Consider the following 224,337-nt stretch of genomic DNA (forward strand, 5'->3'; position numbering starts at 1 on the left):
AAGAACTCAACCTATGAAAACATGCAATGTCTATAAGGCACCAGAGTAGTCAGTCTAGTCCAACACTTCAATTAAGCATCAACTGTGGAGTTGGAGTCAGCTCCACACTGCCTGAGAGCCAATTGAGCAAGCAATGCCATTCAATGATGTCATCCTGGCAGCTTGAAATCAGCCATGGAGGGAGTATTTACACCACAGAAATTGGCAAACTATGAATCTGGGTGTGCACACAAAACCATAATATACGTTTTGCAGGACACACACCAACAAAAAAAAAAGTACTTTGGAATGTAGGAGGGAAAATGGTGAGGTTTACAATTAAACACACACACACACACACACACACACACACACACATGGCTTCATGAATTCTAGAGAAAGGCTTTGTATGGACCAATGAAGATAGCATCCTAAAGACTAAGGCACGTGCTTAACTCAACTTTCTGTTAGAAAAAAAATTAAAGGAGAGGGGTGGACACACACACACACACACACACACACACAAGTTGTTTTTGTCATTTATCTCTTCTGTAAAGAACTAGCCCACCGATGGTACATAGTATCCTTGAGCTGGTTGAGGAACTGGCTGATAAGATACCACCCCACCCCTTGTCTCCTGCCCTCTTCACTTATCCTGGCTAGAATTTGAAATCTGTTTCACAACACAACCACATACTTATAATAAACACAAGAATCTCAGACAGGCAGCAGACACAATCTTGTCTCCAAAAATGGCCGCCTGTGACCTCCTCCAACCTTTGGTAATGGTGTTCAGGGAAAGAATGCTTCAGAATGGTCCACACAACTTAACCCTAAACTTCTCATCATTATATGGGCAATAACTTCAAGCCCAGGCATGCCATCTTCTGCAACCATCCTTTCCTTATGGTGTGTCTACACTGTGGAGCCCCAAGTCATGTGATGGCCTCAGGTGAGACCAGTAGATGGTAGATCAGTAGTTCTCAAACTCCCGCAAGTATCGAAATCACCTCAAGAGCTTATTTAGCACAAATTACTGGGCCCCATTCCAGAATTTGATGCATTAGGTCTAGGGCAGGGTCTGGGCATTTGGATTTCTAAACCTTCTCAAGTGGTGCCAATGCTGTGGGCTTAGGGGTCACACTTTGAGAAACATTAGTGTAAACTTAGAAATAAGATACTGTCCCCAATCACCCTTTCCCCTTCACTGAACATTACAATGCCCTGGTTGCAAATTCTCATGCATACAAGAACCATCTGCAGAGATTGTTAAAACACGGATCCCTGGATCTCAGCCCCAAAGATTTGGAATTGGAAGATCTGGATGGAGCCAGGAATCTGAACCTCCCACAAACTCTTGGATTATACAAATACTGCTGGATCAAGGTCCAGACTTCAAGATCATTGCATCAACTCTCAGCCCTGGTAGCTTAGAATTGACACATGGGGCCTACCCCAGACCAACGCAGCAGTGGGCCAGGGAACAGGGATGTTTTTTAAACTCTTGGGGTATGTTCTAATGTGCAGACAGGATTGAAAACAACTATAGTGTCTGTTTCTCTGGGCCCCAACTGGTCTCCAATTGGTCACTCCTAGAGGCTATTAAGCCCTAAGCCCCCATCCTCAGTCTGCAGGTGGGTTTTGAGTAAAGGGCAGAAGGCCCAACATGAAGTACAGTGGGAAGCGCTGGGCACCTGGGGGCAGGAGGAACAGGCACACCACAAGAGATCCTGAAAAACAGTCTTATCTCTTTCTCAATGTTGTTGAGAGCCGTCCCTGCACCCTAGCAGAGACTAAATAAAGAAAAATGAAACCACTAACCAGAAACATCCGGCTCAGTAGGCCAAGCAGACAAGCAAGGTTTGGCATTGGCCCCGGAAGACTATCAACTGAGCAGCTTGGCCCAAGAGAGGAAACGGAAGGCACTGAGGCAGTCCACAGCCCAGCCACACAGTCCTCAGATGGGCAGCTCAGGCCTGGTGGAGGGGTGTGGCCGCAGGTGGGATGCAGCCGTGTTCAGCCCTGTGAGCAGGTACGGGATGAAGGGCTGCCCAGGGTGGGGCTATAAGATGGGAGGAGTCAGGGTGACAGCAGCAGCTGCTGCTGCAAGTGGCCAGGCAAGTGGGGAGATGGTACAAATAGGAGAGTAGCCCCATAGAGGCCCTGAGCAGCTAGGCACTCGAGATGAGAGGTCAAGGGGGTGGAGAAAAGCAGAACACAATGACGGGCAAAAGAGCAAGTACCCATGGGCCAGGTGGTACTAGAACAGGAAGGAGGAAGAGGGGGAAGATGGGCAGGTTTTGGTGGAGAAGTGAGACTCCAGCCATCTGCAAACTGCCTGGTGGGGCCAGGAGTGTGACGGGGACAGGAAGGAGCACTCACTCCTTTTGCCAGCATCTGTTTCTTGAGGGGTCAGTCTGAGTCACAAGGATCCACCATAATGTTGGAAAGAGGGACTGTCCCATGAATGTGGCCTGAGCAGCCAGGGCAAGGAGCGTCACAGGGCAGGGAGGTAGGCACTCATGCGAGTGGGACATGGAAATATCCCGTGCCCAAGCCACAGCCTGGCCCCATCAGATCTCTAGGGCAGACCCAGGCATGCGTGGTTTCAAAGCTCCCTGGGACATACGAAGGTTGCCGTGGGGCCCATAGATGTGGAGTGGTCCCTACTGTCAGGTGGGCTACAGGCAGGCTGCAGGGAGAATTCTCTGGAGAGTTCTCAGCTAGGAGGACCCTCAGACAGCATGATTTGTCGAGTGGTAGTTGTCCCCATACCTGGGTCAGAGGTGGCATGCAGTTACATGCACTTCTTGAGCTCTGGGTCTGGAACTTAAGCTGTATTCCAGGCCCTCTACAGACCTGTGGAATCCTTTTCTGCTTGTCTGTGGCTCGTTTTTGATTTAAGCTCCTTGAGAGACATCCATGCTCTGCTGGTTTCCGGCAACCCTGATGTAGACCAAGTCAGAGAGCTCAGGACACAACCTCGAGGAGAGGGTCAGGAGGGTAGGCCAGGGCCTCACATAGGGTGGTCTCCCTCATCACCCGTCCTGGGCAGCCACTGCCCTCAAGGACCAGCTTCTCCACTTCAGGGCCCCACCTGGCTCCTTGACAGGAACAGATTCTGAGCCCAGAACAGGGCTTTTTATGGTCTCTGAGTCCCCACACTTCCTGATTCTCCATGCCTGCCCCCTGCCCCAAGTATAGTGAGAGGGCAACATCTCCAAGACCACACTTCCAATGAGCTCAGGTTTGGGATTCACTCTTTCATGAGGATTTGCTTATATTTTTTTGAGGATGTGCTTATTGACTTGAGTGCTAATGGATCTTTTTGACTTGCTCTTTGAGAATTAGAACAACAGAGTGATCGGGGTTTGTGTATTTGTGGAATTGCTTCTTTTATCTTACTCCAAGTCAGAACCCATGTGAGACAGTTCACCTGTGAATTTCTCTGGGTATCTTTTAGCAAGTGGATGCAGGAGCCACGTTTTTGGATTGCCGCTAAAGTATCAATTTTTTAAAAATATAAACAGTAAACAGTGTGTTGTGTTGTATTGTGTTGGCTTGGTTTTTGGAAGTGTGGTCCAAGAACCATCTGAATCAGAATCACTCAGTGATTAAAGGGCCCCTCCAGACCAAATAATCAGAAACTCTGCAGCTGGAGCCTGATTCTGCACCCTAAAGCTCCCTGGTGATTCCTGTGCACATCAAAGTTTAAGAACCCTATTTATCCTTCAACTGAGAGAGAGGGGGAGAGGGAGAGACTAGTTGGTTGTGTGTTAAAGAGATTGGGCACAGGGGCTGACAGATACTTAGGACCAAGATGTCTCTTCCTGTACCCAATCCCCTTCCCCATAAGCACTGCCCCTTCTGTGTCCTTTTTCATGTGGACCTCCTGTGTAGTCTGTGTGCCATCACTGAGCTCAGGCACACTATGGGCACCTTGGCTTGTGATACCTCCAAATTGTCACCAGAGGGCACCAGAGAATCTCCAAAAACCTCTCAAGGCTCCCCTTGTTCTTGCTCTCCATTTCTATGGCAGACTGTTCATTCTCCACAACTAGGATCCCAATCTGACCCCACTTCACTGTCACTGATTCTCAAAGGACACCGAAGCTTTTGAGAGTGAACAGCTGCTAAAAAAAAAAAAGCACTAAGTAATCGTGAAGCCTGAGGAATCTACCGTATGCTTCTAAGCCTAATTTCTCCTCCTAAAAGGGAATTATCACAGACCTATCACTGGAGTTCTTTTCAAAGTGAAATGAGATAATAGAGGAAAAGCTCCTCCACCATATCCTGGTTATTATTCTACCATTAGGCAGTGATGTAAATTGCTGTAAAACCAGAAACCTTGAACTGCAAAAAATAATTTTTTAAATTTTACTATTAACAAATCAAAGTTCAGTCGTGGCTATCTTTCATCCATATATTCCAAAACTTTTCCACCCTCTTTATAATTTTTGGTCTCAACCTGTATTTTCCATGCAGCACAGTTCACAACTCTGCTGGTGAACAGAAGAGCAAGGTTAAAAAAAGAGGAGTGGCCTCCAGCAGGCCAGGCCAGCCCCTCAGCTCACACCCAACCCACCTGACTCTCTTTCTTTAGGCTAGGGGGTTTATTTTTAAAACAGGTGTAACTCAAATTTTGTCCCCTAATTCATTATGCTGTACGCAGCATTGCAATAATTTATTCTGTGAAAACAATTATAATAGGTACTCTGATGGCAGAGGATGATGTGGAGTTAGAGATGATGGAGTTGGTGGTAGTGGAATTGGTGGAGGTGGTAATGGTGAAATCGGTGGTTTTGGTGGTGGTGGTGGTGGTGGTGGGTAGGTGATGGTGATGCTGGTATAGTATTGGTGGAGGTAATTGGTGAGGGTGGAGGTGTTGGTAGCATCGATGGGGGTTGATCGAGGTAGTGGTAGACTCTCTTACTTAGCATCCTTCAGAAGTTTCTCTTGCCTGAAGGATCAAGCCCAAACTACTGAACTAAACAGATGAGCTGTTCATGACCCAGCTCCTGCTTACTTCTTCACTCTTATTTCTCATCAACCACACACACACACACACACACACACACACACAGTCTCTCTCTCTCTCTCTCTCTCTCTCTCTCTCTCTCTCTCTCTCTCTCTCTCACACACACACACACACACACACACACACACACACACACACTAGGTTCTTCCATACTTGAAAATCTCTGAGCCTCCATCCCAATGCAGAATTTTATTCTGTCTTCATTCATTGCTACTCTGACCACTTCTTTCTTCCACCTCCCGAAGGAGATACTCCCATTCAGTCTTCAGAGCCCAGTTTCAATGTCACTAGCATCTTTTGCATTCTTCAATACCTCGGTGGCATTTGGGGACACTTCATCTGTAATTTCTCTGGTGTGGCTTGTAAGAAACTCATGCCATCTCTCTGCCTGCCAGAGGTGGCCTTTCAATTGTCCTCTCCAAAGGCCCATTTAGACATATCCAAGAATCTTAGCCAGTTCCCATACGGACCCTGCAGTCACGCCATTGCAGTCTTACAAACACGTTGTGAAATCAGGTGACAAGAGTAGGGTGTGCTCTAGGCTCAGACAGCCTGTCACAAGTCTTTTTGTTTCACTTTGTTTTGTTACATCTTATTAAACTAATATCTTCCTAGAAAAGCGAACTAATCATCAGTGTGTCACTTAGTCAATGAATTTTGCATAAATGAACACACCCATGTAACCAGCACCCAGCCCAAGCAAGAGAATATCACTAGCATTCAGAAGCCCCTCAACAGTTTTATTTTTTTTAAAGTGGGTTTAAACTTATGATGTAAATATGAGCTGCCACATTTCAAATATGTGAGTAGATAGTAGCTTTTTCGAAGATCTATTAAAAGTTTCAGAAGCCAATGCTTCCGAGGAAGTCGCTTTGGGGATCTGGATACGCAGTGTTCCTTTCCAAAGCAACACCCGAGCCCTTAGCTAACCTGGAGCTCCTGCAGGGGAGAGAGCCAGGTATACACGCTACTTGAGTGAAAGGACCAATGATGTTTGGAGAACACCACGTTAACTGTAAGGACATTCCGACAGAGGTTCGGGGAATGAGATGGGAACACCTCCATGGTTGCCTGCCAACTCCAACATGTCTCTCTATGAGGGATGTTATAGGTACCATCTCACCGATTCCCTTGAGTGGGCCACTCCATTTGAAAGCAAAGTAAGCTGAGGAAAGACAACAGACTTGTCTCACATCCACAGATTATGATGTTAAAAAGCCCCTTAGAAACAGGATTTCAGTCATTTGGCATCTTACAAAGAACAGCATAGGCAAAAACCGTGGGTGGAAGAGAGGACAGCTCCTCGGGCACTTCCATCCCAGGGGCCCTGACACCTCTGTGCAATGACCCCCCTAGGAGAATGAGAGTTAAGGATGGAGGGGCAGGGTAGCACCTTCTTCCGGAAGCAGGGTCCTGGAAACCAGGTGGAGGGGCTTTAATGCAGGGTTTTGTGCCTTATCCCAACCGCCCTTCACTGCATGATGGCTGGGAGTTCAAGGTGGGGACCTTGCCCTTCTTGTATAAGTGCATACGTTTTCTTCTGTATTTCTGAGGATGCCTTGATGTTTCACGAGGATATTTCGCAGTCCTCCTGCGCTGGAATTATACTGGCTCTGTTACTGACACATTCCTATGGCCCCCAGCGTCACACAGGTGTTTGGGACAGCACCTGACCTCCTAATCTGATGGGCTTACAAGGAAAGGTCAAGCCCCACAGCTCACACAAGCTGCAGGACAAGTCTGTGGTGTTCAGTGTGTGCACAAGGATTCCAGAACATTCCCTTTATCTCAAGAGGCCCTTGTACCCCGAGGAGTATACCCCCAGGTTAACTCCCAGTCCCTGTTGAGCAGCCTGGGGGCCTCACTGTGCTGTGCCCTTTGCAACTGCTGAGGGAGTCACCACGTCCTCTGGAGGTGCAGCGGGACTGGCACCCTCACAACGAGCCTCATCAGTCCTGGACAGGTCACCTCGCCAACCCTTGGCTTCCTTGGCTTCTAAAAGGAATATGATGCCACCTGAAGGGTTGAAGGAGCATCTGTCCCCATCTCATCAAAAGTACAAGCTCTAAAGGACCCTCCATGGCCAGCAGAGCTGAGCAGAGGGACCTGGTATGAGGGTAGCTGAATAAGCCTCTGGGGAATGGCTCTGCTTCCTCATCCTCCTCCTGCCTCTGACAGCTACCCTGCTGTCCCAGAAGACCCTCCCTGGCCTCATCTTCCCTGTCCCACCTTTGTCAACAATGCCCAAGTTCAATGTCCCTAACCCTAGATTCTTTCCCAGACTAGAGACCCACATCTCCAACAGCATCTCGGGTATTTCCAGACATCTCAAATGCATGTCACAAAATAGACTCCCACCTGCCTCTTCTCTATTCCATATTGTGACTTTAAACTTTTCATGATGTATATAGACTCATCTTAAAGTGCACATGCCATAGTATACAGTGACTATTAACAAACTGAAACACCCAGGGCACCAGCACCCAGATGAAGAAACAAACATTGGCGGCACCCCAGAAGTCCCCTGTGCCCCTTCCAGTAGGGACCAAAATCCTGTCAGTTTAGCCCAGTTTAAACTTGGTATAAATGGCATCATTCAACCGTACTCCCCTGTGACTGGCTCTTTACACTCAACACTGTGAGACTGACCCACAGCCTTGGGAGGAGTTGCATGTGATTATTCTCTTGTGGGGCGAGGGTATCACTAGGTGTCTACTCTAGTGAAGAGCAATTGAACTGCTCTCCATTTGGGGCCAAATGGGTGCTGCTGTAATGCAACATCATTGTGCACATCCACAATTTATTGCTTAATTGTACATCACCTGGCAGCATTTAAGAGAGTCTGACCTATATAGATGGTAAGATGGGAAACTGGGGAGGAGTCATGGGGGAGCATGGCCTCCAGCCAAGAGAAGATGCTGAATCGCAGGCAGCAGGGCAGGACCAGCCCAAGCAGCATGGCTCACAGCCTTCAGCCAGGCTCTAGGGAGGAGGAGCTGTCCATACCCATCCCCAGTCCCTGGGGACTCCAGGCCTCCTGCACTTGGGTTGGCCTGGGTTTGCAGCTGGGGTTGGAACTAACCTAGATTGTCCACAAGGAACCCTGTAGAAACAGGCTTCCTTTCTGCTTGCCAACTTCACAGTGGCCCATGTGTCCCCAGAACTGGCCAATCTACATGCCTAGAAAGAGAGGCTCAGCCCTCTCCAGTTACTGTACATCCCTAGAGGGCAGCCAAAGCTTCCCTGGAGGGCTGGCTGATGACTGTTTTGTGCCTGAGGATGGTTGACCTGCAACAAGAGCCGATGACCAAAGGCCATCCATGCATGTTGCAGATGGCAGAGGCATTGTCCCCTGGACTACCTGTCTAGTCGTAATGCTAGAGTGCTGGACTGAGGGCCATGTTTGGAGAAAATCTACACCTACCCCTTTGCTACCCCCAATTCACACATGCCCTATCTCAGTACCACTCAAGAACTCTTCCTAGCTCTTCAAGTCCCCAGAGTGACAGTCATTCACTCATATAGTCACCCACAGACTCGGCATATAGTTATTGAGAATCTTTGTGAGCCAGACACTGATCCTGAAACTGGATTAAGTAATGAAAAAGACCAGCCCAGACTCTGCCCTCAGGAAGCCTGCAGGCTGGTGAGCAAGCTCGGTTATGGCAAATAAGCTCCCCCGTTTTGCATCCTACCAGGTACCTGCGTCACTCTGAGTGATGCAAGTTGATGGTTGCAGCTCTGGCCTGGAGATTGACCTTCCCTCAGACAGAGGGTCTTAACGGGGGGCACTCACTCATGCCTGCAGATGGGAAGGCAGGTTTCCTTTGGAAAGAGTAGTCACGTGTCTATGAGCGTAATGTAGCTACAGATAGTACAGTTCCACACAGGTGGGTATTTTTTTTTTTTGGAGGAGGGGGTAACTTTTAGCCAAAGGAGTTGTATGCTGGGGTGTGGTGGGAAGGAATCACTGCAGGATCCCTGGGTTTATAAGGTCAAGGAATCCAAAATGCAGACCCAAAGAGTGCAGGGGAGGGACACAAGACAAATGCATAGGGAAGATCCCAAAGCCTTTTTAGGGTTGGCCCTGCAGGACAGGAGACATCAGTCCTGTGGAGGGCAGGCTGCAGAGGTTTCTGGCTGGATGGTAGGCACTGGTGCCAGGCCCTGGGCTGGAGGGAACCCTGCCCTCTGCAAGTGCACATAAGCCTCCTGTGACTGTGATAATCTCTCATGGTGACTGACAGCCCCGAGGCATCCACCAAGCCTGTGTGAAGCAATGGGGCATCAAGCAGAGGGTGGGGCAGACTAAGCTAATGGAGCCTAATGGGATGAAGGGTGACAGGCTTCGCCTAGAGCAGCGCTTTCCCCAGGCACAGCCCAGCTTGTGACAACAGGCTCCCTGCTGCCAGCTGGAACACGACCGTGACTCACTTGGGCTCACCATGGCATCTCCAACCAAGACGCTGGAATCTGTAAACTGTCTCCACTCCAGGAGCCTGACTGCATTCCTTCTTTCCAAGTCTCAGGAAGAGAGATGTCCTCGAGTGGAGCCTCCCAAATGTAAGGTGCACACAAATCCCCTGGCGCTTTAAGACAGTTGGGACTCAGGTGGTCTGATGGGACTGAGATTCTCATTTCTCACAAGTTCTAGAGTGTGCAAAGCTGCCTGCGAGTAGACCACACTTTGAGTAGCAAGAGTTGAACATTACCAGAGGGGAAGAAACCAAACTGTCAGCTCTGTTTCGGGGTTGGGGGAGGGGGTGGATCCAGCACCTGGTTGGGCAGGCAGTTTTTTAAAGTACAAATAACTGATTTCTTGAGCAGTCTGCTTCATGAGATGCAATATATATATATATATATATATATATATATATATATATATATATATATGTTTTTAAGTCATTCTCTTTCAACCATCAGCAAGCTTCTTTTTTTTTTTTTTTTTGAGAAATGGAACTGAGATGATAGCACCATTGCTAGAAATAAGGAAGCCATTTAAAGAAGAATGAAATTATGGCATTTGCCAGTCAATGGACGGAGTTGGAGAATGTCATGCTAAGCAAAATAAGCCAATCCCAAAAAAACAAAGGCCAAATGTTTTCTCTAACATGCGGATGCTAATTCACAATGGAGGCCCAGCACTAGAGAAGAATAGCATTACCTGAGATTAGGTGGAGGGAAGTGAAGGGAGGAGAGGGGAGGGATGTGGAGATGGAAGGATAGTAGAATGAAACACAGGCATTATTACTGTATGTATATACGTGACTGCATGACCAATGTGACTCTACAACACGTACACTCAGAAAAATGAGAAATATATCCTATCTATGTATGATATATCAAAGTGCATAAATGCATTCTACTGTCATATATAATGAATTAAAACAAATAAGAAATTTCAAAATTAAAAAACCTTCAAAAAAGAAAGGAAGCCAGAGACAGATGGTTTAAGGGTAAATAATAATAAAACCACCTTTGCTTCAATGCCAATCATGTGTCATGATCTTGTTTCATCTTTATATTTGGTAAATTAACCTCCATTCATTTTATGGTAAAATTAACTTCCCTCGTGCTGTTATTCCTCACTATAATTTGAACCTTATCTGTCAAACTCCAAAATCCATCTGATCCCCCTGTGACACACTTCCTTGTGGTGGGTGAGGAATCAGGGTTAGGTGGATTCAGTGTAGTAGTTCTCAACCTTGCCTGTGCATTAGAATCACCAAAAAGTCTTCTGAAACCCCTACACCTCAAACTAACTCCATAAGACTCTCTAGGGGAGGAACTCTTGATCAGAATTTTTTTAAGCTCCCCAGATATTTCCAATATGTAGACAAGCCTAAGAGTCACTGATTCAACCCAACTCTTCCTCTAATAAGTGAGGCAGTTTGTTAAGCTAGTAGGTGAAGTGCCAATTTCATCAGAGTCCAAGCCAGTAGACAGATCTCCATTCCTACCCCAATAAACCAATAACCAGCTGACCATAAATGATGCTGTAGGATGAAGTAGAACAGGAGGAGAGGGAGGTGGGGTCTTGCCAAGGGAAAACAAGGGGAGAAGACTGAGAATTCAAGCCAGCGCACATTTAGAGCTGAGAAGATTCAGAAAGATAGAGAAGTTCAACAGACTAAAATCCTTGGAATGAAGAACAACATCTTACTCAACTATGAATCCTGTTTTTTGACATACGTTCAACAATGGCCAGATGGGTGATTGGATCCAATGGACCAAAATGTTGAGAAGCCAGGTGGAAGAGACTGAGGAAGGGGACAATGACAGAAGAGACTTTACCTGGTATGCAGCATCCAGAGCGGCAAAAAAGCATGTGGCCATCATGGGAAAACACGTTTGGGGATTTTGTTTTGAGGCTTGGGATTATTTTAAACTAATAAGACAAAATACACCAGGTAGAGAGATAAATGAAGCAATCCATTTGAAGCAAAAATGTGGAGGCTCTGCTAGGGACCTCAGTCCATCATCTCTGCCCAACTGAGCTGAGAGGCTGAGGCTGCCACCCCCTCCTCCAACAGAAATCTCAGATTATAAAATGAGCAAAGCTCTGGGAACCCAACCTACCACCAAAGCTTTCTTCAGGCAACTTATTTCTGCCTTCAGACTGCCATAGATATTATTTTAATTCTAGTTTTTCTTTTTTCAATGCTGGAAACTAAAGGCTATTAAGAAATTGCTTGTTGGACTTGCATGGCAGTTCAATATCTCTCTGAGATTCATGGACCCCAAATGGGGGGGGGGGGGAAGTAAGTCAGAATTCTAAAGGATGTTGGGCATTCAAAGCCTATATGAGGATATCATATTATTATTTTTCCATTGCTATTAAAGAATACTTGAGGCTTAGTACTTTATAAAGAAAAGAGGTTTATTTAGCTCATAGTTTAGGAGGCTAAAGTCCAAGATTGGCCTCTTCAGTTTAGGTTCTTGTCAGGGCCTCATGGTGGATGGCATCACAATGGTGTGAGCTTCTTTGAAAGCAATTACATGGCAAGAGAGGAAGCTAGAGAACAGGAGGAATCAGGCCTCACTCTTTTATAAAACATCCCTCATGAGATGCCCCAGCCACATAACCCCCTCCCACGAGGCCTCACCTCTTCAAGGTTCCACCACCCATTTACATTATCACACTGAGGACCAACTTCCAACACATGTGTTCAAAAATGACATCTCCTGAGCTGCATCCTACGTGCTCTTCTGTGTGGAGGAGGGACTTCTTATCCATATGTGACACTTGGACATGGATGTCCAGTGTCTCACTGAGTCATGCATTTGGGGAATAGAGAGCTAATAATAAGGCATAACTCTGGCTTCACTCACATTAGCACTACCCAACCCCCACAGGCCACCATGAAATAACTAAATATTAGCCCTTCATTCAGTTACATCCTTTGATCCAGGCTTTGGGAAAATAAATAACTTAAGCTTTGGGAGAAAGACCACAGGTGGGAAAAACGGATAAAGCCATGGGAAATCTGTTCTCCTTGTCCATAATCTACCTTGTCCCACATTTCTATTTCTCCAACATCCAGTATTGATACCGCAGTTGGGAGAAGGTACCTCTGGTCCCAAGAAATTCAAGCTTTAACCCAGATTTTCCCATTATTGGAAACAAAGTTGATGTGAGCATATCTCCAAATAAGAGTCACCACCAAGTTAAGATTTCCCATCTTTTATTTAAAAGCAGGGACTCGTGGTAAACTAGGAACCCTTCTAGTCCCATCACCATTTTTGCATCTTAGTTTTAAATGAGAAATTGAAATTTTTGTACTTTCCAATAACTGCATGGAAAACATGATAATATAATGCTTAGCTGATTTCTAACATTTTATAAGAGATATTGCATCAAAATAAATAATGCCCTCTCCACCGGGTTCAATTTTGGTTTTGAATAAAACATGGAGTCATTTGTTCTTTAACAGCAGGATGCAGCATTAGGGGTGCACAGAAATTCTCCACCATGTCTGTCTCTCTTAGCACCCTGGCACAATTGCATTTCCTGGACCAATACTCTTGTAGTGAGAGTTGCTAAGACTCTGATACAAACCTCTGGTCACATTCATATTAACCAACTCAGTTGGTAAACTCAACTTATCAACTCAAGAAGTTGGGGAGGCAATAAATTTGGTCCACTTTCAAGCTGGCTGATGGCACAACACCATCAGATTTAAAAAAAAAAAAAATTCTTGTTCATCCAGAGTGGTCTCTTTAAGATGACTGACCATGAACATGGAGCAAGGAACATGCTCCCTGTGTCAGAATTTTAGGTAGCAGGGAGCATGCAGATTGCCATGGAGTTTTTGTGCTTATCCATCAGGTAACTGGGACAAGGCTGGCTGGACCGTGCTCCACTGTGTGCCCCACATGTGGAAGAGTAGCACAATATTGGGAACCACTTCTGGCTGCCCTACTTGAACTTAATACCCTTCCTGTTGGCCAGAGTGGCCATTAGCTTGATTTGACACAGCTGCAGAGCCAGTGTCCGAGTGGTATGTCACATGGGAACAGCACTGTGGATCTGAGGATGGTTGAAGACACTTTCTTACAAGGACATCAGCGGCCAACTGAAGAATCTGAGGATGCAATGTGGTTGGTCCAGTTTCAAATAGGCCCACGGGACAGTCACAAAATCATTTCCCCTGATGTTCCTTTTACACTTGGCCCTGACCCAAGGCTTGGCAGATGCCAAAAGAAAGAGAAGAAAAGGCCAGGGGAGTGGGACTGTGGAGCTCTTCTGATAACACAAAAGGTCCTTTAAGTCAGGCTGAGGATATTAAGCCAGAAGATGTTAAACCTCCAGTTGGGACAAGGGTGAGGAACCTAAGTCGGTGGCCACCTCCCTAGCTTCAGAGAGCAGGCTCACTGGAACACATTCTCCCCACCCCCACCCGCCGATAGTCCCCTTGGTGAGCCACCAGGGTCCCCAGTGCCCAGAGAGTCTCATTCTCAATGGTGATGCCATGTGCATCCCATCTTCTCTTCCTGGGCCTGTTGTAAAACAAAGCACAGCTTCCTAAGCCTGGGAGCAATAGGACTCTGTCTCCCACAATGAGGAAACACTCACTGTGACTGGGCCACCCTCCGGAGGAGGCCCAGGGAAATGTGTGTCCCTGTAACTCACTTTTCCCAACACTTGAATCCTTCCTCCACTAGTCTAATGAAATTCAAAAGATTCTCCTCCTACCCATATTCCTCACCCCTTTCCTCAGATATTTGACTGCCATCTGCAAGAATTTTGTTGCAAGAAATATACACTTCTAGGGTATTTGTTGACCTCTTAGACCTGCAGCATTTGTACGTGCACAACCCACCCATTCTTAGGCACTGCCTGAGGACATCAGAGACTTGCACTATGGACCTAGACTGGCCTAATTTTAATTTGAAAGCTGGAAAAATGATCCCTGTGGTTATCTGATGAAAGTTGCACGTAGGGATTGAGATCCTGTCACCTTTCTGCTTTGTGCTGGAGTGCTCCCAGCTATTAAGCCCCATTTCATTTCTTAAATGGAGCTGGATAATTGCAGAACTTTAAGAACTGAAAACATAAGTACATCCATACCTCCTGCCATCAGCCACCCCAAGCTCCCCAGGCGAGGGCAGGCAGCAGAAGTCTGAGAAAAACATTAGCACTACGCGCCTGCCTGTCGGTTGGCTGCGCATCTGGGCAATGCCTACCACAAAGGGTGGCCCCCAAGTAGTGTTCTGGGTCAGTGGGAGATTTGGCTTTCATCTGGTGCTGTTTTGTGTCACTGTTTACCAAACCAAACCTCCCTGGGCTCAGAACATACTGCAGAGGAACATTCTGTTCCAGACTGTGATCTCTGCTGCGCCCTCGGTGCTAGGATAAAGAAGAATGTGAATGCTTTTTCTTTAGCACTCTCTCTGCCACTTAGAAAAGACTTGCTTGGGATGCAGAAGAGCCTTCCAGCGCTCTCTTGCAAAATTCCCAATTGTGGGCACTGCCCAACTGCATGTGTTTAAGGTACAGAGTATAAATAAAGTTAAACTTCCTATAGACAGATTCAGAGCCAGCAGTAACCAAAATGAAATTGTGTTGTAATAAGTCCTGAGCCAAACCCATATTTAGAAACATGTAAAAATGCAAGACTTCATAGAGAAACATTAAAGCTAGTCATTATCCAATTTTGTTCTTCCTTCTTCCCCGTTTCTTCACCTGATGATTCTTATAATCTCTTACATTGACCTAACCATCTTTCTGGAAAGAAAGCCATTGATCATCAATAAAGAGAATTATTGGATCCTGATATTGTCACCCAGAACCTTCCAGCCAAGGTGGGACTGTAAAAATGACAAGATTTTTTTTAAAATATAAGATGAAAATTGAAGGGAGACCAGCAAAGTGGAGGGAAGGGACTGGGGGAAGGAGGAGGAGGAGAAAGAAAGAAATACTGGAGAACAATATTGACGAAATTGTATTTTTATATCATGTGCATGTACAAATATATATAGTGGATCCCACTATTATGTATAATTATAATGTGCCAATGAAAAATATGAAAAAAAGTTCAAATTTTCCTATAATTCACTGAGGAAATTAATTATACTAACCAAACAACATCAAATAACCCTCCCCGCATTTGTAGAATAAACTATATTGAGGCATTATAAATAAATAGATAGATACAAAAGAAGAAATACAAACAAATATATGAAGAAATACAACAAGTATATGAAGAAATGTTTAACATCATTAGAAATTAGGGAACCGCAAGTTAAAACTACACTGCTATTTCATCTCACACCAGTCAGAAAGGCAGTCATCAAGAATACAAATAATAATAAATGCTGGAGAGGATGTGCAGAAAAAGGAACACTTTCATACTGTTAGTGAGATTATAAATTAGTACAACCACTATGGAAATCAGTATGGAGGTTCCTCAAAACACTAGGCATGGAACCACCATATGACCCAGCTATAGCACTCCTTGGTATTGATCTTAAAGAGTTAAAGTCATCTTACTACAGTGACACATGCATACTTGTGTTTATAGCAGCACAATTCCCAAGAGCCAAATTATGGAACCAGCCTAGGTGTTCATCGACAGATGGACAGATAAAGAAAATGTGGTGTTTTATTCAGCCCTCAAGAAAAATGGAATTATGTCATTTGCAGGAAAACAGATAGAACTGAGAGCATTATGTTAAGTGAAATAAGCCAAACTCAGAAGGTCAAGGTTGTGTGCTTTTTCTTATATGTGGAAGCTAGAGAGGAAAAAGGAAAAAAAAAAGGTGGAGGAGGATCTCATGATACCAAAGAAAGATCAGTAGAGGAAAGGGACCAGAAGGTGGAAGGTAGGGAGGGAGGAGGGATGTGCTGGGGAGTGATATCGGCCAATTACATTGTTATATTATGTGTATGCACAAATATGTAACAACAAATCCCACCATTATGTACAACTATAATACACCAATAAAATGTGTAAAATAAATAACAATATAAGGGGGCCTGAGGGAATGAGAATATAGACACAAATTGCTCTAAGCTCACAGGTGTCCACTGAGAAATCCAAACAGATGTAGGCAGAGTGTGGGTAGGAAGACAGGACAGAGAACTGTCTCTGAGCAGAAATTCCATAAAGAAAGAAGACAAGAGAAGCTCTGTGTATCTTCATTTATGACTGTAGCCAGGCAGAGATGGAAGATGGGTTTTCGAGAACAGGGACAGAGAAGGGTGTGCAGAGGAAACGCGGTGGAAAGACACAGGGGAGTCAAAGAAAGCAACGCAAGGGCAAAAACACTTAGCAAGTGACACTCTATAAATGACACCAGGAGGCAATGCAGAGAGAACTGAGGAAAAGGCAGTGAACTGGGCCATCAGAGCTATTTACCCCAAACACACACGTGCTGTCAGTAGTGGGTGCCCAGTTGCCTCCCTGATGGACAGCCTGGGTTCTCTCTAAAGCCTGGCAGCAACCAACCTTGGCATCTTTAGATCTTGCAATATGAGAACTTTTTGGGGGGAGAGTGGGTACCAAGGATTGAATTGGGGGCTTTTGAACACTAAGCCCTATTTTGCATTTTATTTACAGACAGGGTCTCACTGAGTTGCTTAGTGCCTCACTGTTGCTGAGGCTGGCTTTGAACTCACAATTCTCCTGCCTCAGCCCCCCAAGCCTCTGGGATTTACAAGTGTGCACCACTGCACCTAGCACACAGTATGAGAAATTAGCAAGCCCTGTGTCAACCTCCTATCTGACTCAAGTTTATGGCCCAATGTTTGCCTCCATGTCCATGTCTGCATCCTTTTGGAGGTCAAGGCTAGGAAGAACATTTTCCCCCAGTTCAAGCAGTGGAGAGGGAACCATTCAGTAATCCTCCAGGGCAAAGCAATGCTGATTGAGAGGGGCAAACACAGTGGCACTCCAAGTGTCAGGCACAGTGCTTTCCATCTGTCACCCCTCGTTATAACCTTATAAAAGAAGCAAACTTACTCCACTGTACAGCGAGGAATCTGCGTTTCAGAGAGGGTAACATACCAAAGGTCTCACTGCTTGTAAGGGACAAATCAGGATCCAAACTCAGGTTTGCCAGAATTAGAATCCCAGGTGCTTTGACTACCTGTGCATACCATATAAGGAGGCTGTCTTTTGTGACCTGAACTTAAGGTCAGAGGGTGGGGAGGGAGGAAGGGCGTAGTGTAGTAGGAGGTGGTTCTGCTAGACCTGAGACTTGCTACACACCCTCAACCTGACCCAAGCCAAGACAGAAGGCTGCATGGGTGCTATTCAGAGGTGGCTTCCTGATGAAGTCTATAAATATGTGTTGATGACTGAGTTAATTCAGTTAATGAATGAATTAAGCAGACATCTGAGCAGAAATTGGAAATATTGGGCAGCACTAGAGTGATGAACAGTATAAACTTTGATGTTACACTTGGGGCAAGTTATTTAGGCTCTCTGAGTTTCAGTTTCCTCACTTGTGAAATGGGAAGCATGTAACTTACTGCATAGGATTTGTGCTATAGTTACATGACTATTGCATGAAAAATGCTTAGCACAGTGACAGCAGCCAGAGGAGCTGCTCAGCCATCTGTAGAAACCCTTGCCATTATTGTCACCATCATTAGCATTAGCATTATTAGCATGAGGGACTTTGGTCCATTTGTGTAACAAACTCTTGGAAACACTAGTGTGATTTCTCTCATTCCCAAAGCAGACCCCCACACTCTTGTGATTCGTTTTTCTCTTTCAGGGGACACCAGGGGCTTCATTTTACCAGGAAAAATGTTGATTTTCCACAACCTGAAAACCTTGCCATCAACCTGACCTACAGCCCTCCCTCCCAGGGCCCAGACAAGCCTCTGGGAAACACCTGCAGGGAGGGGGTCCCATGGGGATGAGTAACCCTGTGGTCTGGCGGGTGTCCAGGGGGTGGAGCCCGAGAGTCCCAGCCACCTTGCCCAAGCGGATAAGGACTATCTGAACCTCCAGCGGGTGGGAGGCCCGAATGGAGGAAGATCAGCCACATCTGCTTTGCTCTCTGTGGGGATTTCGCAAAATTCCAGGCGCATAGAAGTGCACCTGAGTTTGTTAGATTCCTGCCACCGTGGAACAAGCTATATAATTGAAGTTAAAAGAAAGGGGACGGAAAGGGCTTTTAAATTCAATTGTAGAGTCTCCTGCTATGGAATGTTTGCCTCCTAACTTTCAAAAAACAGCAGAGTTCTGTCTGGGATTCTCACCTGGAAAAAAAAAAAAAAAAAAAAAAAGAGCATTCCAGGGAAACATTTGTCTTTCTGTTTTCCACAGAAACAGCTTCTGTACACCTTGTCCTCCCACCCTGCACCTCACCCCCCAGGGCCTTGCTACTCACATGCCTGTGCAGAAATTGCATCAAGTCTAAGAACCCCACCCTCACCCCCAGCCCACACTCCAGGGAGCAATCATTTCCCTCCTGAGTCCACTCTGCAGCAACCTATCCCGTGGTTTTTGCTTTAAGTGGCACTATGTGGATTCTTTTTGGTTACAAATCTTTACAGAAATATTCCAAGCAAGGTTAGGGTCTAGAGGAAACAGCATGAAGGAGAAAAAGATGAATTTCACTGGGATTCTCACTGGATAAAGACCTCAGGATGCTGTGGAAACCATGGCAAAGTTGTCAGCACCAAACCAAGAAGAGAGAGACAGCAGGTACTGCAGCCAGAGGACCAGTTCCCCAGCATTGCTTTGGCACTGGTGGCTGAAGTGGGAGGAGAAAACCAGTCCACAGATATGCAGAGTGGGGCTCTGGGTATAAAAGGTTAGGTGCCTCCCTCCAGCACAGTCCTCTGCAGCTCTCTCTCTCTCTCTTAACAGTGCCTGGCAGGTCTCTATCAGCCATTGCCTTCTGCCACTGGGACGCCAGCTGGAGGGTAAGTACCCCCCTCATTTCTAGTAATTTCCAACTGCTCGTTTTTGAGACTTGCCTTCTTAGTTCTCTCTAAATTTTGCTCTTTTTCTCCTTTCTTTGTTTAATGGAGAGCTATGTCTCAGATTGTCAGGACTGAATAGAAGCAGCCAAGTTGGAGTTCTGGTAGACAAGTAAACAATTCACAGAAGCCAAGAGCTTCTTGCTAGATGCTTCAAGGCAGTGTCTTTAATTGCACTTCTAAAACAGGTAGAAGCAGCCCTGAGCTACGTGGAGGATTGCTTGCTACAGGTTGTCCACTCGGGTGCTAAATGACTCTGACTTAACAGCACTATTAAAAGTTTCAGGCTGTGCTCTTGGAATAATTAAGTTGGAGATGAGCATTTATATGGCTCAAAAGGAAAATAAAAGTGGGGTGCTAGGAACTGCGCTTTGCAAGTATGAATTCACGGGCTCTTCTGCGGGTGCTGCCATGCTGAAGGGACTCTGCCTCTGTACCCATCGGGGAAAACGGATGGGTCTCCACTGCAGCCATTGATATGGCAACTTCCTGCAGCTGCACTTTCTGGCATGTAAAATTCAAGGCTTCTAGGAGAGCTGTCTACTGAGAAGCAAAGAGTTTTGCACGGGGAGTTAGAAGTACCTGACAGCATTTTCTTTGTTTTTGATTACAGATTTAAAGAGAACTGAGCACTTCTGACCCTTACAATCAAAAACTACCTAAAATAAAGATTACAGTAAGTACCAAATAAACATCAATGCTGAAAGTCTTTTTAGTATGATAGAATATGAATGTTTAAATACTTCTATATCCATATCCAAAATTTTGTATTATTTTTGAAGTGATACTTGAGGCACAGAAAATTGAAGACTCGGGTCTCTTCAATTGTGCAAATTTCTCCTATAATGCTCACAATGGAATGAGTTTCATTTTGTGTAATAAAATAGGAAATAACAATTGAATTGAAATCTTGATATTGCTTCGAATCAATGCTGAACATTTCGCTAGTGATCAGGGCTGTGAAAAGCGCTTTCCAGCTTCTGCTGGAAAGCTCACCAGGTGCAGCTTCCAGAATATTCTTGGGATGTTACATGCAAACCTTGCTCTTGCTGTATCAGTACTACAGAAGAGTGAGGTTCCCTTTGAGGTACAGGGAGATGTTTGCTTATTGGAGAGTAACTGTTTCCTTGGGAGGGTATAGGATGAAATTTGGGCTGGCTGAGCCTTTTATTTTTTGTTGTTCAACACCCCTACACACACACCTGGGGCAACCATGAAGAAAGGTTCCTGCATTCACTACATGGCTGAGCCCTGGCACCCACTGCAGACCCTACCATATAGAGCAGCTCCTTCTAGTTGACTTGAATAGAATCTCGGGCAGCAGTAATGTGCCTGGCCCCAGACGGAGGACGAAGAACCACCAAGGCTACCCATTCCCTAAGGCATACTCTGCCTGCTGCTTGCTGAGTGAACATCGACAGCTCCCACTCTGAACCTGAGTTTTCTCTTCTATAAAATGAAGTGTGGTTACTATGATTCTCTATAATTCCAACTAGCTCTCAAATTTTCTTTCTCTTGGATCTAAGAAAATATTAACATTGAGCTCAATGATGTGGTTCTCTGAGTTTCGTGTGAGTTTGGTGATGGACAAAGGCAGATACTGGGGGTGGGGGCATAGGCTTCTACAACAAGAGGGAGTCCGCCCTTCTTGTCTTTCTTTCCTTCTTTTTTGTTTTTTCAAAACCTGTATATGAGAGCCCTGCCATCGGTTTTCTTAATGCTATTCTTTATCAAACAAAAATACTCGCAGAGCAACTCAGACACATGAATTTGGTATATAACTAGCCAGATAATTTAACATGGATACACACACACACACACACACACACACACACACACACTTTTTCCTAAGACATTTCAGAAATATTTTCCACAACTGTACACTTCTAGAGCTACTCTGGTGAAGTTTTCAGGTTTCACATCAAGCCAGTAGAAGTAAAATAAACGAAAGAGGGAAAAACAAAGAAATAAATACCACACAGACAAATTTTCTGAACTTCTGAAGGAAGAAGGGTATCCTTGGAGGCAATGAAAGAATAAGAGAGGAAGAGAAAGAAAGGAAGGAAGACAGAGAGAAAGAGAAATTTTTAAAACCTGCCACACTTGTTGAATTCAACTAACAATTGTTTATTATTAATGGTGATATTCGATATTTAAGCATTCTTAATCAGATAGAAGAAAAAAACGCCATTTCTTGGCCTCCTAAATGGGCTTTTGCTGTGTGTAAATAGTGCAGCTAGTATCTTATTGAAGAAAATAGAGGCCACTCCATGTCTTCGCCATCTCACACTTGATTAAGACTGGGCAACTTGTCTCAGTGTTGGTCCCCCATATAGAACCCTAAATTTGCCACAAGCACTTTGGAGCCTGAGCTCACCTCTCCCTTTGGAGAAGGTTTCACATGGGCCAAGCCTCCTGCCAGCAGAGAAGAAAAATGCAGCAGAACCAAGCCTGGGTTTTGGGCTCTGCGCAGCAGCATGATGGGCTGCCATTTTTTTTTTTTTCTTTTTAAGTAAAACAAAATGAGCATTCCATTTCTGCAGTCAGCTCCTTGTCTCTCTTCCCTCCGGCTGCAAGCTCTTTGATGAAGAGGAGGTCTGTCCTTGGTGTTGGAGGCCCTGTGCAACCTCCAACACCGGGGGCCCCATTGCCCCCTCCCCACTACCCCCATCTGGGCTTTCTCGTGCTCACTGGAGCCAGGGCGCATCCTGCTGATTCATGTATTTTTGCCCTTTGTCATGTATGGAGAAAAAGGAAGGATGAATGGACGGTCTTTGATTGGTGGCGCTGGTGACGCCCGTCATGGTCCTATTTGGATAGACCCTTTTGGAAATAAAGCTGGTGAGGCAGCGCACGAAGGCTTTGCCCGGCTAAGCTTGGTCCTGGCCCATGAGCCACAAGAACAGGTATGCTCCCCCCTGCAGCCTCCTCTGGGGAACCTGGGAGCCTGCTGCAAGCTCTGGTGTGTCTTTTCTGAGAAGAGCCTGGGAAGTGGGGGGTCAGCAAGCTCCGCTGAGCTCAGGGCTTTGGGCTGAACCAAAGGCCCATGATTCCTGTGCCAAAAAGCCACTTGGTATTGCCTGTGGTTTAGAGGTCTGACCACTGAGTTGGGGATTTCTGGAAGCCTTGCAAAAGCACGGGAACCATGGCCTAGGATTTTACATTTATCCTGCTCCTATTAGAATTCTTTTTATTTTATTTTCCTCTCCTCTTGGTTGAAATGTAATGGTCTATTTAGTCAGGATCGGGCAGAGCATCTCCATAGCTTCTCACTGACTTCACATGTAGAATGTGTGGAACCCTAAATTTCCCTAAGGAAATGCACATATTCTAGCATGATCAAATTCTAGAGAATCGCAACTTGAAATTACTGACTGCTCCTAACCAGTTCTCCTGCCTCAGTTCTAGAACAAGTATCAAGGCTCCCAGGGTTTTGAGAATGTTTGTTGAACTAGCAGTTCAGAATAAATGGTTCATGAGATCTCTCTTGAACGCAGCCTCTGTCTCAAGTCAGGAGAAGCCCCTGTCTCTAGGACATCATAGCCCTCCCACGCATCCCAGCACATAGATATTGGAGACACAAATAGCAATAATAAGCCTTCTGTAGGTTGGGCTGTGGATTTTGAACAAAAAAATATTTAGTCTTAACCGGAGGTGGCTGAGCAGGGGACTCAGGTCATTCAGGTTCTCAATCACGTCTGGCCAGTTACAGTATCAGGTTTTGAATCCGTATCTCTAAAATCTCTGAAATGATGGGGTATTTAAAACGCTCTAAAACAAACAAATATATCCTGGAAATTTTGAGAGCATGAATTTTATTCTGGAATTTGTTCTGTAGTCAATGGGAAATACCACTCCCCCACCCCTCCCCCTGTTTTCCTTGGAATCTATCACTTTGGGGACCTTATATATTCAGTATAGAAACTCCAGGAAGCTGTGGCTTTGTGCTTTTTGTGGTTACCTGGACTGAAGCCCAGGGCCTCTCATGACTTGGTATGGCTTTGAAAATGGGTCATTGAGGAAGGGGCTTACCGTGCCATATTTTCAGTTGTGAGATATGAAGAAGGAGATGTCTGAAAATAAGAAATAGCCATTATTCAGACACAGTATGAAATAAAGAGTAATTTTTCATAAATGCTTAATTACTCAAGTAGTTTCACATCTTCACAGGGATAATAAAGTTTAGGTTCCTGGCCTCCAGCAGTTTCCAATGTTAGAAATTCTTTAGAAATTTCACAGATATTGGTGTCTGACATTGTTTTGCCAAAACAGAATGAATGACCTTGGCCCACATTGCATTGTATAAATAACTTCCACTTCGTGCAACAATTAATGGTTCACTATTGTTTAAAAAGCAGGATGATTAGTTGGGCAGTAAAGTAATACAATTGAAATATAATTGTTACTCAGAAATAAATCAGTTACCCATGTTTATTTTTGTGCTGGGCTTAATAAACACCAAAACAAGAATCAGGATGTTAAAAAAAAAAAGACGTAACTTTATCTGTGAATAGCAATTTGATGTAGCAAATAGAATAACGATGAGGTCAGAAATAGCCATGAGAACCCTTTGTTCACAGCCTTGCCATGGGGGAAGATGAGCTGGTTTTCTGCTTAGACTTCGGTCATGTCTTATGTGACTGTGACTTCGGTATTCTATATCTGTGTGTTCTAGGGTCTTATGATTCGGGGTTTGCTTGCTTCCTATTGACCTGGCTGTGCTCTGGGCTTTTCTTTCACACCCAAGGAGCTTTGACCATTGTCTTTCTCTGCTTCTGAAATTATACCATTGATATTCTTTTATATCTACTACCATAAAACCCTCATTTTGTCTACGCAGTACCATATTGTTGTAACATTACATACTTACTGTATAAAATAGTCCCATAGTGAACACAAGCTGTGGTTTCATCGTTTGTCTTTAGCCAAGGCATGCTTACCATAATTACACCCTGTAAATCCTTATACTATACAATCCTTAGATTATGACTGGCTTTTGACGGCATAACCTTTCTCAGTTTCCATATCTTTGTGGAATATCATTCTTACCTGTGTTTACACATTTAAATGACAGGCTCCAAAAGAAAAGAAGATCTGAGACAGTTGCATGATAGAAAAACAAATTTCACAGTGTTGGATTTGGAAAGTGGGGGCGGAAGGCTGGTTCCTTAAGAACCTTAGGAAGATTCTTAAAACACACAAACTGTTTTGTTTTTCTTTTTGAATTTCCCCTTCAAAGTCTTAAATAAAAACTAGTATTTTGTCATTTTAAAATTTAATTTAAAAAGGCACTTTCCTTGGAAAGTAGCTAATCAGTCTGCTTTGGGAGCAAGCCATTCTGTAACTTGATCTTGCTCCTCCTTTAATTGACAGTATGAAGTTCAAGCACTTGATTTTAGCTCTTTCCGTAGTGTTATTTGGCTTGTCATGTTAACATTTTTCTTTCTTCTCAATTAGACCGAGCCCTTGAGTACAGGAAGTTGAGGTTCAATAAATGTTTATTGAACTAGAAATTGAACCTTATATTATTACTGTCTAGAACTTTCTCATGATAGCATTAAAGACATTGATGACCAAGGTAGTGTGGAATTTGAGTTTGGATGATAATCTCCATGATGTTTCAGGAGGAAAACAGGGCTTTTTTAGTCCCATGAGGCATGCCCTCATGAATATATTTAAACTCCTCTTTTGTGGCTACTGTAACTAGGCCCTAGTTGGCCCACATGGAAAGTCCTACATTAGGGATATTATGAATTTTGTTCTTCTCTGAAGGATCCAGAAGAAGAGCTAACGATGGAGGACAGCCCCACAATAGTCAAAGTAGACCACGGTGAAAACCAGGCTGCATCATGTGGAGGGAGAAGGTGCATTCCCAAGACAATTGGCTATATCACCGGTGATATGAAAGAATTTGCCAGGTGGCTTAAAGGTATCTATGCATCCATCCCTTGGAGAAACAGGAAAAGTGGCTTTGGGGAAATGGTTGACTGACATTTCTATTTACATCTTTGGTTAGATTCCCCATTACTCTTCACTCTCTTATTTTTTATCTTCAACCTTCAAACCTCCTGATATCTTTTCCTGGAATAGCGATCAGGGCCTGGATCCTCCTCAGAGGAAAGCAATAGGCTCCATCTGTAATTTCAGTACTTAAAAATGAAAATTTTACTATAGCTAATTTCATTCCTTTGACTTAAGAATCTGTACCCCTGAGGGTTGTAAGTAAGTACATTAGATTCTGAAGCTTAGATTTCAGTAGGGACAGTGTAGGTTTTGCATTAAAAAAAAAAACACAATGATTTGGGGGATCTGGGTGCCACTAAAGAGGCAAAGGGTTCAGAGGAAAGAAGCTTAAGGAATACCAAAAGTCAGTTTCATCTCTGAGGGACCCTAGTGTTTCTGCTCAGGGTTGGGGGTTGAAGTGGTCCTGCCACATCTTAACTTATCTCATCTATCCCAGACAAGCCTGTGGTACTCCAGTTCATTGACTGGATTCTTCGGGGCATATCCCAAGTGGTGTTCGTCAGCAACCCCATCAGTGGAATCCTGATTCTGGTGGGACTTCTGGTCCAGAACCCCTGGTGGGCTCTCAATGGCTGTGTGGGAACAGTGGTCTCCACCCTGACGGCCCTCTTGCTCAGCCAGGACAGGTAGGCACATCTGTCTATGGCACTGTGGCTCCCTTTCTGAGATAGTAGCCAACCAGCCACTGGGAGCGGTTGACAGCCACACCCTTCCTGGGAGAAACAACCTTTACTCCACAGATCTCTTCCTATTGCCTTGAGTCAGAAGTCAGGGAATCATTTATTGTCTCTTATTCTTGATATCTGAATAATTGGCCAGTTCGAATGATGCCAGATTCTCATGATAAGACAGGGTAACCAAAACTCAGCAACAGAAGAGCTTCTAAGGTGATCTTCTTTAATGGTCAATAAAATTATTGTCTTCAGCATTTTGTTTGAGAAAAAAAAATGCATATGAGTTCATGAAAGGCTTAATGGCTTTTTAAAAAGCCCTTTATATTTTGCTTAATCATTAGTTTAGCAAACTCTTTCTTCATAGACAATGCAAAGTTCAGCTCAGCTCTCAGAGGGACAAATCTAGTGTCGTTCTAGGATCTGAATAATCCCTGAATAATCACTGAATAATCCCTCATTGGTTTGTTCCAGTGAAATATGATCAACCCCGTTTTTTTGGCACACTATTTCAAAGATAAGTCATATTTACATGTTTGTTTTCAAATCTCTTTGACTTTCTTTGGTTCGAAAGACTACACTAAAATGATGTTTCTGTTCCAAGTGATGACATGTCATCTTCCTGTTGCTTTCACCATGGTTTCTCCAATTTGTAGATGTCACCATTCATTTTCCATTGACCAAACTCAGGCATTAACTCTCCAAGACAGTTGTCGAGAGGGCAAGTCTTTGCACAGCTCTCCACTGTCAGCCTGCGTAGTCCCACTTTCTGGATTTCAGCAATACAATTTCCCAGGTTCCCTGAAGGATTAGTGAAGGGAGACAAAGGACTTTTCAACAGGGAGTCCCACCTCTGATGTTCTCACCCCAGTGAATGCATGTGACATCACCTTGTCTGCTGCATTGGTAGCTCCTGGCCCAGTTAGAGACAAGAGCCAAGACTTCTCTCCATGCCCCTCCCATCCCTCCCTGCCCCCTGGCTTCCTAGATGCAGGCTCTGCATTTGACTTTCCCCACTCACTTCACCATCTTCACCCCCTCCCCACAGACATCGCCCTGAAGTTCCGGGCTCTTGGGGTGTAGACCCTGTGCCCTTCATGGGCCTGGCTTAACAGGCTTGGGCTTATTCTATGGAAATATTCCCATTTCTCACTCAGGGTTTCTAGTCCCCAGTTATGAAATAGGAACCATTATGGCCAGAGTAGACACTTACCTATAGGAAAATCTTTAGAAGTGAGATTAAATATCTAGCAAAGAGAGATTTCAAAAAGAGGCACTAAACATGCATGTAATTAAATGGGGTACTTTGCCAAGTAAAATATAAGTAATTATTTTTCCTCACAGTAACTTAGAAATATATATTTCACTATGAGATATCAGTGCATGAGCAAGGCCCTGGGTTCAATCCCCAGCAACAAAAAGAAGAAGAAGGAGAAGGATAAATGCATATTTAGACACAGCAATATGAAAGCATATGCCAAATTGAAAGATTTGGGAGATTAATGTTTATAAAGATACTACGTTTACATTTCAGGAATCTAATAGGTTGCACCAAAAAAATCAGGGTTAGGAAACAGTTTTATATGCAAAAAAAAAAAAAAAAAAACAACCAAAAATACTCTACTTAATGATTTAAAATAAATAATAAGAACTTTCTGCAAGAAAGATTAAATGAAGCAGATCAGGTGGCCTGGCCTATTCCCCCTCCTCCCTCAGACCCTCTACACCTGTCCTTGGCTGTGACACCTATGGAGAGGGTTGTTCTACATGCACATTTGAAGTTTTATCTGTGTGTATACTTCCTGTTTTTATTAGTATTTATATGATGCTTAATAATCTTTGAAACATTTCCAAGTATAATCTCATTTTCTAATGTGAATGTGATCTAGAAGTTACAAGTATAGTTGACATGCAGGCCTCCCCATGTCTACTTGTGCTGTGCCTCCTGCCTACAGGTCTGCCATAGCAGCTGGGCTCCATGGCTACAATGGCACCTTGGTGGGATTACTCATAGCTGTCTTCTCAGATAAAGGAAACTATTTCTGGTGGCTATTATTGCCTGTATCTGCTATGTCTATGACTTGGTAAGTACCTGGTTTTCAAAATACCTCTGAAAAAATTGTAGAGGGAGAGGCTGGGGATGTATCTCAGTGATAGAGCACTTGCCTAGCAAGTGTAAGGCCCTGGGTAAGGCCCTGGGTTCCATCCCCAGCATCATTAAAAAAAAAAAAAAAGTATGGAAGGAGGAAGAAATGAAGGGTTGGTGTTTAATGGGTACAAGTGTCCATTTTGTAATATGAAAACTGTCTTGTGAAGTGACAAGTTGTATAACAGTGACAGTTGTATAACAATGTGAATGTACTTAATGTCATTGAGCTGTACACTTAGTAATAGTTAAATGGTAAATTTGATGTTATGTGTATTTTACCATAACATTTTTAAAAAACAAATAACTTTGGGGAGGGGTACTAGGGATTTAACCAAGGTTGCTTTGCCACTAAGGTATATTCCCAGCCATTTTTATTTTTTTGTTTTGAGACAGGGCTTGCTAAGTTACTTAGGGCCTCCCTAAAATACTGAGGCTGACCTTGAATTTGCAGTCCTCCTGTGTCAGCCTCCCTAGTTGCTGAGATCACAGGTGTGAGCCATTGTGCCCATCTGAAAATAGAGAATTTTTTAAAAATTAGATTCACTAATTTAAATTTCCACTGGAAACAATAATAACCACCTAAAATTGTATGCTTCCTTCAACCAGTTATTTGGCCTTCTACCAGTTCCTCCAACACCTTTGCCTCATCCAAAAGTTCTCAGCCCCAGATACACACTAAGCTCACTGATGTATGTGACCACACACATCACACACTCACACCAATCAGTATCCTGATGTGATTGGTGATCTTCCCAAGTGATTCTAAAATATACCAATTCTTAAATATACCAATGTTGAGACCCACTCCCACATCAGTTGTTCTCAAATTTGAGTACTATCAGAATCACCTAGAGGACTTATTAAAATACAGGTGGCTGCTCCCCATTCCCAGAGTTTCTGGTTCAGTCTGTCTAGAGTGGAGCCTGAGAACTTGCATTTTTAACAAGTTCCCAGGTAATGCTGATGTGGCTGGTCCAGGGACCCCATTTTTAGAACTCAGCTGTGGCCAGTGGGTGCTTACCACACCTCCCACAACCCAGGAAATCTGGAGTTTTGATCTTAGAAATGTAGCTTCTTGATTGGGTCAGTAAGAGGGAGAGACATGGGCCCATGGACCACCCAAACCAGTCCTAAATTTACAGACCAGGAAACTGAGGACCTGTGTCTTGCTTAAGGTCACAACACTTGTCAGTGGCTCAAAATTGTCAACTCTGCCGCCTGAATAGAAAATCTCTTTCCTCTAACCTACACTACCTGTATCCTTCCTTGGGCAAGTATTTCTCTTTTCCCAAATAAGATGTGCATAATAGATCCATGAAGAGATGGATGCAGGAGTCTGGTATCATCTGATGGGAGGAAGGGACACATGATCCAGTGTTGCAAGGCACCTTAGCTCTGTACATACTTTATTAAGTACTTCAAAGGTATTTTTAAAACCTTGATGTAGAATTCACTCTGAGCAACCCCAGAGTATAGTTTTTCAAAAGCCAAAGGAGTTAAGAGTTGATTTTTTTTGTACTGTGTTTTTGAATTATTGTCTCTATGACGTATCCCATATTTCCAGTCTGTGGGTGGTTTGGCAACAGAACACTTTAGGCACATACTGGCAGGCGAAGCAAAGTCCTTGATGGTGTAGAGACCCCATTGTCCAGTCTGGCTTGTCACATCCAGATTGTTCTGTTCCATTCCTTTTTAGCCCGGTTTTCTCGAGTGCATTGAGCTCAGTGTTCAGCAAGTGGGACCTTCCCGTCTTCACTCTCCCTTTCAACATGGCATTGTCAATGTACCTTTCAGCCACAGGACATTACAATCCATTCTTTCCAAGCCAGCTGATCACATCTATAAGCTCAGTTCCCAATGTCACCTGGTCTGACCTCAGTGCCCTGGAGGTAAGTTGCGTTATCTTCTCACAATCCCCCTCTCCCTTAAAGACACCCAGGTCCTCTGGCTCATTGCCCATGGGTATCTGAGTCTCAGTACTTCATGGTCTTTCTGCCTTCTGCTTACCATCTAAAACAATGGTTCTACTCTGGAGCTTTGGTATCTAAGGGATTTTTAAAAATAATTATTTGTTCAAAGCTAAAATTCCCCCCTTCTTAAAAAAAAAAAAATCCACAGTGCCATCTCCAGAGTATAGCACCACTGGGATTCAGACACACTATTGTGAGTGGGATTCAGACACACTTTGTGAGCTTGGCCCTTATTTGGGTGGATGTGATGGAGACCAGGGATCAGGATGGTGGCCTCTGACCTGGAACTCAATCTTCCATGACCTGGTTCCTCCAGTCAGAAGCACTGCGGGCTGACTCTCACTGCAGAACCTCTCTGTTCTGCCTTTTCTTCTGGCTTAGCTCATAGAGTGTGCAGAGTAATCCAGGATTCTTGGCTTTGGTAAGCATCAGAGACACCCAGGGAATTTTTTAACTATCAAAACAAGCTCCATCTCAGACCCTCTAAATCATAATCCCTGAAACTGGGGTCTGAGAACCTGTATTAACAAACCCTCCAAATTGTGATGCAGGCCTGACTTTGAGAACCATTCTACCCCAGGATACAGGGTACTAAATGTATCTTTGCAGATGGGTGTGCATGGAGAGAGGACAGATTCTTAAACCCCTAGTTAACCCAAATTGAGTTCCAGCTCTTCCTGCTTGTGTTTCTGGAGTAAATATGTTTAAGATTTCTTGATCATTAAGAACAAGAGAATACTTGAAATCAGGAGAAAACCAAAGAAAACTTACCTTTTTTTATGTGCAAAAGACTGGCTCTCCCTCTCTCCAGTTAGGAAACACCCTCTGTTGTGCTCTTTGCTGAGCAGTGAAAATACAAGAGAAACTCACGAGCCTTTGCTTCCTACCCAAAGAATGAATAAGAGCTTTTGGAAATAGCCAGAAGGAAAACTTTAAAAAAAATGTATTAGAACTACTTATAAAGAAATAATTTACAAAATAATATGAATCTCTCTAGAACTGTTGTGTCTCATATAGCAGCCTCATATGGCTTAATTTAGATGTAAATTAATTAAAAACTCTGTTCCACAACTTCACTAGCCACATTTCAGCTGCCTGATAGCCACAGGAGGCTAGTAGCTCCTGCACTGGACAGTGTGGGTGTAGACAATCTGTCACCCGATGGACAGGCCGACCTGGGGCAGGGGAGCGGTTTGTCCCTCCTCTCTCAGAACCTATATCAACACACTTACTTGACATCTCATTCAATTTCCCCACCCCCCTGGCTACCTGAGGGATAGTTATGTTATCAAGTTCAGAGATAAAAACCTATACTTCTTTGCCTGTGTGAAGCTGCCTGTTCTAGAAGAAACAAGCAGGAAATTATCTTGTGTAAACACAAAGACCAAGCAACGCCCAGAGGAATTTAGAGCCCATGTCTGGTGTGCTGAGCAGAGACCCTGCCAGCATGTGGAAGCCAGTGTGAGACCCAGCCTAAGACAAGAGGGGAGAGGACACATCCCCTGTGCCAGAGCCGGGGCTCCCTCTGTCAGAGTCTTTGCCTGCAGAGGGTTCTTGCCTAGAGGCACACATATAACCTAGAACAGGTGAAGGGGCCACAGGAGAAGGCATCTTTCAGGAATTATCCTCACTCAAAATGGAAATGTCAAGGTGATGATATCTATCCTGGCCCTATCAAGAGTATTATTATAAAAATTATCATTTGAGTCAAATTCTGTGCCTTCTTGAGAACTCCCATTCTGTGAAAACTTTAAATTCAGGCCTCAATCACAAAGTAGAATTATGACATTTGTGTGTATTTTTGTGTTTTGATGTCTGACTGACAGGTGTTAATAACTGGAATGAGTTACGGATGTGTTTAAACTAATACATGTCCTACTTAACATCAAAAGGGCAAATATGGTCCTGATTCATGACCTTGCTTATAATCTCTTCTAAATTGTGTCTAAGATCATTCAGCTCCAGGTCTCTGGCCCTAGTAGGAGCACTCACGTTGCACGGTAGTAATATTTCTATTGAATAGGAATATTTGATAGTATTGATTATTGCCCTCAACACCAATAGATAATTCGAAGCAAAAGGAGCTGTGGTTCCTACTATCCTCAATAGAAGCTGTGACACATCCTCACAGCCAGAAGCAATGACTACACTGAGAGCCTCCCAGGGATGGAGGCCAAGGGCAGGACACATCAGGGAGTCAGGGCGCATAGGAGATTTGGGAAAGGCGTGCACAGCTGCACCAGGGAAGGGCAGATGTACCTGTGTGGATCAAGCTAAAGAAGGATGGAGATTTTGTTTTTGTAATTAAAGGAGAGAATTTTAAAGATTAGTTAAAACTGATCTGAACATGAGAATGCTAAATCTAAAATAACACTGAGTTTGGGGGTGTCCTGTAGGTTTTATGATCAGTCATTTGGGAGCCTCAGTTTTGTACTTGATTTTGCAGCTTTTGAAGTCCCTGCCAGTGGGGGTTGGTCAGATATATGGTTGTGACAACCCATGGACGGGGGGCATCTTCTTATGTGGCCTCCTGCTCTCCTCCCCACTCATGTGCCTGCACGCCGCCATCGGATCACTGCTGGGGATAGTCGCAGGTAAGCACAAAACTCGTTGTCAAACACTGAGCTCCTCCAGCATCCTGTGCATGGTCTCAGGTGTATTCTGTATTCCAGACCTTTCTCGAAGTCTCTGCTTCCTGGGAACCAACGGGAGATCTGTGATGCTCCCCCTAACCCCAGGACCACACCCCTGTCTCATTCCAGAGCATCCTCCCTTTTGTCCAGAGCACTGACCACTTCTGTCTTACCTAACAGGACTCAGTCTCTCAGCGCCATTTAAGGACATCTACTTTGGACTCTGGGGTTACAACAGTTCTCTGGCCTGCATTGCAATTGGGGGAATGTTCATAGCTCTTACCTGGCAAGCCCACCTCCTAGCTCTTGCCTGCGGTGAGTATCCTACCATGGGGTAGGGAGAAGATTGTTCCCAGCTATGGGACCCACATCAAGGAATTAAAAAGGATTGTGTAAGATTAGAGCTGGAATCCTAACTCGGCCCACCTGAGATTTAATAATGTGAGCAGGTCAATGATGTCCCCTCTCTGGGAGTATTAAAGTCACTTTTGCCTCTCTCATTGTGAAGTTAGGAGCCTATTGAATCATGTTGACAACACCACATTATGTATATTTGGGGGGCCTGGACATCAGATTTGTCCTGCATTCTTTGTGTTTATTGTTTAACCCCCCCCCAAAAAAAAATAATTAAGTAAAATAAGCTAAATATCAGGTCATATTTCTTGGTGAATCAGGGGGAAGTACAGGTGGCACTTTGAGAATCACATTCATCCAGCTGTCCTCACACTTCAGCAGGCACAGAACCCAGATCACTGGGTCTCACACTGTGTCTCCAACTCAGAGGGAGAGGCAATGGAGAGGCATCTGTGTCTCTAGCAAGCTCCCAGTGGGGCCAGATGCTGCTGGCCTGCAGTTCACACATTGAGAGCTGATTTCTTAAACCTTTCACCTTTCGGACCCAGGACTAGCCAGACTCTGCCTGTCAGAGCTGGAAGGCGTCCTGGGAGAACTCCAGTTCAGTCTTCTCACTTCTCAGTTTGGGTAAGGAGGACAAAGTTTAAAGGAAGTGTGGAAAGACCTTCCGCACTAGATTTTCTAGGGGTAAACCCAAACCTACCAGCCAGAACCTGCAATTGCTCACCCTGCCCCTGGCTGCTCCTCTGTGACAGCATTAGGCCCTTATGGCAACCCCTCAGGCTAAACAGACCTCAGGAGATTTGGATCTGAAATGCTGGTGGCTTCCCCAAGCTGCTTCACGGAAAGCATCCTGAGACGTAATTCAATGTAATAACAGTATTTAAAATAATGCTCTGGAGTGGAAGGAGTGATACTCCTTTAGATACAAAAAGGTGAGAGCGATAGTGGAATGTGGAGAAATTATTTCTAATCTGGTGGAAGTATGTGTTCAGATTCATTTTCTCACCAGTTAATTGATCCACGCTACCTAAGCAGTCATTACAATGGTGAACCACATTTCAGGCAAGAGGTAGAGCGGGATTCTTGCCCTGGTCAGAGGTGAGATAGAACCAAGGGTTGGGAAGGCCCCATTCAAATTGTGATTTGTGCTGCAGCAAAGCTAATAGTACTCAGGCTGTGTGAGGCTGAGGCAGGAAAACTGCAAGTTGGAGCCTCAGCAATTTGGGAGATCCTAAGCAACTTAGTGTGACCCTGTCTCAAAATAAAAAATAAAAGGGCTAGGGTTTAGTTCAGTGGTAGAGCACCCCTGGGTTCAGTCCCCAGTGCTGCAAAAGGATAAAAATTTTAAAATAAAAATATTTTTTTAATTTTAATTTTTTATTTGTTTTAATTAGTTACATGTGGCAGTACAATGATCTTGACATATCATACATTTGAATCGGATGGGGTATAATTTCTCATTTTTCTGAGTGTACAGGTTGCAGAATCACATGGGTTATGCAGTCACGTATATATATACAGCAATAATAATATCAAATTGAAAAAAAAATTCAATTGGTGTCACCACTTAGATGTCATTCTGTCAGTTTCTTTATAGTTACTCAGCTGTTTCACCTAATATCTGTATCTGTTTTGTTCACTCTTCACATTTGTTCACAAGTTCAAGGCTAAGAAGCTGTGGACAGATTCTGTGGTCATCTGAGCTTAGCTGGGTTAGACACTCTCATCCTCCAACCTTATAGCTTTATTCTGAAACTGGTTTCAGACCTCTATTTGCAGTAGCAGCAAATAAGTATTAAACAGTCATGAGGCAACCCAAAAGCTTTAGGTCCTAAGCAGTTCCTGAGCACAGAGAATGTTAGAGTGGACAGTGGAGGCTGGGGAGTAAAGAGGGGAGCCTCTGCAGAATTAATTGCATAACAAAGAGAAATCTGCAGCACAGGCTCCTCTGGGGGAACGTCACAGTTGGAATCATCAGAAGTCCCCCCTAGAGATGGTGGTTTTTCTGTGAGTCCTAAAACATTGGAGGAGGAGTTGTGTTTGGTGGAAAGAGTAACACAGTTCAGTGTGGTGACAGCCTGAGTGCATCCTTCAAAGTCAGGCAGAAACTTGATCACAGGAGATGTTGATGAGGTTTGGCAGACCTTGGAGGGGGATGTGTTTTCTCAAAGTTGGAATATCTTCCTTATTTCCTTTATGATAGTAGTGCGGTCTTATTGTACAAAACAAAACAAAATTCCAATCTGTATAAAGAAGTATAAAGTAGAAAATGAAAATACCAGCCAGATGCAATGGGTGTACACCTGTGATCCCAGCTGCTGGGGAGGCTGAAGCAGTAGGATGGCAAGTTCAAGGCCAGCCTGGGAACTAGTGAGACCCTATTTCAAAATAAAATAAAAAGAGACGGAGATGTAGCTCAGTGGGAGAGTGCTTGCCAAGCATGCAGGAGGATCAATGCCGAGAAACAACAACAAAAATAAAAAAGTAAAAATATTCCATTCTACTCCCTAGGTCCAATTTTTTCACCTCTCTTTTATTAAATTGACACTTGTAGTAATTTGGAAGATCCTTGATAATCTCCCCATCTCGGGGACTGTAACTTAAGCAGAGTTTCACAATCCCTTTTGCCACATGAGACAACACAATCACAGGTTCTGGGAATTAGGATGTGGACATTTGTAGGGGGAACACTTACCTTCCTTTGGATAGAACAGATATCTTGACTAGCATAGAACAGTGGTTAAAGTAGTATATGGAACTAGTTCAGATCACACACCATGGTGCCAGACTTGTGGAATCAAATCCCAGCTCTACTTAGCTTTCTGAACTTAAGCAATTTATTTAACTTTTCTGTGTCTCAGTTCTACACTTTAAAAAATGGGAGTTAAGTACCTGCCTCATAGAACTGTTCTGAGGATTAGTCCATGTGTACATAAAGCACATTAAACATAAATAGTGTTGAGCAGCTTGTTTGCATTATTTAAAATGTTTCTCAGGGGCTGACACTTGAGACAGCAGAGGGCCCAGGAGGAGTGGTTGAATGAATGAAGGTGATCTTAGAAATGAATGAGATTGATGAAACTACAGAGGGAAACCTTCCAACCCAAGTAGTGAGCAGTCCTCTGTGCAGATAGTAACTGTCACATGGTAAGAGGGATGAGTTCACAGCTGCTGTTTGTGGAAATGCATGCATTGATTTGAGACTCATCACCTCCTTGGAAAGCAGATCTTCAAGCTGCCTTTTACCAGATGACAAAACTAGATCCTTAGAAATACATGGATTTGTTATTCAACAAATAAAATGGGAGAGCTGGGATTTGAAACCAGGGCTGTTTTGCCAGATGGGGTGGTGAGCCCCTGTAATCCCAGCTACTCAGGAGACTGGGGCAGGAGGATCACAAGCTGAAGGCAGGACCAGGCAACTTAGCAAAACTCTGTCTGAAAATAAAAAGGGCTGGGAATGCAACTCAGTGGTACAGTGCTCCTGGGTTCAATCCCAGATATATAGATTTTTTTAAAAAAGATAAATAGATTTAGATATAGATATATAGATATAGATATATCTCCTAGATTCAGGGAGATTATATAGAAACCAGGTTATACCCAGAAACTCAACTGTACTTGGATTAAACAATGAGGAAGTTTATTTGTCATGGACATACTAGCCATAACAACAACAAAATAGCACCACAGACTACCTTTATTGAGCACTTACTGTGTGCTAAACATAAGCATTATTTCCTTTGTTGCTTTTATCAACCCTATGGGATAAACCTTTTACTTCCATTGCATAGGCAAGAACGTGGAAGCTTAGACAGAGTCTAAGGGCAGGATTTCAATCCTGATGGGGCAGGATTTGAACCCAGATCTTCTGACTCTAAGCTTAGTACTTGTGATCGGGGTATGGGGCTAGCTGGATATATGTGCAAATGTACCTTCCATGGGTTCTATATTGAAAGGCAGTCTTTCCTGTGATTCAAAATACATCTCCCAAGCATTCTTTCTCCTTTCTTTGTAGCCCTATTCACCGCCTACCTTGGAGGCAGCCTGACACACCTGATGGCTAAGGTGAGTTTGCTTATGATTGATCAGCTTTGAATTACATGGAAAACCCTTCTGAAGTCCTCCTGGGCAGCATCCAGTGACAGGATCCATGACTGTGATGCCCACTATTCCTCACTCCTCCTCCTTCTGAGCTCCTGGGCCACTCTCACCTCCAATATCACAGTAAACTTTAGTCCAAACTGCAATCACCAGGCATGTTACAAATATCAGATTGCATGGTTTAAAGAATAACTTTAACAATACTTTATCAATAACTGAATAACATTTTATCAAGTTCATAGTCTAACTGAGTGTCAAGAAGTTGACCTTAGAGTACCTTTTACTCAAACAGAAAGCCAGAACTATATAATAATTGAGAAATCAGGAAAGGGGGAGAAAGATAATTGACTAAAAACCCAGATGTTATTGTTGTCGTTTTAAATCCAATCAATGGTGTTTTGTGGTTTGTTTTTGTTTTTTGTTTTGTTTTGTTTGTAGGAGTACTGGGGATTAAACTCAGGGTCACTTGACCACTGAGCCACATCCCAGACCTATTTTGTATTTTATTTAGAGACAGTGTCTCACTGAGTTGCCTAGTGCTTTGAACTCATGATCCTCCTGCCTCTGCCTCCTGAGCCACTGGTATTACAGGCATGTGCTACTACATCTGGAAATAATTTTGTTTTGTTTTGTTTTGTTTTACTTCTGGTCTTTATTAAATCCTTCATCCATTGTCAAATAAGACTTCTAAGGCATGGCTCCTGGACAAATTATTTAATAGCACAATCTTTCCCATTAACTGTCTCTTGCCACTCTTTCTCCTTCCTTTGTAGAACTGTCCTCCTGTCCTTTGATCTTCTCCTGTCCTTCACTCAAGGAGCCCAGTCTCTCCTGTTTCACAGAGAATCCTCCACCTCCTAATGCCTGAACTTTCTTCTCATCCTCATCCACCACTGCAGAAGATAAAGGGCCAGTTGCTGTCGGCCTCATCCATGTTGATGTGTTTTGGCTGCTAATGGGTCAAGATAGTACCTGGCTCTCTCAGCACTTAGTATACAGAGTTTATCTGGGAAGGTCTTTATGGAGATATAGCATCTTTACAATGATAAGCCAAATTCCCATATATGATGGGAAGTACATCCAAGTCTCATGGACTTCTTTGCATCCCAACAACAAAAAAAAAAATTCACAGGTGCCAGTCCATGGGCTAATTGATCAAACTGCTGAATTCATTATGAGATTTTGGAAAATACAGATCCTTAGGCCCAATCCCTCATCTTTCTGATCAAGTGGATCTTTTGTGATACTTGGGCATCTGTTTTTTTGAACAGATGTTATTTATCTGATGTGCAGTCAGATTATACTCCATCACACTCCATAGGACTAGAGCTAACCAGTGGGTATGTTCAGAACTGAGTGAATCACCACGGTCAGCACAGAAAGACCTACCCTAAGAAACTGAAGAGTCTATTTGGGAGACAAAATTCAAAGAAGTGAAACAAGTGGAGTCCAGGACCTAGACTGAGTGAAAGTCAAAGTAAATGGTCATCATTGGCTTGAACATTCAGAGGAAGCCTTGTGGACGTGAGTGGTCAGGGTCTTTAGCAAGGCACTAAGTGTCTTCTCCATGTACCAGGTGTCCACATCTGATGTATGAGAAGTAAGGAAAGAAAAAATAGAGGTCTAACTGACTATCCTAAAGGACACATGAAGAGACTTCCATGGTTAAACCCCTGAGATCTTAGGCTAGGCCTTCCTGGGCATAAACGGAATCCAGAGCAATGCCCCTGGTGCTCCCAGACCTACCAGGGTGAAAGTATAGGGTGGTGTTGTGTGGATTAGCTTTCCAAGGGGATCTTAAAGGAATATGTGGCTTCTCTCTTTTCCCAGGTTGGATTGCCGGCTGGTACCTGGTCCTTCTGTTTGGCTACACTTCTGTTCCTCCTGCTGACCACAAAAAACTCCAGCATCTACAGGATGCCACTCAGTAAAGTCACTTATCCTGAAGAGAACCGTATCTTCTATCTACAGAGCAAGAGAAGGATGGTTGAGAGCCCTTTGTGAGAGCAACCCCACCCACAGCCATGGTCACGAGTCATTTCTTATGTTCCCATTGACTTACAGAGTCTCAGCAACTGTGGTTTTCCACTGGACAACTTCATACTGACTGTCAGCAATCTGTTCTTTTGTTCACTTTGCATTTTGCTTTTTGACTCCAGGAATATCCTGAGACATGAGGACCACATCCAGGTGACATGCTCTAGTGTGGAATTTGAAACCCCAGTGAGGGTTGGCACTAAGACTGTAATGTATTTATAAAGTCAAATGCTTCAACAGAAAGACCTAGTAAATGCAGAGCTAACTATTGATATTTATTAATATTATTGGTGCTTAGTTGGCCAGATCATTTTATCAGTATTAAAAATTACGCTTTATAAACCAACTAAGCCTTAAGGAATTCACAAAATTAAAGTTCAATCCAGAATTCTCAGATAAGCAGTATGGCTTTTTAAAATTAATGCAAGTTAGATGTTGCAGTTTTGATTGACATCACAAGGGTGCAGATAGGGTGTGGGTAAGTTCGCCAGTTCCTCAGCAGAATGGCCTCCATGCTCTCCAATGTGTGTGTCACATACATTTATAGGAGATGGTTGAGTTTCTTCATGCTGACAGAACTGTAGAAGGGGAAAAGGGATTTTATCAAAATTATTCTGAATTGCCACTTTTCTTGGAGATTGTGAAAGATGTTTTACATAGTTCATTATTTTTTCTATAAGAAAGAATTTCTTTCCAACATAAAATAAGAGAAGTTCCTGACTTCATCAATCCATAGGCATTAAAGAAAAATGTACATATTTATAAACTACTCAGCATAGGTATTTATAAAATGCTCAGCATACTTTACTGTAATCCCTCCTTTGATCTTATAAATACACAGAATCATCATGAAACTCCAGAGCCCTTTAAATTTGCATTTTTAATTCATTTGAGGATGACTTTAAAGACTGGAAGTTAAAGTGAGTTTGCTTATAGGTCTTATTTTTAGAAGTTGTTGAATTTCTTTTACAAAATCATTCTTTTGTGCACCTTCGTAATATTATCTCTCAGAAACGAATGATATTTGAAATGCAGGTGAGGAATTCTCCTCTTTTGCTTTTCTAATTTCTACAAGTTCTGTAAAGGTTCTGTGGCTAACTGTGCTGAAGAGTGAGAAGATAGTGAGCTCATGGCTGCCACCTCTATTCCCTGCAGCTTTGTATTTTGCGGGGTGAAAAATTGGGACTTTGGAAGTCTCAAGATTTTTTCCCTCTTTCAGTCGTCAGTGCTCAGTACAGAATACAGTTTTGCTGGATGGATAAACAAGTAGGGCAGTAAGTAACCCTCCAAGATTTTAGAGAGAAATTCACTTCTTCCTTTTCTTAGGAAAGCAAACAAGCAAACACTATTCCAATTCTAAAACCTGGTGACCAAAACCTTTTGAAATTATAAATTTGTAGCTGTCATAAATGTAATGAAAAAATTGAATTTTCAGTGTTGGGACTAATATCTCTCTTGTTAGAGAATTTGCAAAATAAGAGTTGAGAGAAAGCAAAACTAAGCAAAACCAGAAATCCCCAGCAGTGAAGAGTCCAGGCACAGCGAAGAAAACCAGACACCCCTAAAATAGACCCAAGGTGACCTTCAGAACAGAGCTTTGATGTGCTCATGGAGCGTTCACACATATCTGCCAATAGGAGCATTTTAAAACCTTGTACATTGACTTATTTAAATGTTATTTTCTCAAGCTATTTTTGTTACTAAGTATTATCCTAAAATTAAGTGAGAATTCTTAGGGAGCATTTGTATTTTTTTCTGTTATCTGTATAACAAATTTCTATGTAAGTATTTTAATAAATTATATTCATAGCTCAGCTTTGTATAATGTGTCTTTGTAGCTATTTTGGATATGAACAGTTGCATACATAAGTATGTACAGCTCATACATTCTGACATGCTAGAGCCCTTTTTCCTTTCTTAAACTTGGTACTAGCACCAGATGTGTAGTTGGGCAAACCCTGTTCAATTTTCAGATTGACAGACCTAATTCTCTTGAATGTCCTCTTAACCATCCATTGTTCTCCCAGATCAAGGATGAGGATGAGGACATTTACAGATGTTCAGGACATGTCCCTAGTGCTGTGAGATCCATGTCTTAAGGGCCAACTTCCATGCAGTCCCACAGTTCCAGGCACCTCCATCAGAGCCAGCCCTGGGTGTGGCATGCCTCAGGGGTCAGCTCTCTAGGACAACCCTCTTCTTAGAATGTTATATCTGAAGCCATGGCACGCTTGTCTCCGCCATCTCCTTTCACCCTGGTTAGCAGAACTGAAAGAAAACATGGTGCAATGTAAATGCACTCCAATGAGTCTCACTGAGGAGTTCCAAAGAAGCCCAAACAGGAAACAAAGAGAGCCATCATGGGATGCCCCATGGAATGATCCTCTGTAACAACAAACCCTCTCCTATCTACTGTTCCAGAAAAATACATTTACCAGCATGATCCATCCAAAAGATAGCCCCTTTCATGTGAGAAAGAAAAGATTGGGGGGTTTGAGGCTCCAAACATCATATCTTTATGAGCTATAGGTGCTAATTTGCATGTTACCCACTATTATGGTGGTATATACCCCCAAAGTCAATAAGTCAGAAACTTAATCCCCAATAAAACAGTGTCAAGTGGCTTTAAGAGGTGATTATATCGTTAGGGTGATTAGATCATGAGACTTCTGGCCACATGAAAGGTTTAATGCCCTTACCATGGGAGTGGGCTAGTTATCACAGGAGTACAGGAGTGTGTTCTTTCTCCGCCCACACACACATCTCCTCTCACTTTGTCCCATGGATTATACAGCAAGAAGGCCCTCACCAGATTCTGGCACTTTGATATTGGATTTCCCAACATTCATAACTCTGGTATTCTGGCATCACAAAATAGACTAAGACACCCATGATACCCGACTAGCATGGAATAGGTCAAGATTGCATGGGGGCTTCTTACAGACAATCTGCGAGAATGTTTCTGTGGTAAGTAAATATAGAACAAAGTATTATGCACAGGAATGTTTTCAACCTCCACCCTTATCTAACAAGTTCCTTCCAAAGGCTTTGATCTTGAGAGTTTCATCTCCTTCTTGAGCTTGTATAGACAAAACCACTCCACCAGAGACCATTATAAGGACTGGTAGTGTCAGGGCTGCAAACTTTCATTTGTTTAAAAAAAAAAATCAGCAAGGCTGATCCTGAAGGAACTTAAGGGTTAATAAATATAGCAAATAGTGTTGGGGTTGTGGCTCAGCAGTAGAGCACTTGCCTAGCACATGTGAGCCACTGGGTTCAATCATCAACACCACATAAAATAAATAAATAAAATAAAGGTATTGTGTCTATATACAACTAAAACTATTTTTAAAAATAAAAATAACAAATACAGCAAATAATAGGCTTTTAAAAAAAAGGAGTATATGTATAACATGCTTTTGCAGCTCTTAAACTTTAAAACAAGTGCAGTAGGGTCATGGAAAACATACATGAAGCCACCTAAAAGAAAAGACTCCACATCTCAGAACTGACCTAAGCGTATGTAGCATTAATGTGGTTGGTGCTAATATTTAAAGCAAGTTTATGTCTTTCTGATGGTGTAGCAAGTCAAACACTAAATCTTAGGGGGAAGAGGCAGACAGGAAGGGGTCTTCACACTGGGGTTGGAGGCAGGAACAGATATTAAGGGAGACTCTTTGATGGACATGGGTGCACTGTGTATTAGGACTTAGTAAATGAAGCCATGCTTAGATCAAGCAGCTAATGGCCTTTATCTGATTATGTACCCACAAGCTATTTGTCTTCCTGTGTATACATAGTTTCTGATCCTTGATAGATACATTTTTCATTTTAATAATTCTCCTCCTTGATAGTCCCCATTCATTCATTCATTCATTGATATGTGTGAAATGACTAATTATTAAATAATATTAATGAGAGCTACACTAGTGAATCATTAAGTCATAGTCTCTGTCCTCAAAGGAACTTTATGAGGTGAACTGAAAAATAAAAGTACTAATGTGATGATGAGGATGGGCAAGAGAGCCAGGCAACAAAGGTGAAGGAAGAGTATTCCAGTGACCTTCAAGAAGCAGAAGACAAGATACAAAATTAAATACCAGGCACCCATGCAGTTAGAATGCTTTGGGCTTCAAGCAACAGAATCCCTGATTAAAGATAGTTTAGACAATATGAATTTTGTTCCTAGAAGTAGGAAATTTCCAGGTTTAATGTAGTTTCTCAACTACGTCATCAAGGGTAAAATCTCTTTCCCTCCTCTTCATCATTCAAATCATCCATATAAGTCTCCACTTTCATACTTGGGCCTATTGCTTTGCAATGTCAAAATAGTTGCTCTCGTTGCAAACATCACAACCACATCAAGAAGAAGAGAGCAACCAGAGTTGCAAGAGAGTTAAAGAGATTTCTTCTCCCATGTCTCTGTCTCTTCCCTCTCCTCCTCTCTCCCTTAAACAGCAAGAGAAGTCTTTCCCAGAAGCTCCTTCAAAATACTTTAACTTAGGCCCTTCTGGCACATCAGGGTCTTAAAGCTACTCCTAGCTGCAAAAGAGTCTGGAAGCGCATGCATGTGGTATTGTCATGTTCTTGCTGTAACAGGTGAGCTCTTCCATATTGGAACAAAAGCAGAAGGAGTGGCTATTAACAGACTGCTAATATGTCTTGTACAGTGATCTACAGCACACACAGTATATAGAACCACCACACATATAGTACCTATTTGCCCACATTGGAGACAGCCATGTGGCGACAGGCAAGACTGTATCTTATGGGGTTCACAAAGGGGATTGAGACAGAGATCTACACCAAGACCTTTAACACAGAGATGGTTTGTGAAATACTTGCTGGAATACTCCTGGAGTACTTTAGGATGTCCCAGCCCCACACAAGGTTGTGTAGCTTCTGACTAACAAGATCCTAAGCAAAAGAGGAACTTTCCTACTTCTAGTGATAATGATCAGGTGAGGAAAGCTTAGGGTCAATTCATGTTCTAATTTATTATCTCGAGCTAACAGTTGAAGCTTCTAAATCATTCCATATTTGAGATGCTGTTTGAAATAGTTGTGTTTTGATTCAGTTTCAACTCAATGAAGCACTAAAAACAAGTGTCCAACATTTTCTGGTTCACGGTTTCAGATAAATAATGAGAAATCCAGTTTCCTGTTTGGGTTAGGTCCATTGGATTGCAGCCCATTGAAGCTTTGAATTATACTGCAGTGGCAGGCAAGGACTTGAAAGGGAAGAAATGAAGCACAGAGGAAAGTTGTCACAGTGCCAGGAAACCCAGCTAAAATTAAGTCCCTCAGACCACAGGAAACAATGGCAGCTAGGACATGAGTCAGTGGCCCAAAGGCAAGTGTACCTTGGGGCAGTAAAAGCACAGGCAAGCAGTCCACAGAATCAACAATGAGGCCTTTCTACATTCTGAGACCCCCATGTTGGGTAAAATCTGAGAGGCCATGTTGGCCTCTCAGTGAGGGGCTAAATCTGCCTGCTGACTAAGGTAGCAATTAGCAATATGTATCACTTTGAAATGAACCTAGTCCAAATTGAGATCTGCTCCATGTGTAAAGTACACACTGGATTTCAAACGCACTCACAAAAAAGCAAAGTACATCAACAATTTTTGTATTGATTAAATGTTAAAATGATAAGAATTTCCAAAGGTTTTTTTTTTTCTTTCAACTGAGTGTCTCTTTATTCTTTTAGTAACCTCTTCCAGGGTTAACTACTTCCATTATAAGTGATGCAACATGTAAGGTTCCACTCTTCAAATGTTGATACTGCTATGAGCATGCTCTTTCCCTTTATTACAAGTCAGAATTAAAACTTTGATTCTTGTTTTTTAGATTCCAGTTGCAGAAGTAGTTTTCACTGCAGGAGTTATCTAAAGACAGTCAGCTTTCTACTGGTGGCCTACAATCAGGCTCTAGCTTCTCCAGGAATACTACAGGCTGGATATAGTTCAAACTTGTATTAAACTAAGAGAACTTCTCTCAAGAGAGTTTAAATGCACTTTATTTTTAGACAACCTACATGACATGTTTTCTTAAAAAGCAATGCCTCCACTCCAAATAACCATGGTCAAAATAAATGTGCTCAAGATGACATCAGTTCTATTTGTCTTAAGTCCTGGTGTTGTGTGGATGACAAGCACAGCCAGTTATGATGACAGATGATAGATCCAAAGTAACTGCCAAATTTGTTAACATTTCTCCATTTATAAACTATCCTTAAAGAAAATCATATATGAGGTCACGTCATCTTCACGGTAGCCCAGGAGAGTGACCATGCCATCTGGATTCATGTTTGCACCAATGAAGAACTAGTAATTTTTTTTTTAAATCAGCAAGGATGTGCTGGATTTGTTCTGCAGCCCCTGTCATAAAAGGTTTTACTCTCTCTGGTCTCTGTTCTTCAAGTTTGCCTTTCATCGTTTTCATGTAATCTTTGATGTACTTCTTGTATGTTTCTTTTGTGAAGCTGATTTCCTGAAAGTGATGGTTCATGACAATATCAACACCAGTGATTACTGTGCTTTGGGTACCTTCACCCTCGGGTCCTTCAGTGGTGGCATTTCCACCAGTGAGCGAGTCATCAATGTTACCCTCTGTCCTAATGACCATCTTGCCCTCCACCTCCAGGCAGAGCTCGTGCACGATCTCCCAGATCTTGTAAACGTCGGAGAACATCTCATCATGGGTGATACGGTCCAGTAGGTAATCTTGATTGCAACTGCGCTAGTTTAGCAGGAGCTCAGAGCTAGGAGCTAGCCCATTGGAGCCTGAGCGGGGCTGGGAGGGAGGACAGAGCGGGAAGTGAGCAGAAAAGCTTCACAGTATTAATCTCACTTTTTAAACCCTTTTTTACATGGACAGTATAAAATCCTAAATTGCATATATGACTTGTATTTGTGGTCCTCACAAATACTAGCACTCAGTCCTGAGATCTTAGAGGTTATAAAATCTCCAAGGTAACTCGGATGGTACTGAGCCATCCAACAGGAACTCAACTTCTGCAGAATCCAATCTTCCCTTCAAATTCAAGGATACCAATCCTTTTCTCTCATGTTCCATTTGGAGCCTGAGCTTGATGATTCTGGAGCTTCTGTCTCAACTCCATCAGTTCAAAGACATTAGCTATCAGTTTATACCTTCCCAGGAACACTGTCCCTGTGCACTTTGAGTCCATCATGTTTTAAAATAATCATAGCACAGCAACAGAGAGAGGAGACTGACTTTCCTCATGTATTATCAAGTTGTGCTGATGGCAGCACCTGAAGAAGGGTCTCAAGAAGAGTCAGTGCTGGGTCAGTACCATTGGCACAAGTGAGCTGCCTGCCAGTGTGCCCACATGCAGGATGACGCTCTGGGAGATATAAGTGCTCATCAGTCATAAACAATGAAAAAAACACAATATCTGATTATAGGGCTATGGGGAACAGTGGGGACTATAGCAAATTGGATTCTGTGTCCCCTCACTAAAAGTTTCAAATTCTGGAGGGGGTCCCCTTTTTTGGTACTGGGAATTGAGGCTGAGGGCACTCTTCCACTGAGCTATATCTCCAGCCCTTTATAGTGTTTATTTTATTTTAATTTGGGGGATACCAGGGATTGAACTCAGGGGCACTTGACCACTGAGCCACATCCCCAGCCCTATTTTGTATTTTATTTAAAGACAGGGTCTCAGTGAGTTGCTTAGCACCTCAATTTTGCTGAGGCTGCCTTTGAATTAAGGATCCTCCTGCCTCAGCCTCCCTATCTGCTGTCATACAGGCATGTGCCACCATGCCCAGCCATATTGTTTATTTATAAATAATAATAAGGTCTCAATAAGTTTCTTAGGGCCTCAGCCTCCTCATCACTAAGATTACAAGTATGCATCACCTCCAGCTTCAAATTCAGATATTTTAACACTACGTTGGCCAAATAAAGCACCCCTGAGGGCTGGATTTCTTCTGTGGACTCCATTTTTCAAGTTCTAGCCCCAGGCACCTCATATATGCTGTACAAGTTTCTCAACCAGGAGCATTTATCCAAATTATGCCTAAGGATCTTGGAAAAATTTGAGTTGTTTTGAGAAAGCCATCCTGGTTTCTCTCACTTTCAAGACCAGGTTACTATTACTTTGATGTCATGAACTGTCCCCACGTCTTTACAATAAACTCAGTTCAGTTCATCAGAATCTGTTTCTATTGTGGCAACCAATAACCCAAATTGATACAAAAATATTGCAAGAGACATTACACTCTAGAAGATGGAACAGGCTGACTCAAGAAACAGCAGAAATCTGACAGTCTTTGCCACACATGGCTAAACTATGAACTGATGTTATACATACTGTGACACAAACCATGTGTCCCAACAGCTAAAGATTTAGGGGAGGTCTGGGGTTGTGGCTCAATGGTAGAGCACTCACCTAGCACAGGCCCTGGGTTCATTTCTCAGCCCCACATAAAAATAAATAAATAAGATAAAGATATTATTTTTAAAAAAATTTAGGGGAGGCTTGATAGGAAAAAAAGTCATGATATTAGAGAGTTCTGACTACTTTTTTCCTTCTTACACTAAAGCAGGATATATGGGCATGCTGAGGTGTCTCTTTCTCTTTTTAGCCAATGTTCCAAGACTCCACTGGAGGTTGAATGGCCATGCTCCCTACCCATGCAGGTTAGTAAGCTATTTACTAGATCTCAGCTCCAAACTCGCCCTCTCATACTCTGTTGTGTAACAGCTGGGGCTGGGATTCTACAACCCATAGTTTTCCTTTGCCTGTTGGCTTCTATCAATAGGGTAAACTAGAGGAGACTGGGAAGTAGGTGAGGTAAGAGGGATTTTTACTACTGCCACTTTTAGCAATAGTTTTCAGCTTCTTTTCATGCTCCCTTAACCTGGTTCATCCTGCCTCCTGCCCGCCCCCTCCCCCAAACCCCAAAAAGCCCAGAACCTGCTGGGTATCTCTGCCTGAGCTGTACTAAAACTAATGTTCTGACTAGGAATCGGCTACCTGGGAGGATTAAGAGAAACAGGGAGATCTAATTCCCCAGGGCCTTCTCAAACACCTTCTTTTATAAATTCATTCCTTGCCAATACTTAAAAAAAAAAAAAAAAAAAAAAAAGGATTGGCAGCTCCAGCTTGTGATTAAGTGTCATTCACTTGGGAGCAGTTTAGGGACAAAAACAATACTGACATAGACCTGAATAGGAAGGGCCCTGTCCCTACCCCCTAGACTTTCCCAATCTGACCTTCCTCTGGCCTTTTCCTATAAATAAGGAGCCCACAGAGCCAAGGGAAAGGGGAGCCACCAGGAGACCCAGACCCCTTCTAGACCGTGCTCCAAATACTCACAGTCACAGAATGTTCTGTCCAGATATCCCAGAGTCTGCTGCCTGAGCCCATGAGGGCAACTTTCTAAGTCTTTTTTCTGAGTTACATATCTCTTAGCCTAAGGTGCTTCCAAGTGACAAGTGACGGAGGCTGATGTGAGAGTGGGTGCCCACTGAGTTTCCCACATGCTTTCATGGGGCCCCACTGAGTAGGACAGAGCCAGCTGGGAAGAAAAGCTAGGGTTAGCTGGACTTTGTTCAGTGCTCCTGCCCTCGCCACCCAAATGCCAGGGGGCTTGGTGGGAAATAAGTTCCCTCTGTCCCTGGAGGTAAGGCAAAAGCCAATAAAGCTATGAAGCTGAGATCTAGGGAAATGAATTAAGAAACACAACTACAAGGCCAGGACCCAAATTCAATATCACTATTTACCCACCAGTAGAGCCCCCAAAATGCCACCATTTAATGAAGCTAGAGAAACCCTAGGCTGAGCAAGCAGGACCTTGTGATTATCATTCCCAAGGCAAACCCCAGTCCCCAGAGCCCATGCCAGGGAGCAGGGGGACTCTAAGTAGACAAACCTAGCAGCCAAATCCTCCCTGCTGCTCCTCAGGGGCGGCCCAGCTGAACCCTGGATGGGAGATCTCCATAAGCAGGGAAAAAACACGGGCTGACAGAGGACTCACTCATGGCCAGACAATGAGCTAACAAACTGACTGACTGCTCACTATTCCTGACAGGCAGTATATGGTAACCTCTGGGCCAGTGCCTGTCCTCTCCTGTACATTTCCTGATTTTTTAAATGAGAGTTTTTATTGTTGTTTCTCCCCCATTGTGGTTACACATGGCGCATTGGAGTGACATATTTATCCCTCTGCAAGGCACGGGAAGCACACCCAGGTCTGAGAGAGAAGGGTACATGGTGTTCAGTAGACCTTGGTTCTCTCCCAAGGGAAGGAGGTGTGAACAATGCAATATTACTTTAAGTGGGGACACGTTTGAGATTTTTGAGATTGTGTATATGAGAGTTAGGGAATGTGTGACATAGGAGGCAAAATAGCTATTATCTTTGGCAAGTCCGTGCCCACCCCTGACACCCCTGACACTTCTGGTCACTTCTGACTACAGAGGGGGGCCCCTATGAGCTAGTGTGGGACAATCACTGCACTTCACCTTAAGCACAGTGATTAATCAAGATGGGTATATGCTGATCTCAGTCCTGGAGCTGGAGCTGATGGTGGTCTGGCTGTTGGGACTGTGAGACTAAGGCTGTCAATGGCCATATTCCCTACTGTGTGAAAGAAAGTCATCTGGAGTAGGATAGAGTGAGGCAATGGGTTAAAAGAAACAGAGTGGTTGTGGGAGGTGGTGTTCTAGAAGCCTCAGGTCTCTGGTTCCTGTCCCTAAACTCCTCCAAGATTCCTTGATTCCTGCAGGTTTTTCTTTGATTGTGAGTATCCTCATCTTTTCTGCTTAAGCTAATGTAGAAAGCATAACTGGCCCTTTTAACTAAGAGTCCCAACTAATCAACTAATGCTTAACATTTGAGTTAAACATCTTTAAACTCATGGCCCCCTACAATATTTTCTCATTCTGTTTGTATAGCCTCCCAATCAAATAAATTTATTGAGATTTGTTTTCAATAGATGCTAAAGAAAAATAGCAATTGGATTTATTAGATTATGTATGACTGCAAGTAACATAAACTCAACAGTGACTTGAACCAGAGAAATATTTTTCTCTTCCATGTGGGAGTACAGAGGTAGGCCGCCAGAGACTGATATGACGATTGTGCTCTACCAGCCCAGGGACTCAGCCTCCTTCTACCAATTCCAAGGGCACCTCCTGATCTATAGCTGTCCTTCAGGGTGATTTTGCCTCCCACAGGACAACTGACAAATATCTGAAGATATTTCTGATTATCACCACTGGGGAAGCAGGTGTGACCAGCATCTAAAGAGTAGAGGCCAGGGATGCTGCTAAGTGTCCTATATTCTGTGATGACAAAGCATTATCCAAGCCCCTATCCACAGTACCAGAAAAAATTATCCAATCCCAAATTGTGAATCATGTCAAGGTTGAGAACTCAGTTCTCAATTCATCCATCACACCTGTGATCCAAGATGCAGGTAAGCATGCAGAAGAAAGGGGCAAGAGGCACATCTTTTAAGGAAAGCATCTGAAGCTGTTGCATGTTCCACTTAGATTCCAGTCACCCAAACTTAGATCCAAGAGACACTGGAAAATGTAGTCCTTATTATTAGCAGCCATGTTCTCAGTTAAAAATTAGAAGTTGGGGCTGGGTTGTGGCTCAGTGGTACAGCACTTGCCTAGCACATGTGAGGTCCTGGGTTCAAACCTCAGCACCACATAAAATAAATAAATTTTAAAAAAAAATTAGAAGTCAATCAAGCACAGTGACCATGCCTGTAGTCCTAGCTACTTATGAGGCTGAGGCAGGAGGATCACAAGTTCAAAGCCAGACTTGGCAACTCAGCAAGACCATGTCTCAAAATGAAAAATTTTAAAAGGGGAGCCTAGGATGTAGTTCAGTGGTAGACCACCCCTAGGTTCAATCCCAAGTACCACATAAGGAAAAAAAATTTGAGAACAACTATCAATCTTTAACACAGCAATTAAATTGTATGTGACTTTTTAAAATTACATTTGCCTTCCCCCCTTGCCAACTTTCCCATGATTAAAATCCAGAAAAATATCATTCATCCTCCCTTGCCAAGGAATGGGTGGTTCCCCAATTCCTTCTTGGAGTATTGCCACCTTAGGAAAAGAATAATGTCATCTTGGATCATTAATTCAAAACCACCTGAGATTCTTTCTTGCTTCATTGACTTCACTCAACAAATATTTATTGAAAGGCTGTAGTATGCCATGCTCTGTAATGAAGACAGCTTGGATCTATTCACTGGGTCAGATTAGACACAGGCATGAGATCAGTTAAGCAGGGCCACTTAGCGATAATGACTAAAGTAAATCTGGAGTCTATGTTACAAAGATCTGAATGTAAAGACAAAGGTCCCACAGGAACCTTTGTCTTCCACCTGTCTGTGGAAGAATGAGAATATAGTCAGAAATCCCTGGTGCTAATTCTGGACTTGCAACCAGTTCATATGACCTTGGACAAGGCATGTAACTTTCATTCTCTCCTTGTAAGTCTGAGACTTAGATAGGTTTCCTAGGCCAGTAATGAGCTAATTACCTGAATCACTGGGGAAGTGGAGTTTAACATGTAGGTTCCTGGGCCCACTCTAAGATTCTGATCTTGTAATGGGGTCTGAGAGATTGTTTTTCTTTTTTAAGTGCGTTTTTTCTCATGCCTAAGGGGTGTGGGAATTTAATAGACTAATGGAGCTCCATCGAAGCTCTAACAGTCCAACATCTTAGAAACTACAAACAAATCCACACTAATGTGGCGTGAGAAAGCCCTGCAATAATTCAGGAAACACAACATATCCAGGGATAAAATGAGAGCTGGGGGAGCCATAGAAATTAAGGAGGCATTCTTTATCAAAAAAAAAAAAAAAAAAAAAAAAACATTGCTAACTCAAGTGCTTCAGGGGTTGGAAGTTGTGTTCTATTAATGATATAGAAGAGAAAATAACATTAGAAATGGTATTAGCTGGGCATAATGGCTCATGACTGTAATCCCAGCAATTCTGGAGGCTAAGGGAGGAAGATCACAAATTCAAAGCCAGCCTCAGCAATTTAGTGAGGCCCTAAGCAGCTTAGCAAGACCCCATTTTGAAATAAAAAATTAAAAAGCCTGGGGGTGTGGCTCAGTGGGTAAGCGCCTTTAGGTTCAATCCTAGGGAAAGAAAGAAAGACAGAGAGGGGGGAGGGAGAGGGGAGGAGAGGAAGGGAAGGGAAGGGAAAGAAAGAAAGAGGGAGGGAGGGAGGGAGAAATGGTACTTTTAAAAAGAATATCATATCATTTTCTGAGCTCTCAGACTACACTTCAGAGGGAAAAGTTTGATTCTATGTCATTATGAACCCATAATTTCTGACAGAGATAATGAGAATACATGGAAAGGGAATCAGAGCCTCCTATTTCTATTTGGTAGAATAATCATCCTCAGGAACTGGCAGAAATCCTCTCTACATCTTTATCACCAAGCAATCTATGCCTGCTCTTGGGCCCAGAATATGTTGGTTCATTGAAGACAAATAAAAGCAAATGGAAGCAATCTACCTAATACTCTGAGTAGTACTCAAATTGAAACAAACAGCAAATAAATAGAAAATGACAAAATTTTTACCTCTTTAGTGTCTACATTCTCACAGCTCATTAAGATTAAAGTAATCTTAATGAGGTCCCAAGTTTGACAGACTAAGAACATAGAGGTTTTTACAAGGTGCAGCAAGAGCACAGGTTCATGAAAGAACTATCAAAGGAACATAAGAGAAACTGAGCCTGAGGCTTAGTATATTTTCCTCACAAAAGAGTTGGAAGAGTTGCAAGATACCATTGAAAGAACCAATGCGCACCAAGATCTGAATATAAGCTGTACAATTAACTGCAAGGTGTTCAGTGTGTTTGGAGCCTTGAAGGAATAGTGAGGGGTATGGCTAGGAAGGTAAGCAAGGCCACAGTATGAGCACCTTACATTGTAAACGTGTACAGGAGTGTGGTCTTTGTCTTAAGGACAATGGAGAGCCACTGGAAAGTTCCAGGTAGGGGAGCAACTCCAGCAATTTAGAGAGAATGAGTAGTTCTTCAACTAGAGACACTAGTAAAAAGCCTAGGTATTAGCCCAAATGAGATGATGGAAATCTGATCCAAGAGAATAACACTATAGTGGATAAAACAAGAGATTCTAGAGCACTTTGGGTGATGAAATTAGGACTTAGTGATTGCTTTCACATGGACAATAAGATAAAAGGAATAGGGAAGGATAGCCATCTAGGGCAATGAATGGTAGTGACATTTTCTAAAACTTGAAACAGAAAAGAAGCAAGTTGCAAGATTTGGGACAAGGGGATCCAAGTAGAGGCTCTCACAAGGCAGTTGACTATAATGATGTAAGACTCAGGAGAACGATTTTTGCTGCAGATGGCAGTTCAAACCAAGGGTCAATAAAACGATTCTAGGAGAAAAGTGAGAAGTGTAAAGAAGATGATCACGGGACCTCGGAGAAAATCATCTTTAACTGCAGCAGAAGAAAAAGGGCATAGAAAGGTTAATAAGGAGTGGCCAAAGTGGTAGGAGGAAAGCCAGAACAGTGGGTACCACAGGATCCGAAGGAAGGAAAGACTTCAAGGAGGGAGTGGAAATAGGGGTAACTGTGCCCCAAAGGTTGTCCATGAGATTCCACAAGATCCCCCAAAGACCTTTGGAGGCAGAATTTACTGTGGTAGGAGAAAAAGTCAGTCTTGAATTTAAAAGAAAATGAGAGGTTAAAAAGTAGAGACAGTGAGTCAGAAAGTCCCCGGTGAAGCTAATCTGTAAAGAGTTCAAAAGAGGACAGCAACCAGAGCTGAATGGGAGATGGGAGTGTGACCATTTTAAAAATGCAAGATATTTAGAATAATTTAAATGACTTAGATATTATTGAGTACTCACACATGATCTCATCAGAATACTCCTGAGGAATTTTTCCTACCACAGTAAATTCTGCCTCCAAAGCTCTTTGGGGATCTTGTGGAATCTCATGAACAACCTCTGGGTGCAGTTACCCCTATTTCCACTCCTCCTTGAAGTCTTTCCCTCCTTCGGATCCTGTGGTACCCACTCTATAGATGTGAAAACTGAACTGAGACTAAATGAGTTAGGAACACAGGGAATACTAACAGTAGGGGTTGGAAGAGGAGGCACAGCCATTGCTTCCTTCCCTGTATTACTGCTTTCATCCCATCACACTGGAGGTGCAAGACATGGAGCATGGAGAGAAAGAAGGAAAAGAGAATCAGGAAGGCAGACTCCTAGGCTTCCAACCAATAAAATCCTACCTACCAACTCCCAAGCAGATGCTGTGATAAAGTTTCATCCTACAAGTTGAGAAAGGTCTGAAGGTGAGAAAGGTCACACTTTCACCAGGTCACCTATCCACAAAGTGACAGCATCTGGATTTGAACACAGACCTACAGACACTGAGGTATCTTCTCTATATCACTTCCTCATCATTTCTGGTGAGCCCTTTGGCCCAGGTTCCTACAGTAACCGCTATCAGTCTCCATGCCCACCACCCACATTTGACGGATGTTTTTCTTCTTCTTGGTGCTGGGGTTTGAACCTTGGGTCTTTCTACCACTGAGCTATACCTCAGCCTTTTTTTTTTTTTTGAAACAAGTTCTGTTTCCCAGGATGACCTTGAACTTGTAATCCTCCTGCCTCAGCCACTCAAGTCACTAAGATAACAGTTGTGTGGCATCATGCCCAGCTTGACTGTTGCTTTCACTCCAGTCTAGGCTCACTCAAACCCCACATGGCCACACATCTTTCACCAAGATCAGGGTCCTTACCATGGTGTGTGATAATGACCCTGGAGGAAAAGAATCTGAAGGACATCACCCCAGATCCTTCTCTTTTACTCAGTGATAAGTAATTTAAAAGATTACATTAAAAATAAACATGGAGGGTTGGGGTTATGGCTCAGTGGTAAAGCACATATAAAAATAAACTAAATCCCAGCATAACTAAGACTATAGACTTACCCTTAATTTTAATAAGTCTGTAAGCCATTTATTTGATTAATTTAAAGTGTTAAAAATTAGGCTAGTACTGTATAATCTGCACATTTTCACTAATTGCATTTGCTAGAGATGTTTTTATAATAAGCTATAGAAATGGACAATGGTTACCTTAGGCCATATGTAAACTCATCAGAAGGATTTGCAGAATCTCACAGGATTGTTGGGAAGGGAGGAGAGGATGCTCAAGAACATGGATGGGAAGCAGGATTGGGGCTGTGGTGCAGTGGTAGAGCGCTCGCCTAGCGTGTGCAAGGTCCTGGGTTTGATCCTCAGCACCACATAAAAATAAATAAATAAAGGTATTGTGTCCAAAAAAATATTTAAAAAATAATAATAGAGGGCTGGGGTTGTGGCTCAGCGGTAGAGTGCTTGCCTCACTCGTGTGAGGCACTCGTGTGAGGCACTGGGTTCGATCCTCAACACCACATAAAAATAAGTAAATAAAATAAAGGTATTGTGTTCAACTACAACTAAAAAAATATTTTAAAAAATAAAATAAAATAAAATAAAATAATAAACATGGAGACATCAATGGGCAAAATTTTTAAATTGTGAATTTCTGAGGTGAAATATGACACTTCAATTAAATGTCTTACTAGCAGTGGTCACTTTGGACTCCATCCAGCTCTTTTTAAAATATTTCAGTAGAAAAGTATGAAAAGAAACTGGCAAACAGGATAAAGGGCTTAGGATGGAATTTCAAAACTTCTAGTCCGTCCAACTTGTTCTCCAGGCTCAACTAACCTCCCTCCCCAACAAGGACCTTATTTGATACCCCTACAGTATCCCTTAAGTTCTATTTCCTCATCTCCTCTGCTTTCCCTGCAGCCTGGAATGTTCTTCTATTCCTTTATCACATTCACCTAATATAAAGTCTGGGATCATGTCCTTTCCCATCCAGTAAACTCCTATACTAAGCCAGCACCTGCCACAGCTACTGTGCATTGTTATAGTACCCATCGGTATTGTAGATTTGTCTCACTAAGATGCTTGAGAACAGGAACTACACCTGCTACAGCTTTGTGCACCAACACGTGGAGATATTGTTCCCATAGAAATAAAAACAATACTAGCACCAACATAGTTTAATGAGCACTTAGATATATGATGTCACTTAAACCTCATAAAATCCCATAAGGAAGTTTTCCTGTTCTACAGATGTGAAAACTGACACTTGGAGAGGCTAAGTGGCAATTGCAAGGCCATTTAGGTGGGAAGATATGATACCATTCTGACTCCAGAGTCTGTACTTTCTCCCACCATGCTAAGAGAGTGCTCAAAAATTTTTTAACTAAGTCTCTAAGTTTTGATAGCTTGTTAGGTCTCAAAAGAAAGCTAGAACACCATCACCAGTTCTGAAACAGTCCCCTCATGATATCTGGCACTACACAATGTTTTCTGTATAATTATCACTGACTGCACATTATACAAAATTTATGACTAGTGTGCTCCAAGCTCCTTGTTGATGCCCCTTCAAGGTCCTCCCACACCCAGGGGTCTTCCTGAAGATCAGCTCAGGCTCCCTCCCTCAAGATGCCCCAAACCAGCCAGGGTGTGGTGACTCACACCTGTAATGCCAGCAACTCAGGAGGCTGAAGCAGGAGGATTACAAGTTCATGGCCAGCTTCAGCAACTTAGGGAGACCCTGTCTCAAACTTTTCAAAAATTGGGGGATGTAGCTCAATGGTAAAGTGCCCTGGGATTCAATTCCCAATACAAAAAAAAAACAATGCCCCACAGCCATGATGAAGTCAAACAACAACAAGTGCTGGCGAGGATGTGGGGAAAAGGGTACTCTTGTACACTGCTGGTGGGACTGCAAACGGGTCCGGCCAATTTGGAAAGCAGTATGGAGATTCCTGGGAAAGCTGGGAATGGAACCACCATTTGACCCAGCTATTGCCCTACTCGGACTATTTCCTGAAGGCCTTAAAAGAGCACACTACAGGGATACTGCCACATCGATGTTCATAGCAGCACAATTCACAATTGCTAGACTGTGGAATCAACCCAGATGCCCTTCAATAGATGAATGGATAAAAAAAAATGTGGCATTTATACACCATGGAGTATTACACAGCACTAAAAAATGACAAAATCACGGAATTTGCAGGGAAATGGATGGCACTAGAGCAGATTATGCTTAGTGAAGCTAGCCAATCCCTAAAAAACAAATACCAAATGTCTTCTTTGATATAATGAGAGCAACTAAGAGCAGAACAGAGAGTCTGAGCAGGAAGAAAAGATTAGCATTAAATAGAGACATGAGGCGGGAGGGAAAGGGAGAAAAAAAGGGAAATCACATGGAAATGGAGGGAGACCCTCATTGTTATACAAAATTACATATAAGAGTTTACGAGGGGAATGGGATAACAAACATGGAGGGAAATGAATTTCAGTAGATGGGGTAGAGAGAGAAGATGGGAGGGGAGGGGAGGGGGGATATTAGAGGATAGGAAAGGTAGCAGAATACAACAGTCACTAATATGGCAGTATGTAAAAATGTGATGTGTAACCGATGTGATTCTGCAATCTGTATTTGGGGTAAAAATGGGAGTTCATAACCCAATTGATTTTAATGTATGAAATACGATTTGTCATGAGCTTTGTAATGTTGTGAACATCCAATAAATAAAAAAAAAAAACAATGCCCCAATCCTTGGAATCCTTCTGATCTCTCTTCATTGCCCTCCTATCATTCTTCCTCTTTCCAGTAAGGTCTATTTCATTTTAAAGGAATAATTTAGTAGCCCAAAGAATCTACAAAGTGATGAAAAGAAGAGAAATTAATATAGCATTTAGAGAGGAGAATTGGGAGGAGAAGGCCAAAGCACTCAGTGGTCTTCCTGGTCTTCGCCATCTTTCATCCAGAGTTTCCAATACAAATGAGAAGAAAGCCATCAATTTCATACCAGATGTGAGAAGATGCCTACTCCTACTCCCTTCCCCCAGCAGGTCTTCATTAATGCTTTCTGTGTCCTGAATTTTAAAATGACTTCACAGTTCTCCTTTGAAGCAATATTATAGGTTTCATTACCTTTTCAGAAAGAAAAGTCTATTATAATAAATGAAATATTAATAAATGAAGTATTTTTTCATAAAAATCAGCCCTCCCTGGGAATGCTTTCTCTTCTGCTTGGATTATTATATTGTATCTTTCCCTTCTAGCCCTGCTCTGATTATTAACTAAGAACCCATCGAAACTGACATTTCTTCAGCCTGCTTCACTGGTGTTGACTAAGCTATTAACCATGTTTAGACATAGTTTTCTTAATCAGAAAGATCACCACAGAAGACAAATGTCCTCTCCTATTATGTGGCTTCCCCAGACAGCTTCCTGTTTCCTGGTTTGAACCTCATGTATTTGCCCAGACCATGTGCCATTTTCCAGTGGCTCTGAGGGAAGTAGAAAAGGCAGCCCTTAAGACTTCATTACTCAGTCTCTATTCTAGGTCTCAGGTGGGGCCTAAAATTAGGGAAGGGAGATCACATACTGTGGTTTTACCGAGGCTACTGGTCACATTCAAAGGCAGGACTCTGAGGTTTCACGTATTGACATGCACTTCCCACCAATGTGAGCCTCCCCTCCATCCACGTTGGTCATGCTGTTCCTCACCTCACTTATCTCCTATTCCACTTCCAACCAGAAAGTCCCTTTTCTGTTCACCTAGCTAATGGCTACCCAGCCCTCCTAAGTGCACTTCAAGCCACACTTCCTTTCTGAAGCTTCTATTGACCCCTTTTCCCCCAACATTCACAGATGGCAACATGGATTCAGTCTGAATTATTCCTAGACACACCTCCAGAGAAATGGAGTAGAGTGGCTTGTGAAATCTACCTGTGGCATTTGTCTTCCCTTCCCAACATTATATTTAAATTCCTGGAGGGTACAAAGTTTGTGCTATCCATGCCACGATGTCTAGTTAAAAAAAAAAAAAAAAAAAAACAGGTAGATTGAAGACTCACGATTAATAATAAACTAAAGGGCTCAGCATCGTTCACTTATCTATTATCAATAGTTAATAATAACAGTTGTTATATTAAGCCTTAGACTGCAGAAAGCAAGACAGACACCACGGAGACACTATAAACTACAAGACCCAGAGAACTAAACAAGCTTTAAAAATCCCTCTTGGACGAGAGAGGAAAGGTGGAAGTCCCTGACCTTGCTTGAGAACCTTCAGGCGGACGGAACTGTTGCAGCTGGGAAGGTTTTGAGGGACGTTCTGGGCTGGGCGGGAGAAAGTGGGGGAAGGAGAAGGGTGGGACACTTGATGGCCGGAAGCTGGGTACCTTGCGGCTGGGCGTTACTCTTCCGGTCCCAACAACAGCCTTAATCCCAGGTACCTCAGTAAAGTCGCGTTTGCGGCAATTATTAAACTGTCACATTGCGTGGGACCCACGGTTCTCAGAACAAAACCGCCTCTGGCGGTGCCAAAAAGCTTCTCAAACTCAAAGGGGCGGCCGCGGACCCGGAGTCGCACTGTGTTGGCGTGGCTTCAGACCCAGTCACTCAGCGTGGGAGCGCGTACCGGGTTCTCCTGCGACTGGGTGGCCACCGCCTGCAAAGCAGGATATCCGGGCAGAGTGGGCCCTGATCATGGGCATGTTGGGACCCGCCTGCCGAGGTACCTGCCTGAATTCACTTTTAAAGTTGCAGCCCCTTAGTTTAAAATGTTTTTTTTTTCTTTAAAAGTGAGTTCTAATGTAGATTGGCACAACCAGTTACTTTACCTTATGGGTGATTGAAAGTGAGATCACCGAGATTTGGGATTCTTGAGGAGAAGGACGCCCTGGAGATAAGACTAGTTAATAATAACTTCCTCTCTACCTCTCAGTTACTCATCTGGAAGAAAAGGTTGGACTAGAGCACTGTTTCCAGTAGTTCCCAGAGCAGCACCATTGTCACCTGGGAAATGCAGAGTGTAGCCGGGCATGATGGTGCACATTTGTAATCACAGCGACTGCGGAGGCTGAGGCAGGTGATCATAAAGTTGGAGGCTGGGCAACTTAGCAAGGCCCTGTCTCAAAATAAAAAGCACAGTGGTAGAGCACCCATGGGTTCAATCCCTAGAACTGGGGAGGCGGGCAAGATATAGGAGAAAAAAAGAAGTGTAGTATATATAGGACTATGTCAGACCTACAGAATCAATAACTCAGCGATCAGCCCATCGATCTTTCTTTTTACAAGCCTTCTAAGTGATTCTGATTCATGCTCAAATTAAAGAACTGCTGAACTAAATGAACTAGGGAATCCATTGGAGAGGAGAGAGCTTTCATGCTGTTTAGTGTGGCTCATAACCTTACACAAAACACTCAGTATTCTGGTGTGCATGTAACTATCCAGTAAATCAGTAGGTTTCCACATCTACATATAACTGCTAAAAATTCGCTATAAAGAGATTGCATTTTGAATCCAAATGCCCTTAGATATGCTATTTCTTCTTCCTGAAATAGACTCTTTTCTTCCATTATCTTGCTCCTGTTTGTTCTTCAAGCCTTGTTTTGGTGGTCACCTCTTCCAGGAAGGCCATTTAATACTTCCCTCTCCTGGGTCAGATATATCTCTGCTTTTGCAGCATCTTATGAATATCTATATCCATCACCACCTTTATCAGGTCCCCCACCAGACTGAGCTAGATGAGGATAGAAAATTTATTTCTGCTCACAGCCACTTAGTATGTCCTTATCATGTCATTGCATAAGTGAGTAAACAGATATCTTAATTCTGTTATCAGCTTTCTGAAGGGCCACATAATGACTTCTGATTCTTCTAAATCTGTCAGCATTGATAATTCAGTGTTCCTCATATTATAAATTCCCATGACTGCTTGATCTATCAGTGCTTATTACTTTTCATAATTCTTTATAATGTGTTATATAATTCAGATTCTCATATCTATTATCTATCCCATTTAAGTCTCAGCAGTACTGTGAGTTAGAGTAGGTGCTGTTTTAGTCATTTTAACAATTAAGAAATGACTCAGATATTAAATTGCTTTCCATGGTTACCTGTTTCTGTAAATATTATTGTTTCTGTGTACAAAGCATTATGATGGACACATAGGAGATACAAAAGCTATTAATGGCATGATCCTTGTCCTCCAAGAACCTATAATCCAGAAGAAAATAAAACTTACCATCCAAATAACCCCAACATAAAACAGTGTACAGTAAATCCAATCTTGAGTGATTCAGTCCTTCAAGACTCTAGAAGTTTGGTGGACACAGTAGTCATGGATGGCACAGTAGGGAAAACATGATTGTGGCAGAGACAGAAATTGTGGGATGACTAGACAGATGTGGATTTTAATCAATGTGATGAGAGGGCCTCAAAGGAGAAAGGAATCAATTAAATGAACAAAGACAGGAACTCAGGTAGTCGGAAATAGGGCATAGATCTGATTGCTGTAGCCTAGGTATTAAGGGGAGCTGTGAGAATCAAAGATAAAACTGGTAGGGCCACTACATAAACCACTGAAAGTTAACTTGATGGGATTTTACACACTTTTATTAATATGTCATGTCTCCTCTTGTTACAACATCCATCCTTGATTTATCAGACCTAAATATTAACTATTACTTTTCCCCCTTCCAGACAATGTAAAGTCTTAAGACATTTTCATTCCATTTACCCCTTCATAATCTGTATTCTATTATCATGTTTTTGATTGTATATTTCAAACCTCACTAGACATAATTATTTTGTTTTATATAGTCAGTATTCATCCAAATTTATCTGCATAGCCTTTTTTATTCCTCTTTATTTTTTGTTCATCTACAGACTTCCATCTGAGGTCATTTCTGTTTCTTCAAAGAAATATCTTTGAACTGGACATAGTAATGCACTGCCTATAATCCTAGCAATTCAGGAGTCTGAGGTGGGTGGATTGCAAGTTCAAGTCCTACCTTGGCAAGAGAGACCCTGTCTCAAAAAATTAAAAAGCTTACAGGTATAGCCCAGTGATAAAGCACCCCTGAGTTCAGTCCCCACTACCACAAAACAAAAAAAAAAAAATGTGTATTTATTTATTTAATTGACTGGTTTCATGTTACCATCATTGTTAAAGGATAATTAGGTGAAAAATTCTAGACTGGCCATATTTTCTTTCAGTGAATTGAACATATCACTGTACTGTCTTCTCATTTCTGTTGTATTTTTTGCAAAGTCTGCCCTCTTTCTGTTTCTCCTGACTTTTGTCCCCTGCCTACTATTTTAAAGGTTTTTCTCTTTGCTTTTGACCATCTGAAATTTGACTATGAGGTATCTAGGTGAGTGTCTCATAATTGTTTTGCTTGAGATTAATAGGACTTTTGTCAATTTGGGCAAATTCTCAACATTTCTTTCTTCAGATCATTTTCATTCATTCTCTTCCCTGCCCCTCCTACTTTTGGGGCTTCTTTTTTTATTTTTTTTTTAAGAGAGAGAGTGAGGGGAGAGAGAGAGAGAGAAAATTTTTTAATATTTATTTTTTTAGTTATCGGCGGACACAACATCTTTGTTTGTATGTGGTGCTGAGGATCGAACCTGGGCCGCACTGCATGCCAGACAGGCGCGCTACCGCTTGAGCCACATCCCCAGCCCTTGGGGCTTCTTTTGAATATACTGTACATTCTTACTATATTCTATATGTTTCTTACTATATACTACATGTAGCATTTCTTATACTTTTTCTGTTATGTTGCTTCTGACCTGCTTTATAATTCTCTTACTGCCAGTATTTTCAGATAAACATCTGTTGAGATTTTTATTTTGGTTATTATATTTTTAATTAGAATGTTTCTGGAGGTTCTTTGTCAAATCTGCACAATTATGTTTTAAAGCTACCAATAAATTTTAGCTATTGCTAAATTTTAAGTTTGGCTTTTATATCCTTAAATACATAATAAGTATAGTTTCTTTAAAATCTATGCATGATAATTCCACAGTCAAGAATAACCATGAAGATGGTCTGTGCTTTAGTCCAGCTACTAAGGAGGTTGAGGCAAGAGAATCACAAGTTGGAGGCCAGCCTTGGCAATTAAAAAAAAAACCTATCTCAAAACAAAATAATATAAAAGGAAAGAATAACCATGAGTATTTTTATTACCTCTTGTTTGTGCTGGTTCTCATTTATGTCATCTTTGTTCCGCATATGCTTAATTATTTTTTATTGTGAGTTGAACATTATGTTTGAAAAAGTATCTATGGAAATAATTTGAGAATTTAAGATGACATCTTCTTCTAAATAGGATTTTTATTTGCTCTGTCAGGCATCTAGGGACACTAGCAATCCATGATCCCTTTAATCCAAATTCAAGGCTTCAGCCAGGCAGGAGAGGTAGAAGCAGGAGAATCTCAAGTGAGAGGCCAGTCTCAGCAATCTTAGTGAGATCCTGTCTCAAAATAAAAAGGATTCAGTGGTAAAGCACCCTTGGCTTTAAAAAAAAAATGTTTTTAAAAAGTCAAGACAAGTTTTTTATGCCATCCAAATAGCTAAGCTAAAGTTTGAAGCTAAAACTGTCAAATACAGTTTGCTTCTAATTACCTTTGGAACCTCAACTCTTAAGTACCAAGGAGTTTATCAGAGCCCATAGCCTGGAAAAGAAAGTAAGCAATAATATTTTAACTTCTGGGCCCATAGACACTTGAAAAATTTTAAATCCACTCATTTCTCAATTATTCTTCAGATCAGCAAAGACTTCCTAGGCAGAAGTGGCCCCCCAGCTCACTTCTCTGGATCATCTCCTAGATCTTCACTAGCCATTTTGTATATCTATCTTATTAGCTTTTTGATGTTTTAGGGGAAAAGATTTTTAAAAATCTTTTTTAAAAAAGTTCACCAAACTTTTCAGTTTTCTGCAGAGGGAAGTTTGACCCATATTGCCTCATCTGCCTCTCTGAGAAGTAGAGGTCTGGTAGGAGCTGTGGATGTAAATGAGGGCCAAAATTTTTGAGGAACAAAAGGACATGAACAAAGAGATTAATCAGAAAGTGGTAATAGAAGCAAGCACAATGGCACACCCCCCGTAATCCCAGTGCCTTGGGAGGCTAAGCCTGGAGAGCTGCAATTTCAAGGCCAAATTTAACAAGACTATGTCTTAAAAGGTTAAAAAGGGGGAATATAGCTCAGTGGCAAAGCATTCTGGGGTCAATCCCCCATGCCAAAAAAAAAATAGTAATAATAATAAGAAGTGATGATGAGTAAGATAATATGAGGGAGCTCTTGCAAGGGTCTGTGGAAAGGTAAGATCAGAGGAAAAATTGTTTTTATTGGTTTCTTTTCCATACTTCGGCCAGCAGAAAGGATCAAAGAATGTATTGAGTTAATGCTCAAATTGGTACTTCTAATCCTAGTTAAACCTGTGGCATTTCAAAACCAGGCAGCATCGTCTAACTTGTTTAATTGCTTCCTTGTTGGGGAGTCTCCTAATCCAACTTCAGGTTCTGCCAAGAGGAAAGGAAAACCTAAACCACAGATGGATTAAGCCCCTCTCCAAGAGCACTGAACCATCATCCCTCCTCTCAGAAAGCCACTCTGGGCCATGGGACAGAGCTACGCTACCTAGACTGCACTACTGAGGCAGAAGCCCAGGGCTGAGGCAAAAATCTGAAGTTGAGGCAGGTAGATCCCCCTGGCTGCCTTCCTTCCGGAGCTATAGGTGCTGAGTAGAGGTGATAGCAGACCCTGCTGCTTGACCTGCACAGCATCCAGCCTCCACTGTTTCCCCCCAGGAGCACTCTCTACTGCAGAGTTGAAAGTAGGTCAATATTCACTAGCCCAGACTCCCTGCTTCTTACAGTGGTCATGGGATACAGTACTGGCCAAAGAGATATATTCAGAAGATTGGTGGGACAGTTCTGAGAAAGCTTTAGCTTTGCTAATAAGACACAAATGAGGCTGACACTGATTCCAGGCTTGAATGTAGATGTATTGCCTTGAAGTAGCCTTCTTGTGACCATGAGGAAGGGAAAGGCCCAGAAAATCTTTAAACCATGACCCCTGACTTTGCTTTCTTCTCGTGTGAAAGAAAAATAAATCACTGTTGTTTCAATCTCCTGTGGCTAGATTTTCTATGATTTGCAAGAAAAACCACTTCTAACCAATGCTGGGAGATTGAGAATGCCAAGAACCAGCATCACAGTAAAATCTCCTCAGTCTTCAGAAAGAAATGATCAAACATCAAATATTGATGGACGTGCCTATGAATGAATTGGTACTGTAGACATTGCCAAGATAGATAGCACTGAAGGTACTCACAACCTAGTTGAGAGACACAGTTCAATACAAATAAATGAAATCTCATTATTGAATGTTAGAAAAGGCTTAAGATAATCTAGTGAGTTTGGACATGTTTTAGCCATAGTTATCATTCCAACCAAACCCCATACAGAAACTCAAGGTATGCAACATGAAATCTGCTTCATTTGAAGAAGAGCTAAGCTACCTAGAAACCTGCTCAATTGACCCCTTCATATCTTTGATGATGCAGGGTTGAAAATTGTGATTTGACATTTGAGGAAACTGGGGTCTCCCTGGCAGAATGAGAGCAGCTCATTCTAGGAGATGTAATTTTTCATGGTGCTTACATGAAACTTTGTCTCCAAGAACATTTTCCTGAATCAAAAGAAAGGAGTGGTGATCCCATGTTAAGCAGCATAGCAGTGGCAATGATGGGCATGGGAACCCAAGCCATGAGAAGTCAGCATGAGCAGAAGTAGCAAAAGTAAGTTTCATGGAAGAAGTGAGGATGAAAGAGGAACAAACTCAAAATAAATCAGTGGTTCCATGGTCCCAGAGGACACCTGACAGTGTCTAGAACTGCTTTGGGGTGTCACAACCTGAAAGGGTAGGTAGCATCTAGTAGGCAGAAGCCAGGGATGCTGCCAAGAATGTGATACACAGGAAAATCCCCCACAGGAAAGAGTTATCCAACACATAATGCCAATAGTGCCCAAGCTGATAAACCCTTGAATCAGTGGAGAGTAGGTCAGGCAGAGGGAATGGTGTGAGCAGAGGCACAGAGGTAGAAAGAAGCCATGAGTTCCCTGAGAACAGACACTGGGCTTCTGCATCCCCAACACACAGTAGTAGCTCCCTGGTGTGAATTATATCTTCGATGAATGAATGAACACTGGCCATTCTTTGAATTCTACCCTAGCTCTTTGACAGCAAAGTCCTCTACTCAGAATAAAGAAAGAAGCCAGCCCTGCCTGCTCAGTACTTCTTTTTCATATTTCCCTGGCCAGAACTTTGCCTCATCTCAAGTCTTCAAAACAAGGAAGACTTAATCCTCCTTAATTCACTTAAATTCTGATACCAAGCCTGCTCTCAATCCTTATGAAAGCCCTCTACTACCTGGTGTCATCCTCCTGGGTCTTAGGAACTAGAGGAGGTGCCAATCCTCACCCTCATCTAGCAGGCAGGTGACAGGTGATAGAAACTATGTGTACTTGTATTCATAACATCAGGTCTTTGGGATTCCCAGTAGCTCAACCCAAACCCTAGCTTACACACATGTAATTAGGGGAAGGGAAGAAGAGTGGAATTGCTCATTCTCCTGGTGCCAACATATACCCAGGATGGAACTTGGGTTCCACAGTGTCTCACCCTCTTCTGGAGGATTTCTTCAAATAAATGGTAGTTTCCCTGCAGGCCCCAACCCCTTGTACACCTTTTTATGCATATGTTAATGAAAGACATCTTGAAATCCAGGTGCTTCCCAGAACTCGATGCCATGTATTTTATTGTGTACAAAGAGTGCCCAGTGAAACAGCAAATGCAGACCTGGGCAAGCCTCAAGGCATCTGGCTCAGTAAACAAGGTATCTAAGAAACAGCAAAGGATTAAGCAACCGTCACAGTGCGGGGGAAAACAGGACACTTTGTCTATGGCCTGTCTCCACCCTGTCCTCTCTGTAATCCCCACCCCCATTCCTCTTTGGATTCTCATCGCCATGCTCCTTCACTCCTTACCAAAAGCTTTCATAAGATTCCTTACTAATCACTGACACTTCAGTCTAGCATAGCTCCAGGGGGCTACAGTTTCTTGTCTGGTTGTATAAGAAAAAGAGAGACAGTTGTCCTTGCGAAACTCATTTTAGGCTCCAGGGAGCAGGAAAGGGTGAAATTTTGCATGGTGTTTACAATGGTGTACAAGGTTCTTCTCTGGAATTCCTGAGATTCCTGGGCATTAGTTCTTCCTAAAGCCCAACTCTTTCAGATCAACTTATCCCCATTCCTCACAAGAATGATGGTAGATTCAAGGTGCTAAGTGATGTGTTCAAGTTCACATAACTAAGTGTAGGAAATAGTAGGAGAGAAATCACTGTCTCCCAAGGTTATTCTTTCATGACTTTAACAAATTCCTTCTTTTTGTTCAGGTACAGGTACTGAAGAAGCCATTCCATTTCCTTTTGGTTTGTAATTTAAAGGATCAAGAAAAGACAACACCTTATTAATTGCTATGATTTTAGAAGAACTTGAAGTGTGAATGCTCCCTGTCCCTCCCCAGCCACATGTTTGCTGCATCTGTATTCTCCCTCCCTTCTCCTTCCTTTCTCCCTCCCTCCCAGGCTGCCCCCCAACTCCTGAGCTCAAGCAATTCCTCTGCCTTCCAAACAGCTGGTACCATAGGTATGCGTCCCTGCATCTGGCTTGCATTTACTTTATGGTGACCATTAGGGAAGGAATGCCCAGGCCTTTTGTCTACCTGTGCATATTGGGATGTGTGTTTCCAGTGTGTGTACTGCTGTTTTTCCATGCACCCTTACTGAAATCTGTTAATGTAGGTTAATGGATTTCCATATGTGAACACATTTTGTACCTTTTAGTGCCACTTTCCATTTCTCTTGCTTAGGAATGTTATGGCCTCAGTCTCTAGGGTGGAACAAATCTTTAAGGAGGACAAGTAGGGTTCTGAAAGATCCTCTGGAAAATTCCCAGCATAGAGCCCGAGTCCTTCTGACCTTCCGTGCAAAGCTCTTTTCCTACTGTGGGGAAGCCAGTTTGGATTAATTGTAGCCACTGACTATTGTTCTTAAGCAAGGCGCACCAGATCTTTGTGTCCCTTCCAAGAAATTAGTTGCATGTTAGCCCTCAGGAATAGTCAGTGGGACAATGCTGGCCTCAGGTAAGGCCCTGGACAGGCCTCTGCTGTTTGCCCCACCATGGAGTGAGTTCCTCCTGCCCCTGAGAACATTTTATGGGCTGACAGTCCCCACTGAAGGGTAAAGGGGAGCAGCACTGGTCATCATAACCAACAGGGAGCAGAAAGGGGGATGCAGGGAGCAAGAGCTTTCGTACAACAAGTCATAGTTCACACCATCGATAATAAAAATGAACTCTAACTTAGGCAGAAAAAGAACACAGTGGTAGATGACAAATGACAGAAAGGCTGGGGAACTAGACTTGGAAAACAGACTGAAACAAGCAGCTGGTGCAGCCCTGGGGACAGTCTAGAGGGATGGCCAGACTGGACTCCTTCAGCTACCTTCTCCAGACTCTCACCTCCACCTCAACTGTTGAGTAACCCCAACCCATCCCTCCTAGTGTGTCATTCCTCCCAGGTTCACAGTCCATGTGGAATCCTCCACCTGGTCACAGACTCTGAACTTAGCTTCCATGGGCAGGAGAGAGGAAAAAATCTGCAGAGCTGGATTGATTCAGCATAGACCCAAAGAATAGAGTAGAGATGAGGGAAAGAAGACTTCAACTGATAAGATATAATCCATGCTTGTATAATTATATTAAAATGGATTCTTGTGTCATGTGTAATGAAAAAAAAACCAATAAATTAGAAAAGAAGGGGAAAAATTACTTCAATTGAAGTCTTTCCTATAACTGAGTTATAGGAACACCACCACCCCCGCTTGCATTAAGTGCTCAGTTGCAGGCAAGACCCCCTCTTAAAAGGCTTCCATTCACACCTCCACCTGCTGAACAAGTTTAGAACAGTTTCTTCCTCCCAGCATGTCCTTCAAACACCATTTCTTTTTGTACCATAGTTTTCTCCCTTGTTAGATTAGAAGCTTCCTTGAGAAAGAGAACCAGATTTTATTACTTTTATGTCCCTCAGTGTCTACCAGAGCATGCTGCACTGAGGGACACTGAGCAAAAATTGGTCACATAAAAACAGGCAGGTCTTATCCTGTATTATGTTGGAATTTCATTTTCCAGCTTTATGGTAGACAAGGTACTTATCAAAAGACCTCCAGTACAGCACATTTAAAAATCTTGGGTTTATAAAAGATATTTATATTTTATTTTTCATAAAAGATATTTATGAGCTTGGAGGAAAGGAGGAGAATTTCCAGAAGCTAGAAAAGATTATAAAATGCAAACACAGTGGACTGAGAAAGTGCCAGAGCTGGGGCCTACCCTTGGATGTATCTGCCAATCCCTGTGCCCTAAGATCTATGAGAAAGGGAGAAGGGATAAAAACCTAGGGATCAAGCAGAGTGGGCATCACATTATATTAAGACCCCCAAAAAGATGGCCCCCTCATTGTTAAGCCAGAACATCCCCTGCTGTTGAGGGAAAAAAAAAAAAGCTGCAGTTATGTGTCTATCTGGGCCTTGGCTCTGGATGAAGCCAGGAAAAAATACAAGAAAGAGAGAATTCTTAAGAAGCTCACATTCACACGGGGTGACCAGGTGGAGTCCCACAACTAGAGCTTCCAGGGCAGTCACCCCAAGCAATCAGCCTCATTGATATTTCACCAGTTTACTGTAGAAAATCTATGTGTGTCATGACTGGGAAAAGGCTGAGCAGCACAAAGCTAAGTGTTTACTTGGTATGGGGTCTTCCAGGTTCTTGTATACCTTAGCTTCCAGAAAATAGGTTCAAGGCCCACAGCCCCAGGAAAGTAACTACAGTGTATTTCTCTAAAGATAATCCCTAATCCAAAACGAAACATCTAAAGATACCAGTAGGATAGGCAAAGTGGTTCATACCTGTAATTCCAGCAACTTGGGAGGCTGAGACAAGAGGCATAAATTTGAGGCCAGCCTGGGTAACTTAGTGAGACCCTTTCTCAAAATAGAAAATAAAATTGGCTGGGGATATAGCTCAGTAGTAAAAAGCTCTTGAGTTTAAACCCTAGTACTGCCAAAAGAAAGAAAAAAGAAAGATACATACATACATACATACATACATACATACATACAAATCAACAATGGAACAGTCCACCCAGATTATTCTAAGCCCCACCCACATAATCAGAGCTTAAAATAATTCTTTCTTTATTTATTTGTTTATATAATTTTATTTTGGTACTGTGGATTAAACCCAGGGTCACTTGACCACTGAACTATATCCCCAGTCCCTTTTATTTTATTTTTTTTTTATTTTGAGACAAGGTATTGCTAAATTGCTTAGGGCCTTGTTAAACTGCTGAGGCCAGCCTCAAATTTACATCAACCTCCCAGGTCACTGGAATTAAAGGCATGTACCACCATGCCTGGACAAATCTACTTTTTAGTTCCACTGTTAAATAAGGAGTCAGCAACCCATCACTAGCTTTTAGAGGAAGTATCTACTGTGACAGAGTCCAAAATAAACCTTTTTTGAAAAGAAGTCTGGGGCTGGGAATGTAGTTCAGTAATAGAGCATTTGCCTAGAATTTATGAAGCCCTGGGTTCAATGCTTAGCAATGAAAAAAAAAAGTAGTATAGAGGAAACAGAAAGCTATGCAGGGAGAAGAAAATGTAAAACAAAAAGCTATTATTATTATTCTTAGAGATTTTTTTAAATCATAGAGCAAAAACAAGAACTAGAAGCTACAATGAAAAAAAATCTTGGAAATTAAAAATATTATAGTAGAACTGAAAGTTATTTTAAAATAAAGTTTTGAAGATATTATTGAAGAACTCTCCCCAAAAGTATAACAAAGATGGAAAATAGCAGAGAATAATAAAATCCAAAGGTAAGACAGAAAATCCTCAATAAAATAAGTTTTTTATGGTACTAGGGATTTAACCAGGAGAGCTCTATTACTGAGCTACATCCCCAACCCATTGTTTTATTTTTATTTTTGAGATAAGGTCTTGTGAAGTCACAGAGGCTGGCCTCGACTTACCATCCTCTCTCTTGGGCCTCCTGAGTTGCTGTATTACAGGTGTGTGCCACCACACCTGGCAATAAAGTAATTTAAGAAAACTTCCCAGAATGAAAGGGCATAAGTTTCCAGATCAAATGAGGTTACCAAATGCCCAAAGTAATATATGGAAATAGATCTACAATAAGGCACAGATTTCAGTACACCAAGGACAAAAAGAAGATCCATACAGTGGGTTTTCAGGGGTGAAATATGCATCACTTACAAAATACAAAGATCAAAACTGTCATCAGGCTTCTCAGCTGGCAGACAACGGGGGAATGCTTTCCAAAGTATAAGGAAAAACGACTTCAACCTAGAATTCCCTTGGCAGTTACATTATTAACCAAGTGTCAGGGTAAAACAAAGATATTTGCATATGTTAAGGACTCAAAACTAATGTACCCTTTGTCATCTGTATGATGTGACCCAAGAACACAATGGATTGATACAAGAAGGAGGAAGATGTGGAATCCAGGAGACAACTAAGGGGAAAACTGCTGGATGGTTGTGAGGGGAGCCTTCAAGGCAGACCACGCCAGACCAGCAACTAGCCCCAGGTGCAGCAGGACAGCAGACACCTGGTAAGATACCATCGAGATGACGAAATTGATAGACTAAGAATGTGGTTGAACACATGGAGATCAGATATCCACCAAGGGGACTAGGGTGAGTTTGCATTTAATTGTGCAAAGTACTTAAAAACTAAGCATGCATTAAAGTCTTAATTATACAGAACGGAAGAAATTGTCCAAGGAAGACAAATAATTGCAAAAGCAGTTATATAGCAATAAGATTGATCTAGTAAATATTGCAACACAATTATATGGAAACACAAGACAATGGGAGGATAGGACATGCATTGGGATGAGAAAGTTTATATGAAAGAGAACTAAACATTCAAACATTATATGCATATTATTTTCAAGGAACAGGAAAAGGAGATTGGGATGGAGTGGAAGGAACTGCTCATTTTTTAAAAAGCCTTGTTTATCTTTCATATTTCATTTTTCCATGCTAGGGATCAAAGGGCCTAGAATCTGCCAGGCAAGTGCTCTATCACAGAAATAGGCCCCCCAGCCCTTCTTTTACATTTTAAACTGCATTTGTGTTCAACCTTAATAAAAATTATAACTATCTAAAATTTTTGAAATATAATTTAAAACAAATATTCATAGTGTAGGAGCAAAATACTGGGAACAGTCAAACGTTAGCAATAATAGAGCATAATACAGTGTTGATAAAAAGTGAATTCAGAGTAGAGGATAGGAAAGGTAGCAGAATACAACAGTTACTAATATGGCATTATGTAAAAATGTGGATGTGTAACCGATGTGATTCTGCAATCTGTATATGGGGTAAAATCGGGAGTTCATAACCAACTTGAATCTAATGTATGAAATATGATATGTCAAGAGCTTTGTAATGTTTTGAACAACCAATAAAAAAAATAAAAAAAGTGAATTCAGCTAATACATCCATATGACTAAATCTTGAAAACAAAATATTAAGCAAAAAAATGAAATAAAATATATATATACACACACACATACTGCATGATTCCAAATTATATGATGCATTGTTTTAGGAATATACCCAAGTGGCAAAATAAAACAAAAGGTAGTCAGACACCTTTGGGCACGCTTATAATCCCAGCAATTTGGGAATATAGGTATGTCATTATGTTAAGTGCATCTCTGTATACATCACGAGGAATCACACTATTATGTATAATCACAGTAGACCAAAAGAGGCTGAGGCAGGAGGATGGCAAGTTTGAGAACAGCCTGGGAAACTTAGTGAGACCCTCAGCAACCTAGTTAAGACACTGCCTCAAAGTAAAAAAGGACTAGGGATGTAGCTCAGTGGTAAAGCACACCTGGGTTCAGCAAAGGGATCTGAGCAAATTAGTGAAATTAAAAAAAAAAAAAGATAAAAAGGCTGGTAATGCAATACAGTAGTAGTATTTCCTAGCAAGCATGAGGCCCTAGATTCAATTCCTAATACTGAAAAAATAAACAAATAAACAAACACTGAGAAGCAAATCCAAACAGCTAGCAAACACAAGACAATCAAATCTAGTAGACAGAAATAAACATTACACAATAATAAAATATCATTTATGTCTTTTTTGGTATTGGGCATTAAACCTAGGGGTGCTTAACCACTAAGCCATATCCCAGCCTTTTTGTAGTTTATTTTGAGACAGGGTCTTGCTAAGTTGCTGAGGTTGACTTTGAACTTGGAATCCTCTCTCAGCTTCCTGAGCCACTGGGATTACAAGTGTGTGCCACTGCACCTAACTCACTTCATATCTTTTGACAAGCAAATAGATTAAAAAAACTAAAATTCCTATTGCTAGTGTGGATGTGGAAAAATGATATTCTGTATTGCTGGCAGAAATGCAAGGTATCAGAACCATTTGATTTTATTTTTGGTCTATTATGATTATACATAATAGTATGATTCCTCATGACATATTCATACATGCACATAACAAAATGTCATCAATTTCATTCCCCAGTACCTTCCCTTTCCCTCCCCTCCTCCTCCACCCCATCCCCTTTCCTCCTCCTTGCTGGTCTCCCTTCTATTTTTATGAGGCCCTTTTAAATTTTTTTCTCTCTAGTTTCCACATATGACAGAAAACATAAGATCTTTGACTTCCTGAGTCTTGGCCTTATTTCATTTAAAATGATGCTCTCAAATTTTCATTCATTTTCCTGCAAATGACATAATTTTATTCTTCTTTATGATTGAATAGAACTCCATTATGTATATATATCACATTTCCTCTTACCTATTAATTTGTTGACAGACACCTAGACTGCCAACTGTTTTAGTGCTATCACTAAAATTGAAAATGCATATACCTTTTGACCTTAAAAATCTTACTTCTGGGAATATTTCCTATAGGCATAAAATCATCAGTACAAAAGGATATATGTGTGAGGACATTTGTTGCAGCATGTTCACAAAGGGGGAAAATGGAAACAGATGAAATTACAATTCATAGGAAAAAAGCTAAAGACAGTTTGGTATAACACACCAGGGAATAACATGCCAATTTGGGGGGCAGGGTACTGGGGATTGAAGCCAGGGTGCTTTACTCCTGAGCCACATCCTCAGCCCTTTTTCTTTTTAATTTTGAGACAAGGCCTCACTGAGTTGTTTAGGGCCTCACTAAATTGCTAGGCCTGGACTGGAACTTATGATCCTCCTATCTCAGCCTCCTGGGTTGCTGGGGTTACAGGTGGATGCCACCACACCTGGCCTTATGCCATTATTTAAAAGAATGAGTTAGATATGGGCTATGGTTTGAATATGCATTGTCCCCTCCAAAACTTGAGTTGAAATTGGATTGCCATTGTGGTGGTGTCAGGATGAAGGGTATTTAGGAGGTTCTCGGGTTACTAAGAGGGACTAGCTTCATTATTTCCAAAGCAAAGTGTTTAAAGCAAAGCAGCTGCCTGTGTTTCTCCTCGTGAGCACTTGCCCACTCACCCTTTCACTTTCCACCATGAGTTGAGGCAGCATTAGGCCCTGGCCAGCATTGTGCTTCTCCATCTCCCAGTCTCTAGAACTGCAAAATCTCAAGTTTTTGAAAATTCCCCAGTCACAGTACTTTATTATGGCAACAGAAAAATGGACTAAAACAATATAGAATACCTGACATAAAGGGATCTCCAGATAGCTTATGGGGGAATAAAAGCAAGTCACAGTCAAGTAGCCATTAACTTGTACACTAATTGTCCAAAAATGCTGGGTATATAAATATTTGTATATGTATGTATATATGCAAATGAATGTATACACATATAAATACACTACATATAGACACATGCACCGCCGTGGCATCACATAACATGCAGAAATATGGCCAGGGGAAGAGTAGTTATGAACATGGGTTACCTGAGGGAAGGGACAGGACTCTGTTGTGAATAAGGAAGGGAAGAAAGGGAAGTTAAAAGCAAACAAACAAACAAAAGAGAATAAAGAGGAAAAAAACTGTGTACAAATGAGCATGGGTTGTATATGGCACATGCAATTATATTTTTGCAGTTACTGACTTTGTGTTTGCACTAGGATATGAAATTAAAAGTGTCTGGTATTTCAGGGAAATAGAGCAGCTACACTGTCTCAGTTTAGGGAAATCCAGTCCCCAGGGCCCTGCAGCCTGGACCATGTAATTGGGACAGGAGTGGCACTTTTGGAAAATCTCTGCCTACATCAGAATGATAAGACCTGTCCTTCCAGAGCCATAGCCTTAAGCAGCCACCTGTTGCCTTCAATCTCAGGTGACCCAGATGATAAGGCCAAGACCTGTGTCCATGACACCCTAACCTGCCCTTCTACCTCCCATTCTCAAGTGACTCTCAAACCCTTAGAAATCCAGACCTCAGCATACAGTCACAAGTCCCTTCCCTCTTCTTGAAAGTCCTGTGGTATGTGGCAGGAGCACACGACTTAGAAGTTGGAAAACCTGTTTAGACCTCCCTCTACCTCTCACCACCAGATCCCTTGGGTAAGTTCCTTATCATATCCAAGCCTCTGCTTCTTCATCTATAAAATTGGAATGGTGCTATCTCTCAGGGCTGCTATGAGGATTCCATTGCATACAAAATACTCAGAATGAAATTAGAACTTACCTAAAGATTTGTTGATTTTGTGTGTGTGTGTGTGTGTATGTGTGTGTGTGAGAGAGAGAGAGAGAGAGACTTAAAGGTGACACTTAATGGTGTGATACTTAATGGTATCATTATTTGGGGGACAGGCTAAGAAGTCTGGCCCTTTGATGGGAGGTCAGAGGGATGTGTAACTTTCCTTGTGAGCAAACCAACATGAGGGATTTTCCAGCTTGCAAAGGCCCTCTTAAAATAACTTGAATTTCCACCCAGTGTTCATGTGAATGCCAACTGGTACAAAGTTTGGAAATAATGAGGTGAAGGACAATGGCTTAAGAATGAGCCTCAAGCTCATTCCTCAGAAGGAAAAGAGTCTAGGAAAGACAGGCTCCCGAGGATTAAGGGAAACCTGTGCTGGTCAGCCCACCCCGGGAGCCCAATCAAGAGGATTTGTGCACCAATGGGTCAATTCAGATTGACTTGAAATAACTTAAAAGGGGAAACAACTCAGATATGCAACAATGTATCAAAAAAAAGAAAACACAATTTTTAAGTAAAATAGACCCATACTTTAGACAGGATGTCATGTAGCCATTTAAAATGATGCTTATAGCCAAACTCAGTGACTCAGGAGGCTGAGGTAGGAGGATCATGAGGTCAAAGCCAGCCTCAGCAACTTAGTAAGGCCCTAAGCAACTCAGAGAGACCCTGCCTCTAAATAAAAATATTAAAAAGGGCTGGGGATGTGGCTCAGTGGCTAAGCACCCTTGGGTTCAATCCCCAGTACCAAAAACAAAACAAAAACAAACAAGAAAAGACTTGAAGTGAATGTGTCCATTCTTTAGAAGTTGGTAGTAAATTATGGCCCATTTTCTTCAACCCTTATCATTTTCCCTGATTTCTAAAATTTCTACAATGAGCAAACAGCACCATGAAGCCTAGAAGGAAAAGCTAAAAAGAAAAATAATGTAGCTCAGTGGTCCAGAGCTCACCTAGCAAGGGCGAGACCCTGGGTTCACTCTCCCACTGCAATAATAAAGCAAAAGTGACAACAAATGCTGGTGGGACATTTCATTGAGCCCTGGCTGTAAATCTGTGGCCGGAGGTCCCACCTCTTGACTCATTTGCAAAGCTTCATGCACTTGATGCTGCAGCTTCTTTTTCTGAACTGCTTTTCTGCTTGGGGAAAGATGCACCCCTCCTATTGGGCTACCCACGGGTATCAGGTAGCAACCCCCAGACATCCTGTCCCTTCCCAGTCACAAGTCCCTTCCCTCTTCTTGAAAGCCCTGTGGTGTGTGGCAGGAGCACACGACTTAGAAGTTGGAAAACCTGTTTAGACCTCCCTTTACCTTTCACCACCAAAAATGTTCCTCTCACAAGTCTCTGTGTGATGAGACCAAACATTTTCAGAGAAAGTTCCGACTCCGGCACTCCAAATAGAGAAGCCTCTTAGAAGGAGAATTCAGAAGAGAACTTTAAAAGAGGGAGTGTATAGACTCCCTGCTTTTTATAATTTGATGAAGGAGGTTTGATGAGAAAAATCTCAATAGTTAATAAACAAGAAGAAGGAAAAGAATCTACCCAAACTCAGAAGAGGAGGAGGTGGGAGGGAAGAGTGGGAAGTCCTGAGCTGAGTCCAATCGGCAACACAGAATTTTTGCCATTTGGATCACACACCCTCTTACTATCCCTTCCGGTTTTATCTACCTTCGCCTCCTTTCCCCTCTTTTTTTTTTTTTTTTTTTTTTTTTGACCTGGGGATTGAAACTAGACGTGCTTAACCACTGAGCCACATATATTTTATTTAGAGTCAGGGTCTCACTGAGTTTCTTATGGCCTCATAAAGTTGAGGCTGGCTTTGAACTTGTGACCCCCGCCTCAGCCCCCCCTCCCCCCGCCATTGCTGGGATTACAGGTGTGCACCACCTCGCTCAGCCTTTCCTATCTTTTGACCTCCTTGCTCCTTGCCTCTACCCCCTACTTCAACCCTCCTGGAATCCCAGCCCCAAGAGGGAAGAGAAATGAGGACACATGCTTCCCCTCCCCCAAGGCCCTTGTCTGCAGCTGAAATGGGACTTAATTTAGGGACTTAACCCAGAATGCTTCCCTGGCAGGATTTCAGGCAACAGCTAAGCCATCAGAGGACAACTCTGACACCCAGCCCTGCCATCCCCAGCTCTCCCAGGGAACTGGGCTTTATCACACTCTCTGCAGGAGGGCCCCTAGGTTCTGCCCACTCCACCCGCAGTTTGATGATAGAAAGACTAAAAGAGAAAGGTGCCCATGCCTTCGGCCTCTGGCATCTTACTCTCCAGTGTCCATTCCTTCCTGCCTCTGCCTTCCCTGGTCTTGGTCACTGTCCCCATGATCCCCCTCTGGTGAGGGCTAATAAGTGAAGTGGCTCCTCCCTGGGGATTCATGGAATGAGAGTGGTCCTTCAAGAGTATCTAGTCCATTGCCATAGTTTTATAGGGGGAGAAAAGGGAGACTTGTATGGTGACTTCCAATCGTCCCAAAGCTGTTCCGTCAGAGAAGACCAAAGTTATAACAAATGCTGGCATAAATCTTTGTAAGTCAAAGCCTTCCCAGCTACCCTCAAATAGCCAATCCCACCCCAATGCACAGAGAGGGGGTCTAAAGACAGCAGGGCCCTATGGGCCCAGAACCTCTAAGCGCTCCCTGCCTGGTCCTAGCACCTCCCTTCACCCTCCGCTCCCCTGCCTGCTCTGCTGCGTGACTGGATGACTTAATTCAAATTGCATTTATTTACGCACTTCTAATCACATCCTAGGATCTCATGCCCTCTTGATGGTAAATAAAAGTGAACAGAAATGCCCTCTAATGACCCAGTAAACTCTCCCAAATCAGAGTCCACATACTCTAAATCTAGTCAAGTCAGAACCAGACATTAGCAGGCAGCCCAACCACTTGGCATTTCCTCTGTCTGATCTCTTAAGGCACAGTGAGTCACTCACAGGGGTTGGCTTGGCCCTTCATGAGTCAGTATCTCCTGTTTGTGTACACAGGCATTACTTTCCCTGGTCTAGAGATGGGCTGGGTGTTGTAATCTGAAAGGCATGGACAAAAATTCCACTTCTCTGAAGATATCACCAGCTTTACGTAGTATCTGAAAACCTACCATTTGAAACATTTCTCAGAGCAATTACCTTTCATAAAATATTTGATGAGGCCAGAATAGCTCTGTAGTGAGTGACAGTCAGTACATCCAGGTGGTTACGAATCAGAATATGCACTGTGTTCCACTTTGGTATGACTACACTCACCTTCCCTTAAATAACTGTAAACAGGGATGGGGGCGGTAGGCCCTGAAGAGTACACAGAAGCAGGCCAACTCTAGAGGGAAATTGACACTTAGAAGGAGGGGACAGTATGAGGTGCGTCTCCTGATTTGATGACTTTTATCCTGAGGGCCAGCGGAAGTTAGTGTCCTGACTTGCAATTAAAACTGAAAGGAAGTCCACAGTCTGTCTGGCCTAAAGAAGTAGGAGACAGACTTTGGGGCAATCAGAGCTGCTAGAGAGAGTAGGAGTCCTGGAAAGAAGAGAGCTGGAGAGAGGAAACTCTGCCGAGGTTTTTGCCTGACCCCTAATCATCCATGTAAAGAAGGATAGACTGTAAGCAGTCCAAGGGCAAGAGAACAGGGGCTGGGGGTGTAGCTCAGTAGAATTCTCAACTAACATGTGCAAGGCCCTGGGTTCAAGCCCTACCACTACAAGAACAGAGATATTTAAGATGCCACTTAAGAAGCAGTTTATAGTCTGAATCCCATCAAGTTAACCATTCTTACAATACTTCTAGCTATACCCCCAGCCCACTAGTTGATTTCTATTTTGCCTTGTTTTGTTTTGACTGGGGATAGAACCCAAGGGCATTTTGCCACTGCGCTACATCCCCAGCCCTTTTTCAAATTTTATTTTGAAACAAGATCTCTCTAAGTTGCTGAGGCTGGCTGTAACTTGCAATCCTCCTGCCTCAGTCTCCTGAGCATCACCACACCTGGTTCAATGTTATTTCTTAGTTGTGAAAGATGCACAACAATAATGTAAGAGGTTAACTTTCATGGACAGTATGCATCGCTCCTCTTTGCAACTTTTCTGTAGGTCTAACATTGTGCAGTAAAGAACTTATTGATAGACAGGAAAGAATGAACCAAAGAACAAATATCAGAGAAGGAAAAACAGAAAACCAATGAAATAATACTGTATAAAAATTATTAATAATTACATTACATTAAATGATTGCATTAACATAAATACTCCAATGAAGTCAGATTTTGTCAGAATGGATTAAAAACCAAAATTATAGCAAAGTATATACTGTAAATGAGACCTACTTTAAATATGAAGGTATAGGGAGGTTGAAAGTAAATTGATTCAAAAGTATATACCATGCAGAAATAAAAATACAATTCAAGACAAGAATATCACCAAACAGGGCTGGGGCTGTAGCTCAGTGGCAGAGCACTGGCCTAGCATGTGTGAGGCACTGTGTTCGATCCTCAGCACCACATTAAATAAATAAATAAAATAAAGGTATTGTGTTCATCTACAACTAAAAAATATTTTAAAAAAAGAATATCACCATCTCAGGATGACTGAAATTCCATCAGGAAAGCTGAGGAATCTCATGTGTGTCTTCAGCTGATAACAGAACTTCAAAATACATAAGCAAAAATCGAGTATAACTAATTAAAACTAATAAAACAAAAGAAATGCCTGTATTGGAAAAAAATTGATAACAATAAAGGAAGAAACAGACAATTCTATAACCAAAGGTTGTTAAAGAATTTTGGAGATTTGATCACCTCTCTCTCTCTCTCTGCCTTTGATAGAAAAATTAAGAACAAAATTTGAGATCCAGGTGATCTGAAAACACTGTTAACCACTTTTTGCATCTATAAAATGGAACTAATAATGAACCCACGTTTGGAGGTGCTGTAAGGATTAAACAGGTTAATTGTTTAACCAGTCCATGTGCATAATAAATCATAATAAATAGTTATTAGCTATTATTAGCTACTCATCTAGGTAGGGAAAAGTTTCCATCCCAATAGTGTCCCATTAGCAGGAGTTAATTTGCCAAAGTATCTAGTAAAGAGCAAATCCTTAAAGAGTTAAATATAAAAGAAAACATTGTGTTTAATCATAAAACTACAGCTGAACATGGTGACTAACACGTATAATCCCAAGTACTTGGGAGGCTGAGGCAGGAGGATTGCAAGTTCAAGGCAAGCCTCAGAACTTAGTGATGCCCTGTCTTGAAATTTAAAAAACAAAACAAAACAAAAAACAATAGCTCAGTGGTAGAGTGCCCCTGGGTTCAATTCCTAGTGGAAAGAAAGAAACAGAGATAAAAGGTAGGAAGGAAGGAGGGAAGGGAGGGAGGGACAAATTTTATGCATATTATAGAAAACTATGTTACAGAAGAATAGTAAAGTAAAAATTAATTCTTCCCTTTCTTTTTTCTTTCACCAGTTATACTTCTATTAGTTACCTATGATCCCACTACAAATATCATAAAACTATAATGGTGTAGCTCCACATCTATTTCACCATTTCTCTGGTACAGGAATTCAAGGGCAGCTTATTAGGCCTCGGGTCTTTTTTTGTTTGTTTGTTTTGGTTTTTGTATTTATTTACTTATTTACTTACTTATTTTTATTCTTTTTAGATATACATGACAGTAGATTGTGTTTTGACATATTATACATACATGGAGTATAACTTCCCATTCTTGTGGTTGTACATGATGTGGAGTGACACTGGTCGTGTATCCATACATGAACGCAGGAAAGTTATATCCAATTCATCTACTGTTTTTCCCATTCCCACCCCTTCCCTTCATTCCTCTTTGTCTACTCCACTGAACTTCTATTCTTCCCTCCCCCACCTTATTGTGGGTTTGCAGCCACATATCAGAGAGAACTTACAGCCTTTGGTTTTTTGGGATTGGCTTATTTCACTTAGCACGATACTCTCCAGATCCATCCATTTACTGGTAAAAGTCATAAAGTCATTCTTTTTATGGCTGAGTAATATTCCGTTGTGTATATATGCCACATTTTTTTATCCATTCATCTATTGAAGGGCAGCTAGGTTTGTTCCTCAGTTTAGCTATTGTGAATTGAGCTACTATAAACATTGATGTGGCTGTTGTCACTGTAGTATTCTGATTTTAAGGCCCTTGAGGAATGGGATAACTGGGTCAAACGGTTGTTCTATTCCAAGTTTTCTGAGGAATCTCCATATTGCTTTCCAGAGTGGTTGCACAAATTTGAAGTCCCACCAGGAATGTACAAGTGTACCTTTTCTCCCACATTCTTGCCAACATTTACTATTACTTGTATTCTTCATAATTGCCACCCTGACTGGAAGGAGATGGAATCTGAGTGTAGTTTTTTTCTGTTTTTTAATTTATTCTGATAAGTTATATGTGACAGTAAAATGCACTTTAACACATCATACATAAATGGAGTATAATTTCTCATTTTTCTGGTTGTACATGATGTGGAATCACCCTAGTCATGTAGTCATATATGTACATAGGGTAATAATGTCTGATTCATTCCACTATTCTTCCTACCCCCATACTCCCTCCCCTTCCTTCACTCCCCTCTACCTAATCTAACTCTATTCTTTCCTAGCCCGCCCTCCTTATTGTCAATTAGCAGCCACATATCAGAGAAAAAAATTGGCCTTTGTTTTTTAAGATTGACTATTTTGCTTAGCATGATATTCTCCAGCTCCATTCATTTATCAGCAAATGCCATAATTTCACACATTTTTGATTTGCATTTCCCTAATTGCTAGAGAAGTTGAATATTTTTCATATATTTGTTGACCATTTGTATTTCTTCTGTGAAGTGCCTGTTCAGTGCCTTCACCCATTTATTCATTGGGTTTTCTTTTTTTTTTTTTTTTTTTTTTTTTTTTTGCTTTTGTTTTTGGTGTTAAGATTTTTGAATTTTTTTTTTTTTTTTTTTTTTTTTTGTATCCTGGAGATTAATGCTCTGAGGTGCAGGTAGCAAAGATTTTCTCCAATTCTATAGTCTCTCTCATCACATTCTTTATTGTTTTCTTTGCTGTGAAAAACTTTTAGTTTGATATAATACCATTGGTTGAGCCTATATTTTACTTCTTGCACTTTAGGAGTCTCACTGAGGATGTTGGTTCCTACGCTGACATGATGGAAAGTTGAGGCCCAGGATCTTTAACAAGATTATGGCCAGGATATTCACAAGAGTGCTAAGGTTTAGATATCATTTGATTTTTATAATTTGAGTGGCCCACAAGGGTCTATTGAAAACACAGCGTTGGTCTGCCAGGTGGCACTACTGAATCTTAGGATCTGCCTAGTGGGATGTCATTAAGGGCAACTCCTTGAAGGGGATTTGTGGAATCCCTGGCTCTATTTCCCTCTGCTCCAATTGAAGGTGTGATCCTTTGCTCCTACACATGTTCCTACCATGACGTGCCACCATCTGCCACCCTCACTATAGGCTAAACAAATGAGGCTGCCCCAACATTGACTTTGAACCTCCAAAACTGTAAGCAAAGAAAACCTCTCTTTACTTCATAAGTAGCTTGTGTTAAGTGTTTTGTTCTAGGTTCAGAGGGCAGGCTAACAGCATCTACAATCATCCAGAGGCACACTGAAGCTGGCAGATGTGCTTCTATGTTCTATCATTCATGTGACTATTGGCAAATGGTCTTAGGTCCTCACTGGCTGTTGTCAAGATGGCTTAATTCCTTCCCACAGGACCTCTCCATAGTCCTGAGTGTCCTTGAAACATGTCAGCTGGCCTCCCCCGGAATGACTAACCCAAAAGAGAGAGAAAGAAGGAAGTCACAACAACTTTTATGATATAGTTTTAAAAGTCGCAATCAACTTCTGCTATACTCAATCTATTAGAATCAGGTCAATAAGCCAGGCATGGTGGAGCACACCTATAATTCTAGGTATTTGGAAGACTGAAGCAGGAGGATTGCAAGTTCAAGGCCAGCCTGGGCAACTTAATGAGACCCTGTCTCAGAATAAAAAGTAATAAGAGCTAGGGATGCAGATCAGTGGTAGAGTGCCCTGGGTTCAACCCAGGACCAGCAAGAAGGCGGGAAGGAAGGACAGAAGGAAGGAAGGAGGAAGGAGAATGAGCCAACACAGGCAGGCTCTAAGGAAATTAGGCTTCACCCTCTGAAACAGAAGTGTGTTGTTGGAACATGGCATCTCCCCAGAAGGGAAATACCTGATGCAAGTTTCTTCTGCATCTTTCCAGAAATTGTGTATGCCCACACAAACTTATCACCCATTTTTCTTTTAAAATAGGTAAAATTTTTACTATGTATACTAATTCCCCCTTGTTCATTTCAATCAATAACATATTTTGAGAATCTTCCTAAATCAGCACTTCTAGATCTCTTCTAGTCTTTTTGATAACTTGAAGTATCCAATCACATACATGCTTAACACACTGAAGAGGCCCCTACCAATTGCCATGCAAGTTATCTACAGTTGTTCACTGTAGCAGAACAATACTTCAAGGAAGATTCTAATATGTATGTATTTTTTAAATTTTAAATTTTATTTTAATTAGTTATACATTGACAGTAGAATGCATTTATGTACTTTGATATACCATACATAGATGGGATATAATTTCTCATTTTTCTGAGTGTACATGATGCAGAATCATATTAGTCATGTAGTCACATATGTACATACAGTAATAATGTCTATTTCATTCTACTATCTTCCTATCCCCACATCCCCTCCCCTCCCCTCCCATCACTTTCCTCTACCGAATCTAAGGTAATGCTATTCTTCACTAGTGCTCCCCACCTTACTGTGAAGTAGCATCTGCATATTAGAGAAAACATTTAGCCTTTGGTTGTGTGGGATTGGCTTATTTTTCTTAGCATGATATTCTCCAACTCCCACCATTTACTGGTAGATGCCATAATTACACTCTTTTTAAATCTGAGTAATACTCCATTGAGTATATTTACCACATTTTCTTTATCCATTCATCTATTGAGGGACACCTTGGTTGGTTCCATAGTCTAGCTATTGTGAATTGAGCTGCTATAAACATTGATGTGGCTGTGACACTAGTATTCTGAGTTTAAGTCCTTTGGGTATAAACCAAGGAGTGGGATAGCTGGGTCAAATGATGGTTCCATTCCCAATTTTCTGAGGAATCTCCATACTGCTTTCCATAGTGATTGTACCAATTTGCAGTCCCACCAGCAGTGTATGAGTGTACCTTTTTTACCACATCCTCGCCAACATGTATTGTTGCCTGTATTCTTGATGATTGCCATTCTGATAGGAGTAAGATGAAAACTTATAGTAGTTTTGATTTGCATTTCTCTAATTGCTAGAGATGTTGAACACTTTTTCATATATTTGTTGATCAATGTATTTCTTCTTCTGTGAAGTGTCTGTTCAGTTCCTTTGCCCATTGGTTGATTGGGTTATTTGTGGGTGGTTTTTTTTTTTTTTTTTTTGGTGTTAAGTTTTTTGAATTCTTTATACCCTAGAGATTAATGCTTTATCAGAAGTGCATGTGGTAAAGATTTTCTCCCAATCTGTAGGCTCTCTCCTCGCATTATTAATTGTTTTCTTCACTGAGAAGAAGCTTTCTAATTTGAATCTATCCCATTTATTGATTCTTGATTTTACTTCTTGTGCTTTAGAAGTCTTGTTAAGGAAGTCAGATTCTAAGCCAATGTGTTGAAGATTTGGGCCTATTTTTTCTTCTGTTCTAGTGCCTAAATCTTTGAGTTGATTTTTGTGCAGGGTGAGAGATGAGGTTTAATTTCATTCTGATACCTATGGATTTCCAGTTTTGCCAGCACCATTTCTTGAATAGGCTATCTTTTCTCCAGTGAATGTTTTTGGCACCCTTGTCTAGTATGAGATAAGCATATTTACATGGGTTTGTCTCTGTGTCCTCTATTCTGTAATAGATAAACCTCTGGCCATGCTAACAAAGAGAAAACTCAAATTACTAAAATACAAGATGAAGAAAGAAATATCACAACAGACACATTTGAAATACAGAAGATAAGTAGACACTACTTTGAAAATTTATACTCTAATAAAATAGAAAATATCAAAGACATTGACAAATTTTTAGAGACATATGACCTACCCAAACTGAATAAGGAGGTCATACATGATTGAAACAGATCAATTTCAAGTAATGTAATAAAAAAAAGCCATCAAAAGCCTACCAACCAAGAAAAGCCCAGGACCAGATGGATTCTCAGAGGAGTTCTACAAGACTCTCAAAGAAGAATTAACACCAATACTCAAAGTATTTCATGAAATAGAAAAGGAAGGAACCCTTCCAAACTCATTCTATGAGTTAATATCACCCTGATACCAAAACCAGACAAAGACACATCAAGGAAAGAAAACTTCAGACCAATATACCTGATGAACATAGATGCAAAAATTCTCAATAAATTCTGGCAAATCACATACAAAAATTTATTAAAAAGATAGTGCGGCTGGGGATGTGGCTCAAGCGGTAGCACGCTCGTTTGGCATGCGTGCATCCCGGGTTCGATCCTCAGCACCACATACAAAGATGTTGTGTCTGCCGAAAACTAAAAAATAAATATTTTAAAAAAATTCTCTCTCTCTCTCTCTCTCTCTCTCTCTCTCTCTCTCTCTCTCTCTCTCTCAAAAAAAAAAAAAAAAAAGGTAGTGCACCAAGATAAAGTGGGATTCATCCCAGGGATGCAGGATTGGTTCAACATATGGAAATCAAGAAATGTAATTCATCATATTAATAGACTTAAAAACAAGAATCATATTATCATCTCAATAGATGCAGAAAAAAATACAGCACACCTAAAACACAAGAAAAACTAGGGATAGTAGGAACATACCTCAACATTGTAAAAGCTATATATGCTAACCCCAAGGCCAGCATCATTCTAAATGGAGAAAAATTGAAAGCATTCCCTCTAAAAACTGGAACAAGACAATTATGTCCTCTTTCACCACTTCTATTCAACATCATCCTTGAAACTCTAGCCAGAGCAATTAGACAAAAGAAAGAAATTAAAGGGATACAAATAGGTAAAGAAGAACTCAAACTATCACTATTTGCTGATGACATGATTCTATATGTAGAAGATCCAAAAAATCCCACCAGAAAACTTCTAGAACTAATAAACAAATTCAGCAAAGTAGCAGGATATAAAATCAACACCCATAAATCAAATGCATTCCTATACATCAGCAATGAATCCACTGAAAGAGAAATTAGGAAAACTACTTCATTCACAATAGCCTCAAAAAAATTTTTTTTAATACCTGGGAATCAATTTAACAAAAGAGATGAAAGACCTCTACAATGAAAGCTACAGAACACTAAAGAAAGAAATTGAAGAAAACTTCATAAGATGGAAAGATCTCCCATGCTCCTGGATAGGCAGAATTAATATTGTCAAAATGGCTATACTACAAAGCATTATACAGATTTAATGCAATTCCTACTAAATCCCACTGACATTCTTAATATGTGTATTTTTACCAATTTATGTAAGGATATCTAAAGAATTAATTCCTTAGCCAGGCATGGTAGGACACACCTGTAATCCCAGCAACTCAGGAGGATGAGGCAAGAGGATCACAAGTTTCAAAACCATCCTCAGCAAGCTGGTAAGACCCTGACTGAAAATAAAAAAATAAATAAATAAAAAGGGCTAGGGATGTAGCTCAATGGTAAAGCACCCCTGTATTAAATTATTTAATCCCCAGTATTTTAAAAAATAAGTTCCTGGAGTAGAATTGCTGAATGAAAGGGCATAAGAATCACAATCTTTTTTTTTTTTTTTAATTTGAGATACTGGGAATTGAACCCAGAAGCATTATACCATTGAGCCACATCCCCAGCCCCCCTGCCCTTTTTTAATTTTTACTTTAAGACATGTTTTTGCTAAGTTTCTTAAGACCTCACTAAGTTGCTGAGTCTGACTTTGAACTTGGGATCCTCCTTCCTCAGCCTCCCAAGTCACTGGGAGAACAGGTGTGTGCCACCACATCTAGCTCCATTTTGTTTTATATGCTATGTTCCCTTCAGCTTTGAAGACTATTTATACACTCTCTACTTCATTTTATTGATCTGAAACTTCTCTCTAAGGGCAATTTTTGAAGCACAGAGAGAAAAGAAAGTTCTGGAGCTTAGGAGTTTAAAGCCAGAAAGGAAGCATAGCTGGGCAGGGGAAGATATAGGGAGCATGCAGAAAAGACAGATGTCTAAATTATATGATTGTATTTCAAAAAGCAATTATGTTGCCTCCCCAAGTAATGAAAACTAGTAATGAAGACTTGTCTATATTTTAACAGACAACAGGACAGTTAATTAGCTCTCCAAATGTTTCTACAATGCTTGAAATCGTTTTGAACCCCATAGGTATCTATTTTCACTACAACCTGTAACTCTTGAGCTCATGTTGATTTTTCATCAGAATCTGAAACTACGGCCAGGCATAATGTCACACACCTATAATCCTCGGGAGGCTGAGGCAGGAGGAACACAGTTCAAAGCCAACCTCAGCAAGTTAGCAAGGACCTAAAGCAACTCAGCGAAACCCTGTCTTAAAATAAAATACAAAAAAAGTACTGGGGATGTGGCTCAGTGTTTCAATCCCTGGTGCCAAAAAAAAAAAATTTTTAATTTTAAAAAGGATCTGAATCTATTCATATTCCAAGCAGATGGGACCCAAAATAAAAGGATTACATTGCATTTTTCTGATGATTACTTGAGTTCTTACTATGAGCTAGGCCCTGGTCATCAGCATTTGTCAGCTCACCTACCTTGCAATAACACTGCAGGGAGGCCATGGTGATCATCCACATTTTACACAGAAAACAAGCTGTTGCCTAGAGTCTTGGTAGATAGTGGCAAAGCTAGGCCTCCACTCCCATTGATTGGCACAGAAGCTGTGCTCCTGCCTGGATGCACTGTGGCCTTTTCCCTGTGATTTATAGAGTGAGGGGAAAATGTTACGGAAGACTGAAAATAACCAGCTTTTCAGAGAGGAGGAAATGGAGAGAACATGTGTGGAGGAACATCTTCTCAACCATGGAACCCCAGCATCAATTTATAGCTCACCCCCAGAGACCCTGTGCACATACATCTCAAACCCTCAGACAGTGCCAAGGAAGTTAGAAGGAAAGGGCAAGCTCTGTTCGGATAGCTGAGAATCCAGGTGCTCCTCACAGGCCCATCAGAAGATGAGAATGCATTTAACACACCTAACTACCAAGACATCACAGCTTAGCCACACAGGACACCATAGTGTCAGCTGTTAACCCTGGTCACCTTGTGGCTGAAAAGGGCTGCGGTTTGCTAGGGCTGCCCAGCATCTTGAAAGAGGATCATACTGCACATCCCCCACTGCCTGGGGAAAGACTGAAGTTCAAATTTTGAAGTAGTTTCTGTAACAAGAACTTAAGACTCTTCACTTTTACCTCCAAATATCCGAAGGTAACCAGAAGCTTGATTGAGTCTTGGCATCTCTATCTCCATTTTGCATTCTTCTCCTTGGCTTTGAGTCAAATGGGACTCCAGGAACAAGTGCTGATAGATAAATATTTTGAGATGAGTCAATGCCATCCCCCAGGTGGCAGCTACTGCCTTCTCTCAGAGGCCCTACCTGACCAATCCTGAGATGATGATGGACAGGTCACACCTGATCAAGAGCACCTATTGTGGCAGCTGAGCAAAGCCCCTAATCCTTGCCCTGTTCTCCTTTTTATAAAACCTCTAAGTCATTGTCACCCCCTCAAAGATGGGCATAAGGACACAGGCCCCCTTGTTTCCTGGCATAGCTACAGATTGAAGTTCCTCTCCTGCTTTTCACCATTACCCCTCCTGTTTGGTTCTTAGGATGTGTGGCTGGACCTGATTTCCTCTCCCTAGAGTCAGGTCTCTGGCCTCGGACTCCAGCAACAGCTCTACCAACTGTATATCACTTTCACACCATTGTCAAGATCAAAAGGATGCAAGTGAAACCATCATAATTGGACAGGCTCCACTTGGGCTTCCTGCCACCCTCCATGAATACCCCCAGTATTCCTGCATGGATCAATAAAGCATTTGAGACATCTGCAAGAAGTTCATGGTGCAGGATGTTTCTAAAAAAAAAAAAAAAAAAAAAAAGCATTCACGTGTGGCGTGCCCAGGATAGTCCTAGGTCATGACTATTATACTGGTGTCCCAAGACTTTAGCACCTGTCCTAGGCAAAAGTGTCCTGATTTGGATAGTTAGTTATACAGTCACATTTATAAAGCACCAAAAGGGCCTGCCCAGGTGTAACAGGACCGCTCCTCTGGCAAATTGTCCCTGGCAGAGTTACTTGGCTTCCACCTCCCTTTGCCCTTCCGCCCTCCCCTAATCCTTTGGCAAATCCCTTTTGTACACCATTCTGTGTTCTACAGAGAAGCCCCACCTAAATGGTTAAGATGTTAACTGCTAAATAATCTTTCTTCAGATTTACAGAACCCAGTATTCTTGCCTAGATCTGGCGACCTTTGTAACACCCCTCCTTAGTGTTTAGTTTTGTGCATCAACTAACACAAAGCACAGAAATTGGTGTGAGGTATGTTACCGCCTGGTTCAGAAGCTCATTCCAAGGAAAAACCAATGCCCAAGAGTCGAGTGTTGGGGAGAAAGAAAGGCTTTATTCAAAGGCCAAAAAACAGAGAAGTGGGAGCCCTTGCTCACAAATGGGCTCCTCAACTCCAGGGGTCGGGGGGTTACAGATAGAGGAGGAGTAGTGAGGGAGAGGGAGAGGCTAAGAGAGGGAAGGAGTTCACTGTCTTTTCTGAGAATAGGCAGAGGTCTTCCAGGAACTCGGGTGCCACCTACCTCTTCCTGACTTTCACTCTGCTTTTTCCAGCCATGGTAGTTGGTACGTGTCTTTGGCCTTAATGGGGGCGTGGAGGTGGAGGCTAGGCAAATAAAATCAAGTTAACTCTATTTATTGTACTGGACGATATATTTCTCAAATGTTCAACAGGTCTACTGCAGTGTTAAGTAAAATCTGACCCAAAAGTTAAGGCAACAAAGGAGACAGATACAATATAAAGACAGAGATGCCAAGCCTTTTGATCCCATTTCAGCCACCCAGAGGACATCAGCAGGCCCAAGTGAAGAGTCAGGTTGCAAAAGCAGTCCTCAGGTCCCTGAAGAGTAACCTAGGCAACTGTTACTATCATAATCAACACGTTAGAGGTTATACCTACAAAGTTAGCAGGAGGCTAATAGTGGTGACCTCCAAAATCGGTGATTTTTAAGTAAACTAAGGGCAAGTAAAACTTAAGTTTTTATTTAAGAGAAGAAGACATGTGTCCTGAATGACGAAGACCCTGCTCAGCATGTAACCCTCCTGTCTGCCCCTGCTTCCCCTCCCTATGAAGCCGTTTGTGCTCCTGAGCCTCCCAGGATGGAGCTCTGAGATTGACAGCCACTCCATCTTCTTCAGGGCCAGACCTTGAATAAACATGACTCCTTTCTATGGACTCTCATGTTATGAGAAAGCTGTGCCATTAACATTTGTGTCTTCCACAGTGTCTGAATCTATTAAATAACAATAAATTCACAAAAGACATCATTTTCATTGGCTGCAATTCACTGGTATTTGTGGGTCACTTGGTAGCCATAAGCCAGGCCATCTCAGACTCACAAGTTCTTTTATTCCAATATTAATTACTAATGTCTACAATACTCAAGTCACACATCATACTTCACAGGAAAAAAATTATATATATATGCAGAAAGGTTAAGAAAAGGTGGTATCAGTCACAAGACAAGGCTTCAGGATGCAATGCCAAAAAAGGCAGAGAGCAGACAAACAGGAAAGAGAGTCACTGCAGGTGATCAGATAAGATCATGAACTAGCAGAGAACTTGTCCTGGACACAGTGCAGACAGCAAAGAACTTCTCTTCCAGGGTCCAGACGACAGACAGTTTGAAATGGACCGCGTCAAGCAGGGAAGTCAAGCTGAGCTGAAGCCCAGGGACAGAGTCAGAGGTTTGTTGCCTGTTGATCTCGTGACATGTTCACCAGAAGGCCTGCTTAAGGGTCAGTGTGTGCCACCCTAACTAGTCTTGGGGTGCTTCTACTCATATGGATTACAGGTAAGGGGGTTGTATCTAGTGAGACTGATAAATGCATGGGACTGCTTTTTCTGATATGATTTGTTATACCCATACATCCATGTACTTCTGATTTACTTCCATAAGTTAATAGGTGGTCATTTTTTTTATTAATTTATCAGTTTGTGTCTTATGATTGTACTGTGTAAATGGGAGTTATTCCTTTTGATAAGTTCTGTGTGTCCAACATCTGGTGATTATCTATTTACCCAGACAAGTTACCAAATAACTCTTCCTTAGCACTTGTACTCAAAATGGAGTAGCTCTGGGCTAGGTTTATATGTTCCAGCTCAGAACAAGGTACAACCTTCTCCCCATACCACTCATCTCTTGAATATTGGTCTTTGAGCAGTAAGCAAAGCAAACCTTAATCCATTAATACAGGGAGACTGGGAGAAGGAACATCAGCTTCCCATTCAATAATACAAACAGAAACATCAGGGTGTGTGTATACACTTATGCATTTTCATACACACACACACACACACACACACACACACACACACACAGAAGCTGGGCACTTAAGTCCAGCCAAGCTTTGAGAATATGGGACACTGATTCACCAGCTTAGTCTGCAGGTGAAACTTCTATTCTATTATCCTCTTTAAGAATACTTGTTGTAAACCAGAGCCTGGCCCGACTGTGATAAGAGAAGCCTTGGTGTGACAGGGCCGCTCCTCTGGGGAGTTGTCTTGGCAAAGTCATTCCCTTTGCCCTTCCCTTGCCCAGGGTTTTGCACCTCCCTATTCCTCTTACGTCATCTCCTCCCTTTTCCCCAGCATTCTAAGTTCTAGAGAGAAGCCCCACCTAAATGATTAAGGTGTTAACTGCTAAAGAATCTTTAGATTTACAGAACCCAGAACATCTGATGACTTTTGACACTTTTATAAGATATACCTGGCCGACTAAGAAGGTGAATCAAGATGGGATGTTAAAGCTTGGGCTGGGTCTTCAGTGTCCAGCTTTGTGTACGTATGGAGATATAGATGCATACACACACAGTATATATACATAGTAACTGCTCAATCAAATGAGTTTTAGTTCTAGACACCAATTAACACAAAGCCTATAAATTGCTATGGGGTTTAACTTACAGAAAAGCAATATGTCTCTCTAAAATGAGAGACATTTTATAGAAGCTAGCCCCAGATGACCCAGGAGGCCATGGTCCATTGTCATGTCCCAGAGAAAGAAGACACATGTCCTCAATGATGAAGACCCTGCTCAGCATGTAGCCTTCCTGCCCTGCTCCCCCTTCCCCTCCCTATAAAAGTCCTCTGTGGCCTGGGGGTGTAGCTCAGTGGTAGAGCACTTGCCTAGCACATGTGAGGCACTGGCTTCAATCCTCAGCACAGCATAAAAATAAACAAATAAATAAATAAAATAAATAAAGGTATCGTCTCCAACTACAATTTAAAAAAAAAAAGCCCTTGGTGCTCCTGAGTCTCCTGATGGTGCTCCTGAGTCCCCTGATGGAGTTTCCAGGTCAGTAGCCATCCTATCTTCTTCAGGGCTGGCTACTGAGTTAACCTGACTCCCTCCAACAGCTCTTGTCTTGAATCCTGGCCTTTGAACTTGGGCAACTTGAACTAACTTATCCTGGTAACACTGGAGGGTAGAAGGGGTACAAGGAGAGGGAGGGAAGAAGGGGAGAGATTTGTATGTGTAACTATAAAGCCTAGGGTGGAGAGTGTGTCCCCCTGTCTGGTAAGATGATTGCTACCCTCCAAGTCACCTCCCCGGGTCCCAGCTTTACTTTCAGAACTAACACCACAGATTTCGATTTCCCGAAGATCACCTTCCTTAGAACTCCAGCTGGGAACAAGACTATGCACTGAGGGCACCTCCAAGATTGGAGATGGAAAGGATGTCCAGAAAGGAGCAACTTAGCCCAGCTGCGCCATCACTGAGGAGACTCCATCTCCCAGCTCTTACAGGTAAATTTGGAGGAATGGGGCCCCATTCACTCTTGAAAAAACTGTAACTCACCATGACTGCAGTCTCTGAGGAGCACACCACTTGAGTTTCTGAAGGGCATTGCCACCCTGATAGGGCTGGTTTGAAAGAGCAACGGCCTTTGTCTTAAGTGCATTTCACAATCTTGAAAAACCACATCTCATTTTATCTCTTAGCCCTTGAGGTTGCAAACTCCACTACTGTACAACCCACAGGAGGAGCCATGCGACATGGAGTGAAAGGGTCCAATCCAGTTCATTGCCAGTAAAGAAGTCATCCACCAGCCAGGCCAAATCCAAATCCAAATCCAGTTCCAGTCCTCATGGGATCTCACTATGGGTCCAATCCCCACTCCAGTCTCAAACCTATACAGTAAGCCTCCAGAACTTCCTCCTGTCCCCACACTGGGGTCCTGATGTCCTCTTGATAATGCCACCCGTGGTTCCCAGGATGGGAGTTCTCTTAGCTGTGGCTGCAGAAGTGGTTCTCTAGAGGACCCCAGCTTAAGCATCACCTTGGACTTAGAGATGCAAGTTTCCTGCCTGCCTCAGACCACCTGGATCTGAATCTGCATTTTAACACGATCCCCAAAGGATCCCTATTACCATTAAGGTTTTAAAAGTGCTGTTCTAGGACTGAAGACCCTCCGAGGGGCCCCTGGTCATAAACATGAATCATCACCTAGACCGGTTTTTTTCTTGTAAATACCGACAACTTTCCCTAGCTCCAGGCCACCGAATTATTATGTTAGCAGGCTCCTCCCCTTTTTTGATAACTTGCCCAAATCTCTCTGGTAGTGAAAAAGGAGAAAAAAGAAGGTGGAGGGAGACGAAACCCATATGGTGCACTAAAATATAGGCACAGAGGGCAGGAAGGAAGGAAAGGCCCGGGCTGGTGCCACAGGATCCCTGCTTCCCCATCCACTTCCCTGTTTCCTGTGCTGGAAAACCATCCAGTGGTTCCCCTCTTGGTTTTCCACATGACTAAACTGCACGGGTCCAGTCTAATCACACCCCCGGCTGCCTGGCTGCTTCATCCCAGTTCCTCCAGCTCCCAGAGCCAGCCGGGCCTGCAGCCCTGTGCCCATCCCCACCTACCGTGGCCACACCCGTGCCAAGCAGGTTCTCACTGGGGGCCTGGCTGGGTGTGGGGCTGCTGAGTCTCCAGATGCTGCAACATGGAAGGGTCCCTCCAACTCCTGGCCTGCTTGGTATTTGCTGTCCCAGTGGGTGAGTTTGCACTTATCGTTCAGGTCCAGAGTAGACAGTCTTAGCTGTGCTCTTCTCTCTTGAAGCTTGAAGGGAAGCTGGGTTTGCCCAGAGCCTCCAGGTCTGCAGAGGAGAAGTGTTCAAATCAGGGCTTTGCCTTAGGTTTCCTGGTGACTCGAGGCAGTCCCCTGATTTTCTGGGCCTCGGTGTCCCCCCCAGGAACAAAGGCCACCTATACCACACATTGCCATGGGGGAATAATGGGCCTGGAATGGGGAAGACGGAGCTGAACAAATTTTGGATGTTGCTGTCATCCAAGTGTTTTATGTCCTAATGGGCACAGCCCCGAGGACAGGGGGAGGAGAGCTCATGGCTGTTTGGGGAAGTGTGGAATAAGGAGTATGATTTTATGTGGGGAACTGGGCCAGTGATGGAGGCCACCCTGACTCCCCAGCAGGAACACCAAGAGGTAAGTGGGAACTCCTTTGGCAGGTTGAGGTAGCAATGTCACTTAGCTCTGTAAATTGGTGTCCCTGGGAACTGCTCCTCAAAGGGTACAGGAACCCTCCACATCAGAATCCCAGGGGAGGGGCATTACTTAAAATACAGATTCTCTGGCTCCTCCCAAACCTGCAGAATCAGAATATCAGACAGCAGGGCCTGGGAATCTGCATTGGCAGCCACCTTCTTGAATGATTCTGATGCCTGCAGTTGAGGAAATAAATAGCAAAGGCCATTCTCGTGAGCCCCTCTCTCCACACCTAATCCTTTCCCCAGCCCCAACCTGGGATGCCCCTCCCATCACTATGCTCCTGGACTTAGCTGTGTGCTATTGTGTGTATGGCCTGGTATTGCGATGTTCTGCGCTGTCAATCAACATTCCCAGTATGGGGTCTTGTCTCACAATTGATGATAAATTCCTAGGCCTTAAGCTCCTGTGCCTTCCTCTTTAGCATTTAACACAGTGTGGAGTCCAGTTCTGGTCTGATGTGTGATTCTTAGGAAGCGCTGGGTGCTTGCTTGCTTCAGTAACTCCCATGAGCCCCGTGACCCTGTGAGAAACAAGCTATTTATGTTCCCTTTTCACAGTTGAAGAAACAAGCACAGAAAGGCTGGGTGGAGCCAGGATAGAAACCCCAGGTGTGTGTGGCTCTGGGCTCCTCTCCCCACTCACACACGCTGTCACTTTCCCATGACAGGGATAGAGATAGGGAAGGGGCTATCTCTCCCCAAGCTGACCTAACTCAGTCATCTTTCTGGGATGATTTAGGGATGGTCCCACTAAGAGGGTGGAGGTGGAGAAGGCGTCCCTGCTCACACCTGACTGGCAGACAGGAGCACTGTTAAGCACACAGGTGTTGATGTCAGGCACCACTTACAATCCTGGCTCTGCCATTCAGCAGTGGTGAGTTATGGTAGGTGGTCTAACTTTCCTGGGCCCCGTGGAATGGGGTCCCTGCCACTTCGTGGTGGTGCAAGGCAGGATAACTGGATCCAGAACGAAGGCCCCACGCAGCGCCTGGGCCCAGCAGTTGCACAATGAGCAGCAGCAAAATGGGGCAGAGGCCACAGCGCAAGAGGGAGGCAGGGCTTTGGGCTCCAGTTTGGTTATTTTCCTCCTGCTGAGGGTCAGCTGCCGTGAATCAGTTAAAGACAAAAATACTTAGAGGAGGCACAGATAGGGCAGCTACGTGTTCAAGAAAACAAAAACCAAACCACACATCGGCTCTAGCTGTGTGGAGAGAAGAGGAGCCAGGCCAGGCCACCCATGCCCACAGCCAGCTGGGCTGAGGAGAACGCTTTCCTCTACAGACCAGCAGCCACTGCGCTGTTAGAACCATGAGGCCAGTGAACCAGGGTGACCCGGGAACTGCATTTCTTGAAGTCCTTGTTCACCTGTGAGCTCCCCACGTGCCTCAGCTAGAGGACACAGGCCATGTCTCCACTGCCACGTGCAAGCCACTGAGCTCCTATGCACAGGTGCCATGCTGACATGGGCCTGCTGGTCACAGTCACTGCCCTGTCCATGTCTGGGAGAGTGAGGTAGAACCTTGATGAAAGAGAAGCGGGAGGAATCCCATTTTCCATACCCTTCTCCATCCAAACACCCTAACCTTCAGGGGCTCCCACATCGCCTCCCTTGTCTTTACCCTTCTCACTTCCACCAAATTCATTTTAGAAAACTGGAGAGGTGAGGCAGTTCAGAGTAGGGGGCAGCTGTGACCACCTCAGTGAGCTTGGAGGCCTCAGAGGTCCACAAGCCTGTGATACATGCAGGTGTGGTAGCTGCCATCCTCGGGGACCCCTTGTGCCAGGTTACTGACGAACAGCTTATTTTCTTTTTGCCATGACCTGCAAGGAGAGGAACCTCATTCCTGTTTCAGGGCATCTTGGCAAACCAAAGTGGCTTTGCTGGAACATCACAGCCTGAATGTGAAGGGAATCCTTTCAGGACACACCCAGCTCCTCAAGCTATCCTGCCACCTACCTGGGAGCCGGGGTTGGATAAAGCCTGGTTCTAAGAGCTATTTACTTTACCAGTTCTGAATTAGTGCAGAAAAACAAATCAAAATGGCAAGAGAAATAGCAGCAGGCATCCAAGGACCTGGTGGTGCTTATTTGGGAGGCAGGGAAAGGTCAGGGAGGAGATGGGCTGCTGTCATGGGGCCAGGAGGAAATGGGAGGGTTGAATGAACTGAGGCTCTTCTGCTCCCAAAGCCACTGTGGGCAGGTTTGCTCGACTGCGGAGTCCTACCCGGGAGGCAGAGGAGGGAAGAAGAGCAGAGCCTCCCTTCAGAACTCTGAAGGGCAGCACTGTGGTGGCACTGGCTGCAGGACACACGGGCAGCCTGTGACTGCAGCTCCATCCGCTCATGTAGCAGGCCACATCCACGTTCACAACCAAATGGCTAGAGAGTCCAGAGTTCAAGGGGAGTTCAACGGCTCACCCTGGGGGCCCTCAGGACCAGCCAGGGCTTTCACTCCCACTCCCTCACACTCGCCCCTTCCTGGAACTTCCTGGGTCTGGTTTACACTGAAGGATGGAATTCCTGCTTCCCCTTCCTCCTCTCTCCTCTGGTCTCTATTTCAGTCTCTATTCACCTTCTCTCCACTGATAACCTATCCTGACAGGCCATAAGCCCAGGAGAGAATCACTGAGAGCAAACTGAGGGACAGGAAGAAATAGAATGAAAGACCATACGCCCCAGGGACCCACACTGGTGAATACTGATGGTCAAGATGATCAAGGATCCTTGCCCCAAAACACTTCTCCTCGCCCTCCAGATTCTACAATGTCTGAGAAGCCACCACTAAATCTACTCCCCAGAATACCCATTGGCTGCCCAGGTAACCTCAAGAAGGATGGACACTTACAGATAGTTGAGCTTGTCATATTGGGTAAAGTCAACCATGGGGTAGTAGCACTGAAGCACAGAAGGCTTTTGAAAGGCCTGATTCTGAGTACCAGGACATCATCTCTCCTGGAGTCACAGTCAGTGACTTCCACCTGGCCTTATCCCTCCCCTGCCCTCAAAATCCATAACTTGCTCCTTCCAGAAAACTGTGCTATAAAGCCTACCCCAGCAGACCTAATTCTTGTTATAGCGCCATTCTGTGAGGACACCCACTGCTCTAGCCATTGTCCCACAGTGACCAACATGGGGCTCACTTTCCTCTCTGTGATACCCTAGGGAGGTTCTTCAATGCTAGACACTATGAAAACATCAAAAGAGCAGGGTGCCAGGTCACACACCTACTCAAGAGGCTGAGACAGGAGGATTGTAAGTTCAAGGTCAGCCTGGGCAAACTAGCAAGGCCCTGCCTCAAAATAAGAAAGACTGAGGATGTAGCTCAGTGGTAGGGCACCCCGGGTCCAATCCCCAGTACTAAAAAGAAAAAAAAATCAAAAGATGCATGGACATTGCCTGACTCCACTTTGCCATGAAACCAATAAGCAGCTTCCTCTGTAGTTAATGGAAGTGTGACTACATTTGCCACCCCACAGGTGAGCCACAGAGAGGCAAATTCCTGCCTCCTTCCTCATCCAAGGACTGGTGGAAATCTTTAGTCAGCTGTGGCCCAAACCAAGGCTTCTATTCTGATCCCTTCCAGTTGTGGCTCTCCCCCATTCCCTTTCTGTAGCTGTGTTCTTTTTTCCTCCAGAGGTGAGTTCCTTCTTACCTCTGGTGCAGGGCTCTGGGCTCTAACCAACTCTTCCCTAGGTGAATCACCATTGTGATTATGTGGGAGCTCTGTTCCTGTTTAATCAGCTGTCAGGAGGAGGCACACAGGGAGCCACATGGAGTGTTTAGTTAATGGCTGTGAAGGGGTGGGCGTGAGCGTGAGTGCATCTTTCTGGGCAGCTGAGTTTTCTGGCTAGCTAGTGGCTTTTTTTTTGGTACTGGAGATTGAACCTGGGGACACTTAAACACTAAGTCACATTCCCAGCCTTTTTTTGTGTTTCATTTAGAGACAGAGTCTCACTGAGTTGCTTAGGGCCTCACTAAGTTGCCTAGGCTGGCTTTGAACTCATGATCCTCCTGCCTCACAACCTCCCAAATTGGTGGGATTGGTGCCCAGCCACTAGTGGCTTATTTTTAAGTACCTAAAAGTCTTTATTTTATGTAGACATATTTCTAAAATATTTTATGTGCTTCCTTGTCATTTTATCCAGATTTGGCTTTCAGACAGATTTTTAGACTTGAAAGTTACTTTATTAAACATCTAGAAACTTCATTGCATGAATGGGTCTTCTGAGGCAGAGGGCTACAGCAACATAGCTAAGGTCCCCAAAGACAGCTCCAGAGCCTCAGTCAAAGCCCTGACACTCCATCAAAGGGACACACAACTAAGGCAAGGCATATTGTGACAATAAACTTTCCCATAGTGACTCAGGTCACATATGCACCAGTTTCAGTAGCCTTCTGCAGTGTCATAGTGACTCGGGCTCATCTCCAACAGTCCTTTGACACTGTACTTTATCATTTATGTCCCAGGCTATCTTTTCATTATTTTGACTGACACCCCTGCTCTCTGAGTGAGTGGCAACATCCTGTCTTGCTGCCTTCAATGGTTTGGTTTGCCTCCTACAAACCAAAACCACCTTCCAGCTTCTCAGTTTCTACTTCCCTGGGCTGGAAACATAAATAAACTAGTTAGAATTGTGTATACATTAAAAACAAGCAGTGGCAGAGAGTACTGTTAACATACTAAGGAGGGCATTGCCATGGCAGCTGTATCCCCGACACCCAGCACAGTATATTTGACAATAAACTCTCAGTAAATGTGATGGAGTAGATAATTGATTGACTATATGACCAGTTTGCAGGTGAGCGGAGGATGAGGACCAGGCTGTTCACTCTAGCTGCTCTAGGACAAGGTGGGGACTGAGTCTTTGAACCCCATGCATCACCTGGGCACGTCTCTGCTTAGCAGCCCTTCCCTACTCTGTTTACACTCCTTTGCACACTCTCCAGTGAGGGAAAGGAACTAACACCCTGGCCATGTCAGACAGACAAAGAAGGTGATCTACCCAGGTGGTTTCATTCAGTTCTTCATCCTCTGAGGATGCTGCTATGTCCTCCACTTTGCAGCAGAGGGACCCTAACCTGGATTTCAGGAACTTGCCTAGTGATTACCCAGTACATGAAGGAGCCCAGACCAGTGCCAGGCACAGATCAGGTGTTTGATAAAAGTATGATGAAAGAATGGCCAGAGGGAGGATGGTCGCCTAGGTCCAGCTGTGCCAGAGCTGTCCTGATCCCCACCATCCCTCTGGCCCACCACAGAGCGGCAGTATTTTAGACAACTGGGAGAATGTGGGTCTCCCGTTGACCCCTGGAGGTTGACAGACATGAGGCAGACAGATTATATGGTCCCTTACGATAAGTTTCCAAATGAATAATCCCCCCTGCCCTGTTTTAGCAGCTGGCATGAGCTGCCCAAGGGAGTGGTAAATGTCACCAGATGCTGGAGGCTTGGGTTCCTGCTAAAGCAAATGCCTCTGTTCCCCAGGCAATTCCACTGGGGCCTTTCCGCCCTCCCTTCTAATCCCTGGGGCAGGCTCATCCAAAGTTCTCTGTGCAAGTGACAGCACAGGCACCGCCTCTCTGGACCCTGTGAGCAGGCAAACACCAAGCACACATCTACCAGGAGCCAAGGTCAGAACCGGTGGTGAAAGGGCCTCTGTGTTCCCCTTCCACTCCTGGAGCAAAACCCAGCCAGGAGGGCGGGTCCAGGCCTGCCACATTGCAGAGTGTTTTCAAATCAGGCCTTGGGCAACGGGATGCAGGGATTAAGGCAAAAACATGAACAAGGGGACAGAGCTTCCCAGGGGCAAGCCACAGCTCTGCTACCTGTAGGTGAAATAACTTTGCCAAGTAACTCAGGCTCTGAAAGCCCCAGTTCCCCCTTCTCTAAAGAGGAGCTGATCATAGCATCTCATGGGGCAGCTGTGAATTTTAAACAAGTGAGGAGCAAATCTCCCAATAATCCCCCACTCTTCAGCTGTCTGGCCTCCTTACCCTCTCCTGCCTGCAACCTCTGTGTCCCTAGGATGCCTGTGTCTTGTAGCTTTGCTTCGCTGTTCCCTTTTCCTAGAATGCCACCCCCAGGCTCAGGGACATGCCATCCTTTCTCTAGGCTCTGCAAACACACAACTCATCTCTCATGGATTCTCCAATCCCTGCCAACCCAGCAGCTGCATACCCCTCTCCACTGCCCCACCCACTCCTTCCACCATGGCCCCCCTCCCTTCTGCTCAGTCATAGCAATTCAGTTCAGCATGGAGGACCACATGCTGGACCACAGTGACACCAACAAGACCACAGGGACATGGATCCTGCCCTTCCACAGCTTCTTGCAGGCATCACAGAGCCAGGCATGAAACACACACAGGCAATGTCTAGGCTGAGAAAGTGCCCATGCCAGCCCTGAGGCACAGGGGAAAGACACCAGAGCCAGGTCTGGGCTCAGGAAAGGTCTCCTTCTGCAGGGACAACTCAGCAAAAACTGAGGATGAGTGATAATGGGAACCACATTCAGACAGCAGGAACCACATTCAGACAGCAGGAACATTGTTCAGGTTCACCATGGAACACCTGGCAGGCTCGTGGAATTAATTACGTGCTCACAGATCTGTCTCCTTTTCTGAGCCATGAGCTCCAGCAGGCTGACAAGGTCTCTTGTTCATCTTTGGCACCGCAGCTCATATTCCAGTGCCTGACATGGAGTGGGAAAGTATTCAATAAATGTTCGCCGAACTGGCAAATGTTCAGCAAACAATACAGAGGGGATTGTGCCTGGATCCTCAATGCCTGCAAGATGCAAGAGATCAGAAGAGGCTGAGGTTACAGGGAGTGGGCAGTTGATAGGGAACTGAAACAGGCCAGAGCCTTAAGACTGGGGAGACACTTTCTGCAGCAGGCACAGCCCTTTGATTATGAACCACTAAGCAAACAAGCTCTTTCTAGGGATCAATGTCAAATCCTCCATGTGGATGAAAAAATATAATTCCCCTAGTTCAGAATGAAAGCGATTAGGCCCCCAAACAGGTTCCGTGAAGAAGCACTGTGGTTGTACTTGATGGTGAGCGGGTGTGAGCCCACAGGGTTTCTTGAAGGCACAGCTCCCACAGCCTGAGGCCACACTGTGGGGTTTACATCACTGTGCAGGTGCACAGCCCGGCAGCCACCTGGGTCAGGACACTGTACTCAAGGAGGGGCGACTCCTTGAGGGGTAGGTGAAGGACTGGGACTTTTCCATCAGAAAAGAGAAGTCACAATGGATACAGGATGGCTGGGGTGAGATCCCAGGGGAAGATGTGCATGCTCCAAACAGCAATGGCGGCCCTGAGGGTGAATATAGATGTTGGTTCTGTGCAGGAAGAATGTCTTCACCTCTAGGTTACTCATTGGTGGGTGGTCTGCAACAAGTGGGCTGAGGAAATTCCTGACCAAGGAGTGAGTGGTGCTAAATTACATCAAAGAGCAAAGAGCACTGGGTTTGGAGTCTGAAAAACTAGGTTTCTCCCACTTGCTACCTCTGTGACTATAACAGAATCTTCCTCCCCTTTCTCCCCCTGGGTGCTTTGAGGGTCACACGCAAGGTATATGTGAAAGAGCTGTGTAAACTGCAATGCCCAATACCACTCCTTCTAAAGGTCCCTTTTGTGTGCCACACCCCAGGGCACTAGCTGGGCAGGATTAGAATCCTCCCTCCCTCCCTCCCTCCTAATGGAGGCACCACCCCTGACCTGATCCTCAACACACAGCCCTGGGACTCTCCAGTCCTGGTTCAGCTGGGGACAGAGCTCAGCTCTACATTCTTCAGTGTTCATAAGATGGGAGGTGGGAAAACAGTCCAAAAGCACATGCATAGGGCCACAAGTCAATAGAGCAGCTGCTACTCTAGCCTCTCTGCTCCCTGCCTGGGGACTAGCCTTTTGGGAAGTCAGTCAGGGCACAGTCCACCGGGTTGACCTGAATTCTAGAGGAATACTGTCCACTGGCTCAACCCATCAAAACACTGGCAGACAAAGGAAAGAGAAGGAGTGAATGAGAATCCAGAAGGGTAAATATGTCAAGGGCTGCAGTGACCTCCCAGGGAGTATTGGTGTTCTCAGATGTTCCCCAAGCCTCTAGTGAACTACAGTGCACATTGTGGAGCAAGAAAGTCCCAAGTGTGAATGCCAACTTTGCTTAGCTGTGTGACCTCAGTTAACCTCTCTGTGCCTCAGTTTAACAACATGTAACAGGGATGATCATGCTTACCTCTAGGATCACTCGTGAGAACTAAAAGAGATACTACGGGGAATTTACTCCACACCGAGGGGCACAGTAAGTGCTTTTTCTCTTATCGCCATCTTGGGGATCTTGCAACTCCGTAGTAACCTCGGAGAACCAGGACTTCCACAACAGAGCAGGTGTCAGGGAAAAGCTAAAGGGAAGAGTACAGAGGCACTGGGCCTGTAGCCGAGGTGGAGACCTCCACAAATGAGGCAGATGATCCCAGGAAGAGGGTGGGGTCCCTGTCATGGAAGTACAGGCTGGGGAGATTCCTCTCAAGTCAGGAAATGGGGTGCCAGGTTCCCTGGGGGAGGGGAAGGTGCTTCCTGAGTCCTGGGGTTCCAGGGCCCTGCGGGTAGAGATGCTCTGGAGACTGGGGATGGGTCCCAGGCCACCCTGACGCTCTCCACGGTCCGCAGGCCCGCCAGCGCAGCGCTGGTCCATGCAGGTGCCGGCGGAGGTGAGCGCAGTGGCGGGCGATGCAGCAGTGCTGCCCTGCACCTTCACGCACCCGCACCGCCATTACGACGGGCCGCTGACCGCCATCTGGCGCGCGGGCGAGCCCTACGCGGGCCCGCAGGTGTTCCGGTGCGCGGCGGCCCGCGGCAGCGAGCTCTGCCAGACAGCGCTGAGCCTGCACGGCCGCTTCCGCCTTCTGGGCAACCCACGCCACAACGACCTGTCGTTGCGCGTCGAGCGCCTCGCGCTGGCCGACGATGGCCGCTACTTCTGCCGCATCGAGTTCTCCGGGGACGTCCACGACCGCTACGAGAGCCGCCACGGGGTCTGGCTGCGCGTCTCGGGTGAGGCTGGCGGGCGGCCAGGGCCACATGGGGGCAAATGGTTTTCTCCTTCCCAGTCCGGCTGCGGCGTGCACGCGGCTGCGACAGGGATGCAACAAGACCTGTCCCCGCTCATCCACCCCAGGGGCTCTCAAAACTTAGTGGTTAAGGGCGACCTGGGAACTTGTCAGAAATGCAAAATTTTGTTCGCAGAAAGGATTGAGGTGGGACCCCGGGGAATAAGCAATGTAATGCAACTCAGAGAGTGAGTGTCCCCAGAAACTGGCAGACAAAGGGAAGAGAAAAAGGAAGAACCATAATCTTCACTATGACAAGGGCTGCAATGATTTGCACTGAAGGACATCGCATTCCTCCTCCCAAGAGGTGCACAGGGACCCCCCCCCCCAAGTGCTTGGCACTTGGCTAGATTAAGATACAAAGATGCCTGAAGCAGGTCCTGGTCCCTAGATCAGTAGCTCTCCACTGTGGCACCAACCCTGCGCTAGGACAATAATGAATGACCATTTAATGAGCACTTGCTAGGAGGCCCGGCCCTAGTCCAAACACGCCACAAGTATCGATTTGCTAAATCTCAACAACCCCACGAGGCAGGTTCTATTGACGATCCCCGTTTTACACAAGGACAAACTGAGGCAAAGAGAAATGGAATGGTTTGTCCAAGGCTACAGCTGTTTTGGGAGCCTGGCATCCTGGCACCCAGGAGACCACATGTCCTCCTTGAGGTCCCTGCACCTCACTCCTAGAGTACTGGCGTGCCCTTGGGAGGGAGGGGTGCCTCTTGCCCGCTTCTCTGTCACTGCACTAGGCTTTCTCCCTCTCCCCTGGGCCGCCGCTCCGTGACCGGTGACATCGCCCCCCTTTTCCCTTCCCCACAGGCGCACCACGAATCGTCAACATCTCGGTGCTGCCGAGCCCGGCGCACGCCTTCCGTGCGCTGTGCACGGCTGAAGGGGAGCCGCCGCCTGCCCTCGCCTGGTCCGGCCCGGCCCTGGGCAACCACTCCACGGCGGTGCCGGGACAGAGTCACGGATACCGGGTGACTGCAGAGCTCTCCGCGCTGACCCACGACGGCCGCTACACTTGTACGGCCGCCAACAGCCTGGGCCACGCGGAGGCCAGCGTCTACTTGTTCCGCTTCCGCGGCGCCACCGGGGCCTCGGCGATCGCGCTCCTGCTGGGTGCGCTGGGCCTGAAGGCTCTGCTGCTGCTGGGCGTTCTGGCTGCTCTCGCCACCCGCCGCCGGCTAGGTGGGTGTGCCAAAGACCCGGGGAGGTGCGAGAGGGCGGGCTGGGGCTGTCCCCTCAGGTGAGATCGGCCTGCTGACCAGCCGGCTTGACACAACCAGAACGTCCATCTTGCACCTGTGCTTAGGCTCGCTTTCTTCTCCCTGCTTGGATCCCAGGAGGTGGGAGCCAGGGCGAGTCGGATTTCACAGCTAGGAAGGTTAAGTACCTTGCCTTTTACCTGGAGTCACTGATACAGAGATTCAGCCACGTCTGGCTCTGGAGTCGCCGCTTTACCACCACCTTAAAAGCTTAAGCCGCAGGCTTTCCCAGAAGGCACCTTCCATTGTGTTACTACAAGCATCCTGAGAACCAGCTTTGGGGTGCATGGGGCTGGGATGCCCCCCACGGGAGACTGATGAGTCAGCACAGCTTTGCAGGGCACTGTGAGAGGGATCACTTAGATCCCACTAAGGAAGAAGCCAGGGGATGGTGTTCTATTCTGGTGTGGCCAGGAGGGAAGAACTTGCCCAAGAAGTGAGGTGGGAGTCAAGCCAAAATATCTAAATACACATGAGCTTGGAAAGCAAGGAGCAAAATGTGCACCTGGCAGAGGGGACAGTATGTGCAAAAGTCTGGCAACTTGAACCTGCAGGTCTCTAGAGAGCTGCCACACTGCTGCTGAGCTGGGTGACAAATTTGTTGTGTCCCCAGGTTCTCAGTCCTCCCAGGCTGATAGCACTAGCCTCCAAATGTAGGGAAAGAAATCCAAAATTTGCCACAGTTACCTGGCTGCTGTCCTTGCTGTGGCCATCCTGGCATTCTTGCTGGTTCTGCAAAGTCACCAAGCATTTCATGCCTATGCTTGATGCGGGGGGGGGGGGGATGCTTAGAAAGTCATCGTGTTTTCTTTCTGGTGAACAGCCCCTCACTCTGTCCTTTTCCTCTTTACTTGTGGTCCTCTTTCAGGTGGAGGGCTTCATGTCACCTCCCCACACCCTGCTCCTCTGCTGTCTGCCACGTGTCTCCTTGGGACCATTCTACACGGTGGGGTGTAGTGGGGGGTGGGTGTAGGCATGTAGGCTGGATGCTGCAGGCATACTTATAACTCCTTGTTCTTTCCCCCACACAGAGCACCCGGTCACCCAGGACACCCCTCCGCGGTAAGTGTGCTCATTGCCTCCCCTGTTTCACCCCACCTGGTCCCACTGGCCAGGGGGGTGCCAGCTTCTCAGACTGTAGCACAAGGAGAAAGAACAGGCTAAGGGAAGGGCCAGGGTCCCTGACCAGGGTCTGGGCCTACCTCACAGCCTGCCTCAGTAGAGCACACCATTCTTTGGATAGATCAGGGAGCTGTTCCCCTAGCCACCCCGCCTCCCGCCTGCTGTCCATGGTGCTGAGGAGTGACACCTCCAGGCTTTTTGGTCTTATAGTCCCCCAGGATTCTGGAACAGGCAATCCCACCATGGGGACACTTATTCTCTCAGGCCCTCTGCTGAAGGCTTCCCACACAAAATGTCATTAGAGGTTTTAGGATCTGGCTTAGATGAGGGATCTGGGAATCCCAGCTAGGAAGACATTGACCAGAGGTCATGCTGTCCTCTGTGGTGTCCACCCAAGTGAAGCCCTGTGTTGAAGGAAGAAAGAACTGAGTTCTAGCTGGGTGCAGTGGTGTATGCCTGTAATCACAGTGGCTTGGAAGGCTGAGGCAGGAGGATCTCGAGTTCAAAGCCAGCCTCAGCAACTTAGCAAGGTCCTAAGTAACTCAGTGAGACCCTATCTTTAAACAAAATATTTTAAAGGCTCAGTGGTTAAGTGCCCCTGGGTTCAGTCCCTGGTATTAAAAAAAAAAAAAAAACAGTTCTAGATACTGGGTACCCTGTGCTGGATGCTGGCGGGGGTAGGGTACAGTCCTTCCAGGCCCTCAGATGAGCCTAGCCCCCTCTCCAGCTGAATGCTCAAGCATCTCCTGCAGTGTTGATCTGTCACATATCCCCCCCTTTTTTTTTTTGCTAATGTACTATTGAACCAAGTCCCCTAAATCAGGAAGCCAGCTGTTGTTTAATCATTTAACAAACATCCAAGTGCCCCCTATGTAGCAAGCACTGACTTGGAAGCTAAAGAGAGAAAATCCCTGAACTCACGCTCTATAATGGAGAATTTTAATAAACACATACACAAATCATGTTAGACTACAAAAAAGGGCTGTGAAAAGTGGATGAAGTGGTGAAGCTGAGCCCTCGGAGACAGGGTGACCATGGGCTGGGGATGTGGCCCTTAGGAAACCTGAAGCTGGAGGCTAGAGCCAGGAGGGCAGGGGCTGGGGCAATCTGAGGAGGGAAAAGGCGATGGGAAGGCACAGTTGGGACTCAGCAGGGAGGCAGCGAGGCCAGAGCATGGATGTGAAGTGGGCAGGTGGGGCTGGAGGAGGGCTGGAGGTGCTATTCTGGATGGTCTGGGAGAATGGTTTCAGCAGGAATGGCCCCAACTGAACAAGGAGGGAGGAGGCCGTGTGGCTACATGGACAGAGGTGTCACAAGTAGAGGTGGGGAGATGGAAGGTGGGGCTTGCTTGAGGACGGGGTAGCAGCATGTGAGAGAGGGAGCCAGGACACCCGGGGTTGGAGCTTGAGCCCAGGAATTCTTACCAAGGTGATAGGGAAGAGGAGCAGCTGGGGAGGCCTTGGAGGTTTGAGATACCTGCCAGGATATCTCCAGCAGAAGTCTGGAAAGATGAAGGGACTTGGAGACAGGGTCTGGAGGTCAGGGACATGGAGCTGGTTTGTGGAGCCTCTGATGAGATTACTTGGAGGTGGTAGAGACTGATCCTAGCTGCTAGCTGCCTCTCACTGGGTGGGTCAGTTCACTTTCTCCTGTCTGCAGGCCCCAGACTCAAGAATCCAATTATGAAAATTTGAGCCAGATGAACCCCCGGGGCCCACCAGCTGCCACGTTCCCCATGAGGAGCCCCTCGGCCACCAGCATCATTTTGCACACGAAGTGAAGGCCAGCATGAGGTTTGGTTCCCAGGCAGCCCCCGCCAGGTGACCCCCAAGGTGGCCTTTACTGAACATCTTTGAGCCCCTGTGATATTTATTCTAGTGGAGCAAGCATTCTGAAAGCATGTGTGTACATGTGAACCTCAGCAGGAAACTTCCAGAACAGCTCCCCTCATCCTTAATTATCTAGGACAGGAAACGGACCATAGGGTCTGGAGGCCCAGGCTCCATCCTGCTCTGTCACCAAACTACTGTGTGGACCAGGGCACTTTCTTCCACTCACTGGGTCTCAACTTATCCACTGCTTAACAGGGTAAACCACATTTCCCCCCTGGAATGGTAGGTCTAGCAAGATCTGAAGAATCTGAGGAGTCCGTGTGGCTGCATGGACAGAGGTGACACAAGTGGAGGTGGGGAGATGGAAGGTGGGGCTTGCCTGAGGACAGGGCTAGATGTGATGGGACTTTGGAGAGTATGAGCCTATCTCAGGTGTGGGCCTTTGGATGTGCAGAGTTCCTGAATGAATGTGGCCCTCTCAGCAGCCTTGTGGGGAACAAAGCCCACAAGAGAAAACAAAAGATGGGGGTGTGCAAACTGTGGCCAGAGGAAGAGCAAATTCTGGAAACCTGGTAGCATGGGAAGACCTGGAGTCCTACCTTCTTCCATCTCCACTGTGACTGTCCTACACCCTCTGCCCACCTCTTGCTACCTCGAGCTGGGACCCCAAGGAAAGAAAATCAAAGACTGTTCTCTCAAAGCATCTGGAAGCTTTTGTCTCAGGAACTGAAAGCTGGAAGCCCCAAGGAAAGCTCTGGATCCCCATGAATTAAGAAGCTACAAGAGGCATTTTGTCCGGTGCTTGGAACCCCAGCCACTCCAGAGGCTGAGGCAGGACAGCAAGTTTGAGGTCTAAACCTAGTGAAACTCTTTTAAAATAAAATAATAAAATTGAAAAATGTAAAGGGCAAAAAAAAAAGAAGAAAGAAAAAGAAAGAAAGAGAGAGAGAGGGAGAGAGAGAGAGAGAGAGAGAGAGAGAAAGAAAGTAAGTAAGTAAAGGGCTGTGGATAGAGCTCAGTGATAGAGCAACGTACCTACCATGGTAAGGCGCTGGGTTCCATTCCCAGTACCATAAAAGGAAAACCAAAAACAAAAACCCAATTACTGATATCGCTGGTATCCACGAGTCCTGCTTCTTCACATGTTGAAGAATGACATTAGAGAACACGTGGAAGCAAACACATAAAGCAGGATTTAATGAAAAAGAGGTAACCTAGACTTCTCTGGGTTGGAGAAGGGGGCCACAGCTGGTATCCTGGTATTCCACGAAGTGAGGGGTTTTACCTTTTTCATATGTCCCAGGCTTCCTTTGTTCTGCTTTCTTCCCCTCATCTCTCCCCTTCCTGCTTATGGGTGACTAGGCCAGGAGGTGCTCTGTGGGATGCCAAAAGGTGAGAAGCAGATGGACAGGAGAAGAGACGGATGGAGCAGCCCAGGACACATTAACTAACAATTTTATAACTCCCTGTAGAGAGGGGCACTTCCTGGGGCAGGTTACCTTAGCAACAGGTTGGCCCAGGGGCAGGTTATCTTGAGAGGGTGGAGGAAGGCATTTCAGAGGGACAGTCTCCAACTTCAGGGACTCATTCAAATTGGCCTCCTTGATCCGACCTGACTCCATTTACCTACCTGTACAGATGGATGCCTGTCTAAATCTGGCTTCATGACAGTGCTGACCTCTCTCCACAGCATGTTTCCTCCTAGGATGTGGGAAGTCCAAAAGCAACGGCAATTTTGTCCCATCTGCCCCAGTTCAGCCTGGATGATTTTGTGGGGGAAGAGGAAAGGGTGCTGCCTTCCCTATTTACACTACAGTGTGAATTTGTTGGTACTATTGAGAGAGCAGGAGCGGGATCCAGGTAAGCTGTCAAGAGGAAGGGCCACAGGCAAGGGAGATGGGTTGAAGGTCGAGAGCAGCATGTTACCAGGCTCCCTCTACACCAGAGCCTTCACCAGGGTCAGTGGGTGGTAGCAGCTCATGGTAACGTGGGATCCACCAAGGAGCCTCTCTTAGCTAGTAAGAGGTCACAAGAGTTGGCATCTGTATCTTCTTGCTCAGAGATGCTTTTAGGCACCTCCATGGAAAGTTCTATATCACCAGGGAAGAAGTTAGGGACAAAGGAGAGATGTGTATTAGAACATCTTCTTGGTCTTTGAAGCCAGTTTTACAACCAAGGAAAACTGACAGGAGTTATTTCCTGTGTATCTGTTTCGTGCTACAAATTGGGTAAGGTATTTAGGGATACCTTAAAAATGAAGGTGGCAGTGGGTATGGTGGTGACACCTGTATGCCAGAGGCTCAGGAGGCTGAGGCAGGAGGATCACAAGTTTGAAGCCAGCCTCAGCAACTTTAGTGAAGCTCTGGACAACTTAGTAAGACCCTGTTCCCAAAATAAAAATAAATAAATAAAAAGGGCTGGGGATGTGGCTCAGTGGCCAAGTGCCCCTGGGCTCAATACTCACTACCTAAAACAAACAAACAGACACAAAGGCATCTCAGTCAGGTGGGCTAGGTTGTGCTGTGGTAACATACCCTAAAATCACAGTGGCTGGAAACATAAGGCTTTGTTTCTTGCCAAAGCTATGCATTTACCATGAACTGCCAGGTGGGCTTTGCTCCTGTGTTGCTACTCAGGGACTCAGGTCCCCTCTGATGTTGAGGACTGCTGGGTCAGAGGCAAAAAGAACCCCCTGGAGGGCCTCCCACTGGTGATCATAGTTCATTAGCCAGAACTGACTACCTGCCCAGTTCACCCAAAAGACACCAGGCAGCAGAACTCAATGTGGAACTTGGAAGGAGGACATTTGGGAACAGGATAGACTCCAGAAGCTCTCAAGCTAGTGAGCAACACAACCTTATCGTAACTCAGTGGCAGAGCAATTGCCTAGTGCTCATGAAGCCCTGAGTTCCATCCGCAGCACCACAAGGAAGAGAAGAAAGAAAATTATGTGTGGGTAGAGAGAGCGGGGGGCGGGGTGCGGAGAGGGGTGCTGTGGGATCACATAAACAAGGCAACTGGCCCCATCTTGGGGAAGCCTTCTGGAAAAATCTACCTGGGGACAGAACTTGTTGGCTGTATAAATAGAAGAATGGAGGTTGGGGGTAGGAAAAAAGGACATTCTAAACAAAGGGACAGGGGCTGGGATATAGCTTGGTTGGTAGAACGCTTGCCTCCTCAAATGCACAAGGCCATGGATTCAGTCCCCAGCACACACACACACAAAATAATAAAAATAAACAAAAGGACAGTCGGAGCAAAAACAGGAAATTGGATACCACATGGTATAAGCAGTTGGAAGTTGCCAGAGCCAGAGGGTAGGGACAGGATGTGGCCAGGGCTGAAGGGGTAGGGCACCGAGTGTTGGGTGCTGCCCCTCAAGACATGAGAATAGCAGAAGGGACTCAGGGCACACAAGGGGGTGAGTGTGGCACTGAGCCCCTCGTACTACTTGCCATGGCTGCTTTCACTTTCTGACCACTGCATCTCAGAGCCTGGATGTCCTGGGCTGGGCCCTGGGCCTGGAGCAGGGTCTCCCTGGTGAGTTCCAAGGGACACCTGCATCAGGAACACCTGGGAGTTTGTTCAAATGCCCAGTCTGAGCACCACCAGGACATACTGAACCACAAGCTCAGGGCAGAGGAACTAACATTTTAAACAAATTCTTCAAGTGGCTTTGCCCCATCCTTTTATTATCATTTTCAAACATACACCAACAAACTTGAAAAAGTGAGATGCTCACCCACACATCACTATTTCCGTTACTCACATTCTGTGTGGGTTCTGTGTGTTGTGTGTGTGTGTGTGTGTGTGTGTGTGTATGCTTGACTGGACCATTTGCAAATTAGCTGCAGACATCACAATCCTTTACCCTAAACACCTTTGAAGGACAAGAGCATTCTCCTCCATCTCCTCTGTACCATTACCACGCCTGAGAAGCCCCACCCCTCAGGGACAGCACATGCCCCCCACTCCCCTCTCCAGCCCTCTCAGGACACTCAGGCCTCTGGCAAGCAAAGCCAGAGACCTGGGCAACAGGCTGGATCAGCAGTTGGGACTCTCCACTCTCCTCTTAGAGCCACAAAGTCAAGGAAAGAAATGACCAAGATGAGTTGGTGTTCTCATGACTGGACTTCCCAGGGGGTACAGGATACAGGCTGGAGCCTTCTGTTCCCTCAGCACAGCACCCATGAAAACAAGTCTGCTCATGAGCCGCTTTCCAACCCTTAAACCCTGTGGTTCTATCTGGAAAGCAGCCCAACTCAGAGAAGGACGTGAGACCCACCCACACCCAGAAGGTCTCATCCTTGGTTAATCCCAAATTGATGATAATCCCTGGTGGAATGTGCAGCCCCTCCCGCCCATTCTAGGCGTGTCTTACAAATCCATGAAAATTAACATTAAGGAGAAATTCCCTGGGATTCCAATACTGAAGGCCCATTTTCAGAGTAGACCCTTTTAGCAACCCCTGGGGCGCTGCCCTCTGCTGGCAGCTCGGCCCTCTGGCAGCTCCCTCCCTCACACCAGATCACCACTCAGGCAGGGGGAGCCTCAGTGCAGCTCTTAAGCCCCACCTCCTACAGAGGTTAGGCCACATTACAGACTGTGAGGGGTCTCCTGATCTCTCTGACAGTCTCTGGTCCACGCCAATTCTTTTTGAAATTAGAGGCTTCACCACTGTAGTAAACACCCAGAGTAAAGATCTTAGCCATTACAAACTAATTTAAAATTTTTCTTCATGTGATGTATGTATAAAAAGATGACCTGCCAACAAACTTGCCAAAAACAATGAGACAGGCCCACCATGGGTAAATTGACTCTGAATGTAGTTTATTTGCAGAATTTTACTTAATCAATTCTTATTTATTCCTGTTTCTCACCATGATATAAAAACTCATCTTCTGTACAAGCATGTAAAACACTGAACAACGCATAAGAAGTGAATATTGCACATTTAATGATCAAAATAAAGTAGTGGTTTTTAAAGGCCACTTTAGACATGTAGGAAGAAAAAGTTGAACACACTGAAGTATTTGTCTCCAACTTTAGTGATTTTCAACCATAGAAAGAAAAATAAATTCTAACTCTCAGTGCTCAGTGAGAGATCACATTGGTACATTTAAAAACAAGTTATAATCAACAACACTCCTTAGCAAGTTCATTATCCCAAAATAGGATCAGTAATTTTTTTCAAGTTTTTCTCATCAGAAATCAGGAAGCTATCCAAAGTGAAGGGAACCTCAGAGACAGCTGCACAGGTCACAGGATGCTCCAGAATACGAGTATCATGGTGGAGAAACAAAGTCAGTCTTAGGGCCTGACTATAGGTCAAGAGCTTTACCCAGCATGACCCAGATGCAAATGGAAGATCAGGGTAGGGGGACGTTTCTTTTGAAAGGGACACGCTTCCAACATGGAGGGTAGACAGCAGTAAAGGACTAAGCGTGGAGCACCTTGTTTGTGAGACCTGCCTCACACCCATGCAATGAGACCAGTCCTCGCAGCAACTCATATTAAACCGAGGTATAGAGTTTGAACTCGCCACGAGTTTAATGTGTTTAATGTGCCAACCATACGTCACAGCTAGAGCCAATGCTGCCCAAGTGTCCAGAGGAGTGAACTGCACTGCTTGACCTCAAGCATGACATGCCAGGGCAGGAGCCAGGATGAGGAGAGGGAGGCACCAAGGCAGAGAAGGCGAAGGAGCGCCCTCTCCTGGCACTGTTGATTACCAACCTCCTCAACTGTGCTCTAGGTGCCTCACCTAGTCCCATACTGTGCCCCGGGGCAGCCCTCTGGACATCATGGTAGAAAACTAAGGATTGTGGGGCATTTAGTCTGGAAAGGACTAAGAGATGGGGCCACATGGTGTCAGAGGTGTGACGGGAAGGGAAACGTGTGCTGAGAGGGGAGCAAGAGATGGAGCCAGCCTGGACTGCGCCAGGCAGGTCCACAGCCAACTGGCAAGCTCTCCAGGAGACGCCTCGCTGTCAGACAGAGCAGAACCACATGTGACCCGCCAGCAGCAGCCTGTGTGGCCCTACAAGGGCTGGCCTGTGGCCACTGGCCAGGTGGAAGAGGCTGAGTATCCCACTGAGTGAGCGAGCGGTGGGCACCCAGTGTGTGAATGCTCCTTCTGACTTTTAAATGCTGATTATTCTAGACATTTACTTCTAGCTCCAGAAGAAACAACTAATTTTAGGAACAAAAACCCCACACACAAAAATGGTGTTACCACCTTTCATTCAAACACAAAGGCACAGACATGATTAACTTATATAATATGGACACACTGGTTTTCGTGACTACTCAGGAGTAACAAGGCTGTCACTTGACTGGAGGAGGTTAGATAAGTTTGCATTCTCTACACTAATTCCCTCCAGTCTCAGAGACTCAGGCTTAACCCTGGGGAGGCAGAGGCATTCACAGACTAAGCCAAGAAACTGAACAAGAAACGGCCACACGTCAGAGCTAAGGGCGAGTGTGCAGGACCTCTGAAACAGTGGGACCAAGCTCCACCTGCCGGTGTCACACTGTGCAGACACATCCAGCAGCACCTTCCTGCCTCCATGGCCCGTGGCTCCCAGCTCTCTGCCCTTCACCTGTTCTAGTCAGTAGAGCCAGGAGATGGGGGGAACAGAACTGTCTCTCTGACCCCTCTACTGCAGGGTGGGTAAGGATGGGAGCAGCACTTTTCATTGGGAGCAGAACACTGTCTCCTCCTTCCTGCTCCCCAAAAGCATCAGACGTCCTTATCTGAGCCAGATGCCATGGCCAGCCACTGTGCAGACAAGTCCAAGGTGTGGACCTTCCACACTGTTCAGCCCACAAGCAGGCCTTGGTCTTGCCCAGTGCCAGTGCTGACATGCAGCACCTGTCACTGTCTCTCAGACTGTGGCCCTGTGCTCTGTGAAGGCTGGCTATCTTTTTAAGCAAAGACTTGTTACCTGCAAGCAGAGGGCAGGATGACCTAGGTAGAGCCTTCCGTCCCCAGAGATGACAGCAGCACTGCCATGTTCTTTAAATACCTATGAGATAAGCAAACCTTCTGACAGGAAGCATGAAGAAGTGCAAGCAGTTTTACTGACCATCTTTGCAACTCAAGTTACAAGGTCAGGTAAATAAGATGACATTAGTTATAAAAAATCTACATCAACATCAATCTCTGATATACTCTGTTAGTGAAGAAGCCCTGAAATTCAGATTCGTAGAAGTTACAACCAAAGGTCGACTTTATTTTTTAAAATCTTTACAGACTAAATATGTTTTAAATATTATAAACTTTCAAAAATTAACAGTTTGATCATAATTTTCTTTAGAATGTACATACTGTCACTCAAAAACTTCACATTTGAGGATATCAATAATTTCATTCTCCTCAAAGAAAACAGCACACAAATTATTTCCTGTCATAAAATCACTGTTGCCAAATTGGCCAATTTAACTGTCCGCAGCTTCTAAAATTTTCACATATGTAGAATAAGAAGATGACTGATTTTGAAAGCAGAGAGAAGCAAAAATAAGGAAAGCTGAGACATGTCACTGTGAGATGACTCTCTGTGGCCTACGAAACTCGAACGCTAAACAGAGATTTTCTTTATCAGAGTGCCAAGGCATGTCTGTGAGGTGGAATTGTTCTGTTCAACAAAAAAGAAAAGTTCCTACAAACTCCAAGATGCGGGGGATATGTGGGATATGGGAGGAGTTCTGCATCTGCTCACTATATCCCTCTTTCTCTACTGAGAGCTTTTGGTGAATGTTTAGGCATTTGGGGGTATTTTTGTAGGGCTGCACAAAACCAACAAATACACATTATGAAAGCTGGGCAACAAAATCCATTTTGAGCCAAGAGTTATGTTGACAAATATTTTCAGACTAATTCCTGGGGGAAATAACATGAGCAAGAAGAAGGCACCAATGAGGCAACGTTGTAGACAGGCTTTGGTAATGAATGACTTTCAAGGGCGGCCGAAGGCACAGGGCGACTCAAAAAGACAGATTTCAGAAACTCTCCTGACCTAGCCCAGTTTCCATGGACAAGTGTTTCAGCAGGTCCACCAGCTTTATCTGAGTTTAAATATGGAGGGAAGAAGCAAGCAAGGAATGGAGAGGTGAGTCCCCAGTCCCCTGCTCAACAGTGGGGCCTTTAGATAGCAACCTTGGTGTCCATCAAGAATTTCAAACTTCAATGTCGAGGGAGTGAGGTGAATGAGGGGACCCAAAGGCATGGAGCGACTCTGGACTCTTTGGAGAGAGTCAGCACTCTACACACCCTGCCATGTGGACCAAATAAAACACAAGTGTGCCCAGCATGCTCATCACAAAACACCAGCCTGACACGCTGATTCAGACAGAGGCTCTTCCATGAGGATACACAACCAGGGGGAAGCAGACACGTCACCATCTCTGCTGTCCACTATAATCAGGATCAAGGTGTCAAGTTTTTCACATGGCTCACTTTAATTCAGCATTTTTATCTCCCTTCTGAGAGAAATAACATAATACCTTTAGGCTGTGTATTTCCCCACATTTGAGAAATACAGAAATTGTCAAGGTTGATTTTTTTCACACTAAAAGCACACAAATGGGGTTCAAAGTGAGGGTTATATATGACTCGCAAAGCAGTCAGATCTGGCACAGGAATCTTGATGTTTAAATAAAACAAGGGAGTCAGAGGTGGAGACATATCATGAAAATTCCCTCTGCGGGTCTTATGAGATGAGGACAGTTGGCAACTGTGAGTGGCTCTGTACCCAAGTGGAACTTAGTAAGTTTCAGTTATGGATGAACATAAAAACTAAAAAGTCCCCAGAGAGTGAAACACACACACACACACACACACACACACACACACGGACACACGGAATCACCTAATGCCTCCCAATTGCATCTCCAGTCACCCATTCCGTGGCTAAACTGAACTCTGCAATGAAAGTGAGAAAAGTTATTTGTGCAACAGCAAAGTTAAATGTAAACATAAACAGTGATGGGGTTTGTCACGGAGCCTCGTGGTTACTACCGTATATTGTCCAGATAATGCACTTCTGGGTAGAGACAGTTAACGAGAAGAGCCAGGAAGCTTTTCCCATCTTGGAGGCAATGGCCAGGATGCTTTATAAACTGGGCAGCTTGCAAAATCTGATCCTGATATTCAACATACTGCTTACTCAGTGTCATGGATTCAAGAGCAGTCAGAGCCTAAAAGACATGAAAGACAGAGGGTTAACCCCACAGATGCACACCACCTGACTGTGACAGGTACAGCACTACCGTCAGTATTTGGTCCCACTGTGAGCCTCGAGGGAGGGAAGCCCATCGAACGAGAATAAGGAGTCCAGAAGGCAGGCGCTGACTAACACAGCCAGAGGTGGCCACAACCCAAGCTTATCCCCTATTTTGTGCTGTTATTTCACAACTCTGCCTTGCCAGGAGCCACTGCAGCAGGCGGGCCGGTCTTACTGATGGATTCCTCACCTGCCACACCCATTTCCAGAGTAGGCCCTGTCCTCATTCTTCCCAGTCCCACCTGTGGGTTTGTCCCCACCAGATCAGCTACCCCTCTCTTCATAGAGGCCAACCAGAACCCACAGATGCACCTTGTTAATGTGACACCTGTGTAACTTGCTGCTGGGTCTGTTCTTAGGCTACAAAATGACATATTCAACTATCTAATTGAATGAAATTCTAAGGAAACCAGCTGCTACGTGCTGCTGAGGGTAAAAGATAAGGTCATTAAATTGGTGAACAGGCATAATGCACAGGTCAAGTTTCCCCCTATTCCATCTGACAAATGACCCAAAACTGAGGAAGGAAAATGTCCCCACATCTCTTTTCAAAGGAAGAAATAAGGAAAACATTCTTCTATTCCATAATTTTAATTTTTCCTTCCTTCCTAGGAGAAAGGGAAAGAGACTGTATATGGAAAAAACAAAATATCAGAATAGTAGTTCCTGAGCGTGGGGAGTTTTATTTTCCAGCTGACAAGCTGGGCCCCCCATCCCAGGGTTCTGAAGGCATCCTCTCCCCACCGGGGCACGTCCACCCCATGTTAAGTCCTCCAATTCCACCTACTCCTATGTCTGGGAACTGTGACACTAAAGAGTATCAATTAAGAGGTGATATTTGCTTGGTCCAGAAAACACGAAAGGAGAAGATTTTGTTTTTGAGGATAAGTGACTGAGAAGCTGAGAAATCAATCACCAGGTTGGCTATATAGTCTTAGTGTTGAAAAATAGGGATTTTGGTACCAAGTTATGAGCTATGTGAACAGAGTTTAAGCGATGGTCACGAATCCAAGGGGGGCAGGAATCATTCTCTCTCCCCACTCCCTACCCTTTTTCACATCTAACCCCCAAAATGGTACGATATGACAGGTTGCCTAAAATTAATCCTTTTATAAAAAGATGACATTTTTCAAGTCTGAAAATCTTGATGGCAAGTCTGTAAGGAACATGCAGGAAGATATTGCTTTGAGTCTACTGGAAGGCAGGCAAAGGGAGCCCAGGTGACTCTCAGGAAGTTAAAGCAGCATCCCAAATGCCCCAGATCTTGGGGCCACAGGAAAGGTGAAGACCCAAACACACCCTGAAATGCACCTCACTGAAATGCTCTTCCCACCCTCAGAGAACTCAGCTGCCCCACTGTGCTGCTTCATGTAAAACATTAGGGATTCATTCCAACAGCAGCTCTCCAGCAGTGACAAGTATTCGGTATTTTATGAACTGGGATCCCTGTGAAGAACCTGCCAACTATACCATCTGATCCTTGTTCTTAATATCTCACATAGCATGCAGCTGGCTTAGACATGATCAAGCTGCATAAGAAGAGCAGCTAAGGGGGCTCAGCTCTTACCATGCACAGACATCCTGCAGAGCGGAGAGGGAGCAGCCTGGAGCCAGGCTAGCTGTACTGACCTGCTGAGCTTTTGGGGTCAAATGTAGTTCAGAGCCAGGCTTCAGTCGGATCTGATCTTCTGAAGGAACCTGAATTGAAAGGAAGGCAGCCATGCCTCGGGCAGCCACTCGGAACCTGAGGTGATAGGGAAAAACAAAAACATGTAAGTGACCATTAGAGTGAGCATTTAAAAATAAATACCATATTTTCTACTAAAACACAAAATAAACATATTTCCAGATCTACTGTGTAGTAAGCCTATTTAGGAAAATCTTCATTATAAAAATGTGCCCATAATTCAGATCCAAGAATGAAAGTATTGGCAAAGATGTGGAATAATGGAACACTCATATATTGCTGGTGGGAATGTAAACGATGCAGGAACTATGGAAACCATTTTGGCACTTACTTAATAAGTAAAACATACTCTCACCATATGACCCAGCAAATCCACTCTTAGGTATATATCCAAAAGAACTGAATACAGATGTGCTAAGAAAAATTTGTACATGACTATTCATAATAACATTATCCACAAAAGCCAAAAAAGATTGAAACAGTTCAATTACCTATCAGCTAATAAATGGATAAACAAAATGTAGTAGATCTATAAGATAGAATTATCCAGCTATATAAAGGAATGAAGAATTGACACATGAACAACACAGCTGAACCTTGAGAATGTTATACTAAGTGAAAGAAGTTAGACACCAGAGGCTACATATTATAAAATTCCATTTTCACAAAATGGTCCTTCTTTTCTTTTTGGTACTGGGGATTGAACCCAGGGGAATTTGGCCACTGAGCTATATCCCAGCCCTTTTTATTTGTTATTTTCAGACAGGGTCTCCCTAAGTTGATTAGAGCCTTGCTTACTTGCTGAGGCTGGCCTTGAATTTGCAATCCTTCTGCCTACCCTCCAGAGTCCCTGGAATTACAGGTGTGTACCAGCATGCTTGAAGAAATGACCAGTATTTTTTAATCCAACCTTGCATACCATTAATGGCTCCAAACCAAAAAGAAATCAGTAGTGTAATCAGATTACAAAGTCAACATAGAAGAGATAACACTAAAATATACTGTCTGAACTTCAAACTGTTGCAAACAAGAAAAAATAAATATGCTTTTTAAAATACCAAGATGTAATAAAGGTCTGGGTTATTGTATTTTACCCCCTTTGTCTTTCTGGAAAATGTAACTTCTACATCAAAAACTCTACTCCAGAGTCCCACCCTGAAATACGTGCCGATATCTGAGGCCTTTCAAGAAAGCAGTGGTAGGTGCATCCTCACCTGTTGGACAAGGGAGACTTCCGGCCCAGTCCAATTGCCCCCAAAATCCCAGAGCTGAGCCTTTCCTCAGCCAGGAGGTTTTGCCTGCTCTGAAGCATGAGCAGAATTCGGACAACAGATTCCGTGAGGACTGAGTCATTCTGCTCAGTCTGAATCAGGGACAGCTGCAGGACTTGGTGCCACCATAGAAATAGCTTTGCCTCTTCCTGTGCAGAGCTGGGGAAGGTGCAAGAGGAAGTAAAATTAGAAGTGAGATTTTTTTTTTCCCACTCCCATTTAACTGAATGTCCACATTTGACTTTTAAGTAAAGGAGACATTTAGTACCTTAAAACCCTAAGCTAATTGGTGTTAACAAAATGTTAATGCTACAGTTTAGTGACTACTTACTCAGTGCTAGACACTGTGTCTGGGTTTCGTGCTTTCACTTAATGTTCACAACCCTGGGATATAGGGATTTTCATAGGAAAGCTGCAGTCTGATGCTTAAAATGCTTATTTTAGGAAATTAAAAACTTGCTCAGAAAATTAAGCCATCAAGAAAAGAATCTTTTCCAAACAAGTGTCATGGTACCTTATAACCTTGTTTGTTTTTTCTTAATTCTGTCTTCTTAAATAATTTCTTATCTAAATCCTTAAATTCTAAGTTAACCAAGTACCTTACCAGTTTTATAAAGCAGCCAGAGGCCAACACACCTTGGATACACCTGTTCCAACCACTTGCTGAGGATGAGCAGCACCTTCATTTCATTCCTTACAGTCTGCTCACTATTCAAACACTGGAGCAGGTAGACATAAAGGGTCAGATAACTGCCAAGGGCCAGGCACTCCTGCAGAAATTCTTCTATAGTGAGCTCAGGAACTTGAAGGGACACCAGAATGGGACCCCATCCTAAATTTTGATTGAGGGAGCCTAAGGGAAAAAAAAGGGAGAAGACATCAAGACATAAAAAAGAGTCTAATTACTTACCAACTGCAACAAATTGTTTCTCTTTAAGCTTCATGCCAAGGTAACATCTCTTATGTTGGCTCTATAAGCCACAGAAGCGAAATGCGCGCCGAGTATGGCTCAGTGGTAGAGTGCCTGCATAGTATGTGTGAGGCCCTGGGTTTGATCCCAAGAACCACATACACACAAAGCTCAGGCCATAACTCCACACATTAATTTTTTAATAACGCAAATAAATTTCGAACAGAAGTATCAATCCTAATGATTCTCAGCTCTGCGGAGAGTGAGGGCAGGGTGCATAGTGGTGTGCATATCACCTCCACTGGTGGACGTGGAATGTTGTGGGTTGTTGGGATAGGATATATGGCAGGTTATGGGCACTTCTGGAATTTGCTCTGATATCCTTCTTTCTCTTCCACTGTCTAGTATCATGTATATTTGGATATCAGAGTCGAGATGGGCTGTTCTGAGCAATTCTTAATCCAGAGTCTGAAAGTTTAGAGGCAGGGAATAAGAAGGTAAGAAAGAACAGGAGAGAGTGATTTCTTCACAAAAGAGTTTATAAAGCATGACCAAAAACAAACAAACAAAAAACATTTCTAAAAAAATTCCTTTTATCAAAACTGACCCAAAAAGGGGGAAACAGAGTGGATCATTATTATATAGACTTTGGAGTACAATATTCGTTTTGAGGACCATGACTTTGCCTATGATAAAAGGGGTAGTCTGACACTCTAAAACCAATGTAAAACAAGTTAGAGCCCTTGTCCCTTGAAATAGGTGATGGCACCAACAGATATGGATGAGTGATTCACATGCTAACTGCAGATCTTTATGAAAAAAATATATATTAATATAGATATATAGATATACATCAATATAGATATGTCAGAACATTCATTTCCAGAGCAGAAATTAGAATGGTAGAATCTGGAAATATATTTCCTGGTGACAGAGCTTTAATCTTTCCTGAAAGACCAAGAGAAGGTGTGTCCCCTAACCTTCCTTAAAGTAGGCGGAGATGCAGGCTTCTGTAGTCTCTGCCATGTGGCGGACGGATGCCAAGCTCTGGCAGGCTGCCGTTAACAGGGGCAGCACCACCAGCCCATGCACTTTTTGGCCAATCCAGGTCCGGATACTGCCCCGGAGGAACTCTGCCGTTGGAATAGTTGCATTGTTCATCATCATCAGGACTTCCATAAAGAGGCTACTGAGGGCCATGTGGCGGGTCTGGCTGTCCATGTCTGAAGGGGAACATAGACATGCTCTCAGGCTGCTGGCATAGGGACAGGAATGTGATCATGAAAACAACAGTGCTACAATCTTAGCTGCTCTTTGGGTAGATATGATAAGGCAATTAGTAAGAGTACCCTCCACCCCTGACTCCAACTCCCAACACAGCAATTGCCAAGCTATCAATAGTCTAGAGTGATTTACATAGAATAAAGATTATTATAGCTTAAAAGCAAATATAAAAGTATGGAAAAGATTCCTAACAGCAGCTCTTCTATTTCTTCTCCTCCTCCCCCCTCTTTACTCCCCTCCCCCCGCCTTTTTTTTTTTTTTTTTTTTTTTTTTTTTAAAGAAAGAGATCTATGTTGCTCAGGCTGGCCTCAAACTCCTGGGCCTATAAGAACATGTTACCATGCCCCTATTTCTTTGTTTTTTAAATAAGAAAAGTGAACAGACTATAAAATAAACACGTTTTTCAAAGAAAACTGCAAGAAAAAGAGCAAATTCTATTTCACAAGCATGAAGGGAGGTCACTGGGGCAGCATCCTTCACCCTCAAGCATGAGAAATACATGTCACTGGGAGTTTTAAAAAGCACGATTTTTACCAATGGTTTCTAGCTCTCTTTGAGTTGAGTACTTTAAAAAAAGAAAACAAAACTTTCTTAAGGCTTTGTTGCCACAGGACTCAGTATGTGCATCCATGGGACTGGTAAAAAGTTAGAAGATCTTATTCATCACACCCAACAAAACAAACTCACTACTTATACACTGTAAAATAGACCCTACCAACTGTAACTGTAAGACCTACTTCTTATCAATCAAGAACTTAAAAACTCTTGAGAGAAAGAAAAACAGCAATGTGCCTGGGAATTTTTCTTCATATATTTCTATGGGTATAAATATTCTCAGTGACTAAGTCTTTGTCTCAATTTCAACTAAAAAGCAATTTTAATTTATCTTTTAATTATGACTCATAGTAACAAATTACTACAATAAGCCTCATAACAGATCCTAGCCTCTCCCCTTCCTGTTCATCATCAACCGGGGCAATAAACATTTCCCTGAAAACCAGATCTGATCCTGTTACTCTTCTGATTAAAATTTTCCTAAAACACTCTTCCAGCTCCCTTCCCCGGGCAGCTATTGTTCAAACCTCAAGGCCAACTCACATATGACCAACTGTGGCACAGTTTCTCCAGCACCTACTGACTTTTCTTTTTCTTTTTTTCTTTTTTTGTAGCAGGTACAGGGGGACAATTTAACCAGTATGAATTCATATTTCAAAACCATGTGAGGAACTGGGGATGTGGATCTATGGTAGAGCACTTGCCTAGTATGCATGAGACCCTGGGTTTGATTTTTTTTTTTTATTGGTTGTTCACAACATTACAAAGCTCTTGACATATCATATTTCATACATTAGATTCAAGTGGGTTATGAACTCCCATTTTTACCCCAAATACAGATTGCAGAATCACATCGGTTACCCATCCACATTTTTACATAATGCCATATTAGTGACTGTTGTATTCTGCCACCTTTCCTATCCTCTACTATCCCCCCTCCCCTCCCCTCCCATCTTCTCTCTACCCCATCTACTGTAATTCATTTCTCTCCTTGTTTATTTTCCCATTCCCCTCACAACCTCTTATATGTAATTTTGTATAACAATGAGGGTCTCCCTCCATTTCCATGCAATTTCCCTTTTCTCTCCCTTTCCCTCCCACCTCATGCCTGGGTTTGATTTTAAGCACCACAGGAGGACACAAAAAAGAAAATTTGTCCTTAACCAATATTCAAAATGGACCTCTTTCCCTGCCACATACCAAGGCCAGAACAGATAATTGTCTTTTCTCTCCTTTCACAGGAGCATGTGCATCTCTGGCTCATCTGTGTAGGAAAGATGTCACTCTGTGGCTTACACATGGGATCTCCTTTTAGGCTGCCAACTCGGGCAGGCCCTGTGCTTTATCACCCCTGCTATTACTCTGAGAAGGCTCAGGTGATAGCCATCTTGTTTCATCTACCTTTATTGGGTTTGTTCCCCCTTTTACTTCATTTCTGGCCTCTGAGATTTCCCTGCAGGAGAGGCAGCCAGGATGTCGTCCAGTCTACCAAACATGAAGAACAAAAATTCTCCATGTAAAGTATCTTGACAATTCTACAGGTGATTCTGAAGTGCTCTCCTACTTCCCAGTCAAACCCCTAGGCATGCTGCTCGCTGGCAGGCTTCCTGCTACCTTCTAATAACTAAATCCAGAGTGTCCAGCTTGACCCCCAGTCCACTTTACCTCACACCAGCATCGCCAGGGCCAGCTTCTCCTCAAGTTCTTAACACTCTGCCTCTCTCCAGGGCTGACTAAGCAGCTCTTTGACCACTGTCTCTCTGGAAACGGGAATGGCAGGGTCCTGCCCGTTTTCCTCACCCCACAATGCCTTACTGTGACAGCAGTTCATATATTATGCGAATATGTGGCTTCCCACTGGTCACTTACCAGGCGGGTTAAAGACAATGATATCATCCAAGAGCTTAGATATTTCCTGTTCTAGGACAGCAAAGGTGACTTTTCCAGTTTGTTCCAGGGTGCTGAGGAATTGAACCATCTGATGAGTGAAAGCTTGGCATTTTGGAACCACATCCTGACAAACAAGAAAAGGATCACTCAAATGAATCCAAGCAAGGAGTGTGGACTGAGGATTCCCCGGGAGCACAGCACTGCTCTGAACACTTGGGCAAGGAATGGAGAGGACAGATCAAGAAGCCACGCTAAGACCTCATCCAGGCATCCCAGGGTCCCATGTTTGGGGCTATGCAAACCTGCGGTAACTAGATTAGAACCTGCCTTCTCCCAATTCCACACAACACCCCTCCTTCTCCACTACATTTGTCATATTAACTACACACGGATTACCTACCAGGTTCTTTCCAAAAACTTTCATGCTCACTATCTAATTTAGTCCTCATAATGCTTTGTGAGGTGATCCTGAGTCTGTCAGACCTCAAGCTCATACTCGTCACCCTCCCTGCCACTGATGACATTCAGAAAATGAAACCAGTGGCCCACTGCCAGCTCTCAATCCTTCTGACCTCTGGTCAACATGTGACACTGATAATAGGTCAAGACTTTGCAAAAGAGAGAAACCTAAACCAAAGGATTCAAGCAAGGGACCAATATGAATACACAATGACACTCCCCCAATCTTCTCTGCTGAGACTGTCCTCAGTGGTATTTATGCTACTTCCAGTCCCGAAGACCTTGCCCTGCCTTTTAAAGCACCCTCTCAACTTACAAGATGTTTCTGGCTGTCAGTAGGAATGGAAAGTCCTGCAGACACTTTCAGAAGCTTCACAATCAATTCAGCAGAAGATTCCTTTGCCAGGATGATGGTCGGTGGGTAGTGACTACTGAAATAACTTAGCACGCTCTGGTACGACACAATGTCCACAAGGTGCCACGAGAGCGAGCTTGTCTGTCCAAGGAGACTAAGTAAAGGCGAATCCTAAAAATGGAACAGATGGCTTTAGTTCCAGAGTCCCATCTTCTGAGAAATGTGTCATTCTAACTAGTCCATAAGAAAGCTACTAAGGTGTTCTATGAAAGCACAGAATCTCAGATATCAAGTAAGAATCTACTCATTAGGAGCATTAGTAATGGCAATAACCAAAGTCATGGCAAAAACCCACTAATATTAAGATCTAAAAAACTATTCGGAACCAATTTTCAAAGGAACTCTGCTCTGGTGGCACATGCCAACACTGAAGCACAGAGCACAAACTAGAAAGTAGATATAAAGTAAAATAAAATAAAATAAATTGATGTGTTCTAACTCAGTGAGGTTCTCTCCATGACTTAGGCAATGGATGATCCAAGAAAAGCAAGCATCTTATTAAAGGCATAGCTCATATGCCATGCACCTATTCATGCTGACAGAGGGAGGCACTAAGGAAACAACTGAAAAGCCACAACCGAGTAGAAACTGAGGAGCTACAGAGCTTTGTGTGATCACAAGCCCCCCAAACTTACTGTCTGTTCTATAAGTTGAACTTCCTTTGCCAGTAAAATCATCATGAAAAGGAGGCAGACAATCATGCTCCGGGTTTCAGGCTGGGGATTGGGGTTCCAGGCATCGGCAAGCACACTAACCCAATTGACTTCACAGAGCACGGTTCCCAAAAACAAGAAACAGCTCTTGGGGCTTCCTCGTTCCACCTTCAAGGAAATAGATGAAAATCAGTGTTTTGCTTTATGCTGTTTGACTTATCTTTAAAATGTATATAAATCAGTGTTTCATGTATTTGTTTTTAAAAACATTTTTCCCAGATTATACATACCATCCATAATCCTAACTTCCAGAGATAAACATTTGTCATATCTTTCCTTCCATGTTATACATGCAAGCATTTTTAAATTTCAATAATTCTTTGTTTTGTTTATTGAAACAAGATTTCACTATGTTATTTAGGCTTGGTCTCTAACTCCAGGGCTCAAAGGATCCTTCTGCATGAGCCTCCTAAATGCTGGAACTACAGGTGCACACCACTGTGCCTGGTGGATTCTAATAATTCCTACCAGGCAAGGAACCACCTCTCCTAACCCCAACCCTGGTGGAGATTCCTTGCCACACTGAGTCACTGGAGATACAAGAGTATGTCAGAATCTTCAGGTGTGCTGAGACAGGATGAAAATTGAGTTCTACTAGTTAGTAGTTCTCAAACTTGAGTGAGCATCAGAACCACCAGGATCTTAAAACACAGATGGCTGGGCCTACCCCCAGAGCTGTTAATTTTCCACATATGGTTGGCAGCAGGAATGTGTACTGCTAACAAGTTCCCAGGTGATGCTGATGCTGATGTCCCCAGGATCATACACTGAGACCTGCTGCAATATACAATACTTAATGTAATGTTATATTTATTAAAAATATCTTCATATTATTGGTCTTTATAATTTTTGATGACTACATAGTGCTTAAATTCTTAGTACGGTTTTTTGGGGGGATATATTCTATAAACTATATGAGTTATATTTTATAAACCTATTTCAATAATTGTAATTTGTTTAAAAACAAAACATGGCTAAGTCATAAGATTTTTCTTTCAAAATAAAGAATAAAAGTTCTTCATAAACTCATGATCAGTGATTTACACCTTCCCATTACTGTATTATATTACACTAACTACTAGTTCTCTTCCTTCTTAGAAAACAATCCATCCTCCTTTATAATCTGTTCTCCATCCTCAGCCTCATTCTTGTGTTTAAAAAAAAAAGCATACTTGATTATGCCAACAAGATATAGTAAGTAAAAAGATTCCCAGCTTCTGGGCAGGTCAAGGGCCATCTATCATCAGAATAATATCCTTAGAGATAGATGGACCTACAGCATCCCTTGCCAGATGGGTCTACTATTTAATCAGTCTTACAGTGAAGGTCATCCTCTTACTTAGTTAAAATTCCATCTTATAGTTCTTTAAAACAACTTTCTCTCATGTTCATAATGGTGATTAAACATCTATTTAGTATGTGCCTCATTTACTAAATGCAACTACAAAATCATTCTTCAGTCTTATATTTCTCTAAAACGAATACCCTCAGCTTCCCTGGAGCTCGCTACACAAGAATGATGGGAAAGAGCAGCACTGGGCGGGGCTCACCACAGCACAAAAGGCTGCAGTACATTTACTAATCATCAAAAATAACTATAGATATGTATCAACTAAAGCACTTAGGGTGCCTTAATGATAAATATGACATTGAGAGTCAACACAAATTAAATGATGACTAACAAACAAATGAACCGAAACGATCATAAAAACCTAAGCTAAGATTATAAACCTAAACCTAAGATTATAAAGTGTTTTTGTGGTTTTTTTTTTTTTTTTTAACCAGAAACTTAGTAAGAACAACAAAAACTGTGCCAAATGCCTGACTGGTATATAAGTAACACTGCAGTACTGTTTTTTGTTAACTATTGCTTCTACTACAGACTCACACACACACTTACTGGTACTATTTTCAGACCATTTCAGGTTTTTTTTTATAATTATGATGCAGTCTCCGTTGTTACACTGCATTTTATCATCTACAGTATCATCATTCACTTATTTGCTAAAAGAAACTAATGGCTTGAGTACCAATTCACATCTTCTTTAATAGAGCATTTAACAAGTTGTTCTAATGACACCATTCTAGAAAAATCATACACAGAAACACCAACCAAGATCGAGCAAGACTAACTCATTAAACTATGTACTCACCCAACATAAAGTCTAGAAAATGACTGACATATTATACACACAATGTTTCTCTGGGTTTTAAAAGATGTTCTATAGATATCTTCCGATCCTCTACTAACATACATAAAGAAATTATTTCCACAGCCTGCTGCTTTCCACAAGTACCACTGAGGTGGCACCCAATGTGTGCACAGCCCTCTTTGGCACACACTGCCCCTGCACAAAACCACAGGGAAGAGGCTGCTCCCTAGCAGCAGACCACTCCATGGTGTGACACACGGGTGAAGAGCTCACTTTGAAGAAGGCCTCCATGAGCATCTGATCGGGATGCAGGTCCTTCCACTGGAGTTTCTGGTATGCACTATGAAAAGCATACAGAATGAACTCCGGCATTTTGGGTGCAGTACATGCTTCACAATAATGCATCAGGTGTAACCGAAGGGCTCCTTCATCACCTGGCAACAGCTTGTCTAGAATTGAAAAAGAAAATACAGCTAAGGACCTTTGGTATTTTTTTCTTCTTGTTTCTTTCCCTCTCTTTCTCGCTCTCTCATGTGCCCTCTCATGCTCTCTCTCTTTTAAACTGGGGAATGAACCCAGGAGCACTTTACCACTGAGCCTCATCCCCAGCCCATTTTATTTTTTATTTTGAGACAGGGTCTCACTAAGTTGCTGAGGCTGGTCCTGAACTTGCAATTCTCCTGCCCTAACCTCCCCAGTCACTGGGATTCTAGGCATATGCCACTGCTTCTGGTTGGTTTATCTTTTAAAAAAAAAAATTAGAAAACATGAATTTGAACCAAAAATCTAAAATCTAAAGTTCTCAATGTGTATCCAATTTCAAAGATTTTCATGTGTAGGAGGGGGAACACTGGCAGATAATAATAAGGACTGGTATTTTAATTACTAGGGTAACTGACATAGTGGCCTTTTAACTCTAATATACTTTTACAGTCTGTTGCCCTCAGCATGTATTCATTTAGTCTCATGTATTTAGTGCCTCATTCACCTGGCACCTTGGAGGAATTCAATATTCCTCAAAAGAAATGTTCCACACATTTCTCAGAAAATAGAAAAAACACATACAAATGACCAGTAGCTCATATCATTTATCATTATAGAAATGCAATGAAACCATTAAATCCACAAGGAAACGTCACATCACACCTATTAGATTGCCTTTTATCAAAAAGACAGAAGATGAGTGCTGGAGAGTATATGGAGAAAGAAGCTCCTATAAATAGTTGGTGGGAATGTAAATTAGTACAACCATTAAGGAAAAAGATGGGGGAGGTATTCAAAATACTAGCAACAGGCAACATCTGAAGAGGGGATGGCTGCAAATTTTCCAGCAAATGACAAACTCAGAGCAACCTCACACAAAAAGAAGTCACAAACTTAACATTACATAATAGTTATTAGTGGCCTTTCTTCAGCCCCAGCTGACTGCCCATCGATTAAAATAAAATACAGTAAGAAGGCAGAGGCAAAAGCATGACTGAATAACTTGGGGAAAAAGTAAGCCCTAACCAGACATCCAGGCTCCCTCCCTACCTTTAAAACTCTCATGCAGTAAATCCACACAGTCAGTGAACAACTGCACAATGTCTGAGGCCACCACAGCATCACTTTCCAGCCAGGGGTAATGTCGCTGTTGGGTGCTTTAAAGAAAAGAAACACAAGCTTAGGAAGTGCCCTTGATCAAATTACCCTAATTCCCAGAGTCTAGGGTTGGCCAGGTCCTACAAAATCCTGCATTACGTACCCCTAACACATATCTCAACCACTTCCATGGCTGTGAATTCCTGGCAGCAAATTGTAGAGAGTAACATCAACCACATAAGTTTACTTCCTCTCCTTCTGACCCTTTATTCTGGTACAATTAAAAGTTCAGAAGTTGCTATCTAATCCTTAAATTAATATCTTTTGTATCCAATTTCAAACAGTTTAGATAAATACCTTAAGGTGGGTTTTAACAAAAAATTTTCTCTACCTGAAGCATGAAAAAATAAAGTAAAATCCATGTAACAAAAAGATGGCCAAAAATTAACAGACAGGAAATGGCCAAAGAATTCTTTATATGAGAATTTTAATTTTTGAATCTGGTCTAGAAAGTTCATTATCAAAATAAATTCTATTAATTCATCTCAAAGATAAAACAGGCAGCCTTTCACTATAGCCAGTCTATGTACAGTCAATACAAAATCCTGAAGCTTTCACATCAGTCAAGGATAAAATCTAGAATCTTTCAAGTTTCCCCTAAGGGGTTCTTGAAGCAGCACTGGAAATAGGAGTCAAAGACCTGAGCTCCAGCTCCAACTTTTAACACAACCAACTGACAGGAGATCTGAGTTAAAACATTCAGGTTCTGAGCCTCAAGATCAAATTAATGCTTCAAAAGGGGGAAGAAAACACACACACACACACACACACACACCCCACTCATCCCTGTATTTGGACAGCTATATAACGCTAAGTATTTTTAATAATCATGAAATAATGCTTTCACATCTAACAGCAGATTTCCATGTTTTAAAGGATAATCCTACCCAATAATTTAATAATCAACTTAGTTCCAAAAAATAACTCAGGTAATAAAGAAAATTAAGAAAGTCCCATCTTTTGTAGTGCTGTTATCAAAACCTAACAGGAACCTCAGGAGAACAGCATCTTTTTATTTTTAAATAAAGTACCAAAATGCACTCAACTTCTTTGTTGTAGAAAATTGGAAATGATTTTCCTACTCTATTCCAAAATTAATATCAAAACAACATCTCTGATCACACAGACTAATAATTCCATAAACTTTTAAGTCTTAAGTTTTATTTTAAAAAATTCTAAATTTAAATATAGTCCAATACTTCATCATCACCTTTATCAAAAACCTTTAATTACTTACTGGAAGTAAATAAGTCCCCCCAAATTTTGAATATCTGAAAAAGTATTTACCTTTCACTGTCCTCTAAAACCAAGATCCATGGCTTAAAGAGCTGGATGGTTACTGAATGTAGGGATCTCAGCACTGAAATAGTAAACATTTAAGAGATAATGCTTTGTCAATATCATTGGTAACATTTTATAGAAAATCTAGTTCTTAGTATATGTACACTCAATAAGCCTATGTTGATATATAAGCAACATGCTTAGTACAACTAAATATGTTTGATACGTTTGCTTCGTTTTTTGCAATGAATTTGAGTTGAAGATTTTTTATTATAACACATGGCTAATTTTAAAACATACATTTTTTTCCAGGACAAATACTTAATATTCAGAATCTGTCCTTAGCTACATAAATAATAGAAAGAAGGAAGTAGAGATAGAAACCCATCTCTTGGCACCACACCCTGCAAAGGATTAGAGACGAGCTGCAGCAAGCCCCCTATATTCAATGTGTAATGAATACAGCATGACACAGATACAGGGTGCACTTGTACTATATACTTTCTATCTCCTCTCCTTGACAGCCAATATAAATTTCCTAATGTAGCTATTCAAATCTCTTCTAATGGAAGGGTAGAACATCTTACTCCACATTGCACTAAAGACATGTTACCTGTTTTGCTGCTGGCAAATGGGTCTTGGGCCAAGGAGGCCATTTCTGAGTCAATCAGCCTTTTCACAAGATAGCCCAAAAGTATCTTCACATCAGCCATGTACGGATTCCATTTTGAAAATAAACCAAAGCTTTTAAAGTCCAACTTGGATAACCGAAGCTTATAAAAAAAGTCTGAAAGCCACTGTATGGTCTCCACTACCTGGAAAAAAATGACCAATCAAAATGCTTACAAAATATCTGCTTTTAGAAGAGTATTATATGTCTAACTGGGATAAGCACACTGAAGGTCTTTGACTTTTTAATAGAGTTTCAAAGAGACAGAAAACATGAAAATAAATCAGTGGGTTTCAAATTCATTCTCTAAAGTAATGGAACCTTCTTTCAAATAAATTCTTACATGAACCCACATGCAATAAAACTGGTAAAACCCAAGACTCTGTGAGACACTGTATGAAAACCCACCCAGTGGCCTCAGGGTTGAGTCAGATGGGCTAAGGCAGGTAGGAAAACACCTGGCCTCATCTGGAACAGACAGAAACTGGACTCAGAAGTATGACAGAAAAAACATGCAGACAAAGGGGACAAGAAGGTACTAAAGGAACAACAAAGAAAAACATAGCATTCTGAAAGATAGAGTACAAAAACCAGCTTTTTAGATGTTATCCAAAAGCATCTTAGATACTTTTAAATATGCTCCAATTGTTAAAAAAAAAAAAACACAGCAAGGGAAATGAAAAAGAAATACACAAACACCTCAGCCACCAAAAGCTACACACCTGCTTATCTGACAAGAGAACATTTGAAGAGCTGTGCAGCACAGTGCCCTCTGCAGAAGTTGCCCCCTGATGGCAGCTCGGGGCAGTGCAGCCCAGGGCTCGCAGAGTGGCTTTCCAACACTCAGGGCTCAGCAACTGCTCTGAAGAGCCTGGGGAGCAGGCAGAGAGAACAAGTCAATATCCTTCCAAAACTCACTTTTCACCTTTCATCAAAGAATACATGATTAGATGTTTTCAGTTTAACCAAAGCAATAATAATTAAATAAAAATCCAAACGAAATCCATAGGAATATCTGAGATAAAGAGACCAAAGTAAAGAAAATTTACTGAAAAAACTGATAGCTGAACATTCGACTTTTCTTGTTCCTGGTAACCCAGATAGAAGTGAGCTCTGCAAAGCCATTAGAGCTGGAATGAGATGGGAATCCCAGCCTACAACCCAGCTGGAGAATGGTAAAGGTTCCACTGTCCTGGCCGGAGGGTGACAGCTATCTATGGGTGTGAAACAAACAAGAGTGATAGGACAAGGGTCACTGGATGCAGAATGCAACTCCAGAATCTAGCCTCCTGGAAAAGAGTCCATCCAGCCCTAAAATTCTACTCCTACAATGGGTAAAACCTAAACCAAGACCTAAAGGCAGCACATGGAGAACACCAGCCAGTATTCCCAACTAGTTCCCATTCTACTACCTACATTCCCATCCCACAGGATAGAACAATACCTCCCTAACCCTAATCCTAATCAAACAGGTTCATGGAAGTTACAGGAAAGTCTGAGGGGAAAGATGAGAGGTTGGCTGCAATATGTGAAGTGGAGGCATCAAGGGGACAGCAAGGTACCCCAGGGTTCCTACAGTCTGGATCCTAGGACAGAGGCCTGGAATCAATGTACTGGTATGAGAGTTGTGCAGACCTAGAAGATGGCAATGAAGCCATCAATAGCTCATCTATGAAGAATGAACAGGTGGAAGGGCAAAGGCTGGAACCCTGGAAACACTTCTCTGGCAGCAGGGGAGGGAAAGGAAATCAGGAGGCCATAGGTCATGGAATCAGAGTAATTCAGTTAAAGGTAAGTAGAAATTCATGATAAGTAAAAATTTTCTGCTAAATATGACTCAGTGGTAGCCTGTATATATTTCACAATCTCTTTGAGAGTTTTCAGGGGAAAACCCAGAATACAAACTTGATCAAATTTTAAAATGTGTAATAAATATTAGGTATGTACATATTCATTAAAATTTGTACAAATATATTTCCATTCACCATCCACTCTGCAACTTGCCTCTCTAGCTTAATGCTTTGAAAATGAGAGATTATACATTTAAGGATCCTTCAAAACAATGAATCAATACAATGAATCATTAACTTGTCCATTAAACAAATTCTCTTAAGCAACACAAAGATTTGGTAAAGGGCAAAACTAAGTTTTGTCTTATATTTATAAACAATATGCCATTTGAACAAAAAAAATGTTATCTCATTGACTGAAGTTCAATAAAATTACTCCCTAGTGAAATTTCAAAATAAAAAAGCCTAGACCCTTTATTTTAAATGTATTTTGTTTCAGTTGTAGTTGAATACAATACCTTTATTTTATTTTTATGTGGTGCTAAGAATTGAACCCAGAGCCTCGCACATGCTAGGCAAGCGCTCTACCACTGGGCCACAACCCCAACCCAAGCCTAGACCCTTTTATTTTTCCTTTAATCTCTAACACTTCTCTGGAAAATTACAGGAAAGAGAGGATAGAAATGGTGGGAATGTGGCAAATTTAATGTTCTTTTCCTTGGCAAATATAAGTACAGCCTGCCATTCAAGAATAGAAGGCAGGAGTAAAAAATAAGTCAAAATAATAGGTGGGGTGGGATGACCCAAAATGTATCCACTACTTGGAAACACAGAGAAACCAAATAGCATATGAAACACATGCTCCCTTCCTTGCCAAATGTGTTGTCTGCAGGGTAAATAGCTCCTCTCCCACCTCACCCTACCCCAGGACAGCAGCAAAGTCAAGGTAAAAAGTGACTGTGTGACTGGGGACACCAACACCAAAGCCTGAGAGCTGCCTTGCCCAGGCTGGGCCCACTCCAGCGCTCAGGAAAGTGGCTGACCGTTCTTACAGATACCAACTTTGTGGCACTGTTAGTTGAGTGCTTTCATTGATGATTAGTAATTTTCAAATTCTGTGTTTACATTATTCTTACATTTCTGGATGCTATCTGGTAAATATGGCATTAAATATATGCAGAGATCTAATTAATCACAATTAAATGAAGATACTTACTTTGCATCAGCAGCCTGAGAACATCACTGTACTGGTCAGGGAACTGGTAGAGAAGAAGGTAAGTCCAGTGCTTACAGAAAAGATTAAATGGCATCAAAATATCTTCATCTGGTTCAAGGCCCCAGGCAGTAAGTGCCAAATGAATGGATTCCAGAAGCCTGGTACGATCAGACAGAGGAGGTTTAGTGGCGTTTAACCATTGCTTAAGATCGAACTAAAAAGAAAAAGAAACAAGAAGCAGATTTATTTACACGAGAAAATTAAATGAAATACAGAGAGGTCTTTGCAAATTTAGTTTAAAAGTCACATTTATCTTTTTATAAAAATAGAAAATAAATGTATACACAGGCAAATGAAAGAATGTATAAGAAGTTCACTCACTGGTACCATTATGCAACCATCTCTACCTTGCTCTGAAATTTCAGAGGCAGACTTTTCTTAACAACAGGCTTGTTTTGTTATATGAATATCTTCTTGACCATTATTATTTATAATTTTATTTTGTTCCTGAAAATCCACACATTTCCATCTGACTTTATTATAATAAGGTTCCTCCCTAAGACCAGGATCAGAAGTTCTCCTTCACTGGTTCCAGTACCACAGCCAAGCAGTCACTTTATGGAACTGTCTTAACAGCCATGTTTCTGAGCTGTATGTTACCTACCTCAGTGAATAAAAATTCAAACTGTTGGTATTACCTTCCAGAATCCCACACTTATAAAACATGTTCTCCTCTACTATAGATTGAGATCAGTCTCTGGGCTCTAAAAAAATGCCAAGTTTTACTGCTTCACAAATGTCAGAGAATTGTACAAAAATGAAGGCAAAATAGTGAAGCTCTGAAATTCTCAACTAGTTAAGTAAATTTATCCCTTAGTCTCACAGAGTAAATAGTCTATTCCAAATGAGGACAAAGAAAATTTGTTTAGAGCTGAATTAATCTAAATACAAGAGACTTCACATATTACAACTCACTTATTAAACAAAATTTAGGCCCAAATTCAGGAAAATTTAAAAGGAGGATCTATTAAACTACCATTATGAATATTTTCAAAACTATACTGTTTTAAAAAAGGGCTTGGGAAGGAGATTCTTTTAATACTATGTGGAATGAGAGTCCAGTGTGCCCTTCCCCAAAGAGAAACTCGTGGGGTCAGATTGCTAAAAGGGGCTCTTATCCTCTGGTTACTGAGATCAAACCTCCAAGGGTCCTTCCATTTCTATGGACTGGGAAGCAATGATCACTTCTCAGTTTCACAGTATCATGAATGAATCACCTCGCACCTTGGTTAGCAGCATGAAAATCATATCACTGTTGTCTTCACTCAGAAACTTCACCACTTTCTCATACAGTTGTATGAATTCTGCAGGTGCAGCATTGGGAGTGAAGAAAGGCGACAGAAGAGAGCAGAGCCTTCTATTCTTCAGAATGGTCTGAAGTACCTTTTTGCATTCTGATGTAGTACCACTGATGAACACCTTAAAAAAATAACAAGGAAAATGTCACCAAATCCTCCCCTCCCCCACTTTTATTTAAGCAACCAACTTTTAAGGGGTATTAAATAAGGCAAAAATAATTTTCCAAAATGAAAAAGGTATCTAAAATCAACATAGATAAGCCTATCATTTCCAATGGAGTTGATACTGAGGTATCTGAACCCAAAAGTCTGTAATGTGCCTAGTGTTGTTACAAGAATCCATGGTGGTCCTGCACAACATAAAGAAAATAAAACTTTTAGGTTATAGAATTTATTGAGATGTTCCTTTAATACATTTTAAAAATTAACTTTCACAAAATATAATCAAGATAAAAGTAATCTCAGGGTCAAAAAGGCTTTGATGAGGCAGAAATTTTTAAAAAGACTGATAAGTCTGAACAGATACATGCAAATGTTAATTTCTATAAGGCAAAAGGAATCATAAAATGAAAGAAAAATAACAAATTAGAAAAACATATTTGTAACACATTCCAGGTATCAGGCTAATCGTTTGAGGAACTCTTTCAAAGAATCAAAAAGCAAGAAATTGGGGCTTCAGATGTAGCTCAGGGATAAAGTACTTGCCTGGCATGCATGAGGCCCTGGGTTCAATCCTCAGGACCACAAAACAGTGAGGGCGGGGGCAGAGGAGGGTGGCAAGATATTCCAACAGAAAATGTGCCAATGACAACAGCTAGCAATTCACTATGTATGTTTCATATATATATGAAACATATATAGTGAACATATATAAAATACACATATATAACATAACTTTAAAGTACTTCAAGAATTATAAGTTTTGAAAATGATATACCACTTCCCTTATCAGATTATCAATACTTATAAAAGAATGATAACTCCTAACATTGTTTAAGATACAGAGAATAAACTCCAACATTGCTACAATAGTGTAAATAAGTGAAAATTTCCCAGATCAATTAAGTAAGAACATCAAATGCTACATAATACATGTCAAATATATAATATACATCAAATCCTTCTGATATAGCAATCATACCTTGAGGAAATTATTCTAAAGAAAATAGTTCCAGAAGTCACAAAGATATAAGAGACTATTTATGTCAACCTTATTGTAGCAAAACAAATCACCTAAATATCCATCTAGAACATTAGCTCAACATATTATAATACATCTGTATCATAAAACACTATGCAGACATTCAAATTCTATGTGATGATACAGGTCTGTATTTATTAACATGGAATAATATCTAAAAATATGTTGAAATGAAAAGAAATTACAAAATAGTATGTGCCCCTTTGTAAGTGTGTATCTCTACATATACCTATATAGGTAGAAATGACATACTGTGTTTACATATACACAAGACAAAAGATAATGAACTTTAGCTATACAACTAGTACTTCCAGCTGATCAGGATTATGAGAAATTTTTCTTCTTTATACTTTCTATACTGTCTATATGGCTTACCATAAGCATAAAGTAACTTGAAGATCAGGAAAAAAAAACTTAGAAAAAAAAATGGATTGTAATATCTATTCTATGTCACTTCCTTTTAAGTATCCAATAAAGAAGTAGTCATTCAATTAAATTTCAATGAGAGTACATGGTTTATCAAACAGTGGCTTTCCTTTCTTTTATGACACATTTTCACAAATCTGCATGCATAGTTTTCCCTTGCCTTGTTAAATATCCATATATTTAACTGTAAGCCAAATAGACAGATAAATAGTGGCCAAAACAGCAACTGGGAGGCAGCTGTGGTGAGGTGGAACAAGTACTGACACTCTCAGAAGCCTTAAGGATCCCATCAGCCTCAGTACTCCAAATGCATTCTTTAGGCCAGTCACTTAGCCTTTTAGAGTCCAGTTTTCTCATCTTTAGGACAGGAATGAGATCAATCACACAAAGTCACCTTGATGATCAAATAAAATAATGAACTAGACAGTATTTTCCAAACAATAGTTTCAGTAATATTACTGCTAATATCAATAACACAGAATCTGATTTCTCTCGACTTTTAAACATAATTTAATCTCTTATTTGCCAACAATTCTTTTTTAAAAAAAATATTTTTAGTTGTAAATGGACATAATACCTTTATTTATTTAGTTACTTACTTATTTATTTATGTGGTGCTAAGAATCGAGTCCAGTGCCTCATCCATGTGAGCAAAGGGCTCTACTACTAAGCTACAACCCCAGCCCCTTATTTACCAATAATTCTAATCACATTTTGGAGGCCAACATCCCCAAAGGGTTTCTGAATCAGGTAAGAATGAACTTGCAATAAAGCCTGAAGCTGATGGTGACTGTATGCAATGAAGACACTGCAGGGACTCAGTTTATCTGAACAAGGCAAATAACATAGTAATCTTACCTGTCCCAAGATCTCAATGCATGAAGTGAAGAATTGTCTTGTGGGGGGGTGGCGCTGCGTCTCATCACTTACATAATCCACAATAGTAAAGAAAAGGCTAATGCCAACCTTCTGAAACCCAGGTGTTGGTTGCAACTTGTAGGTATTCACTAAGGTCCTGTGGGAAAACATGGACACAGTTCTGGTCTATAATAATTGAATCTATATTCGCCATATTTTTTCATATTCTACATTTATCTGACAATATTCATCACAGTCCTGAGAGCCTCACGCAAATGCCACTTTAGAAACATGTGATAAATGTGGTACTTCCACCTTTACCCAATTCAACTTTAAAACACAGCTATGACTTTATGCTTCCCAGGGAAAACAAAGATCAGCTGCATTATAAGGACCAATTAACATTCTCACACTCATTAAAGTTTGTCATAGTTATTTAACTTTTTTGCATTCCTTATATAACACATATTTTAAACACCAAAACGCTGGTTTCCCTAAATTTTAGAATCTAAGCACAGACTGAAGTGGAAGAAAAGATTTTGATATACAATAAGACCTAAAATAAAGATGTTCCTTCTAATTCCCACACTTTTTTTAGTGCCTACCCAGTGACAAAAATATCAACTTCTGCTTCACCTGATATCCTCCTCCTTCCCAGTTCCCCAAACACACTCCACCCCAATCTACTAAGGAGAGTGTCTACTGCTACCAGATGTGGAGTCACATGAAAGTAAAAGACAGAGAGTCAATTTCCCCTGTCCCAAGCTATGTCCTGGTAGCTTTGGGAAAAAAAGAAGATTGTGGAAGAAACTTAAGAGTTCCAAGAGAAAAAACTACATGGACACTCAATTTAATAGCTACACTTGAGAGCCCTAATTCCCCTAAGCAATTACACAGGAAACTATTCAAAAACCTGAGTTGACAATGGTGACTTACTAGGTAAAGATGACTTTGATATCAAACTTAAGCACTAAGTCCCTCCATCATTAAATTTCAATGCACATCTCATAATTCAGGGGTCTGCTAACTCTTTCTGCCTAGGGCCAGATAGTAAATATTTTATGTTTTCTGGGTCTTAAAGTCTATCTGTTGTAGCTCAAAAGACATAGATATTACAAATAATGTAGACAGCTGTGTTCCAATAAAATTTTTATTTATAAAAATAGGCATGAGATCAGATTTGGCCCAAAGGCCACAGTTTGCTAATTTCTCTATTAACTTAATCACTGGGTGTCTAAGGGAGTAGGTGGGTGTAATATGTATAATTACTATTAATAAGAACAAAACAGTATTTTAAATTTTGAGGTTGCCAGAACTTACGTAATTAGGTTCTCTGCATGTACAGCAGCTTCCACAATACTCAGTGCAGGTGGTTTAGCAGCTTCTGCTTGCAACTGTTTCACTTCTTTTCGCAAAATATGAAGCTGTTGGCTCACTGCTTCATTCTTATACATGCCTTCAAACTAACAAAAATTAAAGCAGTCAATGGGCTTCTTTTCCCCTATGTGCTTCTAGAACATATATTTTACTATAAATACATTGGCATATGATGAAGAGAGTATTATTACAATTAGTACTATAATTTAACACAAAACACTCAGTTGATCCTGAAAAGGATGAGAAAAAAATTTGTCAAAAAACTTAACCCTGACAGGCTGGGCAAAGTGGCTCGGGAGGCTGAGACAGGAGGATTGTGAGTTCAAAGCCAGCCTCAGCAAAAGTGAGGCACTAAGCAACTCAATGAGACCCTATCTCTAAATAAAATACAAAATAGGGCTGGGGATGTGGCTCAGGGGTCAATGCCGGGAGTTCAATTCCTGGTTACCCCTACTCAAAAAAAAAAAAAAAAAAAAAAAAAAAAAAAAAAAAAAACAAGGGTTAAGGAGGGGGTTGGGTGCAGTGGGGTGTGATCAACAGAAGAGACCTCAATGTGCAAAGGGTTTGGATGTAGCTCATTGGTACAGCTTTTGCCTAGCATGCATGAGTCCCTGAGTTCAATTCCTAGTACCACCAAAAACAAACAAAAAAACTATTCAAGATTCTCAGATTTTCTATGAAGAATCAAACTTATTATTTTCTTCTAAAAAAAAGTCAAAATTTTTATTTTATGATTTAGATATAAAGTGTCCCCCAAAAGCTCATGTGAGACAACACATGAAGGTTTAGAGGTGAAATGATAGGGCGATAAGAGTTTTAAACTAATCAGTGCATCAATCCCCTGATAGTAATTTAGTGGTTGGTAACTGTAGGCAAATAGGGTGGGTCATTGGGAGGGGGCATGTCTTCGGGTTATATATTTTGTTCTTGGTGAGAGAAGTCTCTCTCTGAATCCTGGTTCGATGTCCTGAGTTGCTTTCCTGTGCCACACCCTTCTGCCAAGATGTTCTACCACACCTCAGGCATAAAGCAATGGAGTCAGTCATCTATGGACCGAGACCTCTGAAACCATGAGCCCCTAAATAAACTTTTCTTCCTTTAATAGTTTTTGTTGGGTCTTTTGGTTACAGCAGCAAAAAAACTGACTAAAACAATATCTATATAAATAATTACCTTATAAGTTGATATGATCTTGAATTAATATATCAATGGTTTAAATTCTTTTGTAGGATACATTCTATTTCACTTATGTTTTGACTGCTCAAATCCTCAACAGAAATAATCTCAATGCTTCCACCATTGAGGCTTTCCCTGTGGCACATGGAGTTCTCCTCTGTTGATCACACCTCACTGCACCGCCTCCCCTGTCCCCGCCTTAACCTGTGTTCTCTCCACCCAGCACACACACACAATTCAACTTCAAACATGTGTGCCCAGCATAAAAACAGTAACGACACAGATGCTGTTAACAAAAGAACTGCCATTTTTAAAGGAAATATATATAATTACTGAACAACAAAATAAGGTAAAATATGGAAAGGTGTCCAAATCAATTGCATGCCAAAGAAGGAACAACAGGCCAATTCAGTGATTCCTGAAAGCTTGTCTCTGATAAAATTTATACTGATTCTTAGTGAAGAAAAACTAAATTTATTTCAATTTAGTCTAAAGACTGTTTTTTAAGATTATGTCTTTCCTACTTGAAGGAGGTATCGCCACGCTTTCTCTAGCTGATGGTGACCCCCCATGATGATTGGTTGTGTTTGTGCATTTGTCATTTCCTTTTGTGGATGTGGATAGACACAGAGGACATCTTAGGCCCACATGGCACACAAAGACAGAACCACTGTGGAGTCTTCTTCCTGATGTGGTAGCTTCTGTCTTAGAGACTGCTGATAGCAAGATGTCATGAGGCAATGCCAAAATTGGGCACACTGCCCCAAGTTCAAAGTCACAGTTGTTATGCCACATGGTCAGCTCAAAGATATCGGCCTATCTGGACTACAAAGGGAATTACGTTATGTTCTTCTATATTCCTCTTGATTCATCTTTAAGAATCCAACAGGGATCCCTGCTTTCAGTGATAGAGTTTAGAATTTTAAGACACTCAACTGCCAAGAGATTGCTTCTGTAGATTCTCACTTCTGTCATCTGGTGTGAATCAACACACCCAAGAAACAAGGAAGACTGCGACCCATGAACATTCCCTTGGTATCACACCCCAAGCATATCATTGCTCAGAAATATGGGGTCTCAAAGGCTGAGGAAGGCATCTCATCCAGGGGCCTCTTTATCATTAGTGATAAATATATCCCTCAACTGTCGGTGACCTTCCTACTGGCTGCTCTGTGCATGAGACTCAGACTAGTGGAAGCCTCCCAGTTCACTGACAAACATGAGGAAGTGTGTCCAGCTGGCTGGAAGCCTGACAAGTAATACCAACAGGCCTGGTTCCAAGAGAGCAAAGAACGATGAACAGTGGGCCATTTTAGTGCCAGGCTGCCTTGGACAGCCATGAGAACAAAATATCGTTTTTTATTTTTTATCTACTAAATTTGAACTTAGGGGGAAAAAAAAAAACACTGCGATAGTGACAGTTGTGAGGGTTGAGGGAAACAAAGGGACAAAAAGGAGAAGCCATGGGCTGCAGCCAGGGGTTGAGGCTGAAGAATGCAATAGAGTCAGACTAGGCAGAAGGAGGAGCTGTCCTGGGGAGGCCCTGAATAGCAGCTACCAGGAGGTTTGAACTTATATTATATGCACAGCAAAGAACGCTTAAGAGCCAGAATATTCAGAATGCAGGAGTTTAAAATCCTTATTCTCCTCTGATGGTCTTCCAAACACGTGGGTAAGCAGTGGGTTTACATTTTCTCTATACACAGCTACCCAAACCTAGTATCCAGACCCACTACATGATTACAGGTATCTGTTGTCTGTAACAGTGTAAATATTTAATTCACCAAATCATTTCAATGATTCCCTGTTTCCCTGTCAAAGGTACTCTCATAAGAGCTAGGGATATGGCTCAGTGGTACAGAACTTGCCTAGTACGCACAAAGCCCTGGGTTCCGTCCCCAACACTATTTAAAAAAAAAAAAAAAAAAAGTAACTTTCATGAATTCTTTAACAAGAGTTCCTGGAAGGCAATGGCAATACACAGAACCCAGCAGGGCACAGCTCTTGACAGTCCACTGAGCACACCTATTTTCAATGATCATGAAAATAATGAAGACTCGTTTCTATAAATCGCACCAATGTTATATTAGAAGTCTTTACTTTCCCACCACTGTTCAACATTTTCTTTGCTTATTAGAACAAAGGTATAAAAGACTGACTCACAGTTCATAATGACAAGAAGTTGGAGACAATAGAACAAAGCAGCATGGTGGAAGCCCCTCCACTTGGGACATTTTAAGTAGACAAAGAAATTGAAGATTTGGACAAAGTACATTCCTCAGCAAGTTTCTACAATAATGGGAGGCCCTCAGTGGGTCTTTTCCATCTTTCATTTGTAGGAATGGATAAATTTTTCACATGATAATAAATCAATCCTGGGTCTAACAAGTATGCCCCACAATACCAAAATATGGCCAAAGGAACCCAATAATAAATCACACCACTTCCTCAGGGAATATCTCTGGAGTATTAAAAGCTTCCATTGGGAAGGGTGACCACAGAAAAGGCACGTCTCACTTCTCATAAAATACACTTGGCTTTTTGTATACCCAAAACAAACTATACATAGTTCAAAGACCTGCAGAGTGCTGGAAATTTCCAGAATTTTCCTTTTCAGAAGAATTCTATTAAGCAATCTAATGATTGAATCTAATGATGTGAAATCTTAATAAATAAGCTATTAAAATTACATTTTATTTGTAAAATCATCTCCTGTGAAGCTACTTTTAAAAAACTGATCTTGGGACTGGGTTTGTGGCTCAGTGGTAGAGCACTTGTCTAGCATGTGTGAGGCACTGGGTTCAATTCTCAGCACCACATATAAATAAATAAAATAAAGGTCCATCAACAACTTAAAAAAAAAACTGATCTAATCCAAAGTGTTTGGCTAAGGTCATATATTCTCTAATCAAAAAGAGAAAGAAAATGGTACTCATCTTCATTTAAATAATATGTGACTATCATGATCAGCTAACTCAGAATCACAGTGCCAGTTTTCAGAAAGTGAAGCAGCATCTGAAGTAAAATGGCCTGGTGACATTTAATGGGAAAAGCATGGGTCTGGAATTTAGAAGGAACGCAAGTTGGAATTCTAACTGAACTAACTATCAACTATGTGATTGGCAGGTCTCTTAAGTGTCTTTGAATCTGTTTCTCTGAACTCAAGCTAATTTTTTGACAAGTAAGGTAATGTAGGCAAAGCACCTAACATAATACCTGAGTGACAATGACTCAGTGACTAAGCAAGTGACAGGAAAGACTCTGAACAGGCCTGGAAAAGGCAGTGGTGTGCAGTAGTAAGACCATCCTTACTGCTTTCCAAGATCCAATGCTTGGGAGACTCTTGAATTGAGTAAAAATGTTAAGTGAGGGGCTGGGGTTGTGACTCAGTGCTAGAGCACTTGACTAGTGTGTGAGAGGCACTGGGTTTGATCCTCAGCACCACATAAAAATAAATAAAGGAAAAAATAAATAAGTCAAGTGAGCAATGTATAGTAATATTTAGGCTGAGATTTGTATAAAAAGCATGATGCTGTATAAATAGGCCAGAGGTAAGTGCAAGCAAAGAATGATTGCTAAATTCTACTAAGAAAAATGTCTTTTTTTCACAGTCAAATAATATCTACAAAGTTCTAGTTTAAATAAAGAAACTTATTGCAAAAGATATAAATCTATAGCTGTCCATTTCTTCAAACACATCCATATGGTGGCACTACGTGAGGCACTGACAATACAAACACAATCGAGACAAGGGCCCTCACCTCATAGAACTCAAAATCTAGCAACAGTTGTAACTAATCATAATATATAACTAGCTATCACACAACCTAAATCAGTGTGTGGTGACTTTCACTGAGTAATTCAAGAAATGTTACAAGGCACCTACTATGTGCCAGGACCATGCCAGATGGTAGAAATATTCAAATGAGTGATCATGGAAACCCTATTCCCAAAGAGTTTGGTCAGGCAGGGGAAGAAAAAAGAGCAAGAGACTGCAAGAGCACTATGGCACAAGCTGCCATGCATGGAGGGAACATCTCAACCCAACAGAGGATTCAGGAAGACCTCAAGGGTTTGCACCAAGTACTCAAGGCTGAGCAGGAGGTCGGGAACATGAGATAGGAGGGGAACAGAGGCAGCTTATGCATAAGGACAATATATATCATGTTTGGAGAATGGAGAAGGCCTAAGTTGCTGGAAAATAGAATGTTTGGGAAGTAAACATAGTGCCACAGCAAAAGATCAAGAACCAGTTATGAAGGGCTCTGCAGTCTTGTTCCTGCTAGATACTGAACAGCCAATGGGGGGCTTTAGCCTGGAAATGTGATCATATCTGTGCTTAAAGAGTTGAATGGGAAAGGGAGATGAGGAGAGGCTCTGGGCCAGGAGCCTGATGCAACAGTGCAGGGGAGAAGTGAGGTGGGCCTCGCATGAGGCAATGGCAATGGCCATGATGAAAAGGGAATCAATTTAAAGCCACGTCAAAAGCCGAAATAATATATTTTGGGAAGCAACTAGATGATACTAAAGCTGGGTCTCCATCTGGGAGATCAGGTAGGCAAAGTTACAGGAAGAACAGGTTTGGAGAGTAAAGATGTGATCAAGATCCGTGAGGGACCTATGGAATTTGAGGTATCCATAGAAAGTTCAGGTAGACTGTAAGTAGGCAGGTGGAAATCAAGATCTGGAACTCAGAAGAGAATTCTGGGCTAGGATCATCAATATATGGCAACTGATCTTTAATCTCTGAGGGTCATGCACTACTCAGGATCTATGAATTCTCAAAAAAAAAAAAAAATTCACTTTCAGGAACTGCACCAAATCTCTACAGACCATTCACAGATCTCAGATTAAGACCAGCACAGGGGCGGAGGTTGTGGCTCAGTGGTAGAGCACTTGCCTAGCTTGTGTGAGGCACTGGGTTCAATCTCCAGCACCACATAAAAATAAACAAATAAAAAATAAAAGTACTGTGTCCATCTACAACTAAAAAAAAAAAAAAAAAAAAGCACAGTTAATGAAAGTAGATGATGGCATATGAAGAACGGTATTAGGAGTAGAACCAAGCACAACTGGCAACCTAAGGGCTGAACTGAGGAAGATAATCCCTGGAAAATGAGATGTGATTTAAGAGGACTCGAAGAGACCTCATGAAGTTCATTATCACCAGATGATAGATATTAAACAGAATCAAACACTGAATATAGCTATGAAGTGGACACTGGACACAAACGTGTACATAGAGGGATAAACTTTTATGCATAAAAATATCAAAATCTATCTTTTATAGAACATGATAGTTTCATCATGAGTTGTAAACATTCATAATTCACCCTCCCCGTTCTCCACTAACACCTTGCTTCCCTAAACTAAGTTATCCACAACCAAAGTTATCCATTTGGGTAATGGGTGGCTTTAGGTCTGAGTACAATCTCTGACCAAAATTAGAGTAACACCAATTGACTTGCAAAGATAATGCCCAACCTTCATGGCTAGGCGTTCAACTTTTCTTCTACCTTGCTCTTAGCTATTAGTGAATACACAAAATAATAATTTCATCTTCAATTCATAGAAGTATCAGTCAGCAACACTGTCCAAGATAGCCAGGACAGCCTCAATTAGCAATTACTTCATAACTTTCTAGAGACATCTTTTTTTTTTCTTCCTCGTTGGTATTGGGGACTGAACCCAGAGGTACTCTACTTCTGAACTACATCCCTAGCCTTTTTTATTTTGCGACAGAATCTCACTAAGTTGTCTAGGCTGGCCACAAGTAGCTGGAGTATGTGCCACTGCAACCAGTTAATAAAAATCTTTTTTAAGTCTAAGATATAAAAGCTATTTACTGTCTTCAAGTTTTTAATTCCTCTGGCATATCTGCATTATTGGACAATGTATTTCTTAACTTTAGATGCATACTACTATTGTTGACACTGAACTCCTAGGGTCCATCAGTGAAGGTTATCAAGCTTCTGGATCTTTCCAAACTGAAGTCAATGTCAGAGTTCTGAGCAAAAAAGTAAGGACAGCAGAAAACTAAAACTTGCTTTAAAAAAACTTGAATATCTATAATGGTTTATGACCACAAACCATAGCAAAATTTTTTGAATTATTTCAAATTAAAACAAATAAACAAACAAACAAAAAAACCCCTCCTTATCCCTCTTGTCCTTTTTTACGTTTTTCTCACCTCTTTTTACAAGCAATATTAGCAACTGCCAATTATTCTTTCTAGAACAGAAAACACAAGTATTTCAGTGTGTCTGTAAAAACAGACAAGGCAAGTCACCGGTAGGCCTGGGGATATAGCTCCTTGGCCTGCCTGGTAGTATTTTCCACTGTATACCCTGAAAACCAACAGTTAGGCCGATATTCTTCTTTGACTGGGGCAGCAAATATTTACAACTCTTCAGAGCAAGTTATCAGCCAGAATTAGTACTTATCTTACTAGTCACTGAAAAAATACATTTTAGGAGAATTCCCTTCTCTGTCTGGAACTAAAGTCCTGGCAAAGATACATTATGCAGTTTTACAACATGGAAAAACACTGTATTTGTGAAGACATGGATTGGTAATAAGATCCTCCCCTTGTGTTATAACCATATCTTCAGTTTTTCCCTCCAGCTCAAACTGCATTCTAAGTTGACAGACTTTTCTTCCAGTTTTATTAGTTTAGCAAGTGATCCTTCCTAAATACCTCTACCTTGGTCTTACCACAGTATTAGAAACCGGGAAAAATTACACTCAAAGAAAACTAGCTTTACAAAGCATCTGGCCAAAGATAACTTAATTTCAAGAGCCTCATGTGTTTATAATAAAATGCAGAAAAATAAGCTGGACTCATCTTTCCTGCCAGGTCAAATTTCTTAACTTTAAATGCATAAAACTGTGATTAAAAAAAATCAGGTAATAACAAATACAGTAAGCATAAGAGATTATTTCAGAAAAAAACATTTTAGAGAAAACAGTCTCCCATGGAAATTGATGCAAGGTAAACAACAGGTAAAATGCAGATCTAATAAAAAGGTAAGCAAAACAAACTGCCCTTGATTTCCAAAAATAAACAAAGAAGAGATATTTTGTGTTAATATGGTCAGGCAGAAGGCAGTGTCTATCTCTAAATATTTCTTTTCCAGCTCAGAAAATACTGAATTCATTTTTAGCATCAATGAAAGATGCGCAAGAAGTGCAAGAAGGCAAATGAAGCATATAGTTTATATAGTCACATGTCTGTCTCTCATGGCCTGTTGGCAAGCTACACCCAACTGACTTGCTGGCTCTGTCCTTCCCATATTGGTCCTCAGGAGTTCCCTGCTGTCTTTGGTATCAGCCACAGAGCTGTCATAGCTCACACCAACCTTTCCACTATTCCACAAAACAGGTGGAATGGACTGATCTACTAATACACTGATCTAGTCACTGGCCTCTAGTGACTTCATGGCAACTCCATCCCCATATTTTCTAACTGAATCCAAACTAGCATCATTGAAATATTTTGAGGATCAGTTTAAGCCCATCTTCACAATGATTCTACATTTCTATGAATTCATATTTGAATATCCTGTAGTACTCATGTACTCAAAGAAATGTGTGTGATTAGCTCTGTGTGTTCTCACTCCCCCTAAAACTATGAAATGTTTCAGGCGCAAATCATACACTATTGTTCTTTCAATTTTTTTCCAACAATGTATCAATATTGGCAACTCAATTAAAATTCTCTATATTACAAAGAATATAAACAATCCTACCTGAACTGTTACAACTGCTGCTCCCTGGCATTTCTTACCACTGCTGCCTCTACACTCCAAATGCAGTGTGGTCTGTTCTTCTCTATTCATGTACTGTTTGGGCATTATATCCAACAGCTCACCATCCAGGGCAACCTGCTGAGACTCCCGAAGAGCTGCAGTTCTGAAAAATACCACCAGAAGGTAAAAGAAAGTCTTCGGGAAGGTTCTATGAAAAGTGATAAAGGCTTCCAGCTACCCCAGCCGGTACTATAACATAAAACAATTAACAAGAAGACAAAAGGTGTATGTGCCATGGCTTGGCCAAACCAACTCCTAGCAGACCAACTGACCAGAAAGATAAGAAACAAGAGAAAAAAAGAAAAAGCATTCTGGTAAAGTGGCACAACTTTTTACTCAAACAAATCTCCATTTAGAATATGCTGTATATTGATATGGCTTTTAAAATAGACCCTGAAATATACAAGAACAAAGAAGGCCTCTAATTTATTCATGCTAAAGGAGTGCCTTTGGGCTGGGGCTACAGCTCAGTGGCAGAGCACTTGCCTAGCGTGTGTGAGGCACTGGGTTCAATCCTTAGCATCACATAAAAATAAACAAAAATAATCAAGGCATTCTGTCCATCTACAACTAGAAAAAAAAAACTTTTTTAAAAAAGAATGCCTTAATTTTAAGTAAAATAACATTGTTATTAGCAATTCAAACTGAAATATCAAAGACTTAAAAAAGCAAACTATGTATAGGGGATGTCAATACTGTTCTAACTGTATTTATTATTATTGTTAATGGGCAGACGCACAAGTGTGCACACAACATTGGGATTAAAGTGTGCACAATAAACATTGGGATCAAATGGAGGCAAGAAAAAAAATCAATAAAAAATTGATTTATATGGGATTTGTAAAAATAAGGCTTATTTAGAAAGATGCTAGGAGAATGAAATTGACCAAATTATACTGTAATATTTATGTGCACATACAAATATGTAACAATGAATCTTACTGTTGTATATAATTTGCCAATAAAAAGGAAGAAAAGATCTACAAAAACAAAAATAAGGCTCATTTACTATTAATAAAAGAGACTTCTCCACATATGCTCCTTACAAGAATGTAAGCTAGCATCAAAACCTTGAACAGTGTATTCCGTGTCTACCATGTGAACTAAAAACACTGAAGGGCTTTCTCATGCGTCAACCAAGTGACTATGTCAATTTTCTAAAGAACAAAGAGTTCATACAGCAAAGCAGTGACAAAAGAAAGCAAAACTCTTTTCATCCCCACTTCCAACACCATTTTCCAGTATCAGAAAGTCTCCTCAGGGAAGCATAAGAAAATCTTGGCCAATACTGCTGTCACTCAGAAGTGCCCCCACAGAAAATAAGTCAGATTGGTAGTCCACAAGAAAAGCAAACATAATTTCAACATGAAATTTAAAGACTTGTCAAGGCTCAGTTCACCAAGTGAACTGCCTGGGCCAGTCTGGTCAAATTACCTCACGGTGAGAGCGCCCATGAGGACGCCAGTCAGGTACTAAATCATCCAGGCTGGCAAGGCAGCCAAGCCCAGGAGCATGACCCCAGAGGGCACGTGGTCTTACCTGGCCTGCTGCTGCAGCACATTCAGGTCTGTGCACACCAGTTGGGTAGTTTCCTTGTGACTCAGCAGGACGGTGGAGGAAATAACTGGCACAGGAGGCCTCATGGGATGCAGAACAAGGGGAGGTTGGGGAGCCTCGTGTTTCCGCAAGTTACTTAAGATCCTTTCTTTGGCTAAAAGAAAAAATAAATTTACAAGGTAATGGGTACTAGTAAGTAGTACTATACCAAATGGTACAAAGCTGTGCTCTGTTACTTTATAAAGAATGCTAGAGATCCCCAGATTGGTTCCTTAAACCACAAGGAGCCATAAAAATCATTATTTTCTGGTTCTTATGAATTTTGAGTAAGCACACATGGGTCTAGTAACATTCTACTAGGAGCTAGGAGTTCAGCAGGGGCATGTGCTACAATTCAATAGAATCCCTGTCCTTGAAAATTTTATAATATAATGGTAGCTAAAGAGCAAAAGTTAATGATATTAAATTACTACTTGTAACAGCCTTGCATGACATACTAAGCTGTTTGGACTTGATGTTAGTGTAAAAGGGATCTAGAGAGCAGCTCTAAGCAAGCTCAAGACACAGTAGCTACCATCTAGATGATGGATGAGGCTAACAGCATAGATTCAGAGGCAAGTAGTCCAGTTAGAAGTTTAACAGCACAGGGTACGGTGGCGCACACCTGCTAATCCCAGCAGCTCGAGAGGCTGAGACAGGAGGATTTTGAGTTCAAAGCCAGCCTCAGCAATGGCTAATCAACTCAGTGAGACTCTGTCTCTAAATAAAATACAAAATAGGGCTGGGGATATAGTTCAGTGGTTGAGTTCCCCCAGTACGCCCCCCTCCGCAAAAAAAAATAGCTTAATGACACCATCCAAAGACACTTTGCAGGACAGGAGAAGAAGGAATGAGCATTATGGAATAAAAACTAAGTGAAAAATCTAAAACTAATTCAAGATTTGAATAGCAGGGCTAGAAATATAAAAGATAAAATGAAGGAAGACATGGGCATAAAATCCAAAAGCACCCATGTTTATGCAGTCACATAGCCAGTTGGTCACTTATTCATTCACTCACTCAGCAAATGCTCTGATAGTCCATATAAGGTGCCCAGTTCCATACAAAAGAAATAAAGGTGAATCCATACCAAGCAATTCTGCACTAGATCACACATGGTCCCAGACTGATTAATAAAATTCAAAAATCTGATATTTCTTGCACTTAAATATGGAATAGTATATATAGTGTGTGTCTAATAAATTTATCTCCTCTCCCTCTCTGCACCTTGCTATATACATACCAACAGCAGGTGGAACTGAGAACACTAGGAAAACTGCTGTTATACACCAGTTTGGGGATAAAAAACTGTAATAGTAAAGTTATCAGAGGAGAGAGGTCAAGGAAACTTCAGATCAGTAAGTCAACAGTAGTTAAGCAACGTCTATGGATTTCCAATCTCATTCCAGATGTAACACTCAACTTTCTATTCTTGTTGAGAAAAATCAAAGAAAATTTAATGGCCATAATTTTACTTGGCAGAAGGAGACTTGTATTGTTTATACCCCAAACAGATGAAAGTTAACATTCCAAAAGGATCAAGCACAGCATTGTCCTTTGTAACTGGTGTTTTTCCACTAGAACCACCACTCTTTGCACAGATGTGACAAAGCTGGACAGTCATCATTGGATAAGACTTGTGACCATCTGTGTTAGAGTTTCTTTCAAACAACATTACAGGTCATGACTCTACAAGACAAATTGGGGGCCCTTTCAACCCAATTAAACTTACCATGAAAGAAAAATTAAGGATAATATTTTAAATACAGAATAAAAGAGAAAAAAATTAAAATTCAGGGCATATGTTGGACCACAACTGAAAAAATTTTCAGTCCAAGAAAATAGGTCAAGAAATATAAATCAGTGTCATAAGTATGCTCGTCAAATTTTTCCTACAACCATAACCACAAGTTCAATCATTGATATAATCATCACCTAATCTGTTCTCCTTTGAAAAAAAACTGAAAGTTATTATTCAGAAACACAGGCCCCAATTTTGTTTAGAACTGCAACCTGTACTGATGGTCAGAAACAAGAAGTAGGAATATTATTAAGTGGTGAACAGAAAGGTCTCAGGAGCCAGACAGCTGTCAGAATTCCTAGATGTGGCCCATGGAGGCAAGTTACCCAACAACCATCCTACACTTGGGTTGTTTCTCTGCTTAACAAGGAACACTCAAACTGGACTAATATGAGGACTGAGTTAATACACATAAAGTACTAGGACAGTGGCCAAAACCAACTAACTTATTGTATTAACTCTAGAAAAGACAATTAGCCTTTTAGGGCAGTATTGGGGTACCAATGAAAGCATTACAGACACACAGGCATGAACAGAGAGCATTTACTAGTTTCTAGATCTAAACACATGTTCATTCTTCTCATCTAACTTTCAGGAGTAGAAAATGAAAATCTGAATAGTTAGGTGGAAGGCCATTTTCAAACCTTCCTCTATATATCTTCCTATACTGCTTTTCTTTTCTTTTCTTTTATTTTCTCCCTCTCCCTCTCCCTCCCTCCTCTCTTTCTCTCTCTTTGGTACCAGGGAAACCTAGGGGTGCTTTACCACTGAGATACATCCCTAAGCCCTTTTTAAATTTTTTTGTAGGGGCGCGAGTAACCAAGGATTGAACTCAGGGGCAGTTGGCGGCTGAGTTACATCCCTAGCCCTTTTTTGTATTTTATTTAGGGACAGGTCTTGCTGAGATGCTTAGCACCTCACTTTTGCTGAAGTTGGCTCTGAACTCTCAATCCTCCTGTCTCAGCCTCCTGAGACACTGGAATTACAGGTGTACACCACCTTAATTTATTTGAGATAGGGTATCACTAAGATGCTGAGGGCCTCACTAAGGTGTTAAGGCTGGCCTTGAACTTGCAATCCTCGTATCTCAGCTTCCCAAGTTGCTGGGATTACAGACATGTACCACCATGTTTGGCTTGCTTTTTTGTTTTTTTTCCAATGAGCACATAACTGTTATAAGCAGAAAAACATTATTATTATTTTTTTTTTCAGGGAAAAAAACAAAGGAAAAAGATGTTGGAGAGAAATTTTTTGAAGTATTAGATAAGACTGTCAGCACCTTCATTTTGCAAAGCTTAAGCCCAGAGAGGTTCTATTTTTGCTTTTCACACACCTAACAAGCTGTTTGAAGCAGAGCTGAAATAAGAGGAATAAGAGAGGTTTTTTGTTTATTTTCTTTTGCCTTTTTCTGAATCACTTTGGTATTCTATTATACTATATATTATAATATTTTGGGCAACAATTGTATTTACAATTTTACTTTTATGTTCTATATTTTAAAAACATTCAGCAATTAACATTAATGTGTAAGTCAACTATAATCTTCTATAATTTTGTTAATGAAATACATCAGCAACTTTATAAGTTAAATAGGCTTTTGGTAGCCCAGCATAGAAAACTGATAACTTATAACATCCTCTAGAAACAATAGTAGACAATTCTGGAAATGTGGTCCATTTGAATGGTATAGGTTCTGGGTTCAGAAAAAAAGTATAAAAGAAAAATAGACTTTTGAACACTAAAACTATAAACCTACAATAATTACATTTGAAGTTGCATTTTACACATAGTTTCCTAAGTAAATTGAAATTTCTTTTTAAAGCATCAAAAAAGAAATGAATCATGAGCATCCCAGCTTCCTTTCCAGCTAAGTTCAGCCCTGTGTCTCAGTTTGGGGCAATGAGATATAACTGGAAAGTCTGAGATTCTTGAAAGAGGTTTTTTTTTTTTTTTTTTTTTTTCAGAGTAGAAATTAGAAGTTTATTAAAGGACAGCAGAAAAGACTTCTCCCGGAGGAAGAAGGGGACCCAAGAGGTGGAATCCCTTGAAAGAGTTTTTTTAAGAAAGATTTCCTGTTCTGCTGATTGGAATGTGAATGTGAAGCAGACAGTTAAGCATAAACAGCCATCCTGAACTGGAAGTGGATGCCATCTGTGCAAACAGTGGGACAGCAGGTCCTTGAAAGCTTGCAGGGGTCATGAGCCCACCCTACTGCTCTCAACTGCCTGCCTCCAAACTTCTTCTATGTGAGAGAAATGAAAATCTCTACCCAAAGAGATTTAAGTCATTTCTGGTTTGGATTCTCATTTGCAGCCTAACCTAGTCCTTAGTGGTCCTAAGTTAACATTAAACTCAAAAGCAATTCTCACCAGAGGGATAAAAGTGTGGAAAAGGTAATCCTCAATGACTCTGATGCAATCATTCATTCATTCAGTCAGTCAGTCTTTAAAGGGGCTGATGATAATAAAACTCACCCAACAAAGGATCAGTGAAGTCCAGCTGTGCCGACAAGCTGCAGGGTATGGAATGGGATTCGAGCTTGGCCTGCATCCACACACCAACAGTTTCCTGGAACTCATGATAGATACGTTCCATGTTCAAATACTCCATCCACAGATCCTGGAATAAAACCATAGTACTTGAATTCTGACAAACTATTATTCACATATAAAACTATACATTTAACTATAAAGTGAACCAGTAAGTTTCAATATGAGATGGTCAACTTCAAATTCTCTAGCATTAGGATAGACTGCATTTTAAATGGTCACTAATAATGTTAGCAATATCTGCAACTTCTTTTTTTAAATTGTACCAAGATTAAAAAAATAACTTTTTGCCAGGGGTGATAGTGCATGATTGCAATCCCAATGACTCAGGAGGCCAGGGAAGGAGGACTGCAAGTTCAATGTGAGCCTTGACAATTTAGCAAGACCCTGTCTCAAAATACACAATTATAAAACATAACTGGGGGTATAGCTCAGTGACACAATGCCCCTGGTTTCAATCCTCAGTACCACAGAGGGATGGAAAAAAAGACCAGGTATATAGGTTGGTGCCAGAGTGCCACTGCAACCAATCCCCAGAACCAAAAAATAAATTTTAAAATTTTTATCACATTTGAGGTAAGAAAAAGTTTGAACAGATAGATGACTAGATATTTGATAGTAAGAAATTATTAATATTTTCTAGACATAAATGCTATTGGGTTATTTTATCTTTATCTTTTAAAAAAATCTTTATGTATCAAATGACCTCTAAGTTTACCTCCAAGATAATATGGTAGAGAGAGTAGATGGGCTATAGAGAAAACTAGACACATGAAGGGAGGGGGAAAAGGGCATATCTATTACGTTATTCTATTTTTCTTAATGGCAGAATTTACTCATAAAAAAATAAAATAAATAAGTAGATAAAATGAGAAAAAACAGGCTCTAGTATTTTCTTTCCATATTTCAGTGGGCTATCTTGCATATTCTGAACTATATTTCTTTACTTTGGGGATCATCACATATTAGAATGGTGGGCTACCCTGAACAACAATAAAAATGTCAGATAATAATACACACTAATGATGACTTCAAACAGCATAGCAAGTAATCAAACATGATATGGTTTTGTAGACAATGATCTCCTTGCCCCCCTCATTAAGTGTTCCACAGTCCCAAGGATCCCTCTAATCCTAAAAACATACTGGCTTCTTAATAAGCCACTGTTATCAAATACTAAATCATTATTTCTAAACTAAGCACAGGACAAGGCATTCCAGGATCAGAGAAGAAGCTCCAAAGTAATCCTGCACCCGATCACGCCTGTCTGCGCCTGGACTGTTGCAGATCCTCCTGCTATGTAGACAACGCTTCTCCTATAAATACCATCACCAGGTCACCCTGTCCATCTCTGCACTAAATAACTGTTGACAGAGACCGAAAGATTAAAGCAAATACTGGGAGTTGCTGATTGGTAAACAAAAGACAATTCCAGGAATTTTAGTTACAGATTTAAAAAAAAAAAAAAGTTGCATATTAAATGGTAAGCAAAAACTAAAAAAAAAAAAAAAAGAAGAAAAGCAACTGATTGCAAATGCTAAGGAATAAGAATAAATGGGAAAGAACCAAGAAAGCTATGGTAAATTTTTTTAAAAAATTAAAGCACCTATATTGTGCAAAGGTCTGGATAAGGACTTTGGATGTAGAATGTAAAGAAAAGATGAGCGGGGCTGGGGATGTGGCTCAAGTGGTAGCGTGCTCGCCTCGCATGCGTGCGGCCCGGGTTCGATCCTCAGCACCACATACCAACAAAGATGTTGTGTCCGCTGAGAACTAAAAAATAAATATCAAAAATTCTCTCTCTCTCTCTCTCTCTCTCTCACTCTCTCTCCTCTCTCACTCTCTCTTTAAAAAAAAAAGAAAAAAAAAAAAAAAAGAAAAGATGAGCATGAACAGCACTAAAAGGATTTGAGGCCACCATGATCTCAAATTTACTTTTCCTCTATCCCCAGCCTTATTTCTCTGGGCCCTTACATGTTATTTCTCAGAATTCCACCTGCAGTCCTCTGCTTAATCTAAACATTCTATCACTCTTAAACCCACGTTTCCCACCCAGGCTCATTCCTGAATTCTAGATCTGTATCTCCCCTCCAGGCCAAGTACTTGTAATAGAGCAGAATAAGAAGCTCTCTGAAGCCGTAGGCACTTCCTCTTACTACATTCCCTAACTTGGTAAATAGCATTTCTAACTGCCCAAGCTAGAAATTTTGGAGTTCTTGGGTAATTAACCCATCATAAAATCTACTGATTTTCCTCAATATATTTTTAATTCATCCATTTAATCACTGATGGGTTATTTTGATAGCTCTCCAAATAAATACTTCAGAAGAGGGCTGCTGAAGTGGCTCAGCAGGAGAGCTCTTGCCTAGCCTGCAAGAGACCCATCTATCCCCAGGGCTCATTTCATAGGTCTCCCACCACTGCAGCCCCTCTCTGCTTCCACAGCACCCTGCATTCCACTCCCAATCTTGATCACAGACATGAAAAATGTTTAGGCCCCCATTTGACAAGAAGCTCCTTGTAAGCAGAGAGTATATCACATCTCTTTGTATCTTTGACATTAAACTTTTGGAATGTAGAAGGCATTCAGTAAGTACTACTGGGAGAAAGGGAAGGAAAAGAAAACAGCAGAACCAACAGGAGAGGAAGTATTACACATTATGTGGAAGTGGGTAGGCTTAAGGGTCCAATGGCAAGCCACTCAAATCTTAGAGGTTCTCAAATCACATTCCAACATTGGGGTCAATGTCCAATACAGTTCAGGCTCTAGAAGAAAGGATCCAGAAGAGGACAGACATGTCTCCCCCAACCTCAGCCCTATCTCAAGCTGGCCACAGAAGCTTCAAGAAACCAGAGATTAGAGGTTTGGTTCTGAAAAAGGATCAAAGACATCTTTGGGTGCCAGAAAGAAAACAGCTTAGGACACACAGAGACTAGAATCAAGTGGTTCTAGAAAGGACACCAAGAAATAAACCTCTTCAAAGACAAAGGTGAGCTCCTCATCTCCTCCCTGCAACTGATCGCCTGTGTAACTTATGAATGCTTAAAATTCTTTCCACTAATGGCTGGGCATATAGCTTGATGGTAGAATATTTGCCAAGTATGCATAAGGTCCTGGGCTCAATCCTGAACTGCAAAAAATAAAAATATTTTTAAACTTTCCCTGAGCTTTTTTATGGTAGAGATGATTGCTTAAAAGTGTTCTGCTGCTGACAATTTAAAATAAAAAAGAATACAAACAGTCAAAGAAAGATACGTAGAAGTTGTAAAAAGCTCAAAAATGAGTTTAGGCCTCCAGGTGAAGTCACAGTGGGGCTAGAGATTCAAAAGGGAATATCCTCTCAACACAATCACTTATACATTGAGAAAACCTACAGAAATAATGACCATCCCCATGACCACCCACTTCCATATCAATAAGTGGTTTCACCCTGAGATTGTAACTATGACTGGTTCAAATGACATTCAGAAATGCTCAACAAGACAATGCCATAGTTTCACCTGCTGATTCTGCATCACTTTTGCTAGCCTGTGAATATCATAATGCTTTGGTAGAGAAGGGATATAGGTATCTCCTTTTTGAAAATTTTCGTCTTCTAGCCATAATATATATACATTGAAGAGCCTAAAAGATAAAAAACATAAGTTATGTGAGTTTTTAAATGTTCAGATGAAGTTTCTTACATTGCTAAGACCTCTGGCACAAGTCTATCAGAGTAAAGAAAGCCCACAATCCAGAAAATATACCAAACAACCACCACCCCTCCCAAAAAACTCATGGTCCAGCAGTAGAGAACTGTCCCCTATCGTTAAAATCTGATGCAATAATTGCTAAAAAAAAAAAAAAAAAAAAAAAAAGGTCTAAAAAAGGGTCTTTGGGGTTAAACACAGTATACAGAAAAAGTAACTGAAGGAGATGATTATACCACAGCCCTAGAATCTGAATTTGCAGCTTTGCTTTCCTAAACAATTCAGTCACAGTAAGCCCTAGTGTTTGGAAAAGTGAAAATAACATTCAAATGATCAAATTTTCTCTTTCATAGAACTTTTGCATTGAAAGAACTTGCCAGCCAGAGACTCCATGGCCAGCTCCTGACTTGAGGAATTATAAATCAAACTCACTGTCATGTGTGCACCCTGTTCTCATTAAGAAGGAATAAACAAAGTCAGGCTTTAAAAATTTTTTAAAAAAAAAACAACAACTTGATTTTCCAGTAAAAACTTTTTTAAAAATATAATTATGTTTCCTTTATTTTTGTTTTTACAAGGCACAAAGTCCACTAGCTAAGGTCACTGATATTCTGAGCAGTTGTTTCCATCAACAGAACTAGAAAAGTAGCTGGCACACACAAATGACCAGAAATCAGCACGTGGCCATGCTCAGTGAAGTGGAAGACTACATCCTTTACCTCCAGGGCAGGGTGTCCAGAAGACAGACATGGAAGGCTGTGAGGGCCTTAAGGGAAGAGGTTGGTATGTGTGTAGTTCTTGCTTCCAGTTTCTGACTCAGTGAGATAGATGGCCACTTTATAATCACCACAGGGGGTGGATTTAAGAGAGACAGAAGAAGTATCAAAGTCTTTGTTGGCTGATCTGAAATGTTCAAAGAGATTAAGCCTGGTTTTTTAAAAAATGAGTTTTCCTTCATCCAAGCAAGGGGAAAATTATTTTGAAGGCTGAGAACAAATTCTGAGGGGCTAAGGTCAAGTAAGCCTGAGGCCTCAGTGCCAGATAAAATGCTGGCTTTCCCCACCAAGCTACTTTGTAGTCAGAGTTAATTATTAAGAGTCATTTTTATTAAGTCCTATTTATAAGATTAATATTTGATTTATATTAAATTTACAGATGAAAGGTGAGGGAACAATGTGAATAAAACCCAAACCTACTTCCTAGTTCTCCAACCTCCCATTTTGATAAAATTTGACACCACCACTACCACCACCCCAGGTGGATCCCTGAATCCCACAGGGTGACTCTATGAACCACATTTATAGAGCCCAAACAGGGTCACTGATTTCTAAAGAGCTCTTCTAGAAGGCTTTAGTTGTGTGCCTGCTATGATCAATTTCTTTTGGTTTATTTCTATTTTTACATGAAGAAACAGAAGAGAAAGAAAATAACATTGCACTTCATAAACACTGTAAGTGGAAAATGCAATGTCTTAAATAAAACTCTATTTAAAATTGGCAAAAAAAAAAAAAAAAGAGAAATAGAAGAGGTTGTCAACACCGATTATCACTCAGACTCCCGCTATATCCAAGAGGCTGCATCACTTCTCTCTTGAGGAACGTAAGGGAAAAACATTTCAATATGCCAATATGAATCAAAGCATGTGGATTCAATCTCACAGGAGTAAGAGTAACATCTAGAGACTGAACCACAGCTAACTGTGCCAGCCCAGGACCCACGCTGAAAACAACAAAGGGAAACTGCTAAATGACCATCACACCTCACAAGTTCTGTGTGCAGTTCTGGAGAAGTCAGGTAACCAGGAGTGACATCCTGGCTCTCTGGTAACCCTTCACTGCCCTCTGCTGGAACACGGATGGCCTTGCTCGCAGCATGGTGGAAATCGGCCACCTCAGTCAGGCGTCTCTTCATGTCTTTCAACAAGTTGATATGAGCAGGACTTTGAAAAAACCTTCTTCCAATACAACCATCTATGGGTAACCTTAAAAAATAAAAGCACAGATCCATAACATTTCAACACAAGATCCTCTTTCTATGTGTCAGTCAATCAGCTAGGCAAGTTACTATGGCTGGATCCACACACCACTAAATCAATACCCGTTACTTCTACCTCAAAGGATATTTTGACGATGCCACAAGATATGTACAGTAGTATCTCCTCATTCATAGTTTCGCTTTCAGTGGATTCAATTACCTACAATCCACCCCCGTCCAAAAATATTAAATGGAAAATTCTATAAATAAAAAATGCTTAGGTTTAAAAGAATTTTATTTCAGGATATATTCAGTATAATGGTCCTAATGCATTATTAGTTATTGTTACTCTCTTACTGTGTCTAATTTATAAATTAAAATTTATCATAAGTATGTATGTATATAAGGAAAACAGCATATCTATTGTTCAGTACTATCCATGGCTTCAAGGACCCACAGGGGATTTTGGAACATATCCCCTAGAGAGAAGGTGGAACTATATATGAAAGTACTTTTAAAAAGAATAAAGTCAGCATGATGGCACTGCTGATGCAGGAGGATCAAAAGTTCAAGGCCAGCCTGGGCAACTTACTGAGACCCTGTCACAAAATCAAAAATAAAAAGGGCAGGGAAGGTGTGTGTGGTGGTTCATGTCTATAATCCCAGCAACTCCAGAGACTAAGGCAGGAAGATCACAAGTTTGAGACCAGACTTAGCAAGGCCCTAAGCTACTCAAAAGACTCTGTCTAAAAGACCTTGCCCAAGTCCCACAGTGGTCACACACAGAGCCTCTATTTGAAGAAGTTTCTTTCCCTTTGCCATCTCCAGAGGTTTAAAGCACAGAGTCAGAGTGTGGGACAAAGAATGGTAAAGAAAAGCTGCTTTAAGATACCTCAAACTCAAAAAAGATCTATTCTAATAAATTTTAAACAGAGAGTGAGGAAGACTTCTAGTTTAAAGTCACCAAAGAATGATGCTGATTCACACTCCACTGTAAGAGCACAGTCTCAGGAATGGACTCACAGGTACCGTACCCATATTGTGGTCCTGGGCGATGAAGATACAGGAGGAAGAACTTCTGCCAGATGAGTGGCAGAAGAGGATGATCAGAAGGTGTGACCAGAGCCTGGTGGGCCCAGCGATAAATCAGCAGCCTCTGTAGGGATGGGATGATCGGGAGCTTCAGCTGGGCCTGGGCTTTCTACAACAGAGAAGAAGCTTTAGCTAAAAAACGGACACAGACAGTTTACTCTAAGTGACCCAAATGCAATACTAAACATTTTGTTTTCAATTCAATAAGAAAAAAAAGTCACACAAAACTCACTTCTCCAGCCCACTGACTGCCACATTAACCTCCTTGGTAGCAAGGCACATGCAGCAACTTTTTGCTGTCAAGACATTTCACAGACCCCAGAACTAAAATGGGTATTAAGAGTCATCTAGTCTAAACTAACTTCTATTTATGAAATTCTCTTGCATGAAAAATGTTATAGAGCAAGGCCATAAAATGATATGAAAATCAAACAAAAGTCAATCTCACTGTCAAACTCTATCAGTCTTTTGAAATTTTAGATTTTAAAAGGACTTCCTGAATTCCTACTGAATTCCTGGAGAGGCTCTGAAACTCAAAAGCAAAATATATACTATAGCATCTAAAACAGACAGTCTTTAATGCTAATGATATAAATAAAACCATTAATTTAAATTAAAGGAAAAAAAAAAGAAGATGGTCTTTAAATCCAAAGCCCTATTTCAGTCTTTCTCACACATTAGTGAGCCTAAGAATCAGTTAGGGAGTTAAAAAGAAATTCCTGGTTACAATTCAGACTCTCAAAAGCTGGGATCAGGAATCTAATTTTTAACAAGTTTTCAAGGGGATTCTGATGCACCTGGGAGACAATGGCAATTGCTTCAAGAAAACAGCAATCCCCTTCACTTGAGCAATGAACACACCTCTAAGTTATTGAGTATGAGGCCAGTTGCTAAATGAACTTTGGGAAGCCAAGTATACACTTCAATTACACAAATGTTTTAAATACTGGTTGGGTGTTTGGGATTTCCAAATATTCACAAGAAAAGAAAACACAGAAGTTCACATGTTAAGGTGAATCCCAAATCCCTCAGCACCGCAGTGTAAGCCACCCCACCACTCGAATGCAGAACTACTATTTGCACCTTCAGAGCTTGGTCAGGGGTAAAAGCAGAGTTTATAACCAATTCCCCTTCAACAACTCTTCTGAGCTGGGAGTCCTCTTCAAAGATGGATTCCATGTTCAGCACAATCCATGCAAACCAGACCTATGATGACACCAGAGAAAGGGGAAGGAAATGAGCCACTAACTCAACTGATACAATCATCCTGAGTTGAAGTTAAAATCTTTGCTAAGGCTGGGGCTGTAGCTCAATGGTAGAGCACTTGCCTAGCACGCATGAGAGCCTGAGTTCAATCCCCAGCGCTGCAGGGAAAAAAATGTTTTCAATGATCAATCTCAGTCAGCAAACATTTAGTTTGTAAAATTAACACATATTTAATACCTACCTATATTCTTGTCACATTTATAGAATAAAACAAAAACAGACAACTGGAAAATGTTAAACTCATCTGGAAAGTCTACTTCAAGAAGGATGTTCATTCTCCCAACAATATTTACTGGACAAGTTCTGTACGCGTGAGGGGCAGAAAAGAGGGCCAGACATAGGCTCTGTCCTTAAGAAATGTCCAATCTATTAGAGTAGACAAGACTAATATATAAATAACCAAAACTGTGAGCAGTGGTGAGGACTGCATGGAGGCAAAGGGCTGGATCAAAGAAGGCTCTGCATAGACAGGTGGGAAAAGCAGGTCTCTGAGAGAAATTGAGGCAGAGGCATGGAGGTGGGGAAGCAGAGATGAGTCTAGGTGACAGCAAGGAGCCAGTTTCTGCTCAATCACAAGAGATATGAGGAAGAACAGGAAGTAAGACTGAAATGTTGATTTCAGTGATTTAAATGATGAAAGAGAGACATGATTTATTATACAGTCTGAGAAGTGGTAATAGTGACGGAAAATAATGCCACCAATAATAAAGATGACAATAACAAGGTCCAATACTTAGTGCTATGTGTTAGTCATGGTTCTGAATGCTTTACCTAAAGCAATCATATTCTCATTTGACAGTTGAAGACTGAGATATAAGCAGGTGGCCCAATGCACACAGCTAACAAATGGAAGAACCAAGACTGAAACCTGGGCCATCTGGCTCCAGGCCGCCATTCTTAACCTCTCAGCAGTCAAGCTTTTGGCCCAACCTCTGTTAACACCTTTAAAATAGACAGGGCTTGGCAGAGGGCTGCCAAGTGGAAAAGTGTACCTCTGTGTACTAAGTGCTAAACAAATGTTAGTAATTGCAGGCTATTAGTAATAGATTAATAAGGATGATAACAACATTGAAGTTGACAAAGATCACAAATGGTCCTCTCAGTGGACTTCATACCTGAGTGGGCATGGACAAGCCTTCTATGAAAGATGGAGTGATGTTGCCTGCCACGATCCAGCTCACCAAGGAAGAGAGCAGACTCCGGTCACAGTGGTAACCTAGAGCATTCTACACCAGGGAGGAGGGGTGGAACAAAGAGAACAGGATTTTTTTAAAACTTTGTCATTGACTCTTCCAAGAGTGTTAGTGATTATCCCACTAGAGTGGAAGATGATGATACAACACAGATTTCAAAAATGAGCCAGCTGCACCAACTCTCCCAGGCAGTGCACTACAGAGGTCCTTTCCTGGGTGTCCTTTCCTTTGAGTTGCATAGGATCTATGCTAATGGATATGATTGAAAAGACAAGATGCCCATAAAACGAAGCTTTAAAAAAGTAGTGACCACACAGTAATACCAATAACTGTGCATTTAGGAAAAGCTTTTAGAAAACTATTATCTAGCCAATGATGAAAATATAAACTAACAGGTTACCTTATGTTGCTGGTAGAGTAACTTCTGTACACAGTCCTCCTGCATCAGCTGAAAGGCTGTCTTACACAAGTGGTCCATGAGGAAGAGGATGGGTTGTTCTCGGTACCAAAGATGCTGGCTTATGAGAACCTGAACCCAGAACTCCAACACGGCAACAGGACCGACTTCATTGGGCTGCGTGCTTACAGATATATGTGCCTGTGCAGAAATGGCTTGGGTGACGTGAAAGGTAATAACCAGCCTCCCATTTTCAAAACAACAACAAAATGCCATCTACCTCCACTAAAGCCTCAATCAGTTGGGCTTCTCTGTGCTAAAAGCACTGTACAAATGATTTTAAATGACCACATCATTAATGTGCTCACACCACAGGCTTTGGGTTGGAAGATGGGGGAAAGTGTATTTAGGGATTTGCAAGGGCCCTGACCTGGATCATGCTGTTGAGAAGCTTCACGTTGTCCCCATAGCTGGCTCCTGTGAGGTGCTGTGCCACCTTGTGAGTGACCTGCTGTGTGACACCCTGAGGTACACCACTGTCCAAGTGGAGGAAGAGGAGGAAGTGCGACAAAAACCTGCCAAGCACACAGATCACACACTGTACCTTCTGATCAGGAGTTAGCAGAACTGCCAGCAGTTAATTATTCATGAGGATAAAGAAAAAATGTTAAATTGGCCCCATTTTTAGACCAAAGCTCTATTATGGGTTCTGATAAATCTTCAAGAATTTCAGAAGAATAAACATTTCACATTTGATGTGGGCTAAAAGGAATTCTGTCTGCCTATAGAAGTTTAATTAACAGGCCCAAGACATACAAACATGAGCAGGGTAAAGAACATTAGAGGAAAACACCCCCAAGCATCCCAAACCCTCGGCACTCCCACCTTCACTAATAAAAACAACAATGTGTTCCAAGTCTTTTGATTCCCAAACTTCCCTAGCTCCAGGATGCCCAGGCCCTAATCCTTTCTTACTGCAGTCAGAGCTCCAAGGGAGGAATCTGGAAATCCATACTTAATAAGCCCCTTCTGGTGACTCTCATCACCAAGCAAGTCTGAGACACACTGAATGAAAAGATACGCAACAGAAAAACTGTAATGTTCCCCTTGTGCCCTCCTTGGATGTACTACCTGTCCTCACTATGGGGTCTACATAGGGCCTCACCTCCCCTTTCAGTACTCTTCATGAGGCCCAGCCATATGCTCAGCTCCCCACTTCTGAACAGGTGGTCCTCTTCCCACTTCCTATTTATTCATTCACAACACTGCACTATGCACACCATAGGCGACGAAAAACAACATGTTTGGTTGTTGTTCCAATGACAAAGCCATCGCTGCTTAATGTCAAGAATACTGTTCCCAGGTGTCTCAAGGATACAACTGCTCTTTTAAATACTAATAAATTCTAATAAGCCAGTTCAAGTTAAATGAGAAGGAGATGCCTTTTGTGACACTAAATTGGAATTGTTATTAGAATTATTGTTCATTAACCTGCATACTAAACTGGGACACAGAAGTTTTCTGCCTCTAAAAAATACATTGCTGAAATATCATTCTCTTCATTTTACTTCAGAAATCAAATGTAGTCATATTTGCTCACTGGGCCATTTCTAAAGTGTCCCCTGCCACAGACAGAACATACTTACTGCTCATTCTTCAGAAGGTAATACTGGCAAGGGTAAAACAAAGGTAGAATCTTATCTAGGACGTGGACCACTGTTCTCAAATGCCTCGACTGGACCAGAATTCCCAACAGTGGAATGCCTTCTGCACAGAACTTCTCAATGCTATGGAGAACAAAAAGGCAATGAGCATAAGGTAGCTAGTTCCTTAAATTCTGTTCTTCCAGTGAGTGATCATACACTGTGGAGTACCTCAGTCTCCAACATATTTTTTAATGTCCATTTTTCACAAGAAAATACTAGACTCAGAACTCTGAAGTACAAAGGAACTTAAAAGTTTATCTATACTTTTGTTTTATAGATGAGAAAGGATTAATATTATGCCCAAATTTGCATAATTTACTAGAGAAGGGTCAAAATGAGAACCCAGGTTTGCAAATTTCCAGTTCAGAGAGATTGCCACTCCCCTATTGAGCTTCTCAAACAGGGCTTCTTATAAGAGCTATGGGGCTCTTTGTTTGGCTATTCCCAAAAGTTACTCTAGCAAAAGAAAGATTTGAAAGTGAGATCAATCTGTCAATATAACCTGGCAAATTTCTCCTAAAACCATGTTTTCTCCCAGTACTGGGGATTGAACTCAGGGGCACTGTACCACTAAGCTCCATCCCCAGACCATTTTATTTCTCAGACAGTATCTCACTAAGTTGTTAAGGCTGGCCTCAAACTTGGGATCTTGCTGACTCAGCCTCTGGAGTACCTGGGATTACAGGCATGTAATCACTGTCCCCAGCTTCTAGAACCAATATGTCATAAAATTTTTTTCTGTACTTAAGAAATAATCTCAAATATAGGGAAAATGTGGATGATAATCCATGTTAAGATTCACTTTTCTTATTTATTTATAGCTACAAAATTTATACACAGAAATGACTTAAATAAATTTAAGAAAAATCTATTCAATAGTAATCTTATTGGGTCACTTTTAAATAATACATATGGCGGCCAAAGACAACATGGAAAAATATTTCCACTATAATGATAATAGAGGAAAAGCCCATAAAAATTTATACTTGTAATTAAAACTAGTAGTAAAAAAATTAGATAAAGAGGGAAAAACAGGGATGATGTCACATCAGAATGTTCACTGTATTGGAGTGGCAGAAGTGAATGGTTTTGGGCTGGGGATGTGGCTCAAGCGGTAGCACGCTCGCCTGGCATGCGTGTGGCCGGGGTTTGATCCTCAGCACCACATACCAACAAAGAAGTTGTGTCCGCCGAGAACTAAAAAATAAATATTAAAAATTCTCTCTCTCTCTCTCTCTCTCTCTCTCTCTCTCTTTCTCTCTCTCCCCTCTCTCACTCTCTCTTTAAAAAAAAAAAAAAAGAAGAAGAAGTGAATGGTTTTTTCCTCCACTTTCCTAATCCTGCAGTTTAGTTACATTGTTTCACCTCTAGAGGAAAAAAAAACTTATTTCAAATAACAATAGTGCAAAGGCTACACCATGAGGGAGATACTTACTATATTAAAAGTGAAAAACAAGCCACAAAATTACACATACATCATAACTGAAAAAAAAAAAGAGCAAAGGAAAAATACTAGATAAAAATAAATAGTAAAAAAAGCAACGTTCTAGTATGGGAAAGATGCTGCGTGACTTTCTGGCTATTATTCTCCATACTGTAATATTATATTCATATATAACTTATGTTCCTGTCTACTCCATCCCCAACCCCAATCTCATGCATAAGATTATTTTTAAGTTATTTCTCTACTCCAGAACATCTACATCCCAGATGACTATGGTACAATGAGCCTCAAAAGGAAACACTTATTCTCATCCTTGTTTCCATTCAGGATTCAGTAATCAGTACTAAACAGATCAGCATGTTTGCAGAGAACCCATAACAGGACTAAAGAGCTATAGACCCAGAATGGATACTAGCAATTAGAGAAATAATCATGAAACAAGTTCAGAAGACTATCCTCAAAGAACTCACATGTCAAGCACTGTTCTAAGTAAGATATTTTTTTTCACTTGAAACTCATAAAGTCTGTTATCTTTATTATTTCCATTTTAGAGATGAGGAACTTGAGGTTCAGAAAACTGTTTATGACACTAGATTGCTGGAAACAATGTAAAAGATACCTTCCTAAAGGCTAAAAAAGTCTATCCTTCTCTACATCAGTTCTACCCTCTCTTACCCAGCTTTCAAATCTTTCCCAACATTTGGCCCTACCAACTATGTGATCTCTTTTATTCTCCATGAGGAATCATGGGCTTCATTCAGGAGTATTTCCTCTCTTCCCCTCCTCTCACCCTCCACTCAGACACCAGATGCTCCTTCCCACATTCATTCAATCCACCAACATTTGTGGAATATCAAGTATAAGTTCTGTAGGCACAAAAATAAACAAGACAAAGTCCTTACCTTTTATAAGGAAGCTCTACAGAATTATTTAAAATGTAAGTTCTAATATATTTTGCGGTGTATATGTGTGTGTATACCTGTATACCTGTTTTTGTGTATATATACATACATACACATATATACACTATACACATGCTTATTTATTTAGTGAGAGTAAATGATCTTGAGTATATTTGGAAAGACTTTACCTTGATACCACTGATCCAGGCTTATTATTTAGCTCTTATTACCTCCCTATAGATTTAATGGAGACCTTAGCTCTTGGTAAGTAGAAGATGAGATTGTAGAATTTCTACCCATAAGGTTAAGCAACTCTAGAGGTTCAACTCAAACACCATACCTGTGGCCCACAGATGTCATAGATAAGGCGAGATAACAGCCAATGGGCATGCCAGCTTTCACAGCCTTCAAGAGAGGATGAAATGCTGGTGACTCTGTCATGTCAGGCACCATGCTGCAGAAGGGAACAGTTGGGCAATTCTGCTGTATTCCATAGTCATTTCTGTGCAGTTTTAACCTCAAGATCAAATTCCAGGCCCATTGGTTAAATGAGGTCTCAGGGGTTTCTCCATATCGAACAATACTGGCCAAATATGAAACCTAAAACAATTATTTATTTTAAACCACATTAGTTGCACACAAATTAAATCAGTAACCTCATCTACTCATTCTTTTTTATGATCAATAGTGCCTTTGAAAGAGAATATACTATTTGCTGGCCTACAATTAATGTTTGAGGTAATGCATTAAAGCAATTTCTCACTCACAAATAACCATTTGTACTTCCTTGCTAGTCAATTTGAGAATGTGATCAAAAGAGAAGTGATATAAAATATGATATTCATGAAATCATGTGCTGGTTAAAAAATTTTTTTTAATTTAGTAATTAAGAATGAAAGGTCTTATTTAAGCAAAACATTTGCCAATTTGTGTGGGATAAAAACCACTATCAATTTCAAGTTATCAATAGTTTAACAATTGTTATGAGTTAGATATTAGGTGCCCCCCTAACATTCAGGCGTGAGAAAATGCAAAGTTTAGAGGTGAAATGCCTGGGTTATGAATCTTAACCTAATTAGTAGTTATTCCCAGACAGGGATTAACTGGATAGTAACTGTAGGCAGGTAGGGTGTGGCTGGAGGAGGTGGGTTCCTGGGGGCATGCCTTTGGGGTGTACATTTTGCCCTTTTGTTGAACAGAGCTCTCTTTGCTTCCTGATGGTCATGTCCTGAGGTGCTCTCCTCCACCACATTCTTCTGCCATGATGTTCAGCCTCACCTTGAGTCCCAGGAATGGAATCAGCCATCTATGGACTAAGACCTCTGAAACCCTGAGCCCCCAAATAAATTTTCCCTCCTCTAACTGTTCTTGTTAGGTCTTTTGGTCATAACAGTGAAAAAGCGGACTAAAATAACAATCTAGCTTACAAAGTTTCTGAAAATTTAACAGTCAGTTCACCTAAGCTAATAGAAGTGAGCTCCAGCATACATCACTGCTGCTCAACTTAAACTGTATGATACCAAAATGATCATAAAGAAGCTACTTTTTAAGAAAGAAGACTTTAACCATAGAAACCAATGTTAATATCTTAAACTGCCAGTGATGTTCTTAGAAAAATCTAAGGATCAATACTGTAGCTTCATATGCCCAGTCTATTTGTAAACAAAAATTTATGTCTTCAATATAAAAGAGGAAGAAATACCTGCTTCATACTTTCAGAAATTAGCCCAGCATATGGCTTCTGTGAAAGGTACTTCTGATAAGCTTCTAGAACCATTAAGGCCACTTCAGAATGGACTGTTTGATCCAGATGTAGAATACCCTTTTAAAGAGAGAAATAATCACAAACATACCAACTTGACTTTTTAAAATACCTTTGACCCAAAATATAGACAGAATAGTAAAACAGGGTCTTGGATACAAAAACCAAATATTCTAAGCATTACATCCCCTAACAGTGAAGTTATAAATGACAAAAGGAAAAATTTTGAAATCTAAAGAGCAATTATACTGAACCAAGAGAGGTCTGAACCTGAGTCATTCCTCACCCCAGACTAAAACTGGTATCTTTGAATATAATCCCCCACCCGACTCTAGATCTCTACAAAGACTGTGGCATAAGTTATAAGTTAAGGGCACTGCCACAAACCAGGAAAATGCTTGATATTAATTAAAAAGGAAGACAACTAACAAATTAAGTCTACATTCCCTTTTCTTGTTCCACTCTCAATAATAATAAGATGTTCAATAATACAGATAAAGCATATAATCCTATAATCCTAGTGATTTAGTAGGCTGAAGCAGGAGGATCACAAATTCTAGGACAACCTCAGCAACTTAATGAGGTCCTCAGGAACTTAGTGAAACTCTATCTCAAAATTTAAAAATAAATATAAAAAAGGGAGCTGGGAATGGAGCTCAGTGGTAAAGCACCCCTGGGTTCAATTCCCAGTACCAAAAATAGTAACAATAATAACAACACAGATAAAACATGCTTCAAGAGCCTCAAGTAGCCTACAAATTTCCCACCCCATCTTCCTTTTGCAGCTTTGAAAAAGTCAGTTCCTAACTCTTGCACAGAAGATGCTGCTCCCAATTCTAAGGCAGGAGGGAAGAGACTCTCACAGGGAAATCTTAATTCAGCTCTCTGGGGGGAGGGATCCTGGGGGCTCTGTTCACAAACAGGAGAATGTGAAGGTGAAGAACAGCCCCCGATGCTTGCCCCTACTAGCTCTCCAGTCCCAGGAGGTCAGGGAGCCCCTGAGAGGAAAACTCCCTGGCTTCAGACTAAATACCAGGTATCAGATTAATGCAAAACACAAAAGACAACTGCCAGGATTAAATGACTTGCCCAGAACAGAGCTGGTGAAGAGTTGTAGATGGCTGAGTTCTCCCCCATTTTTCTTTTAAGATATTAATACTTTATCAAGGAGCTAACTAATAAGCCTATGGTAAAGAGACAGGAAAGGTTATGAAATAGACAAAATCACTTGATGTGGCATCTTTGGAGACATGATATCCTTAGTAATAAACTATTAATAATGACTATAACATCAAGTAATTAACATGTGCCAAGAACTGTCCTAAATGTTTACATGTCCTTACTCATTAAATTCTTCCAACAACACTATGAGGAAGGCCTACTAATTTCACTGTTTACAGATGAGCAACTAAGGTCCAGAGAATGCAGGAAGCTTACTCAGTGTCATACCATGAGGAAGTAACAGAACTGAAATTAGAACCCAGGCAGACTGGCTCAGAACTCAGGCTCCTAATTAATTGATGATGTTTTAGAAAACAACTCTGGCAAAGACATTCAAGAGAAATTACAGGAGAAAAAGGGACCAGAGGCAGGGAGGCAAAAAGGAGTAAATGCAGTAATTAGCCAGTGATAAAACAACAGATATATGTGTTCTAAGGATAAATGGAAGAATTATCCATGTGGAAAAAATTTATCTTCATTTAGAAGATACTCACTCTGCAAAACAAAATTAAAGATCCTAAACTCCAATACAACTAAAAGAATGTACAGGGGGCTGGGGTTGTGGCTCAGCGGTAGAGTGCTTGCCTAGAACATGCAGGGCCCTGGGTTTGATCCTCAGCACCACATAAACAAATAAATAAATAAAGGTATTGAGTCCAACTACAACTATAAAAAGAAAAAGAAAAAAGAGAATATGCAGACCTTAGGTATAGTACTTGGAAATGTTACTATTTTAAGAAAATGCTTCCCTGAAATTGAGGCTCACAGAATCCCCCATTTCTGGGGATGGTTTTAACACATACCTGTTCAGCAAATCCCCAGTTCAGTCCTTCTAAAATAACACAGGCCAATTTGTTCTTCACTGCTGTCAGGTTGTGATTCAATAACCAACCCCGAACCACAGCTAGCTTCGAAGCAGAAGGTCGCCAGAGATACAAAGGCAATTCTTTAAACAAGTATAAAGAAACCTTATTAAAAAGAAAACAATCATAATTAAAATCAGCATTTGGGGGTGATCCTCTATTATCACAATGCATTATGATGCTGCCAAAATTTTTCTTCAAAAGAAAGCAGAGTTTCATTTGACTTTTAGATGAGTAAAATTGAAATTACAGATAATCAAATCAAATCAGTAATACAATTGATGATGTACCAAAAGTATAAAGGTAATCTTGATAAAGATAATCTTTCAATATGTAAATCGGTTATGCTTAAATTTAGGTAAACCACCATAATAAGACACAAACTTAAAAATAATAAATCAAGGGATGGTCATTCAATTTATTTTTTAAATGTACTATAAATATTTATTCCATTTGTGGCATTTTAAAAGATTATTTCTATTTGTTTCAAAGCAGTTGTAGGGGGAGGTAAGGAGTGAATGGGGAACCAATGAAACAAGATCAATCAAGAATTTGACAACTTCATGTATAACTGGAAAAAAAAAAGAGTTGATAACTGTAGAAACTAGATAATGGATACCCAGGGGTTCATTATACTACTCTCTCTTGTCTGTTTTTGAAATATTCCATCACAACAAATTTTTAAAATCCTGTTTATAAAAAGTTTACAGCACTATTTTTTTTAAAGAGAGAGAGAGAGAGAGAGAGAGAGAGAGAGAGAGAGAGAGAGAGAGAGAGAATTTTATTTATTTTTTAGTTTTTTCGGTGGACACAACATCTTTGTTTGTATGTGGTGCTGAGGATCGAACCCGGGCCGCATGCATGCCAGGCGAGCGCGCTACCGCTTGAGCCACATCTCCAGCCCTACAGCACTATTTTAAATGACCTATCTATGTGTACAAAATAAATCTGTATTCACGTAATAAAGTTTTTTTCAAGGGAGAGTGATCAGAAGAGCCATTCATTTCATAATGTCTTCAACAATGCTGACCAATGGAAATACAATGCAAGCCATATGTGGAATTTTAATTTTCCTAATAGCCACATTTTTTAAAAAAATCAAAAGAAACAGGTAAAATCAATTTTAATATTTTATTTAAACTAATGTCCAAAATATTTTCTTTTGTTTTTTCATTCATTTTAAAATATTTATTAACTACCTATAAATTCTAGGTAAAAATGTTTATACCAACAATCTGATAAACATAGTTTTCCTTCAAAGATTAATTAAAAGGGGAAATTTTCACATGATAAAACCATTATGATATTTCATATTTTAAGAACATTAAGTTATTTACAACTGCAAACTCATCTCTGTCAAGCTTTCCATCATGGTCAATATCACTCAACTCCCAAACTCTTCCAAGGATTTCATCAGGTAACTTAAGAGTTGAGCAACACTGGCTTCACCTTATCACCAGACAAAAATCCATCCACTGGACTTAAACTATCAAAAATTGCATCATATTTGGCCTTATCTTCACTTTTAACAGCCCATGGAAGCTCAGCTGCAGGGGTTCCACTGGTTAGTAAAGGACTACTGGTATCATGAAATCGTGGTGGAGGAACAGCCAAGTTCAAGCTATTCAGTGAAACCTCCAGTCCATTCTGGACACATGCTACAAGATGCAAAGCCACAAAGAATTCTTGTTTGCTCAGGATGCCTTTGCCATCTGTGTCAGCTAAATCCCAAATCTTTCCAAGTATCAAGTCTGGAAGCCCTGACTTTTTCAGAAAAGCAGCAGCATCTGAAGCCAACAACCTTCCAGTATTGCCTGTATCAACCTGTCTATAGTATTTTTCATATAGGATTCCCACTTGATAACTGTGTCAGGGAGAGCTGGGCTGCCGCAGCCATGGTGTTTCCATCATACACAGGAGGGAAAGGAAGGACCTCCAAAATATTTTCAACATGAAAGTGCCACAAAAATTATTAAGATGTATGAAATTATTTTGTTCATACTGTCTTTCAAACTCAGTTAAGTAATTTACACTTAGAGCAATGTTCCGAGGCTAGTGACTAGCATATCAGATTACACCAGTCTACAACTACTTGCTTGGGGGCTTTATTTGTTAGTTGGTTTATTTTTACAATGCTGGGGAGGGAACCCAGGGCCTTACACATGTTAGACAAGCACTCTACCACTGAGCCTCACCTCCAGTCCTAGAACTACATATCAGCAAGCTCTAAATTGGAGACAAAACAAAATGTGAGAGAAAAGTAAAAAGAATGGATTTTAGAAAGGCTAGTCCCTTTTTAAAAAATCTTTGTGTATGTCTATACTATAGTGCAAATTTTCATAAAGATTCATTAATAAAAGTCTTGAATATTATGAAGAAAAGGGTAAAATGGCAATTCTAACAAAAGTCCTACTTTACTTTGCAAGTATCTGGCAAAAAACAGCTAAATTATGGTAATAGGACAATGCCCACAGCCCTGAGATCTGTCCTGAAAAGCATCTATCCCAGTGACATAAAGTAGTGGTATAGTATGTATCTACCCATCGAGAATGGAAGTGGGGTTATCACTTTCATGACAGACTCCAAAGATATGAAAAGATTAACAAGGAAATATTGCAAGCAATTCTATGCTGATACATTGAACTAGTTAGAGCAAATATGAAAATCCCTTTAAAATGTAACTTACCAAAAAGTGACTCAAGAAAAAATAAATGTGAATAATCCTCGTCCTGTTAAGGACATTCAATTTGTTATCAAAAGACTTCCTACAAAGAAAACTCCTACCCAGATGATTTCACTGGCAAATTTTACCACATTCAAAGGAGAATATAATTTTTTTAATTGAAGGAAAAAAAAAAGATGTTACCATTGGAGGAACCTGGGTGAAGGGTACCCAGGCTCTCTTTGTTCGTAGGCCCTTTTTAAAAGCCCTATGAAGTCTATAATTATTTCAAAATAAAACAATGATAAAAAAGGGGAAAAAGAAGACTAGCAATCTTGCAAAAACTTTTTCACATCACAAAAGAGGAGGAAGTATTTCTCAACTCATGAGGCTAACATAATCCCAGAACCAAAGCTTCATCAAGATAGAGCAAGAAAATAAAATTACAGATCAAACCTTCATGAATACATGCAAAAATTACTATCAAAATGAACCCAGCAATATCTAGAAAAGATTATATAGTACAATCAAGGTTTGTTTTTTTAATTTTATGAAACAGTGATGGTTCAACATTTGAGAAACCAAAATTTGAAATTTTGTAGGTACCAGTCAATGCAATCTATTAATTGCATTAATAGAGCAAAGGAGAGAAATCCTAAGATCAGCTCAATGGATACAAAAATGAAAGTCCTTGAATACCTTCTCATAGAAGAAAAAAGATTTAAACTAGAAAAAGAAACTTATCAAGCCTAACATAGAACATCCATAAAAAACCTCATTATACTTCATAGTTATCCTTCTGTTGTCACTAGGGTTGGAACACAGCCTTGTGCATGCTAGGCAAATTCCAACCACTAAGCTATAACCTCCATACGAAAGTCAACTTTTGAACTCTTCTTCCCTATTCCAGAATCTGAGACAAGAATGTCTGCCCTTCTACTTTCATTCAATATTGTAATGAAGGTTCCAGTCAAAGCAATAAGTAAAGAAATCAGTAAAAGTTGTAGTAAGAATTCATTCAACAAAATAGGATTTACATCGCATATTCTAAAATATACTCATGCTTTCACTGAAAGTAAAAAAAAAAAAAAAAAAAAAAAGTCACAAATTTTGCTTGAAGAGGTTCTAGGGAATTACACAGATTTCACTAACAAAAAAAGAATGTGTCCTCTAAAGTAAGCCTATCTTTGAAACTCCGGAATGTCCCAAAGGCTTGGTTCTCATTAACTTCTACCCTAACTCAGAGCAATCTCCACACAATGCTCTCAGGCTAGGCCTCCAGAACACCAAGTTATTTTCTGATAGACCCCAAGGGTGTCAGTGGAAGTTCAGGACCCCAACCACAGCTCATTCCCAGACTCTGGAGCTAGAGGCTGAATTAAGATCAGCCCAAAGTAAAAGCCATCCTATTTATCTAATGCACAGTGGCTTAAATAAGTCCGTCCAAAAACCTCAGAAGTTCACAGAGCACAAGAATACCACATTTATAAATGGACAATGAAGGCACCTTATAAATGTACTTTAAAAAACAATATGGTTCCAAGATTTACATTTACAATTAAGTATATATGGACATAATTTCCTACTAGAAGTATCATGGCCAAGTTGAAGATGTGTTGCCCAAAACAGAAAAACATTTGAGAGAAAACCATCATGAGCTCAATACAACTAAAAGAACCACATGACTTGGGGCTGGAGCTGTGGCTCAGCAGCACAGCACTCGCCTAGCATGTGGGAGACCCTGGGTTCCATCCTCAGCATCACATAAAAATAAATAAATAAAATAAAACTATTGTGTCCAACTACAACTAAAAAATAAATATTTTTTAAAAAAGAAGAAACACATGACTCACTATACATTTGTCTGGAATTCATTCCATTAAATCGTCACTCAAAAAGGTGTAACCAAAAAAATTGCTGCTATATTGAACAGCATATAAAGGGCTTTTTATTTCAATACAATCATCTACAAATATAATTGTGGGACACAATACTTTTCTTAAAAGGAAAAGACGCCTTTCATTGCCATTATGAGGATGGTGGTTCCTCAAAAAATTAAAAGTAAAATTACCATATGGCCCAGCAATTCTACTTCTGGGTATATACCCAAAAGAACTGAAAGCAAAATCTCAAAAGAGACATTTGTGCATCCATGTTCAACAGCAGCATTACTGATGATAGCCAAAAAGTAGAAGCAACCCAGGTGCCTATCAACAGATGAATGAATAAACAAAGGTAATATATAAATACAATGGAATATTATGCCTGCTTAAAAAGGTAAGAAACTGACAAAGACTACAACACAGATGAACCTTTAGGACACCGTGTTAAGTGAAATAAACCACTCCTAATGAACCACATACTTATTATCCCACTTATATTAAATGTCTAAAATAGGCAGACTGAGAGACAGAAAGCAGATTAGCAGTTGCTTCACGCTGAGGGGGAAGGAGGAACAGAATGATAGCTGAAGTGTAGGTGGTTTCTTTGTGAAGTGATTAAAATTCTGAAGTTGACTACGGTGACAGCTATATGTATCTGAATTTACTAAAAAACCACTGCCTTGTACACTTTAAATAGGTGGACTCTCTGGTACATGAATTAACAAATAAAGCTGTTTTTAAAAACAATATGAAATTACAAAAGGGATTGCAATAAATGACAGAAATAAACAATATCTGTGTCCTGCTCAACTTAAATTACTACTTTTAATTTTGTGTTTGATTGTGACATGGCGTTCTTAGTCACAGTTGTTTCTTCCAAGTGTAAAATGTAAGAATTATGAAAGGCAAACAAATAATGAGCCTGGCACGTAGTAACAGTAAATTTAGTTCTATTCATACTACTATGGCTTTAAGTGACATAGTCAAATCCAACAGCCTTCCTATTTTAGCCAATGTGCCATTATTTCATGATTAAAAACAAGATAAAAGCAAATAAAGAGCCAGTGCTCTTACCATTCCAACCTGGTCAATGGTCTCTTGAACTCGATCCAAAAGGATAGAAATTATCTCAGGATGAACAGCTGTAATGGCCCCCAAAAGCTCTCGACCAACCTTTGAAAAAGTCTCTCTGGTGGAGAGGGTGACATAAGATACCTAAAGGTAAATAGGAGGAGCAGAGTTAGCACTTTAAATAACAATTATCAATCAAAACACATTTCCATAGTTTTCTCAGATAAAACAGAAAGAATTCACATTGAGTCTCAGTTCACACCTTGTTCAAAAAGATGCCAGAAGGTTAGACAGCAAACTATCTACCCGAGGTTAGAACTCAGGAGGAGAGGGAATTCCTGAAAATGATAACATTTGTAACAATGACTTTCAGTACTGGATTCCTTTAAAAAGGAGGGTTCAGTCAGTCTCAGTGGCACTTACCTATAGCCCTAGCTACTCAGAGGATGAAGCAAGAGAATCACTTGAACCCAGGAACTCAAATCTAGAATGGGCAACACAGTGAGATCCCATCTCATTAAAAATTAAAAAAAAAAAAAGTAGATCCCAAAGTTTGTCAGTAACAATGAAACAGTCCCTTATGTCAAAACTTACTTAAACTTGAGGAAATCACTAAAATGATAAAAATCAGAATGTATTTAATGGAAATACACAATTCCTCCTCCAAAATCAGATCCCTAAGATCCCTAACTGTAAGAGTTTTTAAAATATCAATGTTAAACTAACTCCTCTTTAACCACATCTTTCAAACTATATAACTCATTAATGCCAATAATATAATGAAATAGAACAGAAAGAATAAAAAAGAATAGAAAAATCTAAGAGTATATCACCAGAAAATTAATTGCTATTTCAATAATGCCCACTAGGGTCAGAATATAATATAGAATATAGTTTTTACTGTGACTCATGGTCAAAACACTGGAAAACACTACTCAAGAGAATAAATATATGTTAACAATAGATCCCAAGAATGTCATTTAATGTATGTGAAAGTATATCTCTTCGAATTTTTTTAGACTATAAAGATAGGAATTCCAGATCCACTGGTTTTAACATCATGCCTGGTTACAAGTGTAAATGTAGGAACAGCTGAACAGAGTTCTGGAAAGAACTTAAAATCATCCAGGTCTGCCATTCTCAAACTGGAATATTGGGGGATAATAAACTCAGACAATCTTCTCCAAATATAGTTTTACTTGAGTACACTTGAATACTTTGAAGAAAGTATGATTTTATTATTTAAAGAGATACACAACAGCTTAAAGTACAGAATGCACATGGCTTTTTGGATATACACACATCTCCGGTGGAAATACTGGCAGCCAGTTGGGGTTAGTCCCTAGACTCTTAGGGAATCCAAGTTCACTCTCCTCCATCAGCAGGGATTGCTCAGAAAAAAAGTGAAGAATGCAAGGATCTCATCCCAGTCTGTCATTTTGCAGATGAGGAAAATAAAGCCCAGAGTAGTAGTTTTCTTTTCTGATGTAAGATGGGTAATTAATAGTAGGGTCAAGCCAAAACTCAGGTTTTCTGATTCTAGGTTCAATATTCTTTCAACCCTCTCATTTAAATTGGCTTGGAAGCCAGGTTTCCATGTTACTAGCAGGGATGAAAAAAGGAGTCTGAGGAACAGTAAGGAAAACAGTATAAAAACTACAAATGCCAGGCTGTGCTAAATTGTCTACTCCTTATCAAAAGCCATGCATCAACTGTCAAGAGATAGTAGTGAAAAATGGCAGAGTATAATTCATGTTTTCAAAACTCTCTACAGCAAAAGGAAGCTCCTTTGATTCTCTATCTCCTTCTGAGTGCAGACAATAGCTCAATAAGTCATATTTTTTAAAAAAGCAACACCAAGCCAGGCACAGTGGCACATGCCTATAATTCCAGCAACTTGGAAGACTGAGGGAAGAGAATCCCAAATTCAAAACCACCCTCAGCAACTTAGCAAGGCACTAGCAACTTAGTTAAGACCTTGTCTCAAAATAAAAAATAAAACGGGCTAGGGTAGCTCAGTGCTTAAGCGCCCCTGAATAAAATTCCCAGTACCAAAAAAAAAAAAAAAAAAATCAACAAATAACTCAAAGAAAAAAAAATTTGCTGATTTATAAAAATAAATATTCTAACCTCATATATCTCCAGAACAATAATTTTTATGAAGTCTTCATCCACATTGGTTCTTCTGGCCTGAGCCATTTGAGCAAAGGTAGTCAGAAGACAAATCTCTTCCGAGCTATTCATAGAAGAAAGACACTTCTCAAAGTTCACAAAGTGTTCTGGGTCTGCAGATTCATGTCAAGAAAATTAAAGGAGAGAGAGAAAAAAAAATTCATGTGGTTTAATTACTCTTCTAAAGAGAAAGAAAATATAAAATTAAAAGATATTTAAAAACTTTAAAGATACAAAAGGTCTTTTTTTGTTCTGAAATGGATTATACAGGTATCAGGAAAGAAGGCTGAACAAATGGACCCTGAAATTCCAGCAAACTAAGAGGAGGCATTTATCACCTCTAAGCCTCAGTTTCCTCATCTGTCTCAAAATACTACTTAAAAAATTAAATGACATGCTAGCAGTTAAGTGCTTTACAAACTATAAAGCACTACTACTGCCACTAGGTAAGTCACCTTCCAAAGCAATACTACATAGGCTGGGGCAGAGCTCAGTGGTAGAGTTCTTGCCCACCGAAGTGACACTGTCAACGTCACAGGCATGCTTGAAACTACTGGATAATGACCAACCACAAAAATGAAGATACTCCTAATAAAATTAAGATTAACAAACTACTCAGCATAAACATGAGATTACAAATAAAAGTGATGGGCTTATAAGTGAAAATTAAGGATGAGATATTAGTTATAATCGTACCTGAAATACCCGTAAATGTAATAAACAATACAGAATATGTTTGCTAGTTCTGTGGATACTGTGTTACATCTTGTTGCTAGGAGGCAGTATTAACAACTTTGCAAGACATGATAGAAATGTCTAGATGCTGCCAAGGGAAAATTTACAGAGAAAAGGGAATAAAGCTCATTTAGGAAATATATTCCTCTGATGGAACTTTTCACAGTAAGAAGGCAAAAAGCCAACAACTCTCTTCACATATTTGCACATTTGAGAAATCAAAGGTAGTTCACCAAATTTCCTGCAGTTTCAAATAACTCCTTGGGGCATTATCAAACCAATTTTCATTTTCTGTCCCCAAACTAGATTTATAATGGAAATTACTATACAAAGTGTTCTCAGAATAATAAAAAATTAGAAATCATTTAAACTTAGAATGTTTGAAGATACAAGGGGAAAGCATTACATTTTTAAAGAATTCTATAAAAATAACAAATGGGTGAGAGAAATTGCTTTCTAATTGGCTTTTAAAACATTAACTTTAAGGAAAACAACATAAACATATTTCTATATTTATCATCAAATTTGCATATAATTCTACTAGTGGTCATAGTGTTGATCACACTAGAAAGAAGGAAACAAAAAGAAGTTAAAATGAAACCAGCCAAGTTTTAACAATTCCTGCTGAAAAGTCCACTAGTTAAAATGTTAAAATTAACGGTAAAAAATTATTCTTTAGGAACTATCTGTGACTTGAGAATCACTTATAGCCATTAGGACAAATAAGAATTGGCTATAAAAAATAATTTGTACTGGGTGTGGTAGCACACACCTGTAATCTCAGGACTTCAGGCTGAGGCAGGAGGAATGCCAAGTTTGAGGCTAGCCTTGACAATTTAGCAAGACCCTGTCTCAAAATAAAAAAATTAGAAAAGGACAGGATATGCTCAGTTGTAAAGCACCCCTGGGTTCAATCCCCAGTACCAAAAAAATAAATAAATAAGAATAAGAATTTATGATGTTTATTAATTATAAAATAAAACAAAAAGGTAAAACAAAAAATCTTAGGCTTTCATAAAGACAGTAAAAATCAAGTCTCTTAACAAAATTTGGGACATGAAAGATTAAGCAAATGAGAAGAGGAAAAATAGCAAATTAGAGCAGGAAGGCCAAGTGTAAAGACAACCTCAAAGTTAGAACCTGATACGGTAGAGGAAACTATTTTGCTGCATCACAGTAACTCTGTGCCAGGTGATAAAGGCAGTAAGAGAGAAGATAACGTACTACCAGAGCCTGAAGTCCAGAGAGACAACTGCCAGCACAGGACCTAAGCTCCTCGGGGAGGCCAGGCGGCTGCATGGCCTAGAATCACACACAGCATGGGCTGAATATCTGCCACGGTGTGTAACACAGAGCCTCGAGGGTCCTAAGTATTGGATAAAGGGAGATGGAACTACAAAGGAGCCCTCGCCAAGACTAAACTGCCCAAATTTAACCTTCCAAGCCACTTCAAAAAGAAATGACTATTTTCTATGTTCACTATTGCACCCCCAGAATTAGCTGCCAGCGTGCAGACAAAGGCTATGAAATGTTCTCACCTCGCTCCTTTGAAAGCCTATGTCCCACCATAAGAAGAATCTAATGCAACCATCTCCCCCAGGACAGTGCAGAAGCATTTTATGAAGAGTCCAGAGCTACCTCTGAACTAAAAACAACAACAAAAGAAACCCAGAGACAAAAGTGAATTCACGCAACACACACATACAAAAAAAAAAATTTAAAAATGGAGGCAAAAAAAAAAAATCATGAATGTTTGTAAGAGCTATTTTGCAAACAGTAAAGTTCAATTATTTTTATTTTACTTTATTTTATTTTTTGGTACCAGGAATCGAACCCAGAGGCACTTAACCACTGAGCCACATCCCCAGCAATTTTTTTTGGGGGGGGGGGTATTTTATATAGAGACAGGGTCTTGCTGAGTTGCTTAGGGCCTCACCAAGAGGCTGGCTTTGAACTCACAATTCTCCTGCCTCAGCCTCCCAAGCCACTGAGATTACAGGTGTGAGCCACCATGCCCAGCAAAGCTCAATAACTTTTAAACCTTTTTAAATTTTAATATTTTTTTCGTTGTTGGTGGAACAACATTTATTTGTTCATTTATTTATATGTGATGCTGAGAATCGAACCCTGTGCTTCACCCATGTGAGGCAAGCATTCTAGCACTGAGCCACAACCCCAGCCCTAAAACTTTTTAAACTTATGGTTTTCTTTTAAGTAGCATAAAGGTTTAAAATTTTGGAAAATATAAGTAGTTTTTGGTATGTTCTGAAATCCTATTAATATTCTTTTATGTCTTCTACCATATATTTTTAATGTACACATTAATTATTTAAAAAATCATAACATATATCTAATTAAATAGTCTGATTTTTCTCATTTTAACATTATAACAATAGCAAACAAACATCCTATAGTTCAGTGTTGGTGTAATATTAATCCTTAATTAGGTTTTCCCAAAAATTATTCTTAAAGCATAACTGCCTACCTCTTTACCTATTTCATAAAAACAATACAGCTTAAAAAAAAAAAGGCAGCAAAAAGAGTGTTAGTGGAAAACTGTATATGAAACCTTAACAAATTTTCAGACAATATATGTTAATATGACCTAAATCATTTCACACATGCAGAAAAGTGGTTCCAAAAGTAAATATTATATCAATGTAAACATTATCTGGGACTAATCAAATTTGGACTTCATTTCTATCTAATAAATCCAAGCAATGAAGCAGTGTCTTGAATTTCAAAATCAATCAGTACACAAAGTAAAATACTCTCTTAGTCCCAAGAGTTAGAAGGCAATGACAGAGAAGTGCAGGAAGTCAGGAGAGTTGGCGCTGCCTCCCCAGGGGAGGCTGTACCTTGGAGCTGCCTCTTGCACTCAGCCGGCTGGAGGGCAGGGCAGAGCTGCTGCAGGTTCCCACACTCCACCTGGTGCATGAGGTAGAAGAGCTTCCAGAGCATCTGAACTGACAACGTCCCGAAGGGCATTTCAGACATAAACAGCCAAATGCCAAGTCTGTGTGTTTTAAAAAGAGCAGGAATAACTTTATATATTATTCAGTTTCACCACACTAAGAAAGTGGAAACAAACCCTCAGCATTCTCAGGGGAAAAAAAATAAAGAAGAAAGAAAAATTCTTAAATCATACTGTCACAATTTTTCTAACATGGTCATAAACACCTCAATGATGCATAACAATAACAGCAAAACTCATCAAGCATTTAGTCTATGCCAGGTATTGTTCTAATGGCCATATCATACACATGATATAGGTTATGTGATATATGATATACACACATATTTGAATATCGCTTACTCAAGTGCTTGGGACCAAAAGTGCTTCAGATTTTTAATTTTTTCAGATTTTGGAATATCTGCACATAATAAGATATATGGGGGATGAAAACCAAACCTAAATATGAAATTCATTTATGTTTCATATGTATCTTATATACATATCCCTAACGGTAATTTTACATGATATTTTTGGTGCATTTAACTTCAACCCATCACATGAGGTCAACATGTCAGTGATAAAGTTTCAGATTTTGGAGATTTTTTATTAGGGACACTCAATCTGCACATAACATCAACTCACTCCATCCTCACTAAAACCAGGGCAATAATTATTGGTGTTATCCCCAATTTACACAGGGGGTTCCAAAGGCACAGAGAGAATAACAAAAGCCTGAGCTGCATTTTGAATCAAAGATCTTTTTAAGACAAAGGTGACAGGCTGCTACCTAATGTGGATATGTGTGTTAGGTGGCATACAGGAACGCATGTACACACAACAACATGGGCAGTGGGTGAGAGGAATCAAAACCATTCATGGCTCCTCAGTGGTTACCAAATTAAGTTGAAACCCCTCACTTTCACATCCAGGGGCTTCTACAATATAGCTTGACCCATACTTCCAAATAGAGCCCTCTGCATTCAGAACATTAGAGCACTTAAACACACTGAAGAGCCACCACATCCAGCAACATTCCTAAATTTTAAAACCCTTATAGTAAGACAACTTAAATAAAATTCAGTAAATACTTTGTAACGGGCACTAAGCACATACTCTCTCTCACTGTATTAGGTATCTAATGAAATTCCTTTAGGTGTAAAATTCTTGCCCTGCTTACGGCTGCCCAAAAGTTCATAGATAGCAAAACAGAATTCAGATTTGAGTTATTTTAAGAGAGAAAGAAACCTGAAGCAGATATCATTTTGACCAACAGGGAATAAACTACAAGTAGGAACACTAAAGTCCAAGAATTTCTCCAAGATAAGAAATAGATGAAACAGACTAAGACATTGATCCATGTTAGTCACTGACTTTCTCTCTGCTCTTTCTTATTAGCCAAGAAGCTCCATAAAGTATCATGTCTTACCTTTTGGCTTTCAGCACATGTAGGACAGCTCTCAAAAACAGCTCATCAAATTCCACCTGTAGTTTTTCCAAGGAGTAGGGCTGCAAGGCTGATCCCAAGCCTCCACTGTGGCTCACATATTGTGCCCAATGGTCACTCACATAGCCAAGGGTCATCCTGAGCAGGAAGAAAGACAAGACCGTACCTTTCATTCATTCACTATCAGCATCCTCATAATACATTTGAAGTTTGTGCACATATTGATTGAGCACCTACCATCTTCCAATTCTGAAGGTAGCATAACGGGCAAAATAAAACCCCTATGCTCCAAGAGCCAACGCTAGTGGAAGGCAAACAGCCCACAAAATAAAGTGAAAGAGTCTATCACAAGGTTGAAAGTGGCACTGAGAAAAATAAAGAAGGAGAGGGAACACGGTATGTCAGGAGATGGAGGGGCGGCCAAGGGAAGGGGCAGCTGGGAGCTGAAGAGGCCTCACTGCGGAGGGCCATTCAAAAAACCATTCTACAATTACAAAGTATGAGAGGAATCTGCAATCAACACAAAGAAAAGTAATCAGATGGAAAAACAAAAGAAGAATAATCACAACACCCTACAATTATAACATGGAAATACTTGCATAATATTGTAAGGAGTGAACATTGATCTTATAAAAGCAATAATAAGATCTTTCCTGCAGTTATTGAGAGAATAAAATTTTAAAAAGCCACAGTCCTGGCACAGGTAGACATGCAGTCATACGTTATATATGTGAGCTGAAGAACAAATTTTACTTATTGCCTTATTTATCAAGAAGGATCAGAAAATGAATGAAGGGGTGGATTTCTAACAAAAACAAGTAAAGACAGGCTTTCAGCTTTTAAGAAATTACTCTCCAAGTCACCAGCCATCCCACTTCCCACAATCTCACTCTCCTTACTCTGGACCAAAGACTTGCTTCACACCTGAAAAATGAGCCCATGCTTCAAAGGTATTCTGCAACCTTTACCTAGCGTCATAGAGTTGATGATTACATATCTAAAGTAACTGAATTAAAATTAATTTTGATTTGGAAATAAAAGGAGAGAAAGGGAGAAGTTTTGTAGCTTTATGGAGTTTTTTTTCTGGAGGGAAGTAGGTGGAAAAAATAATAGCCCATGTGGTGTGTGTGTTTGTGTGTGTGTGTGTGTGTGTGTGTGTACATATATGTTTATACACACACACACACACACAAACATATAATGTATAGGCACATACATATATGAATAGATCAAGCAAATATTTTAACTGGGAACATTTATAAAATTCCCATCTGGTAGAAGGAATAAAAAATAATTCTTACTTTTGTAAGAACTAAGAGCTAAAATGTAAAATGCCCATCATCCCAACTATGCAGTACTTTTGTCTTAATAGCGTGAAAGCAAAGAGATGCACAAATGCAGTATACCTGATCATATAACCAATCCGCTTCACGAACTGCCTATAGCGTGCTCTGTTAAAGGTTTCTAACCCCACAGCCAGAAGTTCGACTAATGAGTTGGCAAAGGCAAAAATTTTCATCATCTCTTGAGGTCTTGTTGTTTCAGGTAAATAATCTCCTGGAAGTCAATCAGATAAAAGAAAAAATGGTAATTGGTATTAAAAAAAATGGTGAAGGATACAGGCCTAAATATTTAAATAAAAAAACAAAGCCAAGATGGGGAGGAATTAACAATACCATCACTCTGGTTCCTATGTCAACACAAATGGGCAACTCGAGACAAAATACAAAATTAAAAACAACTCATTAAACTGGGCAACATGTGAACTAGCCATTTAAGCACTAAGTGGGAAATTACAAGCACAAGACAAGGGAAGTATGGACTAGGCAGGCACAGGAAAATCTGTAAAATCGGGAGCCAACAAAAGAAGCAGGACTTGACACTTGAGCTTGCTACTACTATATTTTCTTTATGACAAAAGAAGTTAGTCTACCGTTTGCTTTAAACCCAAGAAGATGTTGAAAGAGTTCATGGAATGGAAACTGTGAAAAAAGGATAACCAAGTCATCTTCATTAAGGAGAATCCAACTAGTCTCAGGATCTTCATCCTAGGAAAAAAAGATGCAAAGTCACATCAGTTAATTTGATCTGATCATACTGTGGTCTTGAGTTACAGGAGCTAAATTATCACAGGTCTCCATGGCACACATACAGTATGCTCCTGAATCCTCAGAGACTTTTCTTCTAGGACAGAGAGTTACAGGCTCGATTTCACAGGTAGCCTGTAAATCTTCTGAAATTACAAGCATAATTTTATATGTATCTGGGTTATATCCATTCTCCAGAGACTGAAAGAGCTCTCATTAAATTTTCATCTCAAAAAAGACTGAAAAAAAATTCTTCCAGAGTGGGGACCTTACGGCATGGCTCAGTGCTTTGACAACATCAATTAAAGAACCGAGTAGTAGAGTTCAAATTATTTTAGCTACAATTCTCTTTCTCCCAAAATCAAGGTCTACAGCTATACTCACAGACTTATGGGGAACCAATTAACATTTGTTACAGATGACTTAAGTCGGCTGTCAATTAGTGCTACTGACAGCAGGATAAAAATAACAGTGCTCACACAGAGTAGGGGATATCTGAGCCTCCAAAACTGAGCCTCCAAAACTCCAACCTGTTTTTAAATAAAACTAGCTTGCCTCAAGTATTTCATTACAGTATCACAAAACAGACTACTACAGTATCCAAATGGTTAACAAATAAGAGCCTCAGAAACTCTACATAGAACAGATCTCAATTGTGGCAGTATACAATAATCACCATGCAAGCTCTAAAACATCTGGATGTCTTAGTGTGGGCCTGAGCAAGGTTTACAAGTTGACAGTGATTCTAATACAGAGCTAGTACATAAAAACCACTGATATGGATGATCCAGAGAGCCTTTCTCCCTACAGCCTTTTCTGATTAAACAAAACTTTCTCATAGACTCCATAAATTCCTGAATTCACTCAACATTTAGTGAGTTCTAACCAAGAGCCAACTATTAATGCAGGGTCCTTAATCATTATCTGTCTCTGAGATTAAATTCAGGAAACCTATCAGAAAAGAAGACTACTCTTTTAAGAAAGAACACTCTAAAATGTCTGCTTTGATATAATGAGAACAACTAAGAACAGAACAGGAAGGAAGAGCATGAGGAAAAGACTACAGTAAACAAAGACGAATGGGGGGAGAGAAACGGGGAGAGAAGGGAAAGCACATGGAAATGGTAGGAGACCTTCAATGATACATAAAATTATAAGAGGTTATGAGGGGCAAGGGGGAAGGAAAAAGAGGGAGAGAATTGAACAACAGCAGGGGAGGTAGAGAGGGAAGATGGGAGGGGAGGGGAGGGGAGGGGGGATAGTAGGGGATAGGAAAGGTAGGAGAATACAACAGTCACTAATATGGCATTATGTAAAAATGTGAATATGTAACAGATGTGATTCTGCAATCTGTATTTGGGGTGAAAATGGGAGTTCAAAACACAATTTGAGTCAAATGTATGAAAGATGATATATCATGAACTATGTAATGCTTTAAATAATCAATTAAAAAAAAAAGAAAGAACACTCTAGAAATAATATATATATATATATATATATATATATATTTTTTTTTTTTCTACTCTACTCCTTAAAAGAATAATTTGTACCAGCTCCTGGGAAGCCTCTTGAAGATTTTTCAGTCTCTAGCAAAGGTGTTTTCAACCATCTACATTACCTACCACTACCAGCTACAAGTCTCAGGAATCAAACAACTGTGAAGAGGGTAGGGAGTCCCATTCTGAATGAGCACCTGAGGACAAACACTCGCAATCCACAGCTGCCATGGCTCTCATTCTGAGAATTGTACACTGTAGACCTGTCTCCCTCTAAAGATGGATTTAGTAAATCTGGTCAATGGAACTACTACGTAAGAACACCAAATCAGGATTCAGACCAGAAAGAAGCACTAGAGCTGAAAATCAGCTGAAGTAAAAATTCCTCACCCATACACTAAACATGCATACAGCAGAATGAAAACTTAACAAGCATTATCTCAAGAAGCTGAATTTTGATCCTTAAAATCTCATCAAACATAGAAAACTAGTTTCTTCCCTTCGCATGAGAAGATCTGGATAGGCTGTCTATAATAAGTTAGAGTCTTAGCTCTTCATTATTCAGACTCAAGATTATCTGTAAGCAAAACTTCCCAACTCCAAGAACCAGTTACTATATACAAGAAAATTCTAATATAAATTTCACATAGTCTGGCTCTATTTCATTTCCAGGTTCCAGATCGTCCTATCCAAACAGAAGGATACTCTACAGAAGAATGAAGGTACAGTACATGGGCTCAAAGCACTGGCTCTGCAGGCTCCATATTTAATGACCATTCAATCTGGGATGAGTTACTTTACCACATGCACCTCAGTTTCCCATCTGTAAAATGAGGATCACAACAGTACTTACCTCACAGGGTTGTTGGGAGAATTAAATAATGTGAAAAGTGCTTATTTCTAGCACAAAAGAATTCAAAAATGATGAATTAAAATAATGCAGACATGGTTACCTCTTCTCCTCCCTCATCCACGAGTGTCCAGGTCCCAGATGCAGGCCCTGAAGAGGATGACTTCCACTCACTGGGCTTCATGTGGCACATGAACTCTGCTCGATTTCTACAGGATGGAAATTACTCCAATCACATAAACATAGAAAGCTCCACAAGTACATTCTGGATCATCTTTATACCCTAAAGAACTTTTGCATTAACCTAATTTTTAAAATATTTTTAGTTATACATGGATGCAGTATCTTTATTTTGTTTATTTACTTTTATGTGGTGCTGAGGATCAAACCCAGTACCTCACATATGGGAGACAAGCACTCTACCACTGAGCCACACCCCAGCAGCCTGACCTAATCTTCAAACAGTTTAAATTAGTCAATGAGAAATAAGACCTGCTGATAATCAAAGACACTGAAACCCACCAGGCACAAAGGGACACGCCTGTAATCCCAGCTACTAAGGAGGTTGGGGCAGGAAGACCACAAATTCAAGGCCAGCCTCAACAACTTAGCAAGACCCTGTCTCAAAATAAAAATTAAAAAAGGAATGGGGGTGTAGCTCAATGGTAGGGCACTAGCCTAGGAGGCATGAATTCCTGGATCCAATTCCCAGTACCACACACACACACACAAAAAAAAAAAAAAAAAAAAAAAACAAAAAACTAAAACTTCACTGCTTTTGGTAGAGACACCACAACCATTCTGAATTAGCAATGATGAGCAGTTGCAGAAGAGCAGTTACAGCAGCATAACTCACAGTTCAGAAAGCCTGCTGCAGCACCTCCACTCAAACCAGGCTTAAAAGTGCTGCCAGGGAAATGCCTGTCAGAAACATGCCTTACTGAACACAAAAGGGCAACCCTCAGGTAACCTACAAACTTGCTTAGGGCCGAAAAGTACACAAAAATGCAGAAACACCTGTGTGCCAAAACATACTAACACATGCAGAAGCGGCCCCCAACGTAGGCAGTGAGAGCCAAAGTTGGGCTTCCCCAGGCTGCTGGCTGCATTTGAGGAGCAAGATTAACCAAAACTTTTCTTCTCCTCAGTCCTTTGTTCCTCTATCTGCATACTCACTCAGTCCTCTTCAACAAAACCTTTTTCTCACAACTTGCAGCTCCACACCCCTAGTGCTGGCCTTTCAATAGGACAAGCTCCAGTCCTGGACTCCAGCTGCCCACAGTATGAAGTACTTATTCATGACCACCTGTACACATCAATGACCTCAAATTTTTGTCCCTAGAAAATAGCTCTGCTTTCTGTATTTTCTATCTGTTAGTGCTACCTACACCCTCCTGGTCACCTGGACTAGGAAGTTGTTATGGCTAACCCATTCCTTCCCCACATTCTTTGTTTAATCAACTAGTAAATTCTTTCCCAGGAAGATGCCCTTTAGGTTTCCCTCCTCTGTCACACTGCCATGACCCTGATGCAGGCCCAGAGGGAGGTAGGCTTTCCAGGACTCAAGAGCAGGTAGAAGTAACACTGCTCAAGGCCACCTACACAAGGACACCTCCATGGTGGGGGTTGAGTTCCAGAGCCAGGAGAGCCAGATGTCCATAACCACCCAATTAAGCAGAAGCACATACTTTCCTCTGACTCCTGTCCATCCTAATCTTTTTCAGATATAGCTCTTACTCATACTAAAAAATCCTCCTTGCTACAAAGGACAGACCACACTGAATCTAGATTCCTCAGTCTTAATTTCAAAGTCTTCTATCTTCCAACCTCCACCTCCAGCTATTTACCTTTAAAGAAAATTGTAGTTGTAAATGAACATCATGCCTTCATTTATTTTTTTATGCAGTGCTAAGGATCAAACCCAGGGCCTCTCACATGCAAGGCAAGCAGTCTGCCATTGAGCTACAGCCCCAGCCCCGCAGTTATTTACCTTTTATTATCTTCTCTTGCACATGCCTTCACCCCAGCCCAGATGATCTGCCTGTCCTCTGTACAATCACAAGACCTGGGGCGTTTGCTCACAGTGTTCTCCTCACTTACAGATCTCCCAGTGAAAACCAACCTATTCTTTCAACTTAGCTCATCCAACATGGAACCCTCTTTGACTACTCCACTCAGCTCTAGTCTCAATGTTTCTGCTGCAGCAACCCAATTTGGCATTTATATCTCTTGTGTGTGCCCCCCCTACCCCCACACAAGATCTTCTTCTAAGAAATATATCATCTCTTTTAAAGTCTGTGGACCTTTCACAATGACACATACAAGAGAAAAACTCACTCAAAAGAAGAACCCAAAAAAGGTTAATAAGCAGTTAAAAGGGTCATTTTGGGGCCATGGGCATCAAACCCAAATAAAATCTGCAATGTTAAGTTCTAGGCTAATACTTCTCTTAGCAGTTCTTCTTTGCATCTGGACAGATAAGGAAGCCAGTCCTTTGACAGAAAGAAGTCTTTCAATTTCTACTTCACAAAGTTCTTCCACACTTACTTGACAGGAGACATCAGTAGGGCAAGCGACTGCATAAAATGAAAGACCCCTGATGGGTTATTCAACACTTTGATCTGAAATTGGAAAAGGAAAAAGCATACTGTAGAAAATCAATTCAAGTGTTCATAATCTTAGTTCACAAGCACTCTAACAATGAAGCTGCTGTCGAGAGAACAAAACTGAAACTGGCACCCAATCCACGAGAACAGACACAGCTCGCGGGTTATGGCACCATCTCAGCTGTGCTCAGAGGAGAGAAGCTGAGCAGCTGAATCAAATAGCTGTAACAACATGGGATGTTGGAAGTTGTTAAGGCTGACCCATTCCTTCCCCACATTCTTTGTCACTATTCCAATCCAAAGAGACACAAAACAAATGCAAAAAAATCCTCCTTCTCTTTAAAAAGATTCAGACTACTTGCCACTAGGAATACTTAAGGAAAGGAAATATGGACAAGTTGAACTTGCCATACATTTTGGCTCCTACCCATCTACCCATTTTATTGCAATGAGCAATAAAATGACCCAAAGGCAAGCAGCTGAGAGGAGAAAGTATAAACTGAACATGTAACTCCTAAATAGGTGAGGGTTGATCACACAAGCCTGAGATCTCTGCTAGTATGCTGGTGACTTCTGTTTGACCTGCACCAACTAGGATAGGGTGTGATATGGATTAATGCAAAAAGCTGCATAGAGTACAACAGAAAAGATAATTCTGAAATGCTTTCTGCACAGGAGTTTTACAGAATTAACCACTACTGATACTACCAAGCCAGGCTACAACTGAACTTTTGCAATTCCATCACAACTACATCAACTGTGGGTGACCCAAGAAGTTTTGGCATAATAACTCCTTCAAGTATATACTATTTTAAAATTTTTACTTTAAATATAAATAACTCTAAATAGCCTTTTAAAGCAGTTTCTTCAGGAAAAAAAAGTCTAAGAAGACCCCTTCCCACTCCCTCACCTTCAGGAGGCACACATCATACCTGGATGAAAGGAACAGCCCACTTACTAACTCCAGCTGGGCATCGAAGAATATGGTTCAGGAGAAAGAGGTGATCTCCAGGACAGCCAACTCTTTGTAACACTGATACCTGAACAAGAAAGGACTCATGGCTTCACTAGTTTAAAAAAATTCATCTAGAGCTCTAGCATTCACCCAATGTTAAAGTACATGCAATCTTTTTTTAAAAAATATTTATTTTTTAGTTTTAGGTGGACACAATGTCTTTATTTTTTATTTTTATGTGGCGTTGAGGATCGAACCCAGCGCCTGCGCATGCCATGCAAGCTCGTTACTGCTTGAGCCACATCCCCAGCCCCCAAGTACATACAATCTTTAAAGAGTAGCCAGACATAAGATAGACTATTGAGTGAGTTTCTCCCAGAGGCCTATGAATCTATAAGCTCCGTGATAAAAACATCCTAAGTAGTTTCCATGCAGTCTAATTTTTATTTTCTGGCAAATTAAAAATCACTAACATTCCTGGCCACATGTCAATTGATGTACGTCAAGTCATTTAATCTATTCTTAGTTAGTAATAGTTTCCCAAAACCAAATATATATGCTTGGAACATCACCTCAATTTCAAGAATTCTAGAATGAACCTAAAAAACACATACACAAGGCAGCCAGCCCCACTGAAAAAGAGAATCGATTAACGAACACCTACTCCCTCTGTAATAAACCTAACATCATTCCTAAATTCTCCAAATCCTGATACACTTCTTCTTTCTCTTGAAGGTTTTTTTTTTTTTCTTCTCTTGAAGTTTTTTAAGCCACTTCAATGGTGCATACCTGAAACCCAGCCATTTAAGAGGCTGAAGCAGGAGGATCACAAGTTCAAGGCCAGCCTGGGCAACCTAGCAAGACCCTGTCTCAAAATAATAATAAAGGGCCAGAGATGCAGCTCAACAGCACAGGACCCCTGGGTTCAATCCCCAATACCAAAAAAAAATAACAAGTTTTTTAAGTATGACTTCAATTTTAAACATACAATGTCAAAAAGAATTAGCTACAGGGGACTGGGATTAGAACTCAGTTGGTAGAGTGCTTGCCTTGTATGCACAAGGCCCTGGGTTCAATCCCCAGCACCAAAAAAAAAATAATAATAATAAATATATATATATATATATATATATATATATATGAAAAAAATGCTCAATAATGCACTAGATAAATACTTATTACCACATTTATGAGAGAGAAAAAAATGCTCAATAATGCACTAGATAAATACTTATTATCACGTGTCATGATCAAAGAAAAGTTTCTTAAGTTACTAGGGAAATAAAATAAAGATTGTTGTGTCTATTTCTGTTCCCTTACCAATTTCTGCAGCCAGAGAAGAATATCCTCATGGAACTGAGTATCTTCATTTACTCTCCTCGTGAACATGAATAAGACACTAATACACTCCTTCAACTGACACAGATCAGAAGGAACGCTGTCTATCTGTTTAGAAGCTATAAATTAAAGAGAGAATTAAATGAGTCCCACATGAATGGCATTTTATGGGAGAAAATTTTTGGTATCTTTGCTTAAAACAAACCAAACTATTTAAAATATTTAATTCAGATAAAAATCCAAAGAAAAAATTCTATCAAAATATCTTAATTTCATAAACCAGACTCAAAAAAACAAGGGTCAATGTTCGCTCTCATATGTAAAAGCTAGAGCAAAGGGCAGGGGGCAAGAAATTAAGGGTAAAAAGCAGGACGGGAGTGGGGATAGGCTGGATATCATAAAGATATAGGGAACACCAGTGGCATAGAAGGGTTGAGAGGGAAGGAGGAGGAACAGGAGAGGAAGAAATGCTCAATAAAATCTGACAAAATTAAACTATGTGCACAGATAAACAGTGAATTCCACCTTTATGTATAGCTATAAAGCACCAATTAAAAATGAATTTAAAGGCTGGGGATGTGGCTCAACTGGTAGCGCGCTCGCCTGGCATGCGTGCGGCCCGGATTCGATCCTCAGCACCACATACCAACAAAGATGTTGTGTCCGCCGAGAACTAAAAAATAAATATTAAAAATAAAATTCTCTTCTCTCTCTCTCTCTATCTTTAAAAAAAATAATAAAAATAAAATAAAATAAAAAGTTAAAAAAAATGAATTTAAAAAATGAATAAAAGGAAGACCAGTAGAGTAGAAGAAGGGGAATGGGAGAGAAAAAAGGGAAGCAGGGACACTGGGGACTGAAATGGAGTCACTTAAATTAAATTTGTCAAAACGAACCCACCTATATGGATAATTATAATGCACTAATAAAAGCAAAATGAAAAAAGATCTTAATTTCAGGGCTGGGGCTGCAGCTCAGTGGCAGAGCACTTGTCTAGGATGTGCAAGGCCCTCAGTTCAATCTCCACATCACCAAAAAAAGAAAAAGAAAAGATATTTAAAAATTTCTACTAAGTAGTTAAGTATTTCAAAGCAAAGGAAACTCAACTCTATCACAATGTATTAGTTCCTATTTAAAAACCAGCAGATCTCTGGCCTACTCCCAGCTCTTGGCATCCCAAACAAAAACTACATAACTCAATAAGCACATTTAATGCTTAATATATCATATGGCTAAGGCTAATTTTTTAAAACCCAACATAAGATAAAAAATTCAGAACATTATATATCCTCTGCTAAAAATTAAATAAAACAACCCAATAAATTAGACAAGCAAAAACAAAGTGGAAAAGACAGAATGAAAAAAGTATTAGTTTTATATTCAAGTTTTATTTGGACTCCACTTGGTAACAAGCACTAGACTAGAACCCCAAGAGACATTACTGGTAGAGAGGGAGCTTTCTGGAATCCCACAGAGGCAGAAAAAGGCAGCCATGGGGAAGGGAGGCCTAGCCCTGCTCCCAAGAAATATCATTAAGACCGGTCTCCATCCTACACCAGAGGAGGCAAGATAAAACTGCAAATGCAAATGATTCCTTGTTAAGACCAATCCGCACACAGTTAATTCAATCAGGTTATACTCCTCAGCTCTTTTTTCCATTTTAGAACCTAAGAAAGATCGAGACCTTCAATACTTACACACCTCGGCCTTGCTGGTGAACTGCTAAGGACCTCAGAACAGCTGAGCTATTGAGCAATGAGTAGATATAAGACTCCACTTGCAACCTTGAGAGCACAGAAGTGTAAGAATGAAGGGCCAGGGTCTGGTGGAGGTGCTCACATTTGGCATCAAATAGCTTCTTCAGCTCCCCCAGTGCATTTTCACTCATCTCTACTCTCTGGTATCGATGATAGCCAGAAACTTTCACTTGATCTGCACAGATACCCTATCAGTGGATTAAAGGGTAAAATATGAAAACTGTTACTCTGCATTGAAGCAATCAGGCAGCAGGTAGAAGATACACAGGCTTCAGTACCATTTTCAAAGAGTTCATAATGGTGGTGCAGGGACAATGATACTGTGTAAAAAATAACACAAGCAAATACACCACCATCTGCCAAAGAGTATAAAGCAATCATGAGTTCAGAGATGGACGGAGTAACCCTAAGTCAGTGGGGAAAAGTGCAAGAAAACAATAGAGCCTGTCCCTAAGACTCTCACATGACTTTACCTTCTATTTAATGAACATTGAAGTCAACATGATGTCCCCTTGACCTCAAAATCTCTTTGGATCTAGCCCCATTCTTCTTTGTGTTCAAAAGAAACCACCCTCCTTCTTTAATACTAACTCCTCCAGCTGTGTTCTTGTTTCTATCCTTTCTTTTTCAATATTTCCAATGTTTCTCTCTCCACAGTCTCCTTCCTATCCTCAAAGAAAGTTACCCAAGTCTCCCAGTGAATGAGGGCTATGGAATGAGAAATCACCTGTTTCTCCCCTAGTACCTCCTCCTGCTTCCCTCCAAAGTCAAGCTTGTCAAGAGTGGAGTGGTCTTCTCTTCCTTGCCATCTCTCCAAGGTAACTATGAAATGGATTTCTTATGGTCACCTTGGACTCCAAAGGGTTACATCAAATGGACTTCCCTGTTCTCAGCTCCTCTCAAGCCTGATATTCTCCACCCATTGAATGTTCATGGGATTATGTCAAAGATCTCAAACTAATGGTCCATGGGCTGAATCTGACCTGGACACATGATTTGCTGTGGCTTAGACTGCACATATGTTCATGTGTTTAATTAAGTGCCAACACTGCCAATTAGGATCTTTCACACAAAAATGTGGGTTTCTAGCTTTTCTGGTAAAATCGTGAAGATGTGGCAATCTTGGACCATCACACTCTCAAAGCTACAATCAACTAGAACTCCAGGACAGCTGCCCCCTTGAGACCAGGCACAAGCTTTCCCAATAACCACTGTCCCACTCAAAAGCTTCATTCCCACAGGTTATACATCTGTCCCTGTAGTATGTGACCTTGTGATCCCTGTATTGTCAACACTCTGGGTTAAGACAGGATCAGCATGGGTATGCAGGCCCGGATGGCATCAAAAGAATAGCAGGTCCACTGCAAATTCCCCAGGCTCTTGAAAGCTGTACAGAACAGTAGGTAAAATACCTGTACAGACAGCTGTTCCTCCTTAAAGTGCCAGAGTCGACTTTTAGCATTTTGGCAATCAGACGTCAGAGTAAGTAGCTCAGCTTCAGCCAGCAGCAACTGCTTCCTACATCGTGAATAGTTCAAAAGTAACTCATAAAATTCATGCCTGTCCTGATGAGCCAAGCTGTCAAATTCTTCTAAATATGACTCAACATTCTCTAGCCATGAACCAGGCTCCAAGATTTTCAGCTGTTCTTTAGTAAATGGTACCAGTTCTGGCTGAGATGGAAGTTCTGGATAGAGTCTCTCACTACAAAGTAAGGGTTTCACTGCCACCAAGGCTGGTGCCTCTCCAGCAATTTCGGTTGGCAACTGGGGATACAGTTTCTTCACTCTGGGTAGCTGAGACACTTCTCTGGCTTCATAAGAACTCTGAAGACCAACACTTTGAAGCATCTCTGAAGAACAGCCCAGGGCTTGTTTATCTTCTTTCCTATTCTGAGTTTCTCTGATTTGTATATTTTCTATTTCCTGATGAATAGAAAAATCAGAATGCAGTGTGCTTTCTGAAGGTCCACATGGTACCAACGTGTTTTCCTCTACTTCTGTAACACTCTTGGGGGTTTCTACTTTAGTTCCAACATTGTCTCCTGAGTTCACCTTCAGCCTGATTTCATCATTGTCATCCCTGATATAAGTTCTGGACTCTTCCCCTTCTTTAAGGGACTGTGTGTTACATGTCAGGGATCCTTCACTGCCTAGAGTCAAGGAGGTGAGTGGTACATCAAACATTTCACTTTCATTTTGTCCACTGGCATCACTATTGAGCTGGGATTCAGTTAACACCTTTAGATGGTCTCCTTTGAATTCACAAGCTAGAGTAGGGATTTCCTGCTCTCTGGAGGTTTTTGGAAGAGAGATTTCATCAGACTCCTCCGTCCGAAGGGTTTCATATTTCTTCTTTTCCTAAAAGCAAGATTTATAATGTGAAATATTTTATAACAATAATTGATGTGTTTAGTGTAAGGAATTTTGAAGCCTAAAATAAAATCTAAATTTTATCATTTAACAAACAGATTCTAAATTCATTTTATAATGGATGTATTTCATTTTTTATATTACCTAATTTTGAGTGAGTTGAATTTGGAGATTCACTAATCTAATCCGAAAAGAAAGCTATCAAAATAAGCAGCAAATTATGATCCAAACATGAAAGAAGAAAGTCTTAACTGGATTGTCCACCATTCTTTTTTTTTTAATTTGAAAATGGTCTTTATTTATTTATTTTTAATTGGTTGTTCACAACAGATTGTCCACCATTCTGCTACAGGTTAAGTAAAACAAAAGAGTCTCCAACTATCTTAGGCCACCAATATGTTTGTCTTCATCTTCATAAACATGTTAACTCCAAACTCAACCAGATGGGCTCAGACCACTCAAGCACCAAATCAAACAACCACAGTATTAGATTACAACCTACAGAATAAAATAAATATCCATGAGCCCATACTGACATAATTACCTGGATAAATAAATATGTAAACAAAATTGGTGGGAAGTGAAGCTCTTCCATATAGAAGAACTCCAATAAATATAGAAGAAATCAATAAACATAGAAGAAATGCAAAAAAAAATAGGAAAAGACCATTAGGGAATTAAAGTATAAGCTCAATGGTACAGCAACTGCCTAGCATGTGTGAGACCCTAGGTTTGATCTCCAACACCATAAAAAAAGGAAAAGAAAAAAGAAAATCACCATTAGAACGCTATGGTTATATTAGTCCACTTTCCACTGCTTTAATAAAATATGAGAGAGTAAGTAATTATAATTTATTTAACTGACAGTTTTAGACCTTCAAAAGCATGAAACTGGATCTGGTGAGAACCTCACACTGGCTCATCACATAACAGGAGCCCCAGCAAGAGCAAAAGATCACGTGGTGAGCCAGAAGCCAGAGCCAGGCTCACTCCTTTTATAACAACCTTCTCTTAATTAACAACCAGGGTCCCACAAAAACTACACCAAGGACACCCTACTAGGTCCTACCTCTTAAAGGTTGCATCATCTCCCATATCACCAAGTAGGGACCAAACTTCCAACACATAAAACCATGTCCAAACAACAGCAATGGTAGTAATTGCAAGATCGAACCAATGGATGTGAAAGTGAGTAAGCAAGAGCTTAACCAGGAACAGGTCATTTGCATATCCTCAAAGCCATCTCCTCCCAAATATTTAGTGATTACAAAGGGAAAATGATATATTTCAATAGAAAACTCTGGCAAACAAAAACTTAACCAAATAACCAAGGTTAGCATCACTAGTAATACGTAATACCATTAGATATTCACTGATAAAACATCCCAAGAAGGACTATTGCTTCAGTGATGTCCTACTACAATCTCAATCTATCATGAGCAAATACCAGATGAAAACCCAAGCTAAGGGACAATCTACAAAATAACTTAAGTGTTATGGTCATGAAAGATAAGACTGAGTAACGGTCAGATAGAGGCAACTAGAGATAAAACAACCAAACACAATTTGAGATCCTGGACTGAATCCTGGAACAGAAAAAGGACTTTAGTGCATGTGTTTTTAAAATCCAAATGTGTCTATATTGCACTAAAGTTAATATCTTGGTTTTGATAAATGTTCTGTGCTATAGAATGTACGGTGATATAAGATAATAACTCAAGTGGATGTTGGGTAAAGAGCATATGGACTCTCTGTATTATATTTACAACTCTCCACTAAGACCAAAATTATCTCCAAAAAACATAAAAATGTTAACCATTGAAAAAATAAAACAATGGTTTAAAAAAAAAAAATCTCCAGCATTCACACACCAACTAGGTAACATAGGAGGCCCAGCTGACTAACAAGAAAAAATTATGGAAAAATTTTAAGTAACTGTTAAAAAAAAAGTTGCTACGTTCAAACAAACTAAAAACCTGACTAAAATTACTCAAATCTTCCTTTGGCTATGAAATTTTAAGGAAGAGAGTTATACAAGTTGTCAGTATTTTGTTTTGTTTTTGGTACTGATGATTGAACCCAGGAGTGCTCCACCACTGAGCCACACTCCTTCTCTTTTTTATATTTGATTTAAAGACAGGGTCTCACTAAATTGTTTAGGGCTTCACCAAGTTGCTAAAGCTGGCTTTAAAACTGTGATCCTCCTGCCACAGCCTCCCAAGCTGCTGGGATTACCAGTGTATACACCGTGCCTGGCTTTATTTTTTAAGACAGGGTCTCACTAAGTTTCTCAGGCTGGCCTCAAACATGCCATCCTTCTGCTGCAACCTCCCAAGTTGCTGGGATTACATGTGTGTGCAAATGTGTCCAGCATGATGTTAATGATTTTGTATTTTTGTGCTCTGAATGTCCAACAAAAAAAAAATTGACAGTTGAACAGTCAAAAAAGTAGGGCCTTTCCATGTTAGGAAAAAAGATAAATGTTCTTGAAATGGAATTTGAGGTCAGTCTGCTAAAATGACCAAAGCTGCCAAACATTTACAAGTGTAATGATTCAAGACTGAAAGTGCCTCTCCAAAATTACTTCACTCCACCCTGTGAACGTCTGGATATTAGATTCAGACGTCAGCCATATAATGTGTGTCTGATACAAATCAGTTGGTTAAGCTGTCTAAAATCACAAGTAATAGGAAAATATGAGTGTTAATTAGAAAATGAAAAAGGAGGCTGGCTCACTTTGTCAAGTGTGATGTTTAATACACTTATTAAAAAAATAAACTTATTTCTCAGACTGGGAGGTCAAAAAGAAAAAAATAGAAGGGAAAATAGTTACTAGAGTGCAAGAAATGTTGGTGTACTGATCAGGGCAGAGGCCAATTTTAGTAACTGGGACAATTAGAAAATAAAATTAATAAAAAAATTTCACTCTCAATAACACAAAAAAATCAAGTACTTGAGGATAAATTGAACAAAAGAAGTAATATTTGTACTCAGAAATTACAAAACATTATTGAAAGGAATTAAAGAATATTTAAATGGAAAGGCAGTCCACGTCTTTTGCAATATTAAGATGGCAATACTCCTCAAGTCCATCTACAAACTTAACACACTTCCTCGCAAAATTCTAGCTGCCTTCTTTTAAGAAATTGACAAGCTGATCCTTAAAATTTACACAGAAATGCAAGGAAGCCAGAATAGACCCAAAAATCTTGAAAAAAAAAAGTTGGAGAATTTATACTTTGCCAAAACCTACTACAGCCAAGCATAGTGGCGTACACCTGTAATTCCAGCAATTCAGGAGGCTGAGGCAGGAAGGAATCGAGTTCAAAGCCAGTCTCAGTAACCAGCAACTTATCAAGGCCCTAAGCAATTTAACAAGACCCTGTTAATTATTATTCAATAAAATATAAAAGGGGCTGGAGATGTGGCTCAATGATTAAGCACCCCTGGATTCAATCCAGGTACTAAACAAACAAAAGAAACCTACTACAAAGCTACAGCAATGAAAATGGTGTAGTGCTAGTATATGGACAAACAAGCAGATGAACAGAACAGAACTGAAAGTCCAGAAAGAAAGCCTTGTATTTATGGTCAATTAACTTTTAACAAGAGTGTCAAGATCATTCAATAGGAAAAGAATAGTCCTTTTAACAAACAGAGCTAGAGAAACTTGGTATTCTCATTGCAAAAGGATGACTTTGGATTCCTGACTTATAGACCAAACTTAATCAAAAAGATTCACAGACCAGAGCTAGGGATGTAGCTGAGTGGTAAAACACTTGCCTCGTGCATAAGGCCCTGAGTTTAATCCCCAGCAACACCAGCCAAAAAGAAAGAAAGAAAAAGGAAGAGGAAAAGGAGATTTGTCTCCTGTCTGACTTTAAAAGGAAAGCAAAGGAAACAGTCCAACAGAATAGGAGATGATGTTTGCAAATCAAATAAGAACTTTATACTTTAAGTATACAAAGAATTCTTATAACTCAGTAATAAAGACATAAAACCCAATTTTTTTATTGGTTGTTCAAAACATTACAAAGCTCATGACATATCATCTTTCATAAATTTGATTCAAGTGAATTATGAACTCCCATTTTTACCCCAAATACAAATTGCAGAATCACATCAGTTACACATCCACATTTTTACATACTGCCATATTAGTGACTGTTGTATTCTGCTTCCTTTCCTATCCCCTACTATCCCCCCTCCCCTCCCCTCCCATCTTCCCTCTCTACCTCATCTGTTGTTGTTCAGTTCTCTCCCTTGTTTCCCCCCCCTTTCCCCTCACAATCTCTTATATGTGATTTCGTATAACGTTGAGGGTTTCCTTCCGTTTCCATGCAACTTCCCTTCTCTCTCCCTTTCCCTCCCATCACTCGCCTCTGTTTAATGTTAATCTTTTCCTCATGCTCTTCCTCCCTGCTCAGTTCTTAGCTGCTCTCCTTAAATCAAAGAAGACATTTGGCATTTGTTTTTTAAGGATTGGCTAGCTTCACTTAGCATAATCTGCTCTAATGCCATCCATTTCCCTGCAAATTCCATGATTTTGTCATTTTTTAGTGCTGCGCAATACTCCATTGTGTATAAATGCCACGTTTTTTTTTATCCATTCATCTATTGAAGGGCTTCTAGGTTGGTTCCACAGTCTAGCTATTGTGAATTGTGCTGCTATGATCATTGATGTGGCAGTATCCCTATAGTACGCTCTTTTAAGGTCCTCAGGGAATAGTCTGAGAAGGGCGATAGCTGGGTCAAATGGTGGTTCCATTCTCAGCTTTCCCAGGAATCTCCATACTGCTTTCCATATTGGCCGCACCAATTTGCAGTCCCACCAGCAATGTACAAGTGTACCCTTTCCCCATATCCTCGCCAGCACTTATTGTTGTTTAACTTCATAATGGCTGCCAATCTTACTGGAGTGAGATGGTGTCTTAGGGTGGTTTTGATTTGCATTTCTCTGACTGCTAGAGATGGTGAGCATTTTTTCATGTACTTATTGATTGATTGTATGTCCTCCTCTGAGAAGTGTCTGTTCAGGTCCTTGGCCCATTTGTTGATTGGGTTATTTGATATCTTTTTGTTTAATTATATAAAACCCAATTTTAAAATGGGAAAAGAGCCGAGCGCAGTGGCACACACCTGTAATTCCAGCAACTTGGGGGGCTGAGGCAAGAGGACCACAAGTTTGAAGCCAGCCTCAACAACTTAGCAAGCTTCTAAGAAACTGTGAGGCCTTGTCTCAAAATAAAAAATAACAAGGGATGGGGATGTGGCTCAGTGATAAAGTGCCTCTGGATTCAATCCTGAGTTCCAACAAAATAAAATGGGAAAAGGATCTGAATAGGTACCTCTTCAAAGAGGATATGTCAATGGCATATAAAAAGGCACTCAACATTATTAGCCAATAGAGGAAAGCAAACCAAAACCACAAGATATAGGACAACTACTGTAAAAAGTCAAATAAAAGGAAGTGTTGGCAGGGATTCAGAACATTTAAAACCTTCCTACACTGAGGGTGGAATGAATGAAACACGAGGTGGCCACTATGGAGAGCAGGGCTGCGCTGGCTGCACCCTGTGACTCCAAAACCAGCTGAACTATGAACTTCCACCAGGCCAATTTATAGTATGTGAATTTTATCTCAACAAATCTGGTATAAACAAAGTGAGTTAAGAAATGAATGAAAAGTAAGCAAGCATAGAGTAAAATGTTGAACAGATGGAGTTTTATTTAGGGTGTTAAACACTAACACTAAAGAAAAAAAAACAGAGAAGGCAGGGACCTGGAAGCTGTCACAGGATGGGTCACAAAATTCTTGTATGGAAAACTACACCTCCCCAACTCCAAGGCCACCCTAAGGTTTCTCCCCCAGCCTGTCCCTCAGGCAGTTTTACCTTCCCTCTGGCCCCCTACCACTTCACCCTACCCCACCCTGCTGCATCCTCTCCCCAGCTCCAGGGATGCCCCAACAATTTCAACTTCTTCCTATCGCCCTAACCCTCAGAGTGCAACTCTACCTTCCTGGGAATAACCATAACCAAACTGATAGCAATAGTAAGGCAGTTAGACAAGCAAGAAAGAGATTTTTTTCTAACCCTACTACTCTACCCGGACAAACACAGAAGTCTTTGTCTAGGTTTTTATTTCCCCAGAGAGTGGAACTCACTTCTTTAAAAAGCTGAACCAAAGAAAACTCCACCTTGGCCTCAGTTAGGGAAGTTAGTCTAAGGAGGGGATTAAACCAGAGGTGCCCCAAGACACAAGGTCAGGAAAAGGAGATTCCTTTGATTCAAAGAATGGATCTGTCAGCCCAAGGGAGACTGATAGCAGAGGGATGGGCAACTGCAGGAAACACAACTATCTAAGCAGATGACAAAGATCTGACTCTGCTCCTTCAGAGATCCCAGGGATAGGGACATGACCTCTGGAGTACACAGGGAAAGTAAGGGGATTTGCTATGATCTTCATCAAACATTAGTGCCTCCAGAGTGATGATGAGGGCTCCCTGTGGCTTACTTCACTTTTCCAAAGAACAAAAAGGGAAACAGATCCTGAATGGTCCCCAAGCCTCCAGTCTCTGCTCCACCACAACTCATCCCAAATACAATTGTAAGACTGGTCTCCCTAGAACACCACTCTGAAAAACAAAAACGGTCAAATCAACTCTGTCACTGAGTGCCCTCAATGACTCAGCTACGATTCTGTCCCAAGAGAAGGCTTCCCTTGGAATTTCTGCAACAGGTCCTTACCATCAGGCCCAGGTCCTGCAATATCCCATGTGGTTATTTATCTTTATATTCTGACTCCCCAAATACAACACAAGTATCTACATGACATGGACTGTATTTTAGGTCTCTTTGAAACCTATCTACTACTGATTTTTGACACTGTATTCAGTAATAGTTAAGATAATAGCAATAACCTGTAATTCATAACTACCTACTCATGCTGGACTCTGTCCCAGGTACTGGCATTCTAAGATAACGAAATTATTGAATTATCCAACAAATATTTACATCAACCATGTTCTATGGCACGTTTAGAAGTTCATTTTTATATGATTTTCCAGACTCATATAAAAGAAGATTCAATAAATTCAGAACAAAGAATTTTCATTCTGAAGTGGAAATCTATTTTTATACTTAAAATGTAAAATTCTATTTCATTAAATTTTTTTTGAAAAAGAAAATCTGCCTCCAGTTATTTTGCCTTCTTAAGTACAGATAATGATATAGGACACATTATATATAATAATCATCATAAACTGTGAAATAAAATCCCAACTCTTTATGTATCAACTCAATATATTATCAAACCACCTGTTCACAAATCTGTACTTATATAATTCTAAGCAAAAGACATTTCTTATAACTAAAAATGACCAAGGATATTAAGAAGAATCTATATTTCTTTACTTTTTCTTGGTATCAGGGATTAAACTCAGGAGCACTTAACTACTAAGCCACATCCCCAGCAATTATATTTATGTACTAAATAAGTACATTTATTTATTTTGTAGATAGGGTCTTGCTAAATTGCTTAGGCCCTCACTAAGTTGCTGAGGATGGCTTTGAACTCGATATTCTCCTGCCTTAGCCTTCTTTACATCTGACCTCCACATAAGTTACATACAGGTAAAGAAACAATTTAAAAGTCATTTGACAGGAGAAAGAACAATCAGGAAACAATATAGAAGTAGAAGAGACAAGGATAAACATAAAAAAAAATTCTTAACTATAATTAAATACACCTTGGCATATAAGTGTATGGGGGCAGGGAGCTAAAGAACATACAGACTGTTAAACAACAGTTATCTCCAACACATGGAATGCTGGCCATCTCATCTCTGGGGCGTACATTTCTGTGTGTGAAGTGTATACACTGATACATACTTTTGTGAGCAATACTTTTGTGAGCAATGAGAAAAGTAGTCATTAGTTATCATTTTTATTTATTTATTTTGTTGTTGTTGTTGTTGTTGCTGGGGATTGAACCCAGAGCGCTCTACCACTGAGCCACACCCTCAGCTCTTTTTCTTTCTTTCTTTCTTTTTAATTTTGTTTGTTTTTGTGGCACTGGGAATTGAACCCAGGGCCTTGTGCATGCAAGGAAAGCATTCTACCAACTGAGCTATCTCCACAGCCCTGTAAGTAATCATTTTTAAAAGTCATTTTTAAATTCTGAAAAACAAATGAGAAGTTTCTATTTATTACTTGCATCAAACTGCATTAAGTAGAACTACAACTCCTTCCTTAAAAACAATGAGGTACTTTGTCACCAACATGATGGTTCAATTTTTCATATTTTATAGTATACTTATAACTAAATTATTTTAAGGGCAGAGTCTGCCTACCATTCATGCCTCTATCATAAGACTTAGCACAATGCCTGGCACAGAACAGATTTGAAAAGGGGGGGGGGGGGGGGCTGGGGCTGTAGCTCAGTGGTAGAGCACTTGCCTAGCATGTGTGAGGCATTGGATTCGATCCTCAGCACCGCATAAAATTAAACAAATAAAATAAAGGCATTCTCTCCATCTACAATTACAAAAAAGAATTTTTTTAAAGACAGTGTTTTAAAAAATGAAAAGAAAAGAAAAAGGGGAAGAGGCAATGTGTGGTGGTGCATGCCTGTAATTCCAGTGGCTCAGGAGGCTGAGACGGGAAGATCACGAGTTCAAAGCCAGCCTCAGCAACAGCAAGGCACTAAGCAACTCAGTGAGACCCTGTCTCTAAATAAAATACAAATAGGGCTCGGGATGTGGCTCAGTGGTTGAGTGCCCCTGAGTTCAATCCCTGGTACAAAAAGAAGAAGGGAGCAGGGATGGACACTCTAGTACTACTACTATCACATCAATGCTCTCAGACAAATTTCACCAGCTCCTTTTGGGATACACAAGAAAGCTACCAAGTAGGAAAGCTTGCAGAGAATGGGAACCACACACTTCACTCTGAACACTCCTCCTCCTGGGCTGCCACTTCTCCAGTGCTGCCCTTATTAATCTTAACTTCCTGTGTCAGCAACATCTGGCTTGCCTGATCTCTCCCTCCTCCTTCCCACACTTTCTTCGCTCAGCTTCTAGGGCACTACACTCTCAGTAGAGGGCACCAGGAACACATCCTACCAGGATGGCTGCACCTCTTCTCCCCAACCTCTTAAAATAGGAGTGTCCCTGAGTTCAGTTCTTGTCACCTTTTTAACTATAATCATTCTCCAAATGACCTAATTCAGATTCTGGCTTTAAATATCATCTATTTGCTAATGACTTGCAAATCTCTTTCTCCAGCCTGAAGCTCTCTCTAGTAAAATTCACATACCCAACCCTACTCTCCTGGTGAATGCCGAAAATTAACACATCCAAAACACATCTAAGCTTCCCAGAAAAACCTGTTCTACCCTCTGTGTTCCCGACAGTTTCTACTCACATGCCACATCCAAACCTCAGCAAATCCTCTTGCCTCTCGGATTTGAAACACTTCCTTGCACCTTAGCTACTATTACCCTGGTCCAAGTTATCATTCCCTCTTGCTAGGATGGCTTCAAGTCTCTTGAATGGTCTCTGTACTTCTACCCCAGCCCTTACAACCCATTCTCAACAAAGAAAACACAGTGATCCCTGAGAGCTTTAAATGAGGTCACATCCCTCGTCTGCTCAAAACTTAGGGTGATTCTGTTCCTGACAAGGACCTATCCTTCTGACCTCAATTGCCATCACTCCCCTCACCGTGTAACAACTTTACTCCAGCTGTTCCCTCTGCTGAAACACTCACGTGCATAACCCACATGACAAAATCTCTTATCTCTTACACACCTTCACTTAAAAGTCACCTTCAGTAAGACCTACCCTGCCTACCTATTTAAAACTGTATCCCATACTACTTCCTCACCTGTACTCCCCAACTCTTTACCTGTTCTTTTCTTTTCTCCACAGCATTTACACCTACTAATGTGATGTATACTATATATGTACATATATACACATACACAAGTATATGTGCATGTGTATACACACACAAACATACACACACACACATTCTGGTGGTGCTAAGAATTAAACCCAGGGCCTCGTGCATGGGACAAGCACTCTACCACTGAGCTACATCCCCAGCCCTGGTATATTTTAATTTTTATGAGGTTTGGTTTTGTTTTGCTTTGCTTTTTGTCAGTCTTCTCCCTCAAGAATAGAAGCTTCATAAAGGCCAGTTCTTTGAGTTCTTTCTCTTTTTTTACTCCAAGTGCCTAAAACCATTTCTGGGACACAACAGATGATCAACAACTGCTTAACATGTGAATGGACATTAGGAGACACAAAATTAACTAAGTCATACTACACAGCATGCCCCAATTCAGTCTCATATCCCCTCATGGTGGGGAGGGACCAGAGGTAGAATTCAATGCCTAAGCAGGGAGCAAAGGGATGGCGATTTAATGATCTTCTGGTGTCTGCTACCAGCTTTCCAGGAAACCTCTCAGTCCCTCCTTAGCAATTATTAGATGCTCTTACTATTAATAAGTTGTTGGTATTCAGAATTTAATATTAACTGTAAAAATACTTTCTATAATTATGAAATCTGCTACTCCTGAAGACTAAAGTTCAAATCTAAGAATTTACTTTTCCTGACCCAAAATTCACCAAGATCAAGGAAGTCAGGGTCCTCAGAGTTGGGAGATGTTTTAGCAAAGAAAGATACTAAAAATGAAAATGTTATTTGAACATTATCTAATGTTATCTTTAAGGTACCAGGTGAAAAACACCATACACCTAAAGGCAATGTAGTGTGAGGTCACCTACTAGATGATTAACATTGAGGAATGTAGGTCAGCAGCTGGGTAAAATCCAGAAGCCACTCAAACTAAAGACAATAGCACATGACACTATCCACTTGAGCTGTGCCTTGAAGCTACTTTATAGCTCTGTAAACAGTGGCCAAATTGTATCACAGATGGAAAGGTTTCATTAATAAAGGACTATAAAACAATGATGAACCACAATCAGCATTAAGAAAGGCATCTACTTATTCTAAAAGAAGAGTTAGTTTTCTTAAATTGACAAGAGTTCTTGCTGGTGGTGGACTTTTTCTATTTATTTTCTTATACCATCAGAGGAAATTTACTAGAGTGAAATTGAGTGACAAAGGTTAGAAGTATACTTCAATTCTGGCATTTATTTCTTCATTCCACAAACATTGTTCACCAGGCATGGTGGTGCACCTCTGTAATCCCAGCACTTTGAGACTCTGAGACAGGGGAATGGCAAATTCAAGGCCAACCTCAGTAATTTAGCAAGACCCCATCTCAAAATTAATTGGGTATCAGGGGTGTAGCTCGAACAGTAGAGCATCCCTGGATTAAACACCCAGCCCCACCCCCAACACACACACAAATTATCAAGTGACTTCAGGAGTTGTGAAGGGTACTGGGAACAAGACAGGTCCCTCCCTCAGTGAGTTCACAATAGAAAGGAGAAGACAAATGTGGCAAAGTAACTACAAGTGAGATGAGGGACACAGAAGGGGGGCAAAGTGTTACTGAAGGAGAGAGTAACATGAGAAGGCTGAGGAAAAGCTTTTCTGAGTAAGTATTTAAACTGAGACATCATAAATGAGCAGTAGTTGGCTACATGAAGAGGGCCTAGGATTGGGGTGTCAGGGAAGAGAAAACAGCATGTGCAAAGGCCCTGCAGCAGGAATGGATCATATGGTTGAGAATCAAAAGAGAGTGGTAATAGAACTAAAGCTGAGGAGGAAGAAGGCCAGATCATGCATGGATTTAATGCTTTTAACTCTAACCCCTGGGAGATGGGAAACCTAGGAAAACTTTTGATCAAACAAGCTTGTTTAGAGAATGGGCAGCAAGAATGAGTGTGAGAGACTAATTCAGCAGAAATCCTCTTTGGAGAAGGGTCATTATAATTAGAACACAGAAGAATGGGCAGAATGAAAAGAAGGGAAATATAACTGATAAGATTTAGTGACAAATTAGATTTACAGGGCGAGGAAAGAGTATGTATCAAAGATTTCTGGTTTGAAAAACTGCCTCTGAAATGAAGGTTTCTTCATAAACTTTATTATTATTTTGTTTATGCAGTACTGGAGATTGAATCCAGGGGCACTTTGCCACTGAGCTACATCCACAGCCCCCCTTTAATTTCATTTTGAGGCAGGATTTTACGAAATTGCCCAGGCTGGCCTTAAACTTGCTATGTTCCTGCCTCAGTTTTCCCAGTTGTTGGGATTATAGGCATGCACTATCACACCTACTCCTCCTCATTTTTTTTTATACTGGGGATTAAACCCAGGGCTACATTAAACCACTGAGCTACATCTCCAGCCCTTTTTATTTTTTATTTTGAGACAAGATATCACTAAATTGCTTGGGGGCCTCACTATATTGCTGAGTATGGCCTCGAACTTGCCATCCTCCTGCCTCAGCCTCCCTAGTCACTGGAATTACTGGCATGTACCACTGCGCCCAGCTCCTCTTCATAAACTTTTAACAGTTAAGAAAACAATCTATTGAATGTTTATCTAAGAAATATGTCAATATTTTTGTGGAGGGATTCAAAAGCAGACACTTTTCAATTTTTTAATTTGGAAATTGTTTTAAACAAAATAACTTGAGAATCCTCTTTACTGATCGTTTTTAAACATTTATAATGTTCTACAAATAGAGACATCTAGACATGATATGAAATAATTATTAAGCTACTGATTGAGAATCAGAATTTCTGACTTACCTGAGTTCCATGCTTACTGAATGACTCTGGACTATCATTTAAACCATCTATGATTTAGTTTCATCATTTACTTGAGGAGAAAAAAGCATATATATTAAGATTTTAGATTCTACTCTCTACAGACAACTGATGTTCATATGTTATGTACTACTTACTCTATTTTAATTTCCAGGGACTTTATGCATGCCTGGTCAATAAGTTTTCTCTTTCTTTTATGTGTAGATAGTTCTCTACCAATCTACTACAATGTAAAGTTATTTCTCTTTAAAGTATTTCTAAAATGAGGTACCAAAATGGCTTTCTCAGTGAGTGACTCCTGACAGACCTGGATGCACTGATGTGCCTAATTCCACCACAACTTTTAAGAAGACATCACAATGAGAGTGATCCACATAAGTCATTTTCAGTAAATAAGACAACCATGTAAAACCCTGTTCCCATGGGTGGGGAGGATCAGATTATGGCATCATGCTTAAGTTACACCTGCTCTGGAACACCCACTACTTGGAAAGAACATTTTCTGTAGTTGTAACACCATCCTCTTTGCTTCGTTTATATAAATTGCTTCAGGTAAGCCAAATTATCTAGGTCCGGCCATCTAGGAGTAGCATTTAATCTATTCAGTGTAAAAAAAAATATATAGGGACAAAATGAAAATCCAAACTTACACCTAAAAACAGAACAAATCAACTTAAAACTACATTAATAGCAGATGTACTCTAAACCAGGAAACTCGAAAAACCCAAATAAGTTCCTACTATGTGAGTCCTGCCTGGAGCTAATTTCTAGTCCATCATAAAACAATTGGGATAGGAAGAAACAGCAGTACCACCCTGAATTTTGAAAGTGAAGAGGACTGACACATCACTACAGTCTATTTTATATCTGTCGCTACCCATAAAGCTCAGACAGAGGATACTGTCTCAATGTGGAGGAGAGGTCTCTCTCCTCTTTGTGAAAGGAGAGACTAACAAAAATCCCACGTTACAAAAAAATAAAATGAAATAAATAAGATGCAATTAAAAGGGGGTGGGGAGGTGTTTCACAGCAGGAATCCAAACCCTGGTGAGAAAAGTCAAGAAGGGAGCAGAAAAGCAAGAGCTGGGTAAGATCAGAGGAGGAGAAGGCGAAGTGGGCTCCTGACAGTGTGGCAGGCGGAGCTGGAGGAGGAATGGAGGTGCAGGGCCGGTGTCAATGAGTGGTGGGATCAGATGCTGGAAGCGAAGGATGCAGAGGCTCAAGGAATGGGAATAGAGTTGGCTCGAGAGGCCCAAGGGAAAGAAAGGAGGCAGCGCACTGCCAGAGCCTCGGGAGGGAGGCACGGCTCCTCACCTTGGTTTTTGTCCGGCTGGCCTTGGCCTTGGCCCGGCGCTGGGGCTTCACCGCCTCGGCCATAGACACAGCCGAGACTCCGTCGCCGTTTGTTTTTATCAAAGCCCTGTTCTTCACGCAGCCGGGCCAGTTCCGGCCTCCCCGCTGTCACATGATTTAATCTCCACCACTCCCAGGCAGGAGGCGGCAACTCCGAGGTTCTAAGGGCCGCAACGTGGGACAAACCAGTCTGGGACGCTTTTGCGCTGGGAGAGAATGGCCCCGCCCCCTTCCTCTTGCCTAGACTCCACCCACTGTTCTGGCAAGCCTGCGCCGGCTCCGGCTCCTCCCTGCGCACGCGTACTGTGGCCGTTCCGGGCCCTAGCTGTGAACTCTCTGGCCTGGGAGTCCGCTGTGTTCACCTGGCTCAAAGAAACCAGGATCTCTTTGGAACCCGAGTGCTCTCGCCTACTTCGCCCAGGTTGACTTTAAGAAGTCGGAGGAGGGCGCTTGTCAATCTCTTTTTTTTTATCCTGAAATAATCAGATCCAGTTAAATAACTCAAATCTCTTCACTGCACTCCAGGAAAGAAACGTTGATGTCCATTAGGAGTGCACTTAAATTTGCTCTTAGAAATGGTAGTACTTGCCTTTTGAAATGTCAGGAGGATTAAATGGGCTAATTGCGAAAGGTATCTACAGCTACAGGCATCTCAATAAATGGTATTTATTCATTATCATTGCCATAGAAATTCCAGGCTGGGAAAAAAGACATATCCTCCAAAAAGAACATAAATAAAACAAATAAGACTCATAAAAGTACATTGTATATTTTCTGGCTAGGGTTGTAGCTCAGTGGTAGAGCGCTTTCCTTGCATGTGTGATGCACCGGGTTCGATCTTCAGCACCACCTAAAAATAAATAAAATATTGTGTTCATCTACAACTAAAAAAAAGTTTTTCAAAAAAGTATATTGTACACTTTACATACTTTGCTTCATTTGAAAATTCCAGAGGTGAAAAATTTGGGCCCATCTCCTTCTCCTAGCTCTATGATTTCTCTTTTCCTAAGCATTTAGTACCTCTTAAAATTCTATAGAATTTGTTTTTATGTTTATTATTAGTGCTTGGCAGTCCTCTTAGAATGTGAGCTCCTCAAGGGCAAGGTTCTTTCTTTCATTCCTTGAATGTATCCCAAGGGTGTCTAGAAAATTGTCAACACAGACAAGATTCAGTGAATCCAGCAAATGTATCTGACCTGTTCTGTCTGGTGTTGGAATTACAGTTGAGATAGACTGTATGGGAAGAGAAAAAAAGACTATTCACTCATCCATAGCACACTCTAGAGTGAAAAATCCAGGAATATAGCATGGGAATTGGAAAGGACTTCAGAGTACAGTCTGTATGATGTCTTGTTTGTGAGTTAATCATATGAAATTCAGTTTGTGGGGAGTTGTTTTGTTTTGTAGCGGTGTCGAGGATCTAACTAAAGTACTCTGAGTTACATCCCCAGCCCAGTTCTCTATGTTTTGATTCCAAATCTTCAACAGCAACCAAAATATTATCAAGCTACCCAGAATGTATATTTGTGTATCTTAGGGTTGGTGTATACAAATCCTTAGGGGATTGATTCCAGGATTCCCTTTCCCTTGTGACCTCTATACCCTTCACACTTTAGCCCCTCAGACACCAAATCTGTGGATGCTCAAATCCCTTATATAAAATGGTATTGTATTTACATATTCTCCTTGCTCTTTTTTACTTTATTTTTAATTGACATATAAAAGTGCACAGATTTATGTTTTGATACACATATACACTATGTAATGTTCAAATCAAGATAAGTGTGGGAAGTGATGGCACTTGCCTATAATTCCAGCAACTCAGGAGACTGAGGCAGGAGGATCACAAGTTCCAGGGCAGCCTTGGAAACTTGGTAAGACCCTATTTCAAAAAAAAAAGGAAGGGAGAAGAGATGAGCATGTAGCTCAGTGTAAGGTACCAGTGGGTTAAATCTGCAGTATAGGAGAAAAAATCAGGGTAAGATTTTTGAGATGTTTGATGTTTGAGATGTCAGGAGTATTAAATGGGCTAATTGAGAAAGGTATCTGCAGCAACAGGCATCTCAATAAATGGTATTTATTCATTATTATTTCCATAGAAATTCCAGGCTGGAAAAGAGACATATACTCCAAAAAGAACATAAATATCTATCTTCTCAAACACCATTTTTTGTGAACACATTCAAAATATACAGTTTATTATTTATAGTCATCCTACAATGCAGTAGAACACCAGAACTTACTTATTCTATCTAACTAAGTACCCATTGATTCACCCTACCCGATCATCCCTCCCTGAGCTCAAGCAATCCTCCTGCCTCAGCTTCCTAAATAGCTGGATGACAGGTACACACCACCATGCCCAGGTACTATTGGAAACTTCTGCTGATATTTCTCCCAGTTTGAAATACCCTCACTGGTCTCCACCAATTCAAATTCCTTTTCATTCTTAAAGTTCTACTATGTACTACCCACTACTTGGTTTGCAAGACAGAACCAGTACTTGAGTGTTTTTGCAATTTTACAGTTTAGTTGGGAAGCCCACACAATGCATAAATAAATCATGATGTTGCTATCTGTGGGGAAAAGAGACCTACTTTGAAAAGATGGAATAAAAAGGTTACACGAGGGCAGGTGAGCTGCATATAAAAAGGGGTTAACCAAGGAGGTTGGGAGAAGGAAGAGAAGGGAGGAAATGAGGGTCCTTTAGAAAGCAACTCAAAGGAGGCTGCTTTAGCTGGTTAAGAGACCTGGCAAATTTAAATGTGTGGTGTATATGAAATTGAAAGCTAATCTCAAAATAATTTAACAGATTAATTTCAAAAAATAAAACAACTACAAATTGTCTTTTCTATTTATAATTGCTGTTTGCAGAGATGCTAAAAATTTTGCCTTGAGAATAAACAGAGCCAAATTAGCAGTGAAGGGATTTGCTACCCTGTGCTGTAATGATCACCAACATTTCCTGAGCTCTTACTATCTTCTGGGTGTTGTTCTAAGTACTTTTCACATATTAAATCATTTGTTTCTCCTAACCCTACAAAGTTGATGATTTTATTGTTTTCATTTCATAGAGAAAGTTAAGGCTCAGAGAGGTTGAATTGTTTGCCTAAGGCCACACAGTTAGTAAATAGTGGAGCTGGGATTTGAACCAAGGCAGTAATACTACATAAATAGGCTTTTAAGATAGGAAGCCAGGCTTATCTTCTCCACATTTTCAGCTTTCTATACTTACACACTGGGGACAAGATAAAGTTCAGATATATTTCATTCTAGAAATATTGCCTTGGAAAACAAATGTATGTTCTCACTTATATTTGGAAGCTAAAAAAACTAATCTCAGAAGTAGAGAGAAGAATAGTGTTCCCTAGAGGACAAGAACATGAGGGGATAAGTCATAGATGGGAGGGATAAGTGCTGGTGCTCTACCGAACAGTAGGGTGAATATATTTGCAACAATTCATTACATATTTTACAAAGAACTTAGAAAAGAGAAGCTCCAAATCTCCAAACACAAAGAAATGATAAATATTCAAGAAAATGGAAATGCTAATTACCCTTATTGATCATTACACATTGTATGAATGTATTGACTTATCACACTGTATCCCATAAAATGTGTACAACTATTTTTAAATTTTTTTAAAAGATACTGTATTCTTCATAATAGTCACAGTATATTGACTGTTAGTTGTTGAGATTATATACTTTTGCTTTCCTTCAAAATTTTCTATAATATCTTAAAATTACAATGTATTTTTTTGTTTTTTGAAATGTGGTCTCCCTGTGTTTCTCAAGCTGGTCCCGAACTCATAGGCTCAACCGACCTTCCTGCCTCAACCTCCTGAGTAGCTGGGACTCCAGGCATGTACCACCACACCCAGTTAAATTATTTTTAAATGTGTCTGCAAACAGTAAAGATGTCCATGTGCCAATAAGTTAATTCTCCTCTCCCAGAGTTGACTATTATAACAGTTCAGTGTTATTTTTTCCAATCCATATACAAATAACACACTCATGAATACTCAACGTCTATGTATATATCATCTGTGACCTTTTAATTAATAAATATTGGATATCCTTTTTTTTCAGAAATAGAAAATTCTACCTCATTTTTTCCCTTAGTTAATTTTTATTTAAATAGACTTCTGATAGACATTAAACTGCTTGCAATTTTTTCTCTATTAAAAACAATGCTTGTAACAAATTAAAAAATGCTTATAAAAGTAATCATTCTTATATATGTCTATACATGTGTATTTTTTTCAATTTTTTTGTAGTTGTAGATGGACAGAATGCCTTTATTTTGTTTTATTATTTTTATGTGGTGCTAAGAATCGAACCCAGTGCCTTACATATGCTAGGCAAGCGCTCTGCCACTGAGCTACAGCCCCAGCCCTATGAATATGTATTTCAATAAGATAGATTCTTAGATGTGAAAATGTTTTCAGAGGCTGATTCTTGTTTCAATTTTGATAAATATATGTCAAATTTTTCTCTAACAGGTTGTGTTAATTTTCACTGCAACTTTGAGAATTTGAAATACTATTTAATCTCATGAGAAAAACCCTGATCAATTAAAAACGAGAACTAGTCTTTCATAAAAAGACTATTTCTCATATTATAGCATTACAAAATTAATGTGACTATGTCGCAATCTGGACCAGTACTTGTCATTTGTTATAACTAGTTCGGTGAAAGTTGCCAGACTCACAAAGGAGCCCTGGGTTGATCCTTCTTACGCTTGCTTACAAAATCCATTGCATGGTCTATGGTTGCCATCTGGTGGCCATTCCCCATTGATGCAACATCTAACATGATTTCCGAGAAGTCATTTAGTCTACAATAATCAATTACTTCCTTTACAACATTCTGTAAAAGACAATATTTCATCATTCTTGATTACTAAATACATTTTTGCAAAACTGAGAAGCAATCATGCAACTTCCAAGTTATTTCAGTGTCTTGAGACAATACACTTGTGGGACAAGCAAATACCAAAAAGGGCCAGCCTACATTTTGTTAGCAGAGTGTCTTCCTTAGATAGGGTCTCTTCCATTAACAGAATTTTGTTTCTATAAACAGGAGAGCATAAAAATATTTGTCCTTTATTCTGTTATTGTCCTCATAATCTTCTCTGCTAAAAGAACAAGAAAGTTGAAAAGTCAAAGAAATAGACATTTGCATCCCCAAAGCACCTGACACTTTTAGGGCCCCCACTCACATTCTGTGACATTTACATTTCTGAGTGTGCAGCCCCAAATCCCAACAACTGGCATCTCTTTGTCTCGAGCTCCCTTTGACCACTGGTACGGAAGTGTCAGAGAAATAATACAAACTGAGGCAACCCTCAGCCAGTAACACATGTGGAAGTTGGCATATAAATACAGTTACAGATTGAGTTATGTCCCCTCTCCAAATTCCTAAACCCCTAGTATCTCAGAATGTGACCTTATTTGGAGATTGGGTCTTTACAGGAGAAATCAAGTTAAAACGAGATCATAAGGGAGGCTTCTGATCTGATACAATTGTTGCCCTTACAAAGAATGACAATTTGGACACAGAGACCTATAGAAGGAAGACATCAGGAAGACACAGAGAAAAAGATGGCCAACTGCAATGTGAGGAGAGAGATCTGGAACAGATTCTCCCTCAGTCCTCAGAACAAACCAGTCTTGTCCACACCTTATCTTTGGAGGACTTCCAGCCTCCAAAACTGTTATTTAAGCCACTCAGTTTATGATTACAACAGTTCTAGCAAACTAATACTAACACTCAGTTCCCTCACCCCTTCCTTGGCTGAACTAGTTCTCAGATAGTATATGCTGTTTCCCAGAGTCCTCCAGAGGAATTAAGCCCCAGTTTCCCACATCAGCAACTTGATTAATAGCATACTCTATTTACTTCCTTTTCTTCCCTTTCTCACTTCCCATTCCACGATTGATGTTTTCTAAGTTCACCTCCTCAGTACACTTCTTGATCTCAAATCCTTTTCTCAGTCCCTCTTTCTGGGGGACCTCAGAGTAAGATGGCTGGTATCATAAATGGTACTCAGAATTAGTGTCAGGATAGCATTATGCAATTATTCCCACCTGGCCAAATGACAAGCATGTCACTGGCAGTGGAATATGATCACATATGTGCTGCAGCATCATAATGACTCTGGCCTCCCCTGTGGGGCTTGGGGTATAAGTCAGGTGCAGGAGTTCACCCAACATCAATGTCTTTTAAAGGTATGGAGGCAAATGATAATAGAATAGGTTGGTTATCAATTGTTGTTTCGGGCTAAAGAAAATCATAAGTTCGGGTCACTCAGAGAATAGTGGGGACACCAGAAAGCTGCTAAGGTGGCATTTAAAGAGATGCAAAGAGCCAAGAATGGTAGCACATACCTCTACTCCCAGCTACTTAGGAGGCTGAAGCACAAGATGGCAAATTTAAAACCAGTCTGGGCAACTTAGTCAATTTTGTGAGACACTGTCTTAAAATAAAAAATAAAGTTAAAAGGCTTGGGGATGTAGCTCAATAATAGAATGTTCCTGGGTTCAATCCTTACTGTCACAAAAATGTGCAAATAAAGAGATGCATTTTGAGCCAGGTGCAGTGGCACACGCCTATAATTCCAGCAGTTTAAGAGGCTGAGACAGGAGGGTCTCGAGTTCAAAGCTAACCTCAGCAAAGGCAAGGCTCTAAGTGAGACCCTGTGTCTAATAAAATACAAAAATTGGGCTGCGGATGTGACTCAATGGTTGAGTGCTCCTGAGTTCAATCCTTGATACCGAGAGAGAGAGAGAGAGAGAGAGAGAGAGAGAGATGCATTTTGTAAAATTATAAAGGAAATATGAATATGTAAAAAAAAATGTTACTTCTAAATTACTTCAGCTTTCTTCATATCCCCTGAGTCATAGACAAGGTGGGCACATCAGAAATCCATCCTGCAATGGATATGGTGCGCAGTGCATCCTGGATCAGGCCTAAGTGAATCCAGAAAGCCCAGGCACGGTATCCAACAGGTAATGCAGGCCTATCAGTTCTCTGTTGCACCTGGGTCTCTCCTCCAGCTCATACTTATAGCCTTTATAAATTTCCTTCAACCCAGTTGGTAAGGAAGAAAAAACTGAGCAACAGGTCAGTTGTGCGTGCTATTGTTGGTCTTTTCGAGGATGGCTGTCACACTACAGCCCCACTCAGAAGCGACTGCAAAAAACAGAGAAGACAAGCACTCCCAAGAGGTAGTGCGTCATGCAATCCAGCCAGTCATGAACTTACTGTGAAGGAAGATGTGGTCCAAGGTAAATACATTGACTCATGGGCAGTAGCACATGAAGATTGATCAGGAAAGAAACTTAGAAAAAGACAAAGAGGTCTAGGGAAGAAGAGTAAGGGTGGGCCCGTGGGAATGGGCAAGAAAATGTACAAACCTTTGTCTTATCAACACTCACAAGAGAATATCCATCACAGAGGATGAGGAGAACAATGAGGCGGGGGAGGGGGATAGGATGCCACATTGCCAGAAGTGAGCTGGACTCTGTCCTTGGCTACTCTAGTGCTTTCTCAGTGAGTTCATGAACAGATAGCCATGTTGGGAGAAATGGAGACTATTCAGGGACCCTCCGCTGACCCACTCTGATCTATTGCCTACTGATGATTATCTAACCAATTAGCCCAATGGTTAAGACTGAACCCTAAATGCATTACTATCCCTCAAAGAGACCAACCAGCCACTTGGTGGTGAACTTATTCCATCAAATCTCTTTTGCCCTGTAAGGGGCAGAAATTCCTCTCTATTGGGATTAATTCCAAGAATGGATTTGCCCTCTTGGGCTGCATTGTGCCTGGGCCAGCACCACGGTCCAAGGGCTTAGAGAGTGTCTGATATATCATTATGGAGTTCCACAAAACATAACTTTAGGGTCTGGGGTTGTGGCTCAGTGTTAGAGTGCTTGCCTAGCACGTGTGAGGCCCTGGGTTCGATCCTTAGCACCACATATAAATAAAAAAATAAATAAATAGTGTCCAACTACAACTAAAAAATAAACATTTAAAAAACTAACTTTAGACAAGAGTTTCTCAAATTGTTTTTCATTATCACTCTCCTAAAGGGCCTTTTAGACATGTTTTTTCCTAATTGCCATCCCTGAGAAATGTTAATACAACAGCCACACTGTATTTCTGTTTTTTTGTTCTGCCTGTATATCTTCTTTAGGCCTCAAAAGAGTAAGATTCATCTTGTCCATTCTTATGGTTTGCATCTGGAATGTTCCCTAAATTCTCATGTGTTGAAGTCTTGGTCACCAAAGCAGCGATGTTCAGACATGGGAATTGGGGAAAGTGATTTGATCATGAGGACTCTGACCTCACCAATGGATCAATTCATTGATGGATAAATAATTTGAATGGACTATGGTGTAAACTGAAGGTGGTAGGGCCTTGTCGGAGGAAGTGGGTCACTGGGGGTGTGCCCTTGGGGACTATATCTTGTCCCTCTCTGTTTCTCTCTCTGTTTCTCTCTCTCTCTCTCTCTCTCTCTCCTTCCTGACTGCCATGAGCTGAGAAGCTTTCCTTGAGGACACATATCCACCCTGATATTCTGCCCCATCTCAGGCCCAAAGCAATGGAACCTGCTAACTGTGGATTGAAACCTCTGAAACAGTGAGCCGAAATAATATTTCCAGAAAAAACAAATTTGACCACCTTGGGAACCATCATGCCCCATTCAGCATGCCTGCCTTATACCAAGAGATCTTTTGCAGTGAAGGTAGTATGACAATAGGACTGTGTCTTGCTCTATACACATTGTCTTGGAGTTCTGTCCTGTTGGAATGTTGGGATGGTCTCTTAAAGGTGCAGCAGCTTAAGAATGATACCTTGGAGGGTTAGGGTACTGGCCCAGATGAAGCATTATGATGCTTATATGGCCACAATATTCTAATAGGTAAATTTGAATATGGATTATAATTATAATAAGTAGAAAACAGAGGTCTAGGAACCAAGGGATTAAAGTGGTCTCTGTCACCATAGCTCCGACTGACCCACCGGGGGAATTTATGCTTCCTATCCCTTCAATTTCAGGTTCTACTGGGCCATAAAGTTGGTAGGGGATATATTTACCAGAGGACATGGAAAAAGTTCCACTAAAACTGTGTCCGATGCCTCTCTCCTCGTCTTGTAGATGGCAGATGGCCACCCTTCATATCAATTATGGATTTAGGACCAGGGAGACTACGTTATCCTACTAAATTTCCTATTGTGTGTGTGTGTGTGTGTGTGTGTGTGTGAGAGAGAGAGAGAGAGAGAGAGAGAGAGAGAGAGAGAGAGTTTGGAAGTTGGGATTGGAAGAAGTGATAACAGGATGGAGTCAAATTAATGAACCGCAGATGGATCTAAGACACACAGGGGCCAGACACTGTCACTGTCCCATCTATAACCCCTCAGTATTTACCATTCCCTTAAGCACCAACCCAATTTCCAACCGCCAGTGAACGTGTCCCTGCCTGAGAACTCCCTCATCTGAACACTACTCTGCCATCATTACAGGCAGCCCAGAAGGGCCAGGAAAGTAGTGCCTCCTGGAAGCCCTCATCAGCGACGGGTGGGAGT

The 224,337-nt window shown here is 41.4% G+C and overlaps 3 protein-coding genes, 1 long non-coding RNA gene and 2 pseudogenes across 8 annotated transcripts; 3 read left to right on the top strand and 3 right to left on the bottom strand.

Annotated features, from left to right (window-relative positions):
* Positions 1-19,341: 19,341 nt before the first annotated feature.
* Positions 19,342-39,431, top strand: SLC14A1 (solute carrier family 14 member 1 (Kidd blood group)). The gene is made up of 10 exons (XM_081263185.1): positions 19,342-19,400; positions 20,071-20,133; positions 25,230-25,386; positions 25,918-26,107; positions 28,108-28,236; positions 29,998-30,190; positions 32,718-32,865; positions 33,085-33,219; positions 37,280-37,329; positions 39,196-39,431. The coding sequence occupies exons 3-10, from the start codon at positions 25,251-25,253 to the stop codon at positions 39,367-39,369; spliced, it is 1,155 nt and encodes a 384-aa protein (XP_081119311.1). The 5' UTR covers positions 19,342-19,400; positions 20,071-20,133; positions 25,230-25,250; the 3' UTR covers positions 39,370-39,431.
* On the bottom strand, positions 38,784-102,723 carry LOC308631726. The gene is made up of 4 exons (XR_014018321.1): positions 102,634-102,723; positions 95,390-95,623; positions 39,428-39,980; positions 38,784-39,330 (listed from the first exon to the last, which is right to left on the bottom strand). It is a non-coding gene; the product is annotated as an uncharacterized lncRNA (long non-coding RNA).
* On the bottom strand, positions 45,405-46,201 carry LOC308631558 (translationally-controlled tumor protein-like; annotated as a pseudogene). Its single transcript has one exon. The product of its transcript is annotated as a translationally-controlled tumor protein-like (transcript).
* On the top strand, positions 95,411-110,162 carry SIGLEC15 (sialic acid binding Ig like lectin 15). The gene is made up of 6 exons (XM_081263184.1): positions 95,411-95,521; positions 104,278-104,337; positions 104,706-105,089; positions 105,965-106,336; positions 107,445-107,475; positions 109,195-110,162. Exons 1-6 carry the CDS (start codon positions 95,470-95,472, stop codon positions 109,313-109,315), a joined length of 1,020 nt encoding a protein of 339 aa, XP_081119310.1. The 5' UTR covers positions 95,411-95,469; the 3' UTR covers positions 109,316-110,162.
* A 7,990-nt stretch (positions 110,163-118,152) lies between these two features.
* On the bottom strand, positions 118,153-214,836 carry EPG5 (ectopic P-granules 5 autophagy tethering factor). 3 transcript variants are annotated; one of them, XM_081263069.1, is made up of 44 exons: positions 214,699-214,836; positions 199,671-200,618; positions 198,203-198,446; positions 196,484-196,620; positions 195,141-195,248; positions 194,150-194,223; positions 191,706-191,811; positions 189,103-189,217; positions 188,576-188,726; positions 187,152-187,307; positions 185,628-185,785; positions 181,993-182,147; positions 179,866-180,006; positions 174,187-174,351; positions 172,103-172,222; positions 170,741-171,000; positions 167,995-168,135; positions 166,779-166,923; positions 166,352-166,549; positions 165,874-165,984; positions 164,576-164,698; positions 163,435-163,601; positions 162,186-162,407; positions 160,238-160,361; positions 156,662-156,806; positions 152,330-152,501; positions 150,731-150,893; positions 141,750-141,892; positions 140,430-140,586; positions 137,871-138,065; positions 136,587-136,800; positions 134,303-134,451; positions 133,524-133,725; positions 132,917-132,989; positions 131,522-131,628; positions 130,262-130,437; positions 127,758-127,943; positions 127,024-127,233; positions 126,228-126,372; positions 123,500-123,742; positions 122,246-122,462; positions 121,553-121,768; positions 120,281-120,395; positions 118,153-118,565 (listed from the first exon to the last, which is right to left on the bottom strand). In XM_081263069.1, the coding sequence occupies exons 1-44, from the start codon at positions 214,759-214,761 to the stop codon at positions 118,383-118,385; spliced, it is 7,743 nt and encodes a 2,580-aa protein (XP_081119195.1). In that variant the 5' UTR covers positions 214,762-214,836; the 3' UTR covers positions 118,153-118,382. The 3 variants fall into 3 exon arrangements, with proteins under 3 accessions (XP_081119195.1, XP_081119196.1, XP_081119197.1); XM_081263070.1 differs by lacking the exon at positions 166,352-166,549; XM_081263071.1 differs by lacking the exons at positions 199,671-200,618; positions 214,699-214,836 and having other exon boundaries at positions 198,199-198,326.
* LOC308632061 (peroxiredoxin-1-like) lies at positions 143,494-144,242 on the top strand (annotated as a pseudogene). Its single transcript has 2 exons — positions 143,494-143,515; positions 143,720-144,242. The product of its transcript is annotated as a peroxiredoxin-1-like (transcript).
* Positions 214,837-224,337: the final 9,501 nt, after the last annotated feature.

The sequence above is a fragment of the Spermophilus citellus genome (genome assembly GCF_964194105.1).
Source record: "Spermophilus citellus genome assembly, chromosome: 12".
Taxonomy (NCBI): Eukaryota; Metazoa; Chordata; class Mammalia; order Rodentia; family Sciuridae; genus Spermophilus; species Spermophilus citellus.

What these genes read in the sequence shown, in the direction of transcription:
- SLC14A1 (XM_081263185.1), top strand. Translation starts at nt 25,251, where the DNA reads ATGGAGGACAGCCCCACAATAGTCAAAGTAGACCACGGTGAAAACCAG. An exon ending in TCTGCTATGTCTATGACTTG is followed by an intron (nt 28,237 to 29,997) that starts GTAAGTACCTGG and finishes ATTCCTTTTTAG; the next exon opens with CCCGGTTTTCTCGAGTGCAT. An exon ending in CTGACCTCAGTGCCCTGGAG is followed by an intron (nt 30,191 to 32,717) that starts GTAAGTTGCGTT and finishes TTGATTTTGCAG; the next exon opens with CTTTTGAAGTCCCTGCCAGT.
- SIGLEC15 (XM_081263184.1), top strand. Translation starts at nt 95,470, where the DNA reads ATGGAAGGGTCCCTCCAACTCCTGGCCTGCTTGGTATTTGCTGTCCCA. An exon ending in GGTATTTGCTGTCCCAGTGG is followed by an intron (nt 95,522 to 104,277) that starts GTGAGTTTGCAC and finishes GCTTACCTCTAG; the next exon opens with GATCACTCGTGAGAACTAAA. An exon ending in CGCCACCCGCCGCCGGCTAG is followed by an intron (nt 106,337 to 107,444) that starts GTGGGTGTGCCA and finishes TCCCCCACACAG; the next exon opens with AGCACCCGGTCACCCAGGAC.
- EPG5 (XM_081263069.1), bottom strand. Translation starts at nt 214,761, where the DNA reads ATGGCCGAGGCGGTGAAGCCCCAGCGCCGGGCCAAGGCCAAGGCCAGC. An exon ending in ATTTGCCAGCAGCAAAACAG is followed by an intron (nt 132,990 to 133,523) that starts GTAACATGTCTT and finishes TTACTATTTCAG; the next exon opens with TGCTGAGATCCCTACATTCA. An exon ending in TGACCCCAAAAGCTCAGCAG is followed by an intron (nt 118,566 to 120,280) that starts GTCAGTACAGCT and finishes CATGTCTTTTAG; the next exon opens with GCTCTGACTGCTCTTGAATC.